Source organism: Melozone crissalis, unplaced genomic scaffold (assembly GCF_028551555.1).
Source record: "Melozone crissalis strain CALT ecotype California unplaced genomic scaffold, PUWL_Pcris_2 ptg000034l_1, whole genome shotgun sequence".
NCBI lineage: Eukaryota > Metazoa > Chordata > Aves > Passeriformes > Passerellidae > Melozone > Melozone crissalis.
In genome coordinates this window covers 6474665-6757447 of record NW_026535812.1, presented here as the reverse complement: position 1 = coordinate 6757447, position 282783 = coordinate 6474665, and the positions used below count along the sequence as shown (strand labels likewise).

Genomic DNA, 282783 nt, shown 5'->3' with positions numbered 1-282783 from the left:
GAACTTCATACTGTTTGTTTGATACAGTGAAATAATCAGTCTGTACTGGTTTCTCAAAAAAGTCAGAACACCTCAGAGTGAAGATGAAGTGTGTGTCAGGGGGTCACTACAAAGGGCCTATTGAAAGATGTAGTTGTGGTCTTACACCTTCAGAATAAGGAAATGCACCATGGGGATTAACCATCTCTGTCATCAGGCACAACACTTCTCACTACAGGACACCAGAAATGCTCTATTCAAAAAGAGGTGCACAGAGGACATATGGATCTAAGAAGTCACCTCCAGGAAGTCACAGTAATACTGACTTGTCTGGATTGGGAACAAGGCAGTTAAGGAAACAAGCAAAGCCAGTGTTTTCAGCAGCTCTTCTGTCCCACTTACAGGTAAGCCCCAAAAGAGAAGGGCCAGAATATCCCTGCTTAAGCCATAACAGTAAAACAAACCACCGAGCTGATTTGTTTTGTTTTGTTTTTGAGAGAGGGGCTCCCTGGGTGAGTTCCTGTAGCACTTCCCAACCTCACAGCTCGGAGGGCAGCAGGGAAGAGCACGATGCTCCTGGAAGCAAAAGTGAACAGCCAGCTCAATTATGCCAATTCATTATGCAAATGCAGAACTTGCCCACGTGCCCCTCCCTAAGCTGAGCTGGCAAACAGGTGTAAGAGCCACAGCACGAGTGGAGTGGCACTGCACTGGACTGGCAGAGGGCACAGGATCCTCCTGGCACATGGAAACCAACAAGAACCCCCAGCCTAAACTAGCAACAGCTGCCTTTGGATTTACAACTCTATATCCAGAGAAGAACTTTAATTTCTCTGTTTAGCAACACCAGAAAAACATGAACAGCTTCAGTGAGGAGGTGGATTGCTGTGAGCTCTATCAATGCCCTCCTTGTGTGCTTCTGACACACACATTGGGAATGTGTGTTGTGACACTTTTGAAAGGTAAGCTAAACAGATTTTTTTCATTAGCTGCAATATAAAGTTCACTCACATGGTTCATGTAAGTACAACTATAAGGCAAAAAGAACTGAAAAGGGGATTTGATCTCACCTGACAGAACTTCAAAGTTGCACAGATGCATCTCTTAACTTTTGCTTATACAATTTAATAACAAGAGGAGGAATTTGATTATCAAAGATCTAACATGATATGCAAAATGCACGTACTTGATGCTGATTCAAATAGAACAATTATTAGGCCAGACATGCTCACACAGCTGGAGAAAAGCTATTGCAGCTACACCCACTAGCCTGGTTCAAACTGGGGAAGGGCTGGGACAACTGAAAGCTGTGCTGAACAATAAATGCTGGAGGAGATGCCCTACAAATTCAACCTATGAAAATTCCCTTCAAATATATCCCCCAAATGAAGTAAATGAACTGTGGGGGATTGGCTTGTGGAGAACAATGAGCAAACCCCTTAACAGTAGTGACATGGTGGGTGGGGTTTGTACTAAGATCCCAAGGACTTTAAAATTGTTGGGGAATTTTCCTTCTCAGGGCCTTGGGAATCCAAACCACAAACAGATTCCTGATTACTTGCTGGGTGTTTCTGAAAGCAGTAGATAGTTTAAAAATACCAAAGAACACCAAACAAACAAAACCCCACACACAGTTACAAAGAACTGGTGGGTCTGACAGGCACTGCTATGAAACTGTACAGCATTGAATATTCCAATGTCCAACAGCAGATAAGAAATGTTCTGGCTTAGAACAAGGAATTCCTCCTACCAGTAAAGACACAAACTGTACTGCACTATTCCAGGTCTCAAGAATGATAATGGAGATGCCTTTTTTGTTTTGTTTCATTCCCTCAAAGAAAAAAAAAAAAAGCTGCTTGCAAAAAACAGACCCAAATAAAAAAGCAGAAATTGGCTTTATCATATGTGGAGGTGAACTTGAATGAAAGGGCCATTGCAACCACTCCTATAATCAATAAAAAAGGGGGTCCCTGGTGTTGTGGGTGTGAACCTCTCAAAACAAAACCAGCAATTCTCAGAGAGGGATGTTGGTAAGAGATTAGTAAACAACTGGAATATGTTTCTGAAAAGTGTGGCCACTCTGGAATAACATAAAAGAATACTTTTGAACACTGAGGAGAAAAATTGTTATAGTGGTAAAGTCTATGGTTTGTTCATGAATATAAAAGGGAGGCAAAACCAATGGACTGGCAGTACCAGCATGCTCTGCCTTACCAGGATTCCAAAGGCATGGCATGGTTGGACACCCCCTGGAATATTTGGGAATTACAAAACTAAAAGGGCAATCCTATGAGACAAATTCAAGGCAAATGAAAAAGGCACAAAGAAGGGAATTGGTGCAGCTTGTACTGCAGGAGCAGTCTCTGCAGCTGTGTTGGGATGATAACAGGGGTGAGCAGGTAGCCAGGGGTCACTTTACAAAGGGCCACAGGCTCTGCAGGGCTGTGACAGCCATCCCAACTCCTCTGACTGCTTTCTGGCAAAAGTCAGTCTGTGTCTCTCTTAGAGGCTGTGGGGGGGATGCTTCATGTTCCTTTCTTCTGTAGTTACTGTGATTACCTGTTTGTTCTGTTAATTCATTAATAGCATCAGCCAGAAAACACTGTGCTGTTGGAACTGTTACAATCCCTGTGGTCCTAGCCTGCCTTTCCTCATGGTACTCCAAATGCAGTGACACAGAAGGAAGCCTACATCACGTCAAACAAGCAAGCAATTAGAAACAAGCTTGCCATTGGCAGACTGCTGAGGGAAAAACCAAACTCCCTGACAAAACAACAACAAAACTCCACCATTTTATTCACATCCACGTTTTCAGAGGCAGTGTATTTGCTGTATTTTTTTCCTACTCAGTTGATACCTTTCCCTTAAAGATGTAGTGCTGCAGTTATCAGACACTTTAGGATGCACCACTTCCACAGCAGAGCTACCTGAACACCTCATGTTCTCTATTATGCATTTACAAAGGACTGCTCACTGAGATCTAAATGTTTATTCTGTTCAAGTAGGGAAGAAACAAAAGCTATCACCCAAGGACCTGGGCCATTAACACAGGTATCTGTGTTTGCAGAGTTAACAGGCACTATTCTGACCTAATTTCAACAAGGAGTCTCATTTTTCCCAAACACAGAGCATTGATAGGAACTGAAAAATGAAATAACATTCCTATTCCACCCTCATTTTCCAGTGAAAGGGGATTTACTCAATGGTTTATTGAGTGTTTCAGTGCTTGTTCAAAGTTAAGCACCTACCAGTGGCCAGGGAAGGAGACTGGTCCCACAAGGCTGTGAGCACGAGGGATGGAGCAGCAAAGGCGGCCAGTGCAGGGAAAGGGGAGCCAGGGAGGTAAGAGCAAGGCAGGCAGGGCAGGGGGAGCAGCTACAAGGAGTGCCATGGTACCTGGGTGAGGAGAGCAGAGCAGAGCCAGCCCCTGAGGAGCAGCCATCTGCAGCAAGGAGCAGCTCCAAGGGCAAAGCAGGCAGGCAGCAGGGCAGACACAGAGTCAGGGAGCAGCAAAAGGGCGGCTCTCAGCCCTCAAAGGAGCTCCTAAGGCACGGCAGAGAAGGCTCAAGGGGAACTTTTGCCCACCTGGCTGCTTCTCAGCACCTGATGGGGTCACACAGGTGCAGCACATCAGGGCTGAGCCCAGCCCTGGGGCAGGAGGCTGCAGAGCTGTGGGGGCACTCAGCCCCTCACAGTTACTGTCACCACCCCACTTGCCACAGTGGTCACAAACAGCTGAGGCCCCCACCCACCCTCCTGAGACAGCAGGACTCCTCCTGCAGGATGGTGATGCTGACAGACTGCAACAAATGACCAACAGAGGCAAGAAAAATGATATCTGCTGCTTGGGCTGCACTGTTAGAAATGAACTCAAGGGTCTGGATAGGAAAAAAGTGAAATTCAGCAGATCAGCCAGCAATAATGGGGCAAAGAAAAGCACTATGGCCTTCTTCTGGTTTAAAACCTAGTCAGTTTTGCTACTCTTGCAGCTTCATATTCTATTATTACCATAATTTTCAAGAGTAATAATTCTTTGTAGTTCTAGAGAGTTTATATTCTCTGTCTTGCCAGGATTGCAATTGTTCTTAGGTGGAATCCAGAGCTACTCATTTAGCTCCATCAGTGAGTGACAGAATAGTGCAGGTGAATGCTGTGAATGAGGATACTGAGGTTTGGCCCTGGAACCCTACTCCTGAATCCCAGGCTGTGGATGATGCCCCAAAGGAGTGTATCCCAGAAATTAGACAAGACTGGTAAAACTCTGGGTGGTGGGTGTCAAGTTAAGTTCCTTGCCTAAGAGCCAGAGCAGCATGAGAGGGAGCTGGGAGGGGTTGGGAGTGTTCAGGACACAGTGTGTTCAGAGTTTGGCAGAGGATGTGATACAGGGAGGTGTGTATGAGGATGTGGACATGGTGGGAATTTTCTGGATGTTATTTCAGTCTGTTGGCTTGGTTCAGCACGGAAGGTGTTCCTGGCAGTAAGCTGAAGAAGGAATTGGGCATTTTACAAGCAATGCAACAGCAGGCTGAGGGTGAGAATGAAGATGCTGTGCCTTGGAGTGGAGTCAGGTTGGGGATTCAATGTGTGCAAGGAGTTTCAGTCCAGAGATGGCTACTGAGTGTTTGCTGGGCATTGTAGGTCTGTGTGGTAACATGGAGATGCACCCACACGGGCTGTACCTGGGCCGTGTGGGAACAGTGCCGAGTGGGGAATGAGCTGCTTGGTGAGGATCGCAAGTGCTAAATGAGTATTTGGAGTCAAGACCCAAATTCCCGTATTTTGTGTGTACACTCATTTTGTGTTGGGCTGGAAAAAGTGGGGGGGATTCATGAAGTGAACAAGGAACTAAAAGATACAGGTGGAACTCCTTGATTAGTTTCACATGGGCAACTCTAAGCGAACACAGAGGGCACTGTGGGAAAAAGGAGAAGCCTGTCAGGCAGTTCCCCAAAACACCAAACACAGAAGCAGGGAGAGGGCTGCCCGATGGTGCTGGCAGTTTTGCAACACAGGATCTGGAAGTCTGTGGAATGGCCTTGGTGTTTATGCACGAAAATAAAACAAGTTCCCTCCATAAACGTCCTGCCTGTGCCTATATCTTGGTCATACCTGCCCTCAGCCTGTGCATCCACTGCTGTGCTATACGTGGGGTCTCCAGCAGGAACGTTTGTGACTGACTTCTGCCCACAGAGCCGCGTGTGGGAGGCCGGCGATGTCCTGAGGGGTTTGCGCGCTCCGCAGCTCCCGCACCACCTCTCCCCAGAGCTGCCAGGCCCCGCAGGTCCCGGCTTCGCTCCGTGCGGGCGGAGGGGCCGGTGCGTCAGCCGGGAGCCCGAGCTATTGACAGGCCTGGCCGCAGGTTCCAGCACGGCCTGAGGGCAGAGGCGGGGCCACTTCCTCGGCCCGAGCGGAGGCGCTCGCCATGACAGGGGCGGGACGCGGCGTCCGCGCCCGGCCGCCGTGAGGGGGAAACGGAGACACGGCGGGGCGGGGGCGCGCGGGGCTCTGGCGCGTGAGGCTCTGGCGCGTGAGGCGGCGCGCGCGGCCGGAGCTCCGTGCCGAGCCCCGAGAGCTCGCTGGGCCCATGGCGGGCGCTGAGGCGGCGCGCGCCCCTCCCGCCCTCCTGCGCGCGGTCCCCGCTGCCGGCTCGGGCGCCGCTAGAGGGCGCCGGCGCCCCCCCGCCCCGCTGCGGGCGCGCATGCGCGGCGCGGGCGGCGGCGATGGCCCCGCAGTGACGGCCGGATCTAACGGCGCCACCGCGGAGCGCGCGCGGCCCGCCCGGCCCTGCCCGCGCGCCCACCGGCCCCGCGCAGGAGGCGGCGCCGCCGCCGCGGTGATGCGGCCGCGGTGAACCCCGGGTGCCTCCGCCGCCCTCCCGCCGCATCGGGCAGCGCGGCCCCGCCGCCGCCCCGCGCCCGTTCGCGGATCCTGCCTGCGGCCGCCGCCATGCCGGGCCGCCGTTGAGGGAGGCGCCGACAGCAGCAGGGGCCCCGCGGCGGGGCGGGTATGGCCCGCAGGGACCTGCAGTAGCGCCGCCGCCGCTGCCGCCCGGGCCGAGCCGCCGCTCGGAGCGAGGCCTCCCCCGCGGGAGGCGGAGGAGGAGCCGGCGCGGCCCCCTCTGGCAGGGCCGCCGCGGCCTCCGCGCTGCCGCCGCCGCTGCCGCGCGGCTCCAGGTGGCCCCGGACCAAGGTGACACCCGGCCGGCCCCCGCCCCGGGGCCACCTGCCCCCGCGGCCCGCGCAGACCTTCTTCGCACCGCGCAGCCGGCGGCGAGCGAGCGGCGGCGATGAACCCGGTGAATGCCACTGCTCTCTACGTGTCCGCGAGCCGCCTGGTGCTCAACTACGACCCGGCGGACCCCCAGTCCTTTTCCGAGATTAACAAGCTCCTGCCCTACTTCAGGCAGTCCCTCTCCTGCTGCGTGTGCGGTGAGGATCTTTCTTTTGTTCCTGCACAATGAGCCTCCCCGGGGCTCCCGCACGGCCCTGGGCCCGCACCGGGGCTGCCTCGGCCTCGCCCGGCCCGCTCCGGGGCAGCTCCCGGCAAAGTTTGCCGGGCCCGGAGTGGCCGGTGCCGCGGCCGCCGGGGGGGCGGCTCGGAGCTCGGGAGCGGCGGAGTGGGAACTGGCCGGGCTGAACCCGCCCCCGGCGCGGGGCAGCCGCGGGCAGGGCCGGTCACAAGGGCAGGGAGGCGGCAGGGGCTGTGGCTCGGCGGCCGCGCACGCTGCCAAGGCGGCGGCGGCGCGCAGAGAGTGTTTGCCTCGAAATGCAGCGCTTTATTATGGTCACCGCTTCACCGAGGATACGGCGGTTGTCAGTGGTTGTTGGAATACCCCGGGTAGTGGAGTTAATCGCTCTAAAAAAGCGATGACTAAGAGCGAGTGTGGTAAAAGATACCCCAAACGAAATACAGACCGTAGAGGCAGGGGAAGAGGAACTTTGTAATTTTTCCCCCCCTCCTTGAAATGTAAACAATAAGTAATTCCGATTGAAAGCCAGGAAACAATAATTGATTTTGGGTTTTTGTGCGTAGTAGATAAATGTTCTGTAACGGTAATTACCATGAAAACCGAACAGACTGGAAGTCTGCTGGGCTTTCCCCACTCCTGTCCCCCAGAAAAGAGCGTTCTGTGTGCTGTGGGCAAAGGCAGTGTCCGGAATTTCGGTGTTACAGGCTGGGGAATACTGGGAAGGAATTGCATTCTGCTGTTTACGGAGTGGGGGCATGTGTCCGTTCCTGGGAGGAAGCTCTGGAATAAACTGTTAGATTTCCTTGAACTTCGCTTTGAAGCCTTGGTCAGTGTCGGAGGGGGCTCTGACCTGTTAGACCTCTTGGTTGTTAAATTTTTTGAAATCTCCTTTTTTTCCTCTGGTAGTTTTAAGTCCTGCCCTGTTCGTGTTTGTATTTTCCTGCCAGAGTGGTTTTATGTTCGCTGTGTTTGTCGATACCGATGTGTGTGTTACACTGGATTTGAATTGAATTACTGGGGTTTAGAAAGTTAAATGTTTTATTTATTTACAGGATCAGGATTTAACTGTTGAGACGGCTAAAGTAGCGTTAGATGCTTCCTATCCTCTCGCTATTGGCTCCTCCCACTTAAAGTCTTTGAAAATAGAGATCTGTTTGCACTGGGAAAGAGGGAGCCCGTTCCCAGGATCTCTGCATCGTCATTTCCTGAAGTAATTTGTCTTAAGGATTTTTCTTCCTGGAATCCCGATGCTAGTGTTGATGCATCTCTGCTTTTTATTTCTTATCACCTTAGGCCCGATTGATTCCAACCCCATTTGTGCTTTCTTCCCATAAATTCCTCCTGCTTTTGGTCACTCACCAGACTGCTTTTGCCAAAAAATATGCAAATATCTTTCTGATTTTATTTAATAAGATATTTGCATTGCTGTGCTCTCTCCACTTTAAGCCTGGTCTTCTGAAATATGTTCTTTGTTCTCCTTGCCTTGCCTTCTTCCCTTCTTGGCCTTTTGCAATCTTAGTTTTACACTCTGTGCTGTTGAAATTGTCTATCTTTAATTTGTCCCTGCCCAAATTCCTGAGCTTTTTTTCCCCCCTTCTTCAGCTTTTCTTGCTTGGTTTTTCTGCCACTCTCAGTTTTGTAGAGCAAACCAGGTTTTTAGTTTGTTTTTTTCTATTTCCTTGTGCCTCCATGGATATTCCTATTTAAAAACTACCTCTTGATGGTTCTGCTTTCTCTCTTGACTCTTTATTTTCTTTGAATATTAGGGTTATTCCTTTGGTCTATATTTTTTTTTCTACTGTGGCCAGCTTTCAGATAACTGTAGCTGCTGTTTATTTGAAATGTTTTGCTTACAGCTGATTAACCAGTCTTATCTGTGCCTCCTGGACTCCTGTTTGTGGTGTGTCAGTATCCAGGGCCCTCAGTAAATTCCACACTCTGTAGAGCCATGCAGTAAAACTGAGTTAGTCAGGTGTCTGTCTAGGGCCTGAGGTGGCCATGGGGGAGTGGGCCTGCCCCACACAGAACTGCTCACTCTGGTGTTCCCAGTGTCACAGATCTGCAGTTCAGACTGGTAAAGGCCAGTCCATCTTTTTCTCATTTGCTTTTTGTGTTCCTTTTCTCTTAGTGCTAAGAGCTGTTACACGTTTGATACCTTCTGAATATTTAAGGTCATGAAACCCTGTACAACTATCAGCCATTTAGCTTTGGTGTTTCAAAAGGTAAAAGTCTAATTACTGAAGTAAAGGCTGCATTGAGAGATCCTGACAGTGAGCACTGTGACCACCCAGAACTCTGCCAGAATCCCAGAATATTCTGAGGTGGAAGAGACCCACAAGGGCCATGGTATGTTAGTGAATGGCCCATGGAGGGGCTGAGCACGGAACCTTGGTGTTCTCAGCACCCTGCTCTGACCAGCTGAGCTAACTGGGCACTGTGGGTTTGGGTTGGCTTTTTTGTTTTAGTGCCTGAAAGCTTTTCTCATGCTCCCTTCTTGCTGCCCTGTTTGTCTGTTCAGACCATGAGACCCAAACACCTGGCTCTGGGTCCATGGACATGGAACTGGGAGTGTCTGGTGCTTTCCTTGCACGGATCTTTGTAAAGTGCTGAGTGCTTTGTTGGAGAACTGCTGCAGGAAGTATCAGCAGTGGTTAAAGTCTCAAGTGCTGGACTTCTAGGAATTCCCTTGGGAAGTTACTCCACAAATTAGTGCTCCTTATGTCATCAGCTTTTTCTCAGTGTGTAATCTCTCTTGAGTGCATTCTGTAATGCTTTGTTATGCTGTAGGTATTAATTCCATGGTCCAGATTGTCCCTTTAATTTTAGGGAGCTGTTTTTAGGAGAAATGAGTGCTAGCTACACAAATCAGCTACCATTGCTGGGCTTCCACTGAGCTCCCAAAGCACGAGGCATAAGCCAGCTCATTTCCTTGTGATCCCATAGTCTTTTACACCAGGGGGTGGCAGAAGTTTTTGGACCCACATAATTATGAAGTTCTAATTAAAGCTCTGATTTCAGATTCAGATTGGCACACATGGAGTTGCAGCAGTAGAAAGTCAAAATGTAAATACAGTATGTCAGTGCAAGTCAGCTGAATCAGTTCTGGGTGGATTCAAGGTCTCCCTCTTGCCTCATGATGTGTGATAAGGGCTCAGTTCTGTAGCTGGGACAGCTGTGTGTGCATTTCTAGGATTTCAGTGTGATCATGTGACAGTTTCCTGGACAGTGCTGTAGGTAATACATCACCCTTTTATAGGGATGTATAAGACAATATTTCCTAGAGCTTTTAAAACTTGAAAATAACTGCTCCCAAGTGTGCATTAGGCAGAAGGGCTGTGCCTTGTGTGTTTTGAGGATGTGAAATACAAGTTTCAGCCTCTGGAATAAAGTGATTATTGTAAAATTGCATGATAACACACATTCAGTTTAAAAATAGTGTAGTAGAATTTATGCAACAAACTTCTATGTTTTAAAGGTGCTATCCATTGCATAAACACCTTAGCAGTGCCATTCTCTGGTTCAGATACCATTCAGGTAACTGCAAATCATTGGTCTTTTCAGCATTAAGAGCCCTCTCTGAAATGCTTGTAAGAGATAGGATTGCCAGTCAGATCAGCTTAGCTTTTTATCCATAGCAAACTTCATTATGGAATCTCTGAAAGATATTTCAAAGGTATGTGAAAGATGGTTACTGCTGTTTGAGAGAGCTCTTGGAAGCTGGCAGGGCTGCAGGACAGCGTTTTATGCTTGGCCAGGAACCCATCTGGTGCTGGGAAATACAGGATGAGAATACAGTTCTTGTCTTAAACATCCTGTAATCCCAGTAAGGGGATGTGAGACAACATGTGGCTTTAGGGAGATTAGGGGGAGGAACAAAGAAACCCATGGCAGCACAGACTGGTACCTCACAGAGCCCATCCGGTGTTCTGGGGCAGCCCTTGATGATTTTAGCCAGGGGTTGAAGGCTCAGTGCTGCAGCAGCATTGTGGAAGCAACTCCCAGCATGGACAGTGGCATGGATTGCCTAAAAAGTAAAATACAAACTGTTAACTTTTGTTTTTCTATATAAAGATTAGTGTAAGGTTGTTATTTCCCTCCTGCTCTTGTGTAAAAGCAATAGCCTGCTTTGAGAGTTTTGTACTGCCAAAGTTACTTGAATAGAGTGTATAATATTATTACATATTATAATCAATTATACTTGGCACTAGATCTGCAATGTCTCCATAGTCGGTGGGATACAGTTGTGTAAAATTTTCCACTTTGTGCCATTCTGTCCATGTGAAGGCTTCTCCTCCTCTTCCTCTCCTCTCTGAGGTGATTCTCCTTTGCTTCTGCAGTTCCTGTGTCCCCCAGTGCCCTTCCCTGGACAGCAGCTCTTGGGGTGTGGTTCCTGGTTCCAGGCAGAGCTCTGGGCTGGGGGCTGCACTCTGTCCTGGGAAATGGTGGGAACTGGGCCTGGACACTTGCACTGAGCTTCCCTCAAAGGGGAGGTACTTGAGTGGCACCTAAACAGATGGAAACTTCCTGGAAAATTGAGTTTCCTGTCACAGACATGGAATAAGGGCGGTGAAACAAATTCCCATTCTAATAAAACTTAATTATATGGATGATACTGGAGTTTCCATTTGGGTTGTGAGCCGTGGCTAAGTTGAGCTTGGATAACAGAGTGTTAGAGTGAAAAAAACATGAGTTTTTAAAGTTTTGTGATGGAAAAGTTTAGCTTAGGACTTTTTCCTTGTCCATTCTTCCAAGGTTGAGGATAGTGAAGGCTGATTGATGATCTGTGCTACCAGATCAGAGCTGCCTTTTATGTTTGAAAATTGGTCTGGCTCTGTGGGGTTTTTCAGGTATTTTCTCCATTGACATTTTCTTCTTTCCTCTGTTTTACAGTTATGAGAAATACTGTAAACAAAAGTACTGGTAGTTTTTAAAAGTACATGATTTTCCCCTTAAAAATGGTCATGAATGGTTGCCAAAACACTTCTGAATTTGTGGAGGAGGTGAAAAATAATCAGCATCTCTAAAACAACCATCAGAGAGCATGGACCAGGGGACTAAGTACCTATCAAACACCTTCTGCTGCAGGTATTCTGTTTGTGCTTGGTCTGGGGAGCAGTTGTCTATAAAATGTGCAGTCACACATCTCTGTATACACCAGGTTTTACTCAAGAACATGTTGGGTGATTTCCTCTTAAAATCTCCCTACTCAACTTCGTTTCCCTTTCCTGTTTTCAAACCCTGTGTGTGACTCCTGGGACAACTGCTTTGTCAAGATTGTCTGCATTGTACTGCAGAAGTTTTGATAACAGAAAGTTCTGCCAGTAGAATTTAAATTGGTTTCTAAACTAAAAATACTCCTCTGCCTTAGAGGAAAATTGAGTAGGAAGAGAAGTAGCTGTGGTCCCCTCAGCTGGGTGACAGTGACTTCCAAAGAGAGTTGCAGGCTGTCTGTGCTGGGATTGGAAAGGAGCTGAGAGGTGATGGATGGCTTTGCTGGTGCCTGAGGATATTGATTAAAGCGATTGTGTTCCCGGGTGTTTAGAGAGGAGTTAATGTGTTGCCAGGAGGCATCTGTATTGGGATGGCTGAGCCCTGCCATCCTGGGCAGCAGCACTCCAACACCTTCCTCTGCCTCTGTTTGCTTTGCTCCCCAAGATTTACAGTCATGCCTCTCAATACGGACCGAGCATTCCTGGATGTTGTGTTGGAGCTTTAGTAAGGGCAGAAAACATTCCCTGGGGCTGGACAGTGCCTTGGGAAGTGATGGCAGTACGGCCTGTGCTAAGCTCGGTGCCCTGCAGGGAGCGCAGGTTTCCCACTCTCCTGGAGGCACTGCAGTGATGGAATTCGGTGTTGGGGTCTCCTGAGCCTGCCCATGGCTCCCTCTGCACTGTGCCTTGCACAGCACTTCACTCCGAGATTCTCATGTTCCAGCATTTCTGGTTGGTGTGGAAAAATTGTTTTCATTGCTTTTTGATTGCTTGGGGAATGTGATGAATTTGATCTATAACTTCCAAAGGAAGTTCTAACTCTTGTGAGTGTTTCTGCAGCTTAGAAACATGTTATTATTTTATGCCCATAGGAGAAATGTTAACTTTGCTATTTGAAACTTCTCAAAATACAGCAATCATACAGCAATCTTGACTTTTGGAAAACATCATTATGTGAAAATTTTACACTGCGTGGTGAGAAAGATTAATTTATCCATCTTTTTAAAGCCTCAAAGTTTGAATTTTATCACCTAGTTTGCTAAAAATACATTTAGAATTTTTCCAGAGGTTTTGTAAACACAAGGGCTTTCAAACAGAACTATAACTTTGACATAGGATTTAGTAAAAATGTTCTGTTGTGTCTTATGTGGGGGGTGGACTCAAAGAACAAGGCAGTCGGTCCCTTCTGCAGTTATAATGCAATTTGTTGTTGTTTTTTCCCTTGAACTTTAGCTAAATAGATTGACTGTATTTCTCCAAATATGAAGAAAAATAGTCTGTCTTCTGATCATGGTTAATTTGGGCTCCCAGGGTGTTCAGGCAAAACAGTGCAGTTTTTATTTTGTCAGAGAGTTATACAAACACTGATTCATTATTCACAACTGTCCCTATATGAGGGTAATAATGTCTTTAGCAATTTTTTCATAGTTGTGTGTTCATGGAGGATGTGCAGAAATACTCAGTGGCCAGCAAAATGTTTTCTCTGATAAAATTTTGAAGTAAGTATTTTTAGTTGATTTGGGGGGGGGGGGGGGGGTCGGTTTAGTGGGGTTTTTTGTGTCCTCCACATTTCCATTACACCCAGCAAGGAATTTGTAAGTTTTTGTGGATGTCTTGGTCAAATTCTGGTGGTGTAGTTGGGTGATCTAAGGGCAGGGTGGTGTTTGCAGGAAGAAATCATTTCTCACAGTTCACAGGGAAACTCTCATTGTTTCTCAGAGTTCTGTGCTGGGAATCTTGGGGAACATTTTTTTGTTTCTACTTTTTGGCTGAATTGAACAATTTCTTTGTACAGAACCTTGTGTCAAAGCCCATGGAAGGATCACACATCTGTAGTGCTGTTGTGAACTGCCCTTAGCTCTGTTCTGTGTTCTGTAGCTGTGGGTTCAGAGCTGTGCCCCTGAAATAGTGCAGAGGTGTGGTTGTGTCTCAGAGCACGTTTTGGGAATTGCTTTGGGAATGCCGTGCAGGGGGTGGGACACTGGGGACAGAGCATCCAGCAGGTTTCACTGAGAGGAGCTGCCCAGGATTTTACTACCTGGGACAGCTGCTAGGGCAGGGGTGGGACAGACATCAGTCTGGGGAATCTGGCTCCTGACTTTGGTGCAGTTTTGGTGAAATGCATCAAATCCAACATGGTCCAGCCCGCCCTGAGTGTCGGTCTGGAAGTGGGGGGGTTGTCATGTCCATGCACTAATCTCTGTGAGTCAGAATGTGTTCAGTTTTGTTGTTTTCTAGGAAGTACTCACATCTCCCACCCCTCTAAAACAGATCCCACACATTTGTTGTATTCCTCTGCAGATGGCTGACAGACCTTTTTGCTGCTCATCATATGCCTGCCTGTCTGTCGTCAGATAGTTTTGCAAATAGAGCTTTTAGGGGGTTTATCCAACTCGGGAAACGCTGCTTTTGTGAGGGGATTTTCTGTTGTGCCTTGAAGCCTCGTTGAGCTGCTGCTCATTCTTCAGTGGGCTCCAGCTGAACATTTCTTGGGTGAGAGGATGCTGTGTGCAGTGGCAGGGAGCAGTTCAGGGGAGAGCAGGGCTTTTCCTTCCCACCGTGCTGCAGCTGCAGGAGAGGGGTGGCTGAGACAAACCCCTGAGCAGTGGTGTCACGCTCTGAGATCCAGCTCCTGTCCTGCAGGAGCTCCTGAAGCTTGGACAAGTTGTTGGAGCTTTCTGACTGTTAATTGTTTTAATAGAAACGATCAGATGATGTTTAATCCCAAAGTGAGGAGGCTGACAGTACAGCAGTGCAGCTGTCAGAGCTCCAGCTGTGGATATGACTTTGGGGTCCCTGGGATGCACCAGTCTGTGTGTGAAACCTCAGCTGGGCAGAGCTTCCTGTTCCTCAGAGCTTGGGAGAGGCTCAGCATTTCTGTTTCTGTGGCCGTGGTTTATAAACAAGCTGGTGCTGCCTGTGCTGTTTGATGGGCACAGGTTGGTGGGTGAGCTGCCCTCTCCTCCTGTGTGCCGTGGCTGCCCAGTGCTGGCTGAGCACCAGAGCGCTTCTGGTGATCAACCCCAGGGAGAAATTTGTATTTGTAAAAACAATTTGACTTAAGTTTTTCTATTTTGCTTCATGAAATTAAGATTTAATAATTAAATAATTAAGACTTTGGGTTGTTGGAAAAGCCAAGATAATTTTCAGTGATTAATGTTCCAGTAGCATTTCCAAGGACCCTAAATTAGGTATTTGTGTTTAGCCCTTTCCTGCCTTTGCTGAGGATAGGTGAGAATAGCCTTTCTTCTCAGTGAATTTCATCCATTAGGAGCATATTTGCTGGGTACAGACACCTAACAATTGTTTTGATTCCCAATTCTTCTCCTCCCTTTGGTCTCAGAGACACAATTTGCAGATGCTTCCCCTTGTCCCTGTAGCTGTGAAATGCTCATTAAGCACCGCAGCAGGAAGTATTCACTGTGGGTTAAGTGACCTCCCTCCAGCTCCCAGGACAGCCTTTCCAGATCAGCTGGGGTGTTTGGTAAATAATATATTAAAAGTTTTTCCTCTGTATATGCTCCTCATTAATTGTAAGTGCTGATATTAAGGAATGTATTTAGTCAACCTTTCTGAAATCAGCATAGTTAAGAGCTGATGTGGAAGGAAAGTCTCCTGTTGGAGGCTTTGTAAGAACACAGTTTTGCTTTTGGTGTGTTGATTAGCCCTTTAGAAAAGAGACTGAGAAAGGACAGGGCAGGGTCCAGTAGCACCAGGCTACACAGGGCTGTGGAACTGAAGGTCTGCAGTGAGTAATTGTGGGAGGGTCTAATGCAGGTGAGTGGCTGCACAATAAAATGAAAAATTACATTTAGCTTAGAGAAGTACTAAATTATAAACATGGAAAAATATTAACTTCAGGGCCCACCATGTTTATATCTTGGAGATCTGTATAAATTTTAAAATTTCTAGAGAGGGGCAGCACTGATGGCCACCAGGCAAAAGTGAGATCTTGGCCTTGCCAAACCTCGAGGTTCCAGAACAGCTCAGCTGCTGTTTGTGGGACAGTGCTGCTGACTTAGTGCCCCTCCCTGAGTATTACAAGTAATGAAACTTAATTTTATGGGAAATTAGCATCTCATGGTTGACATTTGTTTTTAAACTTGTCAGTATTAAGACTGAAGAGAGTGATAGTGCCACAGAATCCATACAAGAGAGAAACTTTGAAGAATGAATATTCAATAAGATAGTTGAAACAGAAAATATTCCCACAGCTCAGGCAATTCCTAATGTCTCTCCAGTGTAGGTTGCCTGGCATTTACTGGAGTAGAACTTGCTCTGTTCTTCCTGGCAGTGAGAGCATGTGAAGTGTTTTGTCTTGTCAGTCCGTCTGGTTTTTCCCTCAAAGCTTCCAGAAATTTAAATTTTCCTGTATCTTCTTTTAGCATTTGTACTTATTCAGGAGTTTCAGCCAAATTTATTTTGGGAGAAATAAAACACACTGTTGGTGATGCCTTTTTTTAAAATCTAATTAAAAGTTAAGGTGGTATCCTGGTATTTGGTGCCATCTCTGAAGTATTTTAGTTCTGCAAAGGTAACTCGGCCTTATTATCCTAAGGAGCCAAGAGAGGCTGCTGGTGGATGAGGAGTGCACCCAGCTGCTTTGTGTCTTTAATTAATTGGGAAATAATTAATGCTGGTGGCTTTTGCCCTGGGAGCACTGTAGGTGCAAGGCTCTGAGGTGTCTGCTCTGGCCAGGGCACAGCTCCTGCTGTCCTGTTGGACTCAGGATCCAGGGGGCTGGACCATTGATGGAGAACTCTGCTGAAGGATAGAACTTCTTCGAGGAGCTGGTGGGATTTAAAGTTTTGGTTTTGTTCTCTTCAGGGAACTTTTCTCCTGAAATCAAGTTCCATCTTAGGACCACAGTAGCCACCTCTGCCTGTGTTGTTTTTGTTGTGTCATGTCAAGGGAACTTGGGAAAAAACCCAATAATTCCCCCTGCAGGTTGGACTCGTGACTTCATGTTCCATCTGTTGGCTTTAAACCCTCCCAGCTTGATGTGATGAGTGTTTTGTTTTCTCCTGGTGGGGTCTTGTCACACTGTCACACAGGGCAGGGCTCATTCTGTGCCAGCTTGCTGAACAACTGGATTTCTCTCCATTTATTAAAAATCACTGTGCAATGCCAACCTGAGCACTGACTCTTGGGCTTTGTTGCTCAAAACCCAGTTTACATCAAGCCACACCCACTGAATAATGGCTCAGGTGCTGGGAGCAGCCCCTTCCCAAAGAGGGATCAGGGAATGCAGGGAAAAGGGATCAGAGAATTGAGCAATGAGAGAAAATATCTTTGATATTTTGGGGTTTTTATCCCAGTCAGATTTGATACATGCACTTTGCTTCCTCTTCCCAAGTTGTTTAATTTTATTCACTTGTTGCAGCAGATTGTTTTCACTTTGGAAAAGCTGGGTGGGAATTCCCTGATGGCTGTAACTCATCCAGCAGAGGCTCCTTATGAGAGAAAGGTCTGATCAAAGCTGAGAATGTGCTGCTGGGAGGGGAGGGGAGGGAGCCCTGTTGCTGGGGATGACTATAGTTACTCTGCAATTTAATTTAGGAGATGGAATATCTTTCTGGCCTAGAGCTGCCTGGAAATAGCAAAGCAACACTGTCACTTTCTGGATATAGGAACCAGTTGGATTGTTTCTATACAGAGTTTAGTTTCACTTGTTCTTTCATATTTTATCCTTAGGTAATATTTGAGTTGTTCTTAAGGAAAACCAAAACCATTCTTCCAGGTTTTTACAGTTTTGGGGATCTGCAGACAAAATCTTCCAGACTGTCAGTGCTGGGGGTCTGAAACTTTCTGGGCTGTCAGGGGGGTGTGGGTTCCTTTAGTACCTGATTTTTATTAGTTTTTTATTCTAAACAGTAAAATATGAAAAAAAAAATTATTCTTATAGCGTTACTAAATTCTAAATGAAAAACAACACAAATTCTGCTGTGTCTTCTTCCCTTTAGGGGTGGATATTTCATAATTTTTACATTCCTTTCAGAGTTTTCCCTCTCTCTGCTCTGTTCCATTTGTTTTTACTAATTCCATTAAAATCTTTGCAGTAAGTTATCATGGGAGTTTATTATTTCACTTTTAGTAAATTCATAGAAATCTTGTGTGTTCTGTAAGTTTCCTTGGACAAAGCTGAAGGGGAGAAGGCAATCAGTAGTGTTGTAGTTGAGAGTGTTTCTAAAGGCTGCAGCACACAAGTTGTGGTGTGATGGTTTTCTTCTAATTTTATCTAATGTTTTAAAACCAGGTTGGCAGCTGTGGGAATTTGTACAGGCAGTTGTTTGGAAGGGATGTTTTTCAACTTTTTGAGTAACTTTTTTTTGATAGTACAAAAAAATTCATCCAATAATGTCCCAGAAACCTGCCTTAAGTCCATTGTAATCTTCCTTTTCCTTTTTCTCGCAGGAAATTTGCTACAAGACCCTATTGCTCCTACCAACTCCAATTGTCAGCATTATGTCTGCAAAACATGTAAAGGCAAGAAGATGATGATGAAGCCCTCGTGTAGCTGGTGCAAGGACTACGAGCAGTTTGAGGAGAACAAGCAGCTGAGCATCCTGGTGAACTGCTACAAGAAGCTGTGCGAGTACATCACGCAGACGCCGCTGGCCCGGGACATCATCCAGGCCGTGGATTGCTCTGCAGACCTGCTGGCCCTGCTCAAGGATGGGGCACCGCTCCACGAGGACGCCGAGAAGCCCTCGGACGCGGCCCTGGCTCTGTGTCTGACGCACTCCCCGGTCCCTTCCACCTCGGAGCTGGCGACGGACGCGCCCGGGGGGTTCACGGCGCTGCCCGAGAGCACCCCCGGCCTGGACCTGCGGGGCTCTGTCATCAACGGGCTGCCCCCCTGCAACGGGCTGGCCGTGGAGAAGCTGGGCGTGAGCATCCCCTCTCCCGAGCACGCCAGCGCCATCGACGTGTGCGGCACCGGCGATTACATCAAAACCGAGGACATCCCCGGCGGCCTGCAGCCCGTGTGTGACACCGTGGCCACCAGCGACCTGTGCCCCGCGGGCATCGACATCTGCGGCTTCAGCGAGGACATCAAGCCGGGCGGGTCGCTGCTGCTCAGCGTCGAGGAGGTGCTGCGCAGCCTGGAGACCGTGTCCAGCGGCGAGGTGTGTGACTCCAACCTGCAGCCCGCCTTGGAGGCCAACGTGGCCAACGGCCCCTTCCTGCAGCTCTCTCCCCCTCCCCTCAGCCATAACATTTTCATGGCCACGGATGCTTCTCCTCACGGGCTCTCGTGCACGGCAGCCACGCCCAAGGTGGTGAAGCTGAACAGGAAGCGCTCTCGCTCCGAAAGCGACAGCGAGAAGGTTCAGCCCCTGCCCATCTCCAGCATCATCTGCGGCCCGACGCTGGGAGCGTCGGCTCCCGTGACGGTCAAACAGGAAAATAAAATGTCTTTGCAGCCTATCGCGACTGTACCTAATGGAGGAACTACTCCCAAAATCAGTAAAACTGTGCTCCTGTCTAACAAAAGCGTGAAAAAGAACTTAGAACACGCCCCTAAGAAATCCCACCCGAAAGCCAAACCGGGGGTGCTGAAAACAAAAGACAAGGCAAAGGAGAAAGTTCCCAGCAGTAACGTTATGCCAGGAAGCCCAACGAAAACTGTGTATAAAAAGCCACAAGAAAAGAAAGGGTGTAAATGTGGTCGTGCCACCCAAAATCCAAGTGTTCTTACATGCCGTGGCCAACGCTGCCCTTGCTACTCTAACCGCAAAGCCTGCCTTGACTGCATATGCCGTGGCTGCCAAAACTCCTACATGGCTAACGGGGAGAAGAAGCTGGAGGCCTTTGCAGTGCCAGAAAAGGCCTTGGAGCAGACTCGGCTTACTTTGGGCATTAATGTGACAAGCATTGCCGTGCGCAATGCCAGCACAAGCACCAGTGTAATCAATGTGACAGGGTCACCAGTAACGACGTTTATAGCTGCCAGTACACACGATGAGAAAAGTTTGGATGAAGCTATAGACATGAGATATGACTGTTAAACCTTTCTTTCTTTTCCCTGCCATCCGTAGGGGAACTGCTACAGGTTTAAGGCAGCTATGGTTCTGTTTAACTTGCTGGAGCTCCTGCGTTTAGATCACTTGTATCAAGTGTTTTTCATTGCTATGTTCTGTGTATTAGTGTCTGGGAAATAGTTGCAGATAATGGAGGAGTTACCCTAAAACTGTTTTTAGTTCTTACAGCACCTCATAGTTTGAGATGGATTGCTGATGTAAATGATTTTATCACAAGATCTTTTGACAAGGAATATATTGACCTCATTGTACTTGCTCATGCTTTGTGCTCAGTCAAAGCTTCAGCTTCAGTGTAGCATCCAGATAGTGCATCTCAACTGTGCTAGATGATGGTGTAGAGAAATAATTATTTGATGGGTTACAGTCACCATGAGCAGGAAATGACCTGACATTCCTGTGGGAAAGGCAGCACGAGCTGGGGGATACACTCTGGAGAGGGTAGGTAGTGGTGATTGTGAGAATTGGTTGTGCCCTCCACTGAACAGCATACAGTTAAAACAGATTAATAAAAATACTGAGCTGGCAGGCCAAAAGGCATCTCAGGCTGCAGCAAGGCTCCGGAGGGTCAGGTGGGTGCAAAGGTCGAGCTCCAGCTTGGATACCCTGTCCTGGTAATGGCATCATCATCCTTGGGGTTTGTCTTCCTGACACTTCACAGGTCACCTCCCTGCTCAGTTGCCCCTCTGTGCCAGCCCCCTGTGTGTGACAAGTCACTGAGGGGCTGGGCTGGGGCAGAACGTCACTGGTAGCCTTCAAAGGCTCGAGTTCTGTTAGCACCATCCTCTCCCTTTCCTAAGTTCCTGCTGTTTTATTGCTGTTGCTTCTGGGGAAGAGAAGGGGTTTTGTGGGTTACAGGAAGTCCTTGGCTGATTTTCCCCCCTCTGGTGCTGATCAGTGCCAGGGCTACAGGGAGATGCTGCAGCACTTTTCACCACTGGGGGGGTTGTTTGATCAGGTTTGTAACAGAGCCGGGACCCCTCCCACGGAGGGGAGTTCCCTGCTGACAGGCACCTCCCAGCCAGGGCACAGGATCGAGGGCTATCAAGGTCAAATTTTTGGGGTGTTTGCTAAACAGAATAAGCTATCTATAACTCACTCCACCCTGAACCTATCTCACTTTTTGCTAAAATGTTGAAAGCAGCTTTTGAAGGTCATTGCTTTTCAACCTGGGCCAAAAGGCTCGACAATAGAAAAATAACACAAAGTTGTTGAGCTTATCTGGAAAAGTGTTACAGTGAAAGAATTCCTCTTAGGAATTCAGCTTTGTGCAAAAATGGTTGATTTCAGCTCAATCCCTAAATAAAAGTGCAGGCACAAGATTCAGTTGTGCCTTCAGGGCTTCATTGGAAGCCTAAAATGTTGAGATTGCTTTGTGAAAGTAGAAATTCTCCTCTTGAAATGATAGAGCACAACCCAAACATGGGCTGACTCGAACACAAACATTACTGCCTGATACAAAGGCCATTCCTGTTTCAGCAGCATGTTAAATGGTGTGTGGATTTTTTAGTTCCTTTCCTGCTTCCATCTCCCCTTTTCCTCAGGCACAGCCCCCGCGGTGCTTTCCGGCCCGGCGCTGGGTGTGCTTTGATTTGGCACAAAGCACGTACAATGACGGTTCCTCACCGAGAAATGAGCAAAACCCTTTGGACACAAATGGCACCTCCTTTTGTTTTGTAGTGTACCATGGTGTCATTTTCTGTGAATGTGGTCAGAGCTTTTTGTTGGTTTTGGTTTGTTTCTCCCCCCGTCTTTTTTGTGGGGTGGGCAGGGTGGGGGGTTAAAGCCATAGGAAGAAAAATGTGATGTATGTGTCCAGTCTGTACTTTTTTGTTTTTGTTTTGCAAGAAGAGTTGAAAAATATTTTTGATAATGAGTAAATGGTGGAAAATGCTTCTTAGTATTCTTGTCTTTATTTGCCAACCCAAGTACCTAAGATCTGTGTTTTTTAGCCCTCATGAGATTTAACGATGTCCTATTAAAATGTATTTAGTTAAACTTGTATGTGATTTTTGTGTTGACCCAGAGGGATCCTACCAGTCTCTAATTTGGTGGTTTGATCGTGACCTACTAATGTAAATCTGTTTATTAGTCCACTACGTGTAAGCGAAGCAGCGACCCGGAGTCTGGGAGTGGCTGCACAGCACGGGTTGTGTCGGAATGCTTTTGCAGAGCTGTTCAGAGTTTTGCTGAGATTGTTGATGGTACATTTTTAGGACTTTCATGAAATTAAATACAAAGTACCTTTGCTCCAGAAATGTGGGAGTATTTGGAATCTTTACTATCTCACTGCTGCATTCAATGTGGTACCAAAAGTTGGAGAACTTAGGTCAAGAGTGGTTCGGAGCGCCGACAGGAGAGCCCTGATGGTTAATGTAAAACTGCAAATGGTAGATTCAGGTTGTTTCTAAAAACATTTCCTTTTATGCTGCCACATTCTTGAAATGTATATTAAAATTCAAATTGATTTAATAAATGTTAGTTTTCTAATTCTATTTGGCAACTGCTGAAGGCATCACTGTGGCATATGTTGAACTCACTGTCTAAATACTACTCAGTGTGCTGATGATTAATTCTCTAATTGTTTAAATTAGGGTTGGCTTGGTTTGGTTTCCTTGCCCTCCTGGCTAGTTGTTTGTGAGCTGAGCAGTGGAAAGGATCCTCTTGGTGCTGACAGGAATTCCAGCAGCTCCAGTTGGGAAAGCATTCCTTCCACAGCAGTTTGCTGGTTTGGGGCCTTCCAGTCTTGGCTTGGGCAGAGAGCAGGGTGAGAAGCAGTCCAGCACAGCCCAGGAGGGACTTGTCCCTGCTGCCCATCCCCAGGAGCTGGAGAGTCACTGGTGGGTGCAGCTCAGTGATTATTTGAGCTCCAGCCTGGCCCCAGCTGGGCTGCCCAGAATTCCTGATGTTCCTCCTGCAAGGCTCTGGATCTGGGGGGCTGCTCTAAGCATTAGCACAGAGGGAGCTGCTTGGGCATTTCTATTAGGAAGTGTGTAATATTCCAGTTTTCTTCCCATTCCCCTTGAAGGCAGGGATTAACTGCCAAACTTTATTAAAACCCTGTAATTTGTGAAGCAGAGTCAAAAAGAAAAAGCAGGTTTTGGTCACGTGTAGTGGTACAAAATCCAGTGCTTCTGACCATCCAGATCTGAACAAGGAGGAGAAGCCCTCTGTGCTTCCCTGTGGAGGGGAGAGGCTCTTCCCAGGTATCACACATGTTTAAAAACATTCAGACACACGAGTCAATGTGGCCATTGGTGACAGGGCTTAGAGGGCAGGGTGGAGCTCTCAAAGGTTGGATTTGGTGATCATGGGGGTCTTTTCCAATCTAGCAATCCTACAATAAACCAGGGGCTGGGATTAAATCCCAGAGGAGGGGGGACAGGGAGACAAAACATTACCCACTGGATGTGTTACCTTGTGGCTCTCCCAGCAGGAGCTGTTCTCCCTCCCTGCCTTGTCTGAGCACAGTGCAGAGCCAGGGGCACTGGGGCACAGCAGCCTCTCCCTGCAGATGTTCGGCCCTTGCATGGGAGCTGAAGACATTCCCAGGGAACAGCTGCCCTTGGTGCCTTCAGCACAGCCGGGACTGCCCCTGCCAGCCCCAGCATTCGGTGGTGTCAGAAGAACCTGCAGAGTTACAGAGAATAAACCTGAAAATCCTGTTTGCCAAGGCAGGTACTTCTGGCACAGCAGGGAGCTGCTCCCTCAGTGAAACTCCCAGAGCTCCAAGGAACAGATCCCACAGCTGTGGCACAGGGATGGTGCAGAGGTTCTGCTGTGACCCAGCACAGAAGCATCTTTTTACTGCTTGCAAGAAGCACCCCCTTCCCAGATAATTCTTATTTAAATTCTAGGCAAACCAGTTAGAAAAGGATTTTTGATTGCTAAATTGGAGAACTGAAGGGATCAACAAGCACCTTTGTAAGGATCATTCCAAGTGTGTGGCACAGCTGAGGAAATCCCCTCTGAAAGGTAGGTGATGCTGCTTCCAGTACTACCAAGAATATCACAGGCAGATCTTTGGTCTTAACTATTTAAATTTGATATTGAAGTGCTTTTGATACCCTAAAGAAACTCACCAAAAGGTGGCTGTTCTATAGACACATTTAGGCACCCCTTGCTGAAGCAATACAAGAGCAACACACTGCCCAAACTCTGCTTGAGCATTTGCATATAGGTAAATTAGAAAAGGCATTATTAGTTTTCCCTTTCCTTATATTTCTTCTTCTATTTTTTTTTTCTTGTTCATTCCACTTGCAAGAGATCCAGGAGATATCTTTTTTTTTTTTTTAGGACAGGTTGAAATGAGAGAGTTGGATGTTTTGGTGTCAGCACAGGGACAGTGCTCCACACTGAGGACACAGATGTGAGTGAGGTAAGTGGTCAGATTGCTTTATCCCAGTATTTTTGAGAAGAAAGCCTGGAATTCGGCTTTGGAAGGCATTTGCTTGCAGGTACCTGAGTGGTGTGAACTCACCACAGCAGGGAAGGAGGGTTTGGCACAGCAGCTGGAGATGAAGTGAGCAGTAACACTCCATCCCACCACCAAGACAGGTTTTCCTTTTTAAATTCAAAAGTTTTTTATTTGCCAAAAAAGAAGAAAATATAAAGTAAAAATACAAAGATCAAACCATGCCACCACAAAATGTTTCCAAATCTACTTTTACAAAGTATGAGAACATTTATTATTATTATTAAACATTCAGTTTCTAACCCCCTCACCCAGTCATACAGTGAGAAGATGAGCACACAGGGGGAAGCTCTGTTTATATTTTTCTTACAGTAGCTCGTGCTCATCACCGAGGTTCAGTTTTGTTTGCATAGAGCTAAGATAGTGCTCTAGAGACTCCAAATCCATACTGTTACAGTGACAGTTCAGTGAACTTAGCATTGGTCTTTCAGGCCTATTTTGTTTTAGAAGCTAAGCCCAGTACCTTGGTTAGAGTGTCTTGAGTCAGCTTCATTAAATCCTTGGTTGAGGAGAGCAGGAAGGCTTTGGAATCTCTCTTTTGCTGCCCATGTCTGTTCTGCAGCACTTGCCCCTCAGAGGCAGGAGGGGAACTGGAGCAGTGCCCAGGGTTCACTGCCAAAAACTGAGATGCAGCAAGTACTACTGAGAAAAAATGCAACTAGTACCATTCCAGCAGTACTACTGAGCCATACTCCCATCTCAGTACTGCAGAGAGAAAATATTTATGGTACAATACAATCCCAAACAGTTGCATTACTGTTTGTGATACAACAGTAAAAAACAAGGGATTTGTAAGAACACAGGGCTTAGTTTTGCTAGACAAAAGCAGACTAGAGAGAACAAATAAGCACAATCATATTTTTATCATGCAAAACTGAATTTTACTCACTTTTCTGACTACTTGTAAGGAAAAAGCCTTCCATGTGAGCTGAACAGTGCAGGATGAGTCCTTTCCAGGATGCAGCATCTGAAGTGGCACTGACATGGAGCCAGAGCCAAGGGACTCCTGCAAATCTTTTGGGCAGGGACTCTGGGGCTGTTTCACTGCAGCTGAGCAGCTCTGCTGGCTGGACACAAGCACCCTTGACTATCTCAGAAGAAAGCAAAGAAGGACAGGAGTTCCCAAATTTACCTCACTTAAATCCTGCAGAGTTACAAACCTTCCATTCAGAGCAGCTGGGGACAGGGCTGTGTCACAGGTGGGTGTAGAACACCTCCTCTGTTAATGCAGGTGTGCCTGCTGAATTGTGGTTATTTTCCAGTACTTTAGGGACAGAGAATGGATTTCCATTCCTGGAATATTACTGCAGATTTTGCACTGCCACCACAGTAGCAGTGGCTTCTACAGCTTGTCCTTCTATTCACATAGAATGCAAAATATTTGCTGTAAATTGGGGGGTTTTTTTCGGATTAGCTTGTGTTGACCTCCCAGAAAGCATGGATTGGGTCTGGATTCACTCTCTGTTGTTGTAGCAGTACTGGATGTCTGTCTGTAGGAGAGAGGGGCTGGGTTTGGGCTCAGAGAGCAGCTCTCAGCTTCCTGTCTCCATTTACTGAACCAAACCTTGGGAAGGCAGCTGGTGAGTTTTACCAGATTCTGAGTTCTCACTTCTGCAAAGAAAGGCACCAGTTCAGGCTGGTGTGGTGTGAGGTGGGAGCCTGAATTCAGGGATGGGTGAAATAAAGGCCCAGCAGTGGTGGGTGACTGAGGCTTTCCAGAACTGACAAGTGAGCCATTGTAGTACTGCTGCTGCTGGAGCACCATGAGGGTTCCATTTCAGCCTAGAATGGGGTCAGGTTCTTCTTGTTCCTTTTTGGAATCTTAGTCCTTGGAGAGATGTAAAGGGACATCAAACTGAAAGGCCCCTCTGGAGCATGGCAGTGAGGAAAGGTTCTTCTCAGGAAAACATGGCTGGAGCTGGTTCCAAGTAGCAGCTGTGGGACCTCCATCCTGTGGCCATTCCTGCAGTCAGTTCCTTGGTGGTTCTGCATTTGAGCATTTGTGGAATCACCCCAGGGAAGGTTTTCCCTTTGAGTTATGGCAGTGATGGAGATGGGATCCAGGCACGCTGTGTGCTTCCTGCATTCCAGGGGCTTGTCCTTGTCCTGGTTTGGGCAGGGTGCTCCCTGCTGCATCTGTAACTATGGGATGCAGGTCACCTGTTCAGGCAGGGCCTTTGCTAACAATGTGGGCATCCAGAAGTTTCCCAAATACCAATCCAGGATCCTGAGGGATGTGTATGCATCTGCTCAGTTCAGCTGAAACCTTTCTCTCTTTGATAGTGGGAGAATTCTGCCCCCGGGGAGGCAGCAGCAGCTCCCCCTGGGCAGGGGCAGCCAGGCCTGGGCTCCGGAGGCTCCTGGAAAAGCCCAGAGTGCGCTGGAATGAGTGATCAGCCCGTTCCTCACTTGGATGCTGACCCCTGCAGGTACCGCAGGGATGCACGAGTGGGGACACAGAGCCCTGCAGTGCCCGGGCTGCTCTGCCCCAGGAGGGCAGCAGGAGCCTGCTGGGAACAGGGGCAGGCAGCTCCCAGGAATGCTGGCAGGAGGCACAGGAGATACAGGGCACACCCAGCAACCCAGCATTGGAGACTGGGCACAGCTGGGAGGGCTCAGACCTGTCCCAGCTGAGAAGGTAAAGCCCAGAACTGCTTGTACATATATGAGGGCTAAAATGAAGAATTTGTTCTAATCACCTCTGTTCTGAACCACAGTTCCTGCTGGCCAGGAGGGACAGCTGCAGCAGCAGTGATGATATCACTTGTGATTCTAAGGGGAAAGTTGGTTTAATATTGCATTTAAAGCAAGAATTCATTAATTACAGCATTTCCTCCCTGAGCCTGGGAGAAAAATTAATTTTGGCAATAATATAGACTAATTCCTTTACTAGTTAAAAGAAGGGGTTGTTTTCTTTCTTCATTATATCAGCTTAGTCTCTTGGCTACATGTTGAAGAAGGCTACAGGAGAGGAGAGCACAGGAATGGACGGAACTGGTGCACACCAGGCACAGCAGCTGAACAGCAGAGAGCTGTATTTGCTGTAAATACTCTGCAGAACATTTCCACAAGTAGAAATCCACACAGACAAAGCTCTGGCCAGAGGCAGATCAGCACAGGAGGGGACACAGGGCTAGAACCGGTAACTCTGTCTCAGATTCCAGAAGATGATGTGGTGCAGTGCTGAAACTGCTCAGAGATACACAGCAGTGAAACATCCCAGGGAAAGAGCTGGGCACAAAGCACAAAGGGGCTTCACTCTCCCCATGTACAGGCACCTTCCCTTTGCTTCCAGGACAGGAAGGAAAAAAAGAACTTCACAGTCACCTGTGTTTTCAAAGATTTCCAGACACACATTTAAGTTAATCTGGCAGCTCTTTTGTCACTCCTGTATAAAGCCAAGGGGACAGAGTGGCACAAGACAGAACTGAGAAACAACCACTGCAGATGTTGCATGCAGCTGTTACAGGTAATCATTAGATGCTGGCATTTATTGCACATCTGGGGACATAACAATTTATATAGAAATGAAACAAGGTGCAATCACCATTTTCAGGAGTGTGCACAATAACACATTGTAAAAAGCCTTTTCATAGAAATTACCTTATGCAATTACACAGGAAGACAAAAAGGGGTCTCAAGTTTCAGTGTACAAAATAAAGCACATTGTTCCAATGACATATTTAAGGAAAACCCCCAAGTGCCTTGGGACTGAATGCTATCCAGTTTGAAAGACATGGGCTGTCTTCCACTTCTCTAAGCTCAGAGATCTGAGATAATTAGCTTGTCTGACTTTTCTCCAGTTTCAGGGGGAGGTAAGACTTCATCTGTGTCATAGTCATCTTCACATGATCTGCAAAGACAAAAGGTGTGTCTTTAAAAGCTGCATTTTGGTTTTCAGGGCTGTTATTTCAGTGGCTACTGAGTCAGCTGGCTAAAAGGCAGGAGCATGTGAGAGGTGAACCTTGAGGAGATTCCTGAGGCATGGGGAACAGGGAGGGAGTCACCAGTGCTGACAACAGCCATGGATCTGTGCTCCCATCCAGCCTCATCTCACTGGTGCTCAGCACTAGAAAATCTGAACTCAGCTTCAGTAAGAACTGTCAGGAACTCCCAGCGCCCCAATATTCAGTGTAGAAATAAATTCATCCAGCCACAGCCCCAGAGGAGCCTTGGCTCAGAAACACCTGGTTCAAAGCATCTTCTGGCTGGGGTGGGTTTTGACAAACAGAACAATTGTGGCCACACTTTGATGTTCCTCTCTCCCTCAGCTGGAAGTTTGATATCCAGGATTGAGCATTTATCCAAGGAGGTTTGGTGGGAATCCCCAGCTCCAGCTGCACTATCCAGGCTGGTTGGATTCCATGCCCAGCAGCACAGGCTCTGGCTCTGGGGCTCTCAGCCCATTCCTAGTCCCAAGAAACGATGTTTCGAAGATGTTTCCCTTCAGTCACAGCATACTATGGGTTAGTTTTGCAAGGCTCCCAAGAAATGAAAGTTCTTCCTGTTGTTCTAAAGCAAAGTTGCTCACAAAGGAAATGCTGGAGCAGGTGCTCCAATGGCCAGGACAGGAATGGCTCTCACTTTCAGTGGTAAATTGGGCTGCAAAAAGGTGAACTCCTTTGATAGCCCAGCATGGCTGTGCCAGGAAGGAACTGTCCACCCCTTCCTGTGGTGTTTTTCCCTTGGCTGACCCATGTGCAGGCACAGCAAACCCTGGGGAGGCTGTCAGGGTCTGTCCTGCTGTAGGCAGGATGCTCCCTGTGTGCAGGGAGACCAGCCCAGACCCTCCTGGAGAACACTGTCCTCTCTTGCATAAGGAAAGCACTTGCTCACTAATTCTGCCACCTTCTGGATTCCTGCTTAAGTGGGAGAAGGGAAACAATGCTCTGGTCTGGATCCTGCACCAAACCTCTTCTGACCATGTGTGCAAGGTTGCCAAACTATGTGAAATTTGCACCCTTCTTGCCTCAGTGGTGCCTGTGGGGGCTGTGTTGCCCTGCCTCTCCCATCAGGAATGGATTGGCAATGTTTGCAGGTGCCTCAGCTTCTCTAATCTCTCCTTGCTTTAAAGGCTGCAGCTGAGGAAAACTTTGTATTTCCATTTGAATGCTGTTCTCAGGATGTTCCTTTTGTATCTCTTTTTCCTCCAATTCTACCACCTTCTGTTAGCCTTGTCCTTTTCTCTCCTACAAATGGAACATGACTTCTTTCCTGCATTGCACAGGCACGAGGGGAATGTACAGCTGGAGCTCCACTATAATCTTTTTCTTCAGGTGTCTTTTGCTTCTGCACTAACCCTCTCAAGTCTGCTTCCAAAGGGACTTCCCACTGTCCTTTATTCCTACACTTTTCCACTGCACTGGTTTGCTCCTTAAGGCTCAACAGTGCCTGCCTTTCCCATCCTGGAATAAATGCTTTCCACCTTTATTTTGAACAAGATTAGCACTAAAGGCAGTCAATCCTTGCTCTCCTCCCAGGCCAGTTTCAGAACTCCAGTCCCATGAAAACAAATATGGCCTTGTGTAGGTTCAATACCCATTCCTTAAGACTCAACTGTGGCACCTCTAGGTTGTTCAGAGGAGGGAAATTACTCCAGGGAATGCTTTGCCCTTCCTTCTGGCAAGCACACATTTTGGATCTGGCTGGTTCAGTGATGTCCTTGTTTCCCCTTTCCCTTCCTCACACTGCTGGGCTCTGGGAGTGGAGCAGCTGAGCCACCAGACACTGGAGGGACACAAGAACAATGGTCTAAGCTGCCTAAACCAACATCCTCTGATCCTCTGCCTCTGTCCCCCCTCTCTGAGCAGGATGCTCTGCATTGTGCCCTGCCTCCCTGAAGCTCAGGGGACATTTTCCCACCACAGCTGATAAAAGATGCTCTCCCTCCTTCTTTTCCTTCCCATGTAGAGAGGTCTCTTTCCCTGAAGGCAATGATGGTTTCCATGTCCATCAGCTGCCTGAGGCTGGGTTCTGGGACAAGAACCAAGCAGTGCTGCCCTGCCCTGCAAGGAGGGCTTGGCTTGCTGCAAACCAAGGCTTGTGTCTGCATCAAAGGCTTGTGCTGGCCAGAGCCAGCTGTTGGTGCTGCCTCCAGAGAGCAGTGGGAGCATCCATTGCCCAGGGACAGCCTCTCTCTGTGGAATCCCACACAGGTCAGAGAGCAGAGCCTGGCTCAAAAGAGCTCAGACCAGCTGAGGCTTCCAGTGAAACGTGATGCTTTATTGCTGTCTTGAGCATGACAAGACCTTCCTCTTATTTTTGGTGACAGCAGCTCTCAATGGAGTCCAGCATCCTGGAAGTATCTGTGGATGCTGGGAGTATGCACTGCCTTGATGAAATTGCCACTCTGGGAGCAGGGCTCTCTCCTGGGCATGCCTCAGCCAGCTTTAGACTGACTGGCTTTAGAAACTCTCCTTCCAGAGGAGCAGGGACAGGGCTAATCACAGATGTGGGACACACTCATTAATGCATCTGTGATTGCTGAATGATGGCTGTTTTCAAATGTATTCATAAGACAAAGACCATATTTCATGTTCTGCCAGCTAACTTAGCCAGAAATCTTCCAGTCTCTCCCAGAGCTCACCAGGAATTGTCTTGGTTCTGTCCCCACTCCCTGTTTCTGTCTTCCTCAAAACACAGCAGAAATAATGTATGTGCAAAAACTCAATGGCTCTTTCTGGCAAATTTGTCTGGGCATCCAGCTCTTTGTTTTTCTTTTTCCTTTCTTTTTTCCTTCGTGGTCTGTTGCTATGCTCCACAAATGAGATCTAATCCTGCTGCCATGACTACAGAGCTTTTCAGGGGCTCTTAAAAGCTGGCAGCCAGGTTGCTGACATGCTCTTTGCAGGAAGACACAGAGCTGCTTCAGACCAATGTCAAAAATCCGACATCACCTGTCACTCTTCCCCTGGTTTTGGTGACTTTGGGAATTCATGGTCCTGCATGAAGCTTTAACAGCAGCCTCCTGTTTCTTTTCTGTGCTGAGGACACACACAGGTGCTGCAAAGCAGCTGCAGGGAATGCAGCGATTTCATCTTCCATCCTGCCCTACCTCATCTTCCATTGTGAAGGCCACAGAAAGGCCAGGCAGCTCAGAGGGGCTGAGGAACAGCCTGTTGCTGTTTGGATGCACAGGCAGAGAGGGGAACAGCTCTCAATAGCTTTGCAAATCTCTGTGCCTAATTAGTAGGTGCTACTGTTATCCCAAGCAATTTCCAGTGTGGGAAGTTCTGAAAATGAGGCAATCTTCTCAATACTCTGCTGGCTCTATAAATGCTGCTTAAGACTGGATGCAATCCTGAATCATGCAGGATTAACACAGGGGAAGCATTCTTTGGGTGGTTGAAAAATGAAGATGTCAACACAGACACAAATCTAAAGAAAGATTAGACTGAGTCTCCATTTATCTGCAGGGAACCCTTGCCCACAGAGAAGTTCTGGAACAACTGCTCTCCCTAAATTCACTGGCTAAAGATAGCTGGTGTGTCTGTCCAGAATCTTACAGAAGGCTGAAAACTGAGTGTAGATATTGAAGAAACCAAATGCTTGAAATAAAAAAAGTCTCAACAAACTTAGTAAATGAATGAAAATATTGAAGTATAACTTACAAAGAGCACAGACTAATAGACAAAGTAGGACTAAAGAAAGTCTCTGCTAGGTATAATAAATGTAACAGAGTTCCAGCTTCTAATCTGTGACAGTGTGACATGGACAATACATGGCCAAGACTGGCAAAAATAATTTGATCTCTATTTTTGGAAGGTGACCAAAAGAAATAGGCTTTCCCTTTTCTCCCCCTTCACAGCTGTGTGCAGCTGATCCAAGTGGCTGCCCCCCAACACCACTGCCCTGCTGCTGCAGGAGCAGCTGTCCTGGGCCCCATGAGCTCCAGAGTCCAGTCCCAATGTTCATCCCCCTGCTCCACTCCCCATGCCCCCAGCAGAGCCCAGCTGGAGGCAGCCCCGTGTGCCCAGGGCAGTGCCAGGCCCGTGCTCACCCCTCCTGGAGCTGCTCATTCCCAGACTCCTCGGCCACCAGGATCTCGTACTCCTCAGCCGCGTACCTGTCCCAGTCTGAGGGCTCGGGGCTGTCGCTGTCCATGTCCTAAAGAGAGCACACAGTCAGCATCTGGGCTAGGAAGGGGTGGATGGACACAGCCAGGCAAAAATTGCCTTAACTGAGAAAGTCACAACCATCTCGGAGTGTTTTAACATCTGCACATAAAGGACTATGAAAAAATACCTCTCTGGGTCTGTAAAGCCCAGCATGTGACCTGAGGTGCCAACAAACTGCATCTGCTCCACTTCAGCAATGCAGCCACCACACGCTTGCTGTGCTCTAGCTCAGTTTGTGCTCTCCATACAGGATGGAAGAACTCGGTGGTTTCAAATCTGTCCATCAAAGGTTCATTGTAACTGAGCTTTTGAGGGACTCTTGGCGCTAAGTTAGGGCAAGTTTTAGAGAAGATTACAGGATCACCTCTATAAATACCTGGTCCTCTGCCATTTACTGCAGGATGGGGATAGCAAGTTATCCCCCAGGTCCCACTTGACTGCTTTTATGATGATCCAGTTTAAGCAAACAAACAAACAAAGTTGTTCTGTCCTGGGATGTATTTAAGCCTTGAATCGTGGAACCACAAAGTTTCTATTGCAAATTATGTGGGAACAACTGTGAGGAAACCAAAGCTGGTTTTGGCCTCCCCTCCACTTTTCTGTACTTTGAGCAGATAAGAGGCTTCTAGGAGACAATCAATGAGCTGTACTTGTGAAAAAAGTGTTCTTTTATTCAGTTGGATTTTCCCTACATCCAGGAGCACTCCAAAGATAAGCGAGAGATTTCCTTATTTAGAAATAAAAGTGATTTATACCTTTTGCACTGCAAAGGGATCCCTCTGTTCATTGTCCAGATATTTCTCTAAATTGAAGAAGGTGTTGAAGAACACATGAGCCATTCTGCACCTCTTCAGGTCTCGCAAGGTTACTCTTCCTACAGAAAAACCCCACATGGTTGTTACTGAGTTCTTACAAAGGTTTTAATTGTAACACCAGTAGGCTTCAAAAGCACAAAATTCCTTCCCAAGTCAGTCAAGGATTTTAACATTATTCAATAAATGGGTGTGTTCATTAAGTTTAAATCTTACATACATATGGAGGCCTTTGACATCCATGTGAAATATGAAGGCATATGTGAATGGGGATGGTTCAGTTTTACAGTGCAGGCTGTCAGTACATCCCACAGCTGGAGCACACAAGAATTGTTGCTTCAGTCCCAGGCAGTTAATTCACAAGCTCTCTTGTTTTAGTGTTCCAGCCCTCCTGATGCACAACATCATGGCCCAATGTGCAGTAACTTCTGCCCTGTGACTCACACTGGGCTCTGCCCAGGGCAGATGGGTTTCACAGTAGCTTCACCTTCTCAACCCCCCGCAAATGAAAGGAGTGAAAGCTCTGCCTAAACAGGACTCACCTTCCCTCTCTGGCTTGACCAGGTCCAGCATCTGGCACAGCAGGTCCTGGAAGGGCAGAGGCTCTATGCCCATCACCTCCATGCGCTCACACTGCTCCTCATAGAAGAACTCCAGCTCGTACATGGACAGCACCCCGTCCCCGTCCAGGTCCATGCAGCGGAACCAGTACTCGATGCTGGGGACACAGCAGGGACACTGCTCACTGCTCTGGGACACCCACACAGCACAGACTACTGCACATTCTCCCTACCCACCCCTAAGGCTCTGCTGCCACAGCCTGCCATAAACCCAGGGATGACAAGACCTGTTGGGAAGGATCAGGGCACAGGCCAGCACTCCAAGCACCTCCTGTCAGTCTCCCTGTGAGCAGCACAGCCACACTCATTACCTGCCTCACCTGTACCCAGTGTTCACTGTGCTGCAGCCCAAGGGGGGCTCAGGGAGTCCCTGCCTGACCCACCAGCAAGAGCTGGCCAAATAGAGCCAGCTCTGAGCCCAGGACACTGCAGGGACCCTGCTGAGGGACAAGGCAGCTGTGGCATGCACTCATTTGCTCCTTTATACACAAGGCAGAGCTCTCAGACAGCTGCACTCTGCATCCCTCTTCCCTTCTGGAGGGTCCAAGCCTGCAGTTCTGGATTCTTCTTCTCTTGTTATGTGTAAGATCCCTTGTGCTAACACTCACATGCACATCTGGATCACCCCTGCACAGCAGTCTCCTCCTGGCTCTAAAAACCAGGCCACAGGCAGGTTTTACAAAGTGCCACAGTGAAGCTTCCCCACAAACCCTCCTTACACACCCACTCCACCTGTGAAGGGATGTGCCCAACTGCTGCCAGCACCTCACGAGTGTGTGCCCAGAGCCAGTGCCTCATGGCATGAGGTCAACAAAGGCATTGATAACTACCAATACATTAAAAATTCTGAGAAAACTCTGCTTTTACACAAGTTTTCCTCAAGAAAGGCAAATGATTTGACCAACCATCACTGGTAAGATCTTTTCTTCCTAACAACTTCCAGACCCCAAGCTGCTCTCTCTTTAGAAAGTGGCAGGTCACAGAAGTTTCCTTATCTTATTTGCTCATCCCAATGACTTTACTAAGACACAGAAATCAGTCTCACCTTGTAGCACTCCTCTTGTCTTCCTCTGAAATCAGGAGCCACACAAAATCTGCGTAACTCATGCGCCCTTCCTTTTGAACTTCAGTGCCTCTAGAAGACATAGCAGAAAAAGAATAATTAAAAATCACCAGGCCTCTAAACACTCAAGATATCAAAGATATTTTTCAAATCATTAGTGAGAGAAAATGGGGCACTGTCACCTATTTAGCCTGTACTCCCTGCAGCACCAGGTACAGCATTTGCTGCCTTTTATCACTGCAGAGCTGAAGCTCATCTGCCACATCCCCTCCCACAGCACATCCCTTTTCACAGACTTCAAAGCAGTGTCCTCCAGCTATCCCTGTGCCATGCCTTCCAGCTATGCCCAGTTATCCCATCCTATGGGATTTTTATTTTGTTTTCTTAAGTTACCCAGAAGTCTCTCACTCCATGTTCAGGTAGCTCCAGCTGGAGCTGGAGTGAAACTTGGAATGGTTTCTGTTGGAAACCATTCTGATCAGGGGCATTTCTGAGAATAACCTGTATTTCTTAGCCTGACAGAAATTGCCTGCCCTTCTTCCCCCAAGCAGTGTGCTACTCCTTACCTCACCACAGCACCACTGAATATCCTCTCAATGATCCTGTTTGACAAAGCTGGAAACAAGGAAAACATGGAGGAAATGAAACCACAGCTCACAGCAATAACTACAATCAGTTGTTCATGCTGAATCCACACAAAGCCTCTTCCCACTGTTAAAAGGGGCTCCACCTTCACCCACCCAGCCCTGTGATCAACATTCCTGAGCCCTGTGACTGCCACACTCCCCCAGAACCCCCAAGGCCTCCCCATAAATGCCTGCACTTGGAACACACGGGTGTTTTAGCCCTTTGTGGATTTGTATTCCATTTATTTATCTATGGCCCTTGAAGCTCCAAAAACAAATATAACTTTGGGAAAGGAAGTTCTGTGCTGAACTGCAGAGATACTCTGCAGAGTCCATCTGCAAGCTGAGATCCCCTAAGCGTCACTGGACTCTGGATTCCTCTCATGCTTAACTGGATTGCACTTCAACAATCTCTGAGGTTCACACAGGCTCATCCTTCTTGTCCCTACTTCCAGGTTCCTGCAAAGCTCTCAGTAAATAATAAACAAGTTTCAGGACATTATTTTAGCCTGTCCTCCTGGCAGTGACCCACACAGGAACAGAAGCTCCATCTGTAGCTACTCATGCAGAAAATTGTGTCCCCTGCAGTTCTCTGTGTCTAAGCTTGTACAACTCCTTCTCTAAAGCAACATTTATTTAAGAGATGGGTGGCTACATTAAAACCTTTTCTGAGGCATCATATTAACCAAACTGAAGGCAGGCTTTAGTCTGCAGGCAGCATACCTTGATCACTGTACCTAGCCAGGTCCTTCTGGCTGATGTAAAGGTCATGATCAGTATCCAGCTCCCAGAATTTGCAGTATATGACATAAAAGTGCTCGTAGGAGAAGTAATCTGTGATCTGATTTATGTCATCCTCTTCTTCCAAGAGAGCAAGAGTCTGAAAGGGTACAAACAAACACAGTGGGAAGTTAAAGCTGGGTGAAGAGGCAGCTCAGCAGCTGAAGTGCTGCAGTTTCTTAGGAAGTTGGGTGAACACAGCCCTGAGAGCTAACCCCAAGTGCAGCCTTTTCTCAAGAGATGTGGTTTCTGTATTCCTTAGCAGGCCCTTACAGAGCACCTGGCTGGGCCATCCTGCTTAGCACAACACCTCTGCCACTCCTGTCAACAACTTTTGCTCATTTTCAGCTCTAGAGAAGAGAGAGGCAGAAAAACAGGAACACAAACATGCTGGGATCCATGGTCTGGGAGACAATCCTGACCTGCACCAGAGACTCTTAGAGCCACTTCCAGCAGCAAGTCCACAGTCTTCCACAGGACCTGAGGTATTCTTTACTCATCAGACATCCCTGTCTGCCTCCTGAAGGGCAAAATCAAGTCTTGTTCCAGACTCACACCTGGACTGGGACCCCAAACTAATCCCTCTGACTTCCCTGTGCTGTTGCAGGAATCATTCTGGTTTAACTGGGAGGCTCGGACAGATTTCCAACCATAACATCTGTTGACATGTCTTACTAGGATACATTTAGCGCCAACATCCATGTTTCATTCCCACTTTACACCTCCCTGTCCTTCCCAGCAACAAGAGGGCATTTGCACATTTCCCAGTGCCACCTCCCTACTTTTCTTCTTGGTGCTGAGGCCATGAGACACCAGAAGCCTTCTTGTCTAATAAATCATGGCTCCAGCGAGCTCCTGCCCTCCAGCCTCTCCCAAGGGAGCAGGCAAAACACAGCCTGAGCTATCCCAGGGTGTGCTGGGGTGTCCCCAAGCAGGCAGGCCCAGTGGCCCTGCCACTCTCAACCAGAAAAACAGATGCTGTGTTATGTGTTGGCACTGGTATTTCAACATCAACTTCCAGGCACCTCCACATCCAAGGAATCCAACTGGATCCAAACAAAACTCTCACATCCTGCTATCCACCAGGTTCAGTGCTCTGGCAGGGATAACAGGATGGCATTGCCAGACCTGCACTACTCTGACTGCTGACACCCAAGTCTGAACACCTTTGATCCATCACTCACTGGCCTCTCCAGACTGTGTCTGTCTCTCTCTCTTTGCAGATGACAATCACTGGGGAACTTTTGCCATAACCATTTTTTTCTTCTGTAGATCACAGCCAAAGATGCCATTTACACCTGCAGCAAGGAGTTGAACTTCCCTGCTGCAGGAGATGAAAGGCAGAGTAGATATGAAAGGAGAAAAATTGAGAGAATGTTTAAAGGGAGAAAAGGAGTGAATAAGGATGCAGGATAATCTGGGAAGATTATTTTTAACAGAGGTTGGGAAGGAACAGGGATGCTAGGGCCTGGACTGGTATGAGCCAATTCAAAAGAGCTCATTTTTCCATTAGCTGATGGGGCCAAGTATGGGAGATGATGTCTGAAAGGAGAAATAATGTGAATTCATACTTGAGGAGTTTGAGGAAGACAGCACACTACATCTGGAAGGGCAAACAGGACACAGGAGGGAAATCTCACTGGTTTAGTCAGTCCTTCACCTTTCAGCTCAAGACTTTCTGGCTCTTCAGGCTGGGCTGGACATGAGAAGCCTGAGACAGTCTTAACCTGGTGCTCTTTGGGCAAAATACACAGAGGACAGAGAACCAAATCCTGACATAAGGACACACTGCAGGCACTGGAACAAGAACTAAGCTCCATTCATTATCCTGTGGAGATCAGCTCCTGAGGTGCCTCATCCTGCAATTGCAGAGATATTCCTGAGCAGCTGTCAGTGGGCTGAGGGCTGCCTAGGAGGCAGGAAATTGGCTCTCCTACCCTTGGCACTCCTGCAGCTCTTCTTGGCTGCTTGTGAGCCACTTCACATGGATGCAGTGCCATGTCCTGCTTCCCCTCCTGCTGTCTGGACCAGGAGCCAGGCTGCTGCTCCATGTGGCCTCAGAGCAGGAAAACAGTCACACCCTGACCTTCCCTCAGCACCCTGGGCTCACTCCTGTCCCTGCTCTTCTCACCTCAACTCAGGCACAGCTCCTCCAGTAGCCCCAGCAGATTCCTGGCCCTGAGCACCTGGCTCATCCCACTGCAGCCCAGGAGCAGCTCCCTCAGCACCCAGGCACAGAACAGGGGATGCTGCTGCACCCTGGCTCCTGCTCCCACACACCCACATACCTGCAGGAAGTTGCTTTTCCTCAGCTCTGTCAGAGTGATCTTCCCCGACCAGGAGCGATTGACTGTGTAGAATATCCTCTGGATAACCTGCAACAAACAAATACTGCTCTTGAAATCAACTCCTGAAACACAGCACTCTGGGAATTTAAATGCAGTAGCCTGGTTTATTCACTCATCCTAAGGAGACCTCTGTTTAAAAACTGTTTTGGGATCTTTTCTGTAGATACTACTATCCTTAATTGACTACACAGTCTGAAAGTAACACTTGCTTCTTAAACAGTATTATCCCTTTTATCCCTTTCCAGTGTGGAAATATTTCCACTGCTCTAAATTCACCTCTTTGGGCATGCAGATGTATTATTAATGTCAGGAGACCAAAAAAAAAAAAAAGATTTCTGGTTCTTCTGGTTCCTGCAGAGGAAGCAAGACATGTAAATGAAAGAGAAGGTGAATGTCTGACCCATTGTAACTATAACAATATAACAATGCCTTATGTTCCAGTGCCTCTGCTGAAAGTAAGCAGGAAAGGTTCTGTTTGCAATTATTTTTGGGCAGGTGTTAAACCTGTTTGGCACCTTTCCAGATCTGTCTCTGGTGAAAGTGAGCAAAAATCATGGGGGAGAGGCACAGAACTCTCAGAAGCCAAAAGCAAACAGCTCCCAGTGTGAGACTGAGCTCACTCCCAAGCTCCTCAGAAAAGCAAACAGCCCTTCCCAGTCTGCTCCCTGTCAGCTGTCAAGTAACATCACAGGGTGGGGAAACACAAAGGTTTATTCTTGTATGTGCTTGGTCACACATAACAGGGCAAACAACAACAAATAAATATCACTGGCATGAGAAAGGAGAATAGAATTAATTTGCCTATCAGCACTGAAATCTTGTTGACCAAACCTACTACAAACCTTTGATGTGTCCAACATCTAAGCACATCACCCCAGAGTTTTGGTAACCTACAGTGCACACTATTCCAACACAAAAATTAACTTTACCCAACAATGTGGACATTACAGGGATCAATGCAGCTAGCACATTAAATGGGATGGATTTCTCTTTTAGCCAGAACTAATTTCAAGTGGGCAACCACTACTGAAGGGCCATCTTTGGACTCAGTCAAGTGCTGGTTCTTCGTCCAGAACAGATGCAGAACCAAGTATGAGATTGCTCCCAGCAGTCTGCTTTGGAGTACACAGTGAGACAGCAGCTGATGATGGCACACACAACTCTGAGAGCACCAAGAATGATGTCAGGATTCAAATGTACCCTGAAGAGACAGAACTGATCAATTCAACTTAGCTGAACACAACACCTTTGGTAACACTGCAGGCTCTTCATCCCTCCAGGCTCAGAGGTGGATATCCTTTTAAAGTTGGGTGTCATTTTAACTAAAAACAGACCAAAAACCAGATCTATCCTAACTGTGGCAATCACTGAGCAATGTTCTGTGGCCTGTGTAGCACAAGATGTCAGATTAGGTAACCACAATGATCCTTTCTGGTCTTAAGCAAAATGTTTGTTTCTTCTTTCATGCCTCTGGTAGCCACTGCCATTCTGGTCTCCATTTCTGGACTTTGTTTGGCTTTTGCTTCCAGCCGGCACAAGAGCTCAGAGCCTGGAGTGGTGTCACCTCTCACATCACCCATTATCACACCTGACAAATTTGTAGCAACTCTTAAAAATACAGGGTGTTCACACCATTCCAAGGACTCCAAAATAGCAATCTTAAGAATCAGAAACAAGACTCCATATCAGTAATTCTTCTTTTCCTCTGCCTGCAGGGTAGTAAAAGACAACAAGCTATTCCCATTTGCGACACATAAAAAACTGTTTGTCTACCAGACCACATTGATAAAGATGTTCCATCTGCTCCCTCCTCACCCATCTGTGAAAAAAAGCATTCAGAGGCAAAATGGGATCTCTTTTCATGTGTCTTACCATGTCCAGTCACCCAGTGAAGGCTTTATTATTCAAATAATGGCCCAGTTTCCATGGACAGTACACAGTATATATCTCACTATAAAATCTCAGTATTTATCCTTTTCTTTTCCAGGTTGTAAACCCTAAGCTGTCAAAAAAAGCATTTGGGAAACATCCTAGATCATGACCCAGCCTGAGATGATGTGCAGCATGAAAACCACACTTGTCCCTTAGGCCGTAACCGGCTTCATTTTTCTTAGTTCAGTGCACAACCACAGACCCATAGAACATCTTGAGTTGGAAGAGGGCACAAGGATCATGGAGTCAAATTCTTAATTAGCCTTTGGAAAGAGGAGCCTCTTTCTACTGCCCCATTATCCTCATGTAATTAATTGACCTCCAAGCCAAAACCATTCACAGATGTGTTCCAGACTTTTCCCCAGTCTTCCCACACAAGAACAAAAACAATTGAGGATAAAACGGGAACCTTTATTAATCCCTGTGGCCATTGTCCCCTTACACATTTGCACTGATGCTACTGTAAAAGCTGAAGCACTTTTCCACAAGCTTTAACCTTTAAACTGTTTTTAGCACACAGCTTTCCAAGGGCAGCATGCACTGCTAACTCTGAGCCTGGTTTGAACATTCAGGTGGAAGTCACACTAAAGCTTTACAACAAATCCCACAGGGTATGCTGTGATGTTCTGCATCATCTTGTCCAGCTTCAGGAGTTGTCTCTGTTGAAACAAACACAACTGCTTTAGTAATACAGTGGCCAATAAAACAGATATGATACAGCTGAAATTCCAGCCCATTGTGTCCAAAAGGCCCCTTTAAAAGGTTCTGAGGTGGCAGTAAGAACTGAAATGTGCATTCACATCTTACCCATCCTAGACTGTGAGGTCACTCTCCAGGAGATCTCAGCCAGGTGATGCTGTACCCAGCAATGAACACAAAGCCATGTGTCCTTATGGCCCTGCTCTGTAACACAAACATGAACTGTGACTCTTGTGTGGCAGCAAACCCAGCACTCTGTCTGTGTAAGGAGGTATAAGGCACTCTACCTTGCAGCAATAAAAATGATCCAAGTGGTCTCAAAATCCAAGGACAAAGCTGTTTCCTTCATTGCCTCCTGGTGCAAATTCCGGATTTTGTAACATTAAAGAGGGATGTGCCAAACTGTCAGTGAAAGGAGAGGTGAGCAATAGGAACTCCTGCTACCAGGGAGCCACTGCTGCAGAGCCCTGAGTGCTGCCCCTCCAGATGGGCACAGCCTGCCCAGCAGCCTCCTGCCTCCCCAGGGCTGGCCCTGCTCCAGCCCAGGGAGATTCTGCTGCCAGCACAGACCCCCAGAGCAGCTGTCAGGTGTGCTGCTCCACAGCCTGTCCTCAGCTCCAGGCACCACCAGTCCCTGCTGCCTTTGGAGCAAGCCTGGATCCACCTATGTCCCAGCACTGCTAGGAGGATGCCCAAAAGGCTCTGAGTGCAGCAGGAAAGCACAGCACACATACAGGCAGGATCAAGAAGCACTCAGGAGCTTCATGGACTCATCAAAGTCTGGCTCTGTGACTGCTTTGGTGACACAACACCAGACCCAGGCACCAGGGAAGTGCTGCAAAAGGAGAAAGGAAGGAAAAGGTGCTGCCTTGAGCAGCAGCCTGCACTTCAGTTAACTGGAAGTGGAAGCTCAGCTTCACAGAGCTGGTCCCAGCCACATTGTGCAGTGCCCTGGGTGAGTCCAGAAAGGGCAGCAAGGGTGATCATGTGAGGGACTACCCTACAAAGACACTTGTTTCTTGTCTGAAGAATACAGGAACAGTGTGTGACTCAAGAGGAACGCATAAAGGCAGATGCAGAGAATTGCCTTTGTCAGCAGCCAGGGCAGCCACACATGGCATTGACCCATGGACACTGCAGTCAGAGACCAACCCTAGGTATGACCTTAAACCTTTCAGTCTCACCCTTAGGTGTGACCTTAAACCTTTCAGTCTCACCCTTCCACGCAATTGAAACACCAAATACCAGGGTGCACTGTGCCACAGGCACTTCCCACACTCACCCATTAACGTGCCTCCATAATTCCCTGGCCATTCCCATACCTGTTCTGGCTTAATATTTATGTTGTCTCGCTCCACAGGGACTAAACATATTGATTATACCCTGCTGTTCACTGTCATGTTCAAGTGCATCTACAATTGATTATACAATGCCATTGTTCACTGTCATGTTCAAGTGCATCTACAACATTTAGAATGGATTCTCATTACACATTTTCATTAGTGTGACAGTTCAGGGTTTGCCCTGAAGAAGTGTCTTTGTGCCATCTGCTCCTTACAGGAAAGGAACAAGCACGTGTGTGCCAGCAGCCTCCCAGCTGCCATGTGTGGTGCAGCCCCAGGCAGGCCCTGGCAAGCAAACAGGAGAAACTTGAAGCCCTGAGCCCTGTTGGATACAGCTCCCACCAGGTCTGTCATTATTTGCATCTGTTACTGCTGCAGAGAGAAAACTTCCCAACATTTATACCTTTTATCCAGATTCACCAACACCAGTCAAGCTCAAGGCTTAAAAAAGGTACAAACACACTTGGGTAAAGTACTAGCCTTAGTGCTGACTGCAGAGCTGGAACAAAGCTACTGAACAAACCCCAGCCACAAAAGCTTGGGGACACAGAGCCTGCCCAGGCATCCTGGCAAAAGAAAGGTTGGACAGCAGATCCCTGGAGGCAAATGGTGCTTTGCACTGAGGAACAGTCATGGATTCTCCAAGCCTCAGTGACAGAACCCTTCAAACAGGCAGCCTTCCACGTCTCAGCAGCCCAGCACTATCCAGGGTGACTTAGCAGCTCCCAAAGACCAAAGGACTTTTTTTCCATTCATCAGGCCAAAAAAGATGTTTTTATAGATTTGCTTAAGACCAGAAAGAACCATTATTAACCTTTAGAATAACCCTTGGCACACACAAGCAGATTATTTTTCTTTTGGAAGCAGTAGTTAAAGTCCCTCATGGTGAGTAATATGAAAAACACCTATATTTTTAAATGAGTGAAGGATTTGCTGGTAGGAAGAGTGACAGACCCCAAAGGGAGGCAGAGGCAGCACAGGGGATCAGGGAAGCAGCCTACCGTGGTGATATACCGGGAATGGAACTCCGGAGCGTCCTTCAGGAACGTGAGGCCAGGATGAGTTTCTACCACATCCTGCAAGGTAAGAGAAAATGAAATGAAATAGATTTTCTTCTCCTTTAAATGCTTAGAAGTTACTGGGTTTACAAACCAATACTTTTGCTTATTCTTGAAACTATTTGCAGCATTAACAGTAAAACTGAAATCTTTTAATCTACCAAGAGAACCTTCTATTACAGTAATAGAATGCCTTTGCTGGCAATACGCACCTGGTGGGCCAGTTTGATTTACTTAAGGACAGAAAAACAAAGGAAGAGAGTTAGTGAGTAGATGAAAACTCATTTTCATTGAACGAGACAAAAATTAATTAGTTGACCATGCAACTATCTCCTCTCCAAGATTTTTGTTTTCCTCCATTCATTGAAGATATTAACATTTGTTAGAACTAGGTGTCAGAAATAAACATTCCTTGAGAAAGTCTCCTATGTCAAATTTAAGCTGTGTGAGCCTCAGAGTGCTTACAGATATGATCAGTATTTTTCCAAAATTCACTTGGACTACCTGTGGAGATGCCTCTTTCTCAAGACCAGCTTTTTGTAAGTCAAACACTGGCTCACAATGTCAAATCTGCATGATCAAATCCATGGAGAAACTGCTCAGATCCTGCATGAATCAGTTCAGATCCTGCATGAATCAATGCCTGTGTAATTTCTCCATGTCTGACTCCTCTACCCTTTAAAGGTGTTCCAAGTTCTGCTGTGCCTGTTCCATGGTGCCCTCAGGGGTGTGATATACCCAGTTTTTGGGCAGTATAACAGGATGTCTCACATGGTGGTGTAAATCAGGGTAATTTTGCTGATCTCTGGCTGACTGACAGGACTGTGCATGCCTTGGATTGCACCAGGAGCTAAAGAGCAGAACTGCAATCCACCAGGAAAGGCAGTGTGCCCAGTGGAGAAGAGATGAAGAGCAACATGAGAAAATGTACCCATTACAGCCCCAGTTCTGTCTGAGACAGAAACAGCCAGCACAGACACAAAATCTTTCCCCAGCAGCATCTCCACAGAGGTTTTACCCAGAGGGCAGCACTGCGTGAGAAATCTAGGGATGTGTGGAAAAGATCAGACAAAGTACAACTGCTGATCAGAGGAGCAGATAAATGTGATTTAGAGCCACTATAGAGAAGCCCTATCCACAGTCTGCATAAATGGTCACAAATAATTAAAACAACTATACTTTGTTAAAGTTAATTAAAGAGAAAGAAAGACATGAAATGAGGATGTGCAGATTTAGCCTGAATATGAGGGGAAAAAAGCAGTGACATTTGTGCACTTGCAGGTTTAGAGGCATATACAGAACAATTGGAACTGCAGAAATTTTGCCAAGATCTCCATGTGATACTGTATCTGGTAGTCTGGCTAGACTGTCTTGCCAAGAAACTTTTACAACTTTTCCAATAAGCTTTTATGTTGTACTTGACTATCAACAGCAACAAGCATTTTTCCCAATATTCACATTGAGAAATGGGGCAAATTCCAGCCTGGTTACAAGGCACTGATAAATATGAATCCTGACAAGAGACCAGTCCTCAATGCCTTCAGCAGCATCTGCATCTGGTTTGGCACTTAAGCACTTCAAAAGCTCATTTCTATTTCACTCCAAGATGAACCCCACCCAGGTGCTGTTCAAACCAAAGGTCTGCTCGTCCTTGGTAAACATTTATTGCCATGGGAACAAAGAAGGTGCCAAGTGAACGCAGCGGAGCTGGGGCAGTACCTGCAGCAGCGGGATGAAATCCTCCTGTTGCAGGCAGTCACAGCCAGGCTTTGCCAGGAGGGAAGTGAACCTGGAGGCATCGTCGTGGCAGCTCCGCAGGATTCTGTGGGAGAGGGGAGGAGTTACACCCAGCCCTTCGCACCTCCCAGGAGCCCCGGGAGGGTCACAAGGGCCTTAGAGCACAATACACCTGTGCTGGAATCACTCAGTGCTGACCCCACACTGCCAGCACTTCCTTCAAGGTCTTTCAGCTGCACCAGGGCACTCAGCAGGGATTTTTTTCCCAGGTTAACACTGCTGTGGTAAAGCAGCTTTTATACTAAGCATCTGTGGAATCAAAGTAACCTGACTCTTGCCAATGCTGCAGGCTCGCTCCAAGTGAACAGCACCGGCCAGTGGGATGCCACAGGATGTGCTCTCCAATGTAACCCTTCACTACACTGCAGTATTTGGGGAGATTGCCAACCACAGGGACTGAACATTCACCCAGAAAAATCACTTCTCAGAAGAAAAAAGGGCATCCCCTGTTAATTATGGCCCATCTGGAGCTGTGCACTGAAGCCACAGAGAATGCCTAATGAAGGCATTAGTAGGACTGAGCATTTGGAGAAGGGTGTAAACTCAGTCCCCTCTGGCTGACAGTGTGCATCTGACGCACCAGCTCTTGTCTCTGTCTTCTTCTCACACAAAATACTGCACTGGCCAAAGGTGTCACAGTTATGATATTAACCCCAGAGAAACTCATGAAGAGAGGACTCCATGCCATTTACCAAACACTGGTAACAGAACACAACATTTGAATATATCAAACACTATGTTGTTCACACAGAATCAGGGAAAGTCAGAAAACTACACTGTTTTCTTCATTAACTCTGGAAATATAAATGCATTGTAATTATTTACTGTGAGTGATTATTCACCACTCTCCCCTCCTGAAAGTGCATGAACATAGTACTGAAGTGGCCGTAGTTCTCCAGCAGAGATCACACTAACTTGTTTTCTGCTAATTCTGGTCTCATCACTCTGGGAAAGGCAGACTTTACAAAAAAAGGGCTCCTTTAAATAAGCAAAAAAAGATTTAGCAATCCCTTTGGCTGCACATTCCTATCATGGTAACTGTCAATTAACAGATATATTCTAAATCAGCTGCAGAAAGAGTTGCTAATGTTTTAGCTTAAAAAAATCTGGCACATAAAGATGAATCCCAAAGCCCTGTTTTAGCCACAAACAAAAAGATCTGACATTCAGAAGTGTTTTATATTGAGAAATTCCTATAGACTTGACAAGCAGTGAGCATGTGGCATCTTGAGAAGTCAGTCATATACTAAGAAAATTGAAAATAGGATTCAGCAACTAAAGAGACCTTGTTTAAAGCCACACCTGTGCTCACATGGCTGCAGTCAAACTTTACCAGAAATCCTACATTTCTTCTGTTTTTCAGCTTTCCAGCAAAGATTTTATAACTGTCAGAGGGGAAGAGGAGGGGATAAAAAATAATCTTTCTAAAAGAGCAATTAAGTGAGAAAAGCATACAAAGCTTGGCTTGGAAATGGGAGAGTTAAGAAGATACAGAAGAGGGACATGACCACAGTCTGCAAATATCTGAAGGATGTGAAAATCAGAGAAGTCAAAATGTGGTGTCATACATTAGGGATTAATTAGAAGTAATTGGAGGAACCTAAGGAAGGAAAATATATTGTCTGTGTCAAGACAAACTTAGAGATCACAGTCACCCCTAACATTTTTGTAATTTTGCCAGGGTAACTAGAAGCTGTTTTGACAACATCATCACAGGAAATACTTTGGGAATTCAGGGTTAAAGGCTACATCAAGAATCTGAAGAGCAACCATTAAGTAAAAAATTAGAATTCTCTCTGGAGAGGAGATGGAGGCGCTGTTCAGGTGTTTCACAAAGCACACTAAAGCCTGAATTGCCCTGGAGGGAAAAAGATTAGGCAAGAAAACAAGTCTGCTCCATGTCAGAGCTGACTCCAAGCACAATGCATCCACCCAGAGCTCTCCATTTCCACAGTGTGGACTGCCAACCTCCACAGATTAATTCAATGGCTTGCTTGGGAAGGTAGTAACTATTAAAGCTCCCAGAGTACCCAGTTATATGATGATGCTTATTTCCACATTCCTCTCTCTGTCCTGTAACACTATCACATGCCTCCTCTCCCAATTCCCAAATGGCATTTGCTTAGTGCACCAGTCTAGAGCAATAAGGCTGGGCACAAATATACCCCAAATGCACAACTACCAGCTACCTCAGAATAGCTGACATTTCTGGGGAGCTTGTAAATATATTTTATACACCAACTAACTCAAAACATCTTACTATCTATAAAATGACTTCCAAGTTTGTGAATGTCACATGGAAACAAGTGCTCAGAGGGTCTGGGGCAGGGGAAATCTCAAGCCGATGGAGATTTTTAAGCCACTTAAAGAAGAGGAAAACGGCATGAAAAGTCTGGTGGAAAAGAAGGAAAAAAATATATTTGTATGGCAGGCAGATGTCTTCTTCCAGAAAGAGTTTTGCATTTGCTGTACTCACTTTCTCCACATGGACACAAAGGAGTGCACAGAGACACGTCCTGTCCTCTCTCCCCCAGATGCATAGAACAGAGGTGCTTTCCAGTAGAGTGGGCAGCCACAGATCTGCAAGGAAAAACCAGGGCAAGGAGGAATACAAGAGCAGTCCCAAGAGGAACCTGCTCATGTACACACCAGATTCACCACTGAGACTTTACACAAGGGAAATAAAGTGGCAATGGCTTTCTGACTCACCTGTGTGCCATTTACTGTGTGCCAAGGTTGAGAATTCACACATCACTTTCTACTTTGTCATGTGCCCTTTCAAATGGCTGAGAAACACTCCTCCCAAGCTAGGAAAAGGATCTGGACTACTCAAGCTCTGAACTAAGAAGTGGAATGGAGAGACAGGCACCTCCTTCCAGAAGGACACTCACAGCAGCTACATCCCCCACCCAGCCTAAATCAGGAGGTCTATTCTCCTATGGGATAACCTGTCACAGGCAGCAAGGGAACCTCAAGTCTAATTACAGACAATTAATGAGTAAATGCCTAAAGGTGAAGTAAATCCCACCCTGCAATTCTCAGTGCAGTGCCTTCCACCCAGCACAGTCCATTATTTCCAACACTGCAAGATCTCAGCAGGGGAAGACAAAAATGAAAGCACACATGGGAAGGATTTATTGCAGCCAAAGGACTCCCTGAGCAGCACTTCTGAACCAGCCTCTGCAGAAGCTGCTGGCTCTCAATGGCAGCCCATGAAAGCTTGGAGAGAGCATCATTGCTCTGTTTACAGCGCCAGAGACTCAGTCAGGGCAAGATGATCATCCAGGATGTGTCTGATAAATGCTGGTTTTAGATCAGCAGCACTGTGAACTGCAGCTGAGAGAGAGGGAAAGAGTGTGCTCCCACACAAGTGCTGTGTGCTGTGCCCTGAAGGCAGAACTCAGCACCAGCTGCACCACTGGATGTGCACAGCTCAGGGGCTGGGGGCTCACTGGACATTTCCCCCTTCCACATCCAGGAGCTGGAAGTTGGAAGCTGCTTCCTCACACAACACTGCAATAGCACCTACAGCTCATGCTAGCTGAGCAGGACAGCTACAAAAAGCCACAAAACAGGCAGCTGATACCACCTGAAACCACAGAAGCAGACAAGTTACTGCCTCTGAGTTTCTCAATCTTCTGGGCACAAATATGAAGGAATAGAGAAACAAAAATGCAATTTGTAGTTGCTAAGAAATCTTAGAGAACTGCTTCATAAATGAAAGCAAGAACAAACATATCTGATGTGACAATCAGCAAACTGAGCTCATTTTTGTTTACTATTATCTAAATCTAAACAAAAACTTCAGATCAAAAGGAAACTGGTCCTTTTCCCCCCTACAACAGCTGTGAGATAGACTGAAACTAAAACAAAGTCTCTCTCCCAAAATTAAAAACCTAAATAGATTCACAGAATCATTAGGGTTGGAAAAAACCTCCAAGACCATCAGTGGTTACCTTAGCAATTTTTCCCATTTCACAGATGTTTGCTTTCCCATCTTCAAACTCTGCAAAGGCCTCTTCAATCCTGGCAATGATTTCCTCATGGTTAGTGCAGACATTGGGGAGTCCTTTAGGGAAGTAGAAACGTGGAATGTTTATGGGCACAGGGGTACTGCTGGAGGCTTTATTCACAGGCAGAGGAGTGCAAGTGCTAACCACAGGCTGCAGGGGGGCTGGGGATGAAGTTCCTGCCTTCTTCTCTTGTTTACTTTGAACCTGAAAATACAGTGAATAACAAACACATTTTAACATCATGGTATATGGAGCAGGAGAAAGTAGTTTGTGCTTCCAGTGATTAGGAGAAAATTAAAGCCCACCAACAATTAAATTATGGCACAGGGATAAAAATGCATCTTCAATAGGCAATGACAATTTTCTGTATTATTAACCAGTGTGCATTTAGGATGTCACACCTGCTTTTATGCTATTTCTGAGCATTTTACATATGTAGCTGTGGCTCATGATTTCCTATTGAGTCACTCTGCAACTCAGTGATACCACAAAGGACAAAGCTATTTCCTCTCATGCTGGACTTGGTCTTGTCATTCTGCCCCATGAACAACAAACTATCTGCTCTTCAGTATTTCCCCTCTGAACCAGAGCACCCACCCACACAAACAGCTTGCCTAAAGTATGAGCAAGGCTACATTCAAACAAGGACATTTTCTATCCATTGGGAGCATAATTAGCTTTGCCAAAGCACTGCATCAGAGATAAATTAAGAAAATATTTTCAAGACTTCCTTCCCAACTTCAGCAAGCCTTTTATTTTGTGTTCAACTTAAACAGTCCCAGACCTGATTTTGTGAAAGGTACTAAGCACTGGTACATCAATTTTTCCATCAGGAACTAGGAGCAGCCAGCAGAGTGCCATTAGGCATTCACATGATGTCTTTTCCTCACTCCTCTCCTATCTGTAACAAACATATGGCTGATATGGTGATCCCCACTGGATCCCCTCCCCAGTCAATCTCCAGTTCTAGCTCTACATCACAGGCAGCATTTGTATTTAAGTACACAATGAGACCCTAAAAATTCCCTAAACCAGGGAATTTTTCAGACATGGGAGGAAACATTTTTTAAATTCTGACAAGCAACTACAGTATAAGCTGCAAAATCAGTTGCTGGAATGCGGAAGGATGAGGAATTCCCTGCCCCCCCAGGGAGACACTCCTTCTTGGGAAAAGGCAACAGGCTTTCCCACTGCACAATGGTTCCAATACAAGAGTTTTATTAATATAACAACATATGTGATAAGGAGCAGAAGGCAACAGTCAAGTAAATACAGCTGTGACTTTCAGTTTGTTTATTCTAACTGTTTCAAAACAAAATGGTTTCAGGATAAAGCAGCCAAGCCTGAGTCCACTAAATGCAGAAGAATGTATATGATGAAGTGGCTTTACTTCATTATTTTCTTGAAACTTGAAGCTTTTTTCTTAACACAAACTGAATCTCCTAACTAGCCACAGATTTGCTTGCAATGAGGTAAAGAAATGAGAATTGTAAAAGCTTCTTTAAGCACTACTTTTACCTGCAGTTTATAATACTTTATAACCCTTTCATCAGAGAACCATGGAAGAAGAGAGAGAAGGATTTTCCTCCTCTTCACTGCTCTGCTTCATGGCTTTTTCTTTTAATGGGAGACCTCCTTCTTCTCCCAAATGCTGCTCCATTTCAGGAGCAGGAACACTGGCACACACATCCCACCAGCCAGAACAAACTTTTGTCCTTAACTGCTCTGAATAGAACACATTAACCTGGAGCTTGGGGTTCTTCAATTGTCCTCTACTCTGTCTTGCTACACAGGAAAAGCTGGAGATGATTTTCAGCCTTCAATATTTCTATTAACACCAGTATTCAGAGTTTGAACAGCTCTTAACCTTTGGAGAGCCAGCCTGATCACCAGCCCCTGTTCTCCCTCCTGTCCTCCTCAGACATTGCACATCTTTGTGTCTGCTCCTGAGTGATGCTGGAGCTCAGGGGGGCCAGGGAGTTCCTGGGGCTCATGAGGGCTGGGGATGGTGAGCATCAGCCCTGGCCACTCTGTCCCACAGCAGGACAATGCAGGGGATCTGAGGTGGTGGCAGAGGTGAAGCTGGGCAGAGCTGGACACTCACTTTGGGGGCACAGTTCACTCTTTAAATAAAACACAGCCCCTCTCCCAGCTTCCTCCTGCCCATTCCTCAGCAGAGCCCCAAGAGCAAAGCCCAGACCCAGTGAATGTGTGTGGGAAGGGAGCACCAGGCCCCAGCTCAGGGGTCACACAAATCCCCACTTCTGCTTCTGCCATCTGCTCCCACCCCGCCCTGCCCGGGTTCTCCAGCCAGGAGCCAGCTCTGCTCAGGAGTTTTCCCTTGCTGGATCCCAGCAGAGGGGAAGTCCCTGCCGGTCTCTCACAGCACCATATTCATACAAACAATGCAAAGCTGGAACAGACATAGAGGTGCCAACTGCAGCCACTTGACTTCTATAATAGGACTTCACATCAGTTTGCTGGAGGCCACTTCTCACAAACAGGTTTATTGCTCCCTGATCTCCTCAGGATATGCAGGCACTCCCGGCTGCCAGCACTGGTAGGAACCAAGAGAAATGACTCAAACTTCATAAAAAGTTCCACAAACCAAGATGTTCTTTCAAAAGACACTGACTCTTCACTGTAACAATGCATCTCCTTCCCTTATAGTACAAGGGAATAATGAAATTGTATTTTTGTTTTCTTGGAAGGCGAAATCCCCAAGCAGAGCACAAGAGCAATGGGCCATTTTCCTCCCCTTCTGCATTTCACACATCCCGACATGGCACACAGCCTGGGCTGCCCATGCTGGAACACAACTCACCCCCTCTGCCCTGGTCTCCACCTCCCAAAAGCCCCAGCAACTCCTCTGCCAGGCACTCCCAGAGCCAGCAACGCTTGGTACCAGCTCACACAGGTCAGGACCACAGAGGATGCATTGATTTCCTGATCCACACCCACCACACAAGGCAGAAGGTCAGACTCCTATAGGGAAACCCGGGGAATTCTGCTGGCCTTGGAAGGAGGGAGCCAGTTCAGACCTTCCCTGTAACTCTGACTCACTCACTCCTGCTCAGCCCAAGCCAAACTAGGAGCCAGCACTGCTCAGGGAGAGCTGCTTTTCTCATTCTGCCTCAGGAACAGAAATACAGTTTCTGAACTTTGTCTTCTTCCTTCTCATCTAAGAAATGAGCTGTTAATGACATAGAGAGAAAAAACCAAGCAGCAACTAGTCCTTGAGGATTTTGTTCCCTAAAACAACCTTACAAATTAATACTCTGGGATGGGTATAACCAGATGCAAACCACTATGGGGACAAGAAGTAGTTAATTACAACTTTTTGTGAAAAAAATTTAAGAAAGTGGTATGATGGGAAATTCCTTGGAAATAAACAGTTTCTTATTACAAAAAATTAGCCTTAAATGCTGCTTGCCTAGCAGAACACACTTCAACAGGGATGTGCATTTTCAGAGAGGACAACTAAGAAAGGAAATGACAAATACTCTAATAAACCTTTTGGCTTCGTTACAATAATTAACAGATAAACTTTTTTTTCTTTCTGTGCTCAAGAGAAAGGTGAGATTAAAGGCCATTTTTAAATACCACTCTGTAGCATTCTGTAATTTACCCTAAGTAAAATCTGTCTATCCACTGTATCACTTTTTGCCAGCCATACAATTTATTTACAGACAGACAAAAATAGTGACATCTGTGTTATAAATAAACCAGACAGAACTACAGCCTCATTGTAGCTACACAAACAAAGCACAGACTAAACCTCTGCCATCCCAGCCTGTCTCCCAGGGATGTGCCAGTCCCAGCAGAAAACTCCATGGAAGGAAGCAGTATCACACAAAGTGCTCAAATTCTTTCTGCTCCTTCCTCCTTGTCCCAGGCTCCAACAGGGTCCTAGATAATATATTTACCAGTTTCTTGCTTTATTTCCAAATGGGATAGTGTAATCCTCTTTTCTAGGGTACAGTGACTCAGCCTGGCTTCTCGCAGTCCACAATGCTGACTTCATGTCTCCTTTCATTTTTCATAGTTCCTGCCTTCCTCAAGTCTGATGGTACCTGGACACAAGCCATCCTCAAAGCTCATCAGCTCTCCAGCACTGCTTTGCATCTCTTGCCCAAAACTTTCTCTTCCTTTCCCTCCCGAAAGCCCTCTTCCATCAAGGAACCTTCCTGCTGCCTCTTTCCTACCTACTTCTAGGGACAGCAAGAACAAAGGCTCCAAACATCACAGAGCTATGAGAAAATGCATTTCTGGAGAGAATATTTTCTTCTAGGAAACAAACTCACCAGCAGAAACAAAGTCTAATCACAGCAAAACAAAAATGAAAAGAAACTCTACCTAAGCAACTCAGAAACCCAAAAGGATTTAGGTGGGAGTAGACACAGTGCTAATTGTAAGGGTGGATCAAGTTCCTCATGGCCTTTCCCAGTGGAGCTTTGCAGAGGCATCACACACCTCCACTGCCCAGTGTGCCTAGAGATCTTGGACATGGCCCTCAGCAGCAGCTCAGGCTGAGAACCCCCTGGCTGAGCAAGAACAGGGCTGGTGCAGGGGACAGGGCTGAGCACGAGCCTGCAGCGAGGGCTGATTACAGATAAGGCCAGTGATGTTCTGGACTGCCCTAGGAGTAAGGCCAGGAAGTTTTTATCTGTCTGACACTAGCAAGGCTGCATCTGGGTTCCTGGGACCAGTTCTGGGCCTTCACTTCAAACAAGTGATGGTAAGAGACCAGTCAGAGATGTGCAGGAGGGAAATCAGAAAGCTGTGATCAGGATCAGGCAGCAGGAGACACTGAGGGCTGGCCAGGCTACCTGGGGAAGGGAAGCCAAGGGCTGGGTAAACACAGCGTGCAGCTCTTGGAAATGAGTTACAGTGGCAATGGAACCCAACTGCAGCTTGGGAGGGTTAGGCTGCAGGACACTGAGGGAAGTACAGCCTGTGAGGGGTCACCAAGAGGGGCTGGGCAAATCCCTATCCTTGGGGAAAGCCAGTGCTGATGTGACCCAGGGTTAGAAATAGCATTCCTACAAGTGAGATGCTGGATTAGAGACCTCCCTTCCTCCCAACACTGCTATGGGAGGCTCTCTGATCCTTCCATAAATAGTTCTGCAAAGAATAAGCACAAGAACTGAAATTTCCAGCTCTTGAGATAGAAGTTTACCAGCATCCTTCTTCCCCTCCTTCCTGGCCAACATCTGAGTGTCCCACAAAGCAAAGAGGTGTTCATTGACCTCTCTTGCTCCCTTATCACCACCTTATCACCTTTCCACCGGCCAGCACTTTTGTTTTCTTCCTCGACCCAATTACCTCTACTCTCAGCACATCCCAAGCCCCAGTACAGCCCCACAAGGCACAAAATTTAACTACACCTCACTGCTGCCACTTGGGAGAGCCCCCATCCCCGCCCTCCACCTCCAGAGCTCCGCTGTCCCTCTGGGAACCCATCTCACCCACGTGGAAAGGCAGCAAACAGAGCTGGCTTTGTGCGGGATGATACCAAACTGTGTTATGAATTAAGGCAGCTCACAGAGAGACCCGTGAGGCCCAGGACAAGAGGAGGGTGACACACGGTGAGGAGGCACTAGAAGAGAAGAAAAATACCATCTTTTTTGAACACTGCATCATTCCACTTGCCTCGAACCGGCAGCCCCAGTCATTCCCAAGGCGTTCAGCACAGAAATTGTTCCTGTTTCTGACCGGGCAGAGGGCTCGTGGACCAAAGCCTCGTCCATTTTCCCAGCTGTTCTACCCGGAGCTCTCATCCCTCCCCGCAAACCCTACCCGGTTATATCCTCAGTGATCGGGCTATGGAGAGGGAATTTAGCCGCGCTGGAGTTCCTGACAGCCTCTCCCAAGTGCTCGGCCCCGCCCAAGCCATTACTGCACATTATTACCTCATGCAATTCTCCCCCGGGGAGTGAAAAACACACGTTCCACAGATTAACCTCGGAGATGTACTTTAACCTGTCAGCAGAGCGCATGAAAACATGTGCCACAATATGTTTTGGAGCAATTTTAATGCTGTTTCTTAGGAAACAGCTGCACTGCTCCTAATTTCAACTTTTTAACGTCCTCACTGGGTCACTCATTACTTAAATATAGATAAAGCTCAGGATGGGCCAATTTCAGCAAATTGTGAACCCTCTGAATCTGGAGTGACTATAGGTCCATTTGGTGTCCTAGCACATCCAGTCTTTTGTCAGTTGTTCCAGAGAGCGAGTACAGCAGCTGGGATTTACCAGAAACACAGTCATGATACAATTTCCACTTCCTTGGCTACACCTCTGTGATCTTCAGGGTTTTTTCCAGACTAAATGATTCTATTATCTCCTTCAGCCACAGCCCAGAGAGGGTAGGAAACAGCACAAAGAAGCACCTTGGGATGGTAAAATCATAAAAACCAAAGCCAGGTAGGCTGCTCTGCAGAGATGTGCACAGTTCACAGCAGACAGCAGAACTTCGTGGTTCTTCCAACATGCAACAACAAACATTCAGAGCAACCACACAAAAAATCCCACAGAAATACTTCAGTCTTACAATACTTCTCTCCATTATTAAATCACTGCCCTTGCTGTTAATTTCCCCCCTTGTTTACAAAGACATTTTAACTCTGCAATCTAAGCCTGGAAGGTTTATTTTTAAACCTGCTGGTATCTAGCTGCAAATAGCTTTCTGCAAATAGACACGCCTTGAGGGGACACAGATTGATTCTGTGATCCAATAAAAAAATACAAAAAAAAAAAGATAAAGAAATGCCAAGTGTCCAAACCTGGGCCTGCTGGAAGGCCTTGAGGCGCCTCTTGAAGCGAGATGGAAGCACAAAGTCACAGCCCTTGGCAAGGAAAGCTAGCTCCCCTCCCAGATCTGGGTCCCTCCGCAGAGAACTCTCCTTGATCATCATCCTGGGCAGCTCCTAAGCAGATGTTGACCTTTCCAGCAGGGCCACGGGCACTCTGGAGGAGACCACGTCAAGAGCAGCACGTTGCTTTCTTGGGTTTGATTTTTTACAGGCAAGAAATGACAAATGGCTTCAACACATTATGTCTTCTCTCTCTTCACAAGGATAACATCTAGCAATTTTATCTCACTCCTGAAGCCAGAGTTGCCTACTTGAACCAATACTCAAAGTGTCTTTCAGTACCACCAGGATCTTCTGCCTTCTTGTAATACTTTAATTGAGAAACATGATCTACAAGTGAATCTATTTCCCTGCTGGCTACATGACAGACAATCTGTCCTTGGCCTGTAATAGGCCAGGGGTGACATGAGAAAGGAAGCACCCACCACCACTACCACGAGCTCTAAAATTAGATGCCCTGCAGAAGTGGCTAAATATACCATCTTCCCCAACAGTTCTACTTGTGTGCTCCAGTGCTGAGACCTGAGGGGCACCTCTGGGTCAGTCAGGCTCAGCTAGAGTTAAAGCAGGCCAGCCAAGGGCCCTGCCTGTGGGATGGCAGTGGTTTGAGGTCCCTGCTGCTGAGGTGATGAAGCACAGGAGCAGCAGTAGTTCCCATTCTCAACTGAAAGCTGTAATTTTCAAAAAACATCATTTTTTCCTTCTTGCTGGAAAAAGCAAATCATCTAGTTCCTTTATTGCCAAGCAAGCACACAAGGATGATCTTGGATAATACGCTCAGTCATTCCCAAGCAGCCCTTAAGAAAACAGTTTCCTAAGGACATCAAAATGCATCATTCTTGTTATTCACTTTCCCCATAGCTCTCATGAGGCCAAGGCAAAGCAATTCTCAGAGGACAACAGTCCACTTCTTCTCTGTACAACTTGGAGCAAGAAGACTTCAAACCCTGCTCTAACTTTGTCTAGGCTTGTTAGAAGTGTCTTCTCCTTCTCTTATCATGAGAAAGGTGCTGAACAAGGGCCTAAATCCAATTCTTTCCACACAAAAGAGTCCCATGGAGTGCTTCCCCTACCTGACTGTAAAACATGAGCTGCTCTGCCAGGATGCTGTCTAAGTTCAGTAGCACAGAAAAACAGCCAATTTCAAGCTAGTGGGGCTTGCTCTCATCGAGATATTGTATTTGAAATGCACAGATCTCAGTGAGGCTCACAACAGAAAGCTTTTATTGGACATGTGCCTCTGATGTCTTTTCCTGGGCTCCTGTAGTTAACATGAAGTCCAAATGAGTACAAAGCCTAACAGAATGACACAAAGAAGATGGGGATGAAAAAATAACCTCCAGAAAGGAAAGGGCAGGCAGGAATGTTTGAAGAGGAACTGCCACCAAATAAAGGATACACAGATCCATATGCAACACATTTGGAACAAATGTTGGATTTTCTTACTCTGACAATTTTTTTCTAAAGATTAAGGCAACACCTAAAGAGCCCATGAGGCTGCACTGCACTGGGAGTGCTGCAGATCTCATGTAGCAGCATGTCAGGAGGTGATTTATTGTAAATCATCTGTGGCAAGTGATGAATTAGCTCATGTTCTGCTTACAGCCTGCAGAGGAAATGAAGCCCAAGGAACCTCTGTGACCTCCAGCTGCATCCAGACCAGCCACAGAGACCTTTACAGATACATGCATTAAAGAGACACACTGATCTGCAGCCACTAGCTCCTCCTTTAAAAAACCAGCATAGACAAATACTTTTCATGCTCAAATTAACAAATCACAAAGGCTCTCAAAAGTCTGGGAGGTTTTCACTGCTAACCTGAAAAAAAGCAAGCAATCCAGAGGCAAGGCTCATTGTGCCTGTATTTCAATGTTTTGGAATAGGTTTCTAACATGCTACTTCCCATCCTCAAAACACACAAGGTGGGTATAAATAAAGATATAAATATACAGTACTATGAGAAATCAACAGTAAGAGAATCTTGTTTTAACAGCTTCAAAGTCAACTGGACAAAACCCACAGCAGAAAAGTGTGGTCTCAACAGCCAGACCAAGTGCACAAACCACAAACCCAGCAATCCCTCCTTGCTGTAGGTGACCCAGGTTAAAGGTGAGAGATGCCAGACTCCTGCTAGCTGCCTTTCATTCTGAGATACTTTAGATTCACTTAGACTTGTTTTTATTTCAGTAACTGTTACCCACAGAAAAAAAAAAGCCCATAGTTATTCGCTGTTTGTGCTGAGAAGTAATGAATAATTGATGTTTGAAAGGAGTGCACAGTGTGTGTATAGCTTAAGTGACAGATATTATCAATATCTGACCAAAACAATTTTTAACATATAAAAGATGAAAGTTGATTTTCCAGAGAGTTTTACATTACATTTTAGGCACACTTTGAGAATACAGAATTATTTCAGAACAAAGTTAAAGTTACTGTGACATTATAGAAGCCATTTTTTACAATTAATCACCCCATACAAGATCCTTGAAAAGAAAATCATTACATTTGCAAAACAAAGAAGGGCACAAAATTATGAAGGGGCAGAATTACAAGTTGCAAGGTCAACCTTGGCTTTCCATGATTCAGAAACAGTTAACTCCACTCAGAGCCTTCTTAGGGCCTCCTGATTTCAGCACACAACAAAGACATTTTGATACAAAAAAGCAAAGCGAGTGGCCTTGAGATGGCGTTTCAGGGCACAGGGAGTTAAGAACCTTCTGAGAGTCCCAGAAACACCCACCCCATCAAACAGCCACCCAGGAGAGGCAGAATTAAACAGGCACTACCTAGAGCCCACCCAGGGGAAATGTGGGAACAGGGAACAGCTCTGGATACTTCACTCTAGGCTCTACCACCTGAGATACAGCATGGTTATAAAGGTGGTCTCATCAACCCACAACCCCTCTGCTCCCAGATCCACAGTCCCTGGCCAGAAATGGTTGGATCACCCATCTGACATCAGCCTGAGCTATTCCACTCACTAAGATGGCAGAAAATAAGTTTTAACTTATATACAAGCACCAAAGTCAGTAAAAAGAAGTTTTCAGAACAATACAACAGGAACTAGAGGCATGGAGGAGAGAGAAATGGGAAGCAGAACTGCTCTTTCTGGCTCACTACAACACAAGTAATCCTTTTGAGGAGATACACAACAGTGGAGGGACAAAAACCAAGAGTTCTCTTTGTATCAAAGCCTGGCCTTGACCTCTGCTCCCAAAATTATTCATAAGCTTTATTCAACAGCTCTTAAAATACAACACATGAGCAGAACATGCAGGAGAGCCCTGCACCACTCACACTTGATTCTGAAAACTGAAGGACCACGTTGCTTACAGACTTTTCTAGGGTTCTTTCACTAGAGCACCACCCCAAGCAGTAGCTGAATTTACTTTGTCAAATCAGCCAACCTGTACAGGTGGCAGACCAAGGACAGAAGTTACAGTCAAAAATATCCACCACTGACTTCTCCTAGGACTTTGCCTATGACATCTTACTCAAAGGCAGCATCTTTACCTTCCAACTCAGCATTTCTGCAGGTCAGCCCAGAGCATCCCCACAGCCCCATCTCCACCTTCTTCATTGCCCACTGGTTCCAGTTCCCCCCAGTTCCCTCAAACCTGCTGGTCAATCCAGCCCTCCTCACTACAGACAAAAATACAGATAATACCAGGGGCTTACTGACCTCTAAAAGGCAACTGCATTCTTCTCACTGAACGACTTTTTTCAAAACCAACATACTAAAAAATCAGCTTAAGAAAGGCACAGAGAACAGGAAATCCCAAAACAAATAGTTCAGAGGTTTAGAGATAAGCAATGGAAAACTGGATCTCAGAATGGGAAATGTTGGACAGTCTGAAAGTATGCAATGCTTCCTGGCCTGCCCAAGAGAAGTGTGATGCCCTTACTCTGTGCTCTGCAAAACTGATGCACTTCTTGAGTATTCATTTCCTAGCTTCTAAATATTTGGGTTTTGAAGATGAAGAGGCAAGTAATCCTTTTGTTCTCTGTGGAGGATCATAACTGGGTTTATGATAAAGAGGAAGTCTGTTGCTGATATAAATTAGCACAGATTTAACAGATAGGCCAGCTGAGCCAGAGAATAGTCTACACTGAAGGATTCTCCGTCTCCTTTTTCATTGCTTAGCATTTGAGGGATATTAAATCTGTCACAACCTTCACAAACAAAAGGTGTGCTGTGCTGTCATCAGTCTGAGAGCTCTGAGGTTTCTGCATGTGAGCCCAGATATTTGATTACAGTTTTATGAGCCTTAAGAAAATACAACAAATGCTTTGCATAATTGAGGCACACATGCAATACCAAGTGAGAATCCACATGCAGCTTCAATTACATCCAGAGTGATCCAGGAATAGGGATGTGTTCCCCAGATGCTACACCCAGCAAGGGACACATCTGTGCCACATATAACAGCAAACCTCAGGGCAAGTGCAGAGCCAGCAGCCCAGTGCCTTGTGCCCACTGCTGAGGGGACCAGCTCTGCCTCCCAAAACACCTCTTCTCTCCCAGGGTCTGGTTCTGGGCACCTGCACAAGGCAGGAGCTGTGTGCCTGCACAGAGGAGCCCATGTCCATAGAAGGCAGGCTGGGAGCAAACTAACACACAGCTAGGTGGGATCAGGGGAGCACAACCTGCCAAGGCACCACACTGAGGAGTCACTTGGCATCCCATAAATGCATCCCATTTTCAAACATTACATAAAATCTGCCACAAAGCCACTGTCACACTTCATCAAACACATTTTTGTTTGAACTCACAAGTCAGAAAATTTTGTCAAATAGCGTACAATGCAAGATTACAAGGGATTACTTTAGAGATTTTGGAGCTGTTTAATTCTACATTCTCTGAGGAAAAGGATTCTTCCCTTTGCTGGAAATATCAGAATTCCATTTTCTGTAAGCAAAGTTTCCCAGAGCAACAACAGAAACTCTTGGAGAGCCTGGTCTAAAAGGATCTCAGTGCCTTCATGTAGGGTAAGACACAACCCATGCACTCTTTTTCAGAACTGCATCAGATTTTGGGCTAAAGTGGCCAGTTCTGAAAACATGCACATTTAGCTCCAACTGGAAGAAGCTGTGAAAGTTCATTTACAACCTGGGCACTTTTTCAGTGCCTATGTGGAAGAGGGATTTTGGAAATTGATGTCCTCTCTAGAGTTACTGCCTAATTAGAAGTATGGCAAGGAGTTTTCTTGAGATTTGGCAGCTGTTACCAAATGAAAAGCATCGAGTGCTCACCAGACAGCCCTGGCTTCCCTCCAAAGCAGGTTCCCATCAAGACTCTTTTTCCTAGGAAAGCCTGCTCCTCACCTGAGATACAAGCAATGCAGACTCCACATGATTCTATGCACTGGGGACAGGGAAAGCAAAACTAAATCCTCTGAGATTCTGGCCTTTCTCCCATGGAGGAGTGGTCTCTTTAGAAGCCAGTGATGATGAGGACAAGAAAGGCTGCTCAGAGATGGGAAAGGGAGAGGTGGAAGAATCAGTTCTCACTGAACTGCTGAGAGGCAGTCCAATACTTTGTCCCAGAAATAATTATTTATACTTATTAAAGTAATTATTACTACACCCTATTATAAGGGACTCATTTAAACCACAAGCAAACAGTTTACAGGAGCACCTGCAGGAAAGGATCAAGCTCAAAGGTGAAACTCCAGGTCAGGACCTATTTTATTTTCTCATGGGTTTCAGTTTCCTTTTTTTGTTTGTATTTAAATAAAGGCTACATTTCTGCCAGGTTGAACACATTATTCCACACTGCAGCATTCAAAGCACAATGCATCACTCAGATATAATTCCCCACACTCCCCCACATTTTCCCATGTTTGTTTTACTCACTATCCCATCAAAAGTTTTGTTCTCTTACCTTTATTACTTCTGGGGCCTGCTGAATTGAAGCTGGAACAGAGTCTCTGGAGGCAGCCGCAGCATGGCTTTTTTGCCCTGCAAGCAGGGACTGTGAAGGAGTTGCCAAAGTTTCCTGGAGAATTTGCATCACTTCCCTCTCCTTAGACAAACTTCCCTTGCCAGTCTGGAATTCCACCAGCTCCTGGGCAAAGTCCTCAATGCTTCCCAGGATACGCAGTAGGAGGGCTTTGTCATCCTCTTCCATTTTATGACCATTGGTTTCCATGATTTTTGACAGAGAAGAAGGGGGATCAGCAGGTTTACTTTTGGGTTCCAGAGGCAGAGGTGGAGCCTGCCTACCCTGCCTGCCAGACACCTGCAGTGAGGCAGGCTCGCCCTCCTTCCGACAGGGTTCCCTCAGAGTATTCTGCATTTTCTGGGAGAAGTTCTCCAAGTCCAGCAGCAGTTTGTCTATCTCCTCCTTGTCCACTCTGCTGCATGTCTGGGCTCCTTTGGGGACAGCAGCTTGGGCACCACCCAGCACAGGCTCTGACACTGGTTTTAAAGGAGCAGTTTGCCTGGGAGCATCTCCCGCCCTGGCCCGCTGTGCTTTAGCATCAGCAGCAGGGTCTGAGGCAGCAGCTCGCTGGTAGCTGTGCTCCAGGCTCTGCCAGCCCCCCTTCTGCTCTGCCTTCCTCTCTGTCCCTGCTGTTCTGTCCCCATCTGACTCCTCCTCGATGTACAGTGCCTCGGTGGCAGCTGTGCCATCGCAGGGGCTCGGGGCTGGTGGCTGAGGTAGAGCATCTTTCACAGCTCTGCTCTCTGCAGGGACAGCGGGCAGGGAGCTGGAGCTGAAGCTCACAGAACCTGTCTGGATGGACTGGGAGGTGCTTGTCACCTCACCCTGACCTGGCAGAGCGAGAGGAACTGCACTTGAGGATGGCAGCTGAATGATATCTTCATACCTGGGTGGCTGCTCATCACCAAACACTGGGGGAAAGGGAGTTTGCTGCAAGCCATGGAAACAGTTCATCAGCTCTGCCCAGTCACTGGCTTCCCTCTGCCCCGCTGTCCTCAGCTCAAAGGGCAGCTTTTTCAGGTAGGAGGAAAATCTTGTCATCAGATTCATGTATATCCTCTCTGAGTTAGCCAGGGGATCATTGCTGCTCCCTCCACCAACATCTGCAGATTTCTTCTTGATGCAGTGCTTGATTATGTCCGTGCACTTTTTCAGATCCTCTGAGCACTTGAGCAGGATGTCCAGGCACACCTTAATGTCCCCACCAGAAGAACCATCTAGCTTGTGCTTTTCTAAAATCTGGGTAATGATGTTTTCTTCTGGGAAGGAATGTGGGCAGAAGGGAACCACAGGACTCATGGTGACTTCTGGAGCATCGCTGCTCTCCTGCCATTTCTCCACAGGTGAGGGGCTCTGCAAAAAGCCACATGGAGGGCAGTTCTCATCATTGTTGAAGTGCCCATAAATCAAGTCAAAATCAAAGGATCGTCTGCTGAAAGATTCTGAGCGAACTTTCCTTCCCTTTCTGTAGGCCACATGACTGGAAGAGTTTTTGAGCTTTTCAAAGGAGAATTCCTTTATTTTACCACTGGCAAGGTTTATTGCCTCACCAGTAATGTCTTTTAAACTGCTGGAAGCTTGCACTGAAAAGCCTTTCTTGATTCTTGGATTATTTGGGAGGATTTGGTGATAGTCCTCATTTCCAGCCAAGGCAAGACCATTTTCAGGAACAGGAATTTTATGGTCCAGGTTGGCATCCTGGACACTGAGCTCTGCACAGACACTGTGGTGAGCTACCATGCAGGCGAGTCCCTGTCTGAGGAGCTGGCAGGAGCCTGTGCAGTAGTGCACAGTGTGCTGGGAGTGCTGCTCCACCAGCACACTGCTGTAGCAGTTCACTGAGGTCACCATCAGCCTGTAGCTCGCTGCCATAGCACACACCACGCTGGGAAGTGAGGCTGCAAAACTCACCATGAACTTCACAGGGAAAAGCTCACTTTTCACAGCAACACCAGATTGGATGAAAACATTCAAATGTCAATTGGAAACATGCAAACTGTGTGAGGAGCTACTGCCTTGGAAAGCCCTGGAGAAGTCTGGAGTGGTTTCAGCAGTGTTACAACAACTAGTGCAACTTGCATATGGTTTAGCTTAAGGCACCTCGATGCTCACATTCCATGCTCAGCAGAGGTGCAGCACGAGCTGCTCCATTTCCAATGGTCCAGGTAGCTTCTCCAGCAGAGGCCATAAAACCCAGTCAGTTTTAAGGCAGAAGTGACAAGTAAGCAATTTCTGTTTGACCCTTTTTCTCTCTTTTTGGGTGGGTCAGTAAAAGGTCGACAATCCAGCAGCATGTGCAGAGAAAAAATCCACAGTGTACTTGGGAGATTCCTCTCTCACACTGGTGACACAGGTCCCTGCAACAGAAATAAAGGTGACAGTCATTATGATTGCCATGTACTGTGCAGCCTTGTCTACTACCAAACATCTGGCACCAGACAGAACAACCAGCACACAGGCCTGCACAGAGTAGGCTGATAGTCTTCTTTCACTCAGATCTACCATATAAGAGCAGTGCTGAAGAGCTGGCCTATATTTATACACAGGCTGTCTGTGTGCTGCCATTTTAACAGCTCTATTTTAGCCACTCATTAATTTTTTTCAGACTTGCTTTTTCTCCTCTCCAGACCAAGCAAAACATTACCTTTAATTCTAATGGAGCAAAACATTTTGATCCTGTTGTGAATTTCTGCCTTTTGTTTTCCAAGGCTCTAAAGATAAGGCAAAGGGCAGTAGAGAAAAGCACTTTCAGGATTTCCAAGCTCTCTGGATTATAAAAAGCTGCAAAAAGCCTGAAGCAAAGTAGCTGAATGCCTCTAAGAATGCAGTCTTTAGTAAAGGCAACGTTGGCTTCCATTAGCCTTTCACCTAGGTCTCTGGGACCATAGCAATATATTTTAAGGAGGAATAACTGTTGCTCTTACAACCCATAAATAGCAGCATATTTAATGCAGTAAGTCCACTGCTGTAGACATTGAGGATAGTAACATTTGTATAAAGGTTAAGCCTATGAAAACTAGGAACTGAGTGTTTTACACTTGGCACAGTCATTTCCAGCTGCATTTCCTATCATAATAGTCAGAAGTGCACCATAAAAAAGCTCAAAAGCTGTTTAACTTTGTTATGAAAAAAAGCAAATCTCAGATTTAAGGGTCTTGAATTTTAGACATTGCCTCATCTTTCTTTAATACGCGAACAATCAAATGAAAACACCCCAGTGAAATTCTGAGCACCCTCTATTCCTGTACAAACAGAAATCTATTTAATAAAACATTATTATATCACCCAGCTAAGTCACTCCACAGCACGGGTTTATTTTGGTTTCTTCAAAGGCAAATATCCAGCACTGCAAAAGGCCAGCCCTGCACCTGATGAAAGCACTGCCCTCCCCACAGTTCCATCCCATAGCTTAGCTCAAAGCCTGGACAAACACAGCCCACACAAGGCAAGTCCCCTAAGAGTCTGGTGCTGTTGTAATTACCCACTGGGGAGAGTGCAAGTCTAAATGTTCACATTTTACACATTTTAAAGCCTTCATTTAAAATTGAGAAGCACTGATTCAGGAGTGTTCAATGGAATTTGTGATGTGCCACGTCTGCTCACTGCAGTTATGTGCAGTGGCACAGGTAAAGAACCCTTCCCACTTGGTTCTTTGGATTATATAAGGCATTGAAAACATTGCATTCAGGACAGAGAGCTGACTGCCATGCTGGGCTCTGTAACAGGCTGCCACCTGCCCATCCCAGCTGCAGGCCAAGCAGCTCCTCCTGTCCCAGCCTGCCCCCTCCACACCCACTGGCACTGCCCCAAAGCCCCTCCGGCATGGGAGGGCCCTCCCGAGGGATGGGCAGAGGTATGAGGTGTGCCCCTTGCCAGGGAACAGCAGTGGTACAAAGTGTGCCCCTTGCCAGGGAACAGCAGTGGTACCAGCTGTGCGCCTTTCCAGGGAACAGCAGTGGTGCCAGCTGTGCCCCCTTCCCCAGAGAACAGCAGTGGTGCCAGCTGTGCCCCTTGCCCAGGGACAAACACAGGTACCAGCTGTGCCCCTTGCCAGAGAACAGCAGTGCTGCCAGCTGTGCCCCTTCCTGAGGGAACAGCAGTGGTACCAGCTGGGCCCCTTGCCCTGGGATGAGCCATGGTACCAGGTGTGCCCAGGCACAGCAGTGAGTCAAGGTGCTGCTGGAGAAAGGGCATGCACAGAACCCTTTTCACACCCTGAGATGCTCACAGCATCACTCACAAAGCCAGGGCACAACACTTCACACCCTGCACTCACTCCTGTCAGGCTTCACTGCCTCCTGTGCTGAACCCTCTGCTGAATCACAGTCACAGTTTAACAGGGGCTCTTGGCTCCCCAATGCCTTCATGGGCTCCGTCAGGAAACCCATGCTAGGCCTCCAAAAAGTCCACTGATCCACAGACTCCCTTCAACACATCAGGGTAAGAGGTCTGCTGCTTTTCCTTTTCTCAGCCTCCATCAACTTCAAACAAGCCTTCTGGCATTTCCTGAAATGACTGCTATATAATATTTAGAGAAAGGAGAGGCCCTCAGGACAGCAAGTTTGATGAAGAATTAATATTGCTACTCAAAAAGCACAGGACATCCCGAGGGCTCCTTCCTCCCTCTGTGTCACACACAACAAGGACAGACTGGTGTTCTTGTAGCAGCAAAGAACAGTTTGGGTTTATACCTAATTTGGGCAATAATTACATCTTGATTAAGTTATTTCTTAATTAGAGTAATAGTGGATTACTCACTGTCTCCTCCCCTGTCACTCCAGGGTAGTTTCCTCCCACCACGGACTAAGCTTGTTTCTTTAATTCTTTAAGCCACCTTCAAGCAATGAAGTTTTTATGTCTGTAAGGTTACTCCTCCAAGGAAAAGGTCTCCTAGATTACCAACATAAATGGACTCTCTTTTTTTTTTTTTTCTTGTTCAACCTTGTATTGCCAGCCGTGCCCAATAACAATTTTAGGTGTTTATGCAATGATTGCTGCACTCTCTAATTCTTTTCTGTATTCCTCTGGTACTATCACAAACCAACACAATGCAAACATAAATCTGCCAGGCCAACACAAGGATTGCTGCCTCCTGCCTCTGCTGTCAGCACCTTTTACTGCTGCATCTGAGGAGGAAGTAATCAAACAATCAATACAAAACCCCAATATCCTCTTTCCTACCACACTAACTAACGTAGTTTCAGTAATTATTTACTAATTGCTTTATTATCACTGTCTGCAGAAACATGCTCAGCTTATTCAAGGGCTGGAGCAGCAAAAATCCTCACAGATACAGAGTAGAAATTTCTCTCCTTCCCCACTGCCTTGCCCAAGGTAGGACATGCTCAGCTTGCAGCTTTACTTGAATGTGATCCCCTGAACATGATCCAGCATGCAAACCCAGGCAGGACAAAGCCTGAGAGAGGAGTATCCCTGTTCTCAGATCTGGGAACACAGCCTCAAGCTGAGCTTCAGTTGTGACTAAAACCTACTATTTATAAGCAGAATGAAAAGCCCAAATGCATCAAGAAACTTTCCTACTTGGCTCTTTCCAGACTGCAACTTCATTCCAGTTTGACTCTAGAGCAGCCCCCAGTTCAGAACCACTGCAGAAATTCTGTAACGAGGATTGCTGCCATGAAACCAGCCCAGCCCTGGGGACACAGGACTGGCTCCACAACACAAACTGTGAATGAATAGTGCTTCTTGTGTGACTGCAGAATAATGCTTTATGTCTGTCCTATCTCTGCAAGATGACATGAATTACTTTGCAAAGGAAAAAATTATTGCAGATACTAAGTATATAAAAGGTTATTCCACAAGATACACAAGAAATTCTATTCATGCAAAGATTATGCAGAAGTTAAAGAATTCAACAATGACAATCTGTTCAGATTGGGACTGGCAGCCAGCACTTGCAAACTGAAGTCTAGAAAGCTACAGGACAGGGCTCTAATGCCTCTCAGTCTCTAACTCACCAAAAGTCTTCTTGAACCCTTATCTGCAGCACTGGCAACAGGAGCTAGAAGCCACCATAACACAGTATTGATTCAGCCAGCCTTCCTGCACCAGGACATGGCCTGAGCATCACTGTGGAGCTGCTTGTTTCTAGTGGAAGGTGTGGCAGGACCAACCCTCCAGTTTGGTATTCTTGCAAAAGAAAACAAAGACAGAACAACTGGTTTGTCATTTGGACAGTCACCAGTACAGCCTCAGGTGTACATGGTGACACCATGCCTGTGTAATCAGGTGTCAAGTCTTACCCCCTTAGAAGGGCTTGTGGTACCAAAAAGCAGCATTTAACTGTATCCTCTTATTTAGAAATGATTGGGTTTTGTTTAGAATTTACTGAGCAAAGCAGATTTGGGAGCAAGCTATATGGACTATAGAAGAAAAAAAGCAGACAAACAACAAAGTAATGTTTCTTTCCAATAAATTTTTGTTACAAATCCAGTTCTGATGAATTAAGTGGAAATTTAACAACCAGACACTTAATAAATTATTTTGGATCACAAAGGAAATGATTAACAACTCGCCATCACTTGCACAACTTTTTGCTTCTCAAAAAAGAACAGGGGATTAAAATGAGTAACTTTTCTTGCTATGCTGAAGAAGTTCAGAAGAAAAAAAAAATCTGAGTTGTTCCTTTGTCCTGTATTTCTTATATATTTACAGCTTATAATAGTTTGATATGCTTAGTGGCAACAGAACTATTTTGTATGTAGGACTTGGGTGGGAAGTGCAGTTTTTCAGCCCTCAGGACCAGCAGAAATTTGATGCACATGCACACATTTCAGGGACAGGAAAGAAACCACTCACAACTGCACCTGCACAGTTTGGGGATTACAGGGGCTTACACCACTGACACTGGCCCTGCAACCTGAACCTTTAGAATCTTTATTTCTGAAAGGTTTTAGCTCCAAACTATTTCATGTTTTAGAAACTGCAACAAACTGTGATGGCTACAAATCCCAGCTTGCCTCATAACCCTGGTTAGAGGACCTGACCTACTCAAATAAGCACTTCTATTTGAACCAGAGGACACTTCCTCACGTTCTCAAGTGCTTCAGTATTTAATTATACACATTCTAGAAAAAAGGTCATCATTTCCCATTGAAGTATGTTCAACGTCAGGTTCCACAAACAGCTATCCCACTTTCTTATGCTAAATTAAAAGAGCTTTCAGGAAGACAAATTTCCTCACCTACAAGTACTAACACAGTACAATCAAATCACCTCTTAGCATTTTCCAGGAGTGCCAGAGAGTCTGAGACATATCCTCAGTCATTGCTATAAATCTTTGTCTGAGTTCTGTCTGTAACTTGCCATTGTTCTCACAAAACCATGGCAGAGGTGGGATTCATCTCACCTACACAGCCATGAAGTGTTTGGTGCTGTCTGTAGGCATTGCAGATAGGGAGGCACCTCAAAAACAAAGATCACCCCACTGAGTTTAACAATCTAGTTTTGAGATGAGTTACATTAGATGAATCCCATCCTTCAGGATTACACAAGAACACAGGAAAAACCACTTCTGTCTCCAACAGAGGTTAAATGGCAATGCTCAAGGGGCAGTATTAGACATACTGTATTTCCTAGGAGTATTTTCCTGGCCTCCAACTGCTCCCAGTTCATGAGAACTCTGAAGCTGGATGTGGTCTGTGTGTCCTTACTAACCTTTGAAGGATTTCTCTCCTATTTCTTCCATGAGCACCCCTGAATTCAACAAAAATTTTTTGCATCTTGAGCATCTTTTGACAAGACTTTCTACCATCCACCATCCCTTTCCACCCTGTCACTGTATGCCAAGATCTTTTACCGAGACACTGCACAATCACTACATCTCCATGCACACTGTCCACAGCATTCCCAAATTTACAGAACTCCATGGCATCCCTCTGCCTTCTCTTTCCCTTCTCTCTGCTTACCCAGTTCTCCCAGTGCAGAAGCCACTTTGCACCTCTAAGCATTCCCACTGCCCCTCTCATAAGCTATTCTGGTTCAGTTACACACTTTAGGACACAGGAACCCAGAGTGGACAGAGCATTCAGGAAAGATGAGAACCACAGGCAGAAATTAATTTCTGAGCTGCCTTTCAAAAAATCAGCATTATCCCTATATAGTGTTTTCCCCTTTCCAGCCTCACTGCTTTCAGATAATGTATTCCCAAGTGTATTCTCTCATAACCACCTGGGTTAGCTCACTCTGTCCTTCCTACTTGTCTTCCAAGAGGAAATAAAGATACTATTGTCATTTGTAAAATGCTTAGAGATCTACTGAGAGAACGCTCTATTCAAGAGGAAGGTGTTCACTTTTAGAGATCAATATTTTCATGTAGCCTCAGAAAAAAGGTTGAGAGATGGGCAGCAATAATGACCCAGAGGCCTTGAACAGCTATTCTGTGAGGAATGGTGGAGCAGGACCAGGGACTTCAGGCTGGAAGAGAGGTGACTTGAGATAAATAGAAATCTCCAAAGTCATGAACGGCATGGAAAGGGCAGAGAGGGTCTGACTGCTCACCCACTCCTCAGCACAAGAACCAGCTGGTCAGTGCCCCAGGGTAAAAGCAGGGTAAAACAAGCACACACATGCAGCAAACCTGGGAAATGTCTCCTCAAAGGATGCCACAGACCCAGAAAGGTTCTGGGAGCCAAGGGCCGGGGTTTCATACCTCCTCTGTCAAAAGCCACCACCTTTTTCATGGGTGCCACTTGACACCCTTTAATTGTTGCTATGCTGGGGTGGCAAAATAAACAGGGATATTCCCATGGCTGCAGATTTCTATCCTAATCCCTCCTCTTATCCTTCCTACTTCCAAACATGCATTTTTCAGGCTAAGTTCCAGTTTATTTGGTTACTCTTTTTACAAAAGCTCTTCAGTCATGTGTTTTTCTGTAATACTAACTACAACTCTTTAGAGAGGGGAGAAGGTCTGTCCCTAACTTTGGGAGGGTATGTTGTTATTCATTACACAAAAACACCATGGATTTACACCATGGCATGCTGATTTGCTCCCTCTTCTTCTCCTAGAGATGTCATTTCTATTTGCTTCTTTTTTTGTTGTTTTTGACTGCTGCTGAGCGAGTTTCACAGAGCCTTATCTGCATTACTTAAAAGATCTCTTTCTTGAATGGCACAGATTCTCATGAGCTCATCACTGCACAGGCACAGGGAGTTGTTTATCCCTTGGGCACATTAGTTTATATCTGCTGGTATCAAGTACCTCCAACCAAGTACTGTGAGAACCTTCTGCAACTGCAGCCAGCTTTTGTTTCTGCTACCCCACTGCTGTGATTTTCAGCTTATACTGTCACTTCATTACTCAGCCCCTCTTCCAGGCCATTTATAACTTGGTGCAACAACACAGGCCTTACCATGGATCCCCCAGGAGTGAAGGGTGATCTCTCTTCCCTAGAAAAGCTGACAGTCCCTCCTAGGCTTTAACCAGGTATTCATTACTGAGAAAGCCACACTGCTGCTCCACGGCAGTTCATTCCCTTTAAGGAGCATTAACAAAGTCCTTTGTTAATCTCTCTCTGAAACCCCAGACACAGCAGATTATTTGCTGGTTTGTCTCTCATGCCTTCTTGTCCAAGAGCTCCAGACCATCAAACTTTACCAGCTGTATGTGGACTCCAGCATTCCTGCAGTGACCCATGGAGGTCACTGCAATGGGAACACTTATCAAGGCAGGCTTCCAAGCAGACATGACCTTGAGCCTCACTGTCCGTGGCAGGACCATTAACACAGCTCTGCAGTCACTGTGCAATCACAGAAGTCAGTTTTTACACTGAGAAATTTGTTTTGCTAGATTTACCCTAAAGAAAAATAATCCCCCAATACTAACTTTAATACAACCTCTCCCCATTTACAGCAGCAATGTAAGGCAAGCCCACATTCAAAAATATCTGGGCTAGTATCAATAGTAATAGTTTTCACTGATTTTTAAAAATAAACCTGGCAGTAGACCATAATCTATTGTTTTAAAATACTGACTTGCAGTTAGTGAATGCAGTATTACTCAGTGTAACTCCTCCAGGTTAAGTGACAGGGTTATCTAATAGTCCAGGGCCTCCATCCCCCTCACAAACAGCAGCACAGAGTCCCTGAACACACCAGAAGCTGCAGGGGAGCCCCAGTGCACAGGCTGTGCACAGCTTGTGCTGGGGGTGCCAGCTGGGAAGGAGAGGAGTTAACAGCACCAGCAAAGATGTCACCCTTTTCAGCTTTTCTGAAATACCTTTCTTCAACTTTCCGTTTGCACAGTCTTGGAACTGAAAGTGACCAGACAGGAATTTGTGCCCCATGAGACTGGTTTCCAGTTAGATGAGACAGCAAGAGAGTAAAAGCTCACACGGTTTTTCCACGTAACGCCAGCCTGTTACACAGAAATACTCTGCCAACTAATTCTTGTTCCAGCCCCATGTCTGTGTAGAGCCACCAATCTTGCTCACTTAGCAGGACCCAAATACACTCACAAACATGCTGAAACTTAGCAAAGCACAGAAAAAAAAGAAAAATTAAAGCCTGAGCTCTGACACACTGACAGAAAATAAGGTGACCAACCAGTAAAACACTGGAGGTGAACAAGCTTCAAAAGCACATAATTAGCAAGGCTCAGGGCAGAGGTCAGAAAGCCTGCTTGATTAAGTAATGTGTCTCCTGGTGCTTATAACCGTATATGGAAAGAGATAATTTCATATTAGCAAGATAAATTTATTGTGCCTGGAATGTTAATTCAGTATTAAGAGTATCTATTAACTTTACACAAATTGAAGTGGTTTTATTTAAGTGTTAAAATAACAAAGGAAGATTCATGTCCAAGATAGCATTCCCTTGGTCATTAACTTCTGCTGACTCTGAGGTTACAATTTACAGATTCCCTGAAACCATTTTTGGAAACTTACTTGGAAGTTAAATTTCTCCTGTAGCAGAGTAGCCATCTGCTAATGGTCTGCAGAATAAATACACTTTTAATTTAATGACAAGTAAAACAAAACAATAGCTTTCATTTATTGCTCATCTATTCAGAGCTCATGCATTTCTCATTGCTTGACATATCCATCTTCTTCAGGTCTTACCTGTATCACATTGGAGTCACTTAAACCCTCAGGCATTCAAAATTTTGGGTAAAATTCTCTTTGTCTGAGGTGATAGCCCATTTCTCCAGGGCAGCCTCAGTTCCCAGCTGGAGTACTGCCATAGCTATTCCATGGGTCAGGAATAAGCACAGTGACACAGAAAAGCTGCAGCTCTGCTGCATTCCCCCCCTCTCCTGCAAGGCACAGCCCCAGGAGCTGCCATTCCCAGCAGCCATCCCTTCCACAAGCCCGTTCCTGCCGGCCTCCATCTCACACTGGGAACAGCAGCAGCTGTCGAAATGCAACAAATTACACCAAAAGGTGCAGCGTGTCCTGGCATTCAACAGGTCTGGCACTGCTACAGATCTGTGTGCCTTCGATGAGCCACCCCAGAGGCACAGAGCACTGTGCTCAAAGTAATGCACAGTTTAAAGGAGTAGAACTTTTCTGTAGCCCATCCTCTACCAAGGAAAACTAAAGGTGTTTTAGCCTGACATCCCAGTAAGAGTGAGGAAATAATTTATCCTGTGTCTTTATTAACCCAGGGAGATTTACAAAACAACAATGAAGCAAAGAGAATTTCCATTAACTTCTCTCTTTGCCCTGTGTACTTCAATAGAAGCAGACTAAAAAGAAAAGCAATACAAACAGAAAAAAAAACCAAACAGAAAACCAGATAAATGTAAAGATTACCCCACTTTAAGTGGACAGTTGTGTTCGCATTTGTGAAGCTGCATATTCATTAAAATGAAGTAATTTTTAACTAGCTTGTGTTCTATATGCATGACCTCAGGTATTGCCCCCTGCACCCTACCCACACACTATTCTGCAGCCAGAATTACTCATTTCTCCATCAGCAGAGTATTTGCATGTTAATCAAACACTGATTAATTGTTAACATGGTTAACTACTAACATATTTTTCAATAATATTTTCCAGTATTATCCTCATTTTACTCTGCAAAGAGAATACATCTGTTTCTGGTGCTCAAGCCCTGATTTTCCAAAGTATGTGACATTAGGGAGTGTTTCACGTGGCCAAAGCAAAGCACCTGCTTAGTCACAACTGCCCTGGCAGTCCTAGCTCAGAAATTCCACAAACTAGACCCAGGGACATAAGCAGCAGAGGAAATACAGCAGTGAATTCTGCTGGAAGAATCTTGTCCCATAACACACATGAAAACAGGTCTCTATGACAGCACTCAGCTAGGTTAATTATGGATGAGAAAATTCCCCCTCCCCTTAGTTCTACTTTGCTGTCCCATTTCTGACAGAACTGGAGCACAGGATCTAAGCTCTAACTGAACCTTCAGGAGAAAGCCTGGTCTTAGGGAAAGAAGAACATGCAGTCACTTAAATCAGTATTGGAAAACATTTACACAACGAGGGCAAAGCAGGCTGTGTCCTGCACCAGGACATGCCAAGTTCAGAGTTACTTCAAGGCAGGTTTTCTGTGTAATTCAAGGGCAGAGAAGTCCTCTATGGAGAACGGTCCTTGCTAAAAACAAAAAACCACGAGCCAACACTCACCCCACCCATGAAAAAAAAGGGAAAACAAATTCCACCATGCAGCATCATATTTATGCCTCCAGGGCTGGCAGCAATGAGTGTCAGACCGCAGGGCTTCACCACAGAGCTTTGTGAACTGCCTGAGCTACATTATTCATCACCTGCTCCACAGGTTGCAGCTGAAGGAAATTAAATAGATGCTTTACCAGAAAATCTCTGCAGTGTTTGGCAGTCACACATCAGTCAGCTGTAATTTGAGGAGCTTTGCCCACAGCTACCTTTAACATTACACCTCTGTGTAAATTACAACTACAAAATAATATGATGTGACAGTGGTTGCAAAGGTCTAGGTAATGGAAACGGGCCGTGTGCCAGCAGGGAACTTCGACTTTCCTCCTTCATTTTCAGGCAAATATAAATCAGCTGCAACTGATACACAGTATTATCCCTCTCAGATATATAAATACTGGGAAAAAACCCAAACAACCCACCACTGTCTCATGCTTCAGTTTTTCAGAATCCAGCAGACATTAAACACATAATTTTACATAACAAAGTCTAACAGTATTGACAATCTCCTCAAAGTTCTCACTAAAATAACCTCCCCCTACACAACCTGAGAGAGCAGACCTGCCAAGCTTGAGAGATTGACAAGAAAAAAACAAGAGAGAAGGTGACTTAAAGAAATGGTTATTCAATATTTGGAAGAGTTATTTCCCGGAGCAGGCATCACCTCATGTGAGCTAAAGCCATGAGACCACCACCAAGAAAAAAGTGCCCTGCCTTGCAGGCAGCACTTCAGCAGCAAACAGCCTGGGGGACCACCTGCTTCTGAATCCCTCCCCAGCCCACATTTCTGCAAAGATGGGAGCATAAAGCAGCACACCTCCCAGGGTTTCCCTCTTCAGCAGGAAAAAGAGAGTTAATATAATTAGTCCCAGGCTTAAAAATATTTACATTACTTGAGACCAACGCAGTCTGCTGACCTGCAGAGAGAACTACTCCGGCAGGAACACCTCCTTCATAAATCATTCCACTCGTTATTCAAACTCAGTTTCACGAGTTTATGCCCAACTTAATCTCGAATTCATCTGCCCGTGAACCAAGAAGTCTGGTAGCCAAAGCCGTTCCCTTTCTCGCTCATGAAGAAATACATCGGGGAAAAAAACCCTGAATCCTGCTTTCACGACCACGTATTCATTCACAGCGGCAGTGAAGATAATGGAAGGTCCAACTACCCAGGGTACCGGGGCAAGTGGTCACAGAAAAAGAACAGCCTGAGGACTCTTCACCGGAGTTAACCTCCGGCTCTCAACAGCCAACACCTCCGGGCTGGGGACACGCTGTGCTCAGAACCTGCTATGCCGAAGCCCCTGGGGACAACTCTCCGGGGACAGCGCACAGCCCCGACCCGGGACACCAAGGAGCCCCGGAGCTTCAATGCGTGAGGGGCGAGCATCGCCTCCCGCGAATGCCCGGCACTGCCGGCCCCTACCGCCCTCAGCACACCCCGCCCGACCCTCCGGGACCGAGCCAGCGCCCACAGCGGGACCCCCGCGCCGGCTCCTCATCCACAGACACAGCCCGGGCCCCCGCCGCCGGGCCCCGCGGGACCGACCCACTGCCCCAGACACGGCGAGCCCCGGCCCCGGGCCCCGCCGCCCTCCTGCCCGCACGTACCCGCCGGGGCAGCGCCCCGTCCCGTCCCATGGCCAGCGCCGCTCCCGCCGCCGGGCGCGCTCCGCCGCCCGCCCCGGCCGCCCCTTCCGCACGGCCGGGCCCGCCCAGCGCCGCGGGCCGGGGGGGCGGGGGGCGGAGGCGGGTCCCGCCTCAGAGAGCCCCCGGGCCGCCTCACGGCCCGTCCGCGCCTCGGCCCCGCCTGCCGCTCTCCAATCACCGCGGACGGCGGGTTTTGTTTTTCCCTCAGGAAAGCCACCAACGCCCTTATAGAATCACGGAATCGGCAAGGTTGGAAGAGACCTCCAAGATCATCCAGTCCGACCATGCACTGCCACTGTAACCCCTAAACCCCTAAAGCCAGCGCCACATCCAGACGCCTCTTGTACACCTCCACGGACCACGACTCCATCACCTACCTGCAACCTATTCCAGTGCCTGCCCGCTCAATCAGTGAAAATTTTCTTCTAGTAGCTAATCTGAACCTCCCCTGTCTTGCCTTAGGGCCATTTCCTCCTGTCGTCTCACGGCAGGCACGGCAGAGAGCGGCCCCACCTTACTAGAGCCTCCTATCAGCGAATTGTGCAGAGCGATGAGTTCCCCCCTGAGCCTTCTCAAAGCTAAACAAACCCAGCTCCCTCAGGTGTTCCTCACGGGGCATGCTTTCTAGACCCTTCCCGAGCCATGTTGCCCTTCTCTGGATATGCTACAGCCCCTCAATATCCTTTTACAGGTAAAGGGCCCAGAACTGAATGCAGTGCAGCCTCACCAATGCTGAGTACAGGGGAGGAATGACTTCCCTGGTCCTACTGGCTACAGTGCTCTTGATACAGGCCAGGATGCCACCGGCCTTCTTGGCCACACTGCTGGATCATATCCAGCCACCAAGAGTCCCTCCCTGCTGAGCAGCTCTCAAGCCATCCCTGCCCCAGGCTGGAGCTGCAGGAGGTTGTTGTGATGATCCCAAGTGCAGAATGTGGCACTTGACCTTACTGAACCTCATGATGCTGTCCTCAGCCCTTTGATCTAGTCTGTCCAGGTCTCTCTGCAGAGCCTTTCTGCCCTTGAGCAACACTCTCAAGCAGCCTGGTGTCATCTGCAAATTTACTGAGGGTTGCTTCATCTCTTCCTCCAGACACCTTCCAGCCCTCATTGGCTGGAGGCCATCAGTAGTGCCCTCCAGCAAAGCAGCATCCTCAGGCAAAAGGTACAAATTAAAGAGGGAAAGAGCCCTGTTGGTGCAGCTGGAGCAGGGAGGCAGTTGCAGTGCCTCAGCGAGGAACAGGCCCTGCGTTGGCAGCTGTGTTGCTGCACTGCAGATCATGTTGCAATCACCAGACATGATCTAGGGGAGGGGATGCCCAAAGACACCTGGGCACAGCTGCAGGTAAGCCATGTGATATTCAGGCCAGCCTCGTGAGGCCTTTTCCTAAGGGAGCTTTAGTCTTGTCTGGTTGCAGCAGCCCCTCCCTTCAGCTGCACACACACACCAATGTGCCACCTCACGAGCTCTCACAGCTTACAGCAGCAGCTCAAAATCTCAGCTGGAACACATCAGATTTGTTTTTTGCACTCCAGTGTATTTCCCCCTCCTTCACAAACACTGTCTCCCAGCACTTCTCCTTATACTTCCCTTCTCAGCCATGCTGTCACTCCCCAAAAGTCAGACAGATACCTCCTTTTTGTTGTTCCTCTTCATTTTAGTAATATGGAAATCGTGCTAGAAACCTGTTAGTATACTCTAAAAACACAAGGAAGCATTTGACAGAAAAGTCTTCAAAAGCTCTTCTAATTCCATTCTCAGAGATGAGGGAAGCAACTCTTGTCATCCGCAGCCCCTTCAGATGCCTTTTATTCTTCATTTCTCTGCAGAGAAAAACTGCTTTCGTGGTACTAAACTACCATAGCTCAGGAAAAAAAACCATTATTTATCGCTCAGTGCAGGCAGGCAAGACCCAAAAGGGCAACCCAAGCAATATACTGACCTGAGCTTGCTTGTTGGGACTTTTCCCTTTTCCCTCCTTGGCCCCACAGTTCCCTGGCCATTCATGCAGGACAGGATGTGCACTCAGTCCTCTGCTGCAGGACTGGACATTCTGGCATGAGACACATGCACAAGCTACTGGGGCAAGAGACTATGACTGCAAAACCCAATCCAAGGCCAAACATGGGTCATTCATGCACTGGAAGAGAACTGTGCTTCAGTCACATGGGTTTTCAAACAGTCTTGAAGGACCGAACAAAATTACAATAACATAGTTAAGCATTAACTTGCTGCCACTTACCTTGTAAACAGCAGCATGGCTGATTCCCTTTGTGCTCTGGAAAGGTCAGAGCAGCTTTGCTCAGTGAACACTGAGTTTAGTTACGGATATTGAGATGCATCATGAGTTGTGTACAAGTACTAAAATACTGTGACATAAGCCAAACTTTATAGACTCTATTGTGCACCAGTTCACTTGGGATAAGCGGCACATAGAGTAAAAGAAATGAGCCTGAGCCAACAAACTCAGGAAATACAATTACAGTATCAGCTTACCTTGCCTGTCTGGGGATGAATTTGGGTGGGCAGGCATCTCAGGAATCCCCTTGAGATGGTGTACCCTGGGTAAGGTGGTGTCTTCCAGAGAGTCATGGACCTTTCCTGTCTCTCACCCCTTCCTTTCAGGAAGTCTGAGAGATGGCAGGGAGATTATTGTTCCCCCTCAGAGAGTTGGAAAGCTTTCCCAGGAGAGGTGCTGGACCAATGAGCTCTTGCACTACTCCAGGTAGGTCCAAGAAAAGTTAGTGAAAGAGCCAAGGTCACCCGAAGTGTGCTTTTCCCTTGGAGACTTGTGGGGTTTGGAAACCAGAGGAATTTTCCCCTTCACTTCAGCTGGGCTTGGACGAGCCCCAAAGTACACAGAGTAATGCAACACTGTGAAATTATGAAATGTAGGAGACAACACTCATATTTTCTTAGTATCAAAAGAGAGGCCATTATGTAATGCTTGCTACCATGGGGGAACAGGAATGTCTACTTGGTTCCATGATTACAGAGGAAGCAGTAGCAAGTTAATGCTTAACTATGTCCTTGCAATTTGGTTCAATCCCAAGACTTTAAAAACTTTCAAACAAGTCTTGAAGTGGAAAGTCGGGAGTGGTTTTACTACGTGACAATACAAGGCCACCCTACAATCCAATCCACTGCCCTTCCAAAGCAGGAAATCAGTGCTCTCCCCAGAGTCAGTCCGTGAGGAAAGGGGGAGATAGCCGATTTCTCAGCCTCCCTCATACACCCTTGCCCTGGTGACGTCCCTGTCTCTTCCTGTCCCAGTGTGCTACAAAGTTACAGAAGCCAGGGCTTTGGTTATGCTAACGGGCTGTCTGAGGCTGAACTGGCCCGACTCGGTGTTTTATCGGCTCAAACTCCAGGTGGAAGCGTGCACAGCCACTGCTCGTGCTGCTCCACCACCACTTAGTGGTCTGGGAGCCACGCGTGAGGAATAAGTACAGCTTGTGCTGCTCCCCACTGGGCTGGCCGAGGAGGTGCGGGCAGTGCTCGGCGGATGCTGTGGTGCCGGGGGAGCCGCACAGCTCTCCTTGTGCAGCCCTCCCTGTGCAGCCCGGGTACCCCGCAGGGACTCCTGCCCCGCTGTACAGCCCACTCTGGGACTCTGGGAATTCTTCCTGGTCATCACTGTGCCGTGGTGCCTATCGCTGTGCCAGTGTCACTGCCCAGAGTGAAGGTCCCACTGGCCAGCTAGAGAATCACAGAGTCAGTCACTAAGGTTGTTAAAGACCTCCTGAGATGATGGAGTTCAAGCTGTGGCCGATCCCCGCCTTGACAAGCAGAGCGGGCACTGAGTGCCACAAGCAGTCTTTCCGTAAACACCTCCAGGGATGGGAACTTCATCGCCTGCCTGGGTAGCCCATTTTCCAGTGTCTAATCACCGTGTACATGAAGGAATTCCTCCTGATGTCCAACCTAAACCTCTCCTGGTGCAGCTAGAGGCCATGTATCCCTGTCCTGTCCCTTGTTCCCTGAGGGCAGAGCTCGATGGCCCCCCGGACGCATCCTTCTGTCACAGGGAGCTGTGGAGAGCAGGAAGGGCCCCCCTGAGCCTCCTTTTCTCCAGGCTGAGCCCCCCACCCAGCTCCTCTTCTCAGACAGGTGATCCTTTCCAGCTCCGCTCCCTGCTCTGAGAACACCTGCAGGGACATTGACTCCACCACCTCCCCGGGCAGCGCCCATTCCAATGCTCGGCCACCCTTTCTGTGAAGAACGGGCAAGGCTGGAAGGCATCATCGGGTGTCACCGGGTCCGACCTCCCTGCTCGGTGGGGCGGGAGGGGACCACCGGCGGCGGTCGGGCCGGGTCCCGCAGAGCGGGGCTCTCGGCAGCCCGCGGGCACCGGCCATGAAGGGGCGGGCCCAGCTCCCCCCGCCCCGGCCCGTTGTGTCCCCGTGACCCCCGGGCTGTGTCCCACACACGGCGCAGGCGCGCAGTGACGCGCAGGAGCGCGGGAGGTGACGCGAGGCGCGCGCAGCGGTGACGCGGAAGTCGCGCGCGGCGCCCGCTCAGTGCAGCGGTTGGCGATGAAGGTGGCGGTGGCCGGGTGCTGCCACGGCGCCCTGGACAAGATGTACGAGACGCTGGAGCTGCTGCAGCGGCGCCACAACGTGTGGCCCGACCTGCTGCTCTGCTGCGGCGACTTCCAGGCCGTGCGCAACGAGGCGGACCTGCGGTGCATGGCCGTGCCCGCCAAGTACCGGCACATGCAGACCTTCTACCGGTGAGCGCAGCCGGCCCGGCCCCGGCCCCGGCCCCAGCCCCCGACCCGCGCGGGCTTGGCCGGGTCCAGCAGCTGCCGTGTCTCCGCAGGTACTACTCGGGCGAGAAGAAAGCCCCGGTGCTCACCGTGTTCATCGGCGGCAACCACGAGGCTTCCAACCACCTGCAGGAGCTGCCCTACGGCGGGTGGGTCGCACCCAACATCTACTACTTGGGTAAGGCCCCTCCGCTCCGGTCCCGCTCCCCGGCGGTTTCTCCCCCAGCCCCTGCCCTGCCCGGCCCGTCCGTGACCGCCCTCCCGTGTCCCGCAGGTTACGCGGGCGTGGTGCGGTTCCGCGGCGTGAGGATCGGCGGCATCTCGGGCATCTTCAAGTCTCACGACTACCGGAAAGGTACCGGGACAGAGGGGAGAAGAGAGCCGGGGCCGTGGCGTGGTGTGAGGGTCTGGCTGTGCTCAGCCCCGAAACGTCTCTTAGCCTGGAAAGCACCCTCAGTTCAATACACGGGTTTTTCTGGAGTTGGTAGATGAGTCTGTAGCTGCCCGGTGACCACAGCAGGAAGCAAGGCACCTTTGGAGCGTTGTTGGAACGGTGTTGATTTTTCCATGGCAGCGTCCTTTCACTGTTTGATTTTCCTTGAGTGAAACAGGCAGTTTATAACTGTGACATTATGTAAGTGTATTGTCCTGCCCCGAGGTTTAGGGCCTGTACATCTGGTTCCTCCTGGCTATGTGGGTGGGTATTCAAGAGTTTTTCCTGGGAAGGGTGTCACAGGTGATACCCCATGGCAGTGAGTAGAAGATAGTTTATTCTTTCTGATCTCAGCACTTAAAAGAGTGGTCCTTGTGGTTACTGTACTGTGCTGTCTTTACTAGCAAACAGCTTCAGAGAAACTTTGCAGGTGGCTCTCAAGCTACAAAGCACTGAACCAGTTTTCTAGAACACTTGATTCTGTGTAATATTTGCCAACACTAATTCAATTTGCGGTTATCAAGGGGGCACTTTATATGCCTGAATATTGCATGAGAGAGATGAGATGAGACTCTTTAGGCAATAACTGAAAGAGCAATTTTTCTGTTAATTCTGTAGGGTATGTAGGAGCTATGCTAGGCATTCATGTGTTCTGTCCCCAGGCAAAGTTGGACACTCATCCCTTATGTCAGGGTACAGGTTGGTGCTTCCGGAGCCTGTGGTGCCTGTGGACGGTGATTGGGATGTTTAGGCTGAACCTGTTAAGCTGTAGTTTCATGGTGGGTGGCAGCACTCTGAACAATCCTGAAAGAGCACAGTCTTGTATTGGGTTACTCTAGGTGCCTGTGTGACCCCCAAAAAGCAGCTATGTAGGAGGGAACTAGTGATTCAGGCAACTGTTCTTGTTTCCAACATTTCAGGCCACTTTGAGTGCCCACCCTACAACCAGCAGACCATCAGAAGTGCTTACCATGTGAGGAATATTGAAGTCTTCAAACTCAAACAGGTCAGTGAAAAGCCTCTTTTTTTTTAAACAAGGGTAATTTTCAGTAATTTGGAAGTAGAAAGTTAAAGGTACTCTGATCACATATGCTGAATATTGAACATGCTTTAACAGGTTGATTAGACATCTGAGGGGTGTGTCCTTTGAGAAGGACTATTATGCTTAGCCATTATCCCTTTTAAATAAAGCTTTAAAAATTTCATGGGGAAGAACATGCCTTTGATTGTAGGCAGAGGATGTGCTCTCTATCTGTGATTTCCTCTGAGTGCCTGACTTATGGTGATGGTACGAACTCTTTTATAAGGCAGTATAAAGCACAGATGGCTGCCTCATGTAATCTGAACTCCTTTGTCAGTATGTTGTATTTATGCCATGTGCTTTTTGGCCTGGCAGCTGAAGCGTCCCATCGATATATTCATGTCACATGACTGGCCAAGGAGCATCTATCACTATGGAAACAAGAAACAGCTCCTCAAAATGAAATCCTTCTTCCGGCAAGAAGTGGAGAGCAACACTTTGGGGAGTCCTGCTGCCTCTGAGCTTCTGCAGCACCTGAAACCCACCTACTGGTTCTCAGCACATCTCCACGTTAAATTTGCAGCTTTCATGCAACACGAGGTAAATAAAGGGGGACAGAAAATGAATATACGTGTCCCAGGCACATTTTAGAATTCTCATGCAGGTAATCTATCTGGAAAAGCAATTCAGTGGTTTTAGTTCTTAAAACTCAGTTAAAACCATGAAAGATTAAGTGATGTTGGGATTACTGTTTTATGTTAATTAAAATGGTGTAAATTACTCTTAATCTCCCTTAAGAACAGCATGAAATAGCTATTGTTCTTGAAACTTGTTAATTTAACTGTATAGAAAAGCACTCTCCTGCTCTGTAGGGGAAGCAGATAACTTCACAATGGGTGAGAAAAAGGAGCCATTTCAAAAAAGCTGGTAAGGGAGTGATTGAAGAGAGAGGTTACCTGAGGGGTGGGGGATCCCTGTAGAATAGCTTTGCAGGTCTGGTAACCCAGGTTTAAGTCAAAAACCAGCCTGTAGTTGAAACAGTTATTACTGAAATGGTGCCAGTGCTGTTCCTATTTGCAAGTTATTTATCTGTAAAAATGTAACTCCAGACCTTATAGGATCAACAAGTCTGTTTCCAATGAAGTTACAGTTTTTCTTTTTGCTCCAAGGCTGAATGTGCTCGGCTGAAATTAGTGCTGAAATGTAGCTCTTGCTTTATCTTGCTATTATCTGCACCCTGCTTCCTGCTGGACTCCCAGTGAAATCTGTTATTCTTTGTCCCTGCTAATTTTCTATTTCAGAAAGTATTTTTCCGTAGAAATTATACCTTTTATCCTGTCTATACAGCTTGTTTAGAATGGTGAAATTTCACATAAGTGCTAATGATTGTGTTAACACTGTTTGCTTCCTAGACAAATTCCAAAGAAGAGTTACCAAAAGCAACCAAGTTTCTGGCTCTGGATAAATGCTTGCCACACAGAGACTTCCTGCAGGTGATGAACATTTGTAGAAGGTTTTCACTTCATATTTCATTTGTTTGAACTGCAAGTGCTGTTCTTAGGTATAAGATGAAGAATAGTGCTAATAAGTGGAGGAATTAAAAAAAAAAAACTAGGAATACTGGGTGTATGGAATGGTCTTTGTAGGATTTTGTCCTGATCTAAGCAGACCATGTTGTGTAGGTGCAGTGTTTCCTTAACCCTACAATTTCCATCCAGCTTAGAACAAGTACCTGACTCCAGTGGATGAGTCTAAAATAGTTTGCTGTGAGAGTGTGCTGCTGCCAGTGTGTTTTTCAAATGCACTCAAGTGCTTTACTAGTTTTAGAGTAGCTTTTTTTTCCTGTCCTTTGGATGTGTGATGAGATCCATTTGCCCTAGTAAATACCTTTGAAAGTGGAAGAGGGTATGAGGATGGGTTCTATCTGTGCAAAGGGACATGGATGCTAGTCCAGACTTCAAATCCTAGAACAAAACTGATCTGGATTAGTACTACCTCCAGCAGCATGGAGGGTTTAACTACTTTGTGGAGTATTTAAAGTTAGTGTCTGACTAGAGCTTTGGTTAACCCACATGGTTTAATTTGGGTTAATGTCACTGAAGACAAAATGATCTGAATTTCAATTCATCATAAAAGGGTTTAAAAATATTTCCTCTTAATTCATAGCTGTGCTAAGAGTGGTGTTCATTGAGCAGAGTGACTGTTCTTGTCAGTTCTTGGTTTGTATCCACTTAGAAGTGTCTTGGTTTGAAAGAGATGTCCACCAAAGAAGGCAAGAATCTCCCTTGGAATAGAAAATAGGTCTCCTTGCTCTCCACACTATTACAGCTTTTAAATTATGGGGCTTTCAGGCAAAGATACAAGCAAAGGAATAACAGTTCTTTACTAATAAATAAATAAATAAATATATATATATATATATATAAATAAAAAGTGCTGCAGGCACTTTCCCTTCGGTGCAGTTCCAGTCGCAGCCAGCAGGGGCGCTGGTGGCTCCCGGCCGGGCAGGGCAGGGGCGATGATTCCCCCACGCCTGCAGGGGGCGCTGTGGCGCGGGCTCGGTGCCGCTCTGCCTGTAGGTGATGGCGGAGAGAGGGAAGAGGGGCCGGGCTCCTGAAGGCAGCTGGAGATGCTCCCTCCGGAGAGGGGGAGGAGGTCAGGGCCCTGGGGTTTCCCTGGGGCACCTGAGTAGATGGTGAGGGTCCTTCTCAGGAGGTTGGATGTTAACAAGGTCCCGGTCCCACGGGAGCTCTGACGAGCAGAGGCTCACCCACAGTAAGGAGAGCCAGTGAAGGACAGAACTCTGCAGTGGCAGTGAATTCTCCCTGCAGCAGCAGCCTGACACCAAGATCACAACTTTCACCCCAACTCTCACCTCTGATCTCTGAGAGTGAATGAGGGCCAACCCCAGCCCCTTACCCCCCAAAATCTGGCAGCATGTCTGTCTTTCCCAAGAGGAAACCCCCCAGCTAAGAGATATAGCAAACTGCATCCTCTCCATTGTCCTAGTCCCATCTTTTTTCTCTGTTGCTCCAGTCTCTTAGGCAACAATGGGAGAAAAATTCTCTAAGAAAAACTAAATTTAAAAAAAGGAAAAAATCCTATCCTCTAACAGAAGGCAGCATGAATTTAGAAACAGGCAAATTCTATTTCTAAGTTGCATCACTGTCCAGTTGCTGGCAGTAAGGGAGGGAGTGTGTTCTGCTTTTTAATTGCTGTAAGCTGAAATCTAGAAATGCCTTTTTTACTGTTACTGATTGGTCTTTGTTAGCCCTTCATGGGGGGCTGGCTTGAGAGGACTTGTTTGGTTGAGACCACTAGCTCAGTATACTTTAAACTTCATTAAAACTCTGTACAATGGAAGTAACATTTGAAACTTTAATCAGATTTTGGTGTCAAGAGAAATAACTCACTTCATCTGTTTTCTGTGTGTTTGTAAGTAGATAATAGATGTGGAGCATGATCCCAACGCAGGCGACTCGCTGGAGTACGATGCAGAGTGGATTGCAATCCTCAAGGCCACCAACAGTCTTGTTAATGTGACCCAGAACTCCTGGAATATGCCTGAAAATAATGGCCTCCATGCCAAGTAAGTTGTCTGCAAAATAGAAATGTTAGTTTGTTTTTCTGGACTGGAAGTAAAGGTATATTGGAGTTGTTCCTGTTCTGCAGCCTGTAATGCCTGTAGGACTTGCTAAATGCCTTGGAAAGAAAAGGGGTTGAAAAAAGATGTAGTCTAAAGCATACAGCTTCTTTACTGTTCTACCTGGGCAGTTAGTTTTATTTTGTAAACTTAGATATCAGCATTTGAGGGACAGAAACTATACCATGAGGCTGAAAATCAGGCTGGGTTATGGGCATGGGTTGACATAATAGACTAATCCCTGGTGGGGAGAAGGGTGTCTCAATACTGACCAAAAGAAAATGAAAATGGTCCTGAAAAAGCACTTGGGGAATAAAGTGCCTGTTGTAAGATGTATTTATAATCCATCTGTGAAGGTTGCACTCTGTAGTGGGAACAGGCAGTACCTTTTGACTTGCTTCACTTATTTAAACTTTATGCACTTGTTTAGGTGGGATTACAGTGTGACAGAAGAAGCCATTAAAGAGGTGCTAGAAGAGCTGAACCATGACCTCAAAATTCCTTGCAACTTCACATTGACAGCTGCTTGTTATGATCCCAGCAAGCCCCAAAAGAACATGGAGCCAGTTCATACCATCAATCCACAGACCACTGAGTTCTGTGCCCAGTTTGGCCTCACTGACATCAATGACAGGATCCAGCAGGCTAAAGAAGAGAGCTCAGGACGAGGTGAATGTGAAGAGGAGGAGGAAGAGGAGATGGACAGTACTGGGTCAGCAGAGGAACCCAGTGAATACAATACAGATAATTCTGGCCTCTCATCCTTTAACCCAGATGAAATAATGCTGGATGAAGAAGGTGGTGATGAAGACTTGAGTACATGTTCTGTAGATCCCTCCCCTGACCACCCTCCTGAGTTCTCCACGAGCTTCTCCGACATCCGGGTCATGCCCGACTCCATGGCGGTGTCGTCCGACGATGCCACGGACTCCAACAACGAGGAGCTGGAGAGGTCTGGGGGGAGCAGGCAGGGGGAGGAAAGGAGCCCCACTGAGAGGGCCTTGAAGCGCATCGGTGCTGATGAGAATGGCAACAGCGGCGTTAAAAAAATCAAGAGAAGGAACCAAGCCATCTATGCTGCAGAGGATGAAGATAAAACTGATTAACACGGTGTGTAACTGAGTTCTCTCCCAGCCTTTCTGTGGGAAGGTGGTGAGAGTTGTACTGGACTACATGTGCTTTTAATGTTACATGATCTCAGTCATGTTACTTTCCTCAGCTCAGAGGCTGGGTGTACTTCTCACAGGGAAGGTGACTTACACAGAATAGTCAAAGAAAGAAGCTGAGACTTTTCCAACAAAGTACTTTGTCAAAGGATGTAAAGTTTGTATATCCTTGATTTTGTTTCGGTTCTTGGTGTATGGTGTACACTCCATATCTTCAGCTGAAAAAGATTCACCATGCTTGTTTAACAAGACCTCTTAAACTGTACCCTGAGTCCAAATGAGAGGATGTCTGACTTACAAGACAGAATGATTTTATTTTACTGCTTTTATCTTGTTTTATACTGAACTATTAATACAAAGTAGCATATGCAATAACCCTGTGAATGAAATTGGAAAATAGAATTCCCATGATAACAAAACAGCAACAGAAGAATGAAGGTTTTTGTTTCTGGTGATAGTCATGCCACAGAAAAACTTTTTGGTCATAAAAAAACCAATATGTATTGTCCAGGATTGGCTTTTAATTACAGTTCTGATAGCAAACCAAGTCTCTTGATTTGGAGGATGACAGTTTTATAGGGACCATGAACGGGTGCATCTCTGTTCTTAAAAACTCTCTTTTGTTCTGTTTCTTAAAACTTGAGAACGATGTCTTAAAATGGAAGCAGTTAGGAAGGACAGCTTCCAAAATGTGGACACCACCACTGTCAACTCTGACTAATTAGGGTTGTGGTTTGTGTTCATACAAGGTGGTGGGTGTGTAAGCTGTCTGGGACAGTAACAGCTCCCGTTATCATTAGAGTCACTTCTCACTTGTCACTTCAGTAGCTGTGACTTGCTGAACTTTTAAAACTGGTTTTGGGAATCTTCCAAAGCACTTCTGTAATCTTCAGCTGAGGGAAGCAGGAGCTGCCAGAATAGTGACCCTCTTGGAAGTTTTCTTTTTAAATTTTTTTGCCCATAATTATTAGTAAATGGCACTCCTTTGGCCTAAGAGGCCACAAGGATAAAACTGAGTGAATTCATGAAAATGACAGTGTTTTCAAGCATATGTCATTAGACACATCAGCCTTCCTGACAGATTGAATTCCTCATGGCCATGCTGCCTGAGAGCAGAAGTAGCTCCTGTGCTTTTCCCCCTCCAAGGCACAGGCACTGAGAAGGAGAAATCGTCCTGACAGGTACAGGGAACTGGACAGGGAGCAGTGAGTGAAATACATCTGTGAGTGTGAGTTGTATCAGGGTCGGGAATTAATCTGTCTTTAATCACTTCCATGGTCTGGAGTTCATCTTGCTTCCTCTCCTGTCAAGCAGTTCACTACAAAAACGAAACATGTTAAGTATTCAAGGGCTAGAAAGGGGCATAATTAATGCTCTCAGCAATTCAATTAACAGCTCATCTGTCAGAACAGCCACCAAAGAGCTGTGCTGAGGCATGAGGAGAAACTGGGAGTAACCCGGGTGTGACACTCAGGCTATGAAAAATGGCTGTGAACTGTCAGGTAAGTTATTGAAGCAGATGAGTCTCTTTAAGGGTCCTGGGTCTGCAGTGGTAAAATCTTAATCATACCTCATGATCTGAACACTATAATGGAAATAAAGTATTTTAAATATAAATTCTGTTATGGACTTGAAAAGCCTCCCAGGGAACCTAAGCATGGCATTGAGCTCTCAGGGTGTCTGCACAGAAATAGAAAATGTATCTTGCATGTAATTGACTTTTCAGTCTGATTCCTTTTGTTTTTAAAATAAACTTCTATGTTGTACCATGCCTCCCCCCTCCTGATGAATGTGTTTCTAGAAGGCAGGAGACTCCGACTCAATATACACTGATTTTTGAATCTTTAAATACTTTTTTGTAAAGTATTTCAGTGTCCACTGAGCAGTGTGCAGCTGATAAATACAGTGAACATAAATGTTTTTTGAGTGTGAATCATGTCTGACCTCTAGAGTTGCTGTGCCCTACCTTGCAGTTGTTCACACCCTCTGCAGTTTGCAGTGTCCTCCCCTACCTTGCTTTCATCCATTATGGATTTTCCCTGTCGGCAGGATTCTCTGCTGCAAGGAGGATTCAGTAGAAGTGCTGAGCTTTTCTAGTAAAGGCCAGATACTTCAAAAAGGAAAATCCTAGGGAATGCTGATAAATTTAAATTGGCTTTTAAGACTCAGTCTCCAGTCCCCTTTAAAAAGATTTAGTCTCTCTGAAAACTTTTGAAATGTTGATGAGAAACCTCTGTAAAACCTTTCTCTGTACAGCCCTTGTATTGCAGTTTTTTTCAGTGAGTGTACTTAGTCTAAAACTGGTTTTGCTGTTATTAGTGCTTGAGAAAAGTTCCATCCCAGGCCAGCACACAGGTTTTTTTTGACAGCATGTCATCAGTCTGCTCAGTGAAAAACAGCAAAGAGGTCTACCCTTGTTTTATAATGGAGTATTTTGAATTAAATCTATTAAGGTCACCTTGTGGCTGCATCCTAAGCTATGTTTATTGTACTCCTGTTATCCTGTGCAGTCTCTAGCAGCTGCCAAGCCTCTCTTTTCCTGCGAAGGAAATAGGTTGAGAGGTGTGAACCCGAGCTGTGATGTATCTGCTATCTTTTCGTGGTTCTACCATCCTCCTCCCGTTTAGTTCTGACTTCAGGGTGGGTACAGTCAGTGGCCCCATGCCTCATGCTGTGTAATACTGTGGAGCTAATAAAAAAATAGCAGATTTATAGACCCTGTAGCACATCTTGGTGAAGTCCTGAGTTGTTTGCGGTGTTTTCTGTGAAGAACAAATTCAAAACCAAACAAATCAATGCTGGCAACAAAAGCAATGACAAACTAAAGGAACGCGCAAACCGAATCTGCGCAGCGAGGCTGAGGGGAAAGGGCGGGCTAGGGCTCGTGTTCGGCTCGGGCTCGAGTCGGGCTCTTTCGGCTTAGGTTCGGATCTGCTCGGGCTGGGCTCGAGTCGGGCTCGTTGCCACTCGCTCTCCGGCTCAGACTCGTCTCCGCTGCGTTCGGCTCCACTCGGTCTCCGGTTCGGCTCGCGTTCGGCTCGGGCCCTCACTCTCCGCGGCCCGCGGTGGCCGCGCCCTGCCCCGCGCGTGCGCACAGGGGGCGCCGTCCCGCACGCGGGTGGCGTGCGGCGGCGCAGGCGCGGTGGGGCGGCAGCGGGGGTTCGGCGCCGGCCGGTTCGCTGGGCCCGCCCCGCTACCCCCGGCCCCCGCCCGCCGCGCGCCCGCCATGAGCCCGCGCCCGCCGGCCTGAGGCGCCGCCGGTGCCGGAGCGCTCCGCCAAGATGGCGTGTGTGCTGGAGGCGCCGCTCCGCATGAGCGTCCTCTCGGTGAGTGCCGCGGGCCGGGCTCTGCCTGACCTTGGCCCCCGCTGGGCCCCGCTGTCCGGCGGCGCCGGGAGCGGCCCTGGGGCTGCGCCGGGAGCGGGAGCGGTGCGAGCGGCGGGGCCGCGCTCCTTCCCTCTGCCCCCCGCGCCGCAACTTCTCCCGGCGCTGGTTTCCCCCCGACGAGGAGCCCGTTCCGTGGCCGCGGAGGCACCGGCGCTCTGGACGTGTCGTTCGCTGCTGACGGTTCGGGCTCGCCGGCCCCGGGCAGCTGCTGCTGCTCGGCACGCGGGGGGCCCGGCGCTGTGGGCGCTGTGGGTGCTGCCCTTCCTCAGGGCTGCGGAGCAGGGCAGGGGCTCCCGGGCGCGCTCGCAGCCCGCCCCGGCTCGGGGGCTGTGCCGCTGCCGGAACCGGGGCTCTCCTGCGGCAGGGAGGAGCCGCCGTGCTGGGAGCTGTGACAGCCGCCTTCCCTTCCCCTCCCGGGGGACGGCCCAGGGCGCCCAGCGGTCCTGCTGCATCGCACCGGTGCTGCGAGTAGCGATGCAAAAGGTGCAGCCCGGTGCTGCCGCAGGAGCGGAGGGTTGGCGCTTTTCCTTCAGTTTCCTGAAAAATTCATGTTGATTAAGAGTTCCGTGAAATTGATTATGTCGATAAATTTTTTTTTTTTTTTGAGCGGACTGCCTGCATACGAATACACTTCTACATATTGCAGACTTTTTAGCTAATGGGGTGGAAGCCAGGATATTTTAGAATCAAAAAGCTACGGGTTCTTTGAAGTCTAGAAGAGTTTTACGTGTAAATGCATAGGTCAGGTAGCTAGAAGTCCATTGCTATTCTCAAAAATACTGTCTTTGGTGACACTGTTGAAGTGTATCTGTAGGACTTACGTGGCATAATTTAACAGTGTTCCTGGAGACAAAGGAGCCTTGCTGCCTCTAGATGATTCTTCTCTGTGATGTGAGACCACAGGCAAGAAGCTGCCGATGCCTCTTGACATCAGGGTGGGGAAGCTGGAGTAGATTCAACCCCTTACCAGATATTTGTTAAAGTAAGGAAGAGTTTTCAACTCTTAGAGCTTCTCTCAAGGAAAACTCATAAGGAAAAAATGGGCAAAGCTTAATGAAAAGAGTTGGTGAAAAGGAAAAAAAAAAAGGTGAGATAATGGCTTCATATCTTGGCAAGTGTTCCTGAGAACCTGGAGGGAAAATTCCCTTCCCCTTTCCCACCCTTGTATTTTGGAATGCTTGCCATCTCTGACTTTGGATCTTCTCAAAAGGAATAACAAATCAGTGGTGCATAAGTGTGTAGCTTACAAGCACCGTCCTGTTGCTGAGAAGAGAATTCTCTTTGTGTTATACAGCACTATGAGAATGCTGTGGGGAATACTGTGCTGCTGTCCCATTGAAGGTCTGTGGCACAGGCTCTGAAATGTAGCTATGTTGTGACAAAGTAAGTTACAGAAAAATGTCTTATGAGCTTCCTTCTTTTGGAGAGCTTGTTTGTGGGTATGGTTCTTGAGCAACATTAACTGCTCTTTGAAACTTTTTCTTCCAGGAGTTAATTTTTATTCTATATAGCAATTAAACATAATAAAATTGTGATTCAAGGCAGTGCTAATAACTGCAGTTCATAAATAGCTCTCTGTTAACTTGCTTTGACACTTACCATGTTGTTATCTGCATTAAGCACCTCATCTTCTCTAGATTACACTTGAGCACAGGGTTATCTTCGTGTGATATTGCCCAGCAGTAACACACTGCACGTTTAAGTACAATTCTGTGGGTTCCCTGCCTCTTGCCTGGGAAGTTTTGTACACTTGCTGCTGCATTGTGTGGATTGATATAAACTATTGCAATTTTTGCTCTCTCTCTGCAGGAGGTCACAGCCAGCAGCCGCCACTATGTCGATAGATTGTTTGACCTCGATCCCCAAAAAGTCCTGCAAGGTGTCATGTAAGTCATTGAAACACTCTTGGGCTCTTGGTTGTGCATAGGCCAGGTGTGCTTGATCCCATTAGAGTGATAGGTCAAGGGCAAGAAGCTCTTCTTATGTTTTTTTTTTGAGAAATGTAGTTGGCAAATCTTAATACAAATATGTCAGTATTGATATAGAGATAGTATTGATATAGACTCTCACTCTGTAGTGCATATGGTTCATAACACAGCCTCCCAGTTGCCAGAAATGAGGTTAAACATTCTGTGAGCACTGAAAATTCTTTTGGGTGTATTTCTGCCTTTTGGCCCTGTTTTGCTGCTCTTCCAGGTCTGTTGAGACTCTTTTTTTCTCATTGCACTGCCAAGTCAGTGTACCTGCCTCTTTCTCCTTCCCCTGCTACCATGCCTGTGTGTTGGCTTTGACTTTTTTTAGTGCTTGGCTTCTGTCTCCCCATGGGAACTGGAAGCTGCTAGAGAACGCTCCCACTGAACTGCATTTGGATGCAGGTTATATTTCAGTATTTCTGTTCCATGCCAGCGGTCAGGGTAGGGACTGAGAGTGAGTTAAGGAGCAGGAGTGAAACTGCTGCAAAGCTCTGGGTGTTCCCTTGCTGTCCTTAGGCCATGAGCTTTCCACTAGAATCACTTTTCCAGCAAAGTGGCAGATGAGACCTTGCCCAGGACTGACTTTAGTGGTGAAACCAGACCTTTTGGGGCTTACGAGTACCTTGCTGGCTGTGGCTGTCTAGGAAAACACCAGGAGAAATCAGAGGAACAAGTGGACCAAAAAAACAGGAATCTTGATTATGCTGCTTGGCATGACCTGAGGTGTTCCCCAGTAGCAGATGAAAACACTTATTCCAAATGTCCAGGGCCAACATGTCAGCGTCCCTTTAAAATACATGAAGAACCCAGTCTGGGTCAAACTGTCCTGGAAGTTTCCTTGGTTGGGATACCGCCTTACCTGTGTAGGAACCTTAGGTACCCTGCTGGAACTGTGTGCAGGTTCTTAACTCTGCTCAAGGGGAGCCTGGTTTTGCTTCCACCCCTTGGCCTTGGTGGTCCCCTCCTCATCAGGGCGGTGGGGTAGTCCTGGGGAAGGATGTGTCTCATCCAGTGGCCCAGTGGGGTGACTTGGCCCCTCTTTTCTCCCTGGCAGATGCTCTGAGCCATGGCTGGTGCTCCTTCCCTGCTGTCCTTCCTTTTCAAAGGACTGGAGCCCCCAACCCTTGGTAATCCCTTCCCTCTCTTTTGATATGTTATTCATCTTTTGCAGTATAACCGATCTCCCAGAAACAAGAGTTTTAGGCAGTATCTTTGTCTTGGGTAACATCTGAAATTCTTCATCTTGTCCGTGGGTGTCAGTGGATTCTATGCTGAGATCCTTTTCGTGTATTTAAAGACAAGAAAATAGCAATTTATTTCACAATATCTCTCACAGGGCAGATTTGGATGGTAAAACTGTATTTGTGATGCTCTGGCTGAAATCTCAATTGTGAGAATATCTTTTCTGACTCTGAGCCAGTCCTTTGTGGCAGATATGTTATTTTTCAAATATTGGTGGGTGGGTGTGTGACAGTCCAATTTAGAAAAATTTATATAAAAGATAGAATAAGAGTATGAAAGAATAAAAAATGTATATAAAAGATGGAATTTAGAGTGGTGTATATATTAAAATTTTCTGTCAGCCCAGGATTCTTTTTGGGCAGAAAAATACTGCTTTGTCCTTCTTCCTTTGATTTCAGGGCATATGCAGGGATGTTGAAGTTAGAATGATCTAGTATTTGGGGTGGAGTAGGAAAGGATTAAAGTTTTTCCAGAAGTGCTTGTCAGAAGCTTTACCAGATATGCTGCATCCTTTGCAGAAAATCTTTGTTTCCTAAGATGTGCTGGTTTTTCCCTGCATCCTGACTGGAAATACTGATGACCTAGATTTTTATTTTGATTGATGGAGCTGTATGAATATCAAGGATCAGAAAATGGGCTGTTGTAAGAGGCTTTGTTTCTGCCGATTGTCTTCAGTTATGATAGTCCTGGTTTTTGTATGCTTGAATGGATAACTTGGGCTTGGGGCTTTTTTTCATTGCATCCTTGTAATTTTAATGAAAACCAACTTCTGAATGAGCTTTGATAAAGGTAAAATGCACCTAAATGTTTCTTGAACTTGAAAATCATGCCGGTCCAGTTTTCATCTTGTAACTTGAGAAAGCTTTAATTTCATATTCTGAAAGCATTTAAATGATTAAAATCTCCCTTTTTCCTTGCTTTCCCATGAATTTTCAGAGGTGGTGTTCAGAGTTTTCCTCATCCAGACAATAAAGCTTTACCTGGTTAAGACCTTTTTTATTTTCCTGCTACTGGGAAAGCAGAAACCATTTCCTTGTTGTCCATTACTGCTGCATGTGGATCTATTGATCTTATTTCAAAATGCCAAGTTTCCTGCAGAACTTCTGTTCACATAATTTCTGTCCTGCTCATCTGGCTGTGGATAGTGGACAGGAAGGGGAGAATTGTACCTGCCACTAAATCCTGAATCTCAGTTCAGGATTGGAGAAGTTGAGATGACAACTGGCTTTTGTACTGTACCTGGTGGTGCACTGAAGTGTTCAAGGCCCATCTCCATACCCACATCTGTGTTGGTGTGTGTGGATTTACCTTTTATTTACTGTCTTTGTAGTTGGGCAAGGTTAACATAGTAGTTCCCTTCTGTAAACATGGACTCTAAATTGTGACCATGCTTATGCTTGAGAGATCTTTACAGGTTTGCTTTGTCTCCTTAGGTGCTCCTGTGACCCTTTTCTGTTGCTGTTGTAGAGCTCAGGTTTTCTCCAGTGTGCTCAGAGTGCATTCTGCAAGGTCAGCACTGATGTCAGGTGTGCAGCTCGTGTTGGCAGTGCTTGCATTGCCTCACACACATACTGCAGTGCATTAAATGCTGTGGTCTCTCTGAGGTTGTCGTCAATGTTTTGCTGTTATTGGCAGAGGAACAGAACAGAAGTGCTTCTGTAAATTTCTGTGCTTTTATGAGAGCTTCATTTGTCCCAGGGTTGTTCCCACAGGATCATTTTGTGCTTTGCAGTATTTTTTTTTTTAAAGCATATCTGGGTTGTGATCCTTAGACTGTCATTTGCTTTTCACCTGCTATTAAGCTCAGGACTACATTGTTCAGATGCAAGACTGATACCTGTTTTTATCCTCTAATTTTTTTGCTGGTCAGGGGCTTCTTTGAGAGACATTTTATTATGATTACATTTAGCCTGGTGCCTTCAAAGTGGCAATCTATTTTATAGAGAGCTCTATTTTATGGAGAGCTGTGTAATCCCACCTCAAGGCTGGGTTTGAAAGGAGCATCTTTTCTGACAAGCCTGGCTTACTCAAGGTCCCAGCTGTTTCTCATCAGGCTATTCCTCAGCAGTCAAAGGACGTCATGCTTTAAGACTTGTAAATTATCATCTTTGTGGTGCACTGAGAATTCCTGTGCCCCTGCTGTTCCTGTCCTTTATGGCCAGCAGGAATTAGTAGACAAGTGTTTTCCAACTTTGTGTGAGCATTTTATTTCTCAGCACAATGAAAGAAACATCCTATAGAAATGGCACATGGCCCTCACACTGTGTGTGTTTTGCATCCAACTATTTTCTATATTTTGTAGTTTGGGTTTGTGATAAATGTTCCAGGCAGAGGTTTAGATGGCTGTGCAATAGTGTGCTGTGTTCTCAGCTCTGGCTGTTGGAGGGATCATCAGTGCAGTGTTCACACTTGGCCACCACAAAAACTCTGTGAAATATTAGAGGCAACTTCATGAAGTGGGAAGAGAGGAAATTCCCACCTCAGTTCTAAGGGAGCAACAGTTACCCCCTTACATTGTTGTGAAGAGGCTGCTTTTTGCTTCTGGTTCTTCTTGTCTGTTCAACTTTCTGTAGCACTAAGTGATGAGCAGCACTTGTCTCTACATTTTGCATCCCAAACAGCTGTATCAGATTTTCACTCTCAGTGGGCACTTCTGAACCTCAGTTTTCTGCAGGAGCTTTTTTGGTTTTGTGCATATTCCCTTGGCCATGTGGAAATAGAGCAGTCCTTAGAGGGTTGTTCCTGTCGTGGTTTGCCCCTGTACATTTGGGTCAATTCTGTTGTCTCCTAGGCAGTAAATGCGTATCCTACATGAAACTTGGAGATGTTATTGGCTAAAAACAAGTGATGTAATTTTTTGGAGCATTGTTTTTGTGCAGACTCATTCATGTGTGGAGGGAAGAGGCTCCTGAGTCCCTTGTTGGAGCTTTGTGAACTGCAGGATGGGCTCTTTGTGGCTTGGAGCTGGGAAGCTGCAGGATCTGACAGAAATTGGAGCAGGTTTAGGTGGTGCTGGGAGCACTGCTCTGCTCCTTGGTTTTTCCCTTTCAAGAGGTGAGCTGTGAGAGAAGGCTTTTTGGAGGGAGAGGAGGAGCTGAAAGGCTTAAACATCTGAGCATTAAGTAGTGCCCTGTGAAGAGGGGCTTTCAGTGCTGCAGTGGTTTTTGTTGTCAGGTGGAAGGATGGTGTAGACAGAGGGAAGAGAGAGGGAGATGCACTTCAATGCAAATGTGTTCCTGCCAGAGAAAAAGTACTCTCACTTTTTTTGCATTTTTTTATAATGCAGGAAAAGGTACTTATGCAGAATAGCTTGTTTTTGGCAAGTAAGTTGTTCTGTATTGTAACTCCTGGTGTAATATTTAGAGGTGGGTTAAACTTCAGGTGTATCTATGATATTTGGCCAACAATCTTGAGCCTCACAAGGATGTTTAATATTTCAGGCCTTGCATTTACTGCTCTGAGCCCCTGAGAGAATGATGGTTATTGACTCCATTTCACTGCTACTTTTGAGATGGCTGTGAAGCCACTTTTCTCCAAAACCCCTGTGTTGATACAGCCCTCAGCATGGTGATACTGTTGCTGTGATGGCTTGAGGCTCAGAATCAGAGGAGGGAGGAGGAACAGCCTCTGTCAGACTGTGATGGAGCTGGGGAGGATGAGCTCACAGGGGTGCTGAGGTGGGGCTCAGTAACAGAGCTCAGGCTGAGCACAGCTGAACATTACATGGCATTCAGAGCTTACCTTCCCCTGATTAATCTGGTACACAAAGGCAGTGGCTGCCTGCAAGGGAGGGTGCAAGCAGCAGGCAGCTGGGGGAAAAATAATTCTGCCCTTTGCGGGTGTTTTAAAGAGTGAACTTGGAGGTTGGGCCCAAGGGATATGTGCCACAGAGCCAACAGTGCTGCTGAGGTTGTGATTCTTCATACTTAGTGTTGGAGTTTCTGGTTCTGAGCTGCCAGTTTGCACTGATTTGAATCAGTATTAAAAATTGGACTTTAGTAGCTTTCCAAAAGAAGCTCATTTTCCATTTGCAATGTGGAACTTTTATGCTAACATGAAGGGTTGATATTTCTAGTAACATGCAAGGGACAGAACCCTGTTTTCCAGTTAATTTATGTACCAGATGATTCAGCTGACTGTAGTATGTGTGCTGTGTTTGTGCTGTGCTCTGAACTGATAATGTCAACTCTTCAGATACTTTTCTTGGGGGATTATGGCAGGAAGGCTAGCTCATAGAATTACTTGCTAAAATATACTTCAAACAGGCATTATCTGGAATGTCCAGAAACTCCAGAATGAGAGAGTTTATGGGCATAGAGATATTAGAGGATTTCTGTTCCAATGAGAACTGAGTAACACCCATTTGAGAAAGGAAATTTAGGCTTGACTAGGCCAGTGCATCATCTTAGCTCTGATAGCTATTAGGAGATAAAAATCAGAGGTTTTTGCTTCATGACAGAGAGACTTCAGATTATGATAATCTAATGAGTAGTAGCTATGTTAAATTAATAGGGTTTGGTGGTCCTTCAGTGCTTGTTGGCCTGAGGTGCAGTGGACAGTGCCAAACAATATTCCAGGCTCTCATTTAGAACAGCCGAACACATGTTGCAAGGCTGTTTTAAGGTGTTTTCCTGTCCTGAATGAAACTCAAAACTTCTCCATGTGGATCACTTGTGGTGGGCAATGTTCTGTAGATAGAGTGGTGGGTTTGAAATGGGACAGTGGGCAAAAGTAACTTTAAATAAAGGGACAGTGAATGAAGAATAGTGCAGTAAAAATGTAGTGTTACAGATACCTAATGGAATTTCATTCAATTTTTGCTGAAGCTGTGGGATGCACTGCTAAATGCTGAAGGCAGTCCTTCATACTGGGAAGTGAAATATCCTTGGAGGAAGATAGAGACATTAAAAAAAAAGGTACCACAGTTACTTGTATTTGATATTCTGGGTTATTCATGTGAAGCAGCAGTGGTGGAGCTGCTCTTTTCACGTGGTTTGGCTCTTTTGGGACAGTTGTGAAAGAAGTGTTTTGCTGATCTGGCATCACAGAGCAGGGATTTTCTGAGTGAGGATTTGTGAGAGTTCTGCTGAGCTGCAGCTGTTTTGCCCACACCTCTGTTGGGATAATTCTTTAGGACCTAGTGTGGTTAAATAGCAGAGATTGGTGCTGAAATTGAAATGCTGATAATGCAGAGCTCTCTCCAGTTATGGTTGCTGTGGTTTTGTTGGTTTGGTTTTTTAGCTTTTACTGGTTACATAATAGAAGTTAGCTAAACTCCCATCTACCACTAACTTCAAACACGTTAAATTTGGGTTACATTGTTGTTAAGACTGTGTGAGGCAAATTGTTTCTCCATTACCGATCTCATGCAACTTGTAGCACCAAATCCAGACTCACTGCAAAGGATGAGGCAAAAAAACCTGCTTGGGAGAGGAGGGAAAAGCAGCATCTCCCTTTTGTCAGTCCAGGCAGAGACTGGAAATGAGCTTGAGTTGAAGCTGTAGCCAGAGGCATGGAGAGCTGACCTTGTTAAGCTTGGTCAGAAGGGCAGCAGGTGAATTGAGTGATGTAAACTCCTATGTGGAAGTGAAGGTTTGGTATGGGAGGTTTCTTCAGCCTGTCACACACAGCAAGAAGAGCACTGGAAAGCAGGATAAATTCAGGGTAGGAGTAAGCTATCAAGATCTCTAACTACAGGTATGGGCCACTCAAACACTTCTCGTTCTCTTTGGTAGACTTTCTTTGTCAGGAAACTCCTGACACAGTAATTTGCCTCTACAGAGAGGATACTTGAGATAAGAGCTCAAACATTTTCAATGGCTTTGAGATATGGAGGAGTTGGAGTAAATGATCACTTTTAGCTTTATGTGTTTTAAATTCTACAGTTCTGCAGTGCTGTAATTATAGCCAGGTGCTATTTTTCTACAACATTTTGATTTTATGCACTGAGAGTACAGAATTAATATTGAGAACAACCATGGATTGAGGGGCTTTTGTCTAAATGTTGTTTGTTTAGTTTGCAGTGTATGTTGATGGTGTCACAGTTTCTAAGTGTTAAAATTCAAAGGAGTTGAGTAACACTGTCTTGCTCTGCTGCTTTGCTATTTCCTGTAAAATCATCTTTATTGTTTTATCAACTGCTATTTTTGAATGGGATTAGAAATCTTGAAACTTTACTTCCTGACTTGATGATTAACCTTAAAAATAAGTTGATTTAGGACTTCTGGGGTTTGCTTGAATTGACAGGAGTTTGTAAAATTTTATTCACTTGGTTGGACCAGCAGTCATGTTGGTCTCTTACTTACTAAAGGAGTAGAAAACAGCTTCAAGCCATAGTAGTATCCATCTTAGAAATTAATTCTGTGACAATAGTGATTTTAACACTCAAAAACTGGTCATTACATCTTGATGTTGCTTTCCTTCCATCTATAAAAATGGGAGAGTGGAGGAAAGGGAGGAGGAGACAAAAGCTGTAGGAAGCATAATTATCCAAACTTAGCTTGTCCACAGTGAGCTTGTGGCTGTAGTCCAGCCAGCACAGGTGCCATTTGCTCATATGATCCTGAAACTGAGAAACTCTCCTGCACTTGGGGCAGCTGGTTTTTCTCTGAGCTGTGTCCCTGTATCAGCTGCAGTACCTCAGCTTTTTAAAAAGTTGCATTTTGAGTTTTTGAGACCTTTGGGAATGCTGCTTTGTGTCACTCTGTTGTTGTGACTTTGGACAGCCCCTGCTAGATGAATCCCCAGCCCTGAGAGTGCTTTGTATTGGGAGCTTTGTCTGGCTGCATAACTGGCTCAGAATCTCTTGGAACTATTTCATAGTAAAAGTGAAAGCATTGGCTGCAGGTGCCAAGGGCTGCTTTTCCTTCTGTGATTGTTCAGCTCATGTTTGATACCCTCCTCTGTCAGGAGCCCCTGAGTTGTGGCTCTCTGCTGTTTTCAAAAGCCATAAGATGAGGAAATGTCATGCAGGCTGTTTATTTCCTCTTCTTCTGAGGAGTTCCTGTGGCTGCTTCCTCCAGTCACTCTGGCTCGTTTCAAGATCTTTTGTGTTGCTTTGGTGGAAGGTGATGTAGGAAAGCTCCAGGGCTTCCTAACAGAATTTTATAATTTATTCTGTTTGTGCTTGATTTACTATATTGTAAAAAAGGAGGTAGAGCCAAATTGTCACCTTGTCCTTGTATCCATGCTGCTTTCTCAGGATTTCTTTTGCAGGAGAGATGCAGGTATGGGGGCTCACTGGGGGTGCTGTGAAAGTCTCTTCTTTCTCAGTTGGGACCTGAGCTCACTGTTGTCTTTCACTGGGGTTTTATTCTGTGGAATGAGTCCCAAACTTAGAACTGACTTCATTGAGATGTTGAACTTGAGTAACTTCTGTGTAGGGTAAAGGTCAGCTCCTCAGCTTCCTTCTGCAATAGTAACTTTCATTGACTACTCATTTTCTCAGGATGTAGACATTTAATAATATTGGTTTTTATTGGTTAGGAATCATTGAAACTGAAAGACCATATTTTACTTGCAGACTGTTATATTTAATGTCACTTCTTGCTTGTCTGAAGTGGCTATATCTGGTGCCTTTAAACAATTACACATTAAATATCAAAATAAAACCAGAACTTCATGCACAGTTGGCAAATTAGTTCTTCTTGTAAATCTTGTCAAGCTGTATTTAGATGGAAATTAGATTTTTCTTTAGTTTAATGTACTCCTAAAATATTTTTAAACACTCATGCTGTGTTCATATACTAGCATACACTGCATTTTATTTATAGCTAATTAATTAAACTGATTGCTTTTGGGTTGCAATGTTCTGAAACATTGTTATAGCTGATAAACATCACCCCACTGATTTTCTCAAACTGTAGGAAGAAAATCAGTCTTGCTGCTTTTCCAGTCTCTAGGTTGTTTCATAACTTAAAGCTGAATGATTACAGGTTCAACTGATGAAATGATATTTTTATTTCTTTAAGAAGCAATAATAGATTGAAAAAGCTGGTTTAGCACTTCAGGATGCAATATTCCCAAGCACTTAGCTAGGAGCTCTGCAGTATTTTATTGTTGGCAGCCTGTGTTATTCCTTCTTGCAGGTTTTTTTCCATGTAAATTACTTTATTGTACTATAATACATGTCAGCATAAATATCAGATTTTAAATCTATGCATTAAATTGATTGTAATGAAGGTAATTTTGTTAAATGATTTGGAATTTAGTTTGAATCTAAAGTAAGATTTAATATACAGGATAGATAAAAGCCCAAATCAAAAACCCAGCCAACATCAAATGCATCTTAAGGGCTCTGTTTTATGGAGCTCCAGGTTTGTGTTTTGACTCTCCACAGAGTTGCTGTTCTAGCTGAGACACTCACTGGTGCTAAGGTGTTGTGGGTGCAGGTGCCAGCTCTGAGTTTTTCTTGGGAGGCTGCTGGCAGCTGGCTCACACCCTGAGCTGGGAATGCTGGATCTCCCTCTGGGTCATGGTCCTGTCACAGGTCAGGCCTGGAGTCACCAGGGCTGTTTTGTACTTCTGGAGTTCTCATCTCCCTGTAACTGCACTGGTACTGCTGTTCCCTTTTCCCTCCTGCACAGAGGAAATGGGAGCAGGGTGCCTGACATTTGGAAATAAACTGGGGGTTAGTTTTGGACCCAGTTTCTGAGGTTTCTTTGTTGCCTCCTTTTTTGTACAAGATAGTGATCTTTGCTGCTTTTTTTTCCTTGGATGTATCCCATGATGTCTTGGATCTGAAATCAGGCAAGCTTGAGCTTGTTGGAGGTAATGTTCTCAAATGAGGGAGTTGCCCTCAGTTTTTCCAAGGTTTGTGATTCACCAAGGACCTGGTAGTCCAGGACAGCATATGGTAGTTCCTTGCTTCTTAGGGAACCAGCTTCCTGATCAGGAAAATCTCTATAAAATATCATATGCAATTACATAATTATTTTTCATAGTACTCAAAAAAGTCTACTACTATGCAGCATTTGAATATGGCATTTTAAGGGTGTTCTTGCATTCCATATCCACAGCTTCCTCTGTATTGAATGGGTCACTTCTGTAGGTGGCACTTGGAAGAGAGAAGTGTGGCAGGAGCTTGGGAGTGTACACAGACATGGGGACCTTTGAGCACTGTCTGACAGGTTCTGGTCATGTTACCAGTCTCAGGGTTTTTGACTTGCCTGCAAGTTGAAGTTGGTCAAATGTACATGTGTTGGATCTGTCAGAAATCTCAAGTTTGTGCCATTTCTTATCTGTCTGACTTAACTTTTCTGAGGAAGTTTATGAAAGTGGGATGGAGAAATTAATCTGAATAATTTACAGATCAGGACTGTGCCCTCTCTTACCCTCTCCACTTGAGTGTTGTGGAACTTGGCCATGCTCCTGCCACTTGTGAAAGGGTCTCTGAATGAAAACCTAATAGGCAATACTAATTAGATGATTATAAGGTTAACAAACCATTCTGTTGGAGATTGGGGCAGGAGTCACAAAAGTTGGTTAGTGTTGTTTTCAGTTTTGTTTGTTATTTTGGGTTTTTTTTTACACAAAATACAATGTAAAATCACAAACACAGAGTATTAAAGAATCACCAAAATGTGTTTGTTAGTTTCCAGAGTGCTTGGTTGGTACCTCCCCTTTAGCTGCCTGAGATGCCTTTGCAGGTTGTGGGTAGGGTGCACTTTTTGATGGCTCTGGTGCCTCAGGGCAGCAGGGAGAGGCAGCCTCTTCTGAAGTCTTGGAGTGGCCTGAGCACTTTGGTGCCTGAGCTTGACACATCTGTTGGTGCAGTTTCCATTATTCCTCTGAGACATCTGACCCTTACTTCTGCCACTGTTTTGAACTGACTCTTCCATTTCACAAACTTTTAAAAATTACCTTTAATGTGAAGGGTTCAGCATAGAAACCACTGAAGTACTGTTTCTGATTTTAGCGACAACTTTAACTCCATTTGTGGAATTTTCAGGGGCTTCCAGCTTAGCCTGTCTCCTGACCTTGCTCTTTCTCCTCTCCCTCCTGCCTGATGGTGTGAAGTTACCCACCTTAGGGGGACACAACAGGAAGGTGCAGCATTCCCTCTGATGCTGAGCTAACTGGAGCTGGGCTGGGAGTTGCTGTTCAGTGCTGGCTCCTTGCAGGGGGTTCCTGACTCTGCTGGGTTCAGGTGTGCACAGAGCTGCAGCTGAGCTGCTTTGAGTGATGATCCCATGCAGGAACTCTGAGATCACAGCTAGACTTGGAGCTAGCCTGGAATTCCTCAAGTACTCTTGTGCATGCATGTGGAGAAATTCAGGGAGGACAGGCAATTGCCTTTTGCTAATTGAGCTTTATGGAGGTCCTGTTTGTGCCAGTAAGGAGTTGCCTGCCTTGGCTAAGAAGTCTTTTACAACTCTAGTGGAGGGAGTTGTTAAACTTGGGGCTCTTGGGACTGCTGCTTGTTGCTGTGAAATCTGATTTTTCAGTGCACACCAAAGGAATGTATAGTGTTCCTGCTGGCCAGGGCGGATCTCACAGGACAGGGCTGCTCTATGTTCCTTAAAAATTGCAGATAGCAGCTGGGAGAGATAGAAAGGCAAGGAAATGTGCTCACTTGAAGCAACCACTACCACTCTCAAATTGTTTGAATAAATTATATGCATAGTGATTAACTTGTCAGTTTTGCTGCTAACACAACAATCAATCTAGTTTTGGTTTTTTGGTGATAAAGAATTACCTGAAGTTGATCTCTCTTTATTCTGTGCTCTTAAAGGCCCCAACAGCTAGAAAGCTTCCTAGAATTGAATCATCTTGATTTTCAGAAACCAGCTCTAAGCTGCAAGCTTGCTTTCAGATTCTGTGGATGTTCATGTATGCTCAATGTGCTCATTTGAAGAGAAAAAAGAGCAGGTGTTGGTGGTTTTTAGAATACAGTAGCAATTTTCTGAACAAGATTACAAATCACATGTTTTCATAGGAATTCTTAGTGTGTGCAACCAGTGTCCACTTCCCAAAGTGCTTCCCATGTTCTGGTACCTCTCTGGTATGAATGCCTGTCATGTGTGTAACCTTGCAGTGACTCTCAGGTGGGAAAATGCTCTGGTTTCCATTTAATCCCTGAGATTTTGATGCACAGATGTTTAGGTGTCCTGCTGAAATACATGAAAGGAAGTCTGGGGTGAAGAGAGTAAAGCCTGGTCTCTGGAGACTGCTGATGGATCATTGTTCCTTTTTCTTAGCTTGCCTTTCCCTGCACCCAGTAGACTATTCAGTTGTTAATACTTTAAATTCCCAATATTTGACTTCCCAACCAGTAGTGGGGTTTTGAAATTGTTTTAGAAGTCTAGTGACAATGTGGGTACAAAGAACCAGTATATCTAGTTTTTGTCAGTAATAAGACTTCTTGGTGTATGGTGTGCATGTGAGATAGTTTGGGTTTTTGCTTACTTGCAGGAGTTGGGATGTAGTGGAATCCCAGAGCTCTGGGGTATTTTCCTGTGGGCTGAGGGAACTGTGCCCTGAAGCACTGCCCAGTCTGTAGCTGCAGCATGGACATGTGGAAAACTGCTTGATAAGCCTCATGGAAATAGTAAATTCTATAGATAAGCCCTCAGTACCTCAGCATAATTTACCAGGGTTTGTTTTTCTTTCTGGATTTACAGAGATATGAAAAATGCTGTAATTGGAAACAACAAACAAAAAGCCAACTTGATTGTTTTGGGAGCAGTTCCAAGGTATGTCCTTTGCTACTCTCCTTTTCACTGATTCACAACAGGTCTGGAATAATGATCCTTCGATCACAGGCACTTTTTTGTTTTAACTTTGATTGTAGTTGACTGAATACTTTCTTTAATGTAACTGAGAGAGACTTGAAATATCTGTTAAACTCATGTATTACAGAACAGGCTGTTGAGTAATGCTTTTCATTTAGAATTTCATAGAATTCTCTAAAGTAGTCTTGGTGTTTTTATTGAACTTTATCAGCTCAGGAATAAAATCTATTTTTTTGACATTGATATTAATGATGGATGAAAGTGGTTGTATCTTAATCCTGTTCCTCAGCCAACTGCCTGGTGAGTTCATAACTGAAAATGTGTAAGGTTATGTTTAAGATTTAATTTAAAGTATTGAAAAACATCTGAGATAATTTGCTTGTCTGCTCCACTTGCTTCAAGGATTAAAACCCATTGATCATACTTTATTGTACCTTGCTGCTTCAGCTGATGTTAACATTTTCTGGACCCTGATTCCACTAGTACAAATTGAACAGGTGACTTCAGCTCCTCTAGACTGCTCACTACAGCTTTCATTTCATCCCTCTTCTCCTCCAGCTTTCTTCCAGCCTCAGTTTGCAGCAGTGGAGAATGAAACCCTTGAGCACTGCAGTCCTTGTGCTGGCAGTGTGGCACCCCCTGTATCTTTTTGCTTAAATGGCAACCAGGTCCCCAGCTATTCTGCCTGAGCTGCTGCTGCCTTGTCAAAAATGCTTTTTATTTGCAGTGAGTATCTTCTCACTGACACTGAGTTTGTGCCAAGGCTGGCCCTTGAAATTCTCTAGGGATTAGCAGGGGGGCCACCCCTGTACCAAACCTGCTGGATTATCTTCCCTTTTGACCAGATACAAACAGGTGAAGAGAAGACTTCACAGGAGGTGAGAAGATGAAAATGGGCATTTGTTGAAGATGATGAGAAATTTAAGGAATTTCTATCAGCAACAGGTCTTGAGGAGTTTTTGCAAGTCCTGCTGATTCACTTTCCAAATCTGGAATCTTCCTGTTCTTACATTTTGTAGGACTTCTATTCCCTCAGCTGTCCTGCTTTTTGCTGCTGCTTGTTTTGTGCCCAGTAAGGAAAATTCAAATGTGCTTTTTTCTTCATTGTTGTTAATGCCTTCTGGCTGCCCAGGTAAATTATACAGTTAATCTACAACTGCAGAGAAATGACTGGCCCTGGGGAATGTTAAAAAGTGAGCTATCACACTTGTCCTCTCTTCAGGACAAGTTATTCTCAAATGACCAGAAGTTTCTTCAGCGATCTTCAGAAAAGGCTCTTCAGACAGGAGGACTAGCTGAAATACACTGAGAGTGATCCTCCCTGGCTGTAACCTGACATCATCTACCCCCAAGTGCCTTTCTGAAGGCTTTACAATTTCCTCAAGGTGTTGCAGACAGACTTGAGTAGATTATAGACTGTTTGGATTAGAGAACTCCTCTGGTGTTCTCTGTCAAGGAGGTGGGAATCCATTGGCTCTTTTGATGTGCCTTCTAAGCAGTGAAGCTGGTGGAGTGCAGGGGCCTGGGGAATTCCAGTCTGCAAAGCCAAGCCTCTCCCTCAGTGAGGAGAGGAATAACCAACATGACATTCTTTGGTTTAAGTCTTTAGGAACAATTTTCTTTTCACAGAGTTCAGTTGCAGGCTCCCACAGGAAGTTGATTCTCTTCTCTAATGGGAATTGTTAGAATTCTGCTGCAGCTTTGTCCTGTCATTCAGCTTGTTTTTTACTCATTTCTTGCTTCTGTCTCCTTCCCCAAATATTCCTCTCTCAGGCTTTCAGAAAATACTCTTTAGACCCAAGGAACCCCTTCAGACCTGTCACTCAGTGGAAAAGAATACAGTATCTTCAAATATTAGAACAGACTCATATGGGGTTTGGAAACAAGTCTAGAGGTATCTTTTGTTTGAAATCAGGCCAAATACTACTGGAATACATGAAATAACCCTATTATTTTAAAATACGGCAAAGAAATGCAAAGTCCTGTGAGGATCTTCCTACAAAGGAAGCAATTGCTGTGGAAGAATGGTGGATCCCTGTCATTTCTGGGCCAGTGACCTCCAGAGTCTGAGAGCTGGCTCTTCAGTGGTGTCATCTTTGGAAAGGGACATGTATCAATACCTTAAAAGAATTTTTTGGGGGCCCTTTAAATTTCAGTCTGACCTGTGGTCATCTCTGGACTGCTTATTCTGAAGAGGGTGCTAGAGAAAACAAAGTTGATTAAAGAAGGCTTGCAGAGTTGCCATGTCTGGAATTTAAAACTTGGAGGTGTTAAACCTGTCTAGATGTGTGCACAGACTTGGCCCTGGATGTTCAGAATGGAAATAGCCAGCTTGTGTGTGGATTTTGTTTCCCAAGAAGTGATTTTCTGTATCTCTTCCCAGAATCATAGAATTTCCATTCTCATGGAATGCTGGCCTTGGGCCCCTGACAATGCTGCAGAAATGTTACTTTTTGAAATTCTTGCATTTTAGTAGTATTCCTAGAAAATAGAATTTTTAAAGTTTAGAGGGGAAAAGTTATTTTAAGGCCAAGTTCTTTAAGTGGCAGAGCAACTTAAAGCTAAGACACAACAGTGTTGGCAAAAACAGTTTCCTACTTGTCCTGTCCTTCAGCTTTTTTTCTTTCTGCCCCTCATGAGTGCTAGCAGAGACCAGGAAATCCGCAGTAATTGTTGGTATGCCCCTTTACTGAGCAGTTTTATAAGAACAAATCCTGCAGCCTGTGTGTCTCACCATGTCAGACACCTCTTTGGAGTCCAAGTTCAATATTTAATGCTTTCTCTCAGTTCCTCTTACAGCCTAAATCTCAGGGAAATGATGGAATCATCAGTTCAAATATAAACTGTTCTTTTCTAAGTCATCTTAACAGGGCTTCTGAGCTAAGTGCTGTTCATGCAGTAGCAGTCTGTAGTGCTGCTGGCTCCCAACCCTCTGAACTGTAAATGGCTCACAGAGGTGGAATTGGAAAAGGAGACCCTTGAGTGAAATGAGCAGGAGGAATTCCTGATCAGTCAGTGTTCCAGGTCTGAGGAGCAGCTCTGGGTACCCAGAGGGATGCAGAATTGCTGGTTTGCCATTCAGGCACCAGCAGGACCTTTCAGTCCTGGGATCATTTCCTTCCTTCTTTCCTGTGGGGATGGCAGAGCACAGGGAAAGCAATGTTAAATTCCAGTGAGCAGATCAGAGCTCTGTCTTCCTGTTTGTTGTAGTTAGCTGTTGAAGTTCTGTGTGTGATTTTGACAAAAACCCTTACCTGAATGGAGTTACTGCTGATCTAATTATTGCTGAGAGTTCAGCATTTAAAGTCCAATCCACTTCATTAAGAGCTTCAGTTCTTCCTTTGCTCCAAAATTAATACAGTTTTTGAATCAAATCTTAGTCCCAACCACCCAGGGCCTTCAACAGGATCACTAAATCATTCTTGTCACTTACTGAAAATGATTTTCTAACTTCCAGCTGATTGTTCCCCTATCACATAAAGTCAATTATTTGGCATTGTCAGGTGGTAGTGCACTTCTTCCCAAAGCTTTCTCTAGGTAGGGGCCCTCAAAGAATTTTGTGTAGCTAATTTTAATCTTTCCCTGGAATTTATCAATGATTCTGTTTAACTGTTGAATTTTTAAATTTTTAAAATTTCTTTGGAGTACATTTTAAAGGCCATGTAGAAGAGCTGAAGGACTCTCTTCCATTCCATCACTTGAATTTTGAGTTCTGCACAGCAGAGTGTTAGGTTGCCTATGGAAGTGAAAATTAGTAAGAATTTATTGGGATTTTAAATTGTTTCTAGGCCTGTAAACACACCAAGATGACATTTTATGTTTCAATTTATTGTTAAACATAATCAAATTCCTTCAGGCAGTGTTCTTTTAGAGTTTGCCAAAAGAATAAAAGATTGCTGCTTTAGTAACTGTGTAACCTGGTAAAAAAGATGAGAAAGGAAATCTTTAGGTGGCTCTGGCCCTGGCAGTACAGCTGAAGTGCCAGGTTGGTGTAACAGAGCTCCTCTCACAGAACCACCCTTGGTGCTTCTGACCATGTCCTGCCTCCACTTCTTGTCTTGTGTTTGCACTGAGACCTGCCTCAGCTCAATCATCACACAAAACTGACTTTCACAAAAAGCAGGTCTTGTTCTGTGGAGTTAAAAACAAGACAGATGAGAAAAGAATGGGGAGAGCAGGACTTCCCCTACAGCAGTGGAGAAATGTGCCTTGAAATGCTGAGGGGCTGCTGGGGTGGCAGTGCTGTGGATCTCCATCAGTGGGAGCTGGCAAATTGACCGGGAGAAATAGTTCCATGTTTGATCCTGCCTCAGAGCAAGGCCTGAGGATGTGTCAGAGCTCCTCCTGCCTCCAGTGCTGCTCTGTGCCCAGCTGGTTCCCCTGGGGCCTGCAGGAGCTGAGGGCTGGCCTCTGCTGGGCTGTCAGTAATGTGCTGTTGTCAGGTCTGAACATCCTCTGGGACCTTCCTTGTCCCTGGCCTGTTCCCAGCCTGCTTCCAGGAACTCCCTGCACTTGGACTCAGTACTGTGAGGTCTGTCATGCACATTAGCGAGTGTTTCGTCCAAACTTCTTGGATGTCCTTAAGAGGTCAAGACACAATTGTTTCCTGATGCCTTGTTCTGGTTTTTGTGCAGTTTACATTGGGATTTTCTGCCATGCACCCCTCAGGGCAGGAATCTGTGCACTGTTTGCTGTCTTAGGGGAAGGAGCTTCACCTGCCTTGATGGTTTTCCAAGGCTTGCTTTGCTCCAGGGTGGTGAAAGAGTGGGGAGCAGAGGCTCTCCTGTGGTTGTTCTTTGCTTTTCTTCAAATCAAGTCAGGAGTCAGGACCTGATTGCATCATTAGATGTCTCTTAATGAGGAATAACTCTCTCCACAAGGATGATGTGTATAACTGGAGCAAGGTATTCTTCTAACACTGCTGTGGAGTACAGGTGAGTCAAGGCAAACATTTGCAGTCAGCAGAATTGTGTGAGAGCTGTTGTTTAGAAGCTGTAGAGCCTCATATCTCTGAAGTGCCTGTTCTGATAGCAAAAAGAAGGATGTTAATACAAGATGTATTTCCAATGCCACCTTTTCTTTTTGTGTTTTCATTAGAATTTTAAGTTTCAAGTTTAAAAATATCATGTAGAAGGTAGCTTTGTGATACCTCATGTTACTTCTTAAGAAGCTGGAAGAGTCAAATCTGTACAAAATCACTCAAAAATGTGTTCTTGATGTTCTCTTTCATGTGCTGATGCAGGATATTGGCTGGTGATACCAAACTCAGTGAGACTGTAGTGTGATCTTTTTGTATGCAATGGAGAATTTCAAACTGCAGGTGAATGGGAAGTAAAATCAGCTTGATTTTTGGTATAAGGTCACTTGATATCCTCAGACAAAAACATTTTACACTTAGTTTGTCTTAATGAACAGTAGTTGTTCAGATGGTGGTCATAAGCTGGCTGATATTGTAAATCAGACAGGAATTTCTGGAAGATTTAGAAAAAAGTTTGAATGTGTTTTGTCAAAGTCAATGGAATGAACAGTCCAATGGTGAACATAGGAATAAGACATCAGTCTTGGACAAAGTGATAAGGTGGTTGAAGCAAGACCAGGTGAAGATGTTGGTTTGTGTGATGCCTATTAACACACTTTTTGTGGAACAAAAGGCTTTTATAGTCTCAAAAATAGTCTTAAACTGAACCAGTGTAATTCACTGTGGAAGCTAAAAAGTGAGTGCTGTTGGTGTGAATTTATCTCTGTTTGCTTCCAGGGGCTGTGTGTTCCTATTCTGGTATAAATGGCTGCAAAGAAAGGATGTACTTATCTTTTGCTGAGTGGTCATGGAATGGGCTTAGGGGGAAACACTGGAATGAATTCAGCTCAGACTGGAGATCTGGCAGTGGTAGTGCACTGGGATGGAGGGTTTGGATCTGGTAACCAAGAGGAGAGGCTGTGCTGCAGCCACCTCAGTGGCCTTCACTTGGAAGGGGAGGTGTGAGCACCTCGGGAGCTGAGACCACCAGGGTAGGAACCAGGACAGGAACCCATGGAATGCTGGGGGAATATTCCTGCTGTAAACAGGGCTCCAGGGGAGGAGCCAAGGCTGTTTCCAAGTGGAACATCATTAAAGAGGAAGGGGAGGGAGAACTTGATTGTAGTAATGAAAAATGTGGAGTTGCAAATCCATACCTCTTGCAGCTCAGTAGATATTGGAACTCTCCAAAGTTGGATTTAGTTACATGAAGGGTCAGACTGGCTGCAGGTTTTGTGGTGTATATAGAACAGCTCATGGAATATTAATGTTAGGGAGGATGTCTGAGCATTAGGATAAATTACTAGAGCTGCAAGCTGAGACTCTGTTTTACTCCCAAGGGCAAAGCTCTCTGTGCAGCCAGCTTCCCTACTTATATACTGCATACTGCTCAACTTGGCTCTTTTAAAAAACTGTGCACTGTGGGAAATATTTCAGAAAGAGTTATCTTTGCTTTGTAGGGCTTTTTAGGGAGTAGAGTTAGCCCAGGTCTCTTGGATCCAGCCTCTGGAGATTTGGAATTGCCATTGGTTCCAGAAGAGAAACTGGCATTCACTCCAGGATAAATTTCTGTGACAAGCAGTCATAAAAATCACTCATTTTTGAGTCTTCTTGTGCAAGAATCTAAAGCTATTTAATTTGTCACTTTAGATATTATTATACAGAAATTATTCTGAAGGATTTTAAAATTATGCTTCTGTCTTTGGGAAGTTCTGTGGAAAGGGATTGCTTCTTGTTATGTCTGAAAAGTAGTGCTTTTTAGCACTAAAAAGAAGAGATTGAAAAAAAAGTTGATGTTCCTGCCTTGTTTGAACTATTTTCAATCCATTAATTCCATTCACTATTTGGAGCTGGCTCTCACTGGGACTTGCAGCATGTTCAGAGGTGACCTCTATGCATGCAGTGACTTTTTATTCCATATTCTGTCAGGCAACAGGGGTAACTCACCTCAGCAGTGCTTTCATCTCTGTGTTCATCACAGGCTTTTCCAGGGGAGAGCTTTTGGGCCTTCTTGCAATGGACTGGAGTAGAAGCATCTCCCAAGGTAGAATAAGATAGAATAATCCCACAAATAGTGTATTCATCCCCTTTGCAAGGGGCTGGTGATGAATGTTCAGCTAAGCATGGCTCAATTAAAGCTCTTATTTATTAACATGCTTTGATAAAAGATGTCTTAAACACACTGTTATCCTGGGCTCTTCCTCCACGTGCCTGCCTGTGGGGTTTGGGGAAGTGCTGAGTCTCATCTCCTTGCCAGGTGTTTCAGGAACTTGAGACATTTTTGTGGCAACTTGTGAATGGGCTGCAATGTGAAAAAGGGCATTTCTGCTCTTTTTAACTGTGAGGTTGGTGCTCAGACTGGATTGGGAGGTTTAAACCATGCACATGTGTGTTATGGTGTGGAACTCTGGTGCATCACACCCAATGTCATCATCAAGGGAAAGAGGAAGCTGAGCTCTCTTCCTTCTAAGCCACTGGAGTTCTCTTTTGTTCAGCAGCTGCTTCCTTTGGAAGTTTTCTACTTTAAAATAATCCATGGTTTTCCCAGGTGTGATCATGCCTCAGCTGACCCCATTTCTGTTTCTTGGCATGGTTGTTCATGGAGTCCATTGGAGTGTCCCTCTGGATGGATTTCCTGTCCTTCCTCATTTCCTGGGTATCATTCCTGACACTTGAGAAAAAAAGCTTTAATCATTTAATTGCCCTTAGAAGGACAGAAGTTGTATTTTATATAAATGTAAGTGAAAAATATCTGAAGAAGCCTTATAGAAGTTTGAAAAAAAATCTAAATACTGCATTTTAAACCAGTGGAAAATACTTGTGAAGATGTTGTAAGATCCTTCCATCAGGTTTATTTAATTTCCTGTTTGTTGTAATGAGCTTTTCTGCAGGACCACAGGCTGAAGAGTGTCAACAAGAACATTAGTACCTTTAGACAACCTTTTCTGTGTATTTGTGCTTTTGTTTTCCCCTGAAGCACACAAAAGTGTGTTGTGGGGGTTCTAGCACAGCCTTGTTCCAGTATTTCTGCTGCTTTGGAATCCAGAGGCTGGCTGATCAGGGACAAGGCTGCAGATCAGGGATCCAGGTTATGCAGGGACACTGTGTTCTTAGGAATTGTGAACTATGAACAAATACCTTAATCATGTTTTTCCATTTCCAAAATCCAAATTATAATCTTCCCTTCTGTCCCCTGCATATAAATGCCATTTTTCTTCTTTTTTATCCTGATGATATTGATGTAAAGGAGTAATGCTTTACAGCTTTGCTGAATTTGTCCAGGCTAGAGCTTGGGAACAACAAACCAGTCCAAGATGTTCCCCTGGGCAACAGAAGGATGTGGATCTTTGTCTTTAATGCTTGACAGTACTTTATTAATTAATAGTTTTATCTTTAGTGACTACATGGATTCTCCTCACTTTAAACTTTTTGGTAATTTTATAGTTTGGGAGTACCTAATTTTCAGTGCTACTTGGTGTCAGTTCTGTCTTTTAAAGACAGAAATAGAAAATATTACAATATACGTGTCTAACTCTGTGGAACACCTGATCTGAACCTCAGACTTATTTTAAAGATGTAGAAAAGGATATTATTAGTATTTCAGAAACTTATTGTATGCAAAATGGACACTTAAATTTTGATCTTCACTAATTATAAACTTTAGGTAAGGCTTTCTATTTTAAGCATGTTAGACTTGAGATTGTAGTTGATGTGTTTAATTTTTGCTCTGTAAGAGAGGCAGAACTGTAACATTTGTCCCACGTGTGGGGTGTTAATGGGAAAGAAAATAGCAATTACTTTCCTTAGAAGAGAAAAGCCTTCAGAATTTCATGTGCTTTGGAATTTTTTAAAAATCCTTTTGGGGGAAAAAAGTCTTTTTAGGACATGATATTGAGGGGTTGGAGCATGTCCAGGGAAGGGAATGGAGCTGGGGAAGGGGCTGGAGCACCAGGAGAGGCTGAGGGAGCTTCAGGGGCTCAGCCTGGAGAAAAGGAGGCTCAGGGGGGACCTTGTGGCTCTGCACAACTCCTGACAGGAGGGGACAGCTGGGGGGTCAGGCTCTGCTCCCAGGGAACAGGGACAGGAGGAGAGGGAACCGCCTCAAGCTGTGCCAGGAAGGTTCAGGTTGGATATTGGGAAAATTCCTCCTGGAAAAGCTTGCCCAGCCCTGGCACAGCTGCCTGGGGCACTGGTGGTGGAGTCCCCATCCCTGCAGGGATTTAAAAGTTGTGTGGATGTGGCATCTGGGGACATGGGGCAGTGGTGGCTGTGGCAGTGCTGGGTTAATGGTTGGACTTGATGATCTCAGAGGACTTTTCCAGCTTTAATGATTCTGTGGTTCTGTGACTGAACATTTCTGCATACAAACAGCAGGTTATTTGTTCAAGACCTTGATAATGAGAGAAGGCCATTGGTGTGGTCTGTACAGGGAAGACACAGAGCAGGTCTTCATGACTTTCTAGTGAAAATGGAAGGAAATACTCTTGCATTTCTGAATTTCTAAATTGGCCTCTAGGTTATTGAAAGCTATTTTTTAAAAGGTTATTGCTACTGTCATGTTTTAATTAGTAATTAGATCAATATTTACCAACACATACAGCAGAGGAGTCAGCCAGGGTTAGAACAGTAGATGAGATTGTGCTTTCCACACAGGAACTCAATATTCTCTTCTTTTCCAGGATGAATTTTAGCCAGGATCTCTCAGTATGTTTGTACATCACCACAGAAGCTTCTGTTTCTTGTTATTACCTGGTCTAGAGGGCAGAGAAAAAAAAAATCATGTGTCTGTAAAGAAGTAATAGTAGTGCAAACTTACCTGATTCCACAGGATTGAGGGAGTGCTGTTTTTCCTTAGTGATGATTTTGCATACCACTGATTATGTATTTTGCTTCTTGATACTGTAGAAAGAATCCAGATTGATTGGGACCCAAATGACACCATTGGCAAGATGTGCTTTAGGCTTGCAGTGATCCTGTTTAGCTCCAATACAGCTGCCTTTCTGCACATACAACTTTCCTGGGCTTGCTTTGTTTATGTCATCATGTGTGCTAAACTCAGATTACCCTCAGCCCACCCCATGCTTGTGCTTGGTGATGGAGTTACTTTGCAGCTTTTACCCAGAAGAAATCACTGCCAAAGATGACCATCCCCACAATGGTAATCAGGTGTTAAGGTTCCCTTTCCCATCAGCCTCAAACTGCAAACTCATTTCCTTTAACTGAAATTTGGGATCTCCCTGTTATCCTGAAAGGCCCATCCTGGATGTCAGTGCTGTGACATACCTTTTTAAGAAAGAGATTGTAGCAATTGATTTTTTTACTTGGTTTTTTTTACACCAAGTAAAAGTTGTGTAGGAACACACAGTGTGAAAAGGTTGTGAATGAAGTGTTACTCTACTCTCTTGCTCAGTCTTCATTTTTCTATTAAGGTTTTCATCCTCTTTACATAGCAGAATTCAGATTATTTTCTTTTAGACTGAAATTTTCTCTTCCATATGAATTTTCCTCTAAAAATACTTGTGTTTGCAGGTTGCTGTATTTACTCCAGCAAGAGACCTCAAGCACGGAGCTGAGAACAGAATGTGCAGTGGTCCTGGGCAGCCTTGCCATGGGGACAGAGAACAATGTCAAATCCCTCCTAGACTGCCATATTATCCCAGCCTTATTGCAAGGTACCCTCCCTTAATGGATCTGTGTCAGTAAATGTTCCTAAAGTACTGAAATGAACAAAGATACTGACACTGAATGCTTGATGTGCCCATTTTTACAGGATTGCTCTCGCCAGATTTGAAGTTTATTGAAGCTTGCCTGCGATGTCTCCGCACCATTTTCATCAGCCCTGTAACTCCAGAGGATCTGCTGTACACAGTAAGTTGTAAGCAGATTATTATGTCTTTTTAAAGGCTGTGGAGAGGGTGGGAGTGAAAAATCTTGTTGTCTGGAGTAGTAATAAGGCCTTGTTTGAGCCAACAGCATTAGCACTTCTCACCTGCCTTTAAGGCATTTGGCATCTCTGACATTTATGGCTGGTGTGATATCAGCTGCTCACCAGGGTAGCCCACTGATAAAGAGAATACCTACGTGTCCAGACTTGGGTGCAATCTTAAGGAGGAAAAACTGTCTCTAAATGGTATTTAGAGGTACTATTATCAGAGCTAAACTGGCAACAGTTAGTTTCTGAAAGTTAGTTTTATCCAGTCCTCCCTCTCTAGCTGGGGAGAGGACTTTCTCGGTTTTTGTACTTCCAGTGGAAGAGCTTCACCTCTGACATGCCTCTGCTCTTAGCTGGTATATGTGTGATTTGCATTTAAGTGACAGGAGGATAGAAAATGTGCCTCTCCACTTGCTGTAGTCCTGAGTTTGTCCTGGACATGTGCCAGCAGGGCTGTTGGTGACTGGGCAGAGCCCTCTCTGAAGGCACTGCTGTCTCTGGGGTTTGCCCAAACCCAGGCACCCCCTCTTATTGGGAAGGAGGGGCAAGGAGAGGTCAGCAGCTTCCCTTGTCCTGGTGTAAGGTGAGCCATGGAATGAAAGCTGTAGTGGACCAGCAATCTCTTCCTGCTTGGAAAATGGAGCATTGCCTCAGTCTGGGGGAGGTCACAGGGCAGCTCCAGCTTCTCAGGGTAACTGGGCACCCACAATGAGAACCACTCTGGTCCCACTCACTGGGAGCTGCTGTTTGCTGAGGAAGTCTTAAAGCTTACAGAGAAGGGCACAGCTGGCCTCTCATGTCTTACTTTCCCTACAGTTTGGCTGTTAATAGTCAACAGATTTTCTTCATTATCTTTTGTCTCTTTGTTATGCACTGCTACAATATCTGTTTTGTTCTCTATTCATTTTTCCAATGAATTTTTACATTTTCATTTCAGATACAGGTAGGAAACTTGTTTTCTATGGACTCAATCTTACCATACACCTATTCTGAATTTCATCTGCCAGCTAGTCCATCTCAGCAAGTCAGCTTGCATTTAGTGTGTATAGACAGTCAGCCAGCTTTGTCCTCCACTGTTCACTGCCTTTTTTCCATGTGTTTGGTGATTGTTCAGCATGGAAAATCTCAATGCATATTGTATGTGTGAACACCAAACGTACCTCTCCAGAGTGATCCAAGGGCTTCTTCTTTGTGTCTTTCCTTGGCTTCACTCCATGCTCCCAGATTCCCCCAAATCAGCCTCTAAGAGTTGATAAGTGCAGAGGCATCTGCTTCCTGCCCTCAGCATCCAGAGAGGAGTTTAAGATGACTGTATCCATTAACAATCCATATCTCTTCCTGGGCATCAGTGCTCAACAGGGACTTTTAATTGCTCTCTATCTGGAGGGTTTGATGTGTTGAAGGGAGAGGAAGGGGTAGAAAAATGGACAGAAATGGGAAGGAACCAGCATTAGCATGGAAATAACCACTGCCATGGGAACAATATGCCTGAGGCCTGGATTTGGTGTTTCGTGCTTTGCTTTCTCAGCTGCACAGCAATGACATCAACTGCTCCCCCAGTCCTTCTTCAGGCAAATGGGATGTCCTGGAATTAACCATAACTACAGGAAATGATCATTTAGTGAGGGGTCCTTGCTCCTTAGTTCACCTGTAAAACCCATTTTCCCATTTCCCATTCCAGGTAGTCACCTCAAAGTTAAGTATTTTATGATTATGTTTAAAGTCCTATTTCTGCAAATCCTTTTATTTCGTTCTCTTGTGGGAATACCCAAAGCCATGCTTTGAAAAGAGCTGAATACAGATCCTTTGATAAGACGCTTTTCTTATCTCTTGGAAGGTACAACCCAGCCCACACTGCTGCAAGCTGTGTTTCACAAGGCAGCAATTGAGACATTGGCTTTGCAATTAAAGGAGTAATTATGGGCCTAATGAACACTTCATGGTAGACATTCCAACAGTGAGAACAAGAGGAAGAATTCCAAGTTCCCATTTAGCCACCCTGCTCCCTCATTGTTTCTGGTCCCAGCAGCTCCAGGAGACTGTCACCATCTCTGTGCAGCTGCAGCACTTGAAGGTCTCTCAAGTTTTGCCCTTTTCAGGTCCTGTTTTGAAAGGTAGGAGACCAAGTTTGTCAATGGCTTTTCATTCCAGCCCAGCAGTTCTGGAAAAAAACTTCTGGAAAGTTGGATCTTGAGTTGTGTCTAACATGGAAACTTGCCCAGAATTTTTCATGATTTGACTGTGGAGAGAGGATGCTTTCTCTCAAACCTTGGGCAGGCGTGTTTCCAAGACAAGGTGTTGGGAGTTAGCTTAACATCTGCAAGAGTGTTGCAGTCATTCTAGAGGTTTCAGAAGACCTCTCAGTTAAAATCCAGGATATACAAGTGCTTTAAAGAGTGCAGCTTAAAACATCCCTTTCTGTTTGTAACAGGTGCACATCACCCACAGTATTGGGAATATTTCTCCCAGCAGGAGTGCTGGGTGTCAGAACTGCACCTTTCCTCTTGAGCCTTTCCTTATTGGACAGAAGCCTGAAGGATAAACTGCTGCCAGTTTTGTGTGATTAATTCTGTTCAGTTCCAAGGATAAAATAGTTCTTCAGAGTTGGAAACATTTGGGCAGTTTCCTATAGAAACTTTGGGTTTATACTGAGAAAATGTGCAGATCTGTCCGTCCATCCGTCCATTGAGCTGGAGGAACGCTGAGCTCTCAGAAAGAGCAGGTTTTTAGGGTCTGATGCTGAGCTGTGACACCAAATTATATCCAGACCTGCTGTGCCAGAGGAATCCTTGTTAATGGAGGCCTCCTGCACAGGCAGCATGCAGGCTTTGGTGCTGAGACTCATGTAGTGAGTGTGCTGCACTTGGAAATGAGGGATGACATGGAGTTCAGGGGGAGACATCTGTTGAGGTGCAGACATATGTTCAGACTTCTTTAAATTCCATGATTATTGTGCATGCAAAACAGCCAGTTCACCATAGCTGGGTGTATTTTGGCTTGCTGAGTAGATGGAAGCACTAAAGCAAATCCAGTTTGACTGAGTTCCTGTTACTTCAACTTCTGATACCTTATTGATAACAAAGGAATGACAGAAGTGTTTCCAGCCCATGAAAGCATTCTGCATATTTCCTGACAGATGTTGTCAGTTGTGATTCTATTTTCCATCCTCAGTGGGACCCAGATACAATTCCAGTGGGAGCTTGCTGTCTGTGGCTGCTGTGCTGGCCTTGCAGGAGGAGGTGCATTCCCTGCTGGGAGTCCTGTCCTTACAGGAGTTTGGAGAGTGAAGGGACTGCAGCAGGATGAGACTCTGTCTGTAGAGACAGTGAGGAATCAGTTTGAGAAGTCTCAGTCATTTAGAATGATGAGTGAAAGGCATTCCTGCTTCCTGGGCAGGTTTGGGATGAAAAACCTGACGTCACCTGGTACTGGCCAGGCTTGGTAAAGGGAGGAGGCACACCTGAGAGGATCAGGATATCTTAGTGTGATTAATAACCAGGTGTTTAATGAGCAATGAGCCTGCACTGCCAAGTGTGCACATGCTCCACCACAGCTCAGTGATCCACAGTTCCTAAGGGAGGAATCTGGGTCAGCCTCTCATGCCTCATTCCTTCTTTCCTTCTGGCTGTTTGTGGTGGCTGAGCCAGGAGCAAGGCTGAATGTTCTTCAGTCCAAGCTGCTTCCTAAAAATGAGAGTTGTAAAAGAAGCAATTCTAGCTTATAGAGCTCGAATTCAAGTTCTTTGGGTGGATAGAAGCATTTCAATGCTTTGACTTGGGGAATAGCATAGCAACCCTCAATTAAAAATAAGTGTTTTAAGAATAGGTCTTTACAAATTTTGTGTTAAAAAGGAATATGAAGAAATTAAGTATTTGGATCCAAGCAGGGAGGTATAACTGTTAATTCTTTCTGAATTCTGTTTGTATGGACAATAATTTTGTTACAATATATATGATATAGAGGTATTTGTCCTAAATTGCCTGAGCTACTTTGTTAGCAGACAACATTTTAATGCATTTGTTAATCTCATTGTTTTAACTGTAGCTAATGAGTGTAGACTCAATCTCACTAGGGTTGCTAGAAAGAGCCTTTGTTACTTAGATACCAGTACTGACTAAAAGTGAAATTATGTAGCCTCACATTGACACCTAATCACTGTTTGCATTTAGTTGGAAGTCACTTATGTCCACAGATCCCTTAGTTCTTTCTAGGTTCTTCTCTGATCAACATGCCAAAATTATTTTACAAGTTGGATATTTTAGCAAAATTGTAGAGTAGAATTAACAATTTTCTTAAAAACACATTAATGAAGCCCTCTTGGAACTTTCCAAGAGTTTTTAACCTTTTCATACTCACAGCACTTCAGATTTGATGGAACATAATGAGAAAATGTATAAAAAATGTCTATAAAGAATTGCTTCTTAAATGTATAGTCCAGCTTATCTAATAATACACATTTTTGTGTATTGGCAGAATTTCAGAGGACTGTCACTGAGTTGTTTGCAAGGATTCATTAACTGTTATATCATATGTACAGTGATATTGTTGGGGTGACAGTGGCACCACAAGTACCCTGCCACATTGTTTGGTGGCAGAACAGCCCTGTCTTATAAATGCTAAATGAAAGTGGTTTTCATCATCCAATAGGAAAGCCTTCCCATCCAAGAATTCACTGCTGAGTCATGGTGCCACACTGGTCAGTAAAACACAAAGCACCATGTGCCATTTCATTCCCATTTCTGTAGCTCTACTGTAGAGCTTCCCAACAGTTTGAGGCTCAATTTCTGTCCACTTAGATCTTTACCAAAAATCTCCAATCTATAAACTGCAACTGGAATACTCCTGTAAACAGTACTCCTGTGATCAATGCTATTGGGTCTGTTGGATTTTTAGGTGAAATTGGACCATTGCACTGGTGAGGATTGTGAAATAAGTGTTTGTTGGTTCCTTCCCTGGTGTTAGATAGAGATGGAGAGATGTTGCACATTCATCTGTGTGGATTAAAAGAGTTTACTGAATAATTATTTTATTCAAAGACGTGCTGCTTTAATAGTTGCTGTTTGAATCCTTTGAAATAATTCATGTTTCATAGCCAGGGATTTCCCTGCAGGAGATTGCAGGTCTTGCATCTTACAGTTTGAAGCTCCTTTTTAAAAACATTTCTGCTTGTGAATCCTGGTGTGTCTTCCTTCTGTCTCCCTTTCCTCCTGGCTTCTCAATGGCTGTGTCTCCGGGGAACTTTGTAACTGAGCAGCCTCTTAGCACTGAATGTGATGTTGTGTTGAACCTGATGGGGCTTGATGCCTTCAGCTGCTGAAAATCTGCAGAAAAGGACAAGAATCTGTTTTAATGGGTCAAATGCAGTAAAAGACAGAGGAATCCTGGATGTGTTCTCAGTTGGTGTTGCTTTCACTCAGGGAAGTTGGGAACAGGCAGCCCAGAGAGGGTGTGGGGTCTCCATCACTGCAGGTATTCCAGTCTGGAGTGCTGTGCCCTGTGCTCTGGGATGGCCCTGCTGGAGCAGGGAGGTGGGAACAGGTGGCTGTTGGGTTCTTCCAGCTTGACCATTCTGGGATTCAATGTCCTCTATTGCACTGCAAGCAAACCAGTCCCTTGCTGGCCTTTGGGTTCTGAAGTTTGCCTCTGGGCTCTGTGTAAAGGCAGATCAGATGGAGCTGCCGTTGGCCAAACCCTGAAAATGTTGCTTGAAATAGGTAGTCCCTTGGTCTTCCTATGCACATAAACATGAAATGACCATGGATATATGGCTGGTGTAACTGGGAGAAAGTAATTTGTAAGTAACTTTCTCTCTGTAGAATGCTGAGATGCCAAATGAGGCTGTTGCATGTTGATCCTTTCCAGCTGGTGAGAAACAAGCAGTAGAAACAAGCTGAGTTTATGCTCAGTGTGTTTCTTGGCTCTCTTGTCCTATTGTTTTCCGTAGAGATTAGGAGGGCTGGATTGTCAGCAGCAAAACTTCCTAAAATAAGTATGATAATTGTGTATATACATAAGTAAAAGATATTAAATAAATACTGCAAAGCTTTGTATAATCTCAAATATTTTTGCAAATAGGGGAGACTGGCACATGTTTATTTTGACAATATTAAAAAGTGGTGGGAAATTTCCCAGGTAGTTGGAAAGTAAAACTTCTCATAACCAGGGTGTCTGTGTGAAGATACAGTCACTGAACAGTCAGGCTGGTGCTGCTTTCAGTGCTCTCACTGGAGCTGAGGTGCAGGAAAGTTTTGCTCTAATTTCAGTTCACCTCTATCAAATCAGAGGGTTCTAATTCATCATTGTGCAGGTAAAACAGAGTCTGATTTAGATTTTTTGGGCCAATATAGCACATGTGTTTTGGAAAAGAAGGCTCATTCAATCTTTCCCTTTGCTCAACTCAGCTCCCTTTATCTCATGGAAGTAATTTAGTTTATCCCTTTCCAAACTAAAATACCCATTGTTTCTTTTAATATCACCATAGTTCCTGCCACTAAAATGTGCTGGCAAAAGTAACTGAAAGCTTTTGAACATTATGGTTTTGGACCTTACCACAGAGATAAATAACTGGATGTCTTTGAAGAAGACAACTTGCCACAGAATCATGGAAAAGTTTGAGTTGCAAGGGACTTTAAAGATCATTTCATTGCAACCCCCTGCCTTGGCTTAGGGAACCTCCCACTGAAGTGTCAAGGTTTTCTTTTGCTGATTTATTTGGGATTCTCTGTCACCAGTGTCACACACACTGGCAGTGTCTGTAGTGTGTGTGTGACTGCCAGACAAAGGACATGATGAGTCAGTTCCAGGGGACTGTGCCCTGTCCAGGATGGGCACATTTTAGTGTTCCCTCCCTGCTCCCTTGGACTCAGAGCTGGGACAAGAGCTGGGTCAGCCACACTGGTGGGAAGACAGCACTAAGGCAGCTCCTGGACTAATCCCTGTCAGTGGCCATGTTTGATTTTGGTATGTTTCCCCCCCCCCCCCATTCTTTTATTGGTTTTGTCCCAAATATTGTGGAGGTAAATTGCAGAAGTCTTATTCCTGTTATTCCTATTTTTTCCAATTGCACTGACCTTTTATTTATTTTCCAAGGGGATTGGGCTCAGAACTGTCACTCACTCGTGCCTTCAGCTTTTAATGAACTGCTTTTAATGATCTTGTTCTGTATCCGTAAAAGTTTTGGTGGCAGGAAGAACACTGAGTGCAGAATCAGGAGTGCTCCTTTAAGTAACAAACTGCAAAGAAGCTGTGCTGAAATCCAGTGTTAACACTCTGTTCTTTTCTCCTTGTTTGCAGGATGCTACAGTTATCTCCCACCTCATGGCACTGCTCAGTAGGTCTCGATACACACAAGAATACATATGTCAGATCTTCTCCCACTGCTGCAAAGTAAGAAAGACAATTCATGTTCTCCATGCAACTTGTGTTTCTGGTCTGCAAGAACTGTGTGTGTGCTGCCTTTTGTGGCAGGAATTTTGAGCCAGTCGTGACTGAGCTAGTACTGCTCTGCATTTGGTACAGATTTATTTGGGTTGATATATGCTGCTCTGCAGTACAAGAAAAGATGCAATTATGGGGGGTTTATAGGCTTTGGCTGCTAAACAAAGCCAGCAGTCTGGGCAAGCATCAGTCTTCACTTTAAACACTATAAATCTTGGAACACTTCTGGTTTTCCTCTGAAGGTCTGAGGATAGTGTGAGCATCTCTTTGCAGAGGTTGTGCAGCTGCTTTCACCTGTTTTAAACACAGGGACTGTTCTCTAAGAGGTGCTGTTGGTTGAGAGGAAAAGAAATGCTGTTCTCAGCTGAGCTGTATCACCTACAGGTTCATCTAGATACATGTTCATTCCTGCTATGTAATGCAATTCTGTTGGTATGAGAAAACTGATTTAAAACCAGCTTCAACCCCACCCCAAACATAGTTTTGTCTTTTCCTTCCCCCATTCCAACTTTCCCCACAGCACTGATTTTTATTGTTGCAGTTTTTTGGGAGTTACTGTACCAGTGAGTTATACAATAACTGTATCAAAATAATTCAGGGTAGGAAATGAGCTTTTTACAGCATCTTCCCCTTTTAGTAACAGTTTAAAGAATCACAGATGGTGTACTAACAAATGAGAAAGTTCCTAAGTTTATGAGTTTATAAGTATTTACCTTGAAAAATATCTTTCTACCTTATCACTTTCAATGAGTCCTCTGGAACTGTGAATTGTTCCTTTGTTGAGTATCTGTGTTCTTCTGCCTTGACTGTTACTTATGTACACTCATCCCTTTGCATTCCCTCTGCTATGTGAAACTGAGAACTGAAAATTTTCCATTTAGTGGGATATAAAGATAGAACTCTGCTAATATTTAGGGAACTCTTTAAAGAGAACATGAAGACAAAACCCTACACTGGACCATGGAAGTTCACATATATACCTAAGAGTGGAAAAAATTTGATATTTAGGGAACGAAAATGGAGCAGTGGGGCACCTCCTGTTGAAGTGACCCTTGAAAGTCTCCTTAACAGGCTGAGGAGTTTGAACAGGTGAAAAATGAGGCCATGTTGGCCTACAAGAAAAATAACCCAGGGCTAATTATGGGATGGTAAAAGAATTGGTTTATACAATCAGGGGTTAGCTCTGGGAATATAAACTCTGTTGGCTGAGAGAGAACAGAAAACAATTATTGTCATCTTTTCCAAAGGAGTTATTTCCTTGCAGCTCCAGCAATTCCTGGTGGCTTGCATTTCTGAAGTACTGTTTACAGTGCAAGTGCACAGTCACTTCACAAGTGAGGAAGGTCTTCTGAACTCACCATTCCATTTTGAGTGCCTCCTCCAGCCCCAAATCTCTCTCAAATTTTAAAGTGAATGTCTGGAAAAAATCAGGTTTTTGGAAAGAAGTTATTGGCTGTGTAAACAGAGAGAAACCAGGCTGCACAAGAAAGACAGGGTAATGGGTATGAGTGTGAGGAAATGGTTGCATTTGCAGAATAAACAGCTGCATAACAAAGAAAAATATTTGAGGTTGAGTAAACAGATCATCACAAATGTTAAATTGATCAAGAACTCATTCTCTTGCTCAAGCAAATGCAACTGTTCAGCAAAAATCTGAAATGTCCCCTTCTGTTTTGTTTAGCTTTGGGGTTTCAGGTTTATAATGTCAGTGATTGTATTTTCAGACAGAGCAAAATGCACCTAATACAATGAAGACACATTTGCAGGGGATTTTTCTCACTTCAATGAAGAGGCCAAGTACATTCTTATAATTAAAAAAAAGATATATACTGAAAGTTTCAGCATTCACTGCATTTAAATGACGACTCCATCTTCCTCCAAAAGGCCCTTAGAGAGAGAGCCTTTCTTACTTTTTTCCCTGAAGCAATAAGTTAGTATAAATAAACCTTTGTATGTAGGTAAGGCTTAGCATATGTTCTAAGAAGCATTGATGCTTTTATTTCTCTTTTTCCTCATCACAGTAGATGTATTAATTGAACTAACAGTGACTTATCACAGCTCCTGCCCTCCCTGTCCCTGCACTGTTCTCAGCTCACATCTGTAGCCATTTCTTTCTTTGCCTTTCCAGCATTTTTGTTGGTTTCTCAAGTTTCTGCCTTGTCCTCTTCCCTTTCCCTGGAAAAGCTCAGACCAGTTCTCTAGAGCTAGGAAATCCCTAATTTGGTTTCCTAGCATATTGCTGCTGCTGTCTGCTTTTGCTGCTTCTCCCTGCGCATTCAGAGTTAAAATCAATGGGGGAGAGCCTTGCCCTGGAGAAGAGGCATCCTGAGCAAGGGAAGTGTTGATTTACAGGGGAGCAGATGCAGTTCTTAACATACAGAGCCAGGATTCTATCAACATAGAAGCAGATGAGTAAACTGAAATCAGGCTGATGTACCTGGGATGTAAAAGTGCAAGTCAGAATTAACTTTTTAAGAGTCTCTCTGTCTCAGTTCATTTGTTTTTAGTGCAAGTGGTGTGAGCAGGTAGAATTTGTTTTAAGAAGGGTCCAGGATAAAGCCTGTAATCAAGGCAGCTTCCTCCAGGCCTTCTTTTGTTGGGTGACCTTAGGCTGCTGCTGGATCCCTGCCCAAGGGACGAAGGCACTTAGGTACCTGCTTGTCGTTGTGGAATGAGTTGTTACATTGTGTTACCCTAATGTTTCCTTGAAAATTGGCATTTCATGATGGACAATTGTGCAAGAAGTGATGTTTATTCCTGAAATATGTCAGTCATTTGTATTTGGAGAACAAGGTCACTGTCAGAGGAGTGGAACTCTGTCACTGTATCCAAGGTGGAACAAAACCAGGCAGCCTTGCTGTTAAACTGGGGCCTGAACTGCTTGGAAAGGCTTCATCATATTCTCAAGTTTTCACCTTTATATTTGCAGCTGTCCCTCTTTATGGATTAGTGCTTCCCTGGTTGTGCTGGTTGGTGCAAACACAATGTGTACAGACAAAATATTTCCACTTTTGCAACTCAGGTACACCCAGGTGTCACCTCTGTACAGGCATCTGTCCTGCTTGCACAGAATCTGCCACCTGCATCCCATGGAGGAGTCACTAATACTTGGGAATTACTAAATCTAGGGCAGTATGATTTCTTCTACTTTAAACTCACTCATTTTTTTCACATATTTCAATATCTGTTCTTCAGCTCCACCACTGGCATAGCTGCGGCTTTAACTCATTGCCTCAGCCACTTCTGTGTGCCAATGTAAGTGGTTTTCCTCCTTCAACCATGCTGTTTTAATTGCATTTTTTGGTAGAAAGCTCTTGGTGGCAGTAGCAGCTGAAGCATCTCTTAAAGCACCAGATATGTTACATCTGAAAGTAATTTTATGCTTTTTTCTTAGAGGTAAGAGATACTCTAAAAATGTTCTTTTGACTGTGAGAGGAATCTGATTTCAGCTGTGTCTCAGATTTGAAGATAATGTGTCATTGATGCCTGCCAGGGTGTAAGAGGTGCCATTAACTCAGCCAGGTTTGAACTAGAGATTAAGGAGTGAAGAGACGTTCTTCACTTGCAGATTAGTCAAGGAAATGCACGGAAGGATGATAAATGTTGTGGCATCCTATAAGCTGAATTTAAATGTGCATAGCCTGTGCTTAATGCAGAGATGACCAGAGCTATGAACCTACTTTTAAAGAGAGGTTTGCAAGTCACAGATCAGCTTTGGCAAGAGACTGCTGAGGGCTGCAAGTGTTGAGATTTCATGTTGTTTTTTCAATTTTATCAAGCCTTGTCGCGCTACAGAAGTTCTTAGACCTTTCTCCTGCAAAATTTATTATTTGTGTTTAATTCCAAAGGCTGTTTTGGAAACAATACTGACATGTCAGCCATTACCAACTTAGATCTTGAAGTCAGTAATAGGTGATGGCTGGCCAAATTTATGGCCAAACATGCTTGAAACTAAAATAATAAATAATAAAAAATTGGAGGAAAATGTGAATTTCTCCTCAAAGGACTGTCACTCTGTCTGGAACCAGTTTTAGAAGAAACCTCTTCCCTTTTGCAGTTAGAATTGTTGAAAATGCTTAATATTAACAATGAGGAAGACATTAGTGACTGCTGATCTTTTATGTGATTTGTAGAGAAAATCAGGAGCTTTCAGTTGCTTCCAGTAGGAAGAGTAGAAACAGAAGTTTTCTATTCATGTTTCTTCATTTGTGAGAACTCATGTCATTGCCTATTGAAGGACAGAGTGGAAATGATTACCATAAAAGAACAAATGCTATAAAGATATAAGTTGAAGTTGTTTATATATATAAAAAAATAAAATTGTTATGCCAGCCGATTACAAAGTAAATGTTAGGAAATGTATCTTAAATATTTAAGAATAAATTGCAGACAGTGGAAATCTCTTGCATGTTGTTTTAAAAACCCTGTGTTATGTTTCCTTTAAAGGGTCCAGATCACCAGACAATCTTATTTAACCATGGAGCTGTTCAGAACATTGCACATCTGCTGGTCTCCACCTCCTACAAAGTAAGGCATTTCATCTACTCTGTTTAACATGTGTTTATGAAAAGAATTCAAATGGAGATTATAAAAACCATGTCTGTGCTGTGAACCAAAGCTATAAACAGGTATGATGTGTATTTGTAGAATAACAGTTGCTTTTACTTGCCATATTCTGTCAAAACCAGAGCTATTGTACTGTGAAGTTAAAGCAGCAGTAATGAAAACAGGGCTGCCTAGCATTGCTCCAAAGAAGAACAGGCACTTGGCAACTCAAGTGGTCAATTTGTTGAACAATAAATGAGAATAAGAAGTTAAGCTGAAGAGAAGCAAGTGTGGTTTGTCCTGAAAAGGAGGTCCTACCTGTAAAAATAGATGGGTGTGGAATGCGTGGGGGCCACCAGCTGCCTGTGTGTTGTGCTCCCTGAATTCCTGAGTCTCTGCTCCCTTCTCTGTTGTGTTTTGTAAGTCTATCCTGGACCATCACCTCAGACACATCACACTTTACCTGTAACTTGGTGGCCAGGAGGGTCAGCTCCTTCCCAGTCCTTCCACTTGTGAAGACAAGAACACAGTTTAAACATGTGCATCTGTATAAGGGCAAGTCAAAGACTAATACCTGAACTAATCTAGGTTCTGTGCTCTGGGAAGGTGATAATGGTTATCTTCCCTGTGGCAAAAATGAAGTTATAAAGATTTCAGGAACTAGGCAGCCATGAAACATTGATTAAATGAAAACTTTGGACTGAAGAAGGAGGAGCCAAGATGAAGAAATTTGTCCATACTTTTCATCCAGGTGATACCTGAGGCTGTGTAATGGCAGTAAAATTTATGGTGTACATTTGTTCTAAGATTAGTTTGGAATCACTGCAGTTGGATGGCTCTCTTTAGACATTTCAGTAAGCCCACCTTAGAAGGATTTGAAATAGAAATCTCAAGGGTACATATTTCTGGGTCTCTAATGTACTTATGAGTCCTGAAAAGTAAAAGTGTCATTGTTATATAGTATTCTTCTATTCTTCTGTTGTTTTTTACACATTTGTGAGGCATTACAAATAAGACCAGTACTTGCTGTTTAGTTCCCAAGTTTTAACCTTGCTGGTTTTCTTCAGAGTTTACCACATACTCTACAGAAGGATAGTTCCAACAGGGAAATGACAGAAATCAGGGTTTGAGTTAGATGTTTCCATCTGCCATGATTCTTCATCTCAAGTTCTTGTTGATTATATAACATTGTTTTCTACAAGCCTATCCAGCTGTGTAGCCCAGTTTTGCTTTGAAGTCAGAGTTGATATTTCATATTATGTTTTTACACAGGTCCGAATGCAGGCATTGAAATGCTTCTCAGTTCTTGCCTTTGAGAACCCCCAGGTATCCATGACTCTGGTCAATGGTGAGTGCAATGCTGCTGCTCCTGCTGGTTTGACATTCACTTTTTGCCTGGCTGAATGAGAATGACTTGGAGCTCTCTCTCTTTGCAGTGTCTGTTGATGGAGAATTGTTACCACAGATTTTTGTGAAGATGTTACAAAGGGACAAGCCCATTGAAATGCAGCTCACGTCAGCCAAATGGTAATTGTCTTCAGGAACTGGGGAAATAGCAGAGAGTTTAATCCTTACTGTTCAACTGCTCCCTTCTTCCTTGTTTCAAAGTAATATGGGATGTAAAATCTTAGGAATAATTAAAGATATTGTTTACATTATCTGAATCCTTGAACAAGTGGGTCTCACCCCATTTTATAATGTAACTTTCCCTCTTTGCTACATAAGCAGGGAAAAATATTGCTGGGCAGCAGTTTTGTGAGGAATGTGTGTTCAACCATATGGGTTTTCACATGTATCTTAGATTTGATAAGTTTTGCTTTGAACAGGCAGAGCACAGTCCTGAACTGTCATCCTTGGTGGCTGTGCTGTGTTGGAGACTACACCAAGATAATGGGAGAGCAGAGTTAGTCCCTCTACCCAACTGTTTTAAATAAAACAGATTGTTCTTCAGGCTTCATGAGCTCATACAGCAGAATTAATGTTATTAATTAATTTTGTACTTCAGCTTTCCCTGCTGGTGTGGGCACATTTGTGTGCAGATCCATAATGACTTCCTACCCAGTGACAAGATGTGCCCCAGTTCTGTAATAGCAGCACCCTGGTTATGCTCACTCCATAAGCTGGGATTGACACCCTTTAGGATAATTTTCCTTTTCTTGTGTTGATAGCAATGAAATTAATCACTCCAGGGGTTCAAGAGATAAAATCACCCATTGGTATGAACTACTAAAATTAAATTTAATTCAGGAGTTTGGTGACTGATGCATTGCTTGATTATTCTTTTAGTTTTTGATGGCTTTTTTGACAAGGAGCAGTGAGTTCTCTGAGTTCACCAAACAATTTCACAGCCACTTGTGTCAGTACAAGTCTCTTGATTCTGGATGAGGAACAGGTGGGGTAGGAAGGATCTGTGACTCTTCTCATGCTGCCAGGTTGTGATGCACCAACTCATGCATGAAAGCACTTTCAGTGATGTGCATGTCTATGAGGGGGGTTCTTGGGTAATCCCACTCCATGTAGGTGGTATGTCCTGGGACTTCCCACCCTCAATTCCAACCACAATTGGCCCAGGCAGTCTGGTTTTACTGGTTTTGTTGGGCAATTTTTAGTGAAGAAGGCAAGTTAAATTAATTGCACTGTAGCAGTCTCAGTTCTGGTTGATTTATGTGTTTCTTTGAGAAGTCAGAAAATACATAGAGAATGACATACTTAAAAGCAATTTTTTTTACTAATCTTGAGATATAAAGCAGTTGACAAGTCTTAAAGACAGGCTGGAGTTGGGATTGTTCTGAGATGGACATTCCCAGGTCTGCTGATGTTCTTTGCTGATTGAAGGAAATGGGGACCATCTTCTGCTGTTGCTTTGCAGTACTTTGGCTCATCTTTGAAGCATGAAAGAAAGTGATGTGGTGAAAAGCAGCAAAAGAAAATTGCAGGGAAATGGCAGACAAACCAGTCTTCAATTTCAGATTGGGTTTCTCCCAATTAGTCCACAGGCACTCATCCTTCTTAGGGCTCTCAATTTTACAGCAGTCCGAGTTTGCAAAGCCCTGCTGCTTTTTCTTCTGTAGGTCCATCTCCTACTGATTGCCTCTAAGTCAGACTCTCTCTTCCATTTTCTTAATGACAGTAGTAGGTTTAAATTGTCATAGATTATGTTTTTTTCTGCTTGTAAATTTGATTTCACCCCTACCTTGCCAGTTTCAGTCAGTTAATCTGCAGTTCTTCTGATTTGTCATTACACTCTTTGGAATGCAGATCTAGGAGGGTTTTTTCCTCTTGAATGTTCTCTATAATTTCTATTGAATATGGACTGGCATACAAGACTACTTTAACAAGTTCCCTTTCTTTTCCCTCAACAATTGAAGTAGACTTGGAAGACTCAAGGTAATACCTCTTGATTGAAATGGAGCAAAGATCCTTCCCTTGAGCAGCAGTGTTGGGACAGAGGGAGGATCAGGATGCCCCTTGGGAGAGTGTTCTGCAGCTACAAGTGGAGCAGTAACCTTTCCTGCTAAAATCACCAGAATTGCTTCCAGCTAAGCCAGGCCTATGTTACCTGAAGTCAAAAATTACTTTCTTTCATTGCTGAAATAGAGCTACTTTGCCTGGCAAATAGGGTCTCACCAGACTAAATGGCAGCTGCAGGATGAGTGCTTTCCTCCTGACTGCAGGTGTGAAAAAGAGTTTCCTGCTGTCAGCTGCAAGGCTTGGGCAGTAAAAGTTTAGCACATGATCTTTGTGCTAATATTCAAGTCTTACCTCTTACTTTCTGAGAAATAAAATATATTGAGAGAGTTCTGATTGTGGGTGTACTCAGAATGAGGATCAGTGTTGCTGCCTCTGAGGTGAAAGAACTCACTCTGGGCCCTTGGAAGGAGCTCAGGGATGTGGTGAAACACACCATGGTTATATGAGCACATTGCTGTTCCTTAGCTGAGCAGTTCTGATTGGCGACTTCAGCCTGCCCAACTGAGGGTCTAGGCATGTTAGTTTTAAGTTACCTTTACTGAAATACAGTTACATTTTTTAACCTCCACTGTGACATGATAAAACCCAGCTCCAGTGGTTAGTTCAGAAGCTAAAAGAAGAGAAACTCGTGCACAGCAGTTTGCCTCCAGCTCCATTCTACTGCCTTCTAGCAGAGCAGGTAAAAACAAAGCCACTTCAAAGTAAAACACTTTCTTTGATGGGTGAACTATTTTGCATTTCTGGTAGTTTGGGGCACTTTAAAAGTACATAACAAAGAACTTGGAATTTGTCTGATGCTGTGTGAGACCTTGTGGTTGTCATATCCACTGTGAGCTGTTGTCTAATAAGGACCAAATGCTGGCTTGGTGCAGTGTCAGAGCCTTGGCTGGGTTCATTGTGAGTGAGGGCATGCTGGTCCCTGCAGAGTGTAAAGCCCTGCCTGTGGACAGGCAGCAGAGCAATTCCACCTCTCCTGGGCTGGGGCAGGGCCTGGATGTCTGTGCCTGAGCTGTCAGGCTGTGTTCCTGTGCTCATGGCTGCACACTCAGGGCCAGGTACTTAGAGGAAGGTCTGGGTATGTTGCACCTTTGCTTAGTGCAGGCTGTTCCTTTTGGGTGTATGTAGGGGGATAGAATATAAGAAAATAAAGATAGTGTAGAAAGTAATCTTACCCCTAAGGAGTTGCTGCTGGGCCAATTATCAAAGATTAGGAACAGGCCTGGCTTTAACAGGCCACAGCTGTAAGCAATGAGAAGAAGAGTGCTATAAAAGAATGGGGTGGCTGGGTGAGAAGGGAACTGGAGTCAGTGGCTGCTTTGTGAAGAAGAGTCAGTGCTCTGAGGAGCTGTCCATGAGAAACACCAAGAAGGTATGAAACCTTTGTGATAGGAGACAGCAGTATGGAACCCCTGCCATAAGATGACAACAGGTGTGGGGCTCAGGCAGGGTGCTGGTGTGCCCTTTGTGGCAGTGTGTGCTGCGTGTATTGGTCAGTGCTCCTGCCAGGGGTCCTGTGCTGCAAACCTGCCAGAAAGTGCACCTGGAGGAGTCTGTGTGCCCAGGCCTAGTAAGCTGTGATGTATTTGAATCAAACACAGGAGGATGTTTCATTAGGCCAGGTGTTGTGCAGCAGCTGGAGTGCACCCCAGCCATGGTAGGTGACAGTGTCTTGTTGTGTTTTTGCAGCCTTACTTCCATGTGCAGAGCCGGAGCAATACGGACGGACGATCCCTGCATCGTTCTGAAGGTGAGCTGTGTCCTGCTTCAACCACCTTGTAAATACAGAATAATTCTTTTTGTGCTAACCATGACAGATCCTCAAGCAGTTCTCTGTTCAAAAGGCTTTCTCATGTAGGTTTATCCCGGTTTTATTTTCTCATATAAAAGGTAGCACAAAATCTGTTACACCAAAGATTGCAAAGCACCAAGTTCTCCTAACTCTTTTTTTTAATTAAAATGAAATAGTCCCCTGATTTCCCTTTTTTCCCCAAGTAGTGATAGATAAAAAAATCTACATGTTGGCTGTGACAAAGGCCTGCCCCTCCTGTCTTTTTGTGCAAGAAAGTGCAATGTACTATTCATTCCAGTGTGCATATTGGCATCTGTTCTGCACTGGCACCTGGTACTGCACAGCTGAGGGAGCCAAGCTGCATCATTCTCCCTCATCCCCCTCCTTAGCTTTGTTCCAAATTGACACTCCAATTCTCTGCTCTCCTTTTTCCCTACAACCCTTGAGAACTGGGGCAACAGTTCCATTCTCCCAACCCCTCTCTCCTTCACACCTTTCTTCTTTGGAAATGCCTTCTCTTCATGAGTCTCCCATATTGGGCTGTGCCCTGGTCAGGATGTGTGTGTTCCAGAGCTGCTCTGCCCTGGGACAGGGAGCAGGGCCTGCTGCCAGTGGCAGGTCACTGTTGGGAGCTGGACCCTGCCCTGTGGAGCTGCACATGCTCCACATGGGCCCTGTGGAAAACCACCATCCTTTCAAACCTTTGCAAAGGGATGTGCTTGGGCCAGCTCACAGCAAAAGCAGCATTGTGGAAGCTGCTTCAGCACAAATCCATGTTTGAGGCTGTGGAATTAAATGTGTTGTAGTACTTGAGAGTAGACGAAAAAGTGAGGGGAGAAGAAAGGCACAGAACCTTTGCCTTGTTCAAAGCACCCCAGTGATTCCTCCTCCAGGAGCTCATACTTGCAAGATAACACAGTGTCCCTGTGCTTAATCCAGCCCCAAATCCTTTAACCTCTGCTGAGCTGAAATGATGGCCCCTTTAGCATTCAGGAATTATTGACCCTTTGCTTCAAAATTTCTGCATTTGAGGGTCAGTCGAGAATGTGTATTTCCAAAATGGTTTTAATTTACTTTCATTGCTCAGTTTGAGTAGTGGGTTGGCCTGCAATTTGGGGAAAAAATAAAATCCCTTGAGAAGGGCAGGGAAGGCTGATAAATAATGGATTTGATGGGAAGGGAAATGATTTCTCTGGAATCCTAATAATGAAACTGTCCAGATAACCCAGATATATCCCAGCCATACTATGAAAATTAGATATTCGATCTTTACAGTCCATTTCCAGACTTTTATCTGCTGGCCAGGTGTGCATTGTGGCTTTCCACCTTACACCCCTACACAGCCCCCTACTCCTGTGCATTAATTGCACTGTGCTGACCTGTAGGTCCAATGGAACAGTTAAAATGTCTGTCAGAATTCTTGCCTGTGTTTTTAAGCAGATGGAATTGCTTAGTGTTGAAAAACATGAGATCTGTATTTCTTGGGTGCATGCAGCCAGTGACTTAACAATGCCCAGCCCTTGAGTTCCAAGAAATAGCTCATTTAATTTCAGGCTGTTTGACCTTGGAAAGAATTAAGAAATACATTGTCTTTGTGATTTAGACATGGAATTCCATTTCTTTCTTTCTTTCTCCACATGAATATAATTTTTTGAGAGCCTGTGTACAATCTTCCCTGCTGCCTCAAGGCCAGGTCTGCAGAAGGGAGTGCTTTGGCTCACTGGATTAGCTGCAAGATTCACCACCTCAGTGAGAGTCTTTGAGGTGACATCTAGCTTTCTAAAATATGTAGGCAAGTCCTGTTTCCTGTGCAATGGAGATCAGGTATTTATCTATTGATCATTTGAACAGTCAATGGGTAGATGTTATTTCAGGTCCCCACAACATGCCTCTGAGCAACATTTACCGGAGTTATGCTGTTGAACTTGGTGGCATTGCACAAGCACAAACCTTGGTGTTATTCCTTGTCCATTTTCATATTTGGGAAGGCTTGAGGGAGCAGAGTCCCAGCTCTTGGAGAATTGGCCTGTCCAGAGTTAAGTACTTTCCATTGGACTTCTGGTAAAGAAAGACTTGATTGGTTTTTCTGTTTCAGTAGAGAAGGTGGAGCAAAACTGGTGTGTGGGTGTAACCAAGTTAGGGGGGATGTCAGGGAAGGCAGAATGGACCTGGATTCCAGGTTAGCTTTTCTGGTTGATCAAATATGCTGCTTGCTGAGGAGTATTCCTCCCTTGCCCTCTGCTCCAGGCAGCCAGTGTGTGGGAAAGGAACCCTGAGATTATTTAATGACTGCATTGCCCTTAGTTAATCCTGGATCACAGAAGGGCAGGAGGGGTCAAGTACTTGAGGGCAGCTTGGGTACTTTTGGTTCTGGTGTGTAGCAAGAACAGGCCTGTGAAAATATCAACTTCTGAGGGGATTAATAAAAATTTTTACAATGCTTTGTCAAACTTTGTCTATGTTTACTTCCAAACATTGCATGATTTTGGCTGTGTGAGAGGTTGTGTGAAAGTAGGAGATTGTACACTCAGCAATGCCTGAACAATTCTGTGTGTGGAGTCTCTGAACCCACTGAAATGTGTGTGTGAAAGTTCTTATCTAAAGAACGATGGCAGAGCATTGCTGTAGGACAGTTGTTTAGTTTCTTTGGAGTTTCAATGCAGCTACACTAGAAACTCCTTATATTTCATCTCTGCAGACTCTGCCATGCTTGGTTCGAATGTGCAGTAAGGACAGACTGCTGGAGGAGAGGGTGGAGGGGGCAGAGACTCTGGCCTACCTGATAGAGACAGATGTGGAGCTGCAGAGGATGGCCAGCATCACCGACCACCTCATCGTCATGCTGGCCGACTACTTCAAGTACCCCAGCTCCGTCAGCGCCATCACCGACATCAAGAGGGTGAGCTCCCTGACCTGCTCTGGGCCTTGAGGAATGGGCAAAACCAAAAAGAAACCAGCTCAGGATGGGGCTGTTTCATTGTGGTTAAACCTGGTGTGGTAGGGCCCCCAGTCTGGTACCACATAGCATTGATTCCATGATCCATAAAGACACTATTGTTAGAAATCTACAGTTCTTATGTCACTGTTAGGCTGTATGTGACATACACACATGATCAGGGTCTAAGAAGAAAAAGTTTTTTATTCTGCATATTCTCCAGCTTATATACTCTTAAAGAAGCGTGATCTTAAGTCATTAGCTACATCACAATAACTTATTATATTCATTGGTGCAAAGCAATTAACGTCAATATAATTGGCAAAAGTTTGACGGAAATTCCGTAAGGCACGTAAACACATCTACTTATGCATGTAGTCTAACTTACAAAAATGTTCATGTATCTTTTCTAATCTGTTTCTGTGCTGACAGCCTTGTCTTCCTTCTTGCTATAGATACACTCAAAAATCATCAATTGTTATTTCTTCTATTAACTCAGCTTTGCTTGCAAGCCAGCTCTCAAGCCCCTCCATATTCTTGTAAGACCCAAGACCTGATTGGTCTCAAAGTGAAAACTCCTCGCACACTAATGGTGGTTATCAACCAATATAACACACTCTAGAGAACCGTATCTATAAACAATGGTTACAGAAAGAGAGATAATAATTGTTTGAATTCTTTTCCTCTAAGTTCCCCACAGTTTCTCAAGATTTTTCTAAAAAAGTCTGTGCCTGCTCTCTGTGGCCAGAGAGCTGCTGCCACAACCTGGTGCCTGAGGTCCTCAATTGAGAGGTGACCAGAGGTGCAGCAGGGCTTGATTTTTGATGTTTGTACTCTCCAAGGCTCAGTCACTGCTCTTTGGAGACTTCATTAACCACACAAAAGTGTGTATATCTGGTCTTCCCATCCTCCCAAGTTTAAACATCTTGCCTTCAGGAACCAGCACATTTCAGCTTCATAAGAGTTGAATAGTCCATATGAAGAGAGATTTGTTTTCAATTCTTAGGTCAGATCTGTGGAAAATCTGAAATTCAGAGGTGGTTCTCTTGTGTTTAAGCACAAAAACATGTAGATGTCGTGCACTGTTTCATATTAGGAGTTATCTGCACTTGCAAGACATTGGATAAACAGAGACCAGATGTACCTTGGAGTCTTGCTGAAACTGATTATTAGAAAGAATCCAAAAAATACATTACAGAGCTTTGCTTTTTTTCTGAAACTGGCCCAAGGGACAGGGTAATTGCTGTGACCCTGATGGAATGGGGTTAATTCTGCATAGAGAGCCTCTTGAATGCTCTGTAAAAATGCAAATGAAACATTAAAAAAAATTAGTTACAGTATAAAAAAACTGAGCAAAAAGAAGTTTAGCAGCTTATTGAGGAGTAATGGATGTTGGCTGTAGCATCAAAAATATGATCAGGTTCCAAAAGTGAGTGGGGCAATTCTAAATATTATGACAGTGCTCTGAGTGTGCAGTAAGTCTGTAGAGGCAGCCAACTGGGAATCCAGGGTACTGACTTTGAACAGAGTGCTTGGAACTGCACCCTGTAAGGTAAAACTACGTGAGGAGTGAGTGAGGAATCTGCCAAACAGAGAACTTGTCTGCTTAAAACATTTATAACATAATATTAAAATATTTATAAAATAATATTTTAATACTTCTGCTCCAATATAGCTGCACTGGAGACAATTACTCATAGAGCTTTATTTTTGACATTTCTTTTATTTCAGCACTTTTCTACTTTATACTGTCATTTTCCTGGCATTTTGTGTAGACTTTGAAGATTGCATTGTTTTGTAGAACATTTTGGAACTGAGTTTTGAGGATAGTCAGAGTCACAGAATTATTCTCAGAAGAGAACATGAGGAGATCTGAGAGCCTAAATTTGTTCTTCCAAGCAAGGTCAATCTTAAACACCACTATTTTATGATGCCTTTAGTGCTCCCATTAATTATCATAAAATAGTAGAATATGCTGAGCTGGAAGAGATGCCAAGGATCATCGAGTCCAGCTGCTGGCCTTGCACAGACACCCCAACAATCCCACCCTGGGCACCCCTGAGAGCATTGTCCAAACTCTCCTGGAGCTCTGGCAGCCTTGGGGATGTGCCCGTTCCCTGGGGAGGCTGTTCAGTGCCCCAGCACCCTCTGAGGGAAAAACCTTTTCATGATATCCAACCTCACCCTCCTTAACACGGCATGAGATTTAGAGGCCAACTTTGGCTCCTGGTTTTGCTTCAATTTTCTTGATAAAACTGGTCTTGATTCTCTCTCAGTATTTTCACTCCTTCTGGCTAGTTCCTGTAAGTCTCTGTTGAGAGATAAGAATAGCTTTTACCTGAATATGGTCTTGATAGAGTCCTAACCTTGTTTTGTCCTCAAATTGAAGACAAAGTTGTCTTCTCTATTACTCAGTAGAGAAATGAACCATAGTCCTAACTCTGGTTATTGCGTGATGAGCTCAGGGAGCAGCACCTTGTGCTTCTGGCTGCCCCTGGGGTGGCAGACAGAGAGTGTGGGTAAGCAGCAGTGTAGAACAAAGCAGAATATGACACTGCAGCAGCCTTGGCTGAGCCTGTGCCTGTGCTGTGTTCCCAGCTGGACCATGACCTGAAGCATGCCCACGAGCTGCGCCAGGCCGCCTTCAAGCTCTACGCCTCGCTGGGGGCCAACGACGAGGACATCCGCAAAAAGGTGAGCCCAGGGAGCCTGCTGGGCCCTGCTCAGCCACAGGGAAAGCAGCAATTCCCACCCTCCCAGGGATTTCCCAATATGATGCTAATAGGTTGAAATGAACCCTCTCTCCTCCATTAATACTAATTTTCATATTTTGTGGAATTGGAGGAAAAATTAATGTCTTGCTATCAGAGTATAACAAAAGTTAAGTTTAGTTGTGTGAGCATCTTCACAGTGATGAACTAGACTTGCACAAGGAGTTGTCTTTCAGCATTTTTGGTACTTGGCTACTCATAAGGAATATTGTTGTGGCATATGAGAAATTTCTGAAACTTGTGTTCTGAGACAGACAATACACCGCTGTTCTCATTTATTCCATTATATGACAAAACTTTCCCCTTAATCTGAGAAGAGAGTGTGGCATGCTGGTTTTAGTTGCAGTTTTTATATGTAACATTGAAGATGCTGCAGCCAAACCCCAGCAAGCCATGGATGCTGTGAGCTGTGCACTGACCTGAGTTCTTTGGTGCAGATCATTGAGACTGAGAACATGATGGACCGCATCGTTAACGGCCTGTCCGAGTCCAGCATCAAGGTGCGCTTGGCTGCAGTCAGGTGAGCCTGTCCCCGTCCCTGCAGAGCCTGGGCTGCACTGGGAGAACTCCTGTCACTGTCTGAGAGCTGCCCTGATCTCAGTTCTGCTCTTGGGGCCCTCCTGGGGGAGAGGGGCAGTAATCCTGGGCGGGTGCAGGGTTTTCTCCTGGCTGTTCCCAGGTTTCTCCTTGCCTGCCTCCCAGCTCAGGAATCCTTGTGGGGCAGCAGGGTGTGTACAGCCCATGGGGGTGTGCATGTCTCACAGGGAGGATTTCTCTTCCATTCCAGATGTTTGCACAGTTTGTCCCGTTCTGTCCAGCAGCTCAGGACAAGTTTTCAGGATCATGCTGTATGGAAGCCTTTAATGAAGGTAAGTGAGGAGCAGTCAGGTCTCAGTGCCTGGAGTGTTCTGGTACATTCAGGGAGCACAGGGTGTCTGTTCAGTTGGCATGCCTTGCTGTAGAATCATGATACAAGTTACCTAGAAATCAAAATCCTGGGGCCTTCTCCTAAGAGAGTCATAAGTCAAGAAAAGGCAACAGCAGCAAGCATGCTTGGTTTTCTTTGGCTTTTTGTTTCCTTTTTTCATTATTGTTTTTGGGGATTTTTTTTTGTCATCAGTGAGTGAAACTCAATTATTCTCAATGGTCACACAGGACACTACAAGCGCTACATGTCCCTTAATGTCAGACTCAGGCTGGATGGCACGGTTCAGACTTGGTCTGTGAGCTCTGTAAGAGAATTTACATCTGTGTTTTCTCCTATGATTCTCTACCTCTTACATCTCATTGCAGATTCTATAGTTGAAATCAAAGAGCTCAGAAAGACCTTTAAAAAGACACATTGTCATATAGAGCAATTTTCCACAAGATTGAGAGTCAAGTGTGTAACATGTATGTCATCTCTCATCCTGTAATGTTACTATCATAAACACACATAATAAACCAGTTTCTCAGTTTCAACATCTTTGAGACCTTGAAAATGCAGAACAGACTGCTAGCATACCTGAAGGCTTGGGCAGTATTGACACCCATAGCAATCTCCTGAAGTCACCTTGACTTGTCTGTTCAGAAGTGAAATGACTGGAGCACAGAAGATGTTGTTGGCAGTAGGGAACAAGTGAGGAACATGTTTGATTCAGGAGTTGGTGTTTTGGTGCTGCTGGAGATCCAGGCAGAGGTAAGGGACCAAAACTTGTCTCAGGCTGTGCTCCTCTGACAGGATGCTTCTTAGAGAATTTGCTGTGTTGTGCTTAGCACAAGGTACAGAGAGGTTGAAGAGGCTCCTCCTGGAGCTTCCTCTGCATATGTGTCCTTTGCAGGGCAGGGCTTGTCCCCACTGATTTCTACTAAATTGGACTGAAAGCTCTTATGTGTGACTTTTGTGAAATAATGAATTGCTCCCGCTTGTCCTGTGATGTGTATCAGTCTGGGCTTGCATTGCTAGCATGGAAGCACCTCCTGAAGTCTGGAATATCCAGCTACAGCATAATTCCAGGTATTCCATTTTAGTGATCTCTTCATTATCCTGCTAACAGAATTCCTCTCTCTCCCTTCTGCCTGCAGGTTTTACAGAATGCTCCAAATGAAATTCTTGTAGTAGCATCTTCCACGCTATGCAATCTTCTTCTGGAATTCTCTCCAAGCAAGGAGGTGAGTACTTGGCCAGCAGCAGGGAGAGGGGATGGACTGAAGTGAGATTACACAATGGTTCAATTAGCATAAAGGCCTGTTAATTGACAGCCATTGCTTGTGACATGTTATGGAGCTGATTGTTACAGAGCCTGTGCCACTGATGGCTTGAGAACAAAAAAAAAATCATCTGCTTACAGTGCTGTGACAGTTAATTTGGTCTCTAAAGAAAAGAAGCAGACATGAAGTTTTGTCATTTCCTTTTTACTTGTAAAGCATTGTTATCTATAAAGATCATAAACAAGAAGAAACCACACTGATCATTTGCAATGTGATCCATTGTCTTAGAGAATTACTGCTACTGTAATGCTGAAAATGCTGGCTTTGCTGAGTCTTGTGTTTTTATTGTTCTCTGATGAGCAGTACAGGATATCTGGTTCTGCAGAGTCTGTGTTTCATACAGATCAGACACACAAATCAACACTCCACAGCAGTGCCAGAATTCCCCAAGTCTAAAATAGTTCTTAATTACAGAAAATATTTTCAAGATTGTGCTGTGTGTGGGATCCTGCAGGGCTCTATGGATTACCAAATTATCAGTTGGTCTCGGTGGCTTCAATCATATCTGTGAGACAGCAAATTAACTGAAATAATGCCAAGCGCAGTTCACTGGCCATGAGGCCACCCATGGGGCTTTTTTTAGCAGACTGCAGGTCAAGTGTTTGTGGGGTGTGAGCAGCAGTGTGAGGTGATGTATATACACATATAAATGTGTGTGCATCCATGTCTCCACAAACACAGACATAGGAGAAAGCAGCTGCCTTGACCTGACTTTTTTTCATAACACCTACTTTGAAATGGTCATGGATATGGGGTGTGGCATGGCCAGTTCATGTGGGTGCACTGGACATGTTGTAAGCTCAAGGATAAAATACAAGGAGTATATTTTTAGTATTTTCATACATGCAGTTAGTCCAAGTAGTGTTGTAAAGATCTGGTTTTCCCTCCTTCTTTCAGCCTATTTTAGAATCAGGAGCCATAGAACTTCTATGTAGTTTAACCCAGAGTGAAAATCTTGCCTTGCGAGTGAACGGCATTTGGGCTTTAATGGTGAGTAGGACACCCAGTGAAATACCACTTGTGACTGTGTGCCTTAAAAAGCTTGGGAACATATCTTGTAGAACTTGTCAGTTGTTATTAACAATGACATAATTGAAATCTGCCTTGGTGTTCCACCAAACTGCAAAAGAAAGACAGCATCAGCCTGGAGCACTTCACCCATTAGTCCATAAAGTAAAACAAATTCTTCAGTTCTAGTACTAATTTTGTTGCCAAGATCATTCAAGGAAGCAGTAGTGTCAGTAGTAGCATGCCAGGGGGAAAATAAAAGCAGGTAATAACCAGGTCAGGTGTAAGACAATGTGAAAATTGAATTCACTGTGTAGCAGTTGCTCATAAATTACAGCCTTTTTGCAAGATTAATTTAGGAAGGATATATTCTTGTAGGGAATAGTCTACTAAAAGAATGAAAGCCCAGGTAAAAAAATCCATTAAAAGGTGTATCTGTTTCAGAACATGGCATTTCAAGCAGAACAGAAGATCAAGTCAGACATCCTGCGGGGTCTGAGCACAGAGCAGTTGTTTCAATTGCTTTCTGATTCCGATGTAAATGTTCTGATGAAAACCTTGGGACTGCTCAGGAATCTTCTCTCCACTCGCCCAGTAAGTAGAGCTGCACACAGACCTTCTGAAAGCTGATCAAACAAGCAGCCAATCCACTGCTTCTGTGCAGGACATTTTCCTGTTTTAACACCACTTGAATTTATTCAAATATCTGTAAGCAAATGTGCAAATCAGTGTGAGAAAGTATTTGAGCAAATCCTCTGCATCCATGGAAACACTGTAATTATTATCAGAGCTAGACATTTTCATTTAATGTTCAATTCCATTGCATTTAGCTCTTAGCAACATTATTTTCATAGCAGTTTCTCTGTGAAACTTGTCCAAAACAACACTGAGGGTTGCGCCATTGAGTCAGTGTACAGGAAGGTCCAGATCTCAAAGATACCTGTCTTTCTTCTTCCTTGGCACTTGAAATGCATCTGTTCTTATCCATCTACATAAGTAGTACTGGCTTTGTGAATTTGGTGTGAGACTGTGCACTCACAAAATGCAGATGTTCATTTTACACCCTGAAATAAAATGGTTAGAAAATTTAAGTCCAGGAGTTGTTTTTGACAAGGAGAAAGAGATAGTCATGGATGAAAAGAAGGGGGTAATCCCCTGTGAAGAACAGAGAAAAAACATGCAACAAGAATTGGGCAAGCCAGCATTTTTGAGGGGAAAACCCCATGAAGCCTCTCTGTGCATTTATCACATACTGTGTTTCTACCAGAAAAAGGTCACTGTAAAAAAATCTTCTGATATTCTCACTCATTGAGTCTCAATAACCTTGATAGAAAATTAGCTCTGTCTTAATGTGAAAAAATACTTAATAGCCTGTCATTCATTGAATTCACCCTGAGAACTGTCACTGTCACTTAAGATGTTCTCCATCTGGAGCTATGTGCCAGCTTCACTGCTTCCTATGGCAGGTTTTAGAGCCAGAACCAGCCATTTTCAGCCTTTACTCAAAATTCACTCCAGAATATCTCATCCAGCAGCTTTCCAATGAAATCCTATTATTAGCAAATTTAATAAGTTCTACAAGAATCCCTGAGGTCTTAAAGGAATTGTGGTGTGCCGTGTGCTGGTCATCTCTGGTGCCTGTTTGCTGCCTCTGAGGTTTGGTATCAACTAATCCAGTAGACCTTGTTTAATCTTTTCTCTGTTATTCTAGTGTAGGTGTTCATAGTCTGTCATCAGGTGACCTTTGAGCTGTGACCCTGTGAACTTAGGGCAGTTTCTCAGACAATAACCAATGCATCTGGCTTACTTCTCTGCCCTGTAAAGCTTTGGAAATGTGGTTGTTGGATCTGGGCACAGTGTCCCTGCAAGAGTAGCAAATACCAGAGAAGAAACATCAGTTTTCTCACTCCTCTCTGATATTACCCCTGGTTATCAGAAGGGAAGTGGTTGTTTCCAACTGCAGATCACACATTTAGAGCGTGGGTCAGCAGGGTTCAGGCCTCAGCCTGGCAGCTGGGACAGCAGTGTCACCTCTCCAGGTGACAGGGAAAGCATCACCAAGGCTCATGTGATGCTCTCTCAGACAAAAGCAGGCTCTAAATGAAGAAGAATTTTCTGAAGTGTTTGTGCTGTGATTAATTCATGGTTTGGGAGCAGTTGGTCTGTGTGCAGTTGGAGTGAGTCAAGCAGGAATGTCCCTTCCTTGTCTGGGGAGTCACACTAAATGTATTTCATCCTTGCTTTGGCAGCACATAGACCACATAATGAGCACTCATGGGAAGCAAATCATGCAAGCAGTGACCCTCATTCTGGAAGGGGAGCACAATATAGAAGTCAAAGAGCAGGTACCTTTTGTGTTTTGTGTTGTCTTGGCAGAATAAAATATAAGAGCAAAGAATGCTTACTGTTCACAACATGTCATTTTTGTTTGGGATTATAATGTGCTGTGAATATTTTACTGAGATCTGTCAGATGAATAACTTGAGTACCTACAAGAATGTTTTTCTTTGTAATGGATTGTTACAAAATTGTTTGAACTGAATTCAGATTGGTTTTGCAAATGTAGGTTTGGCAAAGAGAAGAGGGATGTGAGAGCAGAAGAATTAAATTGGGGCTGTTGCATGGCTGGAAGGGATCAGTAGGAATAGAAGAGAAGCACTAGCAGGGGAAGGAACATCCTGGTGGAGCCCAGGAAAAAGTGGGGAGGGACCTGGCCTGCCAAATTAAAAGTTAAAGAAAACCCAATCTGCAGGGGGTAAGGTAGAGGGAAAGAGGAGATGGCCAGCAGGGAATGGCATCCTGGAGCCAATGTACAAGGACAGCTGCTGTGGGGGTGTAAAGCAGAAGCTAGAGGATAGCTGGGCAGGATTTGGCTGGATAACTCTTGTGCCAGGCAAGACAGGTAGTGGGAGAACTGTGTTCCTTCCTCATATGGGGTGTGTGGAAGGATGGGGGCAGCAAGGAGCTGTGGGTAATGCCAGAGGATTGCTTTGGCTTAGGTTGGATATGGGTAGCCAACAGCGTGGGAAATGAGTGCAGGAGTAGAGCTGGTCTAAATCCCTGCTCAGGGAAGAACAGGCTGAAGGCCAACAGGCCTCCTTTGGCAATTTAAGTGCAAAATTAGAAAAAGAAAATCCCCAAAGACAGTTGTTAGCAAGTTTAGTGTGAACCAGCACACCTGGGAAATGCTCTGGGAAAGGGCTGGGGCTGAATATGGGCTTTGGAGTTTGGGGCCTATATCCACTGAGCATTTCCTTGGTCCCTGTGGTGCAGCTGGCTCTTATTTCAAGATCCAGTAGTACCTCTCTGCACACCAGAACCCCTGCTTGCAGCAGGACAGTGATTGTGTCTGTCACTGCTAGCCTCATCAGGATGTAATTAGCAGCTTGGAAGTAATTAGTCTCTGCAGCTGCTGACACAGTGCAGTGCAGCTTAGACACAAGCACATGCAAGTGCTGATCCTGCTCCAGTGTCCTCCCAGCATGTCCAGAAAAGATGGTCAAGTCCTTTGGGAAAGAGCCTGTGGAGCATCTCCAGGTGACCCTGAGAGCCAGGGAAGGGGCTGTGCCAGTCAAAGCTCTGTGCAGGTAGTGCCAGTGATGGGCCAGGGTGCTTCAAGGGCATCCTGTGGGATGGCTTCTGTAATTTTAAAGAAATAAAACAGCTGCAGAAGTAGCTGGAGTTACCTCTGCAGGTGACAGCTGTGATTAGACTTGCTGAAAACAAATGGCTGCTCTGCCAGATCAGCAGGAATGCCTCTGTCTCACCTTTTCCTGGCCTTAAGAATGAGGTGGAAATGGTTGGGGTTTGTTGTTTTTCCTTTCCCCCCAGCCACTGCTACAGAACAGACTGCTTTATATTCTGGGGCAGAATATAAATAAGAATATATGTTTTCTTTCCTATATGTTGCAGATTTCCATAAGAGACTTAAAATGTTCTTCCTGGCAATGAATTGATGAGTGCTGCTCTTCATTTTAAAATGGTGATGAATGTTTTTGGTCAGGGATGCTCCCCACAGCTGGTGACTCCTTGGCATTGGCCCTAGATGTGAGCAAGCTGGAAACTCCAGATTAAAGATATTAAAACTAATTAAAGGAGTTGTTTGTCCCGAGTTCAGAGCTGTCAGAGAAGCTGTGATGGGATGTGATCTGGGGCCAAATAACTTCCCAGTTTTTCTCTCTTTCAGACATTGTGTATCCTTGCCAATATAGCAGATGGCACAACAGCAAAAGAACTGATTATGACCAATGATGACATCCTGCAGAAAATCAAATACTACATGGTAAGAGATATTTCTCTTAAAGGATTTGTGTTGGTCTTTTGCAGGACTGAAAAGAAGGAAAGTGCTTTAGGATTTTTATGTGAATTATTCACTATCATGCATTTAATTTCCATATAACCAGTGGGGTGTAAGTGCAGTTCTGGATGGCAGAGGTGTACAGAGGAACTGACTAAAATGAAAATCCAAGGGTTATTTCCTATAAAAACATTACAGTGACTTCATCTACATAGAAAACATTTAATGAACTTGGAAAAGGCATATATTGAAGATGTCAGTAAACATTTGGAAGGAAGTGATTCACCACTACTCAAGTGCCTTATATTATGACCCTATGTTTGAGACAAGTTGTACATGAGAATTTATCCCAGCTTTTCTATCTTATTTATTACATAATGAATGCCAAAATACAAGTATTGTGAATTTCTGAATTTCTTCTTCTAAACTTGAGTTTTCTTTTTCTATATTTAGAGTCATTCAAATGCTAAACTACAGCTTGCTGCCATGTTCTGTATATCTAATCTCATCTGGAATGAAGAGGAAGGTAAGAAACCCTCCTTATTAATGCACAGACAAGTTACTATCCTGATCAAAAAGCTTTTGTTGAATAGTAATCAATATTTGCAGTGCACAGTGCATTGGGATCCAAAGTGTAATGGGAAACATCATTATAGGTGTAGTATGGAATGTGGGAGTGGTCAGGAGGCACTGAGGAGGATGCAGAGAGCTCTCTGGGAAAGACACAAGGACACTGAAGGACACACAAGGGACAATAAACAGGAGCTGGAGGGACACAGGGGAGGTTTTCACCTGTAGCATTTCTCTCAAGTCTCTAAACAACTGGTGCAAAAGAGAATTCTTGTAAGAGCTTCCAGATCCTAAAGGGGCTGTGGAAACTCATTTTTTGAGGGAACAGGTTCACTGGAGAGAATAAATGGATTAGAAGGGGATTTCTGGCAATGAAATTTTCCACAGTATGGTTGTGCCAAATGAGTGGCTTGAGCCAAAACCAGCTAAAGGACTTGTGAGTGACACTGGGAGCAGTGGATAAGGCATTTGGTGAGAAGTCATGGCCTGGCAGAGTGGGAGGTTATCAAGAGGGGACTGAGGGATGGTGCTGCTCAGGTGAATATGGTGAGAGGAGGAGAGGGCAAAAGTGAGGCTCAGAAACACCTCCAGGGGAATGTTCTCTGCATCCAAATCCTGTGAGATCAGAGATGAGAATAAAACAGCTGAAGTCAGGATACCTTAGGATAAAGATTTTTGCCTTCAAGATGTTTTTGGCTCCAAACACAGAGCACAGCAAAAGAAGCTGGAGCTCCCTGGGGAGTTTGAGGGAGTGTTTCCATGGCTGTGCTGTAGCTGGATATTGCTCCTCACCCCTCCTTTAGCTGGTTCCTGCTCCCTGCAGCCCCTGGGGCTGGTGCCACTCCCAGCACTGGGGTTGTTGTTGTTGTTGCAGGTTCACAGGAGCGCCAGGACAAACTCAGAGACATGGGAGTGGTGGATATTCTACACAAACTGAGTCAGTCCTCAGATCCCAATCTGTGTGACAAGTGAGTATGAACATAATACAGGATCACCACAGCTGTTAATCTCAATTAAATTATTTTTAACTAATTAAGCCCAACAGTAACTTTGCACACACCTGTGCTATTACCTGTGTTAGTATCCACACAGATCATCTGGCTGCTTCCCAAACATGTGTAAAACCAAAACAGTTTCTGACAATTTCCGGGGTTTTATGTTAACCATTTGCAATTACCCACCTACAGTTAGCAACAGCCCATATTTATTGTACAAAGGAGAAAAGCTGATCTTTGAAAGATGTCACATGCAGACAACACAACTCAAAACAGTGCAGTTGTTTTTGAAATGCATTAAATTTGGTATTCTTGGTTTTATGAAAGATGTTCTAGTGTTCTTAGACATCTTAGTAGTAAACTTAGGACTTCTCATCTTAAAATCTATGCCAGAGTATTAGCACTGAAAATTATAATCAGGAACATTTTGATATCCCACTGCTGCCACACCAGCCCCTCCATGAGCTATTATGGCTTGTGATCACAGCAGGAAGCTGGGAAGAAACAAATAAATAATCTTCTTCCGTGTTGATGAGTTGTATCAGGTCCTGGAAAAGTCTGTTAAGGTCTTGGTAGCAGGTTGGGAGCTGTGGGGGACAAAGGAAGAGCAAAGTGTCTCACTTCAGGTGGGAGGAAACTCAGAATTAGCCCATGTGATGATGGAATTGTAACCCCAGACTGGTGGGAGATGTTTTTGTTTTAACAAAAATGTTGTGCAATATTAGATTACATCAATTGCATTATTAGACTGGTTCCTTCCTCCCACTCACCTCACTGTATGCTTTTGGTGGGACCAGGATTCCTACAGGATTCCTGACAGGACCAATGTGCCTCTAGTATATTCTGAGTTGACACTCCTTGATTTCTCAGCTCAAAGACCTGCTTTTCATGGTACACCTGCATTACAGAAAGCAATTGCTCTTCAGTGCCTGCTCCTGTGGGATTTTGGAGGGTGTGTATAGCACACCTCCCAAGCCCCCCCATGCTGGATGCCTCAGTTTGTGCTGGGATCCAGTGCCCTTGGCTGGATCAGGTTATCCTTGCATGCCAGGGGGGTTCTTTAACAGTTACAACCCCCACAGAGCATTTCTGCAGCATGGGCCAGATCCTTCCAAAGTGAGGGAGCCTTTTCCTCAGCCATCCTCCCTCCCTCTCTGCTGACCCACTCTGAGCCTGCCTATGAAGCTGCTGCTGCTCCTGAAGGCAGATTGCTGTAATTAATGGGTTGTTCTTTCTTGCAGGGCGAAGACAGCACTCCAGCAGTACCTTGCATGATCAAAGACTAATTGAATCTATGGACACCCCTCATGTCTACTTAAGGAATAGCAGGAGATACTCCTGGCTCCTTATATTTGCACAAGTCACCTTGGGCTGCATTTTTCTCAGGTGCAGGGAGCTGCTTTGCAGAAACAGTTCAAATGATCAGGTCTCCAGTGCACTTGAGAATTTTCTTGAGGTAGTTTCTTTACTCAGAGGACTCGGGGTGGGGGGGGTTGTTTTGGTTTTTTGGGGTTTTTTTTCCTGAGCTACCTGGACTCTCAGATAGAACAATCAGTCATTGTTTTCCTTTTGGGCCTCCAATTCTCTGCTTTTGCTGCAGCCTTGTGTGGGTGCGTGGGTGCTCGAGTGAGTGTGTGTGCTGGGCTGAGTGTGTGGGTGTGAGACCTCACTTTTGGTTTTCCTTTTTTTTTTTGTGTGAAAATCTTTTTCTACAGGTTTTCAAGGGTTAACTATTGTTTGCTGTACGAATACTTCAATGAATTATATACCGTTTGAATGAAATGTTATTTAAAAAAAAAAACCAAACTGTTGTATCCCATAAAGTTTATTTTGAATTTTGAAGAGATGAATGTTTTTAAGTAAAATATATGCATTTCTGAACTTCAGCTTAACTTACATTATACTTTGTTTTTAAAGAGAAAAACAGAGGGAGACAATAGACTCCAAATTCCAAGCAGCGCATTCTGTACTGACAAGGTCCAAGAGTTCTTTGCCACAATACAAGGTCACCTGGTATCCACGACATGCTCAAATCCATGGAATGGGCCAGCTGGACTGGGTTTGGGTTTCTTTGCAATTTTAGAAAACAAGCTCATACTTCAGGGTTAGCATGACTGATGCTTTTCAGAAAGGAGCAGGTGGCTGCAAGATCAGCAGGAATAAGCTCTTGCCTTGCCAGCCAGGAACTTGCCCAGCTAATTGCTGAAGGATTGGCTTATTCATGGTCAGAAGGATTTGCTGATCGCTGATCAGTGGAGCAAACAGTGTGTTGCAGAAGTTACACCTTCCAGAGACTAGAAGGAGCTGGCAAGCAAGATTAAGGGATTGCTTTTGTTTTGCATCCTTTATCTTCACAAATAGTTAAGTGACTTCCAAATTGTTTCCACAAATGATCAACTGGGTGCATTAAGTTGGGGAAGGGATGGAAAAACTGAGGGTTCTGTCTTGTTTTATACTCAGTAATGTTGCTCCAGATTTTCTGTATATATGCAGCTATACACACATGCATGGATTTAGATTGCTGGATAATTGGTGGGGTGTGACTGCATCCAGAAGCCTGGACTGTCCAGATGTTCCTGAAATGGTGCCTGCAAGTGAGCAGGGGGAAACACGAGTGCAAGTGAAGGGGACTGTGTGAGGTCAGGCTGGAATGGCAGAGCCCTCAGGCAGTTCAGGGCTCTGACTCTGCCCAGGTCTCCTTTCTGGTTTCAGTTTAGACCATAGTTCATAGTCAGACTCTCCAGACACTGAATTTACATAGCACTAACAGGCACTAGAGTTTGCAGCCAATGTCTTAAACCAAATCCTTCTTCTCTTACATTGAGCTTCAGGAAGGCTGCAGCAAGAAGAGAAGTCTGTAACTTTGCTAACCAATTTTGATAATTATCTAAATCTTTTATTTCTAATCAGAAGGTCAAATTGTGATGACAGCCTTAGTTTTTTTCCAAGGTAACTCTTTGTGTCAGAAAATGTGACCACAGTTTGGCCTGGAATTTGAATGTTCTGTATATCAGATAACTGTTATCACTTGGTTGCAAAGGAGAATATCTGCATTTCATGTAACTTCTTCCACTTCAAAGACAAATAAAAGTGAGCACCTGACACTTTCCCCCCAGGCATTGCAGTAAGTGACTGGCAGTTTTTAATGTCCTTCTGCACATGTTTCATGATAGACTTTGGGGGTTGAACAAAAGGGAAAGTAAAAATATGTGAGAAGTTGTTGAATCTCAGTACCTCAGAAGCAAAGTCTTGTTTATAAAATTTAATCAAATACATTTTTGCTTGAACTGAGACAGAAGTTGAGGCAGTTATTGTAAATGCAAAACTGTCCAGTGGGCATCTCCCTGCTCCATTTGCACTCCTGTCTGTGTTTAGGAGCTCGAGTTCTTACGTATCTCTTCTCATCCTTCCCCAACTCACATTTCTAAAAGCAAATGTGAGTTTGCTTCTAGAACTTTGGTGCCTACAGGTGTTCAGAAAAAAGGTGAGTAAAAGTATCTCTGTACAATTTTTGAGGTGGCTTCCTAAAATTCTGCCAGAAAAAACTAAAAAACAATGCTCAGACAATCTTGTTGCTGCATGAGAACAGCTGATGTTTTCCACAGGTATAGAGAGGACAAACTGTTGGATGAGAACATTTTTACATTCAGTTAAACTTTGTGAATAATTTTTGATGTTGCTGTAGGTATGTACAAAAAGAAGAATACTGTAAATAAAAAGAACTTTACCAGAACACCTAGATTTTTCTCAGCTTCCTGAAGAAATATGAGCTTTCTATGTCATCTTCTCTACAGCCCGAGAATCACAGTGGGACAGACTTTCCTGGTCACCCAGAGCTTTCCCAGCTTAATGAGGTAGCAGCAGCTTGTGAATTCCAGGATTGCTTACAAAACCAAAGCAAAGTTTGTCTGGACATCATATGAATCACCAGCATTTCTGCTGTTCTTGGGCCATTTCTCTGATGAAAAGCCATTCTGATGGATGTTGAGAAGTATGTCCTCTCTTTATCAATTGGTCTCCTGATGGGAGTCTTCCTTTCAGAGGTTACATATTGCCACAGAGTGAAATTGAGCAGGGCATTTGGGACACCAGCTGTCAGACAATGGTACCCTTGGCTCTCCCACCACTTTCATTCCATGTTTGGACTGTCTTTCCCACACAGGAAATCAAACAAAACATCATGTGGCTGTTGTTGCAGTCACAGCTTTGCATTGTGGCAGTTAAAGAAGCCAAGTAACCTGTGTAAAGCAGCTTGTGCCAGGGTATTCTAAAGGCAAACATCTCATACTTTTTAAAATTTACAGACTTTACCTATTGCTGTGGATGCTGTGCCTCCACAAAACTGCTGAAGCAGTGACACAGCAGGCAGAAGAATAATTGAGGTGTCTGAGATTAGGTTCTTGAGGAGTAAAAAAATGGCTTTAAAAGGGCTTTCTTTGGTAATCCTGAAATGTGAGCACAAGAGCCGTCAGTTTGGAAGTGGCAGTCAAAATCATCAGGGCTTTTCTGCAGGCTGATTGCCACAAAAAGAGACATTCTGAGGGCCTTGATGCACCAAAACCTGAATCCTCAGCCAGGAGGATGGTGAGCAGCTGGAGGACCAGGCCAGCAGGCATCGTGTGCTGTGTGACAAGAAGCAGCTCCAAGGTGTGCCCCTGCAGCCCAGTGTGCCCAGGTGTGGGAAGGGATGGGGTAAAAGCATAAAGAGCTGCCTAAACAGCATCACCGGGGGTGCTGGGCACTGGCACTGCTCCCACTGCAGAGAGGAACAGAAACCACAAACCTCCACAACCTGAGCTTGTTTGGAGGGGGACACCCTTGCTCAGTGCTGCGAGGTCACAGCTGAATCCACACCTTGCTTTGAGCCCCCAGTTTAGGAGAGAGGTGTGGGAAGACTGGAGTGGAGGGTGAGTGTTGGGCTGGGGGTGCTGGGCAGGTGAGGCAGGCACAGGAGGCAGAAAGGCTCCACCTGCAGCTGCTGCTCCAGGAGTCCCAGGGGAGATGGAGCTGCAGGCAGCACTGGGGGAGGGAGGGGGCTGGGCTGGGCTGAGCTGCCCTGGCGATGCCAGCGCTGCCATGGCAGCCTTGGGATCCTGCCAGCTGCTGCACAAGGCCTGGAAGGGAGCTGCAGTTCAAGCCCTGCAGCAGCACCTCAGCTCTTGGAGGAGGTGTGAGCAAAGGTGAGTCCAGGTTTGGGGCACTGCAGCTCTGCTGTGGGGGCTGTGCCCAGGCTGGAGCAGCAGAGCCAGGTACTAAGCTCTCTCTGTGGTGCAGGTTGGCCAGCACTTGGATCCAGGTGATTAGAAGCCATCTGTAGCACTTTGTGCTTGGGACAGCTGCTCAAAGGACCCTGTTCCTGAAGAAGGATGGCTGCAAAGAAAAAGGAGGTAGTGCTGCAGGTCAGTAGTAGCCAGGCCTTTAGCAGACCTGGTAAACTCTCAGTAAGTGCAAAGGATGGGGTTCAGTCTTGGGGTATCTCAGATTCTGCTGGCAAAGCCCCAGTGTGAGGTCCTTGTGGGGAAGAGGCATTCCTGGAGGCAGATGGGACATGTGGGAGGACTGACAGGTCACACATGTCCCCAGTCAGGGCTCTGGGGGACAGAGGGAGCTGCTGCAGGGCTGCAGGTTGTGTTTGGGGATGTTGGGGCCTAGCACAGGTTTGGTTGCAGTCAGAGACCAAAATACCTCTGTTTTGTGAGGTAATAGCTCAGAGGATATTCAGGAGTAGAGAACTGAGGTTGGCACATGTCCCGGATGGCAAGAATTACTGGACATTTCTGACCAGGTCACGTATTCAGACAGATTGCTGTAAAGGTAGAAAAGCTAGAAGGTACAAGAAAGACTCAAAGGCTGAACAATCTATTTTCACAGTGATATATAAAAGAACTTTTCCTGTTTACACTGCACAGGTGACCTAGCGATGCTTTATAACTACTGCATGGGGAGAAGGGGGTTCTAAGAGCAGTTCAAAACTCTCTCACAACAAAAATATTGAAAAGCAAAAATGGGTTCAGCAGGTCTGCTTCAAATTTTGAGAGCAGTTCAGTCTTCTCAAGAGAGAAATAATGAAAGATATTGTGGGGTCTGTGATCCTGTTTCTTCACTGTTTAAACAGGGAAATGTGAGTATGTGTAACAAGGAAAGGGGCACTTTATGAAGGTAGGAATAGTTTCTGTTGCTGCTGGTCCAGCTGTGTTCCTGTGGGATGGGGAACTTGACATCAACTAGACTGTGCCCCATTGGCAGTGAAGGGAAATCTGAGTCTACATCTGCACATCTGGGATTTTTTTATATCTGCAGATGAAAGCTGAACCTGTGTAGGACATGAGGGGATGTCCTGGAAGGGATCTGCTTTTGTTAGAGAAAAGCCAAGTCCAAGCAGCCTCAGGACATCCAGATTAGCAAAACACCTTGAAGAGTGCCAGCATTTGAACTTATGGCCAAATTCATTATCACAAAATACTGTCATGAATCATTTAGACTCATTAGCATTCTGTGGAACGCTCTGAGGGTGGTCCCAGCATTAGGATTAAATAATTAAACGTTGCAGTTCTGCAGGTGTTCTCTGAGAAAACGAAGCTTGGGGTCATGTTCTGAACAGGCAAATAAACAGAGGTGTCTGAACAGCTCCCTGTTCCCTGAGTGAGACAAGGCCCTGGAGAAACTGCCCTCTGTGACCCCCAGTGACACAGCTCTGAACGCCTGGGAGAGGGCATTTCATTTGCACTGGAGTTCCCACTCTTGCAGTTCTTGGTTGTGAGATTTTAGCAGCCCTTTAATGCCTATTTGTGTTAATTATTGTGAAATAGCTGGCCTTGATGCAAGTTACTGTTTTCCACTGCAGTCTCAATGTAGCTGGGGTTGATGATACCCACTGAAGAAGGAGTCAGGAATCTTCATTGTTCAGGATGAACAAAACCAGATCTTGCATTTCTCCAGAAGCCTTTTTTATTTTAATTTCCTGTGTTTTTCTCAGTACATCCTGAAGGGCAAGTCCTGTAAAATGGGGGAAATGTTAAGGATTATATCCTTTCTAATAACAGTATTGGGAGTGTGGGATAATAGAGTGGGTGGTGCTGTGTGTGGAATGGTCTAGGGCATCCTTGACAGGGTCAATCCCTGAGCAAGCTGATCTAATGCTGAGTTTTGTGCAGGAGGTTAGATGAAGGACTCCACAGGCCCCTCCCAGCCTAGAACTTTGTGTTCTCTGCTCACTGTGCTTTGCAAGTCTTTAGGTAACAGCAGGGAATTCAGGTAAGGACATGCTGGGTTCAGACCACCCTCTAATGCCCACACATCATGGAAATTGTGTATTTGCTAGTTTAGTTTATCAAGGCTGAAACATCTCAAATAGTGAAGTTTGTGTGCAGGCAGGGTGAGAAACTTCTGCTAGAGAATCAGGTGGTTCATAAACCCTGTGAGGACTGGGCCTGAATGAGGTGTGGTTAACTGGAACCCTGGGCAGGCAGATGGAGATCCTGACAGGGGGCTGTGGGTCTGGGATCCCAGTTTGGAGCCCCAGCCAACCCCCAGAACAACCCTCTGCAAACTGAGTCTGGGACCCCCAGGCAGCCACCTTTCCAGTAGTGCCACTAAACAGGGGAGGACTTGCCCTTGGCTGGATGCTGCTGCCCTTTCCCTCTGCCTTTCCTTGGACCTTGGGAGACATCCTGAGAGAACCACAGCCAGAGGAGTTTCCTGAGTGCTCAGGTAATGCCTCTTGAGGCAGGTGTGTCCCTCTGGAGTGGTTTGTCAATATGTTTGCAGCACCTGGGAGTACCTGATGAGTTACTGTGGCTTTTACTGTGTTTTTCAATTTTTCACACAGATTAACATTACTAGCCAGGAGCTTTGGGAAGAAGTGCTGTGTCTCAAAGGACTCATTGGTAAGGGGTTTGGTCAGCACACTGAATTGCTCTTGTTCTGTGTTCAAAGGATGCCAAGACTGTTAGGAATTACTGGTGTTAAGGATGTTTAGTCAGTCTCTTCATTCCCCTTACCCTGAATGGAAGAAAAAAATATTCTAACCAAGTTGAGACCAGCCAGGTCCACCAGGAGGTTGTGGGACATTCATTTATGTGGGACAGTCATCCTGCAATCCAAGCAGTGCTGGTCCAGTCTCCACTGCTTGGAACAGGACTGTCCCCAGCACCAGGACAAGCCACAACCCTGGCTCCCAAGGTTCTTGGGAAAACCTCATGTGCTCTACCTCTGCAGCAGTTTTCCCTGGGAAGTCAGCTATCTCCAAGGTCACAGCCATGTCCATGTTTCTATTTAACACTCCTCCACATTATTCTTAGCTTGTTATTTTGTAATGTAATTCTGTCCTCTGATGCAGCATTTCAAACCTTGCAAGGGTTTCCAGTTCAGAGCTGAATCCAGCCCTTCTAGCACATGGTCTATTGGTCTGTGTCTAACCTGACCCATTTGTGCCTCCTTCTGACCCATTTTCCTGCTTGCAGTTGTTGATGTGTATCAAGCCTGGTGTGGCCCATGCAAACCAGTAGTGAATCTGTTCCAAAAAATCAAGAATGAAGTTGGCAGTGATCTCCTGCATTTTGCTGTGGTAAGATCTCACTTGGCACTGCTTGAAATACCTAGTCCTCTGAAATCAGCTGAGGTCCAAGGGCTGAAATCACTTCCCTTTCCAATATTTAGCCCAAACCATAGCAGTGCAGGAGTTGCAGCTGCTGGGAGTGAACCTGCCACATACAGGGGCTATAAGAATTCATATAATTAAGGATTTTCAGGCTTCAACTGCTCTATGCTTTATAGATTTCTACTTAAGCAAGTTACATTAGACAGAGGCATTAACACATTGCCTCTGATGTACAGGGAGAGGCTGAAGGAGCTGGATTTGGTCACCCTGGAGAGGAAAAGGGACAGATGTCCAGTGGGGGGAGGATGGAGAAGGCAGAGACTGATGTCTGTCAGGGAAACACAGCAACAGGACATGAGATAATGGGATAAGCTGCAGCAGGGAAAGGTCCAAGTAAATAGAAAAGTTTCAGGTGGGACTGTAGGACACTGGGACAAGTTCTCAGAGTGCTGTGCAGAGCTGATTCTTGGAAAAGCTCAAAACTGACACAACTTCCTGTAGCACTGAGAGCAGCCCTGCCCTGGGCAGGGTCTGGGACTGGAGCCCTTCACAATCCCTCCCTGCCTCAGCCATGGTGACTCTGTGTTCTGGTGCCTCTCCTGGCTGGTGGCAGCTCTGGGCTGGGGACAGAGCTGCAGGCAGTGAGGTTTCTCATGGCTCAGCTCCTATCTCTGCTGCCACTGCAGCTCCTCCTGGCACTTCTCAGCCTCATGGGCAGGAGTTCTGAATTCACTGTTCAGGCTTTTCCTCTGGGACTCACCCAGGCAAGCTGCTGGGAATAGATATCCCTGTCCCACAGGAGTGCTGCTCCAGCTCCTGCAGGTGATGTCTGCCTGCTGCTCAGGCTCTGGCAGTGAGCTGTGAGCTGGCTGTGCCCCTGCTACTGACCAGTGTCATTTTGTCCCCTAAGTCTGCGGCCCAGAGGTATTTTCTTGTGTGTGTGGGGGGGTGAGCACCAGAGAGCTGAGGGTGTCTGAGTCCAGGCACTCATGTGTGCATCCTTCTGGAGCAGAAATGCTCTTCTAGAAACACCTATTTTATTTTACATTCCTTTTAGGCTGAAGTTGATTCCATTGATGCTCTGGAAAAATACAGAGGACAATGTGAGCCTGTCTTTCTCTTTTATACAGTGAGTGAAAATGTTTTCCTAGTGGTTGCATAGCAATAAATGTGACCTGCTGGTGGGAACAATGGTCCTTTGGGGAGGATGTTTTATTTCTTTAACGTGTTATGGAACAATTTTATTTGCTCTGTATCTGCTGGTAATCAAATGCTGTGCAGATAAGAATATATAGCCAGTGTGCTGCCCTGTGGAGCCTTCAGGTTCAGCCTGCTGTTTCTGCAGGAGCTAACTCCTCTCACAATCTGCATTGCTTCATCTGAGATTGATGAGGAGGCACAAAGCAGGCTGTTCCAAGGTTTCCCTCTTGCTGTGGAGCAGAGCAGCTCTGAGGGGAGGAGGATACATATAGTGCGGGTGATGTGCTGCTGGGCGGAATTCCAGAGCCCAGAGAACACAACCTGAGCACTTGCTGACTGATTTGCTTTCCACACCTTCCAGGGAGGAGAATTAGTGGCTGTTGTAAGAGGAGCAGATGCACCATTGCTGCAGAAGACCATTGTGAAACAGCTGGCAGGGGAAAGGAAGGGATTCCATGGAGGAGAGCCTGTGGTGGTAATGGGTCACTGAAGCTTCAGACACCTGTAGATGTGCACTGGCTTTGTGTGTGTGGTCTAAAGTAATGACATTTCTCAGGAGCAAAACTCTCACCTCTGTGTGAGCTGCTGTTCCTAAGGCATCTCTAAAGCCTGCAACTCTCTGCTGATGTTGCTGGCCTGCTCCTGGGAATGCTTTTCCCCCAGCTCTTGCTGTGCAGTGACTGAGAGCTCAGCAGGTGACCCTAGACAGGCAGATCCTCTGCTGTCCCTGGGAGCTGGCCTGGCCCGGGACAGCAGGAGGGCTGGGCTGCTCCTGCTCAGGGGCAGCTGGGATGTGGGGCCCTGCCTGGCACAGGCTCACCTGGAGGGGAGATGTGGGGTGTTCCTGTCCCATCCATGTGCTCTTGCTGCCAGGTGCCAGACAGAGCCTTCTCCAGAGAGCAGGAGGAGCAACGGGGAGGACTAACAGGTAAGGCAAGGCACAGGTGTAGCTGTTGGGACACCAGAGGGGCCATTCCTCCACCTGGGCACAGGGGGAGAGTCACCTTGAAAACATACCCATAGTTTGGGTGTCTGGTATTGTGAAACTGGGAGTATTTAGCTTTCCAATGTGTTTTATCTTATATTTGCCCCCACCCTGCCCTTGGAGGGCCCTTGGAGACCCCACATGGCTTTCTGTTTTCAGGTGGTTTTTTAAAAGAAAACACAAAAGCTTGGGCTCCAAATCTGCTTACACCAGCTCCTGCCTTATCTAAAATTGGCCACGAATTCCCAAAGGCTTTTGCATCTTCTCCTAAAAGGGAAATTTTTTTCTTGGCTTTGCTAGGACAATGCTGCATCCTGGCCCTGTCCACACCAAATTTTAGGCTCCAGAATATTGGAAATAGAAGCAAAACGCTCCTGGCTTTAGCTGAAGCACCATGGGATGAAGGGGCGTGGGGGATATTGGTCTCTGCCTCTCCTTTCTGCGCCTATTGTCAATTTCGTTCATTTTCTTCCCTCGGAGGCTGACGCACCCATCGGGTCCGGGATGACAACGGCAGCCGTGGAGCAGATCCGTGCTTTTTGAATAAATACAAGGTTTTCCTGCGGCAGCAGCACCGGTTCCGTGTCCTTGGTGTCCCCCGGTCCGCGCCTGCGGCGCGCGGCCCCTTTAAGGCTGGGCGGGGCGGCCCCGCCGCGCTGCGGCTGCGTGGGGAGGAGGCTCAGGTCGCAGGTTCGAGTCCCGCCGGAGCCGGCCCGGCCATGGCCGCGGCCCTGGAGCCAGCTGAGGCCGAGCCGTGCCCGGAGCCGCCCGCGCACCGGCTGAGCGTGGCGGAGCTCGACCGTGAGCTGGACTCTCGCAGCGAGCTGGTGCGTCCCGAAGCGCCGCGGAGGCGGCACGGCCGGGCCGCGGGGGCTGTGCCTGCCCGGGCGCTCCCCGCAGGGCCGAGGGTGCGCTGAGGGAGGGTCCCTGAGGAGGCACCGCGGGGACGGCCGGAGCCCTCACACAGCCCGTGAGGGAGGGAGGGAGCGCCGGCGGCTCCCCTCACACTCTGCGAGGGAGGGCCGGGCCTCTCAGGAACCCGGGAGGGAGGGGGGCTCGGCGGGGGCGTCTCAGTTTGTTCTGTGCCAGTTCCTATATGATGGCACTGTTATTTACGTAAATTTCGCGTGTTTCACTGTGTATAGGAAAAAAACCAACAACCCCCAAAGTTCTGTATGGCAGGTGTCTTATGTAGCAGGTACAGGGTCAGTAATTTAATTTCACTCTTGCTGTAAAACCCTTTATAATGCAATAGTGTGTTTATTCTCAGAACATCAGAAGTATTCTATGATTGTTTCTGGAAGTAAGTCTCACACAGCCTCCAAGAAGGAAATATCCTCACTCAGCCAGGTGAAGCTGTGTGTGAGCCTGCCCTCGGAGCTCTCTGCTCCTTTCCGGCAGAGGCGTGTGTGCATAGCTGCCTTTTATGTGGCTTTAATTACGGTTTGGAAGGCGGAGTAGGCAGCCCAAACTCAGGCTGTGGTTTCTAATGTACAGATTGACGACAAAGAATTCGACATTCCTCAAGTTGATACCCCTCCAACGCTGGAGAGCATCCTAAATGAGGTGAGTGAACCATCGGGCAGGGGAGTCGGTTGAGGCAGCACATGCTCCTTTTCCTCCACGCTTACTGTGTTTTTCCTGGAAAACAAAATTGTACAGCTTCATGGTTTCCTGATGCTGATAGCTAGCAGGTGCATACTCAGTGGAGTAATTGCTCTACAGTGTGTGATATGGATTTTTTTAAAATTTTTAATATCTACAGCTGCAGCATAAAATGTTTTCATCAAGTCCAAGCACATTCATCTGGAGAGTCACCTGAAGTCTAGACAGCCTATTAAAGGTCAGGGTCACCAAACAGCTGTTTTTAGTTAAAAGTAATTGCAGATTATTCAGAGTAGTTCTGAAGTTGGGGGAGGAGATAAGAGCGAGAGTCTTCCAAGCTTCATTTGTGTTGTTCCTTTCACACATAAGGTGTCCCAAACAGAGACAGGCTAGAAACAAGAGGAGAAGTAGGGGTAGCTATGTCCTTTTTCCACTGGTGCCTTGAGTAGTGGAAGTTTAGTAAATTTGTGTCATCTCAAACTGTGAGGACATGCAGTGACACCCATGTCAGAGGAGTAAATTCCAAGTCTTAAACTTGAGAGCTAATAATGAAGAAAATATAGTTCAGTGCAGACAAAGTCTTACTGCAGTATCTCAATAAACGTAGGATGAGAATGACTAGCAAAACATTTTCTGAAATGGATTTTAGCAGAGGACAATCTGTCTGAGCCAAAAAGACAATCAGTTTCAGTTCAGAAAGAGCTGCTTAATGAGCACAGGGCTGCCAGGTGTAAGTGAAATGAGGGGCAGCTGCTCTGCTCCCTGCTTGTTTGGCATAGCTGGGGGGTTGTGTTTGCTCCCTCTGGCTTGGTGCTGAGAGACCAACAGGAGCTGCTCTGCTTTTAGAACACACCAGGGAGAAAGGCTTTTTGAAAAACTTTAATAAAAAATTCCAGGCTAAGACTGAAAGGAGAGAGAGATTGCAAACAGAAGAGCTGAGAAAAGAGCAAAATCAACTCTTGTGGCAGCTGGAGGGACTTCTGGGCTCTTAGTGCCACTTGGTGAAGTGCTGGAGTAGATGATGATCATTCTAAGCCTTCTCTTGGCAGTTTGGAAACTTGGAAGCAGTTCTGTTAAAGGTCAGTTAAAGTTTTGATGGAGTTCAAAATATTTGGGGAAGAAAGGTTAGCTGAGTTGTTCTTCAGCCCACTTTGGTGATTTTTGTGAATTCTGGAAATCTTCTACAGAATCAGCCCAGTAAAGTAATAAATAGTTCTGGTTTTAAATCTGAGGCTTTCTTGTGCACTCCTCCTCCATTTCCCTGCTGAACTGATGCTGTTTGCTGGTGTTTCAGTTATGCTGTTGTGCATTTTGAACATTTACCAAGCTGTGATTCTCGCCCTCCAGACTGATGATGAAGAAGAGTCTTTCATTTTGGAGGATCCCTTTCTCTTGAACCTTGATAACACAGACACACACTCCTATGACACCTCTTCTGTGGCCAGCTCTGACAGTGGGGACAGGACACACCTGAAAAGGTACTGCAGCCTCATGCCCTGGGAGGTCAAACCATTTGTGAAGGGCTTCTGCTTACATCTGTTGGAAACAAATCCTCCTTCTTTCACAAGAGACTGTTATTCCTCCAGGATCATGTAGGCAAAGATGGGATTTGTAGTTGCACTGAGGGCTGACCTGTTTGAGCAATAATGGCATTTTATGGGAGATGGATTAGTTAAATGTCTTCAAATTTTAATGAAATCCTGAAAGAACTGAATCATGATGAATCTAAAGAAAGTGTTTCAAAGGGATGTCTGACCTAGTCTGCAGGCAGCTGGTGGGTATTTGTGAAAGGCAACTGCTGTCCCTTCTGTGAGTGAACTGCTAATATTGGCATCTAATATGTGATAATTAACTCTGATACTGCTGACATGTGTTGTTAATTACACAAACGATGGCCTGAGCCCTCCCATGGCTGCCCTGTGTGCCATGGGCAGTTGCACTGGATAGAAACACTCTGAAGTCTGATGGTTTATGTTGCTGTAGGGTGGTGTCCCTTCTTTTTTCAAGTAAGATTATTTGTACTGAGAGAAATGTTACCTGGAGTTGCTTAAACTTCTTCCAGTAGAGAGTATGATGCAGAAAAACCTGGAGGTGTTCTGTCACCTTTGGGGTGCTTTGGGGTTAGGGGTCCTTAGCCATAGTAACCAGCTACTAACAACATGTTTGATGAACCTCTGTGGGAGCTGCTTGGTTGTGCACCTCTGAAGAGAGAAGAACCCCATGTTTCCCTGGTAGTTTTGGGAATTTGGCTCTCTGGTGGTGTGAGCGTTGCAACAAAATTGCAGCTTTGCTGGGGAATTTCCCTATCCTGCCTGCTAGAGTTTACCAGAGCTGTTTTGAAATAACTGATCCTGCACTAGTTAGTTTTTAAAGACATTTTCTCCATAAACAGAAGCACTTAGGCTTTCATATCAGGTGAGCTGTGTATTTATTGAAGGCTGTTCTTTACCATACACCCAGTTTTCCTATGGGTCTGTATTCTGCTAATGAGCCTTTTCCAGTTGTGCATTTTTCCATAGTTACTCACCTTTATAGGCTTAAACTTTCTCACTGAAAGAGCTGAAGTGCTGCTTTCAGGATGTATTAGTGAATTCTAAGGCTTACAGATATGTGCTTGAAAATGACCATTTGTTTGGGGAAGTCAGGTTTTTTGCTCCAGGAGATGAGTTAAAACCAAACTGTGTGCAGGCACAGCAGGGCAGAGCAGGCTTTGCTGATTATCTCATGTCTTACCTCATTCTGTGGCCCTCAGAAGAAGAATGGAAATTGCATGAGTTACCAGGTGCATGCAGAATTTACCTGCTGGCTTGGCTGTGGGTTAGGCAAAGTTCCAAGTTTTTATTCTGCTCTAATGCTTTTTGGGTTGTTCCTTAATTCTTTAGGAAGAAAAAACTCCCAGATTCTCTCTCACTCCATGGATCAGTGATCCGGCTCTCACTCCTGAAAGGGATTTCTGCCCAAATTGTGTCTGCAGCAGTAAGTGTCATCTTCTGTGCACCTCCACTAAGAAAAATTTGAAACTCTTTTGGGGTGTGTGTGAGATCTCCTGTCTGGCCCTACTATTATTTCTGTTTAACACCATGTTAGGGGCATCCACTACTCACCTGTAGTCTCTAGGCAGCAGTGAATCGGGGCTTTGCTGACTTGCTGCAGCAGTGATGTGCTGGGTCACTTTTAGCACTGATTTGTGTTGCTAGATGTCATGAAACTTGGTGGGAAATGTTCATATGATATGAAAGTGTGCTTGAAGGTGCTGGAACTGGGTTTGCTCAATGCCTCCAACAGGCACATGGCTCTTTGAGAGGAGCACAGTAACTTTCACATGGAATTACAAGATGTTCTGCTTCCTCTCTATTCCTGGGTGTTTCTAGCCACTGGTTCCCTCTGTTTGCCCTGGTGGGGCCATTAAAATGCAGCTGGTGTTGATTTTTTGTGTGTTGTAGCTCTTATTATTGGACATGCATGATCTGGGAGTTGTGTCTCTCACTCATGGGTTCTCCTGTTTCCCCAGGACAAAGTGGATGCTGGCTTGCCCACTGCAATTGTAAGTACTCTCACAATTTTCAAGGATTGTATATTTAGCTTTTATGCTAATTTGTTAAAGCAGTATTTAAGACAGCTGATAAATGCATCTTCCTTGACTTTTCAAGTAGGAGGAGTGGGAGGAGCAGCCTGAAAGCTCCCTGGGGGCAGAGTCCAGCCTTCCTTCACTGCCCCTCTGCTGAGTGAGCCCCACACCCTCCCTTTTTTATACCTTCACCAGGGCTTCTTAGCTGAGCACCTGACCTGTCTCCATCTGTTGAGCACACTGAATTTCCCTAATTGTTTCTTTTTTTTGCCATTTATTGCTTTGACTCCTAGCAATTTTTTATAGAAACTTAAACTGAAGTGCTCCAAGTGATGGGTTCAAAATCTCTGTCTCACTGTCTGAAGTATTAACTAAAAGACTGTCTGAAGGATACTCCTGCTTAGCAATTTGCATCAAAATTCTTGAAGTCAAGCATGCTAATCATAGCTAAATATGTCAGAAGTGAAACAGCCTGTAGTAGAATGAGAAGAGAAGCATTTTAATGAGGTGAAATGCAGTCAATATTTATTATGCCCTTGTGAAGTGAGTTTTAATGTTTTACAAAGGAACTAAAGGTGTGTTCAGTCCCTTTGACTGTAGTAACAGCAGCCCATAAAATATATTTTTGGTTAAAAAGAAAAGGAAAAAGTTGTCACTTCTAAGGCAAAAGACTGCGGAGTAAAGCTAGAACATGCTGTAACTAATATGTATATAGAATAAAAGCCTGTACTTACACATCCAGACATTAAGGCATTTGAATTTTTTTCATCTGACTTAGACTTGTTAGGAAATAGAACAAGATGAATACATCTACAGCATTATGTGATTTCTAGTAAGTTTTATTTCACTGAGTGCAGGTTGGAAAGTGCAGTAGGATCTTTGGGATCTTTGAGGATATGTTTAATAGGATTTGTTTAATTCCCCATGGAAAGAAGTTGGAGTCTCTGGCTTCAGGAGACCAGCACTGGCCAGGGTTTTAGAAGAGTTCAGATGTGGAAGTGGCAGCAATTTAGGATAAAATCCCAAGTATTTATACTCAGCAACTACACCAGAAGAATCAGACTGACTTTAGGGAGATAAAATTTTGCTGTGGGTACCACTCTGAGCATTTGAATTTCAAACAGCAGAGGAAAAAGCAGCCCTCTCTGATCTTTAGATAGTCTGTGTGATGGCTGTTCAGGTGTAATACCTATCTGTCTTCATGCAGGGATTGTGCTTGTCACTTATAAATTGATAAAGTTATAACCTTTGAAATTTTCTCCTTTTGGCAAACTTTGCTTGATAAGTAGTGGATTTGTGAAAGACGTTTCTTCTGCTTTCAATCTCCCTGTATGATTCTTTCAGGCAGCATCAAATCTGATAGCAGTGGGGACTTCCCATGGTTTAGCACTGATATTTGGTAAGTTAAAAATAAAGTTTGGAGTTTTTTTGTATTTTAATGATCTTAAAAAAAATGCAAACACAAGCTAAAACCAGCCAGCCTGATTTATAACTGTAGGCTGGGTTTCTTCTAGGATGTTGTTTGTGCTAAATGTGTTTTTCTTTCAGTAAAGAAAGGAAGCAGAAGTAGTATTTGTCATCTCATTCATGTTTCTTATGCATTGTTGGTACTTTGAGAAATTTACCCACATGGGAATTGTCTAAAGAGCCTTTTCTATGTCATTATCAGTAATAACCTTCTGCCCTGTGTCTGAATAGGTGCCAGCTTTGGGGGAGTTGTGTTCCCTGGGAAGTGGGGCCTCTGGCCCTGGCTGCCTGCAGACCTGTGCCCTGGGTGTTTCCTTCCCTGCCCTTCCCCTGCACCAGGCAGGCCCCTCTGGTCCCTTCATTCTGTCATTCTGTTCTTCCCCTTACCACCCAACTCTCTTTCAAGGTTTTTTGAGTTTGTGCCTCTGTTTGCCCAGCTGGGCCAGAACAGCTCTGGATCTGTTCCCAGTCACATTCAGGTTTTGTGCTCTTTGTCTGTGCAGCGCCCAATTCTTATCCAGCTTAGAAATTTCAGTGTATTTATTGATGCCAGTTGAAATTCTTGGAGACCAAAGTTACAGGGTACTCCAGAGAGATGGGAAAGATTGTGACGGTGCAAGACTCACCTTCCTGGGTATTTAGGCATTAAACTGTTTGATGCCATTTGCTTAGTCCAGTATTGAAACAATTCTGCTCCCTGAAGGTGGATTGAAGAGATCCCTTCCAGAGGTGATGGGTAAAGGGCATTGGACCTGCACTGAAGGGAGTTCTAATAAAGATTTTCATCCCGAGGGTGTTGAAGCATGAGATAAGACTTGAGGCAGATTTCAAAATTCAGCAAGGCCCTGACTGCCTGGTCTCTTTGACCTTGCTTGGAGCAGCAAGGCTGGGCCAGAGACCTCCATGCACAGCTCCCTTACAGCTGAAGTCACTCTGCGAGTCTGTGCTGTAATTTAAAAGTGAGGAATGGAAGTACAGTGCCCAGTTTTGTTTCAGGATGCTTCCTGGACACTTATTCTCTGCTGAATTCCTTCAGTTCTGTAACTGAAACTTGGGCATTGATCCCAGTGCTCTCAGATCTATCTAAAGAGAGAGAAAACCTGGCAGGATAGGGCTCTGGAAGGCTTTGCTGTGTGCAAAGAGGGAATTGGAGATCTGGCCTAGGTTTATTCTGAAATTTAAACCAAGACTGAATTTCTGTAGACCAGTCAATATCTCTACTTTTTTTTACTAGATGTGTGAATTAGGGTCAGACTTACTCCCTGAAGGTTTCTAAGGTGTGTGCAGGGTTTATACTGTACAATGGGAATATAACATCTTTTTTGCATGCAAAATTGTAGATCCATTTTCTGGTTGAACAAATTTCTCTGATTGTCACTAACACATTTTTAAACTTTACTTTTTCTTTCATATATTTGATTTCAGCTAATTTGTCTCTTCTCCCAAGTCCACCTGTACTCATGGTTCGTCTGCTCTGTTGTTGTTATAGAAGACTTGGGAGACTTTCATTCTGCTTTTTGAATGCTTCTCTTGACTCCTGAAACATTATCACAGGGCAGTTCTCAGGCTGCACATGTAATATTGAAAAGCAGTTTCCTTCTGGGTTAGTGTTGGATTAGATGCCAAGTCTGACATCCTGGAAGTGTTGCAGCAGAGAGGGTAGGAAGGGATGTCTGCAGGCCTGGAGACAAAATAGTTTTACCAGTTATGTTACAGTGAACTTGCAGTTTTATTTCCTCTCACATTTCTATTTTTTGGTCTTCAGTGCAATGAAGTTCAAATATATAAACTCACTTTTTAAACTGCCTGGTTTTAGAACACTAACCATCACAGCATCATTTCTTGAATAAATCAGAAGGGGGAACATTACCCAAAGGAAACACTCAGCAAAATCTGAAGTTTGTGTCTTTGGAGATTGTCACATATGTGCTGTTCATTGCTTCACTCCTTCCTCTTACATTGATTTCTGGCTTTTTTCTCCTCTTTTGGCCCTTTCTGTGTGGACTGAAAGGCAAAGGTACAGTACCACTGCTGTGTGCATGTCCCTGCATGCCCAGGTTGCATGTTGTCTGTGCCAGGATTTCAGGGGCAGCTCAGAGTGCAGGAGCCTCTCAGTGGATGATGCTGCTGGGAGTTGCTCAGTGGGTGCATGTGCACTGCACACTCCCAGATTGTCCAGGCAGGGACAGTAGAGGAGCAGGTAAATAGGATTTTTGTGATGTCCTAGGGCAGCAGGTCCATAGATGTTTGTAAAGGTGTTGTTTCAGGGCAGTACAAGGCTCTTCCATGAGATCAGCACCCACCCAGAGCATTTCATGGCACTGTGCCTAATAAAATTAGTAGTGTGTCAGTAATTCTGCAGAAAACCAAGCAAGCCTTTCAAACTCAGGAAAATCAGGGCATAAGGAGAAGATCTTGATGAAAACCTGGTGATCTGAGTAGCGTCAGCTTCTGCAGTGTTATGCTCTTTTCCTTGGTTTGGAAAATGACTTCTTTCACATCCACAAACTTGTCTTTTTTCTGTATGTGCAGAATTGTATTTAAACTCCATCTCATTTTGACTGAGAGCAACACAGTTACTGGTGGAAAATTTTCAGAAGAAGAATTGCCTTATGTAAATTGAAAACTTAAACCAATTTTTTGACAGTTGATAGCCACCTTTGTTACAAGCATTTGGCAAAAGCTTTTTATATTTAATCCTTAATGTGCCTTACTTGCAAGCTGAAAATGCATGTCTGGAAAATCATCAGATCAGCTTTTATAACCTTTTGCTTTTGTCTATTTTTATTACTTTGCCAGACTATTAGTAGAAGCTCATTGATTTTCTGATCTTGATTTGCCTTGGAAGCAATTTCATCCATATTATAGTTGAGTTTTTTTTAAAAAAAAATTTGTCTAATGGTTCTTATTATGTGTCATCCTTTGACTGTCTGGAAACAAGAACAAGTACTGGATTGGTCATACAAGTCACTTAATTTTGGGATACAATAGAGGCCTTGTTTGTTTTGAATTGACATTGCAGGTGAGGGAAAAAGAAAATGGCTTTTGAAAGTTCCTGTGGAGATACATATAAAGATATAAAACCTTTTCAGAGAAAGCTGTGGAGGATTCTCCTTTTTCATGCCTGAGAGGAAATGGGTTATTGATTGAGTCACTGACAGGCTTAGGCTGAAGTGGAAAGTAGTTCAGGAATGAAGTCATTCACCTTTAATATTAGGAGCTGCATTATTCCCCTATTTTCAAGCAAATTGTTATGGTTAGCAGGTTGTATTTTTGTAAATGAACTACATTTCCAGGGAACAGGTGTTATTTCTTTGGATCTTGACACCATTTGGATAATATCTCTCTGTGAAACTTGTTTTCCAGTTGTAGCTCTGTTTTCTCTGAATTTCCATGGAAATCTTTCATGATTCATCTTCTTTTTTCTTGATCTGTTCTGATCCATGCTGTGAACACCCTTGTCACAGTGATACTAAGGTGTGTCCTGGTAGCATGGCCAAAAATGTTTTCTCCTCACTCTGAGCAGTGCTTTAGAGTGATCCAGGAGTTGAGCTGTTCTTGCTGGTGTTTATTTCTGAACTCCACTCCTGCCTCTTCATACAGATGGGATTTGAAAGGTGACTCCCACTCTCAGCTGTCTGAACAGACTGAGAAATGCCTTACTTTGGGCAAGTAATGTAGGATACATCCATGCTCTGTTTCACATTCCCAGCAGTGCTGCAGCTTGGAGAACCATGTCCCATGCCCTGGGCACATCTTCCAGGGTGTTTCTGGTGCTCAGCTCTGTTTCCTGGATCCAGTCCTTTCCCTTCCTTGCTCGAGGTGAATCCTGCCCAGTGTTATTGTGGTGCTTCTGATGTAGTTCATATCCCTGTAGTCTTCATTCCAATAGTTCTCACAGAGCATCTTTTCTCACTCCCTTGCTCAAAAGCAGAGACAGGTGGAAAAAGCAGCTCCAGGACATTTTTCTTAGCTTTTAAAAGCAGTGCACCAAAGACAGGCACAGGGTTCTCATCCAAACTCATGAGGAGCAGCATCTTGTAAAGCACTTGTGAATCTCTCATGGTTTGGGAGCCTCCAAGAACTTGGCACAGACGGAGGTGCCTGTGGTTTGTGGTGTGCAGGAGTGGACAGGCCATGGCCCTGCAGCAGTGCAGTCCCTGTGGAGGCTCTGCAAGCAGTGGCGCCTCCTTTGCAGCAGCCTGTGGCTCAGGGAGGGGGTTCCTTTATAGACTAAGAGCTGTGTGCACCAGGACTCATTGGATGTTTTAACTGTGCAGCTTGGAGACAAAAGTGCCTTTTCCTTCCAGCCTTTGGCCTTCAGCAACAAAACCAAGGAGTAAAATTTCATAATAAGAATAAAATTGACATAAAATTGCACTTACCAAAAGCCTCTGTTGGGGTTTTGTAGTTGATGTTCAAAGGCAGAAATACAAGGCTCAGAAGGTAGAATTAATTTTGTCATCTTCCTTGCTAGAACTTAACCACTGTTGTAGAATAGTGAAAGGAAAGCTAGATTCTGATTTGATTTTTCTAGTAGTTTCTTTTTCAGTATGTAATACCTCTGCATTTCCATATTTCCTGTCCCTGATTTGTACTTCTAAAAATAATTTTTGTATTTCCCTGCAAGACAATGTCCCACTCTTTTTGTTCTAACATGAGCTCTCATCTTGTAAACTCCTTTTTAAAAGAACTTAACTGTCTGTGAGTTGTTAATGTACCCCAGGTGAATTGTATGTGTGAATTATTTCATGAGGTTCATTTTAACCATTGCTCCTCCTTTACTTTTTGCCAATTGTTCTGCTCCAGATCAGAACCAGGCTCTCCGGCTGTGTCTGGGCAGCACCGCGGTTGGGGCCCAATACGGGGCCATCTCTGCTCTCAGCATCAACAATGACTGCTCCAGGCTGCTCTGTGGCTTTGCAAAAGGACAGGTAATTCCCAAAGGATGAGCTGCTGCAGTGCTCTGTCCTGAGAGCTTACCTGGAGGTGCCAGCAGCTCCAAGCCAAGCCCCTCAGTGTGTAGCTGTGTGTTGGCTGGTTCAGTGCTCAGATGCTGCACATACAGTGTGATGTGCCCAGAGCTTTTTGGGACAGCCAATTCCTGCTGAATCAGGTTTCTGTGGAGGAAGTGAGTAATGCAGAATATAGCAAAGGGCTCCTTTAATTGTTACATAATTCCTGTTAAACTAAAATGTGCAGTGGCTCACTGGGACGAGCAGTTTAGTCATTCTAGGTCACTCTCTGAGGTCTGTACATGGTAATTAAAGCTGTTTTTCACTGTGGTGATGACTTGAAATTCTTGAAACTCATATGCAACCCCAAAATGAATTTTTGCTAATACCTTACTTGTGTGACATAAATAGCATAGCTTCTGAAGGGAAAAGGGATTGAGCCCGTTGTGGTTTTATGCCCTTTCTCAGAACCAAAGGAGAGAAAGCAATTCCTGAACAAAAGTAACAAGACTAAACCAAAATAGGAAGACATCACCTTGGTAACATTTAGAGAAGTACAAAGAAGGCTGCTTTTTCTTTTTGCATTCATTTCCCTTTGCTTTCACCTTCATAGTAGATAAAACACACCCCTGTGCCTATGGTAGGACTGAATGACAGCTTGCTGCAGGCCATGTGGAAATACTTAATCAGTGCAGGACAGCAGCCAGTTTTAAATGATGCTCAGATAAAACATTTGGGAACAACAGCTATGAAACATATGGTCTAGAAGCATTGATAGATGATTTATAGGATCACATAAAGTACTGTTTCCCTTAAAAAAGTTTTATTCAGATTGCAATCTCAGCTCTTTGGGCAGTTATGCACTATGCAGTTTGGGACTTCCTGCTTCTTAGCTGAGACATTGCTTGAATTAATATTAAGTACAAGCCAAGGTCTGTTCTCCTACCTGCCTTGTCATGCTGAGCAAGCTCAGGAGGAGAGGAGGAACAAGGTTCATGGTAGCCATGGAGATGCTTGAGTTTTGCTCAGGTGTCAGCGGAGATGTTTCACCTGTTCACTGGTTCTGAGACAGAGAAATGCATTTGACTTGTTGGGTGGTAACAAAGTTATCTTACACTCTTTAATGTTCTTACCAGGCAGATAGCTGTGAGCTGAGGGAGGTTGGGCAGGTGGGGAGAGCTGGCCAAAAGGAGATGGTTCAGAGTTGAGATAACACATGGTGTCAGCTCTAAGCAGACAAGTGAAATGCTTGGAGAAGCAGGACAGGAAGAGATTTCAGGTCCCTTTTCTTTGATACGAAACCCCTACTAACCCAGGGTGATAATGTCAGTGTAGGAATTTGTTACTGTACTGTAATGCACAAGGTGATGGAGAGAACCCCTTGAGAGTGAATATGTACTGAGCACAGTGTGCTTGCAGATCACCATGTGGGATCTGGCCAGTGGGAAGCTGCTGCGGTCAATAACAGATGCCCACCCTCCAGGAACAGCCATTTTGCACATCAAGGTAATAAACACTCAGTTACTACTTTTATCCCAGTTTTGTTCAGTCAGATGTGGTGACTTTCCTTGTGCAGTACTTTTAGATTTAACATGAGAGCAGCTGCCTATGGCAGTGGTATCCAGAGATGAGAAAAATGAGCAGAAATTCTGTTCTGAAAGGAAACTGTGTATACTGACGTAATAGTTTTGGCTGTGAGTTGTACTGTAGCAAACAACAGTTGTTGTCTGTTATAACTCCTCTCTCCAATGACAAAATGTATGAAGAATTAGTTGTACAGAAATGTGAGAACACATTTCTGTAAAACGTGCAATGTTTTGACCTGAATACGTGACTTGCCAACTTTCAACTTAAAAGAATCTGAACTCAGTAAGTAGCTTTTGTAAGCAGTTTTTCATATAGCTTGTTGGGACTGTTTTGGGTTGAAAGAGAAATAATCTATTGCTTCTTGTTCAGCACAGTGTTATTGTCATACACAGAAATCATATCTGAGTTTGTGCCTGGCTTTGTTTCTCGTAGCCTCAGATGTTTGTGGGCTTACAGATTCTGGATATAAACATCTCCAGAAGTGTCCCCAGTGGAGACTGTGATCCTCTGAATTACTTGGTATCTTCAGAAGTTTTGGATGTTTCTGATTTGGGTCTGTGTGTAACTGCAGCCCATCCACCAGCTCTGGCCCCAACTCATGGGCTTGAGGCTGAGAGCCCTTCTAGAGCCAGCTCAGGCTTTGGTGTGCTGCACTTCTGAGCTGCAGCATAAAGGAGTGGGGCTTTGGTACCAGAATCTGGCAACAGGGCTTGCTGGGGATATGAAGGTGAAGCTCAAACCTTGCTTTTTTTTTGCACATAATAAAAAAACCCCAGTGATTGTCTGAACTTGGTATGTTTAAGGTGTCTTTCTGTAGATGCACTGCTTGTACTCTGTGTGTTGTTAGTACTGCCATAGCATGTGTTTTTATATCTGTTTATTGTAGTTTATTTCTTAGGGCCATTTTAATCTCGTTTTCTGCTCAGTTTACAGATGATCCGACACTCGCAATTTGCAATGACAGCGGAGGCTCCGTGTTTGAACTGTCATTTAAGTAAGACAATAACTCTCTCCAAAGAAAGTACAAGAAACCAATTCTGGGTCATGGTTTCTAAAACCTAGGGAGAAAAAAGCCTATTGAAACCAATAAATTTACTGCCTGACTGTTGAAGGTGTAATTTAGGGCTGCAGTGTAATTTCTCAGCTGAAGCAAGATGCTGTGTGGCAGTGCAATAGCCAGAGAATAGCCTTAGTTGTTAAGGTGTCACTGTATTGTCCAGCATTTGACACTTTTTGTGGGCTCTTGGTGGCTGTCACGAAAGTGCTGCCTCTTGTTCTATCTTGGCTCATAAGTGAGAGCTGTCCTGCAGTAGCTGCTCCTTTTACTCTTGGCCTCTTCAAGAGGAGGAAGGACTAGGAGGAATGATTGACAGTTAATCTGATAAATTCCAGGCATTTCCCAAATCTTATTCTCAGATAAGATCTTGAATTCTTATCTGTATCTGAGCAGCTGTATGGGATTGCCTCCAGTTTCATGTCAGAAGTGGTCTCTGGAGCTCTGCAAGGGACTTTTTAGAAGGAGTGTTTATGAAGGATCACTCCTGAGATTGTTGGTCTGCCACCGAGCTGATCTGTGCTCTTTGCAGGAGGGTTATGGGAGTGAGGACGTGCGAGTCTCGGTGTCTCTTCAGTGGCTCCAAGGGGGAAGTTTGCTGTATTGAGCCATTACATGCCAAGGTTGATTTGAGAGATCATCCTATCACCCAATATTCACTGCTGGCCATGGCCTCCCTCACCAAGGTAACTTGCTGCTTGTGGGAGGCTTGATGTGAGAGATCACAAAGGAGAAGCTCTCTGCTGCATACTCAGATATTTTATTTTTCTTTTTTCTTTCCTTGAAGATCCTGGTTATTGGCCTGAAGCCATCTCTGAAAGTGTGGATGACCTTTCCCTACGGCCGTGTGAGTAATAAAGCCAACAGGTGCTTTTTGTGTTATGTACAAACATTTTCTTGGAGGAAAGGATTGAGATCAGGAGCAGGTGTTTGGTACCACTGCCTTCCACAGCACTGTGAAATAGCATTCATAATCTTTGGGTCTAATGTGTGGAGGTTGTTGCAGAGAGGAGGTGAAAAAGCTGCTTCCAGCTGTACCTCTGTGAAGATGCTGATTTTCTCAAATAAGCAGGAGGGAGTCCCTCAGCTTCTTCTCTTTCCTGCTGCAGTGTGTATGCATCCACAGATGAAATGTTACCTGATTATGGCTACAATCACCTTGGACTGGGGCCACTGGTTTCTATTAGAACCATAAAACAGGCCCCTTAATTACAGGGACAGGAACCAAGAGGAATTTGAGCATTAAACAGTTAAACTGTTCTAAACTCTTGAATATTCACTTTCACTGGTGAATGACCTAGTTCCTCTTGTAAAAGCAGCTGGGGGCAGATGTGGGATGGGTTATGTTAAGAAAATGGAGACAAGGGGGATTATCAAGTTGCAGCTTGTTGTAGTCCATGAATCCATGTGGGATTGGATCTACCCTGAGTAGCTCAGACACCAGTGGAGTTCTGTCTGGGTGTCCACTTTGCCAAGGGCTCTCAAGTGTGTGACTGGACCAAAGAGCACAAACTGCTGCCAGGAGTTTGCTTTGCAGCCCTGTGTGTACCAAACACGGGCAGAAGTGAGAAGCAGCTGATGAGCCACATGTCCTGGAGCTGAGGTGTGCCTTAACCAGTGGCTGTGCTTTGTGTGTGACAGATGGACCCTTCAAGTGTCCCCCTGCTGGCGTGGCACTTTGTGGCCGTGCAGAACTCGGTGAACCCCATGCTTGCCTTCTGTCGAGGAGATGTCGTGTACTTCCTTCTGGTGAGCCTGGGCTGTTCTCTGCTGCTTTCAGGTGGTCACAGTCAGGGATTGAGCCTCTATCTCAGAGACAGTGTGATAGCTGAGCATGCTGGAACAACTGCAGCTTCCCACTGGCTTGGGAAAGCCAGCCTGGTGGTCACTGCTCTTCAGCTGCAGTGGTGCCTTTGCCTGGAGGCATGGGATTTACCTGTTCCAGAAGTACTGACTTGCAGTGTGCTTCTACTGGAGATATAATTGTGTGGATTGTTTTCTGGGAGGCCATGTGAATTTGAGACACCATCTTAGTTTTTGCTTTAAAACATGAGTCTGGAAAAAAAACTGTGTAGAACACTAAGAAAAGATCTTTCAGTCCTGTTGATGTGTAACTTGAGGGCATGGTCCTCATGCTGTTTAGATCTGCAGCAGTTACACATGCAGATATGATTGATTGGAGACAATTTCATGCTGCTTTCAGTATGAGAGCAATACCTAGGCTTCTGAAAATCTGGCATTTTGGCTTTGGAGTGCCAAGTTTGTTTTCCAGCTCTGTTATCATGTTGGACCTTAAGCTTTGTTTAGCACCCAGATGTGTTGTCTGGATTGAATGCTCTTTCTCCTCTCTCATCTCTCTTGGTAAAACTGGGGAGAAAGAAGAGGATGCATGTTTAAACTTTGCTTGCTGAGATGTTTGTATAGGGGGAGCTCAAGATTCCTGGAGTCAGTGTGGTGCCCTGTGGGAAGTGAGAGCCTGAGCTGAAGGAAGTCTTTGAGTCTAAGTCAGCCTTGTTTGATTTCTCTTTTAGGTCAAGAGGGATGATAGTGGTGCAATACATGTCACAAAGCAGAGGCAGCTTCATCTGCACTATGATCTCATCAACTTTACTGTAAGTCTCAGTGCTGCAGAATGGTTAAAATTTTTTTACACTAGTTTTCTTGTAAATGTATCTCAGTAGCCCTTAGGTCTGTGCTCTTGGCTGTGTTTTTCTGGTGATAACTAACTGAAAATGTCCTTACACTTGGGACTGTGGAAAACCAGCACAGTGTGATAACCACCTGTGAACAGTGGTGTAGTTGTCTTGGCTTTGACACCTCTGCATAGAAAGTGTGCTGGAGCATAAACTGTGTGCCAAGGGGACAAGGGCTCTGGTGGATTGCCATCTGTCCACAGCTGTTTTCTATGAGGATTCCATGTAATTTCTGTGCAGAAGGACCCTCATTATCTCTGCCTTTGAAATTATGCATGTATGCAGTTGTGAAGTGGCCATGTGTGGTGGTGTTCACGGGATGAAGGAAGAGACGAGGATCTGACTCCATGTTTCAGAAGGCTGATTTATTATTTTATGATATATATTATATTAAAACTCTACTAAAAGAATAGAAGAAAGGATTTCATCAGAAGGCTTGCAAGGAAAGGAAGAAATGGAATGATAATAAAATCTTGTCACTGACCAGAGAGTCCAAGCCAGCTGGACTGTGATTGGCCATTAATTAAAAACAACCACATGAGACCAATCACAGATGCACCTGTTGCATTCCACAGCAGCAGATAATTATTGTTTACATTTTGTTTCTGAGACCTCTTGGCTTCTCAGGAGAAAAAAATCCAAACGAAGGGATTTTTCATAAAACGTGTCCATGACAGCCATGTATAGTAAGTAAGCTACTGGCTGTCCCAGAATTCCCAGTGGGGGTGCTCAGGGATTTGGCCAGAGCCTGTTTCCTTGGCTCTAAAGGAGAATGCATTGCTGAGATGTGGAATTTGGTGCTTTTGCAGTGGATCAACTCCCGGACAGCGGTGCTGCTGGACAGTGTGGAGAAGCTGCACGTCATAGACCGTCAGACCCAGGAGGAGCTGGAGACCATCGAGATCTCAGAGGTTCAGCTGGTCTACAACAGCAGCCACTTCAAGTCTCTGGCCACCGGGGGCAATGTCAGCGAGGCCTTGGTAGGCACTGCTGGCCTCCTTGTGTTTGCAGCTGTGTTTGATGTAGAGCCCAAGAGGAAGCCTGGAGGGAAAAAGCCTTTTGGGAGCATCTCAGAAGTCAGGCATGGTGGTGATGTGGGCAGCTAACAGACAGCTCATGTTTCCTTTGGTGCATTGAAGGTTGTAGGAGCTGCTCCTCCTTTACCAGGTTTTGGAATACTCTGTCCAGGACAAAAGCTGATGTGCTTTATTCTTTAAGAGGATTTTCTACTTAATACACCTCAGACTGGAGCACTGGTTACTGGCAGTCAAACTGCTGTTGTAGCAAGTCTCACTTGAACAGTTGTCTTCCCATCTGTGTGCCCTACACATTTGCTCTTGAGGAAGGTATGTGAAGAAGCAGATGGCAAGGAAAGGGCCCCCATTACCTTCTTGGCACCTGAGGGTAGAATCAGAGCCCTACTTCATCATTTTTGGGTAGCTAGAGCTCAGCAGCACTTGAAGCTGAGTTCACAAGCAGGAGGGAGTGACAGCAGAGCTCTTTGACTTGCTACTGCCCAGAAATTTTTGGTGTTCTTTCTCCACCCTTATTTTGATTTCTGCATTGCAAAGAATCTTGGAAGTCTGTTTATGTTGTTTGGGAAATCTTAAAAAACCCCAAAATGCAGTTTCACTTGCATGTGTCTTTTCTCCCTGTAGGCACTGGTTGGAGAGAAAGCTTGTTACCAGTCCATCAGCAGCTGTGGTGGTCAGGTCTTTTACCTTGGAACAAAGGTAAGTGGGGAGAAGTTTTCAGTAAAAATACAGAGCATTCACTGTTGATGGTAGCTCTTCTAGAAAAGGGCAATTTGTCTTCTGTGGAGATGTGTTTTGGGAAAAGGTTCTTTGTGCACTTATGTTGGAGGGTGAAGGAAATGTGCAGTAATTTGTTTTTAGCCAGGGTATGGGCTGAGTGAGACATTGTCATAGTTTCACAATATCCTGATTCATTCTGCTCCAGGGTAAACTTAGCCTTACTTTACTGAGATGGCCTCTGCCCTCAGCTGCTCTGTCTCTGTTATAAATGTGCTAGGGAATAAGCAGAAGAAAATAAGACAGCAACTAAAACTGGGCTCCAATTTGTACTGCTTGAGGGATGCTTTTTTTAGTCATCTGTACTGGTGGGTCTGTGGAGTACTACAGGCTGCATGAGCAACTGCCAGTAAATAACTTTCAATTTCTTTTTTTCTTTCCCAGTCTGTCCATGTCATGACATTGAGAAGCTGGAGAGAGGTATGTGGAGAGGGACACTCTACAGCTTAGGCTTGAATTGCTTAAATCTAGCTCAAAGGAGGGAGGGAGCATTTGTGAGGCATTTTCTGGGCACTGTGTTCAGGATTCCTGATTGCTGCACAGAGCCAGTGCTGTGGATACACTGATTTTCATGGGGACACTGGGACTCCTGCTTGCCTGAATTCCCAGGGAGACCCTGTTCTCCCAAACAAGGCATCTCATGCTGTGTGTCAGCTTCTGTTAGTATAGTGCTTGACTTACCTGAGTGTGTGATGAAGCCTTCCACAAGCTGTGTGCAAGCTTGTGTCTGCCACACAAACATCCAGGAGTGAAAGAGAGCCTGCTTCACTGGAGTTTGTCTCTAGCTACTGCAGGAGCTGCATCATAAAATCCATCAAAGACTACCTAGAAATCCATAGGATTTTAGGTCTTTGTTGGTTGAAGATTTTTTTTTGGACATCATTTCCCTGACAGCTGAAACTCTATCAATGCCCACACTAAAGTTCTTAGTGATCTATTTAGATCTGTCCTTTGTTGTACTTTTCTCTTGGCTCAAACAGCTGTTTTCCTTTCTGCATCACCACTTTGCAGTATGTTTATTCAGTGTGTGCATGTTTTCTCCCAGGCTTTGTTTTGCAAGGCTAAGCAAAACTCTTTCAGCTCTCTCTTGAGATTACTTTCCATTCCTTTCTTTATTTGTAGTCCCTGTTTGCTGTGTGTCCTGTGTGCTCAGTTTCTTGGGCATGGGCAAACAGTTTGCCACATATTGCTCTGGGTAAGGTCTTACAAGTTCAATGTACAGTGTCACCCCTTCTTCACCGTCTATGCTAGATGTGTCATTTCTCATGCATCCTTGGATCTCGTTTTTCTCTTCCTTTGGCTATGTGATGTCAGTGACTTGGGCACTCTGGAGATTCACTGGTGCCCTGTAGCCAAACTGATTTCTGCTGGAAGTTGCTTATATTGTTGAGTAGCATCATTCTTCTGTTTCCAGCTTCAGGGGCATCTCTCTCGTGTCTTTCTGTTCTTCTGTCTCACCTCACGCGCTCCCAATTGGTCATCAGCAAACTTCAGTAGTAGATTCAGCTTATGCCTATATGTAGAAGGCTTCAGTGAATCAAGAATCAGCTTCTACACTGATTCCCAAGGAGATTTGGTAGCCATTTCTTTGCAGTCTCATATTTCTCCTTTAGGCAGTGACCTTCACAATTTTTCCTCTTGCTTAGGTTGCTTTAGGGCTGTCGTCCTCATCTGTGATTACAAACTCCTTCACATGACATTGTATCAGGAACCTTTTATAGGATATGAACAGTTGAGCTCTGTTGAGATTTTAGTTACCATGGCTGCTTCTCTCTGCTAGTTTTGTCTCCTGCCATTCACCACTGAATTTGGTTTAGTGAGCTGTAATGAAGAGTCTTGTTCTCATCCATGATTTTGGGTACAGATTTTCCTGGAATTCCAAAGTCAAACACAATTTGTGCTCTGAGACAGTCCCTTTCTAAATTACTCTATGGTTTCTGCTGTGTTGCAGTTGTGCCTCTATCATAGGGGACTTAACTGAGAGTTTGAATTGAGTGTGCGGTGATTAGGGTGAAGCTGAGAGTGAGTTCTTGCTGCAGGACAGAATGCTGGGCTGAGACCTGGAATTTTTCTTCTCTCAAACAGTTCTTTGACACTGACCTATCATACCAAGGCCAGTGATGCTTGACCTTAGGTGTTAATGGTTCCTTAAAGCAGACAGTACTTGTGATCATCTTAAGTCCTTGCTGACTGTGAGCTCAGGAGAAAATAGGGGGTAGGATGAGTATCTGCTTTGCTAAAAGCATGGCAGAGTTGTTCACTCCAGGCTGTTGTGCTCCAAGTGATTAGGCAAAGATGGGGAATAGAAAATTTTTATCCTTTGTTTATCAGACAGTCAGTAATGCTGGGGGTCTTCATTCATCAAGCACCTGACTTAAAATGTCCCCTCAGAGGGACGTGATGTGTGGGGCCTGACATTTCCTAGTCCAGCAGAAAATGTCCATTTGAGAGAATCTCTTTGAGATCCTGTCCTTTACTGCAGTGTGGTGAGAGCTTCTGAGGTGTTGTGTTGCCTTGCTGTCAGGAACCATGACCCACTACTGGGAAATGCCAGTCTTAAAGGGAGGGAATCATCTTTTCTGTAGCTCTGAGGTCCAGTATTCCTTGTTGTTTTAGAGAGTTGACCACCTTCTGAAACAAGAACGTCTCACAGATGCCCTGGCTCTTGCTTGGTCCTTCTATGAAGGTAAAGCAAAGGCTGTTGTAGGTAAGTTTGGACTTGTTTGCTTCTAACTGAAACCTCTGGGGGTGGTTTTAAATATCTGCACATCCAGGAATCACTTTTTTAGGGGAAGAAAACAGATTTTAATTGAATTAAGAAGAGAAAATAGGATGTGTTGCTTTGAGTTTGGCAGAAGCAACCTTTATATGGAATAGTTTGATTTTTTTATTTTTTAAGCTATAGTCCCTTTACCAACTCGAATGAAAGTCAGGCTTGATCTGTGTGTGACTCCATGCTTTTCTCACTTTGCCATGAAGGAGGTAGATCCAGATGTTGAATATCCAACCTGCTAAAATATTCCTGAAGGTCATGCATGACATGTAGGTATCTTCCAGTGTGATTCTCTGTCAGCTCTGCCAAGCAGGTGCTTTGATCCAGGTCTCTCCCCTGACTGTACAAGGAACTGAAAGAATCATGCTGGCTTCTGGCACCACATTTCCTACAAAGGAGGTTGCTTGAGAAATGTGTTAATTGTGCCAGATACTGCCACTTGTGTGGTCAGATTTGTACTGGACACATTGATTTTCCAGCAAATAACTTCTGATGGCTTTGACAGTGGGCTGCAAGTTCCCAGGACAGGATCCTGCTGTGAAATTGCTGGTATATGAAGATGTGTTTTGTTTTAGTGCATGGATATAGCACAATAAAGCAGATTGCAATGCTTTGAATAATGAGGAACTGTCTTTTTGATTTGGCATTTATATTTTCCCCTTTTAGTGCACTTTATTCAGCTTATTTGCATCAAGACCTCCTCCAGCAATTACCCTTATGTGCAGTCTTTGACAGCTCTCCATTAATTGTTCTCTCAGTTTTAAACAGCACTCAGAACTGTTCTTGCCATTCCTGTGCTGGAACAGTCTTTAAGTGAGGAGAACAAACCTTTTAGAAGAAGAGGGGGCTAAAAGTAGAACACAAAACTGTGTATTTACATATCCTGACCTCTACATCTCCTGGGTAGTTGTGTTAGCATGTGAACTGTGGAGTTTTTTTTATTTCTGCTGGTAGTTTAGAAGAGAAAAGCTTTGGTTTTCACCTCATTCCCTCATTCTTTGTAGGCTTGACTGGGGACACGAGCAAGAGGAAAGCAGTCATTGCTGACAGAGTGAGTCCCTGAGCTCTTCCCAGCTGGATTTTCATGTGTGCTGTGATACTGTGTTCCTGAAAGGAACAGTTTCTGTCCTCCCTGAGTTAATCCAACTAACTCTAGAACATGTACATGTTCCTCTCTTGCTGAAATTGGGAGCAGAATTTTAGACAAAACTTGGAAATACCATTTGGGTAGAGGTGGGGATAAAATCTGCAGCATTAGCAATCCAAAAGGAGACATTATCATCCAGGCCTGGAGATCTCTGGTCCCCTCACAGTGAAGAGAAACCTTTTGTGTAGGTAACTCTGGAGTTCCCTGACCTTTGTTTGGCACATGTCCATCAGTATGTGACTTGCTGATGCAGAGGATGGAAGCTGCTCTGTGTTTATGTGGACATGGAATAACTCTTCAACTGATCCAGTTCAGCTTTTACAGGAACTTGCTTCTGGGAGGGGTGTGTTTAAAGTACACACTTACTGCAATAATTATTTGGCTGTGCTGTGTTCTTGTTATTACATTTGCAGATATCTATGTTTTGCTGTGTAATATACTTTAACTTAAGCTTTGGGTAAAGTCATGGCCTAGATGAGCCTTGTGCTTCAGGATGTATTCACCAGCCTGAGAACTGGCTCTTGGGCTGGCTGCCCAGCTCTGTGCTCAGTTAAAGTTGGTGTGGGCCTTCAGTTACCCCTCTGGGCACTTGTGTGCCATTGTCACACCACCATCTCTTGGCAGCCTCTTCTTCCTGCCCACAGCACTTCATACCCAAAATGGGACAGCAGAGCTTACAGTGCTGCCAAGCCCCAAGCCAGTCTGAAATGTGCTACCAAGCAATCCTATCTTCAGTAGAGGATTTGAATGACTTTTCTTATTTGTTGTAATTCAGATGGTAGAAATCCTTCTCCATTACACCGATCGGACTCTGAAGAAATGTCCTGACCAAGGGAAAATCCAGGTTATGGAGCAGCACTTTCAGGTATGGTGGTTCAGAGGACTCTTGTAGAAATCCTTTGGCTTTTTTAATTAACTTTGTTTTGCTACAAACATTACTTGTGTATTTTTGAAAAAACCTTGCTGTGATCCAGCTCAGCTCTCACCTGTTGTATGCCCTCACAAAATCAGACTTGGGTATTGTGGGTGGCAGAGCAGAACCCGTGTGCTCTCTGTGCTCTGCAGGAGTGTCAGCAGAGCTTTTTTTCCATATGCATCAGCATATGGAAAACCTGTAACTGTGCCAGCCACCAGCTGAGTCAGATACCTCATTGTTTCTGCTCTGTGTTGGCCAGGCTGCCTTTCATGCTTTGCAGGATGTGCTGCTTGGCAGGATTTTTGCCAGTCAGTCCCTACAACTTTGTTGTGTTTGCTCCCCAGGATGTGGTGCCTGTCATTGTGGATTACTGTCTCCTGCTGCAGCGCATGTAAGTCTGGCCTTGCTGGCCTGTCCCCAGGGCACACCCCAGGTAGCCCCCAGTGCTGTGTCCTGTGACACCACGTGGTGTAGAGGAATTGTACCACATCATTCCATGGCCCATGTCACATCACAGTTCAGAGGAGTGCCTAAAAACCAGTACTGAAGTTAGGAACCCACTGCTCACCCAAAACCATCTCTTAAATTTGCATTGATGTGTTGGGGAAGAAAAGTTGCTTTGAACCAAGAACCTGCCTTGTGAGATTTTTCTGTCATTCTCATTGCTTCCCTTCTAGCAGCACTTTTTTTTGCTGCAACATCCATAGCTGATTTATGCCCCAGTACAGGAGCTGAAGAGGGCATTCAGTTCCTGAGCCTGGGAAATACAGAGAAAATGGAGTTTAATTTGGAGCCCTAGGAAAGTAGATAAGCAAGGAGATTTTAATAAAATTATTTGATAACTAAATTCCTTCCTCCTAGGGATCTATTATTTAACCAGATATATGACAAGATGAGTGAGAACTCTGTAGCCAAAGGCATCTTTCTGGAGTGCTTGGAGCCATATATCTTGAGTGATAAGCTGATGGGAATCACAGCTCAAGTGATGAAAGACTTGCTGCTTCACTTCCAAGACAAGAACAGGTTGGAAAACTTGGAAGCCTGCATTGTGCATATGGATATCACCAGTTTAGACATCCAGCAGGTGAGTGGTTGTGTTGCATATTGAGCTCCTCTGAATAAATCAGCAGTTACAACATCTTGTGCTTCTAAGTGTAGCATGGTATGTGGGGTTTCCCTGTGTCCCTGGGATCAAATTCAGGGAGCTGGGAATTGTACACTGTGGCTGTGTTTTGTTCCCCCACTTTTTGTCCCTGGCATAGGTTAATGCATCAGCAGCTGAACATGTTGGAAAATCCTTCAGGGTTATCCCCAGTCACTCTTTCCCATTCTGAGTACCTTACCTGGCATCAAGGGCTGCAGGAGCTCAGAAGACTGGAGTTGTGTTTGTCAGCTTGGGTACTTGATTCTGCACAGCAGTTAGTGGAGCAGGGAGGGGTTCTTGCTCAGCAGTCCTGTTTCTGATGCCATGGCTTTCCATTTCAAGGGTGAAGTGATTGGAAACATGATGTTATGATTCACTAACCCAGCCAGACTGCTGCAAGCAAGGTTTTTGAAGAACTAGATTTTTAAATTTATTCTTTAACCTCATATGAATGTTACAATCTAGACAGTGAGATTCCATGCTTGCTAAGTTGAAAACTCCTTTGGGGAGTTTGGGGTTTTCAGAGAGAGTGGTTCTGAAAGTGGAAATTCTCATTCTGTACTCTTGGATGATGGAAGTGCCAGGACAGGGCCTGGGGAGTGGGAAGGCTGTGAGCTGGGAGCAGCTGTGTAGCTGCTCTGTGCTTTGGTGCCTTGCAGGTGGTTCTGCTGTGCTGGGAGAACCGTCTGTACGATGCCATGATCTACGTCTACAACAGCGGCATGAACGATTTCATCAGCCCCATGGAGGTAGGAGAGCTGCTCCTGCACCCACTGGGATGTTCTGCACACATTCTTCCTGAGAAATAGCATTTCAAACCCAAAGCCTTATTTTATTCTCTGTATTCTGCCTTCTTGCTCATTTCCATTTCAAGGGGGGAATCATGTGTGATATGTGCACTTTATTTCACTGGATGCAGTATGGGAGAGAAGTGATTTGTAATTACTGTGCTTTAGAACACCAAATTCCCTGCTGAGGCAGAAATCCTCTGCAGAATTAGGGCAGGAAATACAGTTATGTTAATAAAATAAAAAGGAAAAGCAGCAGAAGATAATAACATGATTATTTAAGGAGTCTGCATGTGCACAATTCATACAAAAGGCCAGAAACAGCCCTTGCTTGAGACAGGCCTTGTTCTGAGCACTTGGAAGCTTCAGCAGGAAGCACAGGACTCACTGCAAGGCTCTCTGAAGGCCCTGTTGGTTCTGCTGGTTATTCTGGGGATGTGCCAATGGCTCTATAACCGCCATGTGTTTCACCATGGAAGCACTGCTGGTGTTTTCTCAGTAGTGCTGAAATAGAGAGCTGGGACCATTAGAATGGGAAAATCTTCACCTGCCTAAGTTTTAGCAGCTGTAATATAATTTGCTTTTTCTAAGGAAGGAGGTTCTTTAGGTGGTCATAATTTTAAAAAGGACTATGAAAACAGAGCAGTAGCTCTATGAGTGTAAATAACTTTGCTTTCTGGAGGCAGGTGTTTAGACAAATCCTCATTCTACATGCCCAAACTAGGCTGTAGTGACCCTGCTGAGTGGTGGAAGTGTTTGTTCCAGGATATACAGGAACAGGATGTGGAGCTGGTGGGTTATGCTCTGACTGACCTCTGGGACTGCTGGACATTGCTTTGCTTTAGTGGCCTGTGCTTAGGGTTAGAGATAATGGAATGAAAGCTGTTTTTTCATAACATCAGCTGTAAAAAGCATCTTTTGCAGTGTCTTGAAGTCCTCTGTGCCTGTTAATTAGAAGACATGGTGATAAAGAGTTTCTGTGGGAAGACACCCCACTGATCTCTGTTTTGAAACCACACAGGTTCTTTGCTTTGAGCTTTTCCAGCTGCTTGAGCACTGCCTTTTTTCTTGTTACAGAAGCTGTTCAAAGTCATTGCTCCTCCACTGAATGCTGGAAAGTCTCTCACAGGTACAGAATGCTTTCCCTTTTAAGGTTTCCACTTTTGATACTTGGTGTTTTGAATATCCCAAGTCTCTTCCAACAAAGAGGTGCAAAAGGGAATGCATACCCAATATAAGGGGCTTGGAGAACAGAAGAGTGTTCTAGTACTGTTTGTAAAGCTGCTCTACTTTGTGTGATAAACTCTGTTTTTGTGGGAGAAGAACTGCATCTCTGCCTCTTGTCTTGGTGAAGAGAGGGTGACGAATAATTTTTGTTTTGTAGATGAGCAGGTGGTGATGGGCAACAAACTGCTTGTGTATATAAGGTAAGGTCCTTCAGAAAGTGTGAGGTGTTGTCTAGTGGTGGCACCAGATTTTAAACTTGCTGTAGTTGCAGAACCTTATTGGGAGCTTCAGGTTCTGAGAGATTGTGTAAAATAGCAGTGGGTACCCACTACAGCTCACTTAAATTTAAAATCCCTTCCTGTTGCATGTGGTGTGCATGAGTAGGAGGGATCAAGTTGGAGGCTTAAAGCCCAAGTTATTGCTGATGCAGGTTTTTAATTTCACTGTTTGGTTTTGTTGTGAGACACAGAGCTCCTTGACCAAGGGCTCAGTAGCCTCATGTTTTGTAGCAGGCCATGTTCTGCCCTGCCTTTTGGGATAGCTCAGCTGTTCCTTGCTGGGTTCCCTGTCATTTGCTGGAGCTTGCACAGGAGGGATTCATTAGTGAATCCCTTTTCTGGAGTCTGTGCAAGATTGTGAAGTTACCTTCTGCATTACTCCAGCTGCCTAAAATTGAAAATTTTGGGGGAGATACTGAGCTTTCCCATTATTTTCCTGCTGTGGAATGACTGCAAATTCATGCAGTGCATTGGCTCAGTGTGTATTAACAGCAAGGCTGCCTGGGATGCTTCTTGCTTTCGTGATTTACAAAATAAATTAGTTTGCCTTGTGTTAAGGGTATCCTTAACATTTTTGAAAATTGAGTAAAAAAATGAACACTTCTCAATGTCTTTAATGTCAGCTGTATTAAAATGCCTTTCCCCTCCTTTTCTGTAGCTGCTGCTTGGCAGGCCGTGCATACCCATTGGGTGATATTCCTGAGGATCTGGTACCTCTGGTGAAAAATCAGGTGAGAAACCTCTTGGAAGGCAACTTTCCTGCATGAGGTTTTAGAAAAAGCTGCATATATCTTGTTCCATGGGTTTCCAAGGGAAAACTATTATCAGTCTGATAACTGTCTCTTTGTGATATGAGTGTATCCTTCTGTAATTAAAAAATTAGTTTTTAACTGATTAAATCAAACAGTTGTTGCAATCTGAACATTTAAATGCAATATTTTTCTTTTGATTGTAAATTAGGGGGTGGGAACACAGAGTTCTCAGTGATTGGGTTTTTTGCCTTGCTCTTTACCACAGAGTTACCAGAAATGTGTAGCTGTTTCTTGTTTACAAACTTCATGTGTCAAATATGGAAGGGTCTTCCCTGTTTTCAAACGCAAATGACACCGGATTGACTCTGGAAAGAAATGTCTCTAAGTAGCTCTTGGTTGTAGGTTTCTTGAAGGCTTTTGACTCCTTTGGACTAACCTGACAATTTCTTGAAACAGGATGTTACTTATCGTTGCTTTTTGTGCTGACAAAACTTCTTCGTAAGTTTCTGGCTAGCTTTGCAACAAATATTTTTTGTGCTTTTAGCATTTCACTTCAGTTTCAGGGTTCCAGTGAGAAGGAAGTGCTTTTTATTTTGCACTTCCTCTTTATAGTACAATGGAACAGCCAGTTTTTGAATGTGGAGTGGGTTTTTGTTTGTGGTTTTTCTGTGTATGGATTTTGTTTCCTAGTTCAGAACTCATAGCTCTATGTACATGGTAGCTCTGGGTTCCTGCAGCCTCTTTCCTCAGCAGCTGTGCTCACCAGCCCTCTCCACTTTGCTGGGCCAAGCACTGGCTGTTGCCCTCTCCCAGGGTTGTTGGGCTGCCTCCTGCTCAGGCTCTGAGGGGAAGCAGGAGCCCAGTCAGCAGCAGCCCTGGGAAGAGCCTTCAGCCTCTCCTTTTTGTGGTTCCTGGTGGTGTTCCTGAGAGCTGGGTTTAAGTAACACCTTTGTGTCTGGTGGGTTTGTTTTGTTTTCTTAAGCATTCCCAGCTGCCAGAGGTCAGCAGGGGAGGTGTGGATTTGACAGGCAAGCTGCTAAATCCTGCTGGATTCACTGCCACTGTGCTGCCAGAAATGAGCTCAGAGCAGGAGTAAATGGGAGAACATCACACTTGCAGAGGGTGGCTGGGAGAACACATGGCCTGTCAGTTTTCCATGGGATCCCAGTGTGTACCTGACACTTATTCCTGAGTGCTGCTCCAGCCTGGAGCCACCTGCTCCCTTGCTGCTGGCTGCCAGCTCTGCTGTGAGCCTGGCTCAGACACCTGCAGCAGGCCCTGCCCTCTGGGTTCCCTGGGACAGTCTAAACAGGGGCTCAGTAAAAGGAGTTTATTTTGGAAGATGCCCTCAAATTTCATGAACTGCAAAGTCAGTGGAAGAGACAAGAGTTGAAAAGCACCTCAGTCAGTCTTTGCAGTGCCAAAAGCTTTGTGCCTCACAGTGAGGGGGCAGATTGACTGGCTCTTCCCAAGCGAACTGCTGACAAGGAGAGGAGCTGTGCCCTGGATAAGGAGGAGTTGCACAGCTTCCCAGGAAAGCTGCCAGGAAGGGGGAGAGGGAGTTTTCTAATTTCACACACTTCTATCTGCAAGTATAAATAAGCCTTTATTTTTGTTTGATCTTAAGTTTTGATTGATCTTAAATTGGTTGGTGAGTCTTAGGAGGGGCTGACAAGCAACAGAAAACACCACTCAAATAAGAACCGATGGACTCCTAAGGGGCTTTAAAGCTCAAGTACAAAGCAGATAACAGTGCTGCTTCCCCACACACTTGTGCTCCCAGTTATCTGAAATCCATAGGAAACCTGCTGTCCTTGCTTGCCTTGTCCTGTCAGGTGTTTGAGTTCCTGATCAGGCTGCACTCAGCTGAGGGCTCAGTGGATGAGGAGGTGTATCCCTACGTTCGCACCCTGCTGCACTTCGACACACGGGAGTTCCTCAACGTGCTGGCTCTGGTAAGAGACCCTGGCTTTCTGAGAGGTAAATGCTCTGCCAGTTCTCCCATCATCACTGAGGTTCCTGTCAATAAATCTGTGCTTTAGCTAAACCAGGAGTTCCTGGCTTGGGGAAGGAACAGTTCTGGTGCTTTTTCTGTAAGATATCAGAGGGAATCACAGTAGTCCTTTGTGGCATTAAATACAGAGTGATGAACATGACATTACACAGTGAAAGTTCTGGCAACAGAGGCTGTCTTTAAAACAGAGGAAAAACAAGAATAATGTATTTGTAAAGAGTGTTCTAGTGCCTGTCTCTATCTCCTGCATGGAAATCTGTCTTTCTTACTTTCCAAATCTCTAGAATTTACTATGTGTATTTGGACCCATTAATTCTAGCTGAATGTGTAAAAATCATTTTGGTAGTTACAAAAGAGCAAATTATGTCTTGGAACCTGCTGTTTAGGGATATGCAGAGAAAGGACTTAAACCAGCACTGGCTGCTTTGTGATGTGGCTGCTGCTTTGTGTTTGCTGTTTTTCTGAGACATTCTGCTCAAGGTGTCAGTGTTTTGCCTCTTGCAGACTTTTGAAGACTTCAAGAATGACAAGCAAGCTGTGGAGTATCAACAGAGAATTGTGGACATTCTTCTGAAAGTGAGTGTGCCTAAAAATGAGCTGTTTGTATCTGACTGATGGCATGCAGTGCTCTGCAGTTCAGCCTGCAATCTGGAGGTGTTTGCAGTCCTGCCCTGGCTGACACCTCTGAGAAGGTGCTGGGCAGGACCATGGATGCACCTCAGCCAAAGCTGTAGGCTGGATATTCAGAAGTGATGATTCATGCACTTTAAATGTGCTGACAGAGAGGTCTCCTTTCCTGTGATTTCACCTGGGTGATGCTTTGTCAAATTTCTCATCTCTGCACTGTTAAGCTTATTTTGATCTGCTTCTCATTGAATCCACTCCCTGATTGCTTCTGAGGATGAAAAAGGTCCCAGGTAAGCTGTGCTTGGCAGGGTGCCACTGCTTTTCTGCTGAATGCCTGCTCCCTGTGCCTGCCAATGCTATGTTTGGGATGCAGCATTTCCAGGATGACAGGCCTATCTTTAGTTTAGGAGAGAAGAGGAATGTCACTTATCAGCCTGGTGCTCTGGAAATCACTTGTCACCCCCAGCCCCTGTTCCCAACAAGGGATGTTCCCATTAAAAGCTCTCACTGCCAAGCACTGTTTGCTTTCCCCTCCAAGCTGTCACCATTAATCATGAGTGACTCCACTTGGAAGCTGTTGATGTATAAACATACCATAAGTAGCATTTCCCTGTCCCTGTCATCACTGATAGATGAGACAAGGGCACAGTGAGTGACTTGGGTGGCAGTGCTGCTGCAGTGGGCTGAGACAATGCCACTGGGAGGGGTTTTGTGAGCAGGACGTGGCTCTGAGGGGTGTTTTAGCCCTGTGCTGGCTCAGCCCCTCTGCTTTGTGTCCTGAGCTGCTGTGTGCAGGAGGTGGCACACTGCAGCCACGTTCCAGAGCTGCTGGGGATGTGTTCCTGTCATGGCAGGAGGGCAGCTAGAGAAGGGCTGCAGCATTGCATCTTCAGGCAAACAATGTGGTGTTAGGAAAACTGTCGGTCCTTTGGTCTGGAATCTGCTGTCCTTTTGGATAAAAGTTAAAAATTCTTTAAACTTTCAATTTAAATTTCTTGTAAGCAATAAAGAAAACACCTAGGAAATAGCTGTGCTTTCTAAATAATGTGGTAAATGTAGACATTCTGCTAATGCTGATCAAAACTTTGCCAAATTAATTATCCATGTGGCTCATCTGCAGCCTCTGGGAAGTTGCTCTGTTCCAGGGTTGCAGTATGTTCACCTTCACATAGACTGACATGTACCTAATTTGTGAAAAACAAAGCTAAAATTATTAAAACACTCCAGATATTTCAGTGGATAATATTTAATGGTGTTAGGTAGTGCTGTTCTGACTAGGCTCCTGTAAGAAATAGCCTTTTTAGACAAAATGAAAACTGAAAAAGAGTGATTACATTAGCTGGTGTCTCAAGCAGAACTCTGCTTGATTCTCTGATGTGTCTGGCCTGCCTGCCTGTCTTGTGTCACAAAAGCATTAGCACCTCTTGGGGTCTGGAACTCAGGGTCACTTGAGGAAATCAATTGACTCCCCCCAGCTCTGAGTGAATGAGATGATAAACTGAACTGCTCCATGGGCTTTGCTGCAGCAGTTCTTAGGTCTTAGCTGACAGAAATGTCCAGGTGATGGATTTCCTCCCAGCTTAAACACACTGCTCTTAGAGGGGGCTCTCCAAACAGGGGCATTTCACTTTCACTTGGGGTTTAGGACTTTTTGAAGCAGGAGACACCAAGTCAGGACACATCAGGCTCATGGTTTTTACACCAGACAGATCAAAAGCACTTCTTGGATTTCCAATCCCTTTTGTAGTGAATCTTAGATATTCCTTTTGTCTGTAATTTCAGGTCAGCACAGCCACAAGTTTCTCTAAATATTATTAGACTAATGTGAACATAATGTGGGAAAAACCTTTCCCTAAACCTGCAGCTGTTTCATAGCTATTAGAGTAGTTCTCTGCATGCCACAATTGAAGTGGTGAAATGGGGCTTGAAATGAGGTGTTTGGGGTTGTTTTCTCCTATAATAATTGTACTGTAACCATGTGACAGCATTTCTCTGCTCCAAAGCTGTTCCATGTCCCATGAGCAACACAGGCTACAGAGGCAGAGATAAATGTGGTTTTGGAGCCTCTTCACACCTGAAAAACAGAGACATGCAAGAATTCTTCCCTTGAGTAGAGGGAAGAGAGGTGGAGTCTCTTCAGCTTTGGGACAGAAGTGCTTTAGCACGGACACATCCACTGCCTGTGTCTTCAGGTGACACAGCTGAATGCTGGGGAAGGGGACCTGTGTTTGACCTTCAGGATGGACTAACACCAGGAGGTGTCTGGGGTAGGAGGACACACAATGGCTCACAGGGATTTCTTTTTGTCCCAGTTACTCTCTCAAAGGCAGCTGCAGAATCACTTCTTTGTGGGTTTATTTTTCCCTTTTGTCTCCAACATTTCTCAGGTCATGGTGGAGAATTCTGACTTCACCCCATCACAGGTTGGCTGTCTCTTTACCTTCCTTGCCCGGCAGCTTGCCAAGCCCAACAACACCTTGTTTGTCAACAGGACACTGTTTGACCAGGCAAGTATTCCTGATGTGTGTGACATTGCAAGCAGGATGCACCTCTGCAGAAAGTGTGCTCAGTGCTGTAGGCTGGAGCAGGTCTGGAGGAACTGGTGCCTTGTAACCAGGTGGCCTCTTGCTGGGCTGTTGCTGTGGCTTCCCAGGAGCAGAGTAGGACAGAGCATGAAATCATGGTACACAGTGTTTCAGCTTGGCTGGAGCTGTGGGACAAACAGCATTGCATCCTAGGAAGTGTTCAAGGCCAGGCTGGATGAAGCTCTGAGCAGTCTGGTCTAGTGTAAGGTGTCCCTGCCCATGGCAGGGAGGTGGAGCTGGATGAGCTTTAAGGTCCCTTCCAACCCAAGCCAGTCTGGCAGAAGGGGTATCAACTAAAATTACATTAGTGAGCTTCTAGAGCACATAAGTGTAGTTGGTAATTTTTAGTTCAGCTGGCCACTACCTTCTCTGCTGTTTGAAAAAGGAATTTACCCCAATTTATGCCCAAAGCTTGCATGAGTTAGCTTTGTATCCCAGCTTAATCACAGAAATTCCTGGGAGTGAGGAGGAGGCTTCGCTGACTGATAATAATAGGGATGTATGAGCACTAATAAAAATGAATTAGAATATATTATGTCCTTGATCCTAATTTAAGACTGAAGAACTCTATGGAGGCTAAACAGATTTGGATTAAACACTTTTATTCCACATATATGAAATGCTATAAATTACATAATTTCCTGTTTTCCTGATGAGATGGCACAGTCCAGGAGAGTGGATCAGTGTAGTGATGCCAGCTGTTTGGTGTGTAGTCTGAAGCAGAAACTTGGGGTTCCCCAAGATACCCTAAAGTTTGGTTCTAGATCCTGGTGCAGAGTCCTGTGTTTCCCTCTCAGCAGTCTTTCAGCAGTTCTCTGCCATTCCAGTATTCCCAGTTTGGTTCCAGGTGCATTCAGATGGCCCCATTGTGTGGTGGTTTGCTTTGCTGGTGCTCAGGGTGTGCTGGGCAGTTTGTGCTCCCAGCCAGGCCTGGCTCACACCCCCTCTCCCTGGCAGGTGCTGGAGTTCCTGTGCAGCCCGGATGACGACTCCCGGCATTCCGAGAGGCAGCAGGTGAGAGCCTTCCAGGGATGCTCCTTGGAGCACCAGGCAAGGCAGGCTGTGGAGCAGAACTTGGCCTTGGGAGTGAGAATGGGCATGGGAATATTGGGCAGTGCTGGGCACAGCAGGAGGGGAAGGGTCCCACCCTGGCACTGCCTGCAGGAACAAGAACATGGAAAATTCTCATAACCTCATGTCCTTCATAGTTAAAGGACAATCAATTAATAAATCAATTAAGTCAGCCCTGTGTTCTTACCATGTTTAATGGAGCAGGAGCAGGGGACTTGTAGTGGCGCTGGCTGTTCAGCTGCTGTTCAATCCCTGCAGGTCCTTTTGGAGCTGCTCCAGGCAGGAGGGATCGTGCAGTTTGAGGAGAGCCGCCTTATCCAAATGGCAGAGAAGGCTGAGTTGTGAGTTGCTGGACACAATATATAAAAAGTGCCTTTAAATCTCTTCCACACATCTTTCTTGGCTCCAGTTTCCTTGTTTCTACTTTGTAACTGTGTTTGGGGTTATTTTCCCTGTGCATTCACATCATGCTTCATTTAAGATGTTCACATTTGGTTCCAGACTTTCTTTCCTGGGTGTTCTCAGAGAAAGCATTGTTAAGAAAAGAAGGGGTAGAGCTGTGGAGACCCTTCAGGAGAAACCCTGTGGGACTTGATGGGTTTTAGCATTCACTGTCCTAGAGCCCAGGCTGTGTTCAGAGGTATATTTGTCTGTGGGAGTGCTCCACCCTTGGCAGATGGAGATGCCTGGTTGGGGTGAGACCCACAGGTGGATTTAAAAGCATGAAGGGGTCTGGAGCCATCCCCATGGTACTTGTAGGAGATACAAAAACAGTGTCTGGAAAGGCTGAAAATTTCCAGCATCTCCTTTGTATGCTTTATGATTCCAGAAAGAGTCTGTCATGCCAGAGCAGAGCCAGCCAGGGAGGGCATCTTCATCCAGGCCATGAGTTTGGGTGTTACATGAATCAATCCACCATGCTACAAAGGACCAGAGGGAGAGCAGTGGGGGGGTGTGCCATGCCTGTTCTTCTGTGTGTCCTAAAAGCAGTAACTCAATCAAAATTTTCAGAGTCAATAAACACATTTTTTCTCCTTGCTTCAGAGAATTTGACAGCCAGGCCCCCCAGCTCAGCCACTTGTATCAGAGCTGAAATAGCTATAGTGTAATATTAATTATCAGACTTTTTGACTCAGTTACATCTGATTTTATGTAAAGTCTCAAAATATTGAAGATGTTTATTAAAATGTGAAGGTAGGAAGCTGTGTCATAACATGTTGTTGAGTCATGTTTAGTGAATTTCTTCAATTAAGTGTAGTGGATTGACCTAACTCAGAGCAGAGTGTTGTGGAAACAAATAATCTCTGACAGCAGAACCGGTGAGACCTGATTTCATTAAGAGTTGTTATCCTCTGTCCCTTGCCTCTCCCCTTAGTAACTCCACTTTTCTCTGTTCTGTGTGATAATTTCCCAGAAGAGGGAGCTTGATGGGCAACCCTGATGGGTTGAGGTTGGCCTGAGGTTGGTACAAATGGCACTCCAGCACTCTGGAGCCACCCAGCCTGTGTGCTGAAAACCCCAATGTGAGACACTTCCAAGTGCTGCCTGTCTGTGGTGCTGGCTCAGCTGAGTGCTTTTCCTGACCTGGGAAGTTTCCCTTCTTTCAGCTATCAGATCTGTGAGTTCATGTACGAGCGGCAGCTTCGCTATGACAAAATCATCGGCTGTTACCTGCGGGATCCCCTGAGGAAGGTGAGGAACTCTGGTGCTCCTGCCTTTCTGCTTCCTGGCCATGCAGCCTGTGCTGCTGGCCACAGTGACTGGGCACAGCTGCCTTGCTCTTCTAGCATAATCACCTTAAAAATGCCCTCAACAGTTCAGGTTTCTTAGTTGTAGTCAAAGCTGTTTGTGTTGGTCTAGTGGAGAGGAGCTGATTTGTTTTTTTCAAGTTTCAGTGTTCTCCTTTATTTTTAAATCTAGTGCTGGAACGTCAAACCTCAGTGCAAGGTGGGATTTGCTGCAGATGTGGCTAACTGCAGTGCTTTTTGTTTCTGCAATTGCTCCCCCCATTTCTTCCCCTGGACACAGGCTCTCTGCCCTTACAATCTCTCTGCCATTATCTTCAGCATGCACACCTGCCACAATTTTTGAGGTGTTCCCTTCCCTACCACCAACAGAAGTTGGGATGAGAGTCTGGCAAATGTCACCTCTCCAGGTCCTTATAAATCCACAATACTGAATGTTGTGTGGGTGAAGGAATCAGAAGAGGAGGTTGTGATAGTGAAGTGGCCAAAAACCATGACACAGGAGAGCACCTGAGCTGGTAACAGTGCAGGAGAGCCTGGGGGAGAGGCCAGTGTCTGGGAGGAGCTCAGGAATGTGCTGGGAAAACTGAGCTACCCCCTGGCAGTGTGTTCTCTCTGCCTGGGCTCCTAGCTCAAGTGATGTCCTGTCCTTTTTCCCTGTGGGCAGGAGTGAGGCATTTCTTGTAGGGGAAGAACAATTCTCTTTGACCTCAGTGTTTAACCCATTAGCATCAGGTTCCCCTTGGCTCTCTTTTCCTTCAGGAACTCTTTAGGGACATAGAGCCTCCCTGCAGATAACTCATCCTGACTACTTGGAGATGACTAGCCCTGAGGTCATGCCAAGGCTGCTGGAAACACTCTGGTTTCCAAAAGCCAGTGCTGTCAGTGGTGCTGAAGAACACACTGCAGCATTTATGGGTTTGTGCCTTACAGGAAGAAGTTTTCAACTACATCCACAACATCCTGTCCATGCCTGGCTACAGTGCAGAGGAGAAGCAGCTGGTGTGGCAGAAAGCTTTGGACCACATAGAGGTAGGTAGGGTATATCCTGCACCCACAGTCCCTCAGCTCCTGCTGATGGCTCTTGGATGTGCTGGCTGCTTTTCCAAAGCACAAGTGTCCAGTGCTGAGTCACAGCTGTTGAGATAGCTCTGATGTCAGCTCAGAGCTCTCCCACATCAGTGTAAGTGCCTCTCAGAGTCAGGCTGCCTTCCTGGTTTCAAGTGCTGCTCTTTGGGTAATGGTGCCTGCTCAGGGGGTGATGGGCAGTCAGGAGAGGGATCCATTAGCAAATGTTCCATCTCCTGAGCATGCAGCAGGGCAGGGTGTGGACATCACTGACCTCACAGGCTCTGGGATCCAGCTCCTCATCCTCTTCCCTCACACTGATGAATGCATTCAGCCCTGGTGCCCTGGCACTGTTAACCTGGGGAGTGATGGGGTCATGACTTCTCTGTAAGACACAGGCTGCTGCTAGACTTCTCCAACTAATAATTTTTCCCATGTTTTCAGACTCTGTCAGCTTCAGGGGATGAAGATGTCTGAAATGATTGTCCAGTCAGTAGATGTGGGGAATCTGTAATATTTCTAGTTCCTATAAGGTGCTGTCAGTTCCCACCAGGGTGATCTGGAGATTAGCCAGGAAAATAATTCTGTCTGTAAAACAAGCCTTGCAGACAGCACTCCTTAGCAGAAAATGACCACAGAATCTGTATCCTGTGAGGCAGACAAAAAGCTAATGGGCACATCCAGAGTACTTTTAGTTTCTACCAGCATCTGCAAGTAGTGCATGACTAATGAGAAAATGGACCAGGAGGGAGAGTGATTCAAAAGGTAATGCACAAAGAAACCCTGGGAATGCTGCTGCCTGACATGTGGCACCCTGAGCTCACAGCCCCTCTCCAGAGGCACTGGCAGAGCTGTGGAACTGGTGGGGATGGTTGTGCTGGCTCTGAGCAGGCCTGACTCATTGCACCCTCATCAGAGCAGTTGGGGCTCCAGGCTGGGCAGGCTGCAGCTGGTGTGCTGCTTCTTGTGTCTGCTTCCTTCCTCTGCTGCATCCCTGGTCCCCCAGAAGCTGCTGGGCAGGTGATGGGCTCTGTGGGTCACCTTTCTTAGGTACTGTCACTGAGATCAGCTCCCTGATTCATTTTGGCATCTTCTGTTTCCCAGGACTGGTAAACCAGGTGGTTTAGCAGCCTGATGGCCGCTGTGGGCTTTTGTCCTTTACCATTGTGTTAATCCTGCTCTCAGACATTCAAAAGACTGGGAGCAGTAAATAATACTTTACTTTACTGGAGTGAAGCTGTGATTTCAGCTCTTAGAACAGCTGTCATTTGCTGAGCTATGAATGCAGCAGATCAGCCTCTTCAGGCAAAACCAGCAGTGTCTGGAGAGGATTTCCTGGTGATTCTATGGCAGAAAGTGGAGTTTGTCATCAGTGCCACTTTTAATTTTTCCCATCAACTCACAGCCATTGTTCGTTGATGTTTATCTTTAAAAAAAAAACTCTGTTCTCTTTAGTCACACAAGGGTTCTTTTCTAACCTCATACCCACGTGCCTTGTGTCACCTCTGTCCCCTCAAGGGCTGTCTGAGCAGCACCATGTTTGCAGGTTGTTCACACCTGGGAGGGGATAGAAACCCAAGCACCAAACCTTTTGCTGGGGGATGGACTCTGAAGGGTGCACTGGTTCCACACAGGGAGATTGGACCAGCTCCCTCCAGCCTGGCAGTCCTGCCTTCAGTCCTGGACTCTCCCAGGAGGGTTTGTCCAGAGAGAAGTGGATTAAGGCAGTCCCACTGCATCCTTTGTGTTCCCTCTGCACTGCTGTGCTTAGAGACCACCTGGGTGCTTTGGCATGCCTGGGTTTGTGGGGTGAAAGAGTCATGGGGATGCAGTGAGGGGCTGAGCTTGTGCAGTAAAGCTGTGGGGTCAGACACTGCAGAGCTGCTTCTGGAGCAGGCAGGTTTCCTCTGAAAACCTCACCAAAGGCATCAGCTGTGACAGCTCTTCCTAAAGAGCTCATGGATGGTCAGGCTCTTCCTTGCTTCCCTTTGCCCCAGGGGTCTGTTGCTGCCATTGGCTGTATTCAGTGGCTGCTGTGTCTGTCTGGAGGCCAAGCAACTGCTAAGGGATTTTCCCCAGATGTACATTTCTGATAATTTTCTTTCTTTACTGCTGTAACAGTTGGTTTGGTTCAGTAAAGAAATGTTTTTTCGTTTTTAGGTTCAGCAAGGGCTTTTGGGACAGGTTACCAGGTGCACAGTGTTGTTTTGCAGCAGTTGCTTCTCATTTATTTGGAAGGGTTAGAAACAGAAAGCTCACATTGCAGGTTGTGTAAACTTGTAAGATATGAAGCCTTTTAGCTCAAGCTTGACAGAAAGCAGACCCACAGGCATCTAGATGATTTTTGTTTCCTTGTATTACAATAAAGAAATTGCTTTTTCATGTTTGGACAGGTATCAGTTATGGTGAACAGTCACAGGAAACTCACTTTAAACCTCTGGTTTGGTTCAGTTAAGCCAGGTAAACACTGTTTCCATTGGACTGAGAAATTCCCAAGGGTTGATTGTTTCCCCTTTCCTGCTGCCTCACAGTTGGCACTGGGAATGTCTTGTTGGCAGTGGGTAAAGGCAGTTGTCAGAAACTTAATGAATAACTTCCTCTCCTTAGGACTGAGGTGGGTTCTTGGTGTGAGGAGTTTTGTATTCTTCAAGGCCTTGTGTGTAGCAAAAACATCAACTTTCAAAAATGCTTTTTTACCAACTACCCTTCTATTTTTTCTATATCTCTCTTTGTGCAGGGTGTTTATTGCCTTACACTTGCATCTCAGCAAAGGTGCAGTTACACTATTCATGGGCTTAGTGATGCTGCATAATTATATTGCCTGTGAAGTCAAAATGAATTAATTTGGTTGTGTTTCCCCCCGCCCAGGAGCTGCTGGTGCTGAGCCCAGGTAAAGCAGCTGACCTGGCAGCCATTCACTTCAGTGAGCAGCTCGAGAGCATCATCTCCAACCTGCAGGTGAGGTGTCAAACTCCATTAGTGTGGGCCTTCTGTGCAGTAGGGATGTCATTCCTCTAGGAAATGATTGCTAAGAGTCATGGTGAGGTATTGCTGTGTCAGAAACACAAGAAAAATAGACTGTAGCTACTCAGTGATAGGAACTGCTACATCTCAATTATTTGGCCTGTTTGTAGAGTTCTGGCCATAAAAATGTATAAGCTCAGAGCTGCTGGTTGCAGCTTTTAGTTTGGGTTTAGTATGGCTTGGAATCCCAGAGCTGAGCTGTTGTCAGCCAAACACATCCTCAGAATATTTGTGCAAGACATGCCTAGAGCAGCTCCGGCAGCAGGCAGCAGCTGGGAACTGTTTCCTTCAGTGGATATAGTTCAAGGGTCACTGTTTCACAGCACATAATTAAAAATAACAATACTGTGTCTCCTCCTGTTGTACAGGACCAGTTCTTGCTCTTCCAGTTCCTGAGGAGTCTCCTTGATCCAAGGTATGTAGAAAGTTGGACTGTTTACAAACTGCAGTGTGCAAATGTGGATTCAAATCAATTCTTTGAACCAGTGCATCAATAGCCAGTTTCAGAACTGCTGCCATATTTCAATGCAAGCTCCTCTTTTTAACTACTTGCTTGCTCCTTCTGTGCCTGTTCTTTCAGTGCTTCAGCTCTGTGTTCTCTTTCTGTTAAATCAGTATCAAATGCCACAAAACATTTATATATGCACAGCTCCGGTTGTTTCAAACAATTGTTAATGCAACTGATTGAGAGATCTTGGTTTGTCAATTAATCACAAATTAATTGTGCTTAATGAAGGGGAGGAGTAGGAAAAGGCAATATTATCTAAATCGAGGTGTCAGTGTTTCAGTTTTTGTTGAAGTGGAATAAAAAGCATGGAAGCCAGAACCTGGAATTAATCAATCACCTCTTGGATTTTAATGTAAATTAAGGAAAAATGCCCGACCAACCCAAACCAATGCCAAAACCCCAAGCATACATTTTGTTGTTTCCCGAGTTTTACAGACATGTTTGTGTGGAAGGTGTTCATTTCCACACCTCCTGTTTTCTCCAAGGTCAAAACAAAATCAAAAAAGATCTTGGTTGGATTTCATAGGAAAGAAATCAAATTATTTAGTAAATCATTGATTAATTGAAAAAAAAATGTAGTTAAGCAGAAATGAAACCCAGCTGGATGTTAAGTAGAACTTTGTTTATGCTGTGATATCACTTGCACCCAGTGAAGGTAGTAATTAACCTGGATTCTAATCTTATGCACAGAGTGCCTCCCATAATCTCTGAGTAATAAACATCTCTAATTTCACTCTGCCATAATTAGAGCTAAATAGACTCATTTCTCCTGTAGTTACCTTCTGATCACAGGCAATATGTGATATGTTCAAACCAGCAATGGGCAACAGGGTTGTGCAGCTGATCTCCCCACAGCTCTCTGCTTTTCCCCCAAGGATGCTGTTCCACGTGCTGCACTGGGCCACATGGCTTCTACTTAATAACACTCAGGTCCTGAGGTCTGTTCTCAGTGCTGGCAAGTTGTTTTCTCCTAAAACCTATTGAAAGGAGCTGAACTGTGCCCTGGGAGAGGCAGGGAGGGAGGTGTAATCTTGCTCTGCAGATCTCCCTGCAGAGGCACCTACACTTTCTAGTATATTTATACTTAAAATAGTGGTTAGGCTCTTCTGCAACATCTGTCTCTTTTCATGTAATCTAAATGTTTATGTTCTTTTTTGAAGCAAAATTTTTGTCAAAGTAAAGATTCGTAGAGCAGTAAATGAGCTTTTTAAGGTCTCAAATACAAATGATTGCTTGATCATATGGGGACAAGACTCATCATGCTGGTCTAACTATCCGAGTTGGTGGAATTGCATTAGGGATTAATTTGGCCCATTTAATTTAGCTAGAGATTTATTTTTAAGGATGTGGAAGGGGGAAGGGAGGAAACAGGGTTAAAAGGAATTGCCTGGGGAAATTAAAACCAAATGTCTGAATGTTTGTAGCATAAAGCAGCCCCAGGAAACAGAGAATGTAGTAGGGATTGCTCAGCTCATTAATCACAGTCTTTGCTACATTTCCATTTTAAACTATAGAGTTTTTTCCTCTAAAAAAACCCAGCACAGTGAAGCATTGTCTGTTGGCATTTGTGGTTATGTATTATACCAACAATATTAACTTGTTTAGCAACACTGTTCTGGCTTTATAAATGTAGTAACAGACTAAACCACGAGGGTTTGTCCCAAGGGCTCTCCTCTGTGCCCAGCTGCCTGTGACACTTGCAGGGCTCCTTTGTGCCAGGTTTCATGAGAAACCAGTGCTTCTCTCTTGCTTTTTGGAAAGACAGTGGCAAGGGAGACATTGGATATGGTTATGTTGGAGTGGAAATGATCCCATGTAGCTGAAGAGGACCTGCAAGTCTCAGGATTGTCAATTAGTTCTAGAAATTACCAAAATCCAGCTTTCTTTCCGTTGTCTCTTCTCTGTTTTTTTTATGAAATAAATGGCTGAGGGAAGAGTGAGCTTGCTCATGAAATCATGAATGCTTGGTGCCAGAGTTGTTTCTAGACTTGAAGTTTGTTCTCATGCTATAGGTGCATGACTTGCCATTTTTCCTGCCTTGGCAGACCAGATCATTTTAGATAGAGAGTGTTTTATTTTAGTCTACCCATAGAAAGAGGAGAGTACTCACCCCCTTGCAGGCACTGGGGGAGTTTACAAGGTGTTTGTTGTGGGAGGAGTGGATGGTGAATGCAGAGTTCAGGATTCTTGTTTGGTCCTTCAGGGTCCACTCTTTGTCAGAACACAATAGTTTGAGCACAGTTTTGGTGGAGTTGTGCTCATACTTTGCACACTGTGATCAGTACATGGGTGAGGCTTTTGTTTCTGGGCATGTTGCATTCATTATCATTGTAATCACAGGAAGCTGCTCTCCTGGCTTCCTCAAGCCACAGCATTGTCCTGGCCTTTTTGGGATGGTAATATGCTTTTTGTAACTCCCAGGAAACAGAGGATATTGGATATCAGACCTTTTTCCATCCCATGGCTGTAGGATTTGCACACTAACAGATCTTCTCCTGCTTAGGAATTTGTGTTCAGAAAGGTACTAAAACTCAATATATACACCCTGATGCATTTCCTTTCCTAGCAGGAGCTTCAGCAGAAGCCCCTGTTTTGTAGGCAGGATAAACTTCCACTGTTTCTCTGTGCAATGCACCAGTCCCAGAACTGCCATGGCAAGTGTAATGTGCAGTGGCAGAGAGCTGCTGTTCATTTAAGGGTTGCAGGTGCTGTATCTGGCTCCAGGGAAGCCTCATCCTTTCCCTCCTCACTCTGAAGTCTCCTCCTTCACGTTGCTCTTTTTAAAACCAAGATCAGTAGGAAACTGTCTGGACAAAGGGACGTGGGCAGTGCTCACAGTTCTGTTCTCTCTTCTGTTTCTGCAATGAGGAGGTTGCTTAATAATGAGCCCAGGGATTGAAAAGGGGGATGTTTCTCTAAAAGAAGGATGAGTTCCTTTCTCAGTGAGGTAGATCAAAGGGATGAAACATTAAAATGTGTAAAGGAAGTCAAAAAAGAATTTCAGGAACAATAAGCAAAAAGCAGCACATGCAGAGCAGGTCTGTAGGACAGAGACAATCAGGATCTGAACAGAGCACTCAGACCATAAGGTTTCATTGAGGAAATGAGGCTAATTCTTTGTGCCTCTTTGCCATGGAGTTGCTGGAGATGAGTCTGTGCTGGTCTCTTTCTTCACAGGGGTCTTTGAGAGTTTAATTTGTACTGAGGCATCAGGAGGATATGTTGTGGAACAAATGAAATGGCTGCTGAGAGACCTCCAGCACCAGTAACTAGTAGAAGTAGCATCATTTTCCTCTTAAAACCAGATTTTTTAACTTCAGCATTAAGGATAAAAGACAACGCTCAATTGAATAAGAAACTCTTCTTCCCAGCCAGACTTCTGGGCTATGATTTGATTTTAGTCTCTTGTGCCTGTTTTATTCCAGAGAAGGCATTAACCAAGACCTGCTACACCTCCCACCCTGTGTCACTGAGCAGTTCATCGAGCTGCTCTGTCAGTACAGCCCAGACCAGGTTTTGGAGACACTGAAAGTTCTGGAATGCTGCAGACTGGAGGAAACCATCCAGGTAGGAAAGAGATGAATGATGACAGGGGCCATGGGATGCATTCAAAGCAGCTCCTACCCCTTTACACTGCTTAAAGATACTTTACTTTAGGCTTGGATTAGTTCCTGGATGCTCTTCCAATCTGTATCTAGCACTCTCTGTCCCTCTGAGCTGCTAAACTGCTCTTCTGCAGCACAGGTAGATATATTTAATAGACTAACACTGAGCTGGGTCTCAGGGCTCATAAGAAAGGGCTGTTAGTGCTCTGAAGCTGCTGAGAAACTGCAGAGTGGAGGGTGGCTGTGTTGCTGCTAATTAATCATGTTGGGGGTATATGAAATCACAGGCCTGGGGTTTCTGGAAAGCAGCACTGCCAAAATCTGCCTTGTGCTGGGAGAGCAACTGTTCCTTCTCTGTATGGAAATTGTACCAGTCATTTTTGAGTGCTGGTGGTGGCAATAGTGCAAGCTGAGAAATAAAAGGAGATGGAGGAGAGCTGCTCAGCCTGGGTAAAGCACTCCCAGCCCTGGCCATCTGCTTGGCATTGTCTTGTGGATAAACAAACACTGGCAGCTTTCTTCAGACAGACATTTACCTTTTTTTTTCTTTCAACTCAGATAACCCAAAAACATCAGCTCCATGAGGCTTCCTCGTACTTACTAGAGAAGAAGGGAGATATCCATGGTGCCTTTTTGGTTATGCTTGAGGTACAGTACTCCCAAATCCTGAATGTGGCATTGTTGCCATGCTATCAGCACAGTGGCCTGTGCTCAGTTTGGATGTTGTCCTTGTTCCTCAATTTGTTTCCCACTAGAATCCTTGGAAGGATTGGTCAAATACCAATAAATGGAGGTGTCTGCATACTCAAAACATCAGTATATTTTTCTGACAAATCTTCAAATATTTAGAAGATACTAGATGCTGAAATTTGTTTTTCATAGCCAAAAATAATCTTTCAGCTCCTGCTTTTCTTTCCATACTTGGAAAGCTGTTTGCCATGTTAATTGTGCTGGGGAGGAAAATGGGGACAAGCCTGTGTAACCACACCTTTGAGAAACATTTCTATCAGGATTCTTGGGATTAAACTCCCAAGCTGACTGTTCTGTGTCCTCTCTTTTGTTTCAGCGATTGCAGAGCAAGTTGCTGGTGCTTACTCAAGATGATGAAAGTAAGACTGAGTTAAATTCCATTTTCTATTAAAAACAGACAGATAAACACAAAATGTGAAGTGCTTGTGTCTGACAGCTGGTATAATGAGATTGTTTCAGGTTTCTAGGCATTGTAGTGACACTGTTCATATGGAAGCTATTTGGATGACACTCCCTCACTCTGGTATTCTGATCTTGGTAGAGACCTTGATCACTGTGAGGGATGGTTTGTGTGTGTGTGGTGTCAGGGACCCTGTCAGCTTTTCCCATTGGGACTGGTCCTCTCACTGGCTTACCAAACACATTTCCCATCTCAGAATCCATTCAAATTCATCACTGAGCTTCAGCTGGCATTATATGGGAACAGTGATGGGAAACAGTTGGGAGTAGCTCTTTTGAAAGCAAATTTCTCAGATATATAAATAAGAATGTTCTGCCCACAGAAAATGAGTGTGTGCACAGATGTGCTATTCACTAGCCCAAGGACTCATGGGCACCTAATTAAATGCAGTGCCCATAGTTGTTACTTAATTGTATCCTAAACCACAGCTAAGATCTTCCTTATTTGATTAAATGAAATGTTTTACCTGCCCAATTTATTGTACTAGTCAGGAAAAGTGCCAAAAATCTGAACTTGTCTTTATAATGTAGTTGCTGACAGTACTGAGCAGACTTAAGATGAGCAGCATGATTTTATTTTGCAGAAGGATTGATAGTTATCTAATGGGAGTTAACTTGTCTAACAGTTCTCATGATGCTAATTTGCTTTTCCTCCCCCTGACACTTAGGCTCAGCTGAACCCTCCTTGCTGGAAAATATTGAAGATACTTTAATGAAAACAATTGCTCTTTGCCAGAGGAATTCACACAGTTTAGACCAGCAACAGCGAGAGGTAAGGCAGTCAAAAATGTGTCACCAGAATCAGCCAAGGCCTCTGGGTCTCCTGAGGCTTTGCCTCAAATGGCTCTTGCCCTGCACATCCATTGGGCACTGGTGTGTCCAGGCAGTCACTGTTTGCCTCTCCTTGTGGTGTCCCTGTGGTGCTTCAGGGTTTGGAGCCATAACAGTGAAATCCTCACTCATGAGGGTGAAGCACGAAGTTCAGGTCAGAGGGAGGAGGGGATGAGACCTTGCCCTTTCCCCCTTTGCAGCTCCTGATGGAAGCTGGGCACAGATGTCAGTCAGACACTGCAGAGGCACTGGGAGCTCTGAGCCAGCTTCCTGGTGGCACAAAGCTGCTGCTGCTGTCACTGTGGCTGCAGAGCTGTTCACAGCCCCTGAACTGAGTGCCAGCTCTGAGAGGGGAGGCAATGCAGCTGCCTTGAACTCTTGCACAGGGAGCTGGCTTTGCCCATCCCCTCAGACTGAGGTTGTGTTTCTATTTTGCCCATGTCAGTCACACAAAGTCATCTTTAATCTTAAGGTTCTGCATAATTTATGTAATTTCTGAGCTCAGAACAGAGAATGTTGTTCCCATGCCTGAGGAGGTGGCATGGCTGGAAGTCAAGAACTCTAATTTCTTCTCAAGCACTGCCCAGTGTGAGAAGTGACCTGCTCCATTTCTTCACTGCAATGGTGTCATTCTGCAACAGATAGGAAGAGAATTTAGATGTCTCTTCCCATTTGGGATCCATTTGCTGTGCTACCCACTCTGTGAGCTGTCTCTGCCCTGGAGAGTTTGCCTCTCACATGGGGAAGTAGTTGTGGATTGAATAAACCAAACACAGATTGTTGTCACAATTCCAGTGAAGTGCTTTGCTCTGTGAGGGTACTTTGCCATGTTTCAGCTCTGTCCCACAGCAGTTATCAGAAATGCAGTTCTGTTCTCAGAATGTGAAAGTGAGTTTTGGCTGGTGGCCTCTGGCATTGCTCACAGCTTGTTTTTAGCACTGCCCTGTTCTTACTGGTTCTCTCCTCACATTCCATGATTCCAGGCCCTCTGGTTTCCCCTGCTTGAGGCCATGATGTCCCCACAGAAATCCTCTGGTTCATCACAGTGTCCACACTCTGAATGTGAGTACTTTGGCATTTGTGACCCCAAATAATAAAAGCTGTGTACTGTCTTTCCTCTGATGAATGAATAGAAATTGTTTTGTTACACAATTCCTTAATATTCTGCTCCCTGACTGGCAGGAGCTGGGGTTGGGTGTTTGGTAGGCTGCAGCTGTCACAGGGTTTTTCTCATTTACTTTATTTTGTTCTGTGTGGAAGAAGCAGCCTACCACAGGCTGTGCTAATAAGTTGTTTGTATTGAGGGTGGTCCCTGAAGAAACCAATGTGCCCAATGTGCACAAAGGCTCTGTAGGTTGTGGGGAGCTCTTGGGGACCTCCTGAGGTAATAGAATACACTGTCATTGTGCATGCCCTGCCCTTTGTGCACCTCTGCCTGCACCTGGCTGCCATGGATAAAATCAGTGGGACTTGAGTACACCAGCCAAATTCTCTACTCCACGTCTGAGTCAGCAGCACCCCTGAACAGCAGCCTCCTTTTGTGGGAGAGATAAGAGGAGCTAAAAAGGGGCTTAGATGCTTTGATCTTGGCAGTCCCCAGCAGGGAATGAGCTGGAGCTGCTGGAGAGAGCCCAGAGGAGGCACCAAGGTGACCAGAGGGATGGAACAGCTCTGCTGGGAGGAAAGGCTGAGGGAGTTGGGTTAGATGGGATTTTGGGAAGAAATTATTCCCTGTGAGGGAGGTAAGGACCGTGCACAGGGTGCCCAGAGCAGCTGTAGCTGCCCTATCCCTGGAAATGTCCAAGGCCAGGTTGGATGGGGTTTGGAGCAGCCTGAGGTAGTGGAAGGTGTCCCTGCCCATGGCAGGGGATGGGACTGGATGAGCTTTAATGTCCTTTCCAACCCAAACCACTCTGGGATTCTCTGAATAATGTCTTTTGCTCCATCTCAGACCCATGCTGAGGATCTAGCCACAAGTTTCATGCAAAGATCAGTGCTGGGACTTTTAGAGTCTGTGGGCCATAACACAGACAAAGGTCCAAACTGGGATTTGGTAGCAGTAGAAAAAGTGAATGGTGGTGTTACCAAGTAAGTGAAAATGGGGGTGTTTACTGCAGGGGGTGTGGGAGGGAATACAGAGGTATTGTGGGATCGAAAACAGCCTGTATGCTGTAAAAAAAACTGTGTGCTTAGTGCAGTACATGCAGGAGAGAAAACATAAAAGCTATTTTCAAACCAGAAACCATGACCTGAAATAAAACACTCTCTCTATCTGTAAGACTGATCTCTCTTTACTCCTGGAATCCTGATGAACTGCTGTGGCTGTTATGTTTGACATTCCAGCTTTGAAGAGTTTGACAATGCAAGTGCTGAACAACATGGCTGCATTTATTGCTCTGCCCTCAATCCTGCAGAGGATTCTCCAGGTGAGTTCTGAAGGGAAGGAGCTTTCACCAAGCTGTGCCTCTGGGTTACTGGGGAAAAGTGTTCCCAGGTTGTTGGAGATGAGATCAGCTGTTGTCTGTTCGGTGTTTCACTAAAAGTTCTGTTGATGAAACATAAGGTGTAAAAGCTGGGGAGACTTGTGGGAACACACAGACTTGTGAGAAGGTAATTGAAATAACTCCTGCAAACCAAATAAAATAGTACCTCAAAGGTTGCAGTTACTTGGAACTGAAACTTGGCAGGTTCAAGGGCAAAGCCACAAGGAATTTCCTAAAAATTGGCACTAAATTTGTTGAAAGCCTTTAGTGAAGGCTGTGGTATGGACAGTTGTGAAGACACTACAGCAAAGTGTATAGGCTTTGCAGAAAGATCATGATTGAGCCCAAAATATTATTGGTGGTGCAATATTATTTTAGAGATGCAGTTAGTGAGTAGCAAAGTTGCAGAAGAGCTGGTTTTAACCAGGACCTTGGGTTGAGTGATCACAGGCAACTATAAATTGTTAATCTCAGATGAAAGCTGATGTTGGGATTTAATAACAAACCTTGAGAAATGCAGAAAAGGAATTAGAAGAATTGTCTGTGTTGTGGAGTGGAATGATTGAAGGGTTGGGACAGTGTTGAAACACTGTTCAGGGTTTTTGTTCCAGGTGAGAGAGGAAAAGGCCTTACAGCTTCACAGGGTGCACACACACCTCTAGCAGCTTCTTGGTTTGATCTTAATGTTACTCACAGTCTTGGATTTTGAACAAACTCCTAAGATAGCAAAGCAAGTTGCAAGAGTATGGATAAAAAGTGTATTCAAATGAAATGTGGTTTTATCAAAGGAAGTGTTAAGGAAACCTAATGGCTCTTGAATAACTTATTTAGTCTACTTTGAGCTGAGGTTTTGGTATAATTTCCTGTTGGACCTTGTTTGATGTTTAATGTAGGCAGGAAAGGATGGAGAAGCTGTGAGTGAATGGGAGGCTTCCCTGCTTGTGCTGAGGACTGCCAGGATGGGGTGGGAGTCAGAGCAGTGACCACACTGATAACACAGCTGGGAGGTGTGACAGTGTGGAGGAAGATCCTCTTCTCCTTGGGGATGAAGGGAGAGCCTTGCTGATGGCAATCTTCACGTATGTCATTCTGTTTCTGTTCTGATGGACTCTTCTAGCAGCAATAGAAAATCCTCCTCCAGGAGCTGGCACTGGTGTCCTGGAGGCAGCAGGGGAGGGAAATGTTTTGTCTGTTGTAGAGGGAAGGGGTTCTGCTGGGAGGCTGAGGGGAGGCTGCATCAGGTGAGGTGCTTTACTGAGGGCAGGAATGGGTCAGGCATCACTGAGAGCAGCATGTGCAGCTCTGGTCAATGGGTTTGGAGCAGGGGGAACTGCTCCTGCTCATTCCACCTCCCTGGACAGCCTGACAAATTCAGTCTGACTAAAGAGAGATGTGGAAGGGCAGAGATTTTGAACAACTAGAGCAAAAAATGATGACTTCTTAAAATGCAGAGAAAAGGACTGAATTCCAGGTAAAGAGCATTGGTATCAGAAGTTCATAAAATGGGGCAGTAGTTGGTACCTTGTAGCTGAAAAACAGGTGTAGGAAAAATAATATCATAAAGATCAAGAAAAGATCCTAGGGAAGGGGAGGTGGTGTTGATACACAGGATCCCTGAGTTGACTTTGCCTCTTAACACTTCTGTAAATTTCACTCACACCCCTGCATTTGCAAGCCCCTGAGGTGTGTGGAGTGATGTGACCTGGATTGTTTGTGGGCAGCAGAGAGAGTGTGAGCCCCTTGCTGCATCCTGGGGATCCTCTGACAGATGCCAGCAGCTCAGCTGTGTCCTTCAGAAATTGCTGGCTGGTTTCACCTCAGAAGATTTTCACCTCTGAAGTTCACTTAAACCTCTCCCAACTTCTTATCCTCCTCATCAGGAGATGGTCTCTTCTGAGAGCTTGCCTGTGCTGAGTCTCACCAGTCTGCTGCCTTCAGTGCTTGGCACCTCCTGTGGGGACAGTGTCCTTTGTTACAGGACAAACCCTTCATTGAGCCCTGTGCTCTTGTCCTTAACCCCCACATTTCCACTCACTCTGCCTTACCAGCAGCCCTTATTCCTGGTTCCTGCACTGCCCTGCTCCAGTTCACTGCTGCCTGTGGGTTTGTAGCTATGTTTTGTTGAACTCTTGCTCAAGGGCTGGCAGAGGATGCCTGTGGGAGGTTTCTGTCAAGTTTATTTGGATGCACAGCTTGGCCCTGGGAAGAGCATTGCTTTGAGTCCAGCTGGGAAGCTGGTGTCAGGCTGGTGATGAGCAGGTCTTGTTCTGTGGCCTTGGCATGAGTGCCCAGCTCAAATGTTCAGGCATTCTGACCCCTGGCCCTGCTGGGGATCAGGAAGAAAACTCCCTTGGAGCCAGGCAGCAGAGAGCACTGGAGTTTTTGCCTTGCAGTCATCTGCTTCCTTGTGTTATCTGGGAATGCCATTTTAGTGCCCTGCAGGGAAGAATCACAACATGGTGCTTTCCCAGACAGGAGGATCCCTGTGTTGTTAGCCCTGGCTGGGTGTTCCTTTGCAGAGCTCTGTAGTTTCTCTTTGAAGCCATGCAAAATTCTAAACCCTGGTGCCAAACCTTTCTGCCTTGTCTCTGAGCTCTGTGGAGGACACTTAGATGTGTTACTGATGTGCCACCTTAACTGTGACCACAAGGAAATACTGAAACCAGCCTTTCCGGGCTCTGGGGTGCACACAGCCTCTCCCAAGCCCTCCAAATATTTTGGTGAAATGTAGAATTACAAGTGGTGCTTGTCGGACAGGGCCCTCAAATGCTGTTTCAGCAGAGCTCAAGGTTTGTGACAGGGCACATACATGCTGGAGCTGCAGGCTGGGAGGTGGCACAGCTGCCCAGGAATTCACTGGGGGCTTTGTGGGAAGGTGGATAACATCAGTAAACTGAGGTAGATTATCTTGCCTTCTCTGAAGAGGAATTAGAGTATTCCAATTTTAGCAGACAGTTTTTCTTCCTCTTCTGGGCTTAACTGCTTACAGATTATACCTTATGCAAATGTTAACTTTGCAACCAAAGTCTTTGGCCAAAGGGCACCTTGCAGGGGCTGGGGCCAGAGCTGCAGCTTCCCAGAGAGGACTCAGGCCTCTGGCACCTGCCTGTCCCAGCACTGGGGTCACTGTTATCTAACTGAAGTCATGTGAAATAAGAATTGATAGATTTGCCCCTGCTCATCCTTTATCATGTTGGAGTGACTTATTAACGGGGAAGTCTGAACCAACCGCATTAGGGGAGATACCAGAGGAATCCTCTTGAGCATTAAGAAAAATTCCATGTTATTAAGGATGTGAGTGCTCTCTGAAGAGGGCTGAGAGGTTGAGTGTTAATTCCCTTACAAAGCTGTAATCCTTCATGAATGTTTTGTAAGCAGATGCAGCTGATGTCTCCTACAAAATGGAGAACTGGAGAAGCCAGAAATGTAAAAGCTACCAGTAAGGACCCCAAAGAGGGGAGGGAATGATTCTCTAAAAGCTGTTCCAGAGTGGAAGCAGACAGATTCAGAAAGCTTCTCATTATATTTTTTCCACTCCTGCTTAGGGCTTTGGCTGTTTTTTCTTCCTAGTTTGGGAGATCAGGACTGGGATTAGCTGTGTGTGGAGTGGTTGCTCTGGCTCCTTGCAGAGGGGAGAAGCTGAAGTGAATGTGTTTGCAGAGGGAATTTATTAGCACTGGTAGCAAAGCAAGTGCTATTTCCTGGACCCAGGAAGAAATGGGAAATGGAAGAGACAGAAGTGGCTGAAAGTGCTGCATGAGCACCTCTGGGCTGGGTGTGGAGCCCTGCCAGCTCTTCCCATCTGTTTGGTGGTGGCAGCCCAGGGCAGCCAGCTTGGCTCTGGCTCCTTGTGCTGATGCCATGCAGGCTGCTGGGATCTGTTCCTGGTTGGTGCAGTGCCTGTTCCACTGCATGGGGTGGCACATCCATGTCTGGAGTATGCCTGAATTCCAACTCGAGATCAGTTTTTATAAGCTGGAGTTAATGAAAGCTATTCCTCCGTAAATCTAATTGATCCCATGAGGCTTTTGTGGCTGGAGTTCTGTGGGGTCTGAAGCTGCAATTTAGCAGCATTACAGCTGTCTGGAGAGGTGACCTGGGGGCTGTGGGTGTGATGCTGGAAGCAGGGAGGCAGCTCCAGCCCATCCCATTGGATGGCTCCAGTAGGGAGTGGCCACGGGCTCACTGCTGGCACTGGGCTGCCAGGCTCAGGGTGAGGCTTGGCCAGACCCTGGGCCTCCTCTGGAAAGAAGAAAGTCCATTTTCTTCTCAGCTGCCTTTATTTTTAAAGATCATCAAGCATGACTTGAGGAAAAGACAGCAACTGAAAGCCCTCAGACTTGTGTTCTCCCTCTGCAAAGCTGCAGGTGGGTCTTTATTCTTCCCTCTTCTTCACATCTTCTCTTCTGCTCTGTGTCAAGACAGGAAACCAGTGACTTTGAAAATCTCCACTTGTAGCTTAGGAAGTTTGAGGTGCTGTGTGGAAATTGTGGGACTGGGACAGTTTGTGAGTGACCTGTTGGCCACGTACTTGTGGACTTTAGAAGAGGAGCTGCTGGCTGCCTGCCCAACTGCTCTGTGCTCTGGGTCACATTCCTGCTCTCTGGAAATCCCACTGCCCCCATGATCCCTGCAGTGCAATGCTCTTCCTGTGCTGTGCTGTTCACCCAGCAGAAAAGGAGCCTGTGCAGCACATCCAGCTCTTCATGCTTCCTCCACATGCTCCAAACCCACAGCTGCTTTGGACTCAGTGCTGTTACTGAGGGCTGCTTGTATTTAGGTTTGACCATTGGTGTTTCTGCCTGTCACACTGCCCTTGAGGGCTGTTGTTCAAGAGTTCCTTGACTTGCTTGCTGTTCTGTCTTGCAGTGTAGCTTCCATGCTGCTTTAGTCGTCTTTGTCACCTGGCTTTGTCACTCTCAATTCTTCTCTCCCAGTCCCAGCATGGAATCAGCCTTGCTCCTACTCCTTCTCTTTCATCTTATCCAGTTTGTTTATCCCACTGCTGTTCCTGTTTCTGTTGTGTCCCCACCATTTTTCTACTCTCTGGGTTAGCTTCCTTTTCACATTTTGCTGTTCTGTTTTTGCCAGTGTCCTGCCCCCTCCACTAGACAGCTTCTCTCAGCTTCCTGCACAAAGTGATGCTTCAGGGGGTGCCAGGGTGGGTGTGCAGGGCTGTTTGGGCTGCAGGAAGGGGGACGTGCACAGGCTGATGACCTGTACCACAGCCCTGTGCTTGTGTGCTGGGACATGGCAATGAAGCTGTTCAGGGCATGTGAAAATCAGCCCTGCAGCAGCAGGAGAGCCCCAGGGCCTGTTCCCCTGCCAGGGCCTGTTCCCCTGGGCTCAGCAGTGACTGGGGTCTGCTCTTCCAGCCTGCACACCAGGGGGCTGGGGTGAGCCTGGGCATGGGGCACCCCTGCCTGGGCAAGAGCATGGGGCAGTGGGGGGCTGGGAGCTGCCTGGCCATGCTGTTCCCTTCAGTATTCCTCACATGTACTCTCCAGTCAGCTCCTGAATGGAGTTTCCAGTTTTGACCCAGGCACACCAATTTACAGTGATGTTCTTATCTACTGAGTTTTGCTAATTACTGATTTTTCCCATCAGTGTGTGGGATCATTCTGCTGTACCTGTGTATGTGCAGTATATTTAACTCTGCAGTCATAGCTTCCATTTGCAGCTCCAATCCAGAGGAAAAAAAGACCTAAAAAGAATCAGAATGGTCATATCCTGTGATTCAACTGCAGCTTTGCATTTCTTCATACAGGATCCAGTTTATGGAAAAGGGAAACTTGGTGAAATTCAAGGGCTTGTCCTGGGAATGCTGGACACTTTTAACTATGAACAGGTAAGTTGCCTGTGTTCTGTTCTCTCTACCAGTGCATGCAGCATCATTTTAGCTGCCTGGCGTACTGCTCTCTCTCTCTCTCTCTTATTTGTCATTTCTGTCTGCAGGGCAAAGTCAATGGGCATGTGAGTGATTTCTGTGTGACTGGGGGATGGGGAAGGAGTTTGGTTTGCTCACAGATTGCAAGTGAAGGGACTGACAGGTACATGGTGAACACCTCTGCAGCTCAGTTCTGTGTTAAATGTACCAGAAGGATAAACATCTGCTTTTTCTCCAGCTCATCCTGCAGTTAGGGATTCAAAGGCACAAAGCTGATATGTTTTGTCTCTTTGCAGTTTTAAATAACAGCTTTTTAAATTAGGCTGTTTTTACACTTCCAAGTGATAATGCTGCACTTCCTTTGTGTCCTGGTGAGATTTCCTCTTAATCTCAGTCCTGCTTTTCTCAGTCCGGTCCCAAATCCCAGGCAGTCTCCACACTTGAGGATGCAGTGTTCCTTCAAGCCCCTCTCCCCCATCGTGTGGCAGAGCTGTCCCAACTCTGCTCAGGGCCCCCAGGCACCAGCAGCCAGTGCAGAAACACAGTGGGAAGTTGCTTTGCTGTGCAGGCTGAACACCAGGAGCCTTTATCTGGGTTTGGGTTCTTGCAGAGGGCCTGGGTAGCCCCTGTTCCTGCCTGGCAGCTCTGGGACAGGCTGTGTGCCCAGCTGGGATCCTGTGGTGCTGCTTTTGCAGCTGCTGCTGGGATGAATCAGGAAGCAGAGCCCCTGTGCTGAGAGAAACTTGGTGCTGGAAACTCAGGGTTGTTCTTTTGGCTCTTGGAAAATGAGCATCCATTGGGAAGGACAAGCAGATGAGCAGTTCAGGGTTTTTTTCAAGACTTTAATTGCCATGGTGCATTTGAGCTTTGATTTTTATTAGCACATTTCTCCTAAAATGGGGATATAAGCAATAGCTTGCCAGGTTGAAGCAAAAAAAAGGGGGTTTGATGTGGAAGATGACAAAATGAGCCTGCCATCTCTCTGTTAATGCTCTTGGGCAAAAGTCAATACAGGACTTGTCTATTTGAGAGTGCAGAGGAATTGCTCCATTAACGTGTGATGAAAGGATAAATGTTTTGAGGTCGGGGAGAGAAAACATAGGAGAAGTGATTTTATTGGGTTGTTTCTGCTCTTAGTGAGCTGCTAAGTGGCTTGTTCTGAAGAACTGGCTGGCAGGGAGTTTCTGCAGTCTGGAGGTGACAGACTGACCTGCTCTCTGTGTTGCCTTCCACACAGACCCTGCTAGAGACAACCACGAGCCTTCTAAACCACGATCTCCACTGGTCCCTGTGTAACCTGAGAGCCTCTGTCACCAGAGGCCTGACCCCAAAGCAGGATTACTGCTGCATCTGTCTCCAGCAGTACAAAAGGAGGCAAGAAACTGCTGATGAAATCATTGTTTTCAGGTAAAGTTAAGGGATGGGGTTGCAGCTGTGATCCTGTTAATAGTTTTAAAAGGGGAAACAAATTCTCACTGGTTGGCTTGCCTGGGTAATGATCTGTATTCCTGGAAGCACACCTCCCTCCTTGCTGCCTTGCACTGTGAGGGGCTGGCTGATCACACCCATCAGAGGCTGCTTTGCATGCAGCCAGCTCTGCCAGGCCCAGGAGCTGGCTGTCAGTTTTCTGTCCCCTCTCCCAGCAGTGTGCTTTGGGCACTGCAGCACCCTGGGCTCATTTGTGTGTTTGCACATCTGGGACCTCCCACAGCCCTGGCCTCTCCCATGTGCTGTGTGTGCCCAGGTGTCTGTAAAATAAGGAGAAATCATTGTTACCTTGGTGTTACAGTCTCACCTGTGTCAGCAAATGGGCATCCAGTGTTGGCTCTGTGAGTCTGGGAATCAGCAGGAGGGTGAGGATACACTGCTGGTTCCCAAAAACAGCCTTTGCCCACTGGGCAGCCCCTTGCCCTCCACCCTGCAGGGCTCAGAGGTGCTGCCCTGCTTCCCAGCACTCACTTGCTCTCTTCCAGCTGTGGCCACTTGTACCACTCGCTGTGCCTGCTGAGTAAGGAGTGTGGGGTGGTCACCAAGGGCCTCATGAGGTGGATGTGCTACAAATGCAACTCCAGCAACAAGGGAGGGAAGCTGAGTGAGAACTTCTCAGAGCTGAAGAAAGGGGCTGCAGCCTCCCTGGCACAGGTAAGTTTTGTGAGGTGGTTTCTTGTCAGGTAAACTTTCATCATCACTTTGTTCTCTGTCTGTCTGTGCTTCCAGGCCTGACTGATCAGTACCTGTCAAACATTTGCAGCAGCTAACTGGTCACTTTTCTGAATGCCAGTTTATTTTGATGGGGGTACAACTCTGGAAGTCAAGGAAATTTGTTCATCCAGAATGTCTAGGAGCTGAGGGACAGCTGGATGCTTGCAGCTGGTTGTGTGGACAATTCCTGTCAAATTATTTTTAGGTGTGTTTTATATAAATCTCAGATTGAAAGCAGGCACATTCCTTGTGGCTGGATTGTGGAGCCCCTGTTCCACCTTCCCAGCAGATAATCTGGCTCTGGATAAAAGGTCTGGGATTGATTTGACTCACTAAGTGCTTGCACAGTATTTTAAGAAGCTTGAGTGTAACCAAGATTGATGCAGCTGGATTTGGGTGAGAGAACAGAGAATTAATTTGTATTTATTGTCAGTATTTGTGCACTGAAAGTTTCATCATCCCTAATTCAAACTGAGGTACAGCCTCAAGTATGCATGGAGCTGTTTTCTTCCTGGGCTGGGGCTGTGGATGCTAAGCCCCCATGGCAGGTGGTTTGTTGGGATGTTGCATGTGGGCAGCTGAGCTCTGCTCTTCCACATTCCAGTGGCCCCTGGGTGAGGGTTTGTTCCCAGGTGCCTCGGGGTACTTTGTGCATTTGTCACTCCATGGATGTGCACAGAGCAGCGTTTTCACTCCTGGGACCAAAATAATTCACTCTTGGAGTATGTTTTTATAGTAGTACTTTGGTTTTGTTGGAGCAGATGATTTCGATTCCTGCCAAACCCATCCTGATCAAAAGCTGGCTGAGGGCCTGAGTCAGCTGCTGCACTCACAGGAGAGCCTTCCTGCTTGGGGAGATGTGGGGAAAGGAATCTTGCAGGCCTGTTGGAGCACCAGGCAGTCTCTGCAGTCAGGCTGTGTTAGTTTTTGCTTTGGTGACAGCAGCAGAGCTTTCCCAGGAGCCTGGAGATGGAGTGTGGTCCAAGCAGGCTGAGCAGTGTGTGTGCCCTGTCCTGTCCTGTCCTGCCACAGTGGGATCAGGGCACTGCATCTTAGGCTGGCAAAGTTCAGCAGCCCCACATCTCACCCTCTGCACTCCTGCCCCAAAGGAGTGAGCATCAATGGGGGTGATAGGCTGGAGTGTAGTTTAAAAACTAAAGGCAGAATTTACTACTAAAACTGCATTCACATTCAAGTGCCTGACACTTGATTCCAGGGCTTTATAATTGGGTTATCCCTGGGTTCCTTTAGGGCAGTCAGTCAGGGAGCCCCTGTGGCTCCCCTTTGACATCAGTCTGACTGACCCTGTAGAGAAAGAAGGGGAAATGCTCCACATGCCATGGCAGGGACAGGGATAAGGAGGAGATGTTTCCTTTTATTGAACTGATGAAAGTGAAGGGCTGGCTGGGACTCAGGGCCTGAAGGGAGATGTGGAGAGACTGGATGGGGAAGAGGACTTACAGCATGGATCATGTAGTGCTAGCTGGAAATGTCCATCCCAGGCCATCCCAGTGCAGGATGGTGCCCTGCTGCTGCTTCCCTGCTGCTGTCACGTGCTCTTGGCAGGGAAGTCCTGGCTTCCTTCTGCACACACACAGCCCCAGCACTGCTCAGGCCCCCAGCTCCCCCTCCCTGTGTCCCATATCCTCTCCAAGTCTGGGATGTTCTTCACATATCCAAGTTACAATATTTAACTGTTGTACTTGCATGTGATCAGACTGTTGTGCAGTCACATCTTAAAAAAACTGAGTGTATTTAGACTTGGCAATGGAGTGGAGAATCTCCTGCTCCTGCAGGAAATCTGTTTGCTGAACAATCATTGCTCAGCAGCATTAATTAACCCTGGGAGGTAAGGATTCCTCTGACCTGGCCTGGGCTGAGTTTCTGTGCTGGGGCAATGCTGGGAATGCAGACTGGGGGAGATGGGGCTTCTCTGTGTCCTCTCTTGACTCTGCTGGCCCCAGTCAAACCCAGAGCTCTGGGCTGGACAAGCTGCTCTGGCTCCACAGCTGGTGTTTGTGAGCAGGAAATCCTGAGTGAGGTCCTGCTAACAGCATTGTGTTTGCAGCCCTGCCCTCCTGAGAGTCAGATCTGGGGCTCCCAGGCCCTTCTGCACAGAGATCTGTGGGGAGTGTGTTTCCCTGTAGCCCCTTTGAAAACCCTGCAAGCTTAGTTCCTCTGTTGGCAAAATCTAATATGGTGATCTTCAGTTGAGGTATTTATTTTCTTAGGAAGCCTTGAATTAGGAGTAGAGTCATACTGAGAAATGCCAGTGAGCATCTGGAGTGCATTTCACAGCACTAATTCTGCCCTGCCCAGGCAAAGGCTGTCACTTTGAATCGTGCAGTGTGGCTGAGATGTGTATGTGAAACGACAGCCCAAGAGCCAGGGCTTCCTCTGCCCTGTGCTCTGTGTGGTGCTGGGGCCAGTCCCTGAAACTGGGGAGGTGGAGAGGTGCCACAAGCCAGCACTGACCCATTGTGGGATCAGTGACAGTGTGGATTTCAGTGGAACCTGGCTGGGATGAGGGCTTGGCACACTCTGCCCCAGCCAAGGGGAGCAGAAAGAGGGGCACGGGGGATTTTCTTTTCCTCTGGTTCTACTACCAAAAGTTTGTGATTTCTGTTACCCCTGAGCCTCACTGCTTTCCCAAGGGTAATCCTCTGGGGCTGGAAGATCATCTGTCCTGCCCTCCCTACCTTGGAGCATCCCCTAAATGAGAGTTAAAAGAAATGGGAGCTTGTTTTCATGGTGGGTCCCTAATCCTTGCAGCGCTGTGTGTTTGTTGTGGGTCCCTAATCCTTGCAGCGCTGTGTGTTTGTTGTGGGTCCCTAATCCACTTGCAGAGCTGTGTTTGTTGTGGTTGTGTGGGGGATGAGGGCTCAGCAGCTGGGCTACTGCCTGAATACCTGCAGGAAAGGCTCTGGATGTCTCAGCCACTGACTCCCAAAACTCATTTGCCTCATTTCAGTGAGCAAATGCTCTCCATTTATTCTGCCAGCTTATGCACTGGGGATCAGAGAGAGCAAGAGCCTTGGCTCCTGGGCCGTGAGCCCTGCCATGAACCCCTGAGCTGCCATGCTCTGGTTATTCTGTGTCCAAGCAGTTCTGAGCATGCTGCTGTTGGAGCTCTCCAGATGGCAGATATGTTTTATTCAGGAGTTTAATCCTGTCAAGTCACGCCAGGATGGACAATGGACTTGATCCATAGTTAATCCAGTTTGTCAGGCTCTACCTTTGGGCTCTGTCCTGCAGTTTTCCCACGTCCCTCCCTGTGACAGCCTTCTGGAGCCTCTGAATTATTCCCACATGGGAGGGGCTGGTACCACATCCCTCATGTGACCTCAAAGATCTCTCTGCACCACATGCTTTCTCTTGGGCAGAAGTGAAGGTTTAGGTTGGGTTTTTTCACCAAAATTTACTTTAGAGTTGACAGATGTTACATGACCTGCATCCTCAGGAGACAGAGCTGGTGTTACTGTTTTCAGGGCAACAGTTATTAACTTGTAAAAACTTGTAATCTGTTATTAACTTGTCTCCAGGAATACAAAAAACTTCCAAGGGGTCTGTAACTTTGAAAATATCCAGATGTGATCCCCCCAATAACACCATAGAGATAATTAGTGTTTTACACAGTTACAGGAATGGACATTCTCTCCTCTGTGGAGAGTGTTCCCATGTACAAATTACCTGAGCAGATATCCAGTCCTTTGGCTTTGGAGGTGGATTCCTTCACTTGAGCAGGGAACAGGAAATCCATGTGAGGAAGGAGCTGGAGACAGAACATCTCTGATTGCTTGTAATGGAAACAAAATGATCTAGTAAGAAGAATACTGAGTGCAGGTGTCTTCATGAGCAGGTAGAGGAGGACTGGCACCAAAGCTAAAACTGCAAACAATACAAATTGAAAAAGACTGATTTGAAAACAAAAATTATCCTGTAACAGCTTTTAAATCAAAATTTACTGTTTTCTTGAGCTTCTCATGCTGGGGAGTTGGGTGAGTTTAGTTGTTTTGTGGGGCTTTTTGAGAAATATCAGAATGAATTGTAATTGTGTCCCCTGGCCTTGCTTCAGAGCAATCTGCAGCCTGGCAGGATGCTCCTTGCACTGCCTACAATCCAAAGTCTGGCCCTGTGGGATCTGTTCAAGAGCCTCTTGGCTCTTCTCTAGAAAAAAATCTGTGTTTGGGGCCTCTGAATTCTCAGATGCAGGTGCTGAGCTCAGCTGAAGCACAGCCCTGTTGGGTGCCACCTTTCACATGTAATCCATGTGCTGCCATGCTTCCCTCAGAGCCTGCAGGAGAATAAAGAACACCCTGTCTGCTGGGCCCTGGTGTCCAGGGAGGATGGATGGGGGTTGTGTTTGTCTCATTGACTCTGGGCAGTGTTATTGCTCCTTTGGCTGAAGGCATCAGTGCAAGTCCAAGGGAATACCCCAGCAGCACCTGCTGAAGGCAGGAGCAGCTACCCAGAGCCTGAGTGGGGGCACAGGGATGTGCCTGTGTGCTCCCTGTCTAACACAGACAGTGCCCTCCCCTCCTGTCCCTGCAGCCTCACGTGGCTGCAGCAGTGACTGAGAGAGCACACACAGACCTGTGCTCTCCCAGGCCCTGAGTGGGAGGTTTGCTCCTCAAGCTCAGCTGCAAACAACAGACATCTGCCTTTCCCCTGTGCTGCCAGGGCTGTGTGACAGCCTGCCTGTGCTGGGGAGGCTGCTCTGCCCTGGGCACCTGGGGCTGCTGGCTGCCAGGCTCTGGCCCTGTGTGCTAGCACAGGTGGGTTCTGGAGGCTCTGGGGCTGTCCCAGGGACACTCCAGGCTGTTCCCTGTGCAGCTGTGGGCTGGACAGTGCCTGTCCCAGAGTGTCCCTGGGCAGGGGCTCTGCAGAGCTCAGCAGCAGCAGCAGAACCCTGCTGTTCTCAGAGGGGTGTCCTGAGGTTTCCCTGAAGTTCCTTAATAGCTCTGTAATGTCACTGTCATTGCAGTGACTTTGGGTCACAGCCTGCCTTGCTCTTTCTTTGGTTGGTCATTCTGGGTTCCTGGGAGTACCCTAAAAGCAGCAGGGCCTTATGTAACATAAGAGAGGTAGATTTACTGAGTTTAACATTAATTGGCTGGGTTTTCATTAGAGCCCTCAATTTGGGTACCTGTTTGTAAGGCTGATGAGCCATGGTGAGGCAGGGGAGGAAGGCCAAGAGTGGGCCTGGTGTCCATTGCCTGTGGGCTCAGCTCTGTAAATGCAGTGTGGGAGGGTTGCCTTTGTTCCTCAGAATCCCAAAACCCTCCCCTGGACTTCTGGCTGCATCTCTCTGTGTTAGGGGAGCAGCCCCTGGGGCAGTGGGTGCTCTGAAGCTCTGACTGATGCAGCAATACCTTGTGTGGAAGGAATGGCTGAGGGGCAGCTCTGGGATGGGTCTCTTGGTGTGACCATGGGCAGTGCCTCTGCTCAAACTGTTGGAATCTGCTTTGCTTAAGCACTGGCTGATGATGGAATTTGTAGCTGTTAAATTAAAGATAATTGCAAGCTTGGGAGGGCTGTGTGGTGACTACCAGAGGGGGTGGAATACGTGCAAGAGAAACATGCAACAGAGATTAGCATTAGGGGTGGGATCTGGGAGAGCTGGGAAATGAAAAAAGCCTTTTCCCTTCCTCCTGGCCGAGATCCTCAGGAGATGACTTGCCTCTCTGGGGCTCTGTGTCTTGTCTGAGGCCTTTCCCAGGGGGTGTGGGGATGTGGCTGGAAATGGGTTGGAGGTGCTGAAGGGTCCATCTCAGATGGTCAGCTCTGGAAACAGAGGCTGTGCTGTGGGGTGAGCCCAGCACCTTCCACTGACACCCAAGTGCTGCTGCTGGACCCCGGGAGCCTCCCGTGGCTCCTGAAGGGAAACTGCCTTTAGTGACACGGTTAGAAAGGAAAAGGCCTGACAGCACTTGTTTCCATGACAACAGAAAGAATTGCCTGCAATATTTCAGCTCATCAGCCTGGGAACAGCCTGATTGATAGTTACGTACGTGTGGCAGGGAGAGAGCAGGAGAGGGGTGAGGCCAATCATATTGCACTTTGCTTGTCCTTGAATGCTTGTAGCCACAGCAACTGTGGAGGGCAGTTTTTCCTTGCTTTTTGTGTTTTCCAAGTGAGGGTGACCTGTGTGTCCCTGGGAAGCACCGGTACAACCTGCTGGCTGTGAGTCCCTGACCTCCCTGTCCCAGGCTCAAAGCCTTTGCCAGGTGTGCAGGGAATGGGGACATCTGGCTCCCTGACTGGCAAATAGTTATTTACACCACAGAGAATGTCCTGGAGGAGAAGGAGAGAGCTTGGCAAATGTTTCCAGCATAAGCAATCTGCACTTGGGACACTCGTCTCTTCCCAGACTAATGATCAAAGGCAAGACATGTGTGGGTTTGAGATGGTCTCAGAACTGTCCAGGCTTCAGGAAACCCACAGGGGGCTCAGTGCATCTCCCATTGCCAAAGGGCTTAAAATCAGTGCAGCTTCAGTCGGTACCCACTGGCAGGATTGTGACATTTTTGGTTAGTAGCCCCTGGAAGATGTATTTTGGAGAAGATATTTGAATGTTCCCTTAAAAATAGATCCCCAGAGACAACAGATGCCAGCCTGCTGCTCATGAGGGAGGCTGTTCTCCTGGCTCCTCTTGGGGTTTCTTGATGATGCTTTTGCTTTGCAATATGAGCAGAAACATTCAAAATAGAAACATTGTGGTGTGATAAATGGAACAAACCTACAAGAATCTGATGCTTTGTCATCTCTCCCTGGGACACATAAATGGTGCCATTTACAGCAGTTTGAGTGTGTGCCACCCTCTCTGCCTTAGTGCTCTTGGTGCAGCTCTGGGCCCTCTCTTTGCCCTCACCTGCAGCTGCCCCTCACTGCTGGGGGACACCGGGCCTTGTACCCCACAGCTGGGCAGGGCCATGGGATGTGGCTGTCACTGCCCTATGACTCACTTGTCCCTCATTTCCCAGCTTTCAGTCTGTAACACCCCACCAGAGGACAAGAGATGGGACCTCATGATAGCATTGTAGGATGCCAGAAGTTGTTAGCAGTCATTGGCAGTCTCGGGGCAGCAGGCACACACAGCCCGTGGGGCAGCAGGCACACACAGCCCGTGTCCCTCCGGCGTTCCTGTGCGCAGTGTCGGGCTGGGCGGGGCCGGGACACAGGAAAGGCCTGGGGGAAGCTGCTCCTGCCGCCTGGGAAGGAGCCTGGAGAGGCTGCTTGGCCCCAGAGACCCATTACTTCTCTTCCCAGCTGGCTGTGAATGAGTTTTCCCAGGCTTTTTTTCCTTCCTCAGAGGTATCCCAGTACTGCCAGTCTGTGCCATCAGGGACAGAGCCCAGCAATAACTCATTGTGGGTGCAGGGGTGTAACTGTCCTTCAGGCAAGAACAGGACTAATCTTTTTCCCCCCAGCCTGGGGTGCACATAGTGGCTTCATGCCAAGGCAAAGATGGCTAAAAGACCTCTCAAACAGGTTGTGGACTGACTGCTCCTGGCCCAGGAATTAATTTCTTTGTGTAGGAACTTGACAGCCTGCTCTGCGTGGTTTCTGTAACTTTCTTACTCTTTTTCAGATGAGTTCAGAGTCTGTGTTGGATCCTCAGCAAATCCAAGCTTTTGACCAGCTCTGCCGACTCAACCGAGGCACCTCCCGAGTATGTACTCCTGTTTTCCTTCTGCTGTCAGACTGATGATGGGCATTTCTCATGTGGCCAAGCCAGACACTGGCACGCGAGGGCTCTGGGGTTTGGTCTCGTGCTGGCACTTGGCTGTGGCACACTGCAAGGCAGGCATGCTGGTGAAGCCACTGGCAGGGAAGCTGTGGGAATGGCTCTGGCTTTGTGGCTGGGCCTGACAAGTGTCCCTGGGGTGATCCTTTGTGCATTTGTAACTAAGCTTCCCTCTAGACACTGTAGCCCCTGCAGTGGCTGGGAACACTCCCTCCTCCTGTGTCCCTGCTGTCCCAAGGAGAGCACAGCTCCCTCTGTCTCTGGCATTTTCCTTGTGTCTCCTGCCTGTTTTGGCTGTGGATCTTGGCACTTTCAGTTCTTTCTGGGTTTGTTTTTCAATTGTGTGACTTCAAAGCAGCCTAAAGACCCCTGGAGAGTTGTTCACTTGAGGACTGGTGACCTGCATGGGGCTCTGCAGGGTCCCTCCATGCCATCCATGCCCTTGGCTTTACCTGGGTTAAGGTTTCCCTCGCTGCAGCAGGGACACAGTGACACCCTGGGCTCTGTGTCCCTGCAGGAGCGTTCCTGGGGTGACCAGGGGTGTTTTCCTTGCAGCTGGCTCTCCTGACGGAGCTGGCACGCGGTGACAAGCACGGGCTGCTCAGCGTTTCCCATGGGGACCCGGCCACCAGCAGCGTCTTCCAGAACGAGAACTTCCAGCTGCACCTGACGCCCCCTCCGCTGGCTGAGGAGTAGCTCCTGCCCTGGCTGCTCGCAGGACCTGGTGCTGGGGAGCCTTCCCACCACAGCACGGGATCTTCCCCCACACCACCTGCCCAGACCCCGCTGTGCTCACCCTCACTGGGCACTGGTGGGTCCTAGCTGGTGATGCCCCAGCTCTGCTTTGGCAGTGGTGGGGCAGCTGGGCTCGAAGCTGCAACTCTGGGACAAACCCCAGCATGCTGGGGCACAGGAGGGCTGCCTGTGCTGATCTAGGGGCAGAACTTTTCCAAGTAACCAAATCAGCTCTGCCCTGCTGGGGGAGCCTGTCCTGTGCCCAGAGGCCCTGTGTCCCTGTGCTGTGCTGATTCTGTGGCTGGGGGCCACACCTGAGTTCTGTGTTCTGCTAAAAGCAACTGTTCTGGCAAGGCCTGGCCCTGCTGTCTCATAGCAACAGCCAAGGGGCACAGAATGGGCAAATCTGGAGAAGGCTGAAGAATGCAGGAAATTACACCTGTGTGCACACACTGTGTTCTACCAACCCATTAAAGAGGCCCTTGGTTGAACTTCCTGTGACTTCTGCACTTCTGTGAGTGGGCTGCTGGTAAGAAAAAGATACATCTTGTGCCTGTGGGTGAAGCTCAGACCTCCCCTCACCTCATACCTGTGTTGGGGGTGGGAGGAGTGTGTGTGTAAAAAAGGTGCCTCATACCCTTGGGGGCTGCAAGGAGTAGAGGGTGGATGTGATGGGCACTGATGGTCACAGAACTTTTAGCACTTAGCTCTCAGCACTGTAACCCACTGTTGGAGGGGTTTCTGTCTTGTCACACACACTCCTCTTCTCCCTGCTCACTTCAGCACTGACACACTGAAGCACCAGGTGTTGTGCAGAGCTCACCTGGGTAGGAGCAGTGCCAGTGCCCTGAGGTGCCTTGTGTGCTCACCTCCTGTCCATGAGCAGAACTTCCATGGGATGTGTCCTGCCTGCAGCCACACCTGGGCACAGGTAAGTCAGGGAGCTGAATTTGCCCACACATGAGCTGGAACAGCTCTTTCCAGATGAGTCAGAGCTGGGCCATGAGGCTGCCCACCAGCCCCAGCACTTACCAGGGCCTGGTGTGCTCCCCCTGGTTATTCCCTTTGTCTGCCTGGCTCTGGGGCTGTGTCAGGGGCTGCCATCTGAAGCTGTGAGCAGCCCTTCCCTTGCTGGAAGTCCCGCAGTGCTTCTCTCTAGCATGGAAAGCACACAGGCAGTTAGGACAAGCAGAAGGCCAGTTGTTCAGTATTTTATTCAAGAGGAAATATACACACACCTCTCCCTGGCAGGGGGAGCAGCCAGCCCAGGGCATGTTTGTGCAAAGGAAGGAGCCCGGTGTTCCCTGGGAGCGCTGGAGCCGGGTGTGTGATGGAGCAGGAGATCCCCGCGGCTGGGCCCTGCCCGAGCGCTCTCCAGCAGCCCCGGCACTCCCCAGAGCGCCGCTGACATTTCCAGGAACAACAGAAGGAAGAGGCAGCTTATTGTGCTTAAGACATCTGAACAAATCCTGGGTAGGAGACACTCACAGCTTGTGGGTATTGCTAATTACTTACAGTTAAAAAAGAATGGATCCTGACGGGGACAGGACCCTGTGGGCCCTGTGGAGTCTCTGCCACCAGCACCCCCCAGGTCACCGTGCTCCCAGCCTGTGCCTGGGCAGGGCTGCAGCTCCTGCTTGCCTGCAAACAAGGTGAGCTGTGCTGGGCAGGGGTGTCCTGCTCACGTTCCCTGCCCTTGGTGCCCCAGGGAGAACTGGTGAGGAGCTCCCTGCCCTTGGGAAAGGCCATGCTGCGCCAGCCCACCCTTCCTGCCTGGGAAGGACAAGCCATTCCCAGGGGAGGAAGAGCTTTCCTCTTTCTGGGGGGAAAGCTCAGAGGCCAGGCATGAGAGTGAGCTCGTTCAGCTCTCCACTCAGGTTACAATTGAAAGGTTAAATATGAATAAATGCTGTAGGTTTATATATAATGTTTCCTTCTACTTATGGAACGTGTCTGAATGGTCCAAAGACACCAAAAATGTTGTTAGAAACTGTAGTTAGCCAAGAAAGACAACCCCACCCTTAAAAACAAAATAAATCCTATTTAGTTTTACTACAGCCTTTGTTAAATGCCCTCAGAAAAACAGAGTATTTTCAGGTGCCTTGTGAGAATGTATCTGTTCATGCAATGGCCCAAGTTCCTCATTTCACAAGCATTGCACATTTTTATGTAAGTCATCAAAACTATAAAACCTATTATTTTTGTCTGAAAGTCTTAGTCTAAAAAGTACAGCATTACTTTATATCCACCCATGGAAACTCCTAGACGCGCATGTGCACAGACACACACTGTTGCCTAAATGTCTTCTAAAGATACTGATTACAAAGTGTATAAAATTGGGAATACATTGTCAGGATACAGTGAGAGATGAGCCACCCTCTACCACAGACTATAATCTAGGATCAGTCACTAACTGTACACGTTTTTACAGCCTTGGATTCACCAGGGACTTCTGAAACGCAAACAGCAACTACACAAAGAACGGCAGTACCGCTGCAGGAACACAGGAGTTACTGGCTCCAGCTCCATGGAGCTGGCTGGAATCTGAGTGACATTTCTGTTTCCTTCAAGCAGGGCTGAAACTCAACCTCCTGTGAGACAGCTCCACTACCAGCTGGGTGAGGGACCCCTGCTCCGAACCTGCTCCTGGACTGGGAGTGATGAGCAGGAGCCAAAGCCTCCTCTCTCCACTAGGATGACCTTAGGCTCTATTTTAACAAGCTCACATGCCACTGAGACCTTGGGCCACCTCCCAGGGGCATCTCCACACTGTCCCCAAGCTCTGCCGACACAGTGGTGTGGCTGGTAAAATTCTTTTTGTTTAAACTTTGTTATTCTTCAGGCAAATGCAGGCCCTGAGGCCGTTTGGTCCTGAGTGTCCGGCACCAAAGAGCCCAGGAGGAGGCAGAGGCGGAGCCGAGGGCGGCTGTTCGGAGGTAGTCGCTTCCTTCGCCTGTCCTGGTACTCCCCAGTCCAGTGTGGTATTGGTTAGATGGCCATGCCCCACCTCTGCCTGCTCCCCCTCCTGCCCACCTGCAAAAGCCAGACCCCCTTCCCAAGATCCAGGCAGAGAAAAGGGAGCAGGTGGATTCTGGCAACTCATTCCCCTCCAGAGCAAGACCTGCCTTCTCAGGAGATTTCAGAGCCTGGCCTACCTCAACAGCTGCTCGGTGCATAGCCTGGAGAAAAGTTGGAGGCACTTTGTGCATTCTCTAGCTTGCCATTCCAACCTGCTGGAAGCTTGGTGCCCACAGCCTCGGAGAAGGTCGCACCAGCACTAGGGAAGGGGCTGGACAAGGCGCCAGGACAGATAGAGACGGGAGGAGCCTTGTGAAGCTGTTTGAAAAAGACTAAGGGCACCTTGGTTTGCTGCTCCAGGCGTGCACCCCCCCATGCTCTGAGGGACCCCTGCCAACAACCTGACAGGTGGAAACATCTCAAGTGGCACGTCCTCGTGTGAGAAGTTGTGTGTGGGGTAACCCAGACCAACAAAAGGGCCTATTTCTGCTAGAAAAGTCTTAAGATTTGTCACTACCTTACGTGCAGACGTGGGAGAGCCGATCAGGCTGAGAACGTGTTAAAATTGCTCAGGCTGCTGCTAGTTCACCATGTGTAAGTCCTGTGACCGCGCTCCCATGACAGGAATCTGAAATATCAAGTGCACTGGAAAAAAGGGATTGTCAGAAAAAACAGAAAATAGAAATACTACAAAAGCAACATTACTGAGAAGGAAGCGGACTGAGCCGATGCCGACTTGTATGGTCACACAGTGGTTTCTATAGTCTCAATCACTTCCATCTCGCACTGCGAGGGCGACAGGAGCGGGCATTCGTCCGGCTCCCAGCTGCTATCCGGGCTGTAATCTTCCTCTGAGCTCAGCTCGGCCACCCCCTCCGTGTCCTCGTCACACGACTCCATGTAGTGAACCCCCACGGCATTGATGCCGGAGTCCTCGGAGCTGGACGGGGACGAGCAGTGCTCTGGTTTTGGTGTATTGCTCTCCTTTGTGATTAAGGCGTTGCGGACGGAGCCCTCGTCGGGCTTTGCCCTGTGCGGGGCGGGCGGCTGGCGCTGCACGTAGCACATCTTGCCGTTGATGCACTTGACGCGGTAGTTGTCGATGAAGAGGTCGGCGATGGTGCAGAACTGCGGCGCCTCGGGCGGCAGCGGCGGCTGGAAGGCGGGAGCGAACTTGAGGAAGTGCTCGGTGAGCGACACCGAGATCTGGATGGTGTTGGGGGACTCCCGGGGCCGGACGGGGATCTCGGTGCTGGGGAGCTGCTCCACGGGGGTCATGGGCTGGTAGACGTATTTACCTGTGGGGACACACAGGAGCGCCATTTAAAGGTCTTTGACTTGGAACAGAAGTGATGACGTTGACACGCTTGGACAACACCAGCAGTTCCCTGCTGGTAGCAGCTGCTGCTTCTCTCGTGGCCTCTCCAGGTATGGATGCTCTGACACCTAATGCTGCAGGTAATCACAACCTCCTGTACTCCAGTGCTGCTCCCCTCCCTGACCCTGCCTCAAGGTCTGCTGTAGGACATGACTAACTCTGGAGAATTAACTCCAGGGTACAACTCCATAGCCATGAAGTGGGAAAGATGCAAAGTCTGCCCACCATGTCTTCTAGAAGAAAGAAAACAGACAAGATTCTCAGAGGCTTTTCCCCCCCCACTGAACATAACGTGTAAGTTCTAGCTTGCATCTTTGCTACAATGATCAAAATTTTATTATATTGCTATTATTCCAGTGTGTCTCCTTGTCCGTGACTCCACGTTCTTTGTTTTTGGGGACTAAGTCGTGTTTTTCCATATTATAAACCAGAAGCTCATACATAACTACAATTAGAATTTTAAGGCAGAAAATAAGGGAATTTCTAAGCTTTTGGCATCTTGATTATCTGGTTAAGTAGTAAGAAAATAGGATTATGTTGGTTATATTGAGCTGAACAAAGTGTGAACTGAACATCTTCACTAACAGAAATAAATAAGAGAGCAGAAAATTGGGACTATGTCAGGAAAAACTGAGAAACCCGAGGCTATGCCTAAGACTGTAAAATGCTGCATTTTATTTGCATGAAGCTTCTGAAAGATTCATGTCTCCCCAGGGGCTCATCCATTGGAAAAGCACAAATTTCCAGAAGCCTTGTGAGTAGTGGGGCTGTCGGTGGAGTTTTGCTGCACGAGCCGCAGATCCTGCTTTGCAAATGCACCAAAGCAGGGAGGGGCTGTGTGGGTGCCTGGAGCTCTCCAGGTGAGGGGCAGAAGGCTCCTGCAGTAAGGAAGGCAGAGTGCTGGTGTGTTTCCAGCTCACAGGTAGATGCAGCCTTTCCCCCTGAGTTACCCATTCCTTTGGAACATCGCAGAATGGCTGGCCTCGGGAAGGACCTTGAAGACCACGGAGTTCTCATCCCCGTGCCGTGGGCAGGGACACCTCCTACTAGGCCAGGTTGCTGTAAGCCGCAGGGCAGGGCTCGCTCTCCCTGCAAAGCCTCTCTCGGCAGCAGAGAATCCCCCTGGGGCCGGGAAACCCCCCCAGCCCCGGAGGAGCTCTGTCGGCTCTCGGCAGCCGCGGGTGCTGCCGGCGCTCCGGGCCCACGCACAGCCTGTGCTCTGCCAGCTCCGGGATGTCACCGGCAGCACCGGGAAGGCCCTTCCCACCCCGCAGTGCTGCCGCAAGGGAAACGGGTCATGCGAGAATCGGCTGGGATTTCCAATCCCTGTAACCCAAGGATAGGGAGTGCAGCTGAAAGGCCACGGAACCGAAGGAAGGGCTCTGGAGCGTGGGAGCGGCTCCAGGCACGGTGAGGGAAAAGCCCACCCGTGTGCCATGGGAGGAGAGAGCAGGCAGAGCTGGCAGCAGAGGGAAGGAAGTGTGTGAACAGCTTTGACCAGCTCCCCTCGAATACCTCATCCAGTGTTTTCTCCCCACAATCTGTGCAATGGTAACTGCTGACAGAGCCACGGGGAAAGCTCAGTGACAAGAAATGAAGCTTTTCCCCTGTCTGCTTATGGCTGGATGACAGAAAACACAAAGCCATCCTCTCCAATTGCCATCTTTGTACCATGGTGTAGCTCCTAAACCTGCTGTGACTCAGAGGAAACTGTTGGCATCCAGCAGCTGCATGCTCCAGCCACAGGCAGAGCGCAGCTCCCACTCCTCAGCACAGATCCTTGGTTCTGGCGTCTCTGAGCAATGGGGTCCCCTCAGAGGTTTCTCAGATCTTGTGGACAGAACTTCCCTGGGAAGCTCCTCACCCTCACAGCCACAGCAGCAGCCCACGGCTTCCTGCCATCTGCTGCTTCCCAGAAATCCTTCTGTGAAATTAGTGAACATTAAATATGCCACTGCCTTGCAAAGCCCCACAGCTGATGATTACTGTGCTGCTGGCTGGGATAGTGTCTGATAAATTCAGCTCATGGAAACTGAAGTGCAGCCTGCCCTTGCCTGAAACCACAACGCTCTATTTATCCATAGATTTGTAGGGCTTCTGTGTGGGCTCCTTTGACAACCAATGATAAAGTACAACCAGATACTGGTGAAAAATATTTCTTCAACTCAATTCTGTGCTGCCTCTATTTGAAGAGTCCAAGGAAGGGTCCAGTGAAGATTTTACCAGGATGAAGAAAAAAGGTCTCTGTACAACAGGACTCTGTTTTTCCACTTAAAACAGTCACCATGTGCTGGCAGAAGGCTGAGGGATGTTGGAAATAGAAAGTAATGTATTTAAGCCAAGGGAGCTTACAGCATGGGCATGGAATGGTAAAGCAAAGACTCCTCAGTTTGACTCTTTTGGTGTTTGTTTTTCCCCTTTTGGGAAAAGAAGAAGAGAGGTGGCCAGGTCAGCTATGGAGTTGCTGGGAGCTCAGCTGGCTGTTTCTCCACTGCAGCCACACACAGCAGCTCCCTGCATGTCTCAGGACTGCCCTGCTGGCACTAATTCCAGAGCAGGAGCAAAGAGCACAGGATTTCAGAGCCTGTCTGTGCGGCCTCATGGGGGCTGAAATGTTCCTCACGTTCCAAGGACAAGCTCTGCCAGGGTAAAGCAGGAACCAGCCAACACACAGCAAAGAGAATTTTCTACCTTAACTGATTTCTACATTTCTTTAGAATTCTGGTACAAGTTTGTCAAGTCTTAGCTGGTTTTAGAGGCAATTTTAAACAGATTAAACTTGTTTCAAAACATGACCAGGTGCTCAGAACTGGGACTGTCAGACTGGATCATGGACAATGCTGAGCTTACAGCCTCTGTTACCACCCCTCACCCTACATAATGTATGGAAACTCATCAGCCAGGATGCAGCCTATGAAAAATAAATGCAGAAATTAGAAATAAGATTGCCCCCCACCCTTGCAGCTTGCAGGATTGCCAGGTTTTTTCACTAGAAATGCCCCTAGAAGCACAAGTCCCCAGGTTCTCTTACAATCCATCTCAATCTGATCAAATACCTGTGGAAATCAACAGCAATATTTTTGCTGACTCTGAACAGCTGGCAACAGTCTGTGATAAAACAGTACTTTGAGCACCTATTCTGCTTCATTCCATCTAATACACCAGCTCAGAACTTATTGCCTATTTATTCCAAGTCAGCTGAAGAACTCTGTGACTGCACTGTGCTGATGAACACTCCTGTAAATGACAGTGTTCTGCACAAATTCAGATGTCACACAAGACACCACATCCGAAATTGTTTCCTGGGTCATTTCCCCACCAATGCCTATATGGAAGGCGGAGAAGGAAAAATACTGCACGTGTCAAACACGTCTAAAAATCAAACTCCAGAGCCTGTGAAAAGCAATTTGCTGCATTTGCAGAAGTTTGGGAAATTCTTGTGCACTTTAAGAGCTGCTGTGAAGAGGTGTCACAGTTCTGGCTCTGCACTTCCACCACCGTGGCAAAAGGGCTCAGAGGAAACAAGAGCCTGCTCCCCTCCTGGAAACAGTGTCAAATCAGGCTCTGCCAGAATGACTGCCATGGTAACTCTGGGGTGTCCATGTCTGCTGGCTGACAGGTGAGATGATGAAACAAGAGACCCCAGAAATAGGTCTATAGGCTACACTTAACCATTTCTCCCCTGAGCCTTATCCCCCACCAACACTGCTCCTCTGTCTGACCCCCCAAAGTGACAGCAGCCTGTGCACAACAAGAAAGGGACAATTGTTTCTCCATTTCTTCAGCTGGCCCTTGTGCCAGCACACAAACCAAATCCTCAGGGACCTGGCACATGCTGCAGCCAACACTCAACTGCAGAACAACTATTCAGCTATGTCCAAGGAAGTGAGTGCTGGGCAGTGCTCATCTCCCTGTTGCTCTGTGCACAGAAATAGGATTTCTATTGCCAAATCGGATGGATGCTGTTCCCAAAGCCTTGGCTCACTCCGTGCCTCCAGTGAGACTGCCAGCAGGCTAAGGCAGGATCCAGCACAGCAGGGAGCTCCATCATCACCTGCACATCTCCAGCAAACTCAGGCAACTTGGAAAATTTTTTATATTTGTGGCACTAACAAGTAGAACTATGTGGCTGATTGACTGGAAGCTGCATTATAGAGCCTCCTGCTTCCATAACCCCAAATTAAGCTTTGAGAAACAAGCCAAGAGGTCATTTCTCTCTGATTTTTTGCTAATTGGGCAGTCTGCATGCATCTTCACCAAACAGACACAAAACAGCAGCAATTTCTGTGGCAAATATGAAATAACCATAAAATAAGCAGAGGTGTGGCTGGAAATTTTTCTTTTCCACTTCCTTCCATCCCAGCATTCTGGTTTACCTCTAACACTCATTAATGTGCTTGACATACTGAGAAAAAAAGTCCAGCATTCATGAGGGACATTTCCTAGAACAAATTCTCAAATTTTACCCTCTCAAAAGAAGGACTTAGTCCTAATAACTAACACCATGAATTGCACTGCACTTCAGAAAATGGTAAGAGAGAGCTGGGGATTTTACAAGTCTAAGTCAGCAATACATACCATGGATATTTGTTCACATGCAAGGCATTTAGACATCTATTAACTGAAAGATAAAAGCTTTTTTTCATATGTATTCTTCCCCCTGCAGCTGCTGGAACAAATATTTCTACAGCCTCCCATCTGCCAGCTGATCTATCTCCAAAAATCAGCAAGGTTAACAAAGACCTGCTACTTGGCAGCTATTGAACAGGACCTGGCTCAGGTCAGGAGCTGCTCCTGTGTGGGCTGAGCACTTGTGGAAGTCCCAGGCAGAGGTGGGCTGGAGGTGACCTGGCTCTGATCCCAGGAGAATCTCCGTGCCTTTGGCTGAGGTGGATGCTCCAGAGGGGCTGGAGCTGTGACCCCAGGCACTGTCCATGGCCCCCAGTGAGGGTGTGGAGGGATGTGTCCTGTTCACCAGCAGAGAGCTCCTCTCCAGATACTGGTGACTTGGTGCTGCCTGAACACACACCTGTGTAACAGCACCAGTAATCCTCCTTGTGAAGTCCAATGGGATTCTCACTCCAGCTGTGCCAGACTTTGCTATTGCCTCTCGCAACTCTGCCAAAAATTCAGCTCACACAGGAGGGGAATTGGTCCCACTATGAAGAACATAAAACCTCTAATTAAATACCACACAGCTCTGAAGGACTGAAGGCAAAGGAAGCATTCATAATGCATGTGTGACAGGAGACAGCGCTGCCTTGGAGGGGATCTGCATTATTCCAAGGAGAGCTCCCTGCACAGCTGTTCTGGGTGTGGAAACCTTGGAGCTGAGCTGCTCGAGCACTGGCTTTGCTCACACAAGAGACGGAGAACAACTGAGTGCTCTTCCAGCACCATTTGTTCCACACCTCCTGGGTGGGGCAGGAGAGCCAAGTCAGGCTCTGGGGAAGCAGCAGGTGGATGTGCAGCTCTCTGCCAGGTGCTGACAGCTCTGAGCAGGAGTGGTGCCCTGCTGCCAGTGCTGGCACAGTGGCCCCAGGACAGTACAGAAGTTGTCACACCCAGCTGGGCTTCCAGGGCCCCAGGGCAGTGGATGGCACAGGTGTGCCAGCCCAGCCAGAGGGAAGGAACCAGGCAGGATTCACGGCTGGCACAGCAGAACCTTGGGGCAAGGGAGGGTTTCCTCCTTCACAGCCTAAGGCAAAGCTCCCTGCACATCCTGGACAGGTTTATGGAGGGCACTCAGCATCCTCAGCCTGCTGGAGGTGCCCACCACACCTGTTTGTTGCTAAGTGCCCAGCAGAGTGGAATTCCATTGGGAAGTGGGATGCTGGGCTGAGTACCCACCTGGGGTTATGGCCCTCCAGCCCTGCCAGCTGAACAGTGGACAGAATGACTGCCCTGGCTCTCCTCCTCCTCTCTCCAGTTACATGCACAGCTTGGAACCACAAACCCTTGCAAACAAAGCTTGCCCTAACCATAAATACTTGTCAAGGACTCCAAACCACACTTAGAGCACAGTTCTAACTTTTCCAGAGAGGTGAGAACAAATGGAAGGAGAAACCCAGAGCACATTTACAGATGGCACATGTGAAAAACTGCACTGCTCGCCCAGTCTGCACTTCTTTGTGATGTATGGAATAGACATCATGTCACATCCAGCAAATCCTCATGAGCTGCATAGTGAACAAAAGACGTGGAATCAGCCACCAGAGGAAGTGGAAAACATTTCAGGACATTGAGGCACTGCCAGATTGACAGGCTCAAGTCAAGCTGAACTGGGCCACTGGTAGTTATAATAAAGCATAACTGAAATGATTGTCCACCTTGAAGAAGCCTTGTAGATGAAGATATGCAGCACCTCAGTGCAAGTGATATTTCTGCCTTGCACTCTGTCCAAACAACTCTGAAAAAACACTGAGATTGCTCAAACAAATTTCTGGTGTGGGGAATGCAAACAGAACATTCTGCATACCTGCAGGAATTCTGGCAGAAATAGAAGGCCCAGTAAGGGATCAGAGAAGAGACTCCAAGGGCACAAATCAACTCAGCAAAGGAACAACAGAAAAAGCAGCCACACACCAGGACCTGAGCAGGCTGGAAGTGCAGCAGGAAGGGCTGGCAGGCTGTGCCCTAACAGAAATGTGTCACTGCAAACAGCTCCTTCTCACAGGAGCACCTCCATCTGAGCACTAATGAATCCATCCCATTCCAGACCCCATCCAAGCACAGGGGAGAAGCAGTCCAGCGATGTTTTGGCAGTGGCTGCCTAGGAGCAATTCCATACAGCTGCCAGCTCTCTCCTGTGGAGGTGTTCCCTCCCTGCTGCACAGCCAGACAGCTGTGCCAGCCCCTGACTCAACGCTTTTCACAGGAAACCAGCAGAGACGGGGAGAAAATCAGGAAGTTTTTCCTCATCAAATTTGTATTTTAATGCCCTCTTGTCTTGATCTGTTTTAAATACAAAAAGGATCATGACAGTACATGCTGTGAGCTGTCTAAGCCTTTGAGGAGTTTCTGTGCACATCAGCTTAAGAGCAGGTAACGCTTAAATGCAAACAGACCCTGGAGCCTCCTCCATCATCCCTGCTCTTTACTCTCATTGCTTACATGGATTTACTGGACTTAAAGCAAAAGCAACCCTGAAGGCTGGAGAGATGCAGCCATAAAGCCTCTTAAAGGGGCTGTATTTGCTCACTAACCATTGTAAGGGGGCAGAGCACCAGCACCCAATGAGGCAGTGGGCAGCAGCACACACCATGTGTCTGTTCTGGAGGAGCTCTTTTCTTTCAGTAGCTCGAGAATGTCACCCATACCACAGGTGCTACTCACCCCAGCTCCATGCTGGGTTCCAGAAACACAGAAGTACTGGCATGGAAAGTGTGGCACAGCCCTGGTTACCTCTGCCAGCACAGCAGCTGGGCAACACTACCCAAGCTCTGAATCCAAGGATTTTCATCTTCCAACATCCCCTCCAAACCCACCCCCAAAGGCCAGAACAGCCACTTCTTACACATTCTCCTGAGAAATTTATCCCCCAAGTTGCACTAGATATTTTTAAAATTCAGTAGAGAAAATAGCAAAAAATGGCTTAGTGCTAAATATTTATTCTACAACCCCATCCCTGAGCACCATCTGCTCAAGCTTCAGCAGCCCATGGTTTCCATGCAGCCAGTCAGTGTACTGACAGGGAAACAAAGCAACAGAAGCACAGCTCCATGTCCAACTACCCAGAAGACCATGGCATTGCCTGGAAATCAAAGGGATGGAGACACAAGATCCAGTTGTCTTCAGATGTGTGGTATGTGCTGCAGGGTGCACCCTGAGCCTCTGCATATCATGGAATGCTTTCTTGGGAATTTTTAAATAAGCAGAAGAGCTCACCAGGCCCTTGAAGGAAAAGTCCTCTCTAAAGACCTGCACTCTGCACCCAGAGGGGACAGCTGGGGCAGGAGGTTGGGATTCACAGCTTGGAACAGACACATCTCTGTGGCCACAGTGTTTTCCTGCTGGCTGACAGGAGAAACAATGGCCCATGGGAGGTGCTTTACCTGTGCTGATCCCTTGCTGTGGCCAGAGCCCAGGATCTGCTGACACATCATCTGTGCAGTTGCTGTGTGAGAGCAGGAGCCTTCAGGCTGGACAGCACCACGTTCTTCAGCTCCAGTGCTGGGAGCAGGGTCCCTATTCCCAACACACTCTGCTAACCCAGCGCTGTTCCTGGTGCCTCATGCACCTCTCCATACACACGCCATTCAAACCAAGCTATTTCTGTCACAAGCCTCTGGAGAACCCATTTCTGGGGATTTTAAAGGACTGCTCTCTCTGCTAGTGCACAAACACATCACCACCTGGAGCTGAGGAGTGCAACTATGGGCACCAGTGCTCCCTTGGAGGGGTGTGGGATCCAGCAATGCTCTGCATCAACACATAGAAGCCCAGGTACCACCACTGGAAGTGGAGCAGGTGGATATCACATGGAGCCACTGTGTCACACAGTGCCACTGCAGGCAAGTGACTTGGAGCACCTGGACAGCACAGCTGGCAGCACAAACAGCTCTCTGCTGTGAGCCAGTGCTGGCAGAGGTGACAGCATCGCCCCTGGCTTCATATCCAGAGAGACAAGATCCCACAGGACCAGCTGCAGAATGGCTCCTGTGCCAGCAGATCAAGGTCTAGTGGCACAGGGAGGAAAAACAAAGCAAAAGGTGAGTGTCTCCTTCCACCTGCCCTGCCTACAGCTGGGCTAACGCTGCTGGGCTGCAGGAAGGCTGCAAGAGCTGGTCAGTCCACCCTGGCACACCTGATGCTGCCCCAACCTTTCACCAGTGAGTGAGTGAGTGAGTGAGCAAACACCTGGAGTGGGACTCGGGCTCGGGAAAACACTGAAATCCAACCAGTCAGCTACACAGCAAGGAGCAGCCAAGCACCCTGCCTGCAACAGTTACAGGTGAGCACCAGCATCATGTGTGTGGCAGGGAGAGGGACAGCCAGAGCCTGGCACACAGAGCCTGGCACAGCAGGGAGTCATTTCAGGGCTGGGTGCAAGCACACAGCCAAACAAGCAGCTTCCAGAGCAGACGTGTGGGCTCTCGAGCTCCGCAGCCACCAGTGAGAACAAGAATACAAATGCGTGCCTCTTGCTGAAATTGTTTTACAACGTAGGTTACATATAAATTCCAACTGTTACATGGCCTAAATTAAAGCATGGCTATGTTAAAAACAAGACCCAGTTGCCAAGCAATCAGTTTTCACTTTCCCAGTAGGTTTTTGACTTCCCTCTATGTGAATATACTCAGCTATTGGCAAAAACCGCTCCAAATGGCACAAACTGCACTTCTTGAGTTCTGTGATCAGTCACTACATAAAAATTGATTAGTGGAAGAATCAAAGCCATTATGAAAACATACTCTGTATCTTGTGGGCAGATAAATTCATAGAGGTGCTGGAAGAAAAACCACAACACATTAAACCAGGGTCACTTTATATGCACAGAGAGAGATGCTCTACCTGGAATCCAATCTACTGTCAACCAGCTTTTGCATTAGTATAAGCTTGTGCCATCCATCAGCAGCTAAGCCCACACTGTCACAGCTCTCGGGAGTTTGGGAACATCTTACACTGTTTGTGAGTAAAGCATTTTGTTTTTTATCCTTTACAGAAACACAAATTTCTAGTAGAGCCTCACCAGTGTGCAGAAATAAGTTCCCAAGGCTGGCAGTGAGTCATGAAGTGTACAGCAGCACTGTTAAATCGAGAGCCATTACATAAGAACACCCCAAGATGCCCCTGCTCTACAAGGCCGGCTCTGCTGGTGCAGCCACACGAGCAGTGACAAAACGTGTTCCTGATGAGCACACAGGTGCTGCCAGGAAATTGGAGGTCCTGTGCCAAGCACCTGAGAGGCCCCTTCAGTGCTTCCAGCAGACTGAGCAGTGTGAGCTCTGCAGCCCTGCAGGATGGAAGTCACAGCCAGGACAATCTTGTGACTCAGTCCCCTGGGACAATGCAAGGCTATGACCACAGGCTGCCAGTTAAGAAACATCCATCAGGAGCCACCAGGGGAAGGATGTGACAGCAGGCATTTTGCATCGGGCACTGGCATTAAGCAGGCTCACAGAGCAGGCTGGCAAACAGATTCCCTCACCTGCAGAGTCCAGGAAGGAAGCCACACGCTCGCCACAGGCACAGTGCTCCATGCAGATTTTATCTTTAGCCTGTTCCTCTGCAGTGACAAAAGTGCCAGCAGCCTCTCACCGGCAGGAGCACAGGCCCAGCCCTCAGCATGCAGGGTTCAGGACACCCTGCATTCACAGACAACCCCATCAGCTGATGAGAGACAAGATTAATGAACTTTTTCTTCAGAAGAACTTGCTTCTGAACCAGCCTTGTCCTTTCAGGTTTCTCTAAATCAGCACTTAACCCTTCAAGCAGCCACAGAGGAAGGGTGTCAGTTATCTGCCACTCTCCAAGGCTCTTACCAGCAGATCACTGAGTTTGGGGCAAGCAGATAAAATTCTTTGTGAATTATGCCTCTCAGGTGGACAGATTACAGCCTCATAGTCATGCATGACAAAGAGATTTTGGCTGGCAGGAAGTGTTTTGGTACACAGGTCCCTTTTTCTTTGACTTTTGGAGAAAGAAGTACAGTGATTTCTGTTCAATCCCTCATGAGCTGTACAAGAGTTAGTCCTGTGAGACACACTAAGAAAGTAGCCTGAATTCAGAGATTTTTCAATGGTCTAATTCTGTTAAGTGATATCTGCACCTTTGTTAAAAATAACAGAACATGCATGTCTCTAAACATTATAGTAAGGATTCAGAATGAATGGCAGCAGGTTCTTCCAGAGGCGCTGACATTTCCACAGGGCACAAGGAATCAACACATGTGAGTTCTCTTCTCAATGGTACATTCATACTGTGATTTCCAGATTATAACTAAAACCTGAGGACCAAAATCCCATCCAGGTCTGGAATGGTGCACCCATAAAAACTGGCAGTGTTTTCCCTTAGAGTAACACTTCAGAATATCAGAATATATTAAGCTGACATTCTTTCCTTGGTTGTGTACAGCTTAGTGAAACGAAGCTGGAATATCATAGCTCTTCAAAATACAGGTGAAGAGAAGATCTTGCACAGCCACAGGCAACAAATCCTCATTAAAAGTCCTTTCCCATTACAAGCTGCAACATCCACCTTTCTGCAGCTCCTGCCTGGCACTCAGCATAATGCCTTGCTCTGTGCACAAACATTCTGTCCATACATGGACTTACCAGGATGAATGTTCAAATCCTTTTCAAAGCAGAAGTAAATTAAAAAATGTCTATTTGTCCCAGGATTTGTGTCATTCTCCCTCTAGACCAAGCTGTGTTTTCTGGGAATTCCCAGCCCTACTGCTCCTAGCCCCACTACTCCATTCCACTTTCAACAAGAGTTTTCCATGAAGAAAAATGTATGAGCTCCTCCAAATACTCAGAATTTCAGACACAAGCATGTTACAACTTCCTTTCCATGTTTATCAGGATGTAGTTTTGCCCTGTGGAACAGAACTGCTGGAAGTTCAAGTTGCCCTCCCCATTCCAGGCTGGCTGCTTCCAGTGCCCATCACCATCTGCAGACAGGGACACACAGAGCATCACAACACTGCTGCCCTTCTGCTCCCTCCTGGATGGGGAAACGAGTTTTACAGCCACCAAAAGCCAACCTGAGGAAAACCCACTGGAGTAAGAGTAAGGCTTTTGGAGATGGACAGTGCATGCTGTGCTGCAGAGCACCCCAGGGCTGTGGCTGCTCCTCTAACACTCAGGGATCGACAGACACTGGCTGCAGGCAGGCACAGCTCCTCTTTAGACCCCCAAGCCCTATCAGCATGCCTCTGAATTCCTCCCCAGACCATCTCAGCTCACTTACCAGCTCTGTCACAGCAAAGCAGGGCTCCCTCACTGACTCCCTCCTCACAATTCCCACGGGCAGACTGGGGTCTGGGTAATTACATGGGCTTGGGAGATTGCCAGAGCCCCTGCTGATGGCTTCTGTCACTGGAGGGGGCAGAGACACCTTGGAAATGCTGCTGGTGTGCACAGAGACCCTGAAATGCTGCACACACCACTGTGTGGCAGGGGGAAATGCCTGCACCTGGGCCAGGTGTGTACCTGCCAGAGAGCAGGCAGGAGCTGCCATGGACACACACCACATCTCTCTGGAAGAGGTTTAATCAAGGATGGCCCTGACAGAGAACTTTCACCAGCTTTGTGCAACAGACAACAAATGCCTTCATTTAAAAATGCTGTAAAAGAAAGGCACCAGTGATTCAAGCAGAGGAGAATGTGAGGAGCAGTATCAGCTCAGAGCACACCCAGGTGCAGTGACTGTGCTGATTTGGCTCGTTCCCTGGCTGCAGCTGTGGGCAATGGATAAGGGACAGCCCCCTCCCCTGGCCAGCACACAGCTGGGACTGCTGAGACCCCAGTCACAGGAACTGTGCCTCTGCTGGGTGCCCTCAGACACTGAGAGCCAAGAGAAACCCTCGGCTGCCTGTTCAGGTGAACAACAAAATGTAAATGTACTCTAGTTCTACATTCCCAGAATATTGCTAGCCTGACCAAATTTAGAGAAGCCCTTCTCCCCAAACCAGCAAACACATGCCCTTTGTGGCATGCCACCCATCACACAAACCCATTTTCTCCTCTTAGCTGAAAAATGACATTTCCTTGGATCTCTTGCCAGGCCTGCCTGACCTCATGCAGAACGTGCCAGGTCTGGCTGCAAACTCCAGCCAAGCAGTGCCATAATTTGTGATGCACACCAGGGAGAGGGAAACTAATCCAAGGCACACCTGCAAGTGCCATCCACCACCCAGCAAACTGCAAGGGAGGGGGAGCAGGTGCATTTTTAAAAACCTTTCCTGCCACCAGGATCTTGTTCCTTGCCTGAGCCTAGCAATATGTTCCTTCCTGGCCCCCCAATGGAGATTTCACACTTTCCCCATGCTTGGTTTGTTTTCTTGTAAAGGTTTTAAACAGCTGAACCTGTAAAAGTGGAGTACTGAAATTTATTTGCTGCATTTATTTTCAATATAAGATATGCAAGAGGCTTTAAGGAGCTAAAAGCTAGCTCTTTTGATGCTTAATCAGGGGGGGAAAAAAGCATAGAAAGGCTAATACAAGGTGGCACAATTACTGTCTATTGATGCAACTGCTGTGGAACCACGATTCATCATGTATTATTGATAATTGCAGCATAATGTTCCGAGGGGTTTGCAGGGTGGTTAACAGAATGCAAGATATTCAGATTACAAATGAATCCAGTTGCAAGAGAATGCTCTTAATTGTATCAAGCATGGTGCCTTCTCTCACAGTTAATTCTTAGGAAGTAAAATTAGCAAAAGTCAAAGTCCTGCTGTCAGGTCAGGACAGATGCAACCCCGAGGATCTGATCCTTTCTGACATAAGCAGGTACCACCTCAGAGGCAGCAGCCTCACAGCCAGCATCAGTGCAAATCACAGCTGCAGTGGAAATCCCGAGGTGAGGAAAGGGAGGCAGGCACCTTGCTGCAGACCTGCCTCTGGCATGTTTTCTCTGGCTCTGGAAAAAGTAGATCAGAGTAATTTAAGGCTCTCAGCTTGCATCTAATAAACAAAACCTCCCAAGGCTGTCAGAGGGGAGGAAGGTGAACAGGGGGCTGCCACCCTGGCAAAGGGAATGCACGCAGGACACAGAGCAAGCAGGAGAAATGTGTAGTGGGTCAAACAGGGGCTGAAGTAAAAAACACCTCCTGGGCCAACACCTTCTTCCCTGCTGGGAAAAGGATTCCTGAGGCTTGAGCCCTCATCCTGCTTCCACATGGAGACTGGAGTCGGCACAGCCTCCTGGCAGCACCCAGGGGAGGGGTGTTGAGGACAGTACAGCAGCAGGGAGGTGTCCCTGCACTCCTGGGAAGAGTCCAGCAGCTTCCCCTCCCAGCCCCCCAGGCACACCCATCCTGCACGTTTTTCATGCACCTCTTATGGAGGCTGTACCTGGATTCAGAGCTCCCCACGCACGGGCGCGCATTAGGGAAACACCACCCTGGGAAATCTGCTCCTCACCAAGCCCAGAACAGACTGAAAAGGACCCAAAATGAACTCCAGGCTGAGACACACAAGTCATACATACACCCAGGGCAGCTGAGGCTCTCGGAGTTGTTGGGATACACCAGTCAGTCTCTGATCTCCCTGGCAGCTATTATTGCCATTTTACAGACAGAGAAACACCGGAGGCAAAGAGAGCGCCTCCAGCACTGCTCCCTTCCGAGCATGCCAACCACAAGGGCTTTGGGGATTCAGGCTGGGCCCTTTCTCAATTATTCCTCCCAGAGCCAAGTGGCTCTGCAACGCTAAATTGCTCCTGTCACTGAAGTAAGCAGATGTGATCCTGAATACACATGAGGAGACAATCTACTCATCATGGCATGGTGAGTTTTTGTAATTTCTCAGTGTAAGTGCACTTTAACTGAGTTGACATTCTCGAGGACCTTGGCCACTGATGGAAAATAATACTTCAATGGCCCTTTTAATTGATGTAGAGTTTCCTGTTCCCCAATACAGCTCTTAAGAGTCACAGAAAAGCACTTTCAAGAACCCTCTGAGGACTCCCAAGTCAGTATTGCAGCACTGCGTTTATGCAAGGTAACTCCCAATACTGTTTAATTACATCTCTGACCTCTATACAATTTCCCATTATAGACCTCATTCTTACCCCTTTTAAGTCCAACTCAACTCATTCCACAGGATACAAAGAGATCCTTAGCTCTGAAATTTGCATTAGGAAATGAGGGGCAAGAAGGGAGCATGCTTCACCATGGCTTTCAGAAGATTAAACAAGGCAGTGAACTGTGTGACTTCCTTTAAAATCCTCCATTTAAAATCCTGGCTTCTTGAGGCAAAAGTATCTCAACTTTTCCCTAGCCATAAAGGAGGGATTGAGAAGGAAGTCTGTACTTCTTGCAAATGCTATAACTATTTTTAAATCTTATAATTGCCAGACAGAAGCAAAGGGTTGGATGGGATCTCAAGTGGTCTTTCCAAGAGGGAAGCAGCTCCATGTAATGCCTCAGAGACACCAGTCTAAGCCTTCCCTGAAGGACCAGGACTCTTCACCTCCCCAAGTACTCTGTTCCCCTGCTGCATTTCTCTTTCTAGTTTTGATATTTTCCCATAAGAACCTGAACTCTCCTGGTCACAGGTAAGAGATTCCTGGTTATCTGCCACCTCTGTGCAGAGGAGGACTTGAATAAGCTGCTCTGCAAGGCCACCTTACACTTTGCAAAGCTCATCAGCCCTTCCTTTCTCCCTGCCTCAATCTTTTACAGCCCAAAGAACTCTTTCTTTTGCACCCCCTTGAAAAGTACATTTTTCTAGGCTGATCTCTGTGATCTCCTCCCCAGTTCTCCTACAGCTCTATAATAAAGTGCAATGCTCAAAGCTCAGCCCATCAGCCTGGTTTCCTCATCACTGAGCTGAAGAGACTAATTAAATTGCACACTTGCCATGCTCCTGGTAATGCATCCCAAGGCAAAGGTTGGGGTTCTGGGTTTGGCTTTTCTGCCACACAGCCCTCCTGCTGCTGAGGCAAAGCAGTTTGTGATCCATCCTAATCCCCAGATTCCTCTCTGAAATTGCTTCTTCAGATGTTCCAGTTCCATGTTTGACTTCCCCATCCCAGATGATTTTGGGTAACATCTCCAGTTTATAAGCACCACTCTGAGCTCTGATCCAGAGTGCTCATAAGCTTTTATATCTTGATGGTGGCCACAAATAACTGAGGCCAGGGAAATGTTGGGAAGAATCTAGGTCAGAACCTTTGTGTTACTGATGAAACACCCATGTCCCCGTCCCTGTGCAACAGATGACTGTGGCACCTTCTCACACAGCCAGTTGTGCCACACAGCACTCAGGACACAGACAGAAGAAAACCTTTTGCCCTGAACGGCTTTCACATTAATCCCAAATCAAAGCAAAATTCCTGAAATGCATATTTAATTGATATAGAAGTTTGCATCCAAACAAAAGCTGACTTTTGGGGCAGCCCCCTTTCCCTGTGAAACAAAATTTGCAAAAAGTCTGTGCGAAGGCGAATCCGTGAAGGTGACTAAATTGCAAGGAGAGATGGCAATGGCAATGGATTTAAAGGAGAATGGGATATCAGGAGTCCAGGGACACTCAGCAGCACCAAGTAACCCTCACATAAGGGTCCAGTGTTAACCTTGACCATCCAAGCTTTAAGATCTCCAGGACACAACACGACCCAAGTACATTTCTCCATCACCATTTCCTGACCTCGCATCAACACGCTGCTGGGAAAGCCTGCTGTTCAAGGCTCTACGTGATTAATTATTCATCAAACTATGTTTGGACATCCACAGTTCAATCTCAGCCTCCATGATTAGATACATCAGGATCTTGAATACTGATATTAAAGTCGTTGGGCGCCTTTTCACCAGAGTTGGCTCAATACTGGATTTTGAAGCTATCTGCTATATATAGCCTAAAGCAGTTACCTCTCTGCTCAAAGGGGTTTATGCTTGTAAAAAGCACCGAGAATGAAGTGGCTGGTGCGAAGGACAGTAGTGCCACAGCCCACCAGCCGGCTCAGGGGGAGAGGGGCACCGGGACTCCAGGCCCCGAGAGAACTCTCCGGACATCGCCGCTGCCGCTCCTACGGAGGCAGCACCCGAGGTCAGGGTCCCACTGGGGCCGCCTGGGCACGGACAGCTCCGGGAGCGGGCTGCTCCTGGCAGCGGGACGGGACGGACAGAACGGGACGGGACGGACAGAACGGGACGGGCGGTGAAGCAGTGCGCGGGCACCGACAGGGCACTCGGGACGGCCGGGATCGCGCACCCCCCGCCCGCTCCCTCGCCCCCTCACTCACAGTGGCACCATCCCAGGTGGCAGCACCAGTGCAGGCGGAAGCAGCGGCCGTGGCTGTGGGTGGCGCAGAGCGAGAGCCCGTCGCAGGGCTGGAAGTCGGGTCTGCCCGCGCAGCTGCGGGCGAGCGCCTGAGCCTCGTCCAGCTTCTCGCTCTTCGCCGCCGCCGCCCCGCTCATGGCGCCGCCGCTCCGCCCGCAGCCCCCGCGCCGCAGCGGCCAGAGGAGGAGGAGAAGGAGGAGGAGGAGGTTGAGGACGAGGAGGAGGAGAAGGAGGAGGAGAAGGCGCCGAGCCGCAGCGGGGACCGCCCGCCCGCCCAGCGCCGCGGGGGCAGCGCCGCGGGCAGGGCCCGGCCGCCCGCCTCGCCCCGCCCTGCCCCGCCCCGGTCCCGCAGCACCGCCCGCGGTACCCCGATGGCTGCAGCGCCCGGTGGCGCTGTCCCCCGATCGCCGTACCTTACGATGGCTCTGTCCCTCCATGACCGTGCCCTGCCGTCACCGTGGCCCCTCATAGCTGTGTCCACGATGGTCATGCCCTCGATGGCGATGTGCCCTGGCGGCCGTGTCCCGCGATGGCCGTACCCCTCATGGCTGTCCCCTCATAGCTGTGTCCCGCGATGGCCGTATCCCTCGATGGCTGTGTCCCGCAATGGCCGTACCCCTCGATGGCTGTGTCCCTCATGGCCGTACCCCTCATGGCTGTCCCCTCACAGCTGTGCCCCTCATGGTCGTACCCCTCGATGGCTGTGCCCCTCATGGCTGTGTCCCTCATGGCCGTACCCCTCATAGTTGTGCCCCTCATGGCTGTGCCCCTCGTGGACGTATCCCGCGCTGGCCGTACCCCTCATGGCTGTGTCCCCTGGCTGGGTGGGAGAGTGCCCCGCGGGCTGCCCTGCGCACGGGCTGAGCCCGGGCCGGTGCCCGAGGGCGCTGCCGGCAGCTGAGGGCCGCTGTGAGATCTCCCTGCTTTCCCGAGGCGCTCGCAGCGGCCGGAGCGCACGGGCGGGAGCGGCCGCCAGCCCCGGGAGAGTGAGCCCGGCTCCCAGCAGGGCTGCGGGCCGGCTGCCAGGCCGCCCCGAGCACTCCCCCGGCCATGTGGAGCTCCTGTCCAGACACCAGCGGATTGATAAATGGGATCCGGGCACTCTGGCACTGCGCAGCAGCCTCCGGGGAGTGTGGGCAGCAGGCAAGCAGCCCCGATTACAAGCAGCGATCTGGGGCGCTCCGGGCGTGCAGCTCTTTGCTAGTCTGTGAGACAGGTGCACACAGATCATCCCTGCAGTGCCAGAGCCAACCGAGCAGGACACTGAACTGCTTGCACACGTGGCCAACAGCACAGGCAGGTTTTAGTTGGTTTTTTTCATCATGCTACTTAATCTAATTCAGAAACCCATTTTTTTTCTAAGCACACAATGATTTAAAAAAAACCCAAACTGATAAACTTTGTCTTTCATTTTGTAAAATAATCAGTAGATATCATTTTGGTTAATAAACATATGAAAGTGTATTGTTATTTCCCAACAGTTATATCTTTAGGCCAAAATTCAAGATTGGATTTATCTAGAGCCCTGACTACATTATTTGTTTCCTAAGTGTGGTGGTGGACTTGTTTCCCTGCTATGTCTGAAAGAAAATTGCAGTTTTATTGCTGCTCTGCTCAGCACTGGGAGTTGAAGTCAGCTTTCTGTTAGAACAGAAACCAAATGGTCATTTCCATAGTCCCTTATCTTTGTACAATACCCAATAGATCTGTGTCAGAAACAGTCAAAACATACTTATTTTTCTGTGCTCTCCAGAATATTCCCAGACAGTTCATATGAGGTCTTGTTGCTGGATAGATCCCAGAGGTGTCCCCATCCTGTACACTCTCTTGAGGGTGTGCTGAGAGAACCATTTGCTTCTTGCCAATAAGAAGGGCTTAAGAACAGCCAAGTTGCTGTTGTCTGGCTGTGATCAGCTCCACACTTTATGTGTCAGACCAAGGGATGTGGGTCATAACTGCAGAGCACAGATTTGCACTGAGGCTTTGAACCACCTCTGACTGTGATCCCTGGTCTCTGCAGTGTTGCTCATCCCAGTGCTGCCCTTCCTGCTCATCCATGATCTCCTCCTCAGTGCCACAGGACTGTGTCCCAGCTGTGCCCTCACCTTCTCAGATCTGGGATGGCCACACCATTAAGCTCAGCCTGTCTGGGAGGAGATGGATGCCCAGCTGCACTGAGCAGGGGCTTTGAGCCTCCCTCGGCACTGGTCACTAGGAGTGGGAGACCTTCACAGCCCTGTCCATTTTAAATGTCTCCAGTGTTTATTACAATGGAAAGAGAGTGTTATTACACTCCTGGAGGCTTATCTGCCTTCGTTTTGCAGAAATCCCACTGAAATCTGCAAACATTTAGGACCTTGCTCAGCACTTTGCAAGCAGAGGAGAAACTGATTGCAAATCCAGGTGTCTCTTTGACACTGTCCTGATGTCCCCCTGTTCCCTGGAGCCTGCCAGCAGCAAATGAGGGATACAGCTCAGCTCCCAAGAGAACCATGGCCCAAGGAGAACTGGCACTTCTACCTGCTGGCATGAAGTCCTTCCTCTCCATCACTGTCTCACCTCCAGAACTGCTCTCAAACCAGCCTGGGCTGTCAGATCACTTTCTGTTCAAAAGAAATAAGGAAGGTCGAGTGTGGGTTACAGAAGGAGAGGTAGGTGTTTCTGGCAAGACCCAAGTGCCCCATCCAATTTGGGCGTGCACTGCAGGATTGCACTTCTGAGCAGCCTCAGGCAGGGAGCTCTCTGCCTCCCTTTGAAGGGCCAGTGCTGCAGGGCACACTGATCAAAGCTAAGGCAATCCTCCCCTTTGGTGCACTCCCATTCGCTACTCTTTTGCACAATGCCTGTGGCTGAGCAGTTAATGGAGGCATCTGCTGCACTGGCAGAGTTCACTGACTTAATTAAAGATATCCAACAATCCTGCAGCTGCATGAGAGAGGCCACGGGTGCTTGCAGACCGACACCGAATCTCCTCAGACTGAAAGCAAGCACCCTGCTGTGCAGAAAGCACAGACATGCAGCCAGACACCACATGAAAGCAAAAGCAGGGCCCAAGGATTAAGGAGGGACTGGAGCCAGCTCACATTGTGTGTCACCACAGCCTCACCATGCCAGAGAACTGTGTAACCTTGCCTCATGGATAGCTTGGAATAGTCAGACATGCAGCAAGTGTGCAGAGCTGGGGAAATTCCTCACCTGTAGGGATGGTTTTACCTGGAAAACATTTTTAATAGATATTCTCCTACTGAGTGAAAATGGTTAACTGGTTTAAAAAGACAGGTGGGAAAACTAATCCTGTACGAAGTGGTTATCAAGTTCTCCTCTGCACGGGGCTGCGTTCTCTCCTGTTAAATGAAGAAACATTTCACTCATGGGTATATTTCTGGCATCACTGCACATTTGAGCTGATGGGGACTGTGCAAGGCTGTTAACAATTCACCAAAGAAGCACAGAACAGGCTGGTGGCTGCTGCTTGGGCTGCTTGTCAGCAGGCACCAAGGGCTGTGGGTCGGGCTGCCCTGCAGGGCTGAGGGTCAGGCAGCTGCGGTTGCCCTTGGGTGTGCGGAGCAGGCCAGAGGCCGGGGCTCCCAGCTCTGCCCCCGCCCTCCGGAGCCGGGAACGCGACCTCGCGGCGGCAGCAGTGTCACCGCTGCTCGTGGGGATGTCAGGCAGACAGAACGATCGATGCTGGGCTGCTTTGGTCGATGCGAATTTACAAATGAACTTCTGTCAGGAGGGACATTACTGGTGTGAACAACCTCTGTCCTCAGCAATTGCTGATGAGGGAAACAGACCCCTCAAAGGCAGCAGCACACAGGTGCTGCAGGTGATGAGAAGCATTTCAGCCCCAGGATAGAAGCTGGTGTTATCCTGGGATAACACTGCAGTTCCAGAGGAAGGGCATGTCCTCTGCTCCACAGCCTCTGCTGCAAGGGAATTGCCCTCTCCCAGCTGATCCCCAGTGTGGGTGAGCACCATGGCACAGGAGGCACAGGAGAAGGGAGGTGAGCCTGGGCAGGGCATCATGTCCAGAGCTGTCTGGGGATGACAGAGCAGCTGCCAGCACAGCCAGGGCTGTTGTGTAATGTGTCACACAGAGCCTGCTCGTGTGGAAGCTTCACCTCTGAGCCGAGCTGGATTGCTCTCAGATGTGGCACACGAGTGAATAGGGGCAAACTGCCCCAATTTGCTGGGCCTAAAGTGACTCCTTCTCCAGTCCTGGAGAAAAGCCCTCCCTGGAACCAGGCACTTGGCTTGGCTTGTAACTCCTGATGGGTTTCCTGCCCTCACTTTTACTCCCTCACCCACTGGTGGACAAGAGTAGACAAAGGGCAAAATAAAATGTATTTAGACAAAAGAGGCATGCACTCTTTTCAAACACAAACTCCTCCAGAAACAGGAAAATTATCTAATTCCATCATGTAAAGAAGGGATGGGGAAAAAACAAAACCCAAGCATGTTGGCATTTTCCCCCACTCTTTCACATGATACTATATAATTTGTTATTAGATAATCAAAGTAGTTTTATTAAATTAAAATCAAAAGTTAAACATTCAGTGTGCCTCAGAAGGGAATACAGACAAACCTATTCCTCACACCAGGCTGGAAGATACATTCACTAGATGTGTGAAATGGGAGACTTTGTCCAAAAACATCAAGCCTGGAGCTAGTTTGACTCCCTCTCACTCTGCTCTGCCCTTTGCTAGAGATCTACCACCTCTCTGCAAGCAGTGTCCCTGCCTGCACAGCTCTGGTGCCATGCCCTTCCCAGAGCATCCTCTGATCATGGGAAAACCTGGTCAGTGCCAGGCCGTGTTTCAAGGTGGTCAGTTAGAGCCTGTTGGGCCCCAAGACCTGGTTGTTTTAGTCAAGCAAGATGCAGGGAGTGATGGCAACACATTTGAAGGGATGCCAGAAGATGTTTCTGCTTGGACAAAGCCAGGTGGGGATAATGGCAACAGAGGATGGAGTCTGGATGCAGAAAGCCAGTCATGAGCCAACACCACAGGACAGGTTAGTCAGGCTGATGTATTTGTGGCTTTCCTGGCATTAATTCGAGCCTCCACTGCAGCAGGGAGAAGAGACAGTACCAGGGGACAGCAAGGGACAGCCCCTTGTTCTCTGCCCAGACCCGCTCTCTCCACTTCATTTGACTTTACCTCTGAAAGCTGCTGCACCCTTGTGCCATCTGTCCCCCAGCAGCAGGAAGGGAGCAGGTTCCAGTTGGCTGGCTGCAGAAGAGCCGGGGGATTGAGGGGAGGTGGCTGCACAGGCAAGAACTGAAACAAACTGGGAAATAGGTTGAAGACAGGATTTGATAGATCCAGCAGGTCTTGATTAGACTGTGATCCTAATTTTCTTGGCTCCAATCATGATTTGCATTGTGGGCTGTAAATGCTGTTCCCTGCCTTCCCCAAAGACAGACAGGAAGAGGAGTACAGCTGTGATGACCTGCAGGCAGTGCAAAATGATACAGGCCTTTACCCAGCAGTGGGTGAGGCTGGGGCTGAGAGAGAAGGCTGGATGAAGGCAGTGGTGACCTGCAGCAGGCGGGGGACTGAGATCAATTATTGGCCAAAATTATTTTCTGCAAAGGTCTCGGAAGGCCCGTGGCATTGTTTATGGGCCCGTAGCACTTCGGGGTTTATTGGAGGAGGCAGTGCAATTGAAGCACCGGTTTCAGGAGATCAGCCTCCATCAGGGGAATCACAGCTTGGAGCTCTGCTGGCTGAGGTAGGACATCCACTCCTTGAGGGGAGGGTTCCCCACAGCTGCCAGTTTTTTCAGAAAGGCACTGGGTCGTAGCCCAGGCACATCAGGGTGGGTCTCAGAGTATTTCTGCAGTTTGGCCAGCACGCGGGGCAGCCCCACGGTGGAGGCGTAGAACATGGGGCCACCCCTGTGCTTCGGCCACCCGTAGCCATTGATGTAAATGACATCCAGGTGCTCTGGGCCTGATGCTATTCCCTCAGCCAGGATGGCAAACCCCTCGTTGATGAGGGAAAACAGACACCGCTCCAGGATTTCCTCCTGGTCTATGAAGCGGGTCTGGATGCCGTGGGTGTCTCTGTACTGGGACAGGAAGCTCTGGAGCCATGGGTCTGGCGTGGCTGTCCTGCCCCCGGCCTTCTCGTACAGGTACCAGCCCTTGCCGGTTTTCTGGCCGAAGCGGCCGTGCTCACACAGCAGGTCCGGCAGGGGGCTGTAGCGCTGCCCGTGCCGCTGCCGGGCTGGCGTGCCCGCGGGGAGGGACGGCCCGGTCAGGCCCTGGTCCTTCCGAGACCTCCAGCCCACGTCCAGCCCGGCCAGGTCAGACATGCGGAAGGGGCCTATCTTAAACCCAAAATCTTCAAGAACCTGATCTACTGCGTCTGGTCTGCTCCCTTCCTCTAAAAGGAAAACTGCTTGTTGGACGTACGGAAACATCATGCGATTCCCAACAAACCCAAAACAATTCCCTACCACCACTCCCACTTTCTTCAGGGCTGTGGCCAGCTGCATCGCAGTGGCGATGGCGGTGGGGGACGTGTGGCGGCCGTAGATGATTTCCAACAGCCTCATCACGTGGGCAGGGGAGAAGAAGTGGGTGCCAATGACCTGCTGTGGGCGGTTTGTGGCAGAAGCTATTTCGTCGATGTTCAGGGCTGATGTGTTTGTACACAGCAAAGCTCCTGGCTTGCAGATCTTTGACAGCTTGTGGAATATTTCCTTCTTCAGTGCCATGTTCTCAAACACAGCCTCGATGACCAGGTCTACATCACGCAACAGATCGAAGTCCACAGTGAACTGGAGACGTGCAGGGTTATGAAAATCCAGGATCTGGGCACCCCTCTCCATTTTCATAGCCTCACGTTCCAAAAGGAGCATGACAGCTTTTCTTCCCTTGTTGAGATTCTCCAGATCCTGCTCCAGGGCTACCAAAGGTATGTTGGCCTTAACCAGAGAAGTCACAATGCCTCGGCCCATTGTTCCCAGCCCTAGAGATAAAAGCAAGATAGAATCAAATATTATGAATAGCAAATTAATCTCCTGAAAGTAGCATTTCCTTTGTATCTCCAGGATAAAAAGTGGAAGCCTCTTGAAAACAAGTAGTGCATACATAGAAAACAGATATTGAAGACTGGGAAAAAGGAAGGTGAATCTGCTCTTTCAGTGAGCCTAAATGTTTGAAAAGAGGTAGCACAAAGGCAAGTTACCCTCACAAGCTTACAAAATGCCAGTGGGATTCACCCAGTGTGCACAGACCATGTGATTCATGTCTCATCTCTGCAAAGTTTTACACCTATGGAAAGCAGGATCATTGAGATGTGAGAACATGGGGATCAAAGAAAGAAGCTCTGAGTTACATCTGCAACCCTCTTATGACCTTCTGCAGGCAGATTCAAAGCAAGTTTTCACCCTGAGGGTATCACGGCCTCCCTGCTCCTGTGAGATGGTCTGTTATGGGCATTGAGCAGACACACCCCCCCAGAGATTTTAACACTGGCAAAGTTCAAAGACTTGGTTTCTCCCTCGTCCTTCCAAGCTTCCTCTTTGTCTCCCTCCTCTTCTCCCTCTGCGCTTCACTGCGTGATCTTTGAAGCAAAAAAAATTCAGCTGCTATTTCTGTAAAGACTTGGAGGCTGATCTGCTCTAAACTTTGTCTCTAAGGCCTCCTGTGCCTGGTCAAACAGGATGGAACCAATGCAGTGTTCTTAATCTAGATTTCAATGTCTTCTCTCTCCTTTGAAATCACGCTGCCACATCAGTAGCCTTTTGCCTGCTGTTCACTTTCTGTCAGCTATCTCTGCCCACCAGGAACTCTTCAAGCCCTCCAACACCAGCCATTCCTAACTTCTAGAGATTCTCAAAGTCAGTCTTCCTTGTCCAACCACACAGTTAAAGCTCTTGTCCAGAATTCCTGGAACTGAGAATCCACTCACACTGTAATTTTTTCCTCCAAGGTGTGTAAATGTGCTACCCCCAGCTCATACCCCCAGGAATACCAGTGTAGAGATCACTGGCTTGATCCCTTGCACCAGCCCTGTCCTCTGCGACACTAAATGAAGCTGCACTTTCCTGTGACACATGACCCACACCACTGGTCCTGCTCTCCCATGGTGGAGGCTTTTCCAACTAAATTAATACAAATTAGTGAGGGAAGGTCAGCACAATTTTACCAGCTTTGATAGTGCAAAGCCTCTGAATGGGAGGATTACTAATATCCTAAATATAGCAGCAACCAGACAAAGTAAAGGTTTGTTATAATTCTGTAAAAATGATTTTTTTAATCTCAGGTTTACAAATGAAAGTCAGCTAAACAAATAAACAGAAACAAGGGGATTAAAAATTTTGTCTAAATCAGCTTTGTAAAAAAGAGCTGAAATGATGTCATCACTTAAACAAGTTCCAGCAACCAAGGTCAGACAAGGTAGGATGTTTTTCCTGCATGCTACACACTCTTGGTTTAGTTCTGCCCACCTTCAGCTTGTGTGCACACAAGACATTTCAAACATTCCCTGCTTAGCCACCAGAAGATGGTTTTTACTGGCATCACTAGCTGGCAGCCTGCTTACAAACCATCATTACACTCCGAAGCAAATGCTGAAGCTCCTTTCAAGGAAATTAGATTTGGTATTTCATAATCAAGTTCTACTGCAAACTAATTTGAAAATAAATCTAGAATAACATGAATCAACTCTTAGTAATTCAGTGTCTATGGTTTGCTGGCTGAAAAAACCTGAACATGAGCAGTTCCTCCCACTCTGCTCACTCTCCAGAGCCTTTGATGCAGGAGCAGGCACATTTAGGGACAGGTTTTCCCTGACATTGGTGAGCCACACAAAGTGATTTCTTCCTGCAGAGCAGGAGGGTAGCTCCCCCCTAACCCAGCCCCATCTGTCAGGCTCTCTTTAGCCATCAAGCTGAAGTGTTTGCAGTCCCACATGGCTCCCTCTTGAAGTCTCTTCTTTCCCACTGTGGAAGCCTAAGGTTTCTCTCTAGAATTTCCATGTTCTCCACACATCCTGGGTCTTGTGCACTCCTGATCCAGCTTCAGTCTCGTGACTGAAATCTTAGTGGTTCTCTTGCCATATGAACTTTTCCTAATTTTCCACACTGCCTTTTCCTAAATCAAGACCTCTTTTGTGAGCAGATGTTCCCCAAGCTTCTTTCCCAGGGAAGCTCTGCAGTGGTGGCAGGTGATTCCCCTGGTTGCTTCCATCATGAGTACTCCATGTAGGTTTTAGCCATCCCAAGAGAGACAGGCACACATGCTTGTAGTACTACACTTTCTAGGACACAGGAACAGGCTTATAGATAAGATATGAGCTTGCCAAGCTTGTTTCTGACCTAGAAAAGCTGTCTCTCAACTTCCTACAGAACTCTGCAATGGCTTGTATGAAATGATGTTTAATGAAGCTGGCAGAGAGAGTAATGAAAGCCCCAAGGGGTTTGTTACATTAGAGCTTGCACAGCATGATTCCCCTGTGCATGATTCCTAAAATTGGGCTATAAAACTAAGGAGAGCTTTGGCTATCTAGCAGCAAAAGAGGCATTTCTGAGGACTCCTCTTTTGCAATTCAGAAAGCCAGGTGAACTTGGGGAAGAATATGTTAGAGCAGAAAAAAAAGGCAGGGGATCATTAGGCCTTACATGTGTAGAAGGCTGTGGAAGAAAGAGGAAGGGAGATGTCTCATGCTCAGCTCAGATCACACAGACTGAAACATGGTGAGGAACTGCTCCAGAATTTCTGCTGTGTGCTGCATTTTCTTACTCAATAGTGGTCTCCCTTCCCCCAAGCCAGGAAAAACCCTTATTCTCCTCTTCCATGCAGAGGACTAGTTTCATGTCCAAGGCACATCTTTCCAAAAAAGACTGAAATCTGCTTCAGGAGCAAGAACAATTCCCAGCCATCCTGCTCCTGGTCTTTTATTGTGAAATGAAGCTTTGACATATAATTAAAACTACACTTGTACATATGTAATTTCAGGCCAAATATGGGTATAACAAATCCATTTGCTGGGCAAGCTGAGTGAATAATGATGGTTAATTATTGATCTGTCACGTGAGGTATTTAGAATATGAAAAATCATACAAAATTAATTGAAGGACTTTAAAATACAAATTTCAAAACAAAAGCACTTGAAATATGTACAAGGCAGATCATGTACAGTCCCACACTACAGAAATACCTATCTGTGGAAAACACTCTGAACTACAATGAATATTTGGACATTAAATAGCCTGGCAATTGAAATAATTCTTTACAGACTGCTAAAAATATGCAAGAGCTGTTCCAGTTTTCCTGATAAAAACAACAATAAGCAATTGGCAGTAATGGGCTGCTGTAGACAGGGGCTGCTGCTTTCTCTGTTTCAGGGTATCAGTTTCAAGCAGAAATAATGTGATACTCCAGACAAGCAGGGAGCTGTGGGGAGATGCAGCTGCAAGGGACAGAGAGAAAAGAACCTTCTTTCTGAGTGGTGAGGAACCAGAGAACGTGAAAAGAGGTGGGAACCAAGAGTTCAGATCAACAAAAGCAAAGGAAAGGCAACATGAAAAAGTCAACATGATCTCAGTTGCTTCTCACCATGCAGCAATAAGAGATGGAAGCAGCAGCATAATGCAACATGGTTTTAGTGTGTGAAACAGCACAGCACTGTCTGAGGGAAAGTAGGGTCTGCATGATTTCTGAGGAGCCTAAATTGAAGCAGCACCTTTCTCTGACTGACCTCCTCTCTGCAGTGAAAATAGAGAGACCCAGGGTCACCTAGGGTAGACTCAATACTTGCATGGATGAGCAGCACTATTTTAAAAGGTGTCAGTCCCTCAAAAATCATCCCTAGGATTTTGATTTCTGGTGCTACAGGGATGTACTTCAGATCAAAAACATGAAGTTACAAAACACTGTAGAGCATTGTACTAGCTGGAGAATTATTTTTTGTTTCAGTAACCTGAAAGAAAAAATACAATTATGTTGGCATGTTCTCTGCCTGTCTCTAATGGACTTACAATTTCACTTCTATCGAAAGGAAAAGTAGGAGTGAAACATTCCAGAGGAAGGAAAAAAAGCACAAGATGCAGAAAGAAGGGCTAGAAAGCAGTGACACTTTGGTGAGGAATTCAGGGTTAAAAGGAGGTGATCAAGAACCTCCAAGGTAAGTTACATCACATGAAATGAAGTATGACATGAACAAGAGTGTAAGCAAAGCAGGCTCTACTGTTGGGACACAGGGGCTGTGTAATGAGATCAGTGATTCAGCAAGGGCTGGAGCCTGGGTGAGTGTCAAGGCCCTGAGTGCACTGATGGGATTTGATATCCCTGAGCAGCCACACCTGGAGCTCCCACCCACCTGTACTGCCCATTGCCTCTGAGCCCTATTTAAGCTCAGACCTGGGCTTGTGCCCCCTTCTTAAGCTTTCTTGGAGGAGCTCTGGTGGCTTATTGTGGTCACTGTTGACCCAAACTTCAGCCTGCCAGACTAACATCCCACCTTTGCCTTGGACCTGCATCATCCTGGGAACTTTGCTTGATCACCTGTACTCCCAGTAGCTCCTGGCACCATCTCTGGTCCTGCCCTGCCTGCCTTGCCCAGGTACTGTACATTTTGATGTAACAGTAGGTTGTGCTGCCATACAGAGGGAGAAATGGGTGATGGCCCCTGGGATAAAAGCAGAGGTCATGGGCACAAGCTGAACATGGGAGTTCCAGCTGAACAAAAAGAAACAATTCTTTTTAGTGTGGGGCTGACTGAGCATGGGCACAGATTGCTCAGGGAAGTTGTGGAGTCTTCATCCTTGGAGATGTTGAAGAGCTGTCTGGACATGGTCCTGAGCAAGTGGCTCTAGGTGACCCCATGTGAGGAGATGTTAGACAAGATGACATTCAGAGGTGCCTTCCTGTCTCAAGGATTCTGTGGTTCTGCCCCCTGTTCTTGTCATTGGCTCCCCATTCCTGGGGTGCAGCTGCTCCCTGCCAGTAGATAATTAACTGGATGTGTTAATGTGGCTCATACCAAGGTTGCCTGTTACCCTGGGCATGCTCAGCAGGAACAAGGAAGAAACACTTTGGTACCTGGCTATGGTGTAATTACTCCTGGAATGCTGCTCCCACTTTGGTTATGCATATTTTATGAAGTGTTGAAAAATTTGTGGAAGTTCAGGGTAAATCAAATGACCAGAGTGTGACAGATTGTGCTTTGCAGCAGAAGTATCAAAGCACTTAGTTTATTTCTTCTGCAGAAGGAGGAGTTAACTTGATTGTCTGTAATCAGCTGTGAAAAACACTGAAACCTGGAGGTGAGGTTGGGGCAATTTCAGACCATAATTCAGAAATCTGTCCAGAGATGAGTGGCAAATACTTAATCCAATGGAAGAGACATGCAGCCCAGCCAATTCTGCTTGGAAATAAAGTACAGATGATGTTTCTACTAGAAACTTTTAAATAGAGGTTGCATTTGTCCTCAGAATTCCCTCTAGCTCAGTTACAGCCCCAAAATAGGCAGCTCAGCTCTAACAGCCCTTCTGGCTAAACTGTCACTGTGATTAGGTCTTTGCAAGTGTGTTGTTCTGGCATGGTTTAGCAGCACAGAGCAGACAATGTCCCTCCTGGTCACCTGGTCATTCCCCCAAACTCCAACACGGGCCCTCCTGTCAAAGCACACACTGCAGGACTGACCTGTGTGGCACTGACAAAAGTGTGTGTCCAAACTTCTGTGCTCTTCAAGTCATAGAACAAATCTGGTAACAATTAATGCCTCTTTACCTGAATGTTTTAACAGCCACAGATCCTTCTCACAGGGTTTGTGATGTTTAAAACCCATTTCTATTAAAAATATGGCATGGCAGCTAATGAAGAGAATTTCCAAAAAATTCTCTATGGCCTAAAATGAGTTGTCAGACAGATCAAGAGCCCTGAGAAACACCCAGAAAAAAAGCAGTGTTGATCTGGTGAGATTTCCTTGAAACAGAATGGATGTTTTCCAAGTGTTCCATTACTTGTCTAACCATTTTTGAGTGCTACTATCAACAGCTAGAGCTGAAAGATTTTTTTTTTTTTAATCTCAGCAGTGCATTGAAGGTTTTATTTAAATTGCTCTTATAAAAAATTAATGAAGGCATTATCTTGCTGGGCTACAAAATGGCAGGAGTGGATCCCAGTGAGATGAAATCTTCTTAAAATACAGCTGTCAAAACATTTTTGTATTAATATATCCTGAGTGACTCTGTGCACATGCACCTGCAGTACAGAACTAGACCAGGAGGAGGAGAATTTCCTACAGACCTGCTTCTAGCACGAAGCAAAAACAGGTCTTGGTGTTTAAAAGGGAGCAGACTGCTTATGGTCCACACATGAAGATGTAGGGGGATAGAATATAAGAAAATAAAGATAGTGTAGAAAGTAATCTTACCCCTAAGGAGTTGCAGCTGGGCCAATTATCAAAGATTAGGAACAGGCCTGGCTTTAACAGGCCACAGCTGTAAGCAATGAGAAGAAGAGTGCTATAAAAGAGTGGGGTGGCTGGGTGAGAAGGGAGCTGGAGTCAGCGGCTGCTTTGTGAAGAAGAAAGAGTCAGTGCTCTGAGGAGCTGTCCATGAGAAACACCAAGAAGGTATGGAACCTTTGTGATAGGAGACAACAGTATGGAACCCCTGTCATAAGATGACAACACAAAGCCGTCTCTGAAGTGAGAGAAAGCTGTTCCTCCAAAGGAAGAGGAGACTCCAGGTGCTAATCTAGTGGCATGTGGGTTGCCATCTGAATTTGGAGCTTCCCAACGCAGTGACAACTTCACCAATGGGCGTTGGAGTGTGTGATGGGTGTGAGTGCCTGCTGGGGGCTCCCGTGGAGCTCCCGGCCGCGCTGGGTGCCCCGTCCCGGCCGTGCCCGGTGCCCACCCCGGCAGTTCGCTGTGCTCACCTATGACGGCGGCCCTGCGCACGGGCTGCGGGGCAGCGCTGCTCCAGGAGGCCCCGCCGGGGGTTGCCCAGCGGCGCACGGCTCTCTCGGCGAAGAAGGCGTACTGCAGCGCCTGGGCCTGCCCCGAGCTCAGCAGCACCTGGAACAGCTCCCGCTCCCGCCGCACCCCGTCGGCAAAGGGGCTCTGGGTGGCGGCTCGCACGGCCTGGAAGCACAGCTCCGGAGCCAGGCACCCCCGCGCCTGCCGCTTCACCTTCGCAAGGGCTTCGTCCAGAAACGCTTCCATGTTGGGCAATTTGGGAACCGGCTTAAGGCTGAGCCTGCGGGGTCCCAGGGGCTGACCTGGGAGAGAGAAATGGAGTTACAGAACAAAGCAGCCCCATCTTTTCAGATGTAGTATTTCCAGACTTCCAGACCCTTTTCCACAGGCTGGGATGGCAGTCTGCCTCCTCTTCTCCAATCCCTGCATTAGGGCTTGCATGGCACAGTGAGCTGGGTCTAGAACTAAAGCTTCTGACATTTCTCCTTATTTCTGCTTGCTCTGACAATTACGATTTTTCAAGTGCCTTCTCAGACTTCAAAAAAAGTAAGACTTTGTTTTCAAATAAGTAATTCTCTCCTTGCTTTTCTCAGCTTCAGAGTGCCCTGACTTTCCAGTTCTCTCCCTCTACAGTCCTAGCTGCCACTTTCATATGGATCTTTCTTTAGGCTTCAGTAATGAAGCTTTCCTCCAGTATTGTTCAGTATTCAGGACCCAGTTGACACTAGCCAGAGGCATTCCAGCCAGAGGCCTGACCCAGACATTGACAGGAGAGTGGAAAACATGCCCTGACTTCTTCCTTGAATGAAGGAGCCCCTCAAGTCACTTTGGGACTAACCAGAAGGAAATTTCACTCAGCATGAGTTTGGCAGCAAATGGGAGAGTTCATGTTTGTGTCAGCAAGTGATGAATCAAGCAGCCACACAAATATGTGAAGTTTATTACAGACAGAGGTTGCTATGGTGATACCTAGACAGGATTTTAATTGGGAGAACATAGTTGTGGTTCAGATGCCAAAATTCTCTGTCATCTTTGTAAGTACAGAGCTGGCCATACTCAGGTGTTCCTCTGCTCTAAAGGCAGCTTGCTCTAAAGACCAGGGAGGAACAAGTTCAGCAATTTGGGAGGTATCCCCTTGATACTGCAGCACTGTCACAAAGACCCTGCTGCCATCCCAGCCATAGGCACATCATTAACTGCAGCATGGCACTGCAAGGATTGCTAGTGCTGTTCCCAGAAGCAGACAGGGCTGCCACCAAAGTCAGGTGGTGGCCTGAGAACCTTATGCTGAAGCTCTCTGGGGACAGTGTCTCATTGCTCTGGCCTCTTAGATGAGCTCTGCCATGGGAGCACACTTCCTTCTAAGGCAGCATTTTGCATATAGCTCCTCTTTCTCTTCCTGTTGTCTGAGCTAGGGAAGTGCCAATGCACCAGCAGAATAGTCAGGAAACCCTACAGGGATACTGAAGAGCAGGAATAATGGCAGTACTGCAGGCATGGCTGCCTGAGATACATGTCCTGACTCTAGCTCTTCCTCCAAGACTGAGCAATGCTTAGGAGAAACTGAAATACAAGTTTCCAGGATGAGTTAATACACTGATTTCTTGTAATAAAGGTCTTCAGAGCTCAGGTTTTTAATTAAGCCTCTTAGTGAGCACAAAAAGATGAACACTCACTGTGTAAGTAGCTTCCCTTGTAATCAGAGTTCATAAAAATGTTTTCAACATTGACAGTGGATATAATTTGTATCAGCCAGTATTGCAGGATTATATTTATTCCAAAATAAAGGAACAAGATAACGTTCCTTTATTTTGGAATAATTTTTTCCCCTAAGTTTTTAACCCAGAAATGTTCTTTATCTACAGTTCTTTATTTAGGACTTAAATAGTGGGTTATATTCCATCACAAGAGGAAAGCTCAGGCTTGTCCCAGAAAGCTGATCTGATGGCTGGAAGATTGGGCAGATCAAGGAACTTCATATGACATCCAATGGAAAGGGCTGGTAAAAAAGGAATACCACTGGAAGCCTTTAAGCTTGGTCTTCAGACAGCAAATAATACTGTAAGCACAAATAGTGATGGGGGACAGGAGACAGTTCTCAGACTAAAAAACAACCAAAAAAACCTCAGGGTCCTCTAGTAAAACTCTTATTTTAGCTGCAAACTGAATAGATTTTCTACAGCACCTCTGTGCAGTATCTTAGTTTCTGCAATGCTAATAAAAATATAGGACATGTTTATGATGAGGGAAGAATTACCAGAATCCAAGTCTGGGAATAAGAGATCAGCGTGGGACACCTGCAGCTTGATTTCTAAAAGCAAAGCAGCAGGAAGATGATGAACAGTGCTGCAGCAAAAGCATCATCCACACAGAGGAATTAACACAGACTCCTGCTTTATTTACCAGGTTTGTAGTCCAGGGGGCACAAAGAGCAGATCAAACCTATAAAATTTCTATCAGCCAATGCACCACATATGCAGGCAGCATCAAATATTATGTTATTTAAAGAAAGAAATATCATCCTAGGGTTGTAAACCCTTGGGACACTATGAGATGGCCGTGCCAGAGACAGGGCCAGCCTAATGTTTGTCCTCATGCAGAGAATTGATTGTGAATTTTTGAGGAATAAAGCTGAGCCCTGCCCCTGCCCCTCAGGCTGCCAGAGACAATTCCAGGCCATGTCAGACCTTTCACAAACTCTGTTTGGTGTCCACACTTGGCTAGGCTCTGTCAAAGGAAGGTGTCAGCCAGAACCTTGAGCCTTGGGGAGAGATTAAAATGTTTTGATATTGTGCATCTTGGCAGAGGTGGCTCATGAAAGGCCTTGCAGCTCTAAAGGAAAGCTTTCCTCCAGTCTCCATTTCAAGGATGCAATTACCCACAGCAGCATCTGTTCCACCCCTAGCTTTGATGAGCCTCAGAAGGAACAACTGCTTCCTCTGCAGCAACTCCCAGTAGCTTACAGGCAGAAACTCACCACCTTTCCCCACAGATTAATAGCTGGGGAGCTTGAGCTACTCCAGATTGCTCTGGTTTTCCTTGCCTCTTTGGTGCAAGGCATTGGTACTGCTCTGCTCTGAGGTCAGTCAGCAGATGGGGTCAGAAAAACAAGGGCTGTATGTGAGGAGTTTCAAAGTCTGCTGTGTGGAGGCCAGAAGCCAATTTCTCCTCCAGCTGAGGAAGACCAGAGCAGGCCAACAAGAAGTGGGCAGGATGAGATACAAGCTACTGCACATCACCAGCAGTTCCAGCCATTTGTCAATTTTGTGATGCCATCAGCTGGGAAAAGCCTGAAATGCAGCTTTGGATCACTGCAGTGATTGTCAAGCACATCGAATGAAAGGACATTCTCCTTGTCCCCAAGGATTTAGCTCCTGTCTACTCCTTTTTAAAGATATTTTCTTTAGCCTGCAGAAGCGAGTTTGAAGATATTTTCTCTAGCCGGCAGAAGCCAGTTTGCCTGAGAGGTCAGGGAATTATTCTTGCTTCCTATCTGCAATACATAATTTGGTTTTCAATGAAAAATCTGACTTGGAATCAGTAATTGCCTCTGTGTATTCCTACACCCATTTACTGTTTCAGAGCATCTTTTGAAGGTGTTCTTCATTAGGAGCAACCCATAAAAATGTATGGATGAGAATGCTCTCCCAAAGTGCCATAAAGTAGCTCTGTCAGCTGTGTATCACAACAATAATCAAGGACCCCTGATACAGTAAGGCAGTCATTTGAGACTGATCTCTTGCCATGAGATACTGCAGCTCTGGTGCTGAAAAAGCTTTAGAAGAAAATTATTTCTGAATTGATTCTTTGAGAGTTATCTTGCAGTACAGCCTTCCTAGGAATAGAAATTCCAGTAGTGACAAAACTAGTTATTTAGCCAGACTGCTCTGTAAGAAGTCAGCAGTTGGAGCTTCATGTTTGAAAAAAATCTCCTCAGAAACAAAATGCTGCCTGCCACACAAAGTCAGTGGAATTTTGTGATGGCATTTTTTGGGTACATTCTCTTTGGTTTTATTAAGATTATCTGAGAAGCATTCACTGAAAACAGAACGCTGTGTGAACAAACTCCAGACCAGCTATACAAGACTCCCTTCATCTCTTCTGCAGCCCTGTTTGTGCTTGATGGAGAAAAATGAAAGTTCTGCCTTGCCTTTGTAGGACAGGAAATTTATTAATTTTAGGCAAAGGCCAAAGCAAGGAATGACTCAAAAAGAAACATACAGGCCCTGGGTACACCAATCTTTCAAATTATTAGATAACCTGAGGGTAAATGGTGCATCAAAACTTGTCATGGTCTTCTGCAGGGTGTAATGAGAAATTTTTCAAGCAGGAAAGAAATAGATTAGCTGGCTCACCAGTGTTTTCACTGTTAAAACATGTACTTTAAATGCCAGTAAAGCTGTTGGAAAGAGTCTGAAAGCATTTTTAAGGTTCTGTGGGAGTTGATATATAGTGTGATGTGCAACACCGTCAATGACATTACTTATTTTTGCTGGGATAACTCAAACCAGCAATAAACAGAGTGAAAATCTAATAATGAGTAAGATTGGAACAGGCTACCTGCTGGACCTTCAGCCAGGATCCTTGTATGCTTATACAGCTCAAGAAAATAAACAACAAACCCACATTGGTAGCTACAATCTCCATAGAAGATGAAGCTTGACAATTTCCAGAGAAGATGAAGGTAAAGAACAGGATTTTGCCGGTGTTGGTAGTGGATATAAGCTCCAGAGAGCAAGTTACCCTGAGAAATAGTGTGGTCAATGCTTCCTTCCTGAGGGTCTCCTGTAAGGCCAAGCTGGCTTTCACAGCTCTCAGCCACTGCACAATGTCTGTCATGGAAGAAACAAGCATGCAAATATCTAAACTCCACCTGATTGCACATAGCATTTGTTGGAATCCAGAATGTTTTCAGGTTTGCCAGTTCCAGCAATGTACCCATTACTCATTTCATGACACACTGCTGCTGCTGTTATCAGTACTGGCATAGATCTTGTGCAAAGCATCATTCAGAGCCCAGAGGGTACATCACAGGGAGCACTGTTTGTTGGGTTAATTTGCCTAGAAGAGTGGTAATATTTCACTGCTCTCCCAACAGATGGAGAAACAGAATTCTCATTGAAAACAGACAAACTCAGTGAACCAAAGTACCTTTGTTTTTCTTAGAAGCATCAGTGAAGTACATCAGCCATCTCTTGCTAAAGAATTATATTTAGTCTGATGACATAAAGGAAAGAGTAAAGAGGAGTGCTCATGTCATTGATTCTGCACTAGAAAATGAAGCTCTAACATACTGTGGGATGAATACAGTGAGAAGGATGGGCATCTGGTACAGAAAACCCAGCCAAAGGATACCTTGGTGCCTGTCTGGTACATCTCAAGGTGTGGCAAAGTATACAAGACACTGATATTTAAGAACAGTCAATTCTTTGAATTACCTTAAAATATGGTGCACTGTCATCTAGGAAAAAGCTTAGGCTGCCTCAGCTTCTAGCTCAGAGAAGGGGCCTTGTTTGTAGTGAAGAGAACTGGAGGAGTAAAACCAACATCCCAGCTTGGACAGCATTGCCTGTAAGGCCATGTGGTCAAAGCAGGAAGGGTTTTTTGCTTTCCTGCATTCAGCTCATTGTGACAGAGCCCCAGATGAAATGCAGTGGTCAGGTTCCAAAGGTACAAGGTCAGCAGTGGAAAAATGCCCTGTTTTCTCTAAAGGCAATGCTCCTCATGCTGCATGAGGAATGTTCCTCTGTGCAAGTTAACTCCAGCAAATTTGATTCTGTTATTTCTGAGATGGGGGAAAAAATCTCTCCCCATCCCTCCCATTTGCACAGGTCATTTTTTTACATGGCACCCAAAGGATTAGGGACAGAGTCACATACAGACCATGGATCATTAAATTGAGCACAGGATGTGCCAGCCCCTCCACTACAGGGAGAAAGTTATTTTTGCTCAGCCATTATGGATGGTGCAACCAGAATGCATGCAATGCCAGCTGGGATCCAGAACTGTAGATGGATAGAGCACTTAGCCCCCAAAACCTGGGGAGTGCAGCATCCCAGAGGAGCATCTGAGTTTGGATAGACAATTAAAAAGCAGGAGGACTTGATATAGATCTGTTCTCTCAATCTCAGTTGAATTTCTGTAGCTTTCCAGCATCTGATTTTTTTCACTTCAGACAACAGGAAACAAATTCCGCAATTAATTCTCTCTTATATGGATGCCAAAACTCAAGAATGGAGCATATAAATTAGAACAAACTGGTGGGCTTTTTTCTGCCTCTTTTCAGCCCTGAAACATCACCAATTATTTCCTGGTACTGCTACAATTTGTTCCTCACCAATCACTTTGTTTGCCAAACGGATTGCTGCCTCAATGGTGTTTTCTTCCACAATTTCATCAACCAAGCCCAGCTTCAGTGCTTCAGTTGCTGGAATGTGTTTTCCTGCCATAAAAAGAGAAATAAGGTGACTGCAGTGGAGCCTGATGGGCAATTTTGTTCTTTTCCATCTGATCAAATGACTTGTGCAGCTGGTAATTAGCCCCTCATGGGTGGAAGCAAGTAAAATTACAACCCAAGAAGCTACACAGGTAAAAGATTCCTGGTTTTCAGACCAAGCTGGTATGACTCAATGCCATGTTCTTCTATACAGACACAGCACTTACCTGTAGTGATCATATCCAGAGCAGCTGGTACTCCAATCAGTCTGGGGAGTCGCTGAGTGCCTTCAGCACCTGGAAGTAACCCTAAGGTGACCTCTGGCAAACCCATCCGAGCCTAAAATGCAGCAAAATTAAACAAAAATCTGATCAGAAAGAGTGGTAATTGCAAACTGAGCAAAATAGAGGAAAAATAAGCAGATGTGAGTCACATTGATCCTCTATGAAGCCTTAGAATTTCTACATAGAAACCTCATCCTTGCTTTTTGCTACATAAAATATTTAAGAAAAAAACCACTTGACCATTTGGAGGATTCCTGTACAAATGCACAATGAAAACATGACCTTTCAGAGGATTTGTGTGCTAGTACAGCCCTGGGGGACAGCTGTAGGGCCAACAGCATTCCCTAGATTGACACATCTGTCAATAATGCTTGCAAGTAGTTGTTACCAACTGGAGGAGGGCAAGCTGGCTTAACTTTCATCTCCCTACTCTAATTCTTCCAAGTTTAGCAAAGAGTTGGAAGGAAACTTAAAACCATCTTGTTTCACTACCTGCCATGGAGGGACACCTTCTTCTACACCAGATTGCTCAGAGCCCTATCTAACCTGGCTTTGAACACCACTGAACTCCTCCCTAGTCTTCCTTCAAATGTCTCTTGGTACATTTGATAGCTGGTAGAGTCATGGCAGATAAGCCAGGGGGAGCAGGAAGTGTATGGAGGTCTTCTCTTAAAAAATTTATCTAGATTTTGTTGCTTTTAAAAAATAGTCTGCACATTTTCTATTGAGCTTTTGAGATACTTTGAGTTACTTTAAGACCACTACTTATAGTTACAGTGGTCATGGCATTTCATGATGTGGTTTAGTGGGCATGGTGGTAATTGGTCAAAGGTTGGATTTAGTGATCTTGGAGGTCTTTTCCAACCTTAGTGATTCTGTGATTCCATGGTCCTCACCTTAGGTGGCACAGAGAATGATGTGCAGTATCTCTTTATGCTGTTACAGCAACCCACACTGCCACAGAGAAAGTGACTCACTGCAGAAGTGAGGGGATGGCCCTGTCAGTGAGGAGTTTGTACAAGGAGACAGGCACTGCTCAGGGTGGTTCAGCATTCCTGAGCCTTGAAGGAAAAAACCCAGATCATTCCTGAGGACTCTTCAAGCTGTCTCTTGGTCAAAGTGCTCCTTGGGGACCCAGAGCTAATGAGGAATGTAACCCTAAATACTCCATGCTAGCTGAGTTTCAACTGCCTATAGGAAGTAGGCCATGAGCAGAAAGAAGTGCAAAATTCATAAGGCTGGGGGAAAAAATAAATAAGAGAAAGTCACGCTGCATGAGTCAGTAAGATACAGCTGTCTGCATCAGAATCTAGATAATGAGACCTAGGGCAAATTAACATTTGGTTACTGGAGTTCTACACAGCCATCTTATCCTACTAGTTACTTATATTTAGAAATGACTTGAAATTAGTTAGTTAGTAAGGCTTAGGAGAGATGTCAAGGGTGGTGGTGTAGGTGAAGAATGTCTGAGCACACAGACTTGTATCCTGTAACTGTAAAGCCACTCTCCTGTGGGCAGAGGGTCCCTGGAAAGGCACCTGTCCCTCTACTCGTGCCATCTGTACCTGGCTCCCACTGCCTCCAGCAGCCCCTGTGGCCCCCAAAAGAACATTTCCCTGCGCAGGCTGTGATACCTTCACGTGCGCAATGCGGTAGTGACAGCCCAGCGCCACCTCCAGGCCTCCGCCCAAAGCGACGCCCTCGATGGCCGCCACCACCGGCTTCTCGCTGCTTTCGATGAGAGACACGACGGGGCCCAGGGCACCTCCGAGTCTCTTCGGAGCGGAGAACCCTCGGATGTCAGCTCCTGGGGAGCACCAAAAGATTAGCAGGAATTAGTAGGCGAGGCAGTGACTGGAAGAATCCTTCCCTCTGTGCCAGCTGCTCACAGATGCACAAGCCCTTGCAGAACGTGCTGCTGGCAGGGGAGGGGTTAACAGGAATCACCCCCTTTTGGGACCACCTTCAAGGAACCCTGGATCTGTGATCCTTTTCACAGAGCTCCGAGGAAGGCTGAGTACAAAAATACAGAGTAACTGTAAGGATCATGTCATCACTGCAGAAATTTGCAAACATTCTTGGTGTGATATTGAGCCTGGAATAGTTTAGTGCAAGTTACTATGAACAAGGAATATAGAACTCCTCAGAAATTCCCTAGCTTTTCAGGCTTCTTCTACTGGAGATCTGTCATTCACCACTGCCCCACTCTAGGTACATTCCATACACTAGACCAGTAAATGGAACAGAGATTTTACATAAATGAAGCTACAGGGACTGAGGAAACACCAGGATGTTATGGAGTTGAGCAGCTGTCCCTCATTTCAGAATGAACAGGCCAGTTTACTTCTGGCCTATTTCAAGATCCAGCTTGTTCTGTGCCCCATGTCAATTTTGGTACAGCAAAATAGACAAAGCACCCTCTCTTGTGGCCATTTCCAGCCAAATCAGGACTTTTGTCGGCAGTGTGATGAGGCAGAGAATCTCCAGATATGATGGGTGGAGAGTGTTTCATCTTTTGCTCAGCCTGTGTTTGTTGTCTTACCTGCACTGAATTTCCCATTTTCACCACAAATCATAACAGCTTTCACTGAGGGATCTGCATCTGCTTTCTTCAGCCCATCCTCTAAAGCCTGGAGAACTGCCCGACTGAAATAAAAAGAGATTCAGCGAGGAGCCATCAAATACATCCCCTTCCAATCCCCTTCCAAGGGGTCTGTGTTGAGAACACTGAGCAGCCCAGGGGAAATGAGCACCATGTCCAACAGGCAGCCCCCATGCCTGCCACAGCCTCTCCAGGTGAATCCTGTCCTCATTCTCCCTCTTACTCCAAGGACAGGCGCCCAAACCCAACAGGCTGATTGCTGACCTGTCAGTCACTGCCTGGAGAACTCATCTTCAGGCTGTGACACTGCTGTTTCCACAACAAGCAGCACAGGGAAATGTTCTTTTGAAGATGTCTTTATGAATTAAACATTCAGATTTTCAAGAAAACAGTTTAGCATAATTTAGAAGTAATTAATGCTAAACCACTGACAGTCTAAGAACTTTTTGAAAGGAGTTCTAGGGATAAAAAAGTTATTTTTCAAACACCTGACACAGACTCTGCTGATGTTAATAATGCTTTCATCTTGTGAAGAACTGCACATAGGTCTGGACTTAAACTGGTGTGGGATCCTGTCAAAGGGAATTTGGGCATGAAACACTACACAGAACAGGTCTTGACTCATCTGAACAGGTAGCTCTGCAGGCACCAGCAGTAAATGTGGCCAGTAAAGAATTAATGAAGAATTTCAAAATGGATCTGTAGAAGCACAAGCAGTGATTTTTCAAATCAGATATTTAAAAAGTCTGACCCAACTGAACGTCCACTTTGCATTTGCTTCTTTAAAGCTAATTCATGTTTGTATAGATGGACTTGGAGAACTTATTCTGTTTTAGAAGGTGGTAACAATAGTGATAGTGGGTAAAAATAGAAGCATTAGGACTTTAGTAATAGAAATATTAATACAAATTTAATGTATATATATAATTTAGATACTAAAATGTACTGCTATACACACATACTGATATCATTTGTGAGAGACTATTCTGTGTAGAGATGCCTCTGATACAGAAAATCTGAGCCCCAAGCAGCTGAAGGCTGGAAGAATATCCAAGAAGTATCATCTACACTTGCCCAATCCTTTATAAAACCAGCTTTCCTTTCCTAGACCTTCTCCAAAGCCTGGGCCCAGCTCCACATGTGAGCTTGGTGCTGAGGAAAAGGCAGCAGAGCTCTGCTGATGCCCAGTGGAGAGCAGCAGTGTTAATTACACACAGCTAATCAAAAGGCCTGAGGCACAGTCAGCTTGGGCATGTTGCTCTGTGTGTTAGAGGGCATTTCATCTAAAAAGGAAGCTTGTGGTGAAATAGATGAAAGCTACATCATTACATTTTTACAGAGCAATGCTTGCAGAATTCATGTAGGAATCCACAGTCTGCAAAGGGAAACTTGAAGGCCCAAGGAGCTCCCAGCTGTGTGAAGGAATCCCAGCCAAGCTCTGCATATTCCTCCTTCAAAATCAAAAAAATTCAAGACAAACCATAGGCAAAGTCTATCAATCAGGGCCCTTGGCTGAGGAGGGCTGTCTAGGAGGGTCTCCAGGGCCATCTGCTGCCTGTAGAAGGCTGTGCTACACAGAAGGGTCAGCGGGAGCTCTGAGACCTGACAGCCAGAGACTGGGAGAAGTGTTATTTTTGGAGAGAGAACAGCCAGTTATGTACCAATTACCCAATCTAGACATCAAAGACAGCTCTGAAGTGTGATGTTAGTAATGGTTCTGAAGGCTGAAACTTAAAATGAGAATAATTTGGCCATGGCAAAGTAAAACTGTCAGGTGAGTCAGTAAAGGTCTCTCCACTGCATGTAGGTCCACATAGCAGAATATGAAAACATTTCCAAATTTTATACACTAAATGTGTTTTAATATGTTAAAAAATTGTCTTTTATCTCCCTCCCCTTGGCATATCTGTGATTGCTGCTATTTGAGGAGCACCCACAGGCTGCCCCCAATGCTTGCTGCTCTTTGAGTTCTCTTTGTGCATCAGTGAAGAGCCAGGCCACAGCCATACCAAAATCACCCAGGGGCTGGGAGATTGCAGGGAAAGCCATTGGGAAATGTCATTACACTCTACAAACCATGGGGCAAAGAGGGAGAAAAAATATGTTACATGATCCAAACAAATGTGAAGTTACTAATTTGCAACTATTGTAGAGACAAATGGCACAACTCCACCAGGAGCAGACAAGAAGCAATCAGTATTTCTGTGTCTGTTCCAGGCAGATGCAAAATGCCCAGCCAGAAGGGTTGTCTGCAGCAAATGGGAAGGTTCAGGGTTCTGTGGAGGAAATCAGCCTAGCCCTCAGCACTTACAACAACATAACACTGCCAGAATAAAATAAAAACTAGTCATCAAGGCTGCCACAAAATCACAATTTGATCCTTGTCTCACCTTAATTAACCCAACAGGACTGTTTATGATACTGAAAAATTTAAATTGGTACTTGCAAAAAGATCTCTTCTATTTCCATATAACTTCTTCCCAATTGGAATTTTTGTGGAATAAAAAGGAAAGAAATCAGAATTTTTGCAGTTTCTTGTTTTTCTAAGATGGAGTGATAAGTTTGTCTTGAATGTGTCACAGTCCAACAGACAGACTGCACTGCTTTGTCACTCACATGTTATAACTGGCAGTAAAAGATGTGATTTTCAATTAAAGCATCATAGTAAAACATATGACAGTAGAATTATAAAAGTACTCAGGAGAATCCCAGCTTCAAACTGCTAGAGCATTAAAGAAACAAAAAGTCACTGTAATTTTCATAAGTATTTCATTACTGTGACACTGTCATTCATTTAGCAGTAACAATGCAAAAATTCCCTCCATGCTTTCCAAGGCTGCATCCCATCCATGCAGTCATTTCCACCATGGGTACAATTCTGACTGCAGAAAAGTGATTCTGCCAAGGGGATTCAGTGTTTCAGGAACTCAAAACAGGTGCTGTTAAAGAGTAGGTGCACACCAGAGCAAGAGAATGTTCTTGGAGATTACCATACCAGGTTGTTTTTAATTTATGGAACTCATTGCAGTGATTGAGGTGCTGGATTTGTAACAGGGTTTTACTTTTTACCTCAATTATTTCACATTTTACCTGGAGTTTGTGAATGTGAATTTCTTTCATTTAAAAAAAAATTAATGTAAGGGAATCCTGAACATTTACTTAGCCACATTTAAAGAAGTGAGACTCAAATCCAACAGTGGAAAATGTTGCTTATGGGAAACATGCAGGTCTGGTCCTTTTCCTTTGTATTTTTCTCAGCTTCTAATATACTTTAAAAACCTGCAAATCCCAAATTTGCAATCCCAAACCCAACAATCCAGGCTCCTTTTCCTTTGGATAGCTTCCTGCAGTGTTTTTCTTTGAACTAACTGCTGGGTATTACATAATCCCCTACTTGAAATTGAGGACTTGTGTGCTGGAGTTACCTGCTCTGCTCTCCCTTGCTTCAGTGTCAGATCCAGCTGTGCAGTAGCTACTGTCACACACTGTTGTGTGACAAGTTACTAACACAGCTTGAACAGTTCTGTTCAAGTTTTATGTTCTTTCTGCACATAAATTAAGGCCAGAGTGAGAATGGCATCTTTTGGGTGGAATTTTAGAATAGTTGTTTTAGGGAGCAGATGCTAATTAATCCCAGAATTTTCTCTCTGTATCTCATCCTGATGAGGTGCTGATCCATGGGTAATCACATTCTCCCCTCATTGCTACCTGTCTGAAGCTGCAGCTTCTCTCATCTGCTTTACATTTTCTGATTTTTAAGGTGATCAGGGTCAGAAGGACAACCCTGGCAGCCAGGGAGAGCCTTTCCCAATCAAACCTGTTATGCTGTCACACTTCATAGAATCCCACACATAAGCTGCCCTATTGCATGGCCTCCCCTATCCTCCCTGGAGCTTTTCTGTCCTTGTCAGCTCAAATGTTGAAATACTCCTTCAAGTCCTCCTAATTCCCAGTGCCAGCAGCCTGCCCCTGCTGAGAAGGAGTAGTCAGTCCTTCCTTTTGCAAGTCTTGTCTTTCTGTTACCCCAAACTCCCAGTTCTTTGCATATCTAAATCCCTTCTCTCAATGTCATGGTCTTGAAGATGCAGGTCTCTGAGCACTAAACTTCTGCAAACCAGGAAAAAGCCCTCCAAACAAATCAAATTTGGCAGATGCCACCTCTGCTGGTAGAGTGATTAGCTTAAAGGGGGGTCTGTGTGGGAATGGATTTGCTGACACAGTCTCAAGTCAGCTCACATTTCTCAGGAAAGCACTGCCCCAAGGTACCAGCAGAGGATGATGTCAGACAAAACAAATTCCTGCCCACCAGTGGCTTCTGAAGTGCTAATGGCCGGTGTGATGGCCCAGGAGGGGGGAAACGGGTAATGGGGAGAGGCAGGGGAGGCTGGAGCACAGCAGCAAAACCTCACCAGCCTTAAAAAGCGTTTGTGCCTGCTGTGAAATGAAATTTACAGGATTGCTCCTGTCTGTAACTTTTACTGCCTCCTATGACCTGTGCAGTGAAACATTTCCAGCACCACTAACAAACCTGCTCCCTGTGGTCCAGTGCAGAAATGTGCAGCAGCAGCAGGAGGAGCACCCAGGGATCAGAGGGTGCTCTGCCTTTGCTAGCTGCATCACATCTCAGCTAACACCTACCTGACAGCAAGGGTGTGAGAATTATGGACCTCTTTTAAAACAGGTATTGCCCTGGCATGCCACCAAAGACGACGGACATGTCTCAAGTTGTAGCCTAATGGATCTGAAGTCTGCCAGGATATTCCTTCTTCCCTGCAGGGCCGAGGGACAGGACACAACCACACAATCTGTCACCCTTGGTGTATCAGAGCTGCACTTTGCTGTGAGGCCCTGCAGGGCCAGGAGCAAAGGGCAGCAAAGGCAGAGATCTGCCCTGAGGAAGCTGCTGTGCTGCTGCTGTTCAAAGGCAGAGGGGACTTTGGGTTTTCTCCAGGACTTCTCAAAAGAAGGGAGTTAAGGTTCCTTAAGCACATGTCTGTTACTGCTGAAGGTTGGACTCACTGATTTTAAAGGTCTTTCCAACCAGAGATTCTATGATTCTTTAGGTCTGTATTTTGTATTTTTCATGGTAAGGATTGAAAGTTCATTGTGAGCACAGCCTGGAAGTTTTCTTAGACTGGTCTTGGGCCCAGGAGGTCCAAAGGATATGTTACACCGTACAGTTCTGTGAGTCTTACATGTCTGGTTCTTCTAAACTCATCAAGTCACTCCAAGTTTCTCCTGGCGATTACCTGAGCCGAAAATGTTCTTATTGCATTTCTAAACAAGTTGCAACAGAAGAATGAGCAGTGCCAGCTACAATGTAGCTTTTCTACAGAAGAACATCAGGGTTTATCTCCTTTTCATGCTCTTTCTTGTCTCTATGAGCTTCTTTTTATCAAACTTTCTCATTTGTAAATCAAGCACAACTGCAGTGGGGTTATTTTTGGCTTGTGAATACAGGCTGAATAGACACTGTGGTCACTGTTACTGAACAACTGCAGCTGCTTAGAAAGGGTTTATGTGCTCCTCAGAACTAAAGGAACTAAACCCCACAACTAATGTAAAGCCAAAAGCATGTAAGTCCTTTTCAAGACACATGAAAAACTAAAATTTCAGAGGCTCCTACAGATTGGTGCTTGACTTTGTTTTCCACTGTCTCGTGTTTGAGATTGCACAGGGCCCTTTTTGACCAAGATCAGTATTTAGAGGTCAATTCCTTAATAATTTTTAAAGGCCAAATGAACTGTTTTCTCATAGCCCTGGCTGAGTTTAATGGTGGTGCCAGCTCTGCTTGCTGAACCACACCTGATACCCACAGAGCCCTTTGCCCTGCCCCCTGTGCACACTTGGCTAGCACAGGGATTCGCCAGGCAAGCACTGGCAATGTGGGGCAGGCAGTCAGACCAGGAAATCTGAGCATTGACTTGCACCAAGCAGCGCTGAAAGCACCCCAGGCTGAGCTAACGCTGCTGTGCTGTGTCTTGATGTTTAAAGACAGGAAGGTGATGAGAAATAGGCAAAGTTTTTAAACACCCTCCAGGGGAGATGGCAGAAAGTACGATCTGCTGAGCCTGGCCCCTCTCCTGTGTAAACCCCCAACTAGAAATTATAAGAAAGAGCAGAAGTTATGGCAAAGTTCAGCATGGTGTTTGCAAAGCGAGATCCAAGCTACCTCAGAAGGAGCCGCCGGGGCCTCTGCGAGCACTGAGCGGTGCAGAAGTCCCGGCTGAGGCTCCCTGGGGCCGCCCCCTCCGGGGCTGGAGGGAGCCTCCCCCGGGGTGGGGGAGAGTGAACTCGGTGGAAAGGAAGGACTCGGAGAATCCCCCACCCGCTCACAAGGCGGCCCCAGCCCCGCGCTCCCCGCGGGCTGCCGGCGGTACCTGAGCGCGTTCACCGGCGGGTTGCGGAGCCGGATGACGGCCACGGCCGAGCCCCTCGCGTACTGCGCCATGCCGAGCGCTCCGCCGTGTCCCCGTGTCCCCGGGCCAGCCCCCGCCGCGCCCCGCCCTCAGCGCCCGGGCACCGCGGGGCTGGGCCCGGCCCCGGCCTGCACAGAGCCGCCTCTGCTGGGGCGGCAGAACGCGGAATATGGACATTTTTCCTGAGAGAGGACGTTCATCAATCTTTGATCTTTATAACAAGATAGGAGATTTCACTCGTGAAGCAACGATTCACAAGCTTTAAGTGATGTCCAGGTGTTGGAAAGACAAATTCCTTTAAAGATAGAATTGCCTTGCTAAGATCTAGGGCTCCACGTTTCAATGATTTCAGTCCTAGGGGGGACACTGACAATGTCAGTGGAAGAAGGATGTGTGTGATGTGCCACTGAGAGTGGGCACACAGAATGCAGAACTTAGAGGCCATAAGGACATTTGGCAGGGCCCCAAAAATAAGGGAAAAACTGATAAAGGCAACCCAGCAACTGTTCTGAAATCAGCCCCAGCTGGGTAAAAGGTAATTCTGGCAGGGGCAGGTCATGACCAGTGACTCACAGACCACTGACCCAAGAAACCACCAACCCAAAAGAAGATAAATACTGGGCTAATTAAAATAAGAAATGAGAGAATCATTAATCAGTAGAAGATAGACCACTAAATAAGAGAACGATGCAACTTGCAGCCAGTGAACATCAATACCTTGCTAAAACATATAAATAGTGAAAAGTTTTGATAGTTGTGCTGGCTTTGTGGATTTGCCACCCAGCCTCCTTTCTGTGCAGAAATCTAAATGAATCAAATACCTTGACTCAGTGTTGGATTGGCATCTTGTACACTGAGTGAAAGAACCTATTCTGGGACAACACTGGGATTTAATGTGTGCCTCAGCCAAGCTCTGTCCCTCTGGTCCTCTCAGGCATCACTTCACACCAGCCCCTCAGCTCAGAGCAATAATGCCACTGTAAAGAGCTGAGAGGTGGGGGGGAAACATAGTTTCTAATGTGTATCTGTTGCTGTAAAATGTTACAGAGAAGATTGTTATCTATACATTGTTATGTTCTTATTTATATCTCTATAATCTCCGCTTTATGTCTCTTGGCCTTTAAAAGTCAGTCCCTGGGCAGAATGTCTACAGCTCTTTCCCTGGTCTGGAACAGGTACACAATTTTAGAAATTGATCTACCTGTACAGAAAGGTCCTTCACTAAAAGCAACTTTTACTGCTGCTTTTATAAAACCTTTATTGTTACAGCTGTTGTGGTGGATCACTACAGCTCTTCTGGCATTTATTATATAATGTTACAAACCCCCCCAAACTAGTGCTAATACTCTGCCATTTGCTTGTAAACAGCATGTTCTTGGAGTTTATAAAAGTGGTGTAAACGATGCCTTGGAGGGCTAGCTGCTCTGTTGGATTTTTATTAACTAGAATGAAACCAAAGATCACTCTAAGTTGTACTTTGTGTTTATAGTTTACAGGTCTGATCTACTTGTGCTTTAATAATCCAAGTGCTGTAGTTGTGATAAAACAGCCCTATTTCAAATCCAAATAAAAACAGAAGAAAGCAGTGCTTGGGAAAAGAGGAAAAAAAAAAAAGAAGAAAGTTCCACATTGTTATGGAAAAGTTCAAGTAATATTTAAGTTTGTAGGACTTATTCTTGTCTTTTTTTCCCCTTTTTCCTTCAAGATGAATGGAGTTTGGTAGTGGGAAGAAGAAATGCATTTCAGTGTGTACAGCAGAGAAATGTTAAATCTTACAAGTTGTGCAATGACCTGAGCAAAGGCCTGAGCTTAAATCCAGTTCCCAAACCAATGGGGAAACACAAGTGCCTGGTACAGGCCCCAGTTATGCTTCTGGCTGTTTTCCTGTCCCAGTGTTGCTGTTTTCACTGCAATCAGAGCCAAGGCTGTGCAGCTCTGCTCCATCTGAGCTGATCTGGCACATGGGAGGGGAGCAGGTTGCAGAGCCTGTCAGTGCACCTCACCTTGGCAAAATGTTATGGATGGTCCAGTTTGTTCCTGCAGATTTGTGTGGGTCCCCAAGGGCTTGTGCAGGTCTCTGTCAGCCCTGCTGTTCTAAAGCTGTGCAGGGGCTGCTAGGCACTTTGTGCTTCCCTGGAAAGCAGCTGTGGGCTGTGGAACCACAGGACAAGGTGGCAGCTGTAGGGGGATAGAATATAAGAAAATAAAGATGGTGTGGAAAGTAATCTTACCCCTAAGGAGCTGCAGCTGGGCCAATTATCAAAGATTAGGAACAGGCCTGGCTTTAACAGGCCGCAGCTGTAAGCAATGAGAAGAAGAGTGCTGTAAAAGAATGGGGTGGCTGGGTGAGAAGGGAGCTGGAGTCAGTGGCTGCTTTGTGAAGAAGAGTCAGTGCTCTGAGGAGCTGACCATGAGACACACCAAGAAGGTATGGAACCCCTGCCATAAGGTGACAACAGGCAGCTTTCTTTAGCCCTAGGGCTGCCAAAAGAAAAGAGATCTCACTGTTCCAGACCCCTCTGATTACTGCTCTTTGGACCACACATTAGAGGATAATGGTCAGAAAATACACCCAGCACCCAGCTCTGGGAAAGGATTCTAAGACAGGAATAGCAAATCCTTAGAAACTCCAGTACTAGAATGACACATGTTAATGGATGTGAATGTTGTGCTTTGTCTTCTGAACCCCTCAGAAAGTGCCATAGTAGGAAAAAAAAAAGATTCCTGTTTCTTTCTGAGCTGGAGCAACACAAATATGTCAAGTCTCCTACAGCCCCCTGGGATCATCAGCCTGTTCAGGAAGTGCTGAATGATAAAAACAAGTGTTTTATTTATAGGAGCCTCTGCTTAATTTTTATTCCAGTATATCTCTGCTGCAAGGTACTCCAGAAGAAGCACCTTGATTTGGTCTAACCTTATTCACACAGAACAAAAATTCCTGGAAAATGCTTTTTTTGACAGCTGCACCCAGAGAGACTGGAAAAGGTAAGTGCAGTAATGTCCCAAGAAGAGGAGAGTAGTATTTCTGTGGGAACCACCTCTGAGGAACATGGAAGGTCTTATCAGCTGTATTGGCAACGTGAGTGGAGATTTGTGGTAAAGCCCATGGCCACAGTGCTGAGAGGGGCAGGAACTCTGAAAACTTACTGGTTCTTGCCATCAGCTGGTCTAAACTTGAGGCCTGAATTATACCTTGCTGCTGAAATGACAGCCTGGAGGGCCAGCTAAATCCAACAACTGTTTTCTGCTTTCCCTTGTACAGCTATGGCCTTTTTTTCCCCCCCCTTAAAATTATCTGATGTAAAAAGAGCTGTTGAACCTTTGTAATCTCTGTCTGACCCTTTTATGTGTGGTAAAAGCCAGTACTGGTAAATATTTGATCACAAAATAGTTTTCAAAGTCTCCTTTGGTTATCACACACTCTGATACCTTTAAGTTTCTTTTCCAAACTGTCTCTAAAACTCTGCCTCCCAGAGCCTCAGTGAGCTGGAGTTTGGTGCCTCAGAGCTGGCACAGCTGGAGCAAGTGTGATAACTACAGCCACACAGCGAGGCACACTGTGGCCATGGAATATCCTCCTATTGCAGAGTTTAAATTTCTGCTGAAGAGCCACAGCTTCTGTCAGCCATGAAGGTTATTTAAGCTTGGTGTGATACAGACATATTTAAAAACCTTTTTGTCCTAACTGGATACCCTTTGAGGAGTTGTTTGGGTTTTTTTTTTTTTTTCTGTAGTAAAAATGTTTTTAAATGTCTTTGACTCTTTGCTTCCTGTTTTGTCTGGTAAAGTAAGTTGGGCACAGTTAAATGCATAGTTAACTTTGTCCCTGTTACTACATTAATAACTTAAAACCTACTATGCAGGTGGAGAACAGCTGTATACCCAACTCTGCATTGCCCCTTAGAAACCAACAGCTCATTTTTGTTTAAAATGTGTGTGTGCAGGTGTGGAGAACAGAGACACAGTCCTGTGTGCGTGACAGCTGTTAGCATGGAATCCCAGACTGGTTTGGGTTGAAAAGGACCTTGGAGCTCATCTCACTCCATGTCCTGCCATGGCCAGGGCACCTTCCACTATCTCAGGTTGCTCCAGGCCCTGTCCAACCTGGCCTTGAAGGATTTTTGTCTTACTGAGGCTGGACTCTTCTCCTTGGCTTCTTGAAAGCCAGATTACCCCTTTGGAACTCCACTGCATCAAGCCTGGTCTGTATTTATGTATATTTTAGCATCCAGCCCTGCAAACACAAAGCCATGGACAACTTTGCATACGTAAAGCTAGTCTGACAAATATGTTAGCAATGTACAAATTCACAGCATTTCCCACTGAGTGGGTTTTCCAGTATTTATCTCATTCTGTGCCACACTGGGCATTTAAGATCTAAGTAATCTTAAATAAAAATTGCCATTTCAAAGATAGAACCTCGATTTTTCCCTGCCAGAACAAAGTATGTTGGTTATTTTTAATATTACAAGCCTGTCTCGTGACTTTTGAGCTCTGATTTTTGCGTGGTTGCAAAGCAACACCTCCTGGCAAGCCATGGTATTGCTTGTGCAGGGAGAGACCTTCCTTGTGGGATGATACACGACAAAGCAGGAATGCTGTGGAGTGATAGAGTAACAGAATGGTTTGAGCTGGAAGGAACTTCAAAGCCCATCTCATTCCAGCCCCCTGCCATGGGCAGGGACACCTTCCACTATCCCAGGTTGCTCCATGCCCCATCCAACCTGACCTTGGACATTTCCAGGGCAACCACAGAAAACCAAAGCCTGAAGGGAAATTCAGAGCAGTTTCAGAAAAATTCCTTAGTGCTCCAAGGATCCCATTCCCTTAGTGCTAAATCAACGTGGGTTTCCTTAGGAGCAACCAAGAATACTATAGAGGACTTGGGGACACCACAGGACAAAGAACAAGGTGACAGTGCCCTCATTCACAGCATTTCACGTGCTTCAAGGTGCTGTTCTGCTGCACTGGCATCCCATGGAATAATGCAACACCCTGGAACATGAGGAGTTGGACTGAATGACAGTAGGTGATGGCTGCAGAAGGCTGAGATGGGACATAAATGTTCATGTGCTCACAACAAAACCGACACCAGTGGCTGTGGAGGGATATTTCTGGAAGGAGACAGTAACATTGTCAATGAAGGTGACAAAAAGATACACGTAATCAATATGTTTTTCTGTTCTCCTTTCCAGATTCGTTGATGTAGCACTAAAGAAACTCTTTTGTGTCCAGCAGTAAACAACAGTGTTAAAAGTAGTCAAAGCTTGGCATCTTAATATCCAGTTTGGCCAGGCAAGGCTGTAACCGAGTGTTGAGAGAACTGACAGGTAATATTAGAAAACTGGGGCTGCTATCACCAAGTACTCGAAAACAGGGTAAGCCTCAGATACCGAGTGGTGCTTTGGCCGCTCTTATCGCGCTCAGTCCGGTGCTCGTCTGTCCGTGCCAGCCCACGCAGGCGACGCTGTCCCAGTTCTCGGCAGCCCTGCCCGGGCCAGCTGGGATTCCTGCACACATCCCGCCCGGCACAGGGCTCTTCGGGAGCACCTGAGGACGGTCCGAGGTGCCCGTCTCGACCAGCCAGCCCCTCACGGTTCCGGCCGGAGGCGCTGCGGGTCCGGCCGTACGCGCAGTGCCGGCCCCTCACGGGCACAGCCCGAGGCCGCCTCACGCCTTCCCGCCCAAAACCCGCCCGCGCGCCGCCGCAGGCCACGCCCACGCACCAGGCCGCACCCACACAGTATTAGACCACGCCCATGCAGCACTAGACCACACCCACGTCCCGTTAGGCCACGCCCACATGCACTGACACCACCGGCCCTCAGACCCCGCCCACTCCCCCTCAAACCCCTCCGCCCGTTCCCAAGACCCCGCCCACACCCCGACGTGCTCGCGCTCCATCAGGTCCCGCCCACATACTTTAAATCGCGCCCGCGCCCCCTCAGACCCGCCTGCGCTCCTGCAGCTCTCGGTCACGCCCCGTCACCCCACCCACACCGCTGAGGCCCCGCCTCCGACTTAAAGCCCTCCCGCTGCCGGCGCGCTGCCGGAGGTGACGTTGCGGGTCCGGCGCGGGGCGGAGCCGGCCGGGGACGCGGAGCTGCGGGAGCGGGGAGCGCGGGGAACGGGGAGCGCCTGGGTACGGGCTGCGCAGGTAACGGGGAGCGCGGGGAACGGGTTGCGCAGGGAACGGGGACCGCCGGGTACGGGGAGCGCGGGGCTAGGGCTGTGCTGGGTATGGGCTGCGCAGATTACGGGGAGCGCGGGGGTACGGGAGCCACCGGGAACGGAGGGCGCAGTGAGCGGGATGCTCAGAGAACGCCGTGTCGGAGTGACGGAGTGCTGAGGGAATGATGTGCCCCAGGAACGCGGTGCTTGGGGAATTAGGGGTGCTGAGGGACACGGGATACTCGAGGAATGGCGGTGCTCGGAGAATGGGAGTACTGAGGGACGCGGGATGTTCGGGGAATGGGAGTACTGAGGGACACGGGATGTTTGGGGAATGGGAGTACTGAGGGACACGGGATGTTTGGGGAATGGGAGTACTGAGGGACACGGGATGTTCGGGGAATGGCGGTCCTGAGGGACACGAAGTGCTCAGGAATGGAGGTGCTCAGGGAATTAGGGGTGCTGAGGGGCACGAGATGCTCGGGGAATGGAGGTGCTCAGGGAATGGGGTGCTCAGGACACTGCGTTCCTGTTTGCAGGCGCGGAGCCCTCACGCTTGTATATTTGATATAAAAAAAGGGACTTTTTCCAGTTTAAGAGAGCGGTCAGAGCCGCCGCCGAGGTGCTGGCGGTGGCTGTAGGAGGCAGGTGGCAGTCCCCAGTGTTATCGCTGCTCTCCGGGCAGCAGGAAGCGTTTCAGTCGGTCGCCAGACAACCTGGAGCAAATCCCGCCGGGGCTAAGCCTCTGGTGTCTGTCCTGATCTTGTCTGGGGGCTGCTGACAACAACAAAGACCAGCAC

General features: G+C 46.2%; 8 protein-coding genes across 10 annotated transcripts; 5 read left to right on the top strand and 3 right to left on the bottom strand.

Moving 5' to 3' along the window:
- Window positions 1–6186: 6186 nt before the first annotated feature.
- On the top strand, window positions 6187–22128 carry MSL2 (MSL complex subunit 2). The gene is made up of 2 exons (XM_054282468.1): window positions 6187–6407; window positions 18073–22128. The coding sequence occupies exons 1-2, from the start codon at window positions 6266–6268 to the stop codon at window positions 19668–19670; spliced, it is 1740 nt and encodes a 579-aa protein (XP_054138443.1). The 5' UTR covers window positions 6187–6265; the 3' UTR covers window positions 19671–22128.
- Window positions 22129–25667: 3539 nt separating this feature from the next.
- LOC128941054 (serine/threonine-protein phosphatase 2A regulatory subunit B'' subunit alpha-like) lies at window positions 25668–76549 on the bottom strand. The gene is made up of 14 exons (XM_054282976.1): window positions 76473–76549; window positions 62144–64560; window positions 49326–49586; window positions 47846–47949; window positions 45292–45394; window positions 43516–43590; window positions 38481–38567; window positions 36136–36292; window positions 35353–35401; window positions 34769–34858; window positions 33646–33821; window positions 33047–33165; window positions 32174–32280; window positions 25668–28027 (listed from the first exon to the last, which is right to left on the bottom strand). The coding sequence occupies exons 2-14, from the start codon at window positions 64115–64117 to the stop codon at window positions 27937–27939; spliced, it is 3393 nt and encodes a 1130-aa protein (XP_054138951.1). The 5' UTR covers window positions 64118–64560; window positions 76473–76549; the 3' UTR covers window positions 25668–27936.
- A 4482-nt stretch (window positions 76550–81031) lies between these two features.
- Window positions 81032–89314, top strand: DBR1 (debranching RNA lariats 1). Its single transcript, XM_054282469.1, has 8 exons — window positions 81032–81244; window positions 81334–81458; window positions 81555–81635; window positions 82634–82719; window positions 83110–83334; window positions 84147–84227; window positions 86178–86323; window positions 86808–89314. The coding sequence occupies exons 1-8, from the start codon at window positions 81048–81050 to the stop codon at window positions 87481–87483; spliced, it is 1617 nt and encodes a 538-aa protein (XP_054138444.1). The 5' UTR covers window positions 81032–81047; the 3' UTR covers window positions 87484–89314.
- A 1451-nt stretch (window positions 89315–90765) lies between these two features.
- Window positions 90766–152632, top strand: ARMC8 (armadillo repeat containing 8). 3 transcript variants are annotated; one of them, XM_054282799.1, is made up of 23 exons: window positions 90766–90869; window positions 92739–92815; window positions 105766–105837; window positions 116423–116565; window positions 116664–116761; window positions 124119–124211; window positions 127458–127517; window positions 128709–128789; window positions 130080–130155; window positions 130244–130334; window positions 133965–134025; window positions 136766–136966; window positions 139601–139696; window positions 140211–140293; window positions 140561–140642; window positions 141838–141924; window positions 142921–143013; window positions 143476–143625; window positions 145281–145376; window positions 147218–147313; window positions 147782–147854; window positions 148773–148866; window positions 150135–152632. In XM_054282799.1, exons 1-23 carry the CDS (start codon window positions 90825–90827, stop codon window positions 150166–150168), a joined length of 2082 nt encoding a protein of 693 aa, XP_054138774.1. In that variant the 5' UTR covers window positions 90766–90824; the 3' UTR covers window positions 150169–152632. The 3 variants fall into 3 exon arrangements, with proteins under 3 accessions (XP_054138774.1, XP_054138776.1, XP_054138775.1); XM_054282801.1 differs by lacking the exon at window positions 105766–105837; XM_054282800.1 differs by lacking the exon at window positions 127458–127517.
- Window positions 152633–153999: 1367 nt separating this feature from the next.
- NME9 (NME/NM23 family member 9) lies at window positions 154000–160245 on the top strand. The gene is made up of 8 exons (XM_054282940.1): window positions 154000–154073; window positions 154168–154292; window positions 156722–156779; window positions 157356–157459; window positions 158550–158621; window positions 159054–159167; window positions 159566–159620; window positions 160158–160245. The coding sequence occupies exons 2-8, from the start codon at window positions 154260–154262 to the stop codon at window positions 160160–160162; spliced, it is 441 nt and encodes a 146-aa protein (XP_054138915.1). The 5' UTR covers window positions 154000–154073; window positions 154168–154259; the 3' UTR covers window positions 160163–160245.
- A 131-nt stretch (window positions 160246–160376) lies between these two features.
- VPS8 (VPS8 subunit of CORVET complex) lies at window positions 160377–224982 on the top strand. Its single transcript, XM_054282664.1, has 45 exons — window positions 160377–160504; window positions 161175–161243; window positions 162630–162760; window positions 164165–164258; window positions 164794–164826; window positions 166195–166249; window positions 171127–171251; window positions 172692–172778; window positions 173786–173853; window positions 174446–174599; window positions 174701–174760; window positions 175555–175662; window positions 176445–176525; window positions 177416–177586; window positions 178265–178339; window positions 178802–178837; window positions 181034–181124; window positions 182195–182241; window positions 183113–183202; window positions 183598–183644; window positions 184115–184337; window positions 185057–185146; window positions 186263–186314; window positions 186570–186612; window positions 187349–187421; window positions 189278–189397; window positions 189961–190032; window positions 192471–192590; window positions 193626–193682; window positions 193998–194080; window positions 195347–195431; window positions 196418–196516; window positions 199421–199510; window positions 199945–199991; window positions 203510–203651; window positions 204248–204337; window positions 204756–204798; window positions 205567–205670; window positions 206713–206791; window positions 208073–208155; window positions 213980–214060; window positions 215337–215506; window positions 216073–216241; window positions 223893–223973; window positions 224604–224982. Exons 1-45 carry the CDS (start codon window positions 160397–160399, stop codon window positions 224742–224744), a joined length of 4167 nt encoding a protein of 1388 aa, XP_054138639.1. The 5' UTR covers window positions 160377–160396; the 3' UTR covers window positions 224745–224982.
- A 1122-nt stretch (window positions 224983–226104) lies between these two features.
- On the bottom strand, window positions 226105–246405 carry CUNH3orf70 (chromosome unknown C3orf70 homolog). Its single transcript, XM_054282588.1, has 2 exons — window positions 246094–246405; window positions 226105–229099 (listed from the first exon to the last, which is right to left on the bottom strand). The coding sequence occupies exons 1-2, from the start codon at window positions 246266–246268 to the stop codon at window positions 228546–228548; spliced, it is 729 nt and encodes a 242-aa protein (XP_054138563.1). The 5' UTR covers window positions 246269–246405; the 3' UTR covers window positions 226105–228545.
- A 4448-nt stretch (window positions 246406–250853) lies between these two features.
- EHHADH (enoyl-CoA hydratase and 3-hydroxyacyl CoA dehydrogenase) lies at window positions 250854–275851 on the bottom strand. The gene is made up of 7 exons (XM_054282750.1): window positions 275774–275851; window positions 269334–269437; window positions 268426–268598; window positions 266735–266846; window positions 266409–266513; window positions 260032–260373; window positions 250854–253108 (listed from the first exon to the last, which is right to left on the bottom strand). The coding sequence occupies exons 1-7, from the start codon at window positions 275842–275844 to the stop codon at window positions 251838–251840; spliced, it is 2178 nt and encodes a 725-aa protein (XP_054138725.1). The 5' UTR covers window positions 275845–275851; the 3' UTR covers window positions 250854–251837.
- Window positions 275852–282783: the final 6932 nt, after the last annotated feature.

Bases quoted from the DNA above. Each gene is read 5' to 3' on its own strand.
- VPS8 (XM_054282664.1), top strand. From the start codon at position 160,397: ATGGCCGCGGCCCTGGAGCCAGCTGAGGCCGAGCCGTGCCCGGAGCCG. The intron at 196,517-199,420 runs GTAGGTAGGGTA...CCCCCCGCCCAG, and splicing joins AAGCTTTGGACCACATAGAG to GAGCTGCTGGTGCTGAGCCC. The intron at 208,156-213,979 runs GTGAGTTCTGAA...TTCTTCATACAG, and splicing joins TCCTGCAGAGGATTCTCCAG to GATCCAGTTTATGGAAAAGG.
- NME9 (XM_054282940.1), top strand. From the start codon at position 154,260: ATGGCTGCAAAGAAAAAGGAGGTAGTGCTGCAG. The intron at 154,293-156,721 runs GTCAGTAGTAGC...TTTTTCACACAG, and splicing joins AAAAGGAGGTAGTGCTGCAG to ATTAACATTACTAGCCAGGA. The intron at 159,168-159,565 runs GTAATGGGTCAC...TCTTGCTGCCAG, and splicing joins ATGGAGGAGAGCCTGTGGTG to GTGCCAGACAGAGCCTTCTC.
- EHHADH (XM_054282750.1), bottom strand. From the start codon at position 275,844: ATGGCGCAGTACGCGAGGGGCTCGGCCGTGGCCGTCATCCGGCTCCGC. The intron at 266,847-268,425 runs GTATCACAGCCT...GCTGCATTTTAG, and splicing joins ACCGCATTGCGCACGTGAAG to GCTCGGATGGGTTTGCCAGA. The intron at 260,374-266,408 runs GTGAGGAACAAA...TCTCTCTCCCAG, and splicing joins TTTGGCAAACAAAGTGATTG to GTCAGCCCCTGGGACCCCGC.
- DBR1 (XM_054282469.1), top strand. From the start codon at position 81,048: ATGAAGGTGGCGGTGGCCGGGTGCTGCCACGGCGCCCTGGACAAGATG. The intron at 81,245-81,333 runs GTGAGCGCAGCC...GTGTCTCCGCAG, and splicing joins CACATGCAGACCTTCTACCG to GTACTACTCGGGCGAGAAGA. The intron at 81,636-82,633 runs GTACCGGGACAG...CCAACATTTCAG, and splicing joins GTCTCACGACTACCGGAAAG to GCCACTTTGAGTGCCCACCC.
- LOC128941054 (XM_054282976.1), bottom strand. From the start codon at position 64,117: ATGGTGAGTTTTGCAGCCTCACTTCCCAGCGTGGTGTGTGCTATGGCA. The intron at 45,395-47,845 runs GTGAGTACAGCA...CCTCTCCCACAG, and splicing joins TTTGTGTCCATGTGGAGAAA to AATCCTGCGGAGCTGCCACG. The intron at 34,859-35,352 runs GTAAGGAGTAGC...TATGTCTTCTAG, and splicing joins TTCAGTGGTGCTGTGGTGAG to AGGCACTGAAGTTCAAAAGG.
- CUNH3orf70 (XM_054282588.1), bottom strand. From the start codon at position 246,268: ATGAGCGGGGCGGCGGCGGCGAAGAGCGAGAAGCTGGACGAGGCTCAG. The intron at 229,100-246,093 runs GTGAGTGAGGGG...GTGTCCCCACAG, and splicing joins CCACCTGGGATGGTGCCACT to GTAAATACGTCTACCAGCCC.
- MSL2 (XM_054282468.1), top strand. From the start codon at position 6,266: ATGAACCCGGTGAATGCCACTGCTCTCTACGTGTCCGCGAGCCGCCTG. The intron at 6,408-18,072 runs GTGAGGATCTTT...TTTTTCTCGCAG, and splicing joins CCTCTCCTGCTGCGTGTGCG to GAAATTTGCTACAAGACCCT.
- ARMC8 (XM_054282799.1), top strand. From the start codon at position 90,825: ATGGCGTGTGTGCTGGAGGCGCCGCTCCGCATGAGCGTCCTCTCG. The intron at 127,518-128,708 runs GTAAGTGGTTTT...TTTCCTTTAAAG, and splicing joins AGCCACTTCTGTGTGCCAAT to GGTCCAGATCACCAGACAAT. The intron at 143,014-143,475 runs GTGAGTAGGACA...TATCTGTTTCAG, and splicing joins ACGGCATTTGGGCTTTAATG to AACATGGCATTTCAAGCAGA.